The sequence below is a fragment of the Mustela nivalis genome (assembly GCF_964662115.1).
Source record: "Mustela nivalis genome assembly, chromosome: 10".
NCBI lineage: Eukaryota > Metazoa > Chordata > Mammalia > Carnivora > Mustelidae > Mustela > Mustela nivalis.
In genome coordinates this window covers 59103458-59391815 of record NC_139029.1, presented here as the reverse complement: position 1 = coordinate 59391815, position 288358 = coordinate 59103458, and the positions used below count along the sequence as shown (strand labels likewise).

The 288358-nt window shown below is 35.4% G+C and overlaps 2 long non-coding RNA genes across 4 annotated transcripts; both read right to left on the bottom strand.

The window, feature by feature from the left end:
- Positions 1-73614: 73614 nt before the first annotated feature.
- Positions 73615-236547, bottom strand: LOC309842438. 2 transcript variants are annotated; one of them, XR_014299645.1, is made up of 3 exons: positions 236153-236547; positions 227611-227811; positions 73615-73798 (listed from the first exon to the last, which is right to left on the bottom strand). It is a non-coding gene; the product is annotated as an uncharacterized lncRNA (long non-coding RNA). The 2 variants fall into 2 exon arrangements; XR_014299646.1 differs by lacking the exon at positions 73615-73798 and adding an exon at positions 207958-209027.
- Positions 236548-250452: 13905 nt separating this feature from the next.
- On the bottom strand, positions 250453-273616 carry LOC309842437. 2 transcript variants are annotated; one of them, XR_014299643.1, is made up of 4 exons: positions 273544-273616; positions 273297-273371; positions 252105-252185; positions 250453-250915 (listed from the first exon to the last, which is right to left on the bottom strand). It is a non-coding gene; the product is annotated as an uncharacterized lncRNA (long non-coding RNA). The 2 variants fall into 2 exon arrangements; XR_014299644.1 differs by lacking the exon at positions 273544-273616 and having other exon boundaries at positions 273297-273534.
- Positions 273617-288358: the final 14742 nt, after the last annotated feature.

The window sequence follows — 288358 nt, the reverse complement described above, 5'->3', positions numbered from 1 at the left end:
GGCTGGAGGAGGTTAAAGAGGGTGGTTGTCCTCCTTTTTTTCTTGGCTGCTTTAGGTTTATCACTCCTCTTTATTACTTCAGCCCTCCAACTTTCAAAATCTCATGTCATAAAACTGCGCCAAGTGAAACACTTTCTTGTAGATATATTCTAATCCTCTTCCTTGAAGACATTACTAGACCCATAGTTATTTTTTTTAATAACACCATTATCATAATTTTGAAGGGTATGATCATCATCCATGTAGATTATCCTTTCAGGTCTTTGGACTTTCATTTCTTTGAACTTTTCTTTTCTAATTATCATAATTTCCACTTACCTTAGCTACTCACTCCCACAGGGCAGAACCTAGACCTTGTCATAACATGACTGTAACTTCAGCATTTGCTTCTCTGTTCATTATCTCATCCTTTCCACCAATTGATTCTAGTACTCCAACTCTGGCAAAAATTTTATATTACAAAAATATACAATTCATTGGTTTTTATTATCTTCTCTCTGCCCCTTATCCCCTCATGTCTATCCTCTGTTTTGAGTTTAAATACCATGAACAATTATTATCGTCATTCTCTTGTATATACTCCAATCTATTGCCCCTTTGCTGCTTCATCATATTCACTTATCAAAATTTTAACCTTCCTTACTCGCAAATTACTATCCTATAACTGAATGTTGGTGGAGGGAAACACACAACCATGCAGAATTGTTTCACCTTAAAATCAGGATCATTAACCTAAAGCAAACTCTTAATGCTATCTAACAATTATAGTAGATTTTTCTAGTTTATTCACCCTTCAATTCTCTTGTATATTTGTATAATCTCTCCTCAAACCACTAACACACACTCTTATGTCCTTCATTTCACTTTAAGACATTGATTCCTATTTCACTGAGAAAATTTCATCAACCAGAAGAGAATTTCAACAAAGTTCTACCACCACATCTAACCATTCATTTACATCAACTTTCTACTACTTGGTTGAAGTGCCTGTTCTCTGAGGAAAGTCCAGATACTTGTTGGTATAATTAGGGATATTAATTATCAGTATTAATCAACAAGGAAAGTCTTATCCTTGTTGTTATAGTTAGGGATATTGTTCCAATATTTTTCCTCTCTTTTGAATATTAATATCCCTTCATTTTCTCTCAGCCCCAGCTTTACCAGATATTTCTTATATGCACAAATAATCTGTTACTTCTCCAAGCCTTCTCTTTTAGCCCATTTTAATTTCCAGCTACTTCTCCAGTTCTCTGTTTCCTTTTAGAGCAGAATCATTCATAAGAGTTGTATGTACTCACTCTCTACAATTACTTCCCAGCCATTATTTCTCGAATCCACTTCAGCAAGGCTTTTTCTTCTGTCCCTCCATTGAAACTACTCTTGTCAAGGTCACCAATGGCATCCACGTTTCTAAATACAGCAGTTAGTCCTTAACCAACTGAGTTCATTAGCAGTATTTGGCACAGCTGATCACTCCCTCTTCCACTAAATACTTTATTCACTTGGCTTCTAGGATCACTTAACTACTGGCTTTCCTTTTACCTCATTGGTTGTTTACTTCTTAGTCTTCTTTGCTGTCTGCTTTCATCTCTGTCCTCTTTACATTAGAAAGTCCCATCCTTTAATTTTTTGTTCTATCTGTACTCAGTCTTTCAGTGATATGATGGCTCCAGGTGTCAGTTATATGCTGATGATATGACTTATTGGCATGATAAGGCATTTTAATTATAAGACACTGTAAGTTCTTTTCCCAATTCATTATATTCAGAACCATAGAAGTCCTATTGAGCTGTAAAATTATATTATCTCTACTCAAAATGTTCCAGTTGGCTTTCCATCTCTTTTAGAGGAAATGTCCTCATAAAGGCCTTTGCACTCCTATTACTTACCTAATTTGCATCTCCTTCTCTACCCTTCTTTCATTCTTTGCATTTGCTATTCCTCTGCCTGGAAAGCTCTTTTAGCAGCTACTCACATGGTTCTCCATTTTTTACGAGCTTCAATTGTTTATTAAAATGTTACCTCTGTATTGTGGCAACCTCTTCAACACTTCTCATTCCACTTCCTATAATATTACCATTTCTATTACCTATTGTAATATTTTTCTTCCACGAGAACATAAGGATTAAGAAGCCAGCAGTAGTTTTTTTCACACATGTATTCCTAGCACCTCTATAAATGTTTGATGGAAAAAAATGCACAAATGAGCTTTATATAAACTAAAGATTATAGCTTAAATAAGATTACTCTTAAGGTTCTCATTGAGGTTTTATTCTTAACGGTTTTGATTCAAGTTAGACTGGAGAATTACTTATACCCCTTCTATATTGAGACACACTTGTTTTAGGTTTAGAGAGGAACTTATGATTCTTCAGGGTGATGGAAATTTTACAATCCCTAAGTAATTAACATTAATAAAAATTATTAGATGGATTAACTGAGGAGTTCAGAGTGGAGGGATTTGAAAAAAAATTGGAAGTTTCTATGGAAATCAAAAGGGAAAAAAATATTCAAAGACTCTAACTGAAAGTATGCATGGTTACAGAACATATTTGGGGGAAGTTCTTAGGTCTATTCTTGTCAAAACCTTCCCAAGACTGGCCTGAGAAACTTTGGCACATAATTTAATTTTGATTTGTATGTATGTGATCTATAGTTATAAAGCCTATGTAAAACTATAAAGTACATTTTTATCACAAAAATTAACATTTTAATGAAAACATAGTATAATTGTTTTAACTTTAATGTTTTATTCCACTGTATATGTACGTACATATGGGTGCAGAAAGGATGAAAGGTTAGGGGTCATTTTCTGTAAATGCATGTGTCTTAGAAGTAAGGGTGATAACTGAAAGCTAGTTTTCTAGTGATTTCTAGTAGCAAGTATTCTACCAGACTAGATCCAAATGACTAGTAAGAAAATAGATATGTTTCATAAAACAAGAAGTGAATTTCTCCAATATTATCCAAGCTACTATAAGCCTTGAATCAAGAATAAATGGCTAAAATAATAAAGGGATTGTGACTGATGGAATGAAGAGAGTCAAAGCACATTTAGATATGATAGCAAAGTTAATATATTCCAAACCACCCAAAGGTTTACCTAAATGATAAATGGGTTTATTGGAACCAAGGAGTTAAGGAGCAGATTAAATGTACAGCCTCTTAACAAGACAATGGGCACCATAAAAACTTCATGGTAATAAGCCCTATTTAGGATACTATGAATGTTTAAAGATTTTTTTGTAGCTGTTACCTTAGAGTATTGTTAGTAAATTTTCATTCTTTTTCATTATTATATTATAATAAAGAGCTACAACTTTCCCCTGACATTCTTTAAGGTGAGAGGAAATTTGGTGAGGATCAGGAGAAAGCACAGAGCTTTAAGTTTATGATTTTCAAAGAATTTTTGCTCTTGGTTCAGAAGGGAAGGCGAGGTCTGGCCTCTGTTCTTGAAGGGAGAGGGTATGCAAGGAAATCTGTAAATGCCTACACCTTAGTTTAAGAACTTATGAATAAAGAGGGATCCTTGGAAGACACTGGATTACACAAGTCCTTCTTTCTTTTATTTTCAACAATCCTCTTCTTTTAAATAATTTAACCAAATCCTCCCCATATTTCAGGCATCTATTTAGGTATCCTCTGTCACCTTCCTCTTCCTCTTTTCCCAGCGAGTTTTTCTCCTGTGTTCTCACAGAAACCTCTTTATTCCCCATCACTTTTCATGCTCCTTAATAGTATGTTTTCCTTTTTGTTTAACAGCAGACTATGAACTTGTTGAAGCACTGACTTGTTCACCTTTAGATTCCCAAAGAGAAGTATAGCACCTGGATCATTTGAAAACTTATCAGTGAAAATGTATCCTCTTCTTACTGTGTGTCTGGCACTGGGCCAAGTACTTCACATGCATTACTTCATTTGATTCTCACAATCAACTTGGAAAGAAATTTCAATTATGTCCATTTTAAAGATAAGACACACTTCAGGCTTCAAGAATTTGAGTGATTTGCCCTAAGTCATACGCATAGAGTGACAAAATAAGCAGTAGATTTAAAATCTTTCAGAGATGAATCTTGGAACACTGGGGGTGGGGGGGATACTTGGGTGTTCCCCCTGCCGATGCTTCTATTGTAGTTTGTATAGACTGCCATTAAAATAATTCTTGTAAAAAAAAAATAAAATTTTTCAGAGAGTCTTAGGAGATTCTCAACCACTTTGCTATATTCAAATGATTATTGAATGAATAATTCAACTCTGAGTGTCAGAAAGATCTGGGGCCCATGGACTATAGATCTTATTTCCATATATCATTATGTCTTAGATTACCACTTCCCTAGAGTGTATTAAATCTGTGCATTTAGTGGGGAATGCTGAGAAGATTCTTATAATGAAAGAGCCCGCTCTTGCTCTATGTCCTGAGGGCTGGAGTGGGGTAGAGAGGACTCCTAGTAGAGTTACCTGATCTGAAGTCTCAGAAGAAAGATCTCTTTTCAGGGCACTTGGAGTGTTCAGTCTGTTAAAGGTCCAACTCTTGATTTTGGCTCAGGTCATGATCTCAGGGTCGTGAGATGGAGTCCTGTGTTGGGCTGTGTGCTTAGTGTGGAGCCTGCTTAGGATTCTCTCTCTCCCTCTGCCCACTCCCCCACTACCTCCAATCATGCAAGCTCTCTCTGTCCAAAAAAAAAAAAAAAAAAAAAGAAAAATCTGTTTCCCTTTTGGATTGAAATTATTACTTCCAAAGCAATGAGGAACAAGAATATCTGTAAGAATTTAAACTTCAGCTTCCAAACTCTACTTTCTTGATGGATAAAAAAGAATGAAAGATAAAGCTATATATCATGTTTTCAAGTCCTGTGTTTAATAAACATCAAAATAAATTCTGCCAAATGGGTGAGTGGGAGTCAGATGTATAATTAAATCTCCTTCTGGAATGTATGCCACTCTGAGATCAAATGGCTAACATCAAATTGGTCTTTCCAAATGTGATCTATTGCCTCATGGAAAGCTGTCAATAGTTTTACACCATGGAAATTTAAAAGAATAGGTGTTTTTTTTTGTTTGTTTGTTTTTGTTTTTAGAGTAAATGTTCTAACTTATTTGAGAATCTAAATACAGATTTAGAGAAAGAAAAATGAATGGCAAATTGTAAAGTATGCTTAGTGGAAGTAGTGTCTCTGACTGTATGCAGATTGCATGTTGGATTGCTTTTAGACTTAATGTAACATATGAGCTATTTCCAAGGTTTTTCTTCTTAGGCCTCTCTCAATAATGATTTACAGTAAATGGATTTGTATACCCATGTGATGAGTGACATTTCATATGAAAACCCTGAATATTTGAGTTTGTCCTTTCATGACATCTAAGAAAAAAAGACGGGGGTGGCGGATATCAAGAGATATTCACAGACAGAATAGAGCAAATGAAAATCCAGAATTACCTTTAAATATCATTCCATATAGATGGTCCACTCTATTAGAAAGAGATAAATAACATTTCAATTATAAGAAAAAAAATCTTTGTACAAGCGCTCCCTTCTACTGCAGAGCCCAAAGCAGATGCTATTTTATAAGATTATATCTATAGTAATGATTACAATTCATTAGATATCATTAAATAGCTATTCTCAAAAATCAATGTACTAAAAATAAATACAGTATTTTAAATGCCGTGCTGGTTTGTGATATTTTGTATTAGGAATTTTTTTTTTAAAAGGAGAAACTTGCTTTAGCAAAATGAACAGCTATTTTTTCTATCAAGGTGACAGGTTGTAATTGATCTTTTCCAGTGTGGTTAATGAGCAAAAGCAGTTCCCATGGGTACCATGAGGAAGAAACCGTTCTATTGTTAGAAATCATATTTGGATGCTTGGAATATTCCGCTTTTCTTCATACTTAACAAAGCTCATAGACACAATTTTATTCTGAATCTGGTTACAGACCTTTATTGTTTGTTATTTTTCTAGATGAAATCTAACTGTAATCTTGTACCCTCGGTAAATATTGCCTGCCTCGATAGGTGGTACTTATCTAAGGAAATGGTAAATGGATGCTAGAGGAAACAACTCTTAATAAGTTTATTGTTTCTTAGGTGTGAGAATGAACCTGGTTTCTACATTTCTGGGAAAGTTTCTCTCTTCTTTTTCAGTAAGTGGTGCTACGCTATGCTAGTGCTCTCACTGTTCTAATGTAATAAGGACTTGTCCTCCTTTGGAGTTTTCAACTGGGAGTAGGGTTATTTCTCCTGCTGCATGACGAGTGCTGGGTTATTGCATGCTGACCACACTTGCTGTGGTTCTTCCTCTTGAGGTCAACGGTGGTTGAAGGATTCTTAGTTCAGGATTTAAAGCTCAGTTTGGGTATGGAAGTCTTTGGGAGCCTTTAGGTTGATGAGTTTTGTATAAGAGAAGAGTTGTTCTCTCTACTAAACATTAGTGGTATCATGGGGAAATTCGTGAGGCTCTGCTCCTGAATGTTGCCTCTGGATAGAGGAAAGTTACGGAGTGTAGCTAAATGGTTGGAATGTGGGGCTGGGAATTCATATACTTTATTTCTGTCATGACCATGCTTAGGTCATCTACTGAACTTTAATCATTCTTTAGATATTCATAATTTCTTATGAAAGCATGTCTTATTTAAAATATTTTTGTGTCATTATGCCTTTATAGTTCCAACCATTCTATTTTCTTCAGTAATGTTAATATTCATATGAGAGTAGTATAGGATAGAGTTTAAAAAGTTATTGTTGCAACACTGATTTTAAGTAAAGCCACAAGAATAATTTTGGAAGTGTGGATTATCTTTGTAGGCAGAGGGCATGTGTTTGGTTCACATTTAATAATAAAAACAACAATAGCAACAGGGATAATAAAGGCAATAGTAATGATTAGTTGGGAATTCAGTACAAATATTAACTACAAATGGACTGTCCTAACCAGTCAATTCTGAAAAACAGGATGTTGGCACAATGTTTGGAGTCATGACACAGTTGCAAAAAAGTTAATTCCTTTTGACTTCTGCCAGTTAGTATTAAACTTATGAAGCATGAAATCATCTAATTCTCGATAATAGGTTTTCTATAGAGTTCCCAGTAGAAAACATTTATGCTTGAAACATATGTGCCTAGATCTCACAAACCACAGAAACATTTATTTACAAAAATGCAAGCAGTCTTCTCCTTTGAGTGCTCAGAAACGAAATAATTTTTTAGAAAGATGGGGAAAAATGGGCCATAAATTTGCCCATATCTTTTGTGAAGGCTCAACAAATCAACTGAGTTAAAGCCTGGGATGTATTACATTTGCATATTTATATATCCAAACTTTTGGCAATTGCTACTTTTCCCTCATCTCCATTTTATCCCAGTTTTCTTCATTATTTTTTCTATTGGAGTGGTATGTTTTATTTTTGTCATCAAGTGCAGAGGTACAGGATGCCTGATAAGATCAAACTGAGATGAAAAATTATCCCATTTCATAGTATGAAAAGATCAATTTTAACATATCAAGTTTCATGAAAGGCAGAGGAGATAAATGCGTCTTGGACACTGAACTGTCACTAACTTATTCTCAATCTTATTTTCGCCAGATATTTCAGAGTATAGTCAGACCCTTATGACAAAGTTCTGGGTTGAAATCTTGAAATCATTTAGATTCAGAAGAAGGTATATCACTACATTTTAGCTCTCCTCATCATCTTTTACAACATGCTGACCACATATGGAAAATAGTTGGTTCTGTTTCTTCTTTTCCTTTAGGTTTCCAAACCACATCATTTTCACCTTCTTTCCAGGAGATTATTCTCTGTTTTCATGAATCCCTAATATGTTGCAGTTTCTACTCTGGGCACCTCTTTAGTCTGAATTTCTATTTACCAATATTTATTCATTGTCTCATATTTTAGAAGTAGTACGTTTCACTGTAGAAAATTTAGAAAATACAAAAAAAAAGAGTAAAATAAAGAGCATTTCCAATCTGAAAATCCAGAGATGAACGTGATGTTTGTGTCCTTCTCACTCCGTTTTTGTGCATACAGACATATCTACATTCTGTGCCATGTACACACTCACATACATAAAATTGGAACTATACTGTGAAGTCACATTAGGGATATTTATATTTTTTTAATTTCCCTTGCAAAGTGGAGAATGTTCACTATAAATCATTTGTGTACATTAGAATCACCTGAGGAGCTATAAAAAAGAGTAAAAAATGTCTGCATTTCAGGCTGAGACATTTTTATTTAATTGATCTGGTTTCATGCATAAGTATTTCTTGAAAACTCACCAGACATTTATTTCTATTTCTCTACAAAGTGAAGAATCAGTGCTATAGAAAATTATCATTTTCTTCTAAACTGTATACTTGGAAATGAGTCAGTAACAATATATTACAATAAACTCTTCTCAGGCCAGTTCTTTTCCTATTTAGTCTCTGACAATTGATCACATTCTTTAGTCATAGACTAGATTGGGTTAGATTATAGCTTTCAATTCTTTACTTGGTTCAGATTATAGATTTATAAATTCACAATGCTCTTTTCTAGATGATTTTGAAAAACCTCTATGACCAGAGTAGGTGGAGCATGTATCTCTGATTCTTTGATAATAGGTCTTGCTTTGGACAATAGAATGATAGTGGACATGATATAAGTAAGGACTTCAAAGATGCTTGGTTTCTCATGCATTTTCCATATGCTCTGAGAAAAACGTGCTCACTTAATGATAGTCTGATCAGCAAAATGGACCCATCTGGTCACATGGAGGGCCCATGAACTGAATGTGTAGCTGGAAACAAGAGAAAACATGAATCAGAACTGTTCGTGCTGACCACAGATCACTATGCAAAAAACACAGATGTTTTGTTATAAGCATTAATATTTGTAAGTTTTGTTATGCAGCATAAATGCAGACCAAAAAACTTAACTGGTTCACCCTTCTGGTTGCTTGTTTATTGTCTCTATGATAGTATATGCTGTTTCTCTTTATATTCCTGACAGTTCCTACTTAAAATTATTTTGGTGGCCTCTCCACTCATCTTTTAAATAAAAATGGTGCTCCAGAACTCCATTCTCAGCCCTTGACTATTTTTACTCAGTAAATTCTTCCTGGCCACCCTTTTTACTCCCATTTCATTTCAGCTATATTAATTGTGCCTTTATCAATAGCTCCAGAAGTTGAACAGCAAATTCTTAGATTTTATATATCAAGTCTTCAATTTGGTCATGCAGAAATTGAGCCCATTACTTTATTTCCCTAACCCGCTACTCCTTATTAATTACCCAAACTGGTTAAGGCTCCCATTTATACTGTCAGTTCAATAAGAAAGAAAGAGAGAAAGACTGAGAGAGAGAAAGAGTGAGAGAAGGAAGAGAGGAGAGAGAGAGAGAGGTAAGAGAGGAGAGAGAGAAGCAACATCATTCTACGCTTCTGTTTTCTTCAACTCCCATAACCAGCTCATCACCTGTCAAACTTCTGAAAAGCTCATGACCCACTTCATGAAGAGCTTCCTGGTCACTCCTAATCTCCAGAGAATTTGGTTATTCTGAATTCTGTGTTATCACTTTGCATTAAAACCTGCATTTGTAATTTTTTCTCACTTCTTTGTCTAAACTTGTTTATGCCAGAGCCTATATTTTCTTTGTTTGATTTGTGTGGTAACCAATACAGTGCTGACACAAGGTAGGCATCTAGTAAATACTTGTTGAGTGAATTGTGTTAGAAGGTATCAGAGGCTGCATTAATAATATGGCTGTTTTAAAAATTGGCAGTATGACCAAGGAGAAATTACTCTGTTTATTTTCAGTTTTCACGTCTATCAGTTGGGAATGTGCTGTATTATTTATCTTCAGCAAAGAGATGTGGAATGATTAACAAATAGAGTCATTTAAAACAAAAATGAAGTGCTGGAAAAATGATAATGAATTAGATTATGGAACTTGGCTCATTGTGTTATTAGTATTCTGTCTGCCTATTGAAATCACATTGCCAAATGATGACCTAATTATATCCCATTTGCCAGATGGTTAATTGTGGCAAGCAAAGAAGATTTGCAGTTATTGTAAATATTGTCTTTTGATAGTAAAACATTTTCCAGAATTACTAATTTATCTTTTAAATGATAATTTTCACCTTGCAACTTTAGAAACCTATTTCTGACTTTAATAAAATCATTATAAAAAGATGGAGAGATGATAATGATTCAAAAAAGTCCAGGCTCTAATAAACCAGTGCAATATAATTTTAAACAATTTGGTTTACTTTACAATGGTGGGCCAAATTTTGTTTCAAGGAGCAGGATGATTTAATATGACCCTTCAGACATCTTCCAAATTTGTGTCCTATTCTTTACTCCTAACAAAGCCTCTGGCTCTGAAACAAAGGCGGTAGGTGTCCAAACCCCAATAAACACTTCTATCAACCTTTGAAATTGGAAAATTGGAATTCGTGTTCATAATATGTAATCCAGGTACAATTTTGTCATTTTAATGTGTGGAGTTTTATCTTATTCTTCAGAGTTCAAGGCAGTTCTTTATTTTCACCAAAATGCAGACAGGGCCATCCTGAGACTTTTAGAGCACCAACTAGCTTATGTTACCTCCCAGTCCTCACTCAGGCTAGTGTAATTAAAAAATAAAAAAATAAATAAAAAATTTTCAAATAAGTTGAAGACAGTCCAACACAATATTTATTTCTTGTCCTAACTAGTTCTATGCCTTTTACAAAGTATAAAAATCTTTCCAAAAATAATTTTGGAACTCTGCTTTGCTCATTCGCTTAGATTTCTGGTCTGCCTTTTTAATAATCCACATACATTCCAAAGGTTCTATGGTCTAGTAAACCATAGACCATAAAATGGTTATAATATAGACCATAGACCATAATAGTTGCTTCTATGAAAATATGTCTTTTTCCACCCTGTTTAAAAATTTCTTTGTTTTTGCTTTTAGCTTGCAAGAAGTTTAGTCATTATTCATCTGCTTCATTCTTACATCTGCTAATGATTATCACTTTGTCACTCTTGAGGTAGATGTAAAATAATAGCAGAGCTTAAACTTTAAAATATTTGATAAAATTTATTTTAAAGGGATTATTTATAACACTATTGTTACAAGAAAAGTTAAGAATAAACAAAAAGAATTTATTTTTTTTTTCTTAAAGATTTTATTTTTTTGACAGAAAGAGAGATCACAAGTAGGCAGGGGCAGGCAGAGAGAGAGAGGGAAGCAGTCTCCCTGCTGAGCAGAGAGCCTGATTTGGGGCTCCATCCCAGGACCCTGAGATCATGACCTGAGCCAAAGGCAGAGGCTTAACCCATTGAGCCAGCCAGGAGCCCCAAAACAAAAAGAATTTAAAGTTCACTTATATTCACTGGATCATATGGTATATAATGTCCTGGACTTCATATAATTTCACTTTTTGAAAAGTTTTGCTATACCTCATGATGTTATCTTTTGGTCTCAGGCAGACGTGTTGACAATCAAGTCACAGCTTGCAAACACTAATGCTCCATGACAGTCATTTCTTATTACTATCACAATTCAATAAATTAAAACACACACACAAGTATTTAATCTGTTTTAAAGGGTCCAATATTGATTTCCTCTGTAGGTATCATAGCGCTCACCACCACTCATCTTAACAGTAAAATGAATTGCTTACTCACGTATCTAATGAGTAGAATTGGCCTTCATAGCCACTTTCCTATTGTTATCAATCAGCTATTTACATAGGCACAGGGGAAAACAGATCATCATTTATTTTGAGACAGAGTAACAAACATCAAATTTAATTGTCCTACTAGGCACTGGAGTCATAATCTTTACATGACACTTAATGTTTTCATTACTTATCAACTCACTTATAATTATGCTACACTCACAAAAGTTAAGCAGCTAGCAAACAGTAGATTGCTCACTACTGCTTATATGGAGATAAACAAATAGATACAAAACGTGTTTGAGTGAGTATATTAACTCCAATGATTATATAGAATGTCAGTTATTCCAGTTTAGCTTTACTGATATTGCTGAAACAGATTGTGTCAGACGTGCATAACCTTATGTGGGTAAAGATTTTATATACTTTTATCAAGTAATTTTTTAAAGGCTTTTCTTGAGACTTTTTCTAGTGTTGTCGCTGCTACCTGCTACCTTCTTTTTTCTAAAGAAGTTATTCTGAGACACATGAAATGACTACTGTATATGCTAGCATTCCTGCATTCATTTATTCATTCCTTACACTTTTTTTCTTTTTAAACTGTTTTAGTCTCTGGGGGTTGTAAAGATGATTAAGAGAACAAGTTATGCCATCCCAATGCCTCATGTCTTGCAGACATACAAGTAAACTCTGGAATAAAGTACATACAGCACTTCTGAAATATCTCTAATGAAAAGAGAATGGGGATCTGGGAACATAACCTTAATACTTTGACATTTATACTATTTTTTTCTAATTTTGAAAGATTTGTATTCTATTTTCTAATTTTGAAAAGTTTGTATTCTATTCCAGTAGCTTTCAGACCCCTTTATACAATAAGTCCCTTTAAAAAAAAATTAAATCCACAGACAATGAGTAAAACCTATAAGATGCATGAGAATATGTACCATTACTCCTCCCAGAGAAGTTCTCTGTCGCAGATGAAGGCTTCTTAGCATCGTCTAAAGAACTGATTCCACCCTACCTGTGTTATATCTAAAAAATGTCCCAAGTTACTTGGGTGATTGCTTAATTCTTTAAAAAAAAAAATCTGGGGCGCCTGGGTAGTTCAGTGGGTTAAAGCCGATGCCTTCGGCTTGGGTCGTGATCCCAGGGTCCTAGGATTGAGTGCTGCATCGGGCTCTCTGCTTGGCAGAGAGCCTGCTTCCTCCTCTCTCTCTGCCTGCCTCTCTGCCTACTTGTGATCTGTCTGTCAAATAAATAAATAAAATCTTAAAAAAAAAATCCAACTACCTAAATACTTCAGTCAGTTGGGCCACATTTATTTCTTAGCTTTGTTCACCTCTGGGCATAACTGAATACACCCACAGATGTGTCCCTTGATTGAGAAGCACTGTGGTTTCAGTGTAAGAGATATAATGTATTTAAGGACAGGATATTACTGACAGGCACAGAAGAGAAATATTGAAATCAGAGTAGAAAGAATTAAGGAAGAATGTATTGAGAAGTCTTCCCAGAAGAATTTCTGATAAATCAACATACTTATCAAACACTTTGAGTCCTATAATATAATAGTGACTGAAAGATTAGACATAGATCCTACTCTTATGAGGTTTATAATCTATTATGGGAAACAAGAATAACAGCTAAGAATTTTCTCAAATTGATGAAATACATGAAGTCATTAATCTAAGAAACCCTATGAACTCCAAGGAATAAAAACAAATTTTCACTTGGGTAAATCAGTTGAAAACAAAAACAAGGATAACATTTTAAAATAACCAGAAGAGAAAAGAAACATTTTCATAGAAGTAACAATGAGACTGAGAACTGAGTTAGCAATAGGAACAAAAGAAAGTAGAAAACAAAGGTCTATCAATTAAAAAGAAAGGATAATGGCTACTAACCAAAACTTCTAAAACAAATAAATATAGCTTCTCAGAACAAGGATGAGAAAAAGACATTTACAGAAAAACAAAGTCTGAGAAAATTAATTACAAACAAACTCACATTTAAAGAAGTAATAGATCATATGATAGTTGTCTTTCTCTGCTTGACTTATTTCGCTAAGCATGATACGCTCTAGTTCCATCCATGTTGTCGCAAATGGCAAGAATAAATTAAATTTAAAAAAAAAAAAAATAAAGCCCATTTTTTCTCTAAAAAAAAAAAAAAAAAAAAAAAAAAAAGAAGTAATAGAGAATAGGGATGCCTGGGTGGCTCAGTCAGTTTGGTGTCTGCCTTCAGGTCAGGTCATGATCCCAGGATCCTGGGATTGAGTCCCTTATTGGGCTCCTTGCTCAGCAAGGATCTTGCTTCTCCCTCTGCCTGCAGCTCCCCCTGCTTGTGTTCTCTCTCTCTCTCTCTCTTTCTCTGACATATAAATCTTTTAAAAAATCCGTTAAAAAATAAATAAATATTAAAAAATATGCTTCAGATAGGAAATCAGTCCAAATGTATTAGTCAGCTTGAACTGCCAATACGAAATACCTTAGGGTAACTTAACAGAAATTTCTCACAACTCTGTAGTCTTAAAAAGAATAAGGTCAAAGTGCTGGCCAATTCTGACAGCTTTTTTCCTGACTTGTATCTGTGCCTTCTCCTGTGTCCTCACATGGTCTTTCCTCAGTGGGTGTGTATGGAGAGAGGGAGAGCTCTCTGGTGTCTCATGGGACTAATCCCATGATGAAGACTCCACGCCCATGACCTCCTCTAACTTTAAGGACTTCCCAAAGGTCCCCAATCCAAATATCATCACCTTGGGGATTAGGACTTCAACATATGAATTCTGGAGGGACACAAACATTCAATCTATAATAAAATGGAAGGAAGAAATGTAAGGAAACATGAAGAATTATAAAAATTTTAAATATATAGGTATTGCCCTTATAGGTGAATAACAATGGGTGAGTGTTCTAAAACGTGTGGAATTAAAATACATGATATCAATGGCATAAAAATCCTGTGATAAATAGATAGAATTAAAGTGTTCAAAGATCTTTGTACTGTTTAGAGACAGGGCAAGAATGACAATATTAGGCTTTGATACAAAATTTACATTTTATTTCTCAGAATAATCATTAAGAGAATAGTAAATAAATATATAAACTTCCAAGAAATAGATGAAGGAAATGTGATAACTTTTAACATCAGTAATGTTAAATCAAGCAAAAACTCAGAAAGAGGAGACAAAATAATACAGAACACTTAAGTCAAATAGGAAACAGTAAGATGATGGATTTAAGCACAAATATATCAGTAATCAAATGTAAATTGTTTATTTTACATTGTAATAGTATTGTAAATTGTATAATTTGTATTTTTGTTTTTTTAAAGACTTTATTTATTTATTTGAGAGAGATAGCATATGAGTGGAGTGTGTGGGAGGAGGGAAAGAGGAGAGAGGGAGGAGCAGACTCTCCACAGAACAGGGAGCTCTGGGCAGGGACTGATCCCAGGTTCCTGAGATCATGACCTGAGCTGAAGGTAGACACTTAACCAACTCAACCACCCAGGTGCTCCACCCACAATTTGTAGTTGTAAATTAAATTGTAAATCACTTAAAACGCAAAGAATGACAGGCCAAAATTTTTTTAAATGCTGTTTTTAGGAGGTTCAGAAAAATAGAAGTAAAATATAGAAAAATTGTATCATTTAACACTCAAACATTACCTAAGTGAAAATTGGTGTAGCTGCATTAATATCAGACCACGTAGACTTTAAAGCAAACAAAATCCTTTACTAGAGTTAAAGAGGAAAACTTAATAATGATAGAGGTCCAATTCACCTAAAAATGTCCATATGCAGTTATACATTTATACCCTGTAATGTAGCATTAAAATATGTAACATTATTATTCATAGAAACATGAAAAAATTAGATAAATCCACAATTATGATATTTTAACATTCTCTGTTTGTAACTAAAAGAATAAATAATGTGGGTATAGAATATTTTCAAAACACAATTAATAAACTAGACCTAATGCATGAAACATAAAGTATTTGAGAACTGCAGAATACACACTTTTAAAATGTATAAGAAACCATGATAAAAATTAACAAGTATCAATAAGTTTCAAAGGATCAAGATTATTCTGAGTGTATACTATGTTCAAAATTCATTTAAGCCAGAAATAAATTAAAAAATTGAGACTAGAACTATCCCTACAATGAAGTAATAATAAAAATAAAATATCTTTAGCTGAATAAGAAAACATGGATTAAAACTTTGTAAATTAGACTGACACTTATCAAAATCAATGATCTATAATGTAAACATTTTAGAAAAAGAACAGAGAAAAAATATTGACAGAATATGGAAAAAAAGAAAATACTAAAGCAGAGCACAGAAATTAAAAACTTAGAAAATAAACATGTAATAGAGGGATCAACAAATCCCAGAGTTTTTTCTGAAGGACTAACAACATGACAAACTCTGGTGAGACTAATTAAAGGCAACACACACACACACACACACACACACACACACACACAATAATATAAGGATTTAAAAGTGGAACATTATTACAGATCCTAATGATATTAAAATGAAAAATAAGAAAGCATATGAGGCTTGTTTAAATTTTTAGATAAAATTGAAAACTTCCTACAAAAAAACAACTGACATGGTAAGAAACAGAAAATCTAAGAAGTTAAATTTATATTTAAAACATCAAAAATTTATCACAAAGAGAACTTTAGGACCAGATTTTTCTACTGATAGATAAAGCTAAATACTTTCAGAAAATGGAAATAGAAAGACTCCCAGTTATTTTATAAGGTCAGAATAACCACAGTACCATAATGATACAATAACAATTTAACAAAGAAAAATTATAGAACAATATTAATAGACATAGATTTTAAAGAATCCTAAATAGTGGCAAACCAAAGGTGGTGGTATACAAAAAGGATAGTACAGTCACTACCAAATGAAGGATGGGAATGCAAATTGACTTAACATTTGAATATAAAATATTGTAATACATGATATTAACAAAATAATGGATATGATTAATATAATAAGCTAAATAGTTAAAAAATAATAAAATGTAATATTTGACTGATTGAAATACTAGATACAGAAGGACACTTAATTAGATAAAAGGTATCACTAGAACCCTACAGTGACTGTTATATGTAATTTTGAATTCTCGAAAGCTTTTTCTTTGAGATCGAGTCCAAATATAGATGTCCATTTTTTTTTTATCTATACAATATTATATTGGATGTCCTAACTGTAGCAATAAGTCAGGAAAATAAAGATAGAGTTATTGAAAAAAATTAATTTGTCATTATTTACAGGCAACATTATTGTGTATGTAGAGAATCAAAACAATTCTAGAAAAAACTATTAAAACCAGTAACTGAATTTATGAAGGGTCCTAGATACAAGTAAATATCCCAAATTAGCTATAATTTTATACTTTAGCAAATTAATGGAAAAAGAAATATTAAAATAGATATAATTTATGATAGCATAAAATACTTACCTAGGAATAAGTCTAACAAAAAAAAATTCAAGTTTTCTATACTGAAAACTCTAAGACATTAGTAAAATAAATTAAAGAAGAGCTAGATAAATGGAAGAATATACCATATTCATTGATTGTAAAACTCAGTATTGTCAAGATGTAAATTCTCCCCAAATTGATCAATAGATTTAATGGCATTCCAATGAAGTGTTTTGTTGTTGTTGGAAACCAAAAATCTGATTCAAAATTTATACTGAAATGCAAGCAACCAGAAATTATAAAGGCAAATTTTAGTAAGAACAGGAAAGCTAAGACTTACGTTACTAGCCAAATAATAATTATCGTTACTAGACACAAATAATAATTATCGTATGATTCCATTTCTAGAATGCTCAAAAAACAGACAAATCTGTGTTAAACACAAATTTGTGTTTAAAGATGCATGTTTTGTTTTGTTTTGTTTTATTATTTTTATTTTTTAATTTTTTATTTTTTATAAACATATATTTTTATCCCCAGGGGTACAGGTCTGTGAATCGCCCGGTTTACACACTTCACAGCACTCACCAAAGCACATACCCTCCCCAATGTCCATAACCCCACACACCTTCTCCCAACCCCCCTCCCCCCAGCAACCCTCAGTTTGTTTTGTGAGATTAAGAGTCACTTATGGTTTGTCTCCCTCCCAATCCCATCTTGTTTCATTTATTCTTTTCTTAACCCCTTAAGCCCCCATTGTGCATCACCACTTCCTCATATCAGGGAGATCATATGATAGTTGTCTTTATCTGCTTGACTTATTTGGCTAAGCATGATACGCTCTAGTTCCATCCATGTTGTTGCAAATGGCAAGATTTCATTTCTTTTGATGGCTGCATAGTATTCCATTGTGTATATATACCACATCTTCTTGATCCATTCATCTGTTGATGGACATCTAGGTTCTTTTCATAGTTTGGCTATTGTGGACATTGCTGCTATAAACATTCAGGTGCATGTGCCCCTTCAGATCACTATGTTTGTGTCTTTAGGGTAAATACCCAGTAGTGCAATTTCTGGGTCATAGGGCAGTTCTATTTTCAACATTTTGAGGAACCTCCATGCGGTTTTCCAGAGAGGTTGCACCAGCTTGCATTCCCACCAACAGTGTAGGAGGGTTCCCCTTTCTCTGCATCCTCGCCAGCATCTGTCGTTTCTTAACTTGGTAATTTTAGCCATTCTGACTGGTGTGCAGTGATATCTCATTGTGGTTTTGATTTGTATTTCCCTGATGCCGAGTGATATGGAGCACTTTTTCATGTGTCTGTTGGCCATCTGGATGTCTTCTTTGCAGAAATGTCTGTTCATGTCCTCTGCCCATTTCTTGATTGGATTATTTGTTCTTTGGGTGTTGAGTTTGCTAAGTTCTTTATAGATTTTGGACACTAGTCCTTTATCTGATACGTCGATTGCAAATATCTTCTCCCATTCTATCAGTTGTCTTTTGGTTTTGTTAACTGATTCGTGCAAAAGCTTTTGATCTTGATAAAATCCCAATAGTTCATTTTTGCCCTTGCTTCCCTTGCCTTTTGCATTGTTCCTAGGAAGATGTTGCTGCGGTTGAGGTCGAAGAGGTTGCTGCCTGTGTTCTCCTCAAGGATTTTGATGGAGTCCTTTCTCACATTGAGGTCTTTCATCCATTTTGAGTCTATTTTCATGTGTGGTGTAAGGAAATAGTCCAATTTCATTTTTCTGCATGTGGCTGTCCAACTTTCCCAACACCATTTATTGAAGAGGCTGCCTTTTTTCCATTGGACATTCTTTCCTGCTTTGTCAAAGATTAGTTGACCATAGAGTTGAGGGTCTATTTCTGGGCTTTCTATTCTGTTCCATTGATTTATATGTCTGTTTTTGTGCCAGTACCATGCTGTTTTGATGATGACAGCTTTGTAATAGAGCTTGAAGTCCGGAATTGTGATGCCACCAACGTTGGCTATCTTTTTCAATATCCCTTTGGCTATTCGAGGTCTTTTCTGGTTCCATATAAATTTTAGAATTATTTGTTCCATTTCTTTGAAAAAGATGGATGATACTTTGATAGGAATTGCATTAAATGTGTAGATTACTTTATGTAGCAAAGACATTTTCACATTATTTATTCTTCCAATCCAGGAGCATGGAACATTTTTCCATTTCTTTGTGTCTTCCTCCATTTCTTTCATGAGTACTTTATAGTTTTCTGAGTATAGATTCTGTGCCTCTTTGGTTAGGTTTATTCCTAGGTATCTTATCGTTTTGGGTGCAATTGTAAATGGGATTGACTCCTTAATTTCTCTTTATTCTGTCTTGTTGTTGTTGTAGAGAAATGCAATGGATTTATGTGCATTGATTTTATATCCTGACACTTAACTGAATTCCTGTACAAGTTCTAGCAGTTTTGGAGTGGAGTCTTTTGGGTTTTCCACATATAGTATCATATCATCTGCAAAGAGTAATAGTTTGACTTCTTCTTTGCCCATTTGGATGCCTTTAATTTCCTTTTGTTGTCTGATTGCTGAGGCTAGGACCTCTAGTACTATGTTGAATAGCAGTGGTGATAATGGACATCCCTGCCGTGTTCCTGACCTTAGTGGAAAAGATTTCAGTTTTTCTCCATTGAGAATGATATTTGCGGTGGGTTTTTCATAAATGGCTTTGATAATATTGAGGTTTGTGCCCTCTATGCCTACACTTTGAAGAGTTTTGATCAGCAAGGGATGCTGTACTTTGTCAAATGCTTCTTCAGCATCTATTGAGAGTGTCCTATGGTTCTTGTTCTTTCTTTTATTGATGTGTTGTATCACATTGGTTGATTTGCAGATGTTGAACCAACCTTGCAGCCCTGGAATAAATCCCACTTGGTCGTGGTGAATAATCCTTTTATGTACTGTTGAATCCTATTGGCTAGTATATTGGTGAGAATTTTCACATCTGTGTTCATCAAGGATGTTGGTCTATAGCTCTCTCTTTTTTTTTAAGATTTTAATTATTTATTTGACAGAGAGAAATCACAAGTAGATGGAGAGGCAGGCAGAGAGAGAGAGAGGGAAGCAGGCTCCCTGCTGAGCAGAGATCCCGATGCGGGCCTCGATCCCAGGACCCTGAGATCATGAACTGAGCTGAAGGTAATGGCTTAACCCACTTAGCCACCCAGGCGCCCTATAGCTCTCTTTTTTGATGGGATCCTTGTCTGGTTTTGGGATTTAGGTGATGCTGGCCTCATAAAATGAGTTTGGAAGTTTTCCTTCCCTTTCTATTTTTTGGAACAGTTTCAGGAGAATAGGAATTAGTTCTTCTTTAAATGTTTGGTAGAATTCCCCGGGGAAGCCGTCAGGCCCTGGGCTTTTGTTTGTTTGGAGATTTTTGATGATTCTTTCAATCTCCTTACTGGTTATGGGTCTGTTCAGGCTTCCAATTTTTTCCTGGTTCAGTTGTGGTAGTTTATATGTTTCTAGCAATGCATCCGTTTCTTCCAGATTGTCAAATTTGTTGGCGTAGAGTTGCTCATAGTATATTCTTATAACTGTTTGTATTTCTTTGGTGTTAGTTGTGATCTCTCCTCTTTCATTCATGATTTTATTTATTTGGGTACTTTCTCTTTTCTTCTTGATAAGTCTGGCCAGGGGTTTATCAATTTTATTAATTCTTTCAAAGAATCAGCTCCTAGTTTTGTTGATTTGTTTTATTGTTTTTTTTTTTTTTTTTTTTTTTTGGTTTCTATTTCATTGATTTCTGCTCTGATCTTAATGATTTCTCTTCTCCTGCTGGGTTTAGGGTTTCTTTCTTGTTCTTTCTCCAGATTCTTTAGATGTAGGGTTAGGTTGTATACCTGAGACTTTCTTGTTTCTTGAGAAAGGCTTGTACCACTATATATTTTCCTCTCAGGACTGCCTTTGTTGTGTCCCACAGATTTTGAACCATGGTGTTTTCATTATCATTTGTTTCCATGATTTTTTTCAATTCTTCTTTAATTTCCTGGTTGACCCATTCATTCTTTAGAAGAATGCTATTTAGTATCCATGTATTTGGGTTCTTTCTAAACTTCCTTCTGTGATTGAGTTCTAGCTTCAGAGCATTGTGGTCTGAAAATATGCAGGGAATGATCCCAATCTTTTGATACTGGTTGAGTCCTGATTAGGACCGTGGATGTGATCTATTCTGGAGAATATTCCATGTGCACTAGAGAAGAATGTGTATTCTGTTGCTTTGGGATGAAATATTCTGAATATATCTGTGATGTCCATCTGGTCCAGTGTGTCATTTAAGGCCTTTATTTCCTTTTTGATCTTTTGCTTGGATGATCGGTCCATTTCAGTGAGGGGAGTGTTAAAGTCCCCTAGTATTATTGTATTACTGTTGATGTGTTTCTTTGATTTTGTTATTAATTGGCTTATATAGTTGGCTGCTCCCACGTTGGGGACATAGATATTTAAAATTGTTAGATCTTCTTGTTGGAAAGACCCTTTGAGTATGATATACTGTCCTTCCTCATCTCTTATCATAGTCTTTGGCTTAAAATCTAATTGATCTGATATAAGGATTGCCACTGCTGCTTTCCTCTGATGTCCATTAGCATGGTAAATTGTTTTCCACCCCCCCCCCCCACTTTAAATCTGGAGGTGTCTTTAGGCTTAAAATGTATTTCTTGTAGGCAACATATAGATGGGTTATGTTTTTTTTTTTTTAATCCATTCTGATACCCTGTGTCTTTTGACAGGGGCATTTATCCCATTAACATTCAGGGTAACTATTGAGAGATATGAATTTAGTGCCATTGTATTGCCTGTAAGGTTCCTGTTACTGTATATTGTCTCTGTTCCTTTCTGATCTACCACTTGTAGGCTCTGTCTTTGCTTAGTGGACCCCTTACAATATTTCCTGTAGAGCTGGTTTGGTGTTTGCAAATTCTTTCAGTTTTTGTTTGTCCTGGAAGCTTTTAATCTCTCCTTCTATTTTCAATGATAGCCTAGCTGGATATAATATTCTTGGCTGCATGTTTTTCTCATTTAGTGCTCTGAATATTTCATGCCAGCCTTTTCTGGCCTGCCAGGTCTTTGTGGATAAGTCTGCTGCCGATCTAATATTTTTACCATTGTATGTTACAGACTTCTTTTCCCGGGCTGCTTTAAGGATTTTCTCTTTGTCACTAAGGCTGTAAATTTTACTATTAGGTGACGGGTTGTGGGCCTATTATTGATTTTGAGTGCGTTCTCTGAACCTCCTGAATTTTGATGCTTGTTCCCTTTGCCATATTGGGGAAATTCTCCCCAATAATTCTCTCCAGTATACCTTCTGCTCCCCTCTCTCTTTCTTCTTCTTCTGGAATCCCAATTATTCTAATGTTGTTTTGTCTTATGGTGTCACTTATCTCTCGAATTCTCCCCTCGTGGTCCAGTAGCTGTTTATCCTTCTTTTGCTCAGCTTCTTTATTCTCTGTCATTTGTTCTTCTATATCACTAATTCTTTCTTCTGCCTCATTTATCCTAGCAGTGAGAGCCTCCATTTTTGATTGCACCTCATTAATAGCTTTTTTGATTTCAACTTGGTTAGATTTTAGTTCTTTTATTTCTCCAGAAAGGGCTTTTATATCTCCCGAGAGGGTTTCTCTAATATCTTCCATGCATTTTTCAAGCCCAGCTAGAACCTTGAGAATCGTCATTCTGAACTCTAGATCTGACATATTACCAATGTCTGTATTGATTAGGTCCCTAGCCTTCGGTACTGCCTCTTGTTCTTTTTTTTGTGGTGACGTTTTTTGCCTTGTCATTTTGTCCAGATAAGAGTATATGAAAGAGCAAGTAAAATACTAAAAGGGTGGCAACAACCCCAGGAAAATATGCTTAAACCAAATCAGAAGAGATCTAAATCGTGAGGGTGGAGAAAGGGGTAAAAAGAGGTTCAGAAAGAAAGAAAGAAGAAAAAGAAAAAAAAGGAAAGAAAGAAAAGAATTAACAAAAGAAAACAAATAAAGAAAAGTATAAAAAAGAAAATATATATATATTAGATAAACTAGTTAAAAATGTTAAAAAAGAAAAGGATAAAGGTTAAAATTTTTAGCAGAATAAGAGAAAATGAAAAAGAAAAACAATTAAATTAACTGCAAGACTAAAAAAAAATCACAGGGAGAGAGCCATGTGTTCCATGCTTTGCTTTCTCCTCCTCTGGAATTCTGCTGCTCTCCTTGGTATTGAAACCACTCTCCTGGTAGATGAACTTAGTCTTGGCTGGATTTCTTGTTGATCTTCTGGGGGAGGGTCCTGGTGTAGTGATTCTTCAAGTGTCTTTGCCCCAGGCAGAATTGCACGCCCTTACCAGGGGCCGGGCTGAGTAATCTGTTCGGGTTTGTTTTCAGGAGCTTTTGCTTCCTGAGTGCTTTCCTTAGAGTTCCAGAGGATGGGAATACAAATGGCGGCCTCCTGTTCTCTGGCCTGGAGGAGCCGAGAGCCCAGGGCCCCACTCCTCAGTGCACCCTCAGAGAACAACGCCCAGTAACTCCCGTCTGCCTGACCTCCGGCTGTGCTCCGAGCTCACCAAGCCTGCGACCGGTTCAAGGTAACCCCAAGCTGTGAGCTTACTGTCAGCTCTTCTCTGAGGCCGGCTTTCCCGTTCCAATACCCGCAAGCTCTGCAACACTCAGACACCCCCGATCCTTCTGTGACCCTGTGGGATCTGAGGCCATGTTGACCCCACATGGGCTTCACCCTGGTTTAGCCTCTGGAGCGATGTCCCTCAGCGGAACAGACTTTTAAAAGTCCTGATTTTGTGCTCCATTGCTCTGCCGCTTGCCAGGAGCCGGCCCCTCCCCCCAGGGTCTATCTTCCCGTCCCTTTGGATTTACTTCTCCGCCAGTCCTACCTTTCAAAAGTGGTTGTTTTTCTGTTTCTAGAATTGCTGTTCTTCTTCTCTTCGATCTGCCGATGGATTTGTAGGTGTTTGCTATCTTTAGATAAGCTATCTAGCTGATCTCCTGCTAGCTGAAGTAGTCTCAGCCTGCTACTTCTCTGCCATCTTGACTCCTCCCCCTAAAGATGCATGTTTAGATAGTGAAATTTTTCACAATATTTGTTATGTAAATCATATCAGAGTTATCCTTTGGAGGAGTGGTAGGAGTATACAGTAATTGGATAAGAGCATGAATTTCTCCCTACAAAATTTTACCTCTTGATTCATAGGGTGGGTGCATCAGTGATAAACTGTCCATTTCTGCTTTGTGTGCATTTTTGGTTTTGTTTTTTTTCAATATTTCATAAGGAAAACCTTTTTAAGAGATAGGCTAAAGCACATATACATATGAGATTGATGCTTTGGAGGAAAGCAATACTATACTATGACAGAATTTAACAACTTCAGCAAAGCTTGAAGTAAGCTTTGAAAGGAGTGTACAAAGTAAGTGACAGTGGAGATGTGGATAACTTTCTAGGCTGAAGAAGAGCGTGTATAAAGACCCAGTAGTAGGAGAGAGCATGGACGTTCAGAGAATTGAGTAAGTCCTAGTGTGCCTGCAGCATGAAGTTCAAGAGTTTTACAGATTGAGGTTTGCTTGACTGATGAGGCTATGGAGAGGTTTACAGGCCAGGTTAATCATAGGAGCTAAGTAGCTATCAAAGGTTTATAGGGGGTTTTGTTGGATGTGACACAATCAGATTGGCGTTTGGAAGAGTGAACTCCAGTTACAGTGTGAAGAATGGATCAAAATGCTATAGAGTATAGTCCATTGGCCCAGTTAGTAGTAGGCTCTTGAGAACGTCTAGGTGAGCATTGGAGATTGTAAGTGGGTAGTATGTGGGAGTTCTAAGTTTGGAGACAAGCTATTGAAGATTGGTTTCTTGGCAAAATAATGGCTGGTATAATACTAATTGCTAAATCCATTTTATTTCAGAGGATTACAAGCTTCAGTAAAGGAAACAGTAACAATCTAATAGCCAGTTGCATTTATTTCTAGAATTAAGAAAAAACAGTATTGTATGCCCATATTTCTTCCATCTGATTCAAATTAGAACATAGAGGCTCTACTTGTTAGGCTATACCAAGCAAACCAGTTTCTTTTTGTTTCTCTTTTCTTTTCTTTTCTTTTCTTTCCTTTTCCTTTCTTTTCTTCTTCTTCTTTTTAAGATTTGTTTATGAGAGAGAGAGAGAGAGAGATTATGCATGCTGGGGAGGGGCAGAGAGAGAGAGAGAATCTCGAGCAGACCCTGGGCTGAGCTGGTAATCCAGCTCTGGGTTTGATCTCAGGACCCTGAGATCATGACGTGAGTTGAAATCAAGAGTTGGATGCTTAACTGGCTGCAGGTGCCCCACCAAGCAAACCAGTTTCTTATCAGTTGCAGTGGTGTCCTTATTTCCCCAGCACTACTGTACACAAATAAACATTTTTTTTTTTTTTTTTTTTTGCTATCTGAACTTACAACAGTTAAAAACGCATGTAATCTTCTGTATTCTACTTGCCTGACTCGGACTCTTGCCTAAGTCACAAACATGTAGCTGCCCACTGCTCAGTACGGAAGGGTCTGCTCACTCAGTTCCTCTTTGTTTTGCACAGTGAATGATGCCGCCTCCTCCTTATTTAGTGAAATTTCATTTGAAAAAATTGTGACCTATGAGTCAAAGTTGGCTCAGCAGTTGTCTGGAAATTAAACTTTTCATTCCACTCTAACTGGAGCGATTCATTTCACTCCTCTTTGAGTTAGTTTTTACTCCTTTCATCTTTTACATGGTAGACTGACCAACATCTCCAAAATAATTTCTTTACAGTGAGATGCATAATCCTTAATTTCTATGAATCCCAAAGACCTGCGGCAGCCTGCCATTCCAGTGCAAGTGGAGAGGGCGATGCATAGCAATTTCAGTTGTTTCACCAGGCACATAAATGCTAGTCAGTAAAGGTTTCACCAGAATTTAACTCGTAATTGCAGACTTTTCATCACAGCTTTATCCTGCTCATTTGCATAAAAAGTTTTCTGTTTGTTGCCCTGTGGTAAAAGGAATCAGATTAAAGTGGTTAAAATGAAAGTAATCTACGACTGCAAGTATATGCCTCACGTGGGAACAAAATCCTGCTGGTATTAGACCCACATCTTACACCATTTTTTTAACTGAAGTTAGCTATTTGTTCGTAAGATGTATATTAACATGTGAAGGACCGAACAATTTACTGAACTTTAACTCTTCCTTTTAAGTTATTGCCTAATCATTATTCACTGTATGAACACATAAGGAAAAGGTTAAATAATTCATAAGTAATGCTTTGAGAAACGCATTGTTCAAAAAGAGCAGAACTACTTTTGTCATTTCATGTAAGCGATTTCTGAACTATATTCCTTAAAGAAAATAAAATATTAACAAGAAATATAGTGGGTTACTGAATACTTTTATTCTAAGTCCTCTGATATTTCTCTCCAGAACTATTTAAAGGTCACTTTTTCCACTTTGACACCTTTGTTCTTCTCGTTTTCTTAACCATTCTCTCTGAGCAGTAGTTTCTTTGGTCAAATTGAAAAATGTCCTCCCCCCACACCCCGTCTATTTCTCTAGCACTGCGAGTTCATATAGACTCTTGTTGTTGTTGTTGTTTTTCCCTTTCCTCTGTACTCAAGTTGTCATAAATGCATTGCGATAAATATTTTCCTGCCTTGGTTGACTGCATACAGTGTGCCTGATCAAGACAAAGAGTAATTTTCCAGTGAGAATCAAGGAGGTTAGCTCATTCTTTTCTTTCCAACACTGCATGCTATCACAGAAATTCATGTCAATAAATTGTCCATTAGTGGTTGTAGAGGACTATATGATCTGTTGTGATCTAGGTACTTCTTCTCACAGGATATTGTTAACCCCACAATACATTATGAAGATGATTTAAATCTCTATTTCAGTTCAAGACTTTTTACTATTTTTGTGGTAAATTTACTGATCTGTATTCCTTTAGTGAAAGCACTCTTCAAAGTTGAATATTCCATGTGCATTCATTTAAACTGTGTTTAGATTCCACTAGATCTACATATTTTAATACAGAGTATAACATCAAATTGTCAGTTTACTTATGATGCTATAATACTATAAAAAATTATCAACCTCCTTTACTTTGTAGTACTGCTTAGTTTGTAATTATAGAATGATGGTAGAGGGTGGTTCATGGGGAACCCATTTCTATCCTGGGAATTTGAAGTACCATTCACTTAAGATTTAAAATTCAGTCATTCATAAAAAAATTGAAATGTGGTTCTATCTTTTGTTTAAACTCTCTATTGGATATGAAAAGGGTTACATTGCTGTGTTTTCTTATTCTTCTCTTCTTTTGGCTGTACCTTACCTAATTTTTAAAATACACAAATTTATAATAAGTGTGAAACTTTCCTACTCTCATGTTTGTGCTTTTTGATTTGAAAGGCTGACTATTCAGTATTATAAATATAGCTGAAGATCACATAATTGTTAAACAACAATGCAGAGTGTGTTGGTTTGAATCAAATGAAATGCTGTAATGGAGCTATAGATTTTCCCAAAGGTTTTTCTCTTTAAAAATTCAGCCTTGAGTTTAGAGGAACTTGGAGCTATTAGGTTCACACTTTAGTTAAAAGGAACAAAGGTGATCAAAGATGAAGAGTCTTCATTACCATTGCAGCTATAATAACTGTGATTTAAACAGTTCACTTTCCAATAAGAGTAATATTGAATATTTTGAGTCTCAAAACTCAAATTCAAAAGTTAATCCTTTGACTTCTATTTCAATGGGACAAATACAATCCTCAATCAACATTTTGTTCATTTATTTAAACCTCTTTTCTTATTCAAGATTCACATGCAAACGCCAAGAACAGTGACTCTTCTTTTCCTGACTAGCCACAAAGATAAAAGAAATATGGGGCATAAAGAAGGAATGATTTGGGGCAGGCAGGTAACCACAAGACATGTGCTTCTTTCAATGATGAATTTCAGCCAGGAAGTTAGATTTGTGCTTATGTGCTCCAATTTCAGTCTTCTTATTGGAGTCAGTGACTGCCTCGTGCTCTCAGCAGTACTTCCATTTTTGCCTTCTTTAAATGGAAGGTTCATGAAAAAAGACAGTATATATGGATGATTTATTATGGCCTGGAAAAGGTCACTTTGGGAATAAATTACTAATTCTTTTTTTCTTTTTCTTTTTCTTTTTCTTTCTTTTTTTTTTTTTTTTTATTCCTGAGCATGCACAATTTAAGCAGCCTCAACTAACATTCAGATAACCACTTAAGAATCTGATTTTTGGCAACCTTTTAAGGAATACTTATTTCACAAGGAGCATGACTTACTTTCCACTTATTTGCATACGAAGTCTTGGTATTCAAGAATTCTGATCTTGTTTTTAGTTTTGAATTCTGTTTTTGTTCTTTCAGTTTGCCAACACTTTTTTTTTTTTTTTTTTTTTTTTTTTGTCCTAATTGGACATGAACGTTTTACAAGCAAGTTGCAAGTTGCAAGCCTCTGCCAGCAACTCTGGTTTTATTTCATATCTCCTCCCATTTTGTTCTGCCAGAGACTTCTGGATGCTGTCATGGTCATTCATAGGATTTCCTTGATAGGCTGGTTCCCATTCTCTTTGGGGAGGGGATACTAATTTAAGTAATGCTTTTGTTTACTGTTGTCCCCATTTGAGAGAGTCACTTGTATGAGTAACTTGCACAGAGGTACAGTTTCCTCCCTGTTCAGCTATTGTTTGCACAGCTGGTACAATTTTACTTTCTCCTTTAAACTGATTTGAATTACTTCCTTTTATTAACTATCCTTTGACCTTCCCATGGCAATAGTATAGTAACCCTCACACAAATTAAATTTCACATGAGAATCCTGTTTAAATATTATTTTGACTAAACATGCATCAATATAAATTATGCAAAGCATTAGCATAGACCTGTAAGGTAATTTTAAGGGAGATCGTGAATGGTAAATGGTATTTCCTTTGCCTTTGTGTTATAAAGTTTCCATATATGAAAGTATGTCAGAAGAGATTTGTGATCTTGAAAGAGCACCTTCCAGAGTGGAGATTATTTTTTAAGGGGGCAAGAAATTATACATTTTGGATGTTAAAAGTGCTTTTGAGCTCTGTGTATTGGGGAGTTATTCAAATGGCTTGCTTTGTTTCCTAAACCTAGACCTCATGAACCAGGGGTGGTAGAGGTCATCTCTCACTCATATCAGATTCATCCAGCTCTTACTTTTTAAAAATTTTTCATCGTAAATCATCATTTTTTCAGACTGTCTATTCTGTGCTTGCATAAATCTGACCTAACAAGAGAAAAGCCTTCCAAAGTGTCCCAGATAGTATGTCTTAAATTTGGTTTCAGGTGACTGGAGAAACATTGAACTCCTCTCTTCCACATCTCAAATAACAATTGGTGGCTACTAAGCTCTAGTGTGTTGTAGGAGAGAGCCCTGTATCCAGACCTAAACCACAGACATGATGGTATTGTGCCCCTGAAGTCAAGTAAAAGTGGAATTTCTGTCAACGTGAATCACACTCACTTCTTAGCAATCCAGCTAACGGTTTCTTCTCAGCTGTGTGGGGGCGCTCATGCAGAAAGAGCAAAATCCCACTTTCAGCCAGGGAGTTTGTGAACACATCCAAACTCTGTGTATTCATATGGATGAAATAAACCAGGAGACAGTGCTTGCTGTTGATGGCATTCTCATTTAGGGGTCCTGCTTTTCCTGTGCTAATAATTTTCGGAGAGCATAAAGCCAGGCATCCTTTGGAGGCAAATGATTTACGAAGGTTAATTCTTTGGAGGAGGGTTGATTCCACAGTGTGTTTTGTGTGAGGTCACCCACCATCCTTTGAATTCTATGTGTGTGTTAATTGCAGCAATTTGAATTATTTTATTTAAATTGCCACTGAAATTGTAGCAATTATAACAGCATGAACTGTTTCTGTTTGCTTTTTTCCTCTGCTGCATATGCCATTTTGGACTCTACCAGGTTAACTTTATTAGTGCTATAATTTACTCCTCAACTTTTACATCTTCAGGTTTTGCAGAGGATTGGTGTCAGCAACATGAGATTGACTTATTTTGCATATAACAAGATGGTGCTACATAAAGCCACAGCTATCTTCAAATGACATAGATCATTTTCAGTGATCATGTGTTAAAACTCCTATGTTTTATATTTTAAATGTTAATGTCTAGCATGAGACTTGAAGTGGTAAATCTGAAGACTCTAAGTGTGAGTCTTCATCATGGATAGCTACTCTTGTCCTAAGTGCTATGTGGAATGATACATAGAAAAGCTCTTTAGGAGCTTTCCGTTCTTGATGGAAAATCATCAGAGACAATTCTGACCTAAAGGGGTCTTCCTAATAGCAGACATTCACAAATAGAAATTGGATACAATGAAGGCACCTGAGTGGTACAGTGTGTTAAGTGTCTAACTCTTGGTTTTGGCTCAGGTCATGATCTCAGGGTCATGATCTCAGGGTCATGAGACAGCCCCCATCAGGCTTCTCACATAGTGCATAGTCAACTTGGGACTTTCTCTCCCTTTCCCTCTGCCCCTCTCCCCACCCTCTCTCTAGAGACAAATAAACAAATCTTTAAAAAACCCCAAAACTCTCTAAAACAAATAAACAAATCTTAAAAAAAAAAAAAAAAAAAAAAAAGCTGTGCACCTTTTGTAAATACATCCAAGCCCATTTCCTAACCACACACTGGAGAGTAATTGCTCTGGTCCAATAGCTGTGTGTATCTGCTTGAGAAACAAAAAGGTAGAAAGGACTTCTTTCAAGTGTTTTTCTCTGTACTACTTGAAGGACTCATTTCCTCCCCCTGAGATGGGAAAGTTTTCTTTCTAGCATGATGAACAAGAGCTGAAGGCTAAAAGAAGGCCAACATGAGTTCATTTTCAATAAATATTTCATTTTTCATACTAACAGAGTCAAATCTAAATATTCTTCTAATAAATTACAGAAAGACTATACATACTGTGTCAAACACACAAACCAGGAGCACTCTTAAGAGACGCAAAGGGATTTATAATGCCACTTGTCTTGGTTCACTGTGGCAATCTTTACTTCTTAGAAATTCTTTCTCACAATCTCCTTTTACCTGTAACACTTTTTGGCAAAGAGTATCTTTAGAAAATATGTTGCATTTTTAAGGTTAAGAACACTTTAAGAATTTTCAGAGCATTTGATATTTATACCTAATAGGTCAGTAACTATTTTTTAGAGTGTGATCTTTCAAATATTACCCTAAACTGCAAATGATATTAACTCACAAACATACAAATATAAATTCACAAACCTCTAGGTCCCATCTATATATAATCTATTATAATTTAATTATACAGGCTGTTGAGAAACAAACTATTCTAGATTGAAATTTTGGTCAAATTTTGTTTTATAAGGAGATACATATGTAATTTTTATGCCAGTTTTCCTAATGTCAAGATTATTATCACCAAGATCTCTACCAAACTTTCCATAGCAACAGGGTAGGCGCAGCTCTGAGGACCCAATCTGTAAAATGTGTCACTATCACCAATCACAGTCTGACACTCTAAAGATTAGTTTACTATGAAAATGAATCTCAGCCACTAGAGCAGACAGAGAATGATTCATGGTTGCAAAATGAAATGCCACATTGTTTCAGTGATTGTAATTAACTTTTTCATGGTGCCAACTAGATACAGCTTTTGAGGTCACATGGTATTTGTCTATATCCTTGAGCTCCTTGATTATAGTTAGACAAGCATAGTCATCCTACTTTCTCTCAGACCACACATGTGATTAATCTGGGGAATTCTGAGAACTTCTTGTGAACATGAAAGTCTGGAACTAGTTTTCTAAAAGAATAGTCATTCTGAATGCAAGGCTTTGGGCAATAAAATGACCACCTTTGGGGTCCCAGCACTTTGCTTCCTGCTTGGCAGGGAGTCTGCTTCTCCCTCTGCCTGCTGCTCCCTGGGCTTGTGCTCTTTCTCTCCCCGTCACCCCCAATTCTATCTCAAATAAATAAATAAAAATCTTTAAAAAAAAAAAAAAAGAAGTGACTACACTTGTTGTTAGTCCCTTGTTTACAGTTATGTTTGCTTGTTTTCTAAAGAAAACGTAATTGCAGGGTGCCTGGGTGGCTCAGTTGTTTAAGTGGCTGCCTTCTGCTCGGATCATGATCTCAGGGTCCTAGGATGGAGCCTGCTTCTCCCTCTCCTCCTCACTTGTGCTCTCTCTTTCATTCAAATAAATAAATAAAATCTAAAAAAAAAAAAAGAAAGAAAGAAAGGAAACCTGATTGCACACCTAATTGTGGTGTAGAAATAAAATGGACCCATGTGAGCTACTCTTGCTGCTGCAGATCTCCAAGTAATTAAAGAAGGTAATTAAGTATTCTGTGGCCATTTTTCACATGGTGCTCTTGCTAGAGTTGATCCAGTGCAAGCACAGGAGACCAACAGAGATACTGCTTTTTTTTTTCTTCTTTCTTAATTCTAATAAAGGAAACCGGTGGTTTCTGTACTTCAATTTATGACTTCTACTTATTTTAGCTGTGTCATCACAATGATATTCTCTCCCTATGAATTTTCTCCCTACTGAAAATCTTGTTTTTCTTAAAATAAGAAATTCTAGTATACCCTAGAAAAAAAATAAATTTACATAGTACATAGTACATAAGACTCCTGAATCTAAGAGATACTTCACTTCCTTACCTTTTACTGGAAAAGTTCATTTCTTAAACTCTCTTCTAAATTTCTAGAAGTTTTATAACTTGTACCACACATTTCATCCCTTGATTATATACTGCATGTTTCACGTGTTTATATAGTGATACTTGAAACAGGGAGTGGCCCAGAGGATGCTTTCCAAGGACCTACAGTATCCAGACTTTTTCCTGGGTCTTCATTGTGCACTTAGGTAATTAATACCTGATGATTTGCAATCTAATTCTCTTTATTATTTGTCTGGTTGAAACAAATATTTATCATTATTACTATTACTACTATTATTATTGGAATACTTAGATGTATAATTAAAAGAATGAAATGTGCATAGGAACATTTTTATTTTGTAAATTTATATACTAATACATATAAATACCTGATGACTATACATCAGTAGGTAAATTACATGACCTATTAAAAGAAGAAGGGAAAGAATGATGCCATTTTTCATCTGTAAGAGGCTTCTGATACCAGAGTTCTGGCTTCTGTCATGTAGAGGTACTATTTTCACTTGCAAAACCAGTCAACCAAAGGCAAATCCTTAAGTAATAGGTTTTAAAGTTAAGCAGAACAGGGTTTCGGTCCTTCTGCAGTTGCTTACTACATTTGTGACTTTGTAAAGTTGTTTATTTATTCTTTGGTTGAGTCTCATTCTCCTTTTGTGTGAAGAGAAAAAAAAAGTTCTTTCTTGGGTCACGACGCAAGTTCAGTGCATAAATACATGTGAAAATGTCTTGCACAGTACCTGGTGTCTGACAGGGGTTCAGTTAGCTTCCTTACTGACTAACGAAATCTCAGGGACATGAGAAGGAGGATATTGTCCAATATACTTCCTTGTTTTATACAATATGAGGAGATTTCACAATTTTGACATTTAATCCGATTTTTTACTTACACCATGATATTCTGTTTATTTCCTAATTTCTTCAACACATGTAGGTTGCAGAGCTGAGACTGTGTATGAAATTTTGCCTGAAAGAATTCCCTAAGACAACTTTTAACTAAGCAGATGACAGAAATTTTGAATAGTGTCCTTTTAGAAAAGAAGAAAAAAAAGTAACATTCCCTTATGCCATGTTTTAATTTTATACTTACTCATATGAATTAAATGTATTAAAATTTAAATATTTAATTGTTTTGAAAATTATATAAATTAGTGACATTTCAGTGAATAAATATTTTTAATACTTAGTCACAAGAGTTCACACTCCCTAATCTATTGAATTTCCTAACACATATCTCATAAAATAAATGAGAAAATTATTTCACACAAGAAGCACCTTAATCTCTTTTTGTCTCAATGTGTGTGGTTCTTTCTCTGCCGAGAGACTGTGGAGGGATGCCATAGCATGTCCATGGCCATGTTTTGTGGAGAGATGTGACAAACAAAAGATTAAACAACACTCATCTTCTATCCTTTCCTAGACTCAGAAAGTATAGAAAAAAACCATATAGTAGAGTTATGGCTTAGTTACATAATTCATTGCACTAAAAAGATCTTAAGTACTGTCCTATTCATTTTCCCCCCAAATTCTCAGGACTATCATCTCTGAAATGATCTAGTTTCCTGACAGACCCACAACTTCTGAACGTACATGTCTACATATTTTTCCCTAGTCTTGCATTTGAAAACATTTATTGACTACTAGACTAGAGATTAATATGGATTAATACATTTCTAATAAATATAGAAAACTTATTAATATATAATCCTTGGCTTTGAAGTGTTCACAAGTCAGAAGGAAAAAAAAGACATGAAAACAAGGATATTAAAGATGAATTTTTTATGTCAAATGACCACATAGGCTTAACAATCAAAGGAAATGATCTGGCTCATATAACTAATAGTCCAAGGTCCATTTTCAGGGAGGACAGATGCTTCGATTATGTGGTCAGAAATCTATCTTTCTCCAAATCTTGGCTTCAGCTGCCTCTGATCTGTCTTGCTTATCTGATTCAGACATATTCCAACTTTGTAGAGGCAAGATGGCCATGACTTCACAGGAAAAAGAGCTTCTGTCAACATAGCTCCATCCCAGAAAAGCCTTCACTGCCTTGGAGTATGAAATGCTATCAGCAGGAAGCCTTGGGAAATACACTGATGCCTAGAGCCTAAAGGATTAACACCCCAAAACATGTGGACAAAGAGAGCAGAAGAGGATATATTTATGTATCCAGATAGATATAGATAGATAGATAGATAGATAGATAGCTAAAACACATATAGTCTGTGCATAGTGTTGTGTCTTAGTGGCGATAAACAAAAGCCATTCATTTTTTCCTGCTATGCATCATGCTCTGACTCATACCCACTTGCCAAGCAAATGGATATTACAATTTCAAGCAGCCAAGCCCAGGGTTGTCCCGCTATCTGAAGACCAGCCAATGTCCCGCAGGCAATTCATAAAATGATCATAGCACATATGTGAATGGATATCTAGGGGTTATTAAGAGTCAAAGTCATAGCATTTCCCTTCCCATCAACCTGGCTAACTCATATTTACCTGTATAAAAGTGTCTCAAAGGGTATCTGCAACAAGATTCCGTTCCTGACCCTTCCTTATGCAGAAAGAATTCTTATGCAGAAAGAATTCTTATCCCTGGGAGTTTGTGTGGAAGGAGGGAAGACAGAAGCTTTGTGGTGATTTGCTCTTTTGTTCTAGAGCAGTTGAAAAGGAATTATGGAGGGGTGCCTGTGTGGCTCACTGGGTTAAGCCTCTGCCTTTAGCTCAGGTCATGATCTCAGGGTCTTGGGATTGAGCCCAGCATCAGGCTCTCTGCTCAGCAGGGTGCTGGCTACCCTCTCTCTCTCTGCCTGCTGCTCTACCTACTTGTGAGATAAATAAAAATATTTTAAAAAAGACAAATATTATTAAAAAAAGAAAGAAAAGGAATTACAGAGATGGTGGCACTTTATGGATGTAGAGCAGTGAAGGGGGAAGATACACACATAGTTATGGATGGCTTTTTAAAATATGTTATCATTTTACAGGAGTGTTATCATTTTCTATATGCCGGTTTAAAAATTTTTTTTTAAAGATTTGTTTATTTTAGAGAGAGACATATGCACATGAGTATAGGGAGGAGTAGAGGCAGAGAGAGAAAGAGAGAGGGAGAGAGTCTTAAGTAGACTCCCATATGAGTTGGGAGCTGGACATGGGACTCGGTCTCATGCCCCAGGAGATCATGACCTGAGCTGAAACCAAGAGTCGGACATTTTATGAACTGAGCCACCCAAGCACCCCAGTTTTTTTGTTTGTTTGTTTGTTTTAATTTTATACTGTTTTGCTATAAGGATTAATACTATAGGAGGGTTGTCACAAATATGTATTTAAGTAACATAAGATTATTGGATAGCTGATTGCAGAATTATTAGGGGTGGAGTCTCTCTGTAAACTAGATAAAATAAGCACTGAAAGAAGTAACAACAACAACTACAAAATCCCTGGCAATCAGGCATGTTATCAAGCACATCTTAATAAAGTCGGGTTCCCTCTTCCTGATATTAATGGTGGAATTGTTTTATTTTTAATCACATTAAGCATCATAGAGTTTATTTGACTTTTTTTTTAATGGGACATCTCTAAATCCATGTTATAATGCTTTCTACCTTCTTAAATGAATACACTAAACATTTATAAGACTTATCTTTTCTCCAGGATCATCTGTATCTTGCTGTGATTAAACAAAACCAATCAGGGTACAAATAACTCATTTGTCAGCCTTCTGGACTTTTTAATTCTTGTATCAGATGATTACAGCTTATTTCCTCCTTTCCTGTTAGGCTATAAGCTATCCCTTTGTCTTCTTGACCTCCTGTTTATGTAAAATCATGCTCCCTTTGAAGTATTCCTGTTAGTTATTGTAAGTACTATATTATAAGTACTTACAATAGTACTTACATAGTAAGTACTATGGAGAATCAAGTAGCTTCTTCTTTATTCCAATTTTCTACCTTTAAACCACTAAAGACTTAAGAATCAGATTAGCAAGTTTGTTATAATTGCTTGTAAATTAAAATTAATAGTCTCTGCATAATACCTACAGAGTGCTGAGTAAGGAATTCTCTGAGGAGTATGGTGCTTTGGTTTTTAAAATAGGTCACATTTGTGTGCTATGTGACACTTTACCAAGGACCTCTGTGTATGCCACGGTATTTTGATGCTCAGAATATCTCTGAATTAGTCAGGACAAGAACATTATCACCATTTTATAAAAGAGAAAACTGAAGCTTAGTTAAATAAATTGCCCAAAGTGAGTCAGATAAGTGGTCATTTTTCATTTTTCATTCCTAGCTGCTCTGGATGGTATTTAGGGATCTAAAGTACCACAGTGTTTGAATTCTAGCTAGATCAACTATTTTTTGTTCTAATATGGAAAGTTCAAATGTCAGTCAGCCTATCTGAGCCCAGTTTCAATTAATTTTTGCCTCTATTCCTATTCTGTTTCTCAAGACATTTCTGGAAATCTTTCTGAGGGTAAGGTGTGTTTGCTTTAGCTATTGACATCTTTTTGTCCAGTCTGTGAAAATGCAGTCACGGGAGAAACTAAGACAGTGGTCTCCCATAGAAAACGCTACTTAAAACTGAAAACAAGGCTTCAGTCTTCCCCTAGCTATGTGGAGTAATCTGGGTCTTGTTTCAACTCCTTCTTTCTCTTTGGTCTTGATATGTCTAAGACAAGACAAGCCTTAGCTTTGGAGAACAAGGAATGGAGAAGCAAGCTAATAATTATAAGGTTATACTTATTAGTCACTGTATTATAATTAATGTAATTATTACATATTTTTACATATGTAATTATTATATATTTTTTAATGTAGTGATCACTGGGCAAGGTTGGGATGGATACACCACCCAACATTTGGTTTGGGTGTTGAGACTGATGATAGCACACATTCAACAGGTTATTAAAAGGTTTACTACCCAAGTAATAAGGCTCTCTGGGGATAGCAGGAAAATTACCTATATATCTCCAAAAATAGCTTCAGAGAACAGGAAAGAACAAGAATCTTGGGGTTTTATGGGAACTAAGGAATGGACCTGGGATGAGGGTTCCCACACATGGGGTGAGGCTTGCATGGTTTCAATTTCCTACCAATACCCAAAGAAGGAATACCTGACTTCTTATCAGCTTTCTCAGATTCAGAGGACAGAAGGGAAAGAGAATTGTAGGCTTTGAAAGCTGTCAGTAATCAAGTATCAAAAATGGAGTCAGAGAACCGTACCCCTGGGTATAAAAATATGTGTTTATAAAAAATAAAAAATTAAAAAAAATTGGAGTCAGACCCTTTATTATACTTAATAAGTATTTTTTTAAAAAATTTTTGACATGCTAGGTTGGTTTTATTAACATTTAATGTGTTATTAGCCCCAGGGGTACAGGTCTGTGAATCGTCAGGCTTACACTCATCACAGCACTCAACATAGCACATACCCTCCCCATTGTCCATAAACCAACCACCTTCTCCCTACTCCCCTGCCCCTGGCAACCCTCAGTTTGGTTTCTTTCTTCTGAGAGTAAGAGTCTTTTATAGTTTGTCTCCCTACTGATCCCATCTTGTTTCATTTTTTCTTCCTGATGTCCCAAACCCCCAACTTTCCCTCTCAAATTCCTCATATCAGGGAGATCATATGATAATTGTCTTTCACTGATTGACTTATTGACTTATTTCACTCAGCATAATACCCTCTAGTTCCATCCATGTCATTGCAAATGGCAATATTTCATTTCTTTTCATGGATGCATAGTATCCATTCATCTGTTGATAGACACCTAGGTCCTTTCCATAGTTTGGCTATTGTGGACATTGTTGCTATAAACATTTGGGTGCATGTGCCCCTTTAGATCACTACATCTGTATCTTTAGGGTAAATACCCAGTAGTATGATTGCTGGGTCATAGGGTAGCTCTATTTTCAACTTTTTGAGGAACCTCCATGCTGTTTTCCAGAGTGACTACACCAGCTTGCATTCCCACCAACAGTGTAGGAGGGCTCCCCTTTCTCTGCATCCTCACCAGCAACTGTCATTCTCTGACTTATTAATTTTAGCCATTTAGACATTCTGGTATCTCACTGTGGTTTTGATTGTATTTCCCTGATGCCGAGTGATATGGAACACTTTTTCACATGTCTGTTGGCCATCTAGATGTTCTTTGCAGAAATGTCTGTTCATGCCATCTGCCCATTTCTTGATTGGATTATTTGTTCTTTGGGTGTTCAGTTGGATAAGTTCTTTATAGATTTTGGTACTAGCTCTTTATCTGATATGTCATTTGCAAATATCTTTTCCCATTCTGTCAGCTGTGTTTTGGTTTTGCTGACTGATGCCTATGCTGTGCAAAAGCTTTTGACCTTGATGAAGTCCCAATAGTTCATTTTTGCCCTCACTTCCCTTGCCTTTGGTGATGTTTCTAGGAAGAAGTTGCTACGGCTGAGGTTGAAGAGGTTGCTGCCTGTGTTCTCCTCTAGGATTTTGTTGGATTCATGTGTCACATTGAGGCCTTTCATCCATTTTGAGTCTATTTTTGTGTGTGGTATAAGGAAATGGTCTAGTTTCATTCTTCTACATGTGGTTGTCCAATTTTCCCAACACCATTTGTGAAGAGACTGTCTTTTTCCCATTAGACATTCTTTCCTGCTTTGTCGAAGATTAGTTGGCCATAGAGTTGAGGGTCTATTTCTGGGTTCTCTATTCTGTTTCATTGATCTATATGTCTGTTCTTGTGCCATGCTGTCTTGATGATGACAGATTTGTAATAGAGCTTGAAGTCTGGAATTGTGATGCCACCAACTTTTGCTTTCTTTTTCAACATTCCTCTGAGTAGTTGAGGTCTTTTCTGGTTCCATACAAATTTTAGGATTATTTGTTCCATTAAAAAAAAAATCGATGGTATTTTGATAAGGATTGCATTAAACGTGTAGATTGCCTTAGGTAGCATAAACATTTTTATAATCTTTGTTATTCCAATCCATGAGCATGGAACATTTTTCCATTTCTTTGTGTCTCCTCAATTTCTTTCATGAGTACTTTATAGTTTTCTGAGTATAGATTCTTTGCCTCTTTGGTTAGGTTTATTCCTAGGTATCTTAGGGTTTTGGATGCAATTATAAATGGGGTTGACTCCTTAATTTCTCTTTCTTCTGTCTTGTTGATGTATAGAAATGCAACTGATTTCTGTGCATTGATTTTATATCCTGACACTTTACTGAATTTCTGTACAAGTTCTAGTAGAATTGGAGTGTGGTCTTTGGGTTTTCCCCATAAAGTAACATATCATCTGCAATGAGTGATAGTTTGACTTCTTCTTTGCCGATTTGGATGCCTTTAATTTCTTTTTGTTGTCTGATTGCTGAGGTGAGGACTTCTAGTACTATGTGCAATAACAGTGATGACAATGGACATCCCTGAGGGCTTCCTGATCTTAGCGTAAAAGTTCTTAGGTTTTCTCCATTGAGAATGATATTTGTGGTGGATTTTTCATAGGTGGTTTTGATGATATTGAGGTATGTACCCTCTATCCCTATACTGTGAAGAGTTTTGATTAAGAAAAAAATGCTATACCGGGGCGCCTGGGTGGCTCAGTGGGTTAAGCCGTTGCCTTCGGCTCAGGTCATGATCCCAGAGTCCTGGGATTGAGCCCCACATCGGGCTCTCTGCTCAGAAGGGAGCCTGCTTCCTCCTCTCTCTCTGCCTGCCTCTCTGCCTGCTTGTCATCTCTCTCTGTCAAATAAAAAAAAAAAATCTTAAAAAAAAAATGCCATACCTTGTGCAATGATTTTTCAGCATCTATTTAGAACATCCTATGGTTCTTGTTCTTTCTTTTATTAATGTGTTATATCACATTGATTGATTTGTGGATGTTGAACCAACCTTGCAGCCCTGGAATAAATCCCACTTGGTTGTGGTGAATAATCCTTTTAATGTACTGTTGGATCCTATTGATTAGTGTTTTGGTGAGAATTTTTGCATCTGTGTTCATCAAGGATATTGGTCTGTAATTCTCTTTTTTGATGGAGTCTTTGGCTTTGGGATCAAGGTGATGCTGGCCTCATAAAATGAGTTTGGAAGTTTTACTTCCATTTCTATTTTTTGAAACAGTTTCAGGAGAATAGGAATTAATTCTTCTTTAAATGTTTGGTAGAATTCCCCTGGGAAGCCATCTGGTCCTGGGCTTTTGTTTGGAGATTTTTGATGACTGTTTCAATCTCCTTACTGGTTAGGGGGCCAGTTCAGGTTTTCTTTATCTTCCTGGTTCAGTTTTGGTAGTTTATATGTCTCCAGGAATGCATTCATTTCCTTTATATTGTCAAATTTGCTGGCATATAACTGCTCATAATATGTTCTTATAATTGTTTGTATTTCTTTGGTGTTGGTTTGTGATCTCTCCTCTTTCATTCATGATTTTATTTACTTGGGTCCTTTCTCTTTTCTTTTTGTTAAGTCTGGCCAGGGGTTTATCAATCTTATTAATTCTTTCAAAGAACCAGCTCTTAGTTTCATTTATCTGTTCTACTGGTTTTTGGTTTGTTTTGTTTTGTTTTGGTTTGGTTTCTTCATCGAATTCTGCTCTGATCTTTATTATTTCTCTTCTCCTGCTGGGTTTATGCTTTCTTTACTGTTCTTTCTTCAGTTCCTTTAGGTGTAGGGTTAGATTATGTATTTGAGATCTTTCTTGTTTCTTGAGAAAGATTTGTGTCTCTATATATTTTCCTCTCAGGCCTGCCTTTGCTGCATCCCACAGAGTTTGAACAGTTGTGTTTCATTATCATATGTTTTCATGATTTTCTTCAATTCTTGCTTAATTTCTCGGTTGACCCATTCATTCTTTTGAAGGATACTGTTTAGTCTCCATGTAATTGGGTTCTTTCCAAATTTCCTCTTGTGATTGAGTTCTAGCTTCAGAGCATTGTGGTCTGAAAATATGCAGGGAATGATCCCAATCTTTTGATACCGGTTGAGTCCTGATTTAGGACAGAGGATGTGATCTATTCTGGATAATGTTCCATGTGCACTAGAGAAGAATGTGTATTCTGTTGCTTTGGGATGTTCTGAATACATCTGTGATGTCCATCTGGTCCAGTGTGTCACTTAAGGCCTTTATTTCCTTGTTGATCGTTTGCTATGTTTCCTTGTTGATTGTTTCCTATGATCTGTCCATTTCAGTGAGGGGCGTGTTAAAAGTCCCCTACTATTATTGTATTATTGTTGATGTGTTTCTTTGATTTTGTTATTAATTGGTTTATATAGTTGGCTGCTCCCACGTTGGGGGCATAGATATTTAAAATTGTTAGATCTTCTTGTTGGACAGATCCTTTAAGTATGATATAGTGTCTTTCCTCATCTTTTATTATAGTCTTTGGCTGAAAATCCAATTTATCTGATATAAGGATTGCCACACCAACTTTCTTTTGATGTCTATTAGCATGGTAAATTGTTTTCCACCCACCTCACTTTAAATCTGGAGGGTCTAGAATGAGTTTCTTGTATACAGCATGTTGACAGGTTTTTGTTTTTTATCCATTATGATACCCTGTGTCTTTTAGTTAGAGGCATTTAGCCTATTTGCATTCAGGATAACTATAAAAAGATATGAATTTAGTGCCATTGTATTGCCTTAAGGTGATTGTTACTATATATTATTTCTGCTCCTTACTGATCTACTACTTTTAGGCTGTCTCTTTGATTAGAGGACCCTTTTCAATATTTCCTCTAGGACTGGTTTGGTTTTACAAATTCCTTTAGGTTTTGTTTGTCCTGGAAGCTTTTTATCTCTCCTTCTATTTTCAGTGATAGCCTAGCTGGATACAGTATTCTTGACTGCATGTTTTTCTCATTAATGCTCTGAATATATCATGCCAGTTCTTTCTGGCCTGCCAGGTCTCTGTGTATAATTCTGCTGCCAATCTAATATTTTTACCATTGTATGTTATAGACTTCTGTCCCGGGCTGCTTTCAGGATTTTCTGTTTGTCACTAAGACTCATCAGTTTTACTATTAGATGATGTTGTGTGGACCTAATTTTGTTGGTTTTGAGGGGGTTCTCTCTGTCTCTTGCATTTTTATGCTTATTTCCTTTGCCATGTTAGGGAATTTATCTATAATAATTTGCTCCAATATACCTTCTGTCCCCCTCTCTCTCTCTTCTTCTTCTGGAATCCCAGTTATTCTAATATTGTTTCATTTGTGGTATCACTTATCCCTTGAATTCTCCTCTTGTGGTCCATTAGTTGTTTGTCTCTCTTTTGCTCAGCTTCTTTATTCTCTGTCATTTGGTATTCTATATCACTAATTCTCTCTTCTACCTCATATATTGTACCAGTAAGAGCCTCCATTTTTTATTAATAGCTTTTTAAAATTTTAGTTTGGTTAGATTTTAGTTCTTTTATTTTTCCAGAAAGGGTTTCTATTTCTCCAGACAGGGTTTCTCTAAGATCTTCCATGCCTTTAACGAGCCTAGCTAGCACCTTGAGAATTGTCATTCTGAACTTTAGATCTGACATATTGCCAATGATTGTATTAATTAGGTCCCTAGCCTTCAGTACTGCCTCTTGTTCTTTTTTCTGTGGTGAGTTTTTCCACCTTGTCATTTTATCCAGATAAGAATATATGAATGAGAGAATAAAATACTAGAAGAATGAGCAAGACCCCAGAAATATGTATGCCAGCCAAATCTGAAGAGACCCAAGTTGGGGGAGAAGAAAGGGGGTAAAAAGAAGTTAAAAAAAAAAAAAAAAAATATATATATATATATATATATATATATATATATATATATATTATTCCACCTCTGGAATTCCTCTGTTCTTAGTCAGTGAGCTTGGTCTTGGCTGGATGTTCTTGCTGATATTCTGTGGGAGGGGCCTGTTTCTGTGATTCTCAAATCTCTTTGCCCAAGGTGGAATGCGCCGGCCTTGCCAGGGACCAGGCTAAATAATCTGCTCGGGTTTGCTCTTGGGAGTTTTTGTTCCCTGAATGCTTTCTGTAGTGCTCTGGAGGATGGGAATGAAAATGGCGGCTTTACAATCTCCAGCCCAGTGGAGCTGAGAACTTGGGACCCCACTGCTTAGTACATCCCCAGAGAAAAGCGCTCAATCACTCCTATCTCCCTGGCCTCCAGCTGTGCTCCAAGCTTACCCAGCCTGTGTCAGAGTGTTTCTGTCTCTGGCACAGAGCCCCATTTGGAGTCTCCAAACCCAGCAGATTCCTGTCACTCTGCTCTTCTTGCAGATGAAAGTGGGTATCCCCGGACCTCCACTTGTAGTGTCCCTGCTCAAAGAGCAGTGGTCTAACCGTATTGCTGATCACAGTTTAAAGTAACCCTGAGATGAGAGCTCGCTCCTTGGCTCCGTCTCTGTAGCCAGCTTATCCGTTGAGATACCTATGAGCTCTGCCACATGCAGACACCCCTGATCCTTCTTTGACCCTGTGGGACCTGAGACCACACAGTCTCCATGAGGGCTCCACTCCCACTTATCCTCTAGATTGATGTCCCTCATGGAGCAGACTTTTAAAAATTCAAATTTTGTGCTCCATGATTCCATTGCTTGCTGTGAGCCGGCCTCTCCTGCCACAGTCTATCTTCCAGTTGGTTTGAATTCAGTTCTCCATATGTCCTAACTTTCAGAAAGTGGTCAATTTTCTGTTTCTAGAATTGATGCTCTTCTCTTCAATATCCTGTTGGTTTGTAGGTATTTGGAATGTTTTGATAACTTTCTAGCTGAACTCTTGCAACCTGATGTCATCTCAATCTGCTATTCCTCTGCCATCTGGACTCCACTCAATCTAATATGCCTCATAAATATTTAAGCAGTTGATTGAAAGAAACCCTGGCTCTAGTCATCAAGATGTATTTGTAAATCAACTTCCTTAGTGATGAGTGATTCAGGCTTCTGGGGTGCTGGTAGTCCTCAATAGGAATAATTATTTTCCTTAAATTTTTTTATGAATAAAAAAAAAGCCAACAAACAAAACAAATTGTTAGGCAAATATACAAACACACCTCTTGGGTAGGGCTCCTCCATCTCTGACCTCTCCTGCATATTGGCTCTTCAGAAAGGCTTTGACTGCCTAGAGGGCCCCGTGCACTACTCTCTGTGTTGTCTGCTCTCTATGGAAATTAAACAATGGGGCTAAATTGATGATCTATGGGGAAGGCACAGAGCAGAGCAATCTGGCTGCTTCTGAGTGACCATCAACAAGATTTGCTTCCTTTCATCTCATTCAGTTGTATAACAGACTGCTTGAAGCGCCTGCAGGAAATTCCTTATTTGGCAGAAGGGGTTTGTGAGTCTTGATTTCAATGCCTTTTTATGCTACTTGCTGTCAAAGGAGATGCTGTGCAAAGAGTGAATCCGTAACATAAATGGCTGCTGTGAAACCCTTATAGAGCCAGTGTTAAAAATATTAGTGAACAATTTAGTAGGTCTTCAAGCACATGAATAGACAGGGCCTTTTGCCATGTACCATTTTCTAGGTGGAAAGATCCTACAGCAGGATTAGAAGATAGAGGTGGGACACAATAGCATACTCCCTGAATTCAGAGGGACCCTTTTATTTGCTCAAAATGCTGTTCATCCCCACATCTGACGATCATTTTTTTCCTGATCTAAGGCCTGCTAGGGACTCCACAGGGAGTATGAAGGGATTATTTACTTGGACCCTATTGTAGTGTTCACTGTAGGTTATACCAAAACATCCTCAATGAAATGTATCATCTCACATTTGATGTGTGATCTCATCCCATTTTAATTCTGAAAGCTTATTCTAATCCCCATTTTAACCATTAAGATTATCTGTTTATAATGAGAATTGGTCACAACTTTTACTATCCTAATGGGGTAATGGTAATAGCATAGTTTTGTTTTGTTTTGTTTTCTCAAGTTTTTAATTTAAATTATTTAAATTCCAGTCACTTAACATAGTGTAATGTTAGTTTCAGGTATAGAATTTAATGATTCATCATATATTCAACATCCACTTATCACAAGTACCTTCCTTAATACCTATCACCCACTTAACTCATCCTCCCACCCAACTCTCCTCCAGTAACCCTCAGTTTATGGTTTGCCTTCCTCCCTTTCTTTTTCTCCCCCTATGTTCATCAGTCTTGTTTCTTAAATTCCACCTATGAGTGAACTCTCATGGTATTTGTCTTTCTCTGACTTATTTTCCTTAGCATAATCCACTCTAGTTCCAACCACAGTGTTGCAAATGGCAAGATTTTATTCTTTTTGATGGCTAATATTCCATTGTATATATAAACCCCATCTTCTTTATCTATTCATTGGTTGATGTATATTTGGGCTCTTTCCATAACTTGGCTGTTGTTGATAATGCTGCTCTAAACATCAGGGTGCATGTATCCATTGAATCAGTATTTTTGCATCCTTTGTATAAACACCTAATAGTGCAATTGCTGGGTTACAAGGTATACATTGTGATCAGAAAAGCTATATTTTTAACTTTTTTGAGGAAACTCCATACTGCTTTTCAGAGTGGCTGCACCAGTTTGCATCCTCACCAACAGTGTAAGGGGGTTCCTTTTCTCTGTATCCTCACCAACATCTGCTGTTTCTTGTGTTGTTACTTTTAGCCATTCTGAGAGGTCTGAGGTGATATCTCATTGTAGTTTTAATTTGTCTTCCCTTGATGATAAGTGACTTTGAGCATCTCTTTTATTGGTTTATTAGTCATCTGTGTGTCTTCTTTGGAAAAATGTCTATTCATGTCTTCTATCATTTTTAAGCTGTTATTGTTTTTTGGGGTGTTTAGTTTGAAAAGATTTTTTATGTTTTTGGATATTACCACTTTATCAGATATGTTATTTGCAAATATCTTCTTCCATTCCATTGTCTGTTAATTTTGTTGATTGTTTCTTTCCCTGTGCAGAAGCTTTTTATCCTGATGAAGTCCCAATAGTTTGTTTTTGCTTTGTTTTCCTTGCCTTCAACAAAGGGTCTGTTAATAATTTGCTACGACTGAGGTCATAGAAGTTGCTGCCTATGTTCTCCTCTAAAGTTTTGATGGTTTCCCGTCTCATGTTTAGGTCTTTCATCCATTTTGAATTGATTTTTGTGTATGGTATAAGAAAGTGGTCCAGTTTCATTCTTTTGCATGACGCTGTCTTGTTTTCTCAAAAACCATTTATTGAAGAGACTGTCTTTTTCTTATTGGATATTCTTTCCTGCTTGGTTGAAGATTAGTTGGCCATGCTGTTGTGGGCTGATTTCTGGATTTTCTGTTCTGTTCCATTGATCTATATGTGTGTTTTTGTGTCACTACCATACTGTCTTGATCACTACAGCTTTGTAATATAACTTGAAGTCTGGAATTGTGACATCTCTGAGTTTGATTTTCTTTTTCAAGATTGTTGAGGCTATTTGGGGTCTTTTATGGTCCATACAAACTTTAGGGATGTTTGTTCTAGTTCTGTGAAAAATGCTGATAGGGATTGTATTAAATGTATATATAGATTGCTTTGGATAGTAGAGACATTTTAATAATATTTGTTCTTCCAATCCATGAACATGGAACATTTTCCCATTTCTTTTTTTTTTTTTTAAGATTTATTTATTTATTTGACAGAGAGAGACAAAGCAAGAGAGGGAACTCAAGCAGGGAGAGTGGGGGAGGGAGAAGCAGTCTTCCCACTGAGCAGAGAGCCTAATCCAGGCCTTGATCTCAGAACCCTGGGATCATAACCTGAGCTGAAGGCAGATGCTTAATGACTGAGCCACCCAGGCACCCCTGTTTTTCCATTTCTTTGTGTCATCTTCAAATTCTTTCATAAGTGTTCTATAGGTTCCAGAGTACAGATCTTTCACCTCTTAGGTTAGGTTTATTACTAGGTAGCTTATGATTTTTTTTTTTTTTTTTTAGATTTTTTTGGCTTTAACCCACTGAGCCACCCAGGCGCCCGAGCTTATGATTTTTGATACAGTTATGAATGAGATCAATTCCTTGATTTCTCTTTGTGCTGCTTCATTTTTGGTATATAAAAATGCAACAGACTTCTGTACACTGATTTTATATATTGCAAATTTACTGAATTCATATATCAGTCCCAGCAATTTTTTGTGGAGTCTTTTGAGTTCTACATAGGATATCATGTTGTCTGCAAAGAATGAACATTTGCTTTCTTCCTTGGCGATTTGAATGCGTTTTACTCCTTTTTGTTTTCTTATTGCTGTGGCTAGGACTTCCAGTACTATGTTAAATAATAGTGGTGAGAGTAGACATCCCTGTATTCTTCTTAATAATAGGGAAAAAGCTCCATTTTCTCCCCACAGATGATATTAGCTGTCGATTTTTCACATATGGCCTTTGTGATTTTTTTTATCATGATTGGATGTTATACTTTATTAAGTGTTTTTTGTTTTGTTTTGTTTTATATTTATTGAGAAGATCATATGGTTTTTATGCTTTCTTTTATTAATGTGGTGTATCACATTGATTCATTTGCAAATATTGAACCCACCTTGCAACACAGGAATAAATGTATGGTTGGATTTGATTTGCTAATATTTTGTTGAGAACTTTTACATCCATGTTCATGAGGGATATTGGCATATAGTTCTCTTTTTTAGTGGCGTTTTTGTCTGGTTTTGGAATCAGGGTAATGCTGGCTACATAGAATGAGTTTGGAAATTTTCCTTTCATTTCTATTTTTTAGAATAGTTTGAGAAGAGTAGGTATTGGTTTTTCTTTAAATGTTTGATAGAATTCCCATGGGAAGCTATCTGGTCCTGGACTTCTGTTTGTTGAGAGATTCTTGGTTACTGATTCAATTTCTTTGCTGGTTATGGGTATGTTCAAATTTTCTGTTTCTTCCTATGTCAGTTTTGGTAGTTTACATGTTTTTAGGAATGTATCCATTTCTTCCAGGTTGTCCAAGTTGTTGGCATACAATTTTACATGATATTTCCCTACAATTGTTTGTTTTCCTGTGGTGCTCGTGATTTCTCTTCTCTCATTTGTGATTTTATTTATTTGTCTCCTTTCTCTTACCTGTTTGATAAGTCTGGCTAGAGTTTTTTTCAATTTTATTAATTCTTTCACAGAACAAGCTCCTGGATTCATTGATCTGTTCTGCTGGGTTTTTCTTATCATTTATTTCTCCTCTAATCTTTATTATTTCCTTTCTTCTATTGACTTTAGGCTTCATTTATTGTTTTTTTCCCCTCCATCCTTTATTATGTTTGAGATTTTTTTTTTCTTCTTGAGGTATGCCTGTTATTGCTGTATACTTTCCTTTTATGACTGCTTTTGCCACATACCAAAGGTTTTGGACAATCATGTCCTCATATTCATTTGTCTCCATGTATTTTCAAAATTTCTTCTTTAATTTCCTGGTTGACCCATTCATTCCTTAGTAGGCTGTTCTTTAGCCTCCATGTATTTATGGTCTTTCCAATTTTTTCTTGTGTTTGATTTCAAGTTTCATAGCATTGTGATCAGAAGTTGTGAATGGTATGATCTCAGTCTTTTTGTACTTGTTGAGGCCTGATGTGTGACCTAGTATGTGAACTATTCTGGAGAATGTAACCATGTGCTCTTGAAAAGACTGTGTATTCTATTTCTTTATAATGAAATGTTCTGGGTGTATTTGGGAAGTCTGTCTAGTCCAATGTGTCATTCAAAACCTCCATGTTGTTTCTGCTTAGATGATCTGTCCATTGTTGTGAAGTGTTGAAGTCCTCTACCAATATTGTATTATTAACAATGTGTCTGTTATTTTTTTATATATTTGCTTGCTCCCAAGTTGGGGGCATAAATATTTATAATTGTTAGGTCTTTTTTTTTATGATAGACCCCTTTATTATGATATAGTGCCCTTCTTCATCACTTATTACAATCTTTGGTTTAAATTCTAGTTTGTCTGATGTAAGTATTGCTACTACAGTTTTCTTTTGAAGTCCATTTGCATGACAGATGGTTCTCCAGCACTTCTCTTTCAATCTGAAGGTGTCTTTAGGTCTAAAATGAGTCTCTTATAGGCAGCATATATATGGCTCTTGTTTTTTGTTTGTTTGTTTGTTTGTTTTGTTTTGTTTTGTTTCTTTTTTAAGTCCATTGTGATACCCTATGCCTTTTGATTAGAGCATTTAGTCCATTTCCAGTCAGAATGATTAGTGATAGATAAGAATCTGGTGCCATTTTATTACTTGTTTTGTTGTTGTTTCCAGAGATTTTCTCTGTTCCTTTCTAGTCTTTGTCACTTTTGGTCTTTCTTTCTCACTCAAAGATTTCCCTTTAAACTTCTTGCATGGATAGTTTAGTGGTCACAGACTCCTTTAGTTTTTGTTTTTCTGGGAAACTTTTTATATTTACTTCTATTCTGAATGATATCTTTGTTGGATAGAGTGTTCTTAGCTGCACATTTTTCTCATTCAGCATGTTGGATATATCATGTCTCCCTTTTCTTGTGGGCAAGTTTCTGTGGCGAGGTCTGCTGTAATCTTATTATAGGTCTTCCCTTGTATGTTAGGGATTTCTTTTGTATTGCTGCTTCTAGGATTTTTTTCTCCATCTCTGTATTTTGCAAATTTAGATATGATATGTATTGGTTTTGGCCTGCTTTTGTTGATTTTTATGGGAGTTCTCTGTGCCTCCTTGGTTTGGATATCTTTATCCTCCCCATATTAGGGAATTTTTAAGCTATAATATCCTCAAGTATACCTTCCATTCCCTTTTTCCCCCTCTTCTTCTGGGACTTCTATGATACAGTTGTTATTATGTTTGATGGAGTCACTGAGTTCTGTAAGTTTACTTCCATGATCCAAGACTTTCTCTCCCATCTTTTGTTCAGCTTCATTATTTTCCATAATTATATCTTCTTTATCACTTATTCTTTCTCTGATTCTCCCATTCTTGTAGTTATTACATTCAGTTGGTTTCAAATCTCGATGATTGCACTTTTCATTTTGATCTGGTTTATTTTTAGCTCTTTATCATAGAGACTCCCTGGTGTCTTCTATGCCTTTCTCAATCCCAGCTAGTATCCTTATGATTGTTGCTGCAAATTCTAGATCAAGCATATTACTTATATCTGTTTCAGTTAGATCCTTGGATATGACTTTCTCTTGTTTTTTCTTTTGGGGTGAATTTCTTCATATTGCCATTTTCACTATATCTCTGTCTTCTATATGTTAGGAAAGACCTGTTATGTTTCTTGTTCCTGAGACTAATGGTTTATGAAGAAGTCATATAATGTCCAAGTTCTGGTGCTTCGGGAATTGTCTCTGATATGTGCTGTGCTGGAATTATCTCTGTTGCTGTGTGTTGGCTATTCTGTTGCTCGGGTCAGTCTACAGAGTTTCTCCTTGTCTGCAATGGGGAGTGTTTGGACGTTGACCAGAGTTTGGGAAGTTTTAAATAGGTGTGCTCCGACCTGATTGCTAAAAGAGATGTGGTGTTATTTCTACTAGCATTGAAGCTTTTCAGAAATCTGTGGTCAGTAAATGTGGTGTATGTGGGGGGTTGTGCTGGTCATTAGGTATACTCGCCTGAGAAAAGCAGCACCAGCAGAGCAGAGCAAGGGGTAGGGTCTGATTTAAGCATGTTAGTCAGCTAGTGTTGGCTCTATGCTGTTTAGTGAAGTTGGTTCATGCTGAGGGGTAGGGGAGGGGTATGGTGCCATCCTGTTCCTTTGTCCCTGGAGAGGGGAATCTGTTCTTGCTGCTCTCAGGGAAGCACTTTCAGAGGAGTGAATAATTTCCCCCTGTGGATCACAGGCATTTTTCAGATTGCTGATTTCACACCATCTCTGGGACACTTGCTTGCCTGAAGCAGCACAGTGCACTTTGGGCTCCATTCCAGCCAGAATGCTGATTTTAAAAACTCCAGACTTCAGGGACTTGATGTGATGGAGAACTGCACTGGTCTTTTGGGAAAAGGTCTCCCCACTCTGGGACTTATGCAGGTTTGACCTGGAAGGAAAGTCATGCCAGTGTGCAGGGGTGTGGTATTTGGAGCAAGCTAGCTAAGCAATCAGTGTCTTGGTTATCCCCCTTCAGCAAGTGTCTCTGCACTGTGCTGACTGGTGGGGGAGGGAAATGACACCTGCCAACTCCTTTGTCCATGGAGAGGCAATGTCACCTCTCCCAGTTGTGTTCCAAAAAGCATGAACAGTCTCTCCTTGTGCCACTTAGGCAATCCTCAGATCATTCAGTCTGCCCTGAGATTTTTGACTGTCTCCCCTGGTGGACTAAGGCAATGTCCTTCAGTCTAACTTAGCCAATTCTGGGGATCTCTAAACTCCAATCTTTGAGGCCTGCTGGCTGCAAAAGCCCATGAAATTCAACCCCTCTTGTTTTCTGAGCCAATATTTTTTGGAAATTATTCTCCTTATGCATATTTCTGTGTGCTCCACTCTCTCTCACCTTTCCCTGCAACAAGGGCTCCTTCCCTTCTGCAGCACCTGATCCATTTCTTCCCTAAACCATGTTGCTGTACTTTCTGCATCAGATTGACCTTCTCTCTCCTTCTAGTTGTGCAGTATGCTGTATTAGTCCTCAGATCAATTTCCTGAATATTTAGAATGATTTGATAATTATGTAGTTGTGTCTCAGGGATGAGATGAACCTAGGGTCCTTCTACTATGCCACCATCTTAGCTACTCACCCCAAATGTTTTATATTATAAAAGTTCAATTCTATTTTCTAGATCCTTCCTTTCTTTCAGTTAGATCACTTTTTTTTTTGACAGAAAGCACATTTTTGTTTTTGCTTTGTAGCTCAGCTGTTTGCAAAAGCATGAGCATGAGTATGTTCATATTACCATTCTGCATGTTTTTGGTATGTGTGAGCACACTGTTTTGATTTCCCTTATTCAATGATTGCTATTACCTAACTCTTGGATGATGAAAGAATTAGATTTCTGGAAACATTACATCAAGTACCTGGTTAGACTATAAGTTCCAGGAGAACCAGAGCTTCTGTTTTGTTCATCAGGCCTCAGTGCTTAGGATACTACTAAGTTTAGCATAATGCTCTATAAATACTTAATGAATAGACAAATAAATGAATACTAAAGAGCTGTTCTTTCTTGTAATCATTTATCAGAATGGTCTCTGTTACCTGCTATTCTTTTGCTTTTTAATCTGTTTTTTTTTAACTTTATATATTTTTATTTAAAAATAGGCTTAATTTTTATACTTACAAATCATGGGTAATATAGATATGTTTGATTAAGCTATGATATGCCCTGATGTTTTTGCAGGTGTAACCTTATCTCTATTCCTGGTCTCTCGTATGCTATGCTTACTTCCAAGGCATTGATCAATAGTCACTTCTGGTTTGGTAAGTCATTAAGCAATGTCAACTTAGTGTCCCTCTCTCTTTTTTTTTTTTTTTCTGTCTATGCTTCATGATGCTTTCCCCCATCTTTCTTATTACATAATGTATCTCTTGGACTAATAGTTGCAGGTTGTATTACACAAGAAAGCTATACCTTTGCCTTTTAAGTGAGAAGTCCTACATTTAACTACACAATTATTTAGCTTATTCTTTATTTAGCTTCTATTGACTCCCAGCTTAAGAGATTCTGTATCAATTGATATCTAAGTTGTCTTAGACTCAGGGTACTGTTGACCTCAGTTTCATTACTCACTAAGATAGTTAGAAGTCACTCCCCAATTTACCACTATGATCAAGCTTTTTTGGCCACTGAAGACTATATTTGGGACTTCTTGAAGCACTGAAGATGAATACAAACAGGAATGTTTCCCCTTTATTCTTCTTGAAAAGAAATTAAAAAGAATGTAGAGCAGATGTTGAATGTTCAGATGCCTGTGGGGGAAGCATGTAATGTACATATGGGAATTATGTCAGTTGAAAGAAAACAGGGAGTGGTCAGTTCTATGGTAAAACAAAAACTGTATGCTCTGACTAAAGATTACCAAATTATATTTTTGTGAAATTTATTTAGACAACATGCATTGACTACCAGTTTTCATCCACTGATCTCAACACTCCTTGGCGGCTTATTTATCCCTTCCATAAATTCATTAAATTGTGTTTGACTTTGGCATAGAGAAAGATGGAGGGGATAGATGTTCTGGCTTCTTAGTCCTTTTACTTTAGGGTTAGAGGTTTGGTTGTCTGTTCTTTCCTGTGTTAATAGTAAATTTAGACTATTACTTCCATATACCTTTGAGGCCCATGACATTTGACCCTTCCACATTTTATCTGGCTGTGTCACTGTTGTATACTGACTACTGGTTTATTCTTTCTCATTCATGGAAGACTTTCAAACCTATTTCATGTTTGTTTACTCCCTGCTCCAAAATCCTTAGGAACTTTAGGTGACTTCAATAAATAGGCTAAGAAGCCAGTTTTTGAACACTCTGATCTCTGAGGCCCCTGACTTCCTCATCTTTAGGTATCATTACTTCTGTGTCTTTTTATCCACCCATTCACATGATCAAACTCTGAGCCTGCTTGTCACCTGGAAATACTATCATTTTAAAATTTTGAATTCAAACATCCCACCCTCTGACTAAATTTCTTAACCTTCAATCAGTCTAAATTAGTTACTGTTAATCTTCCTCCTCATTTATTACTTTTTGTCTCTCAGCCTCCTTACCTCACCTCTACATTTATTTTGCTTCTTATTCATATTGGATTTCAAGTTACTGTTAACTTCCAGACTCTTTTTATGGATATTTCCAACTCTGTTACTTGTAGTGCTGTTGAACTTGCACAGGAAAAACATCTTGATTAATCTAATAATTTTACCTTTATATCTAGGGTGCTTTGTACAGCTGAAGAATTCCCAGAATAGTGCAGTTTAACATAAATTCACGTCTTTAGCTTCCACTGTGCATTTAAAATTGTTTCTCAATCATTTTAGGTTTTTCTAACCATCTCTCTTTCTCCCATTTTATACCTCATAGAAGACCTGGCTTACTAATTTTTTTCCTCTCCCACATAGACTCACTCTGTTTCCCTGCTGACTCCTTTTCTTTTCTTCTTCTTTTTTTTTTAAACTTTTATTTATTTTTCTAAATTTCTTTTCAGCATAACAGAATTCATTGTTTTTGCACCACACCCAGTGCTCCATGCAATATGTGCCCTCCTTAATACCCACGACCTGGATCCCCCAACCTCCCACCCCCACCCCTTCAAAACCCTCAAATTATTTTTCAGAGTCCAGTCTCTCATGGTTCACCTCCCCCTCCAATTTCCCTCAACTCCCATCTCCTCTCCATTTCCCTATGTCTTCCATGTTATTTGCTATGCTCCACAAATAAGTGAAACCATATGATACTTGACTTTCTCTGCTTAACTTATTTCACTCAGCATAATCTCCTCCAGTCCTGTCCTTGTTGCTACAAAAGTTGGGTATTCATCCTTTCTGATGGAGGCATAATACTCCATAGTGTATATGGACCACATTTTCCTTATCTATTCATCTGTTGAAGGGCATCTTGGTTCTTTCCATAGTTTCGCAACCGTGGCCATTGCTGCTATAAACATTGGAGTTCAGATGGCCCTTCTTTTCACTACATCTGTATCTTTGGGGTAAATACCCAGTAGTGCAATTGCAGGGTCAGGGAAGCTCTATTTTTAATTTCTTGAGGAATCTCACTTCTCCAAAGTGGCTGCACCAACTTGCATTCCCACCTACAGTGTAAGAGGGTTTCCCTTTCTCCACATCCTCTCTCCAACACACGTTGTTTCCTGTCTTCTAATTTTGACCATTCTGACTGGTGTAAGGTGGTATCTCAACGTGGTTTTGATTGAATCTCCTTGACGGCTAGTGATGACCATTTTTTCATGTGTCTGATAGCCATTTGTATGTCTTCATTAGAGAAGTGTCTGTTCATATCTTCTGCCCATTTTTTGATACGATTATCTGTTTTTTTGTGAGTTTGAGAAGTTCTTTATAGATCCTGGATATCAACCTTTTGTCTGTACTGTCATTTGCAAATATCTTCTCCCATTCCATGGGTTGCCTCTCCTTTTCAAAAGTAGTTGAACATGTTTTGGTTGCTATACTAATAAATAAAGCACCCACACCAAAAACCAAACCAAAACAAAACACAGTGTCACCATACCATAGCTTTTCTAGGTTCTGTAGTTTCTTCTTTCATTCACAAAGTTCTTGATGTGGACAACAGTATTTTTTCTACTTGTCAGTCATTCTTTTTCCAGCACTTTTCTCTTGAAGCCATTGCCAAGGTTATCATTGTTGATAAATATCAAACTGTTCAACCTTTTAGCCACATTTGGCACCATTGACTTCCTTCTTCTTCTTCTTTTTTTTTTTTTGACCTCTTTGTTCTTGAAGAATATTTCTTCTGCTTTTCTGACACTGACCCTCTCACTATTACAGCTGTTTCTTCACAGTTTCATTCCTTTTTCTTTACCTAGCTCTTAAATTCTTGCTTTAGTGTTATACCCAATACTCTTTTCTTATTTATCTACACAATTACTTCCATGATTCATTTATCATTGATAGGATAAAAACTCCCAAATCTTTATTCAGTATATATCTTATGCATTCACTCTATATCTTATATACCACTGTGAGCTAGACATCTCCGTTTGGAGGTCCTTGAGACACTTAAATCTAAACATGTCCAGAACTGAACTAATTACCCTCTTTTCCTTAGTCCTTTTGTCTTCTCTTCTCTATGAGTGGCACCATTCTTCATCCAGTTGCCCAGTCTATGAACTTGAGTACCTTGTCTTCACTCTATTATTCTTTATGCAGAGTGAACTACTAAGCCTACCAGTTTTACTAGTAAACTTTAATCTATTAAAGTCATATGTAGTTGTAAAAAGTTCACAGAAGAGACAGTGTAACAAGTGTATTATAAGGAAGTCTAATTTACATTTTAGAGTTCAAAGAGAGAAATGACATTTAAGTTCCTAACTAAAGAATGGCTGGGTATTATAGGAAGTGAGAGTAGAATTGGGATAGTGAGCCCTCCAGGAAGAGGGAACAGCATTGAAAAAGAACTTGGAGTTGAAGCACAGTTACAGAACCCAGAAACAAGTATATATAAAGTATCTGGATAAAGGACAGAATGAGGGAAGATGAAGTTGTTACAGAAAATCAAGGTTAATATATGTGAAACTTTGTGTCTTCTATCAAAAATTTTAAATTTTAAGAATAAAGGAAAGCTATTGGTAAGTTCTAAGCAGGAGGGCTATGTGATTTGGTAAAATTTCATTTAACATCTATGCACTGGGGCATAGTTTTATTTCATGGTATGATTTTCATAAATACACATATATATGTGTGTGTGCTTGTGTGTATACACAACACAATAATTTAATAACTTGAATTTCCTTCTATGTCACTCTTCCAGTCTTCCTTTATGTTCTATTATGTCGCCCTAAATAGCTTGCTGCTTCACCAAAGAGCCAACCTTTGGTGAAGGAATGTTTCTAAAAGCCCAGTTGACTCTTGGAAAGAAAATTTTTATTTATGCTATAAAAACACATATTATTAAATTATTATCTACCTTTATATATTTCACATATATTTGGTACATTTCTTCCCATAGAACCAATTTTTTTAACTCACAATATGGGGTACAAGTGGCTATTTTAAGGTTTGTTCATCTCTAATTAAAAGGTTGTAAGAAAAAGTACTGAGTGGTTTGGAGATTTTATTCTGATTTGACAAATAATGAATAGTTTTCTTTGATAGCACTTTTTTAGATGAAGCTGGGTGAAAAATCAACCACAAAGGGAGCTCAATTTTATTTATCATTAATTTTGACATATTTCCACAGATGTTTTCTGGGAACCATTGTAACCTGCTTAATTTGTCTCTGTATAATGGGAAGCAGATAGCCTCAATTAACGTACTGATTAGTAAGTTCTTTAATGAGTTTCAGTAGTTTTGCTCATTATTGCTGACACAGTACACTGAATCCTGGAAACTGGGATTTTGAGCATTATTAGAACATAAAACCTGAGACATTGCAGAATTGCTTTTCTATGGTATATTTGTTGTTTACTGGTTACTTCTCTCTTGGGTGTATGTTTAAGCAGGGAAGACATTGAAACCACATGGAAACATATCCATAGACTTGTAGAATTTGCAAATTTGTGCAAGAGTCTGTGTAAGCCACATATAATGGGGAAGTGGCTGTGTTGACCCCTTGGTGACTATGTGTAGAATTGTAATTTATTCAAAAGACATGACAGATACCAAGAACTAAAGCAGACTGTAGCCTCACTTAATGGTTTTGATGAAAACATGAATATTTGTAACAGAGAGTTCATTGGGTGCTCCTTCCTATAAGCAAGAAATAAAATAATTTATCCTTAGGAACTGGGTTAATTCTTTCAGTTAATCCAGTTTAAGCATAGCAGTAAGGTTTATGGAAAGACATTAGAAAATCACTTTTGCCCTGAACAGGGGAGTGATAAATATCCACTCTTTATATATTACTAAGAAAATAGATGAACCCTCTTCTCTGGGGCTTAGTATCTTAGTCTTCTAAAGAAGAGGATTTAAGACCTGTGGGATCTTCTAAATAGCGTAGGTACTTGGGTAGTAATGGCTTTTTTTGTTGTTGTTGTTGTTGGAACAGGAATATAGAAACCATGGTCAAAGCATCAGGTTTTCTCCTTTGAAAGTTTACAGCCAATTTTTCTTCCGTTTCTATTAGGGGCATTTATTGTTATAGCTGCAATGTGCCAGATCAAGCAAAGACCATAGTATCCTACAAATGCCTGTTAGAGAACTTCTCTTCCACAGAAAGGTACTTCCTTGTTGCCACATTTTATGGTAACATAAAGTTTCATGACATTTATGGAAGTGTGTGTCATGAAGCAGATGGCTTGTTAGCCTGTTTTAGTAAGCTCATTCATATCCATACAATATTAAAACTTTTCCAAGTTCATGAATTATAAAAGAATGCTAGATGCTGTGTAGTCCAAAGAGTCCTTTAATTATTAAAATTAGATATGCCAAAGGATTTAAACCTGAGTGGAAATTAAAGATGGGCTTTGAATCAAGATAAGGATGCTGAATTTGATTCGTGCAAAATTACTTCTCTTCAGGAGGTACTGGATTTCTACTGGTATTACAAGTACTAATTCAGGTTTATCTCTTATTACTTCCTGACATAAAGACTTTATGAGAGTTAAACTGGTATTACAAGGACTGTTCACTTCCCCAGGAGCATGAAACATATTTTCTCAACTCAGTGCTTTAGCACATGCTGTCCTTATGTCTGTTAAAAAAAGAAAAAAAAAACACAAAAAACAAAACAAAACAGAACAAAAAACTTCCTTAGCTTAGCTTCCATGCATCCAACTTTGAAAAACCTACCCAAATATCAAGGCTCATCTCAAATAAAACTTTAAGAATGCTTCCATGATTCTTGCAATCTTATGTGATTGCTTCCTCCTCTGAGTCATGTTATAATCCACTACAGTGTATTACATCTTGTCTAAATTATGTTCATGTATGTGTTTTTCTATGTCATCCATTAATTAACCTCTTTAAAACTGGTAACTCTTTTTTCATAACTTTTGTATCATCCGACATTGCCTAAAAAAGTGTCTTTAAAGTAGTAGGTGCTTAATGGATATTTGTTAATTTTATTTTTTAAAGTTTCTTATAACAATATCCTAAAATATTATTTTATTAAATATCATTTCTCTCTTTATTTAGATATTGTGATCATATGGTCTACCAACCTTCAATTTTTATTTTGGCTTTCAGGAAGTTGTGAACCAGTTTCTGTTCATTTACAATACCTTCTCTTAGCCTTTGCTTCTGATATAATTTTTCTCTTCCCTCTCATTTAGCACCTGGCCCTATCTTTTTACTCTTATTTCTATGCCTATAGATTTTATTATAACTGCTAGCTACACCAGATTCTCACTCATTTACCTATGAGACATTTATTGTCTATAACATAGAAGACATTAAGTTAGACACTAAAGATGTAAAGATTAATAAGATACAGCTGATGCTTTCAAGAAACTCACAGCCTAATAAAAGTGTAGTTGAAGTACTTAAATAATTACAGCAAAATAAATATAAACAAATTCATAGCTTTCAGTTCTTTACTCCTTTCTAGAGGTGGTGACAGGAAATAACAAGCTAGTGCTTTTTCTTGTTTGATCTTCAGATTTCTTTGAAATACTAGAAGTCTCCTTTTTCCCTCCTTTCCTCAGTTATCTCTTTCTTGAAGAAAATGTTAAAAGTTACAGGTGAGAGGATGCCAAAAGAAAATTCCAGATCATTCAAAACCTATTAACCTTTTTGATGTTGTGAACATTTTACTTCTTTTCATAGAAATGGGTATTTCAATCTATTTCTATGGTAATCTTGAATTAGATTGCCAGAAAATGCTGCTTTTGAGTCTATCTCAAAAGACAGCCATTGCACTTAACAATGAACATACTAATTTTGGTATTTTCTTCTTTGAAGCTTATCTACTGTAGATCCACATGATGATGTTTATAGGTGAAGGACATGGGTTGGACAGGATATGAAAATGTTATTTTTAGGCACCTGGGTGACTCAGGTCATGATCCCAGAGTCCTGGGATCCAGTACCTATCAGTGTCCCAGCTCAGGGGTAAGTCTGTTTCTCGCTCTGACCCTCTCCCCTCTCACGCTCTCTCACACTCTCACTCTCCTTCAATAAGTAAATAAAATTAAATTAAAATTTAAAAAAAAGAAAATGCTATTTTCACCATATCTTACTACAGCATCTCATTTTTAAAATCAAGATAGGTTTAAGACATATTACTGAAATAATTAAGAAAGAGTTGTGTTTCCCTCACTAGTGTAGTGGAAAGAACATTCACTTAACAAATGGGGCACCTGAATTCAAATTCTAACTCAAAGTCCTCAGCTCCACCAAATTGCTGATGGCATTGAATCTCTCTCTAGCCTTGTTACCTTATCTACAAAATGAAAACATTGGACTAGTGTAGTTTCTAGGATCCTTTTCAGTTCTGAAATTTTATGTTGCAGTGGGTTTGATATAAGGGGTCCCACAAACAAAATGAATTGATTAATTAATTAAAATAAAGATGATTTTATTTATTCAGGTTCTTTTATGTTCTTTCTCTCATCCTAGTTAAAATGAGATCTTAACTTCATTAAGTTTGTTGCATTAAAAAAAATTCTGAGTATAAATGCTCCATTTCTACAAATCTTAGGACTGGAAAAAAGAGAAAGCTACATTTGATCTCTGCATCTTGGCAGTCAGTAATTGGACTGATCACTTTGAAAATTCACTGTTGGCCAATTAGCGAGAGCCAGTGCATTTAAAATATGCATTCTGGGTGACTAATTTTACATAAAATTATGTACAAAAATCACATAATTATAATCAGATTCCCATTTGTTTATAAAAGGATGATTTTTCTTCCAATTAAAAGCAAGAAATGTGAAGCATAAGTTTTTTCTTTTCACTTAAACCATTTCTAAAACCAGCATCTGATTATATATCAGCAGTGTAGGTAGCTTCAAAGCAAACAGACAACAAAAGCAGTGCTATGTGTGCTGTGTAGTGCTTAGGGTCTGTCATGGGTCTTCTCATTTCCACCATTGCCAAAGTCTCATCTCCACCTGTCAAAATTGTAGCCAATTCCTAGGTAATCTCTTGTAATTAGCAGTCATGAAGATTATCATGGCACATTTCTAAAATTAAAAAAAAAATGCCCTTCTGAAATATGACTGGGACAACTACATTGCTCTTTACTATAAAATCAAAGGTTTTGCTGTCCGCTTCACATCCTGACCTCTCTGGGTCAAACCAATTACCAGCCAATTTTCAATAATGAGCAATCAGATAATCATAAGAGTGGAAGAGATCTTCAACGGGCGTATGGTTCACCCTCCCATCCCAGTTTGGGCTGCACTGAAGTCATCAGTAAGAGTAATTCTCTTCTCTTTTCTTTGACATTTTTAAAGCAAAGACTTCAGTTTACAAGGTCCAGTTACCCACTATAGTAACTCACTTGATTGTGCACCCTTTTTTTTGGATATCTTCTCTTCCCTGTCTCGTTCTCCACTCTGCTATTTTTGTCCTAGCATCAGCTCCCAGGTAAACTACTCATACTCAAATCTTCATCTCAGGGTCCACTTAGAGGAAAAATTAAGACAAGCTGATTATAGCCCTTAATGAGGACTGAAGTCATCAATTATAGAAAACATCAGGTAGATTACATTAATGTTAACTCACACAGAATCACACAGAATCTCATGATTTGTACATTGTTACTAAAAACCAAGGCCAAAACATTCTTCACCTGAAATAGTCTTTTTGTATTACTTATTATACACTTTCCAAATCCTGATCTTATTTTTAAACTCCTGTATTGATGATAGAGGTATCCAAATCAATAATCACACATTTTAACTATCATATACAATGCAGGCATTCATCTAGGAATAGCTAGAACCCAATCCTCATAATATTTAAAAAGCTTTTAAGGGAAGATTTTAGTAGATATGTCAGGAGTCTTATCCTATTCATATTTTTCACAGATGTAGATAAATATGGGTTGGAAAAATCATCTCAGCTAAATCTGTTAGAGCTATATTTTAAGTAATGTGTACAGAGGTCTAAAAAGTCAGGATTTTAGCTTAGTTGATCAAAGTTAACATAGACTGAGTGTGGATGGTATCCCAAAATGTCACTTAGAAATAGAATAGGTTGAATATATAGCATAGTTGGGAGCCACACAAACTCTGTCTCCACCCACTCTCCACCCTGTATTCCAAGGGTTATATAGAAAAGGTTAAAAGCTAAATGGAAGCTATCCAGTAGATCACCATAAATAATATTCAGTCACAAACTTCCTGAGAACAGGAGAGTGAATCTTTGGGGCAAGCATATAAAAACAATAAAACTCTAAAATTTTATGAGAATAGTGAATAGGCAATAAAATTCAATTTTCTTTTTTATTTTATTTTCTTTTTTAATTTTAAAAACATTTTTAAATTTCTTTATTTTTGTTAAATATTTCTTTTTTTATTACTTTTTTCTTCTCTTTTAGTGGTAAGAATATATTTAGTGATACCACTGGCTTGAGAGGTAGCCTTTAGTTCTAACAGCCCAGTTTTGGTTGAGGTAAGAACAAAGAAAACCCTTGAGGGTTGCGTTCTCTAGTCCATTTCTAGGCAGGACATCAGGAGGCTTATAATCTCTAGGGAACTGGATCTGGCATTCCCCCTTCTTGTCCTTGTCTTAAACCTGTTGAATAAACCAGCCTTCCTTTCAAACCCTCACTAAGAATTGCAAGTCAACTGAACTTAGTTTTCTGAGTATGTTCTCCTCCTGTAGGGAGAAGGAAATCTACTATTTACTCTGCCTGACTTCGATAGACAGTTTATCCACCTCCTCCTCACCCGTGGTAAAGGGAGGGATTACCATCCCGAGATGATGGGGAAGGTCAAATACACAAGGCCCAATACTGGGAACATGAGATTGACAGAAGTTTATTAGTTACACATACTCAGAGCCTAGGGGAGGGCACTGAATGCAATGCAGGGCCGCACAGGTGTTTATGCAAGAGTAGAGTGAAAGAGAACAGGTTGTAGAAGATAGGCTTTGTAATAGCAGGAGGGTATGGTGATCCCTTGTTCCTGTAGGAAGATGATATCGGTTTGTTTGAATAATTTCATGGGCTGGGAGGGAAGGGAAGCCTGTTAGATCAAGTGCCAGGAGGAGTAGACATAGTCAGGCTAATAGGAGGACTAGCAGGTGAGAGTCTTTCTCACTCTGTGAGGGGCTTATCTGATGAAGATAGGATTAAGTCTCACAACTAGGTCTTTGGAGCCCTGTGAGGTTTAAATATGTCAAGGCAGCACAGGAAAATTGTGATCTTACATTATAGTAGGGTAGCTTTTTATCTGGTGATTGGGGGTCAGTTAGGTGTTATCCCTATTATCCTGGTCACTGTATGGGGTTCTGAATAGGATTATCCTTGTTTCTTGAAGAGTTTTCTATTTCAGGTCCACTCACATTGGACTAAATTTGGAATATTAACTTAGTCTATTATTATTATTATTATTATTATTATAGCAATTTGAACTAAACTTGAGTTCACCACATTTCTTATAACCTTGTGGATTTCATAATTCTTTTCCAAGCAGGTTGAGCCTCCAAATTAAATTTTCTCCAAACTTATCCCTGAATGTTCTTATCCTACTGAATCCTAACCATACATTATGACTGGTTTTGGAATCTCCTATGCCAGGTACATCAGTGCTCCTTAAGAATGATTTTAAAATCAGTCTTCATATCAACCCCACTTAAATTTCTAATAATAATAAAAATGATGTTGAAGATACTATAATTTATTCATTATTATGTACTAGTTGCTTTGCTAAGTTCTTTATATACATGTTTTCAATTAATTCTCACAATCCTGATTTCAGAAGAGAGGAAAATTAGACTCAGTAATCTTAGGCAACTTTTCCATGATCAAGCAGCTAATTAATGGCAAATTCAGAACTTAATACTTAGTCTCTTGACTCCAAGGATTTGCTTCACCTATTATAAAACTCATAAAAATTTAAGGGATGTGATTAAGCATTTCATAATTTCCACATGAAGACTATGAGTTCATGGAGATTTGGAAAACCTTGACACTTATTTAGAAACTCTGGGACTGACCAGGAAAAGTGCCCAGCACCCTGGTCCTGGATGTTCTGCCAGCATTAGGTCTGTGTTGCCAGCCATTATCTCACCAGATAACACCTATGGTGTAGGGCAAAGGGCAGGGATCCTTGAGGACACATATTTTAGTGAAAGGAAGGAGGTTTTTAATGAAAGAGTCATATCTTTGTATGAGCAGAGCAGCAAACCTTAAAATGGATCATTTAGATTTGAACATTATAGGGGAAAATGCCATGGGTTGGAGAATAGATGGGAGTGTGCTTATAGCGGCAATGAAATCTTCAAGTCCTTTGGGATGTTATACCAGTGATTTATAGGGTTCAATGATAGTATCTTCCTCTCTCCGTGCCTGCTTTTGTGGCAAGTGCAGTTAAATAAAGAGCAATTTGATACTATTAATAATCGTAATTTATATCTCACCTTCCTGCTATATGTCAGCATCATGGGGAAAAAAAGAAGACAGACTTATTTTCTGAAGGATTTATAGCTTTGTCGTCACCATCTGGGAGGGATTTGGTACCCCATAGGAACAGAGTAATGGAAATTTTCCATGCTCAGGGTTGATTTGCGTTTGCCTATCTGGTCAGTGCCAACTTATTCTGTGGGCAGCATGTGTGAATCCCAAGATATTTTAGTTTTGTTAATCTGATCAGTGCCAGTCCATTTCTGGCTTTCCTGTCCACCTGCTGACTCCCTGGTGTTGGCTTCCTGCTGCTCTGTCCATCTGTTAAGAATTTATTTACAAAATACACTAAAATGCAAACTGCACCAGAGTGGGACTTAGCATCCCCCTGCCCAGGAAATGGCATCATGCCAGAATACAATTTCCAATTGTTACTAAGCTTGAGTATAAGAAATTGGAAGATTCAAGGGACTCTTACTTCCACTTGAAAATTCCATAGACAGAATAGCAATGAAAATAATCTTTACTTCCATCCAGAGTAGGTAATGCTTACACCACCTAGAAATGTAGAGTCTAATTTCAGAATAATTGTAGAATGAGTGTTGGACTGGTAAACAGAAATCCATGATTATAATTCAGGATCTCTCATTATCTGTTCATGTGACTTTACTTCAGTCAGGGCTTTATTTTTGGAAAAGGGTGTACCAGTTAATGTCTGAAGTTCACTCTAGTACAAAATCAGGATTTTTCTTATTTTCATGTAGCTACACAAATGCATGCACATGGAACATGTAAATGTAATATGTATTGAAGTAGATATAAAACAACGAGGTTATTTTGGCTTGATTGATGTTACAGGTTTAGGGCAGGATGTTCTTGTGAACTACAGGTTTTCATGGAGGTGGGGGAGGGGCAAAGTCTTGATTGATAAAGCAAAATGTCCTGCAAGAGAACAAAAAGTAGAAGCAAAACAAGTCCAAATAATTAAAAACAAAACAAAACTACTAAAATATAGAGAAAAATATTCATGGAGGTGAAAAGAAAGTAACAGGAAGAACAAACTTGCAGGGTTTTATTTTTTCTTTGTCAAGGTTGTGTGTGTGAACGGGGGAGCTGGGCTTTATATTATTCATAACTGATCATAGAGCTGATGATTATATCAAGATGGTATGCAACAACGATTTAGAGGAAATTTCAATGATAGTTCTGCGGTCACTGAAAGAACCGTGTTAGAAGGCTTTCAGCAGAGCTCAGCAGAGAAGCTGGATTAAGAAGATTCCCCATATCTTTAGTCATCATAAGACGAAAAAAAAAATGGAGCTTAATAATTTATGAAATTTTCACCTTCCATATGCTATATACTGACTTAATAGTCATTACATATAATTTCCTGTTAAGTGTTTTTACTGATTACTTTGAGGCAAGACTTCGCAAGTAGCTTGGCAAGAGTATATCTGTGTGTTTGACATTCCCAAGAGGACTCAAAAGCAGTAAAGGGTGAGCATCCAAATGAAGGTAACATTTTATGGGCTTTTACTTGGGATTACCTGGAAAGAATAAATGATATTTATGTTACATTTTGGTCTTTTATTAATTTATTTGGCATATATTTATTTATCAACTATTGAACTATAATTCATATTTAGCTTATAGTCTAGAAGGGGAGAGACATTAAAGAATAAATTTTAAAATGTGTGTTTAATATAATTTTATTTTTTTAAAAATTTTATTCATTTACTTGAGAGACACACAGAAAGAGAGAGAGAGAATGAGTGGGAGGAAGGGCAGAGAGAGAAACAGATTGCCTATGGAGCAGGGAGCCTGGCGCAGGGCTGGATCCCAGGACACTGAGATCATAATCTGAGTCAAAGGCAGATACTTAACCAACTGAGCCACCCAGTCATCCCTGTTTAATTTAATTTTAAGTAGCTTTTTTTTTTTTTTAAAGGTTTTATTTATTTATTTGTCAGGTAGAGAGAGAGAGTGAGAGTGCACACACAGCAGGGGGAGTGGCAGGCAGAAGGAGAAGCAGGGTCCCCGCTAAGCAAGGAGCCTGATGTGAGACTTGATCCCAGGACCTTGGGTCATGACCTGAGCCAAAAGCAGGCATTTAATGGACTGAGCCACCCAGGCATCCCTTAAATAACTTTTAATTTTTAGAATAGTTTCAGATTTAAGAAAAAAATTTTGTAGAAAGTATATGGAGTTCTCATATGTCCCCTTTCTCCCTACCAAATTTTCCCCTAATATTAACACCTTGCATTAGTATGGTATATTTGTTACAATTAATGAGTCAATAGAGATACATTATTATTAATTAAAATCCATAGTTTAGAGTCCTCTTTGTGTTGTACAGGTCTATGGGTTTTGGCCAATGTAGGTCATATTTTCAACATTATAGTATTGCATGGAATAATTCAATAGTCCTAAACATACCCCGTGCTTCACTTGTTTATCACTCCCCACTCATCCCCAAACCCCTGGCAACCACTGACCTTTAATTTTCCCTACAGTTTTTTTCCTTTTTCAGAATGTCATGTAGCTGGAATCATATAGTATAACACGTTTTCAAACTAGCTTCTTTCACTTAGTAATATGGATTTAAAGTTCCTCCATGTCATCTTGTAGCTTGATATCTCATTTCTTTTCATCACTCAATAATGTTCCATTTCATGGATGTACTGCAGTTTGTTTATTCATTCACCTATTAAAGGACATCACAGTTGCTTCCAATTTTTGGAAATTATAACTAAAGTTAATATAACTATTCATGTGCAGGTTCTCATTTGGTCATATATTTTAATTTATTTGGCCATATACTTATGAGCATTATTGATAGATCATATGATAAGTTTATGTTTAGCTTTGTAAAAAACTTCCAAAATATCTTCCAAAATGGCTAAATCATTTTGCATTCCCACCATCAGTAAGTTAAAATTCCTGTTTCTCCATAGCCTTGTCAGTATTTGATACTGTCAGTGCTCTAGATTTTGGTCATTTTAACAAGTGTGTAGTGGTATCTCATTGTTTTATTTGCAATTTTCTGATGACATACAAGTTTGGGCATCTTTTTATATCCTTATTTATCATCATGTATCTCTTTGGTAAGATATATTCATATCTTTCATCCATTTTTATTGGGTTATTTTCTCATTATTGAGTTTTAAGAGTACTTTGTATCATTTGGATACAAGTCTTTTATCCAACATATGATTGCAAAGTGAGTTTTTTATAGAAAACATATGGTTGATATAGATGATTTAATATCTGTCTTATTTCTAACAATTTTTTTCTGTCTTCCATTCTTTTTCTGCCTTCTCTGGTTTTAATTGTGTATTTTTTATAATTCCCTTTTCTCTTTTCACTTAGTCTATTCATTACACTTCTTTAAAAAATATTTTAATGGTTCCCCTAAAGTTTGCCATATACATTAACAATGAATCATTAAAATAATAATGACTTTAAAATAACACTATACTTCTTCACGGGTCATTACAGGTACTTTATATTTAATGACATTGACAAATTGCAAGTTAAAAAACATTTTGTACTTGGGCTCTAATAATGATCATGGCCTAGAATCTCTCATACATTTTTACATTATGACAATCATACAGACTTAAACCTAGTAGGAATATTAGGCAGAGTGCACAATATTGAACTTATTGGTCCCAATTCTTTACTCTCCTTAATAGTATTATTACACTCATGACTTTGTGGTGGATGATTCTGAAAGATAATTCCCCATGGCTTTCTCATATCCCTTCATAGTCTGGGCCTTCTGATCTACTTGAATAGCAAGTAGACCTGGAAACTAGAGATAATATATCCTTCCAGAGATTTAGAAACATATCCCCCCGAAGATATCCCGGGGTAGTAAACACAAAGCCTAAATGCAGCAAGCAGAAATGATTTAGAATTAATACTTTTCACTACATAAGCATTTTAAGGGGTGTGTATTAAACCAAGTGAATCTCTACTTGGTGGAATTTTAGGCTGTATGAAAAGGAAATGTAAAACATTCAGGCAAAGCACGGTTCAAAGCCTCTGCTGTACGTAAAGCACATTTGGACACCTGAAACACCCATGTCTCAAGACATTTTACTTCTATCTGTTAGAAAATTGTTGTGATATATTTTTCTGGAACAAGACGTTGCTGTTAAATCTGTCAGTAAATTGTTGAAAATAAACAAATGGATGAGGTCTACCATATGAGTGATTGATTCCCTTTCAGATCTGATGTTGTCTGCAGGGCATAAACTGTGCAACCACATAGAGTAGCCCTTGAATGGAAGAAAATTTCTCAAATAACTCACCTTATAAAAAGGGATCCTAACTTGCAAGTCTGTACCAAGCTTCAGATTTTTTAGAGTTTTCCAGCTTTGTACAGACTGCTAAAACTTCAAATAAGTTTCATGGAAGGGTGATGAGGCAAGGAAAAGGAACTCAAATTTATTTAATACCTACCAACTTACTACCTACTAGGGATAACACTAGACCCACTATAATCTCTCATTTATTCCTCCCACAAAAATTCTGAGTTAGACTAAATTATGCATGTTACAAAGATCAGGAAATGAAGGCTTGAGAGTACAAGTGATGTTCCCAGTAGTAAATAGTAGATGCAGGATATAAACTCAAAGATGGCTATTCCAAAGCCAGAAACTTTAAATGATGAAATTCCATCATACTCAAATTCTTATCATGGTGTGGGTGCAAGACAGCTGAGGGAATAGTTCTACACAAGTATTACATGTTCATATTTTACCAAGAAAGAATAAATTGTTATCTTTTTAGTGATATCCAAATCTTCCATTGACTAATAGTCATGTCTTTTCTTGCCTTTGTTCATCACCACTACATTCTTACTTATCCCTTGGGGGAAAAGTGAATTTTAAGTATGATCTATAAAATGGTGGGGTTTGCAGAATATTCCATTTACATAGGCCAACAAATTGGGGAGCATAGGAAACTTGTCTTGAATTGTCAAAAAGACCCAAAACTGTAACTTCTTTTACTGTGTTGAATGTGTGTCCTTAAACATTATCTTTCCTATTTTCTTATTTGTTAATTGCTTTATTTTGAGAGTGCCTTCCAGAAGTTAGGTTACTTGATGTTAAATCATGGTTCTGCCATGGGATCTTTGGAAAAACATTCTGTCCATTGATTTTTCTCATGTATAAAATAAAGGTAATAAACATGGTGTGAATATATGACAATTAAGTGTGTATGTATGGTGGAAGTTGTTAAGAACTGTGTTTTTGTTGTTCTAAAGGCAGTGGGAGTAGAGCCTATATCTTTACAATGCTTTTATTAGGCTGAACTGATTCCCTAGAGTTTGTTTCTGAGTATCATATGATGACTTCAGTTGTCAATTAGTCCCTGCCTCCCTGCCATTTTCTTTTAATTATGAATGCCTTCTACCAGTACATTGAGATTCACTCAGTTTCTTACCAACATTGATCATAGTAAGCTACGTGAGCTCCTCAGCCCATGTGACATGGAACTTATTTTGCTGCCTGTGATCTGATTTTGTTCCAGGCACCTGTGGGCTTAGCAAATTATAGCCTGCCCTTTTTCTCTCTCTGCACCTGGGAAAAGTCCACTTTGCCAAAGTCATTTAACCTCACACCTGTTTGCTTATTGATCAATTTGCTTAATGAGCATTTTATTTTAAATTTAACCCACTTGCCAACTCTTTTGTTCTTTCCTCTCTCATGCCTCTTCTTCATCAAGGCATGATCATAGGGCTTCTAACTTGGTTCTGAAATTTGGTATTGAATTTTTCCACTGGTACTGAAGTCCCTTTCTTGCCCTCAGTTCACTTTCAAGGGTTAGACACTCTCCATAGCTTTTTCTAGCTGGACCCTACTGGGTATGATCCCTACAGATATTGGGTGCTATTTGCTCTGAATGGACTAAGAACTTAAAATCTGACCAGGGCTGCACATCTGTGTTAATACTATGCACTACTTGGACTTTCCCTGCCCTAGCTCACCTACTGCAGTGAATCTCCTGATAGACTTTTCTAAACTAAGGCAGCATTTACCACCACCTCTTTCATGACCACCCTCAATTCCTTAGCCTTCTGCTACCTGCCCTCCAGAAACAGACTTGTAGGCCTTCCATATACTATATGTCTTCTTCTTGAGATACTGAATATCTATTGTAACCCATGCTGGCAACCACATCCAGTGCTCATACTATGAGTTTAAATCCTGAAAACCCTGTTTTCCTGTGTTTGCTCAGACCTTATATCCTGCCCATCACTTTTTTTTTGGTCTCTCATAACAAAACAGGTTGTGTGGAAACTCTTTCAAACCAGATTTGAGTAGAAAACGAAGGGCCTATTACTTGTAGAGGTTATCTCCTTTCCTCTCCCAGCACTATAAAATAGTGCTAGGCAGCCATGCCTTTCTGCCAGAGTTCAACAAAACAATTTTTCAGAAATCCCTGTCAGTAAAGAGGTAAACAAGTGCACAAATAGAAATGGACTTATGCAAAGAGAAAATGGTAAATTTAACTATGGGCCTTTCCACTTTTCAATATGTGCAACTATATCTATGAACAAAAAAGCCTCTAAGCGTGTTCCACAGAAGTATTATTAAACTTTGTATTTGGAATCAGCTTTGCCTGAATCACACTTTAAGAGTTTGTCAGTGTGATCTGTGGCGACACATTATTAAAGTGCCCCGTTCCAGAATACAAAGTCAGATCCTCATTAACCGGGACAATGAATGTTAGTATCCAAGCTCAAGAATGGAAGGAAAATCCCTACCTCTGAGTGACAGAGGTGGGTGTTAGTAGCATTGTCGCATAACCCTGGGAATTCATTAAAAGTGTCAGGCTGTGTCACAGGGGCACTTTGCATTGACAGTCCTAGTGGTAAAAAACTGTGATAATTGCTTTCATTCCTTACTTACCTTTCACCTTAGCAAGGAAATACGATTGTAAATAAATAACCCTATGCTGACACATCACAAGCTTTGCACAGAAAACTGCTCTGTGAAATGTGCCTTTCAAGGACTGCAGGGCAGTTCTCATAAGAGAACTAATAGAATTTATTCTGCTGGTTTTACTTGTGTGAACTCTGAATTCACTTATTCTTTATTAAAACCAGGTGACTTAGAAACTGATGACTGCTTGAGACAAAAGATGGAATAACCAATGGTGACGAGAAAAAAACATAGTATAAATTAAGAAAGAAGAAATAAGAAAGAGAGCATGCACATGAGGAAAGAGAGAGAAGAGAGAGAAAAGGGGGAAAAAGGAGAAAAGAAGAATGAATGAATGAATAAATTAATGAATGATGTTTCAGAGGCAGGCCTGAATGGACTTAAAATCCCCTACCAATATTTTGACTAGTGGAAGGGAGTAAAGATACTATTTACTATTAAATGCTCTTATTGTTAGTGGGCAAAACAGAAATCCAGAACAAACACAATAGCCTTTCTTTGGTTTGGGGTGAAATTTCCTATTCATAAGGAGTCCTCAGGGAACTTGGGCTTCTAAATAGCTTTTCTACTTTATTCACTTTTGTTATCTCAGCTCTTCTGGAGCCCATCAGTCTCCAAGCTCCGTACCATCCTCGTTACCTGCAAAGCAGCTCAATGCCCTTAACCTCTTCTCATCGGTTTCTTTAATTCTTCTGCTCTGCCCTAGAGTGCTTTATTTCCCTCAACTTCTAACTCTAGGTCATTTCTGGCTACTTGCAGTCTATTTGGGCCCTACATATAGGATAAAATGAGCCTATTTAGAATGCTTTCAGTTTTGTGGCTAGCTCATTTGCAAGATTTGTTTTTACTTCTGCCAAGATGTATCCTCTTTCAGACTGTTGCCTTTGCACTATGATACTAAACAGTCTTTGGCTATTGCTCTGAAAGTGACTCAGTCTCTTCTTTTACCTTGAGTCTTAGCACCTGTTGCCTTCTTGCTAATTGTGGCTTTGTTATAAACAAGATCTTAGTAAGAGGGAATGTGTTTATATCAGGTTTTGAAAAGAGTGGGGACAGAAAAAAAAAATCCTTAATCCTTTCAATTTTATATAAAGTGATTCAATTCTTTTTTTTTTTTTAATGAAAATTGAGTAGAAAATGCTTTAAAAAGATTTGGAGTTTAGGGCATATTTAATAAAGAGTGACTATTAGTATTATGGACTAGACTGCCAGAAAGGATCTGATAATTGTCTGTGTACATTGGGCAAATAGACACTCCTTTGTCACTTTTTTCAAATGTGATACATGAAGAAGAAGATGATGTATTTATGATAGGATTACATGACAAGTGAGTGGCAGAACAAAGCAATACCTAATATAATCTCAGGGTTATGTTAACAGCATATAGAACTATATATTGACTTTGGCCTTCTGATCATAAATCATATGCAGTGAACTGGACACTAGGAGATCATTTCATTCAGGTTGTCACAGTAGGGATAATGTTCACTTATGAGGAACATTGCCTAAAAAAGAAGGGGACTGGCGTTAATGAAGGTAAATAAACAAAGGAAACTTGAGGAAAGGAGAAAGGTGTTACCTGAGTTATTAAAAAAGGACGGAGGTGTAGCTAGCTTCCTGGGACTATTTTAGGGAAGGGCAATCCTTTCAGTTAGCAGTTAGCTCGTTAGCTGATGAGACAGCTAGCATTTTCTAGAACACAACAGGTGTGCATATGGAAGGGTGGGAGAATTAATATTTCTGCTTTCTTGGAGTACTAGGCTCCCATAAAGTTCAATTTGTCAGTCTCCTCTGTTATTCAAGGCAAATATCATTTAATGCTGGTCAAGTCAAAGGTGATCAGAAACCTCTTGAGCAGGTCAAAATAGGGTCTAAAAATAGTGTCTGGAGGACTCTTGGAGTTGTTCCTATAAAACAAGTTGAAGCATTCTTTCACAGATGGTGACAAAGATCAGAGGTTTCAGAGCATTTGGGCATCCTAGAAGAGATATACCTAAAATGGAAAAAGAAATATAAACATTAAATATTATTTTAAAGAGCTGGTAATTGAAATGTGTGGATAACCAGTCCAGTGAATTCTGAGATGCTGGTTGGTAATGGAAAATCTTTTGGTTATGCAACATGGATTATTGAGTTTTTTGAAGCTCTCAAATTAGGATGATAATGGGATTGTTTTTTTGTTTGTTTGTTTGTTTTTGCAGTTATCCACAGTTATTGTTATTCCTTAAAAAAGGATGTGCATATCTGAGCATTTCAGCAAACTTTCTTACTGCTTCAGATAATGACTGGTCCAAGAAAACACCAGTCCCTATCAGGTCTGCTACAGTGGTGTGGCCTTCAACATCACTGGGCTTCCACTTGCAAACTTTCTTAATGTCCTGACAAAAAGGCCAGCTTAAAGACAACAGAGAATCCCAGTGGGATCTAGATAGTCAAGTTTTGGTTATCTGTGACAGCTAATTAAATAGGAGGGAGAAAAATAAGAAAAAAATAGTTTGGAGAGTTGTCACCAGATATGGAAGAAAATTGAAAGAATTGAAAGTTTAGTATATATAACAATTTGGAGGTACTTCCCCAACTGACTATTCCAAGGATGGAGTGGGATGAAGTCAGTGAATCTCTATCAGATAAGACAAGCCAATATAGTGAAACAGAAAATTTCTCAATTATCTTTCTTTAAAAAGAAAATTATATACCTCAAAATATCTAATTAATATCTTTGTATTTTTGGAAACTTTATTATTATTATTTATTAACATATAATGTATTATTTGCTTCAGGAGTACAGTTCTGTGAATCATCAGTCTTACACAGTTCACAGTACTCATCATAGCACATACCCTCCCCAATGTCCATAACCCAGCAACTTCATCCTTCCGCACATCCCCCAGCAACCCTCAGTTTGTTTCCTGAGATTAAGAGTCTCGTGGTTTGTCTCCCAACCTGGTCCCATATTGTTTCATTTTTTCCCTCCCTTACCCTCACAAAACCCTGACCTGCCTTTCAAATTCCTCATATCAGAGAGATCATATGATAATTGTCTTTCTCTGATTGACTTATTTCACTTAGTATAATATCCTCTAGTTCCATCCATGTCATTGCAAATGGCAATGTTTGGGGGGTTTTGGATGGCTGCATAGTATTCCATTGTATGTATGTGTATATATATATATATACACACACACACACACAGAGAGAGAGAGAGGATGTGAGGTATACATATAGGATATATATATATATATATCGCCAAACTATGGAAAGAACCTAGGTGTCCATCAACAGAGGAATGGATGAAGAGGATGTGGGGTATACATACAGGATAAAAAAATATATATATTTTTTATAGAACCTAGACACCTAGGTTCTTTCCATAGTTTGGCTATTGTGGGAATTGTTGCTATAAACATTTGGATGCACGTGCCTCTTTGGATCACTACATTTGTATCTTTAGGGTAAATACCCACTTGCTGGGTCATAGGGTAGCTCTATTTTCAACTTTTTGAGGAACCTTCCTACTGTTTTCCATAGTGGCTGTACCAGTTTGCATTCCCACCAACAGTGTAGGAGGGTTCCCCTTTCTCTGCATCCTTGCCAGAATCTGTTATTTTCTGACTTGTTAATTTTAGCTATTCTGACTGGTGTGAGGTGGTATCTCATTATGGTTTTGATTTGTATTTCCCTGATGCTGTGTGATGTGGAGCACTTTTTCACATGTCTGTTGGCCATCTCGATGTCTTCTTTGCAGAAATGTCTGTTCATGTCTTTTGCCCATTTCTTGATTGCATTATTTGTTCTTTGGGTGTTGAGTTTGATAATTTCCTTATAAATTTTGGATACTAGGAGGCACCTGGGTGGCTCAGTGGGTTAAAGCCTCTGCCTTCAGTTCAGGTCATGATCCCAAGGTCCTGGGATCGAGCCCCACATCTGGCTTTCTGCTCTGCTGAAAGCCTACTTCCTCCTTTCTCTCTGCCTGTCTCTCTGCCTACTTGTGATCTCTGTCTGTCAGGTAAATAAATAAAATCTTTAAAAAAATTTTTTTGGATACTAGCCCTTTTTCTGATATGTTATTTGCAAATATCTTTTCCCATTCTTTCAGTTGTCTTTTGGTTTTGTTGACTGTTTCCTTTGCTGGACAAATCTTTTGATCTTGATGAAGTCCCAGTAGTTCATTTTTCCCCTTGCTTCCCTTGCCTTTGGCAATGTGTCTAGAAATAAATTGCTGTGGCTAAGGTCGAAGAGGTTGCTTCCTGTGTTCTCTTCAAGGATTTTGATAGATTCCTGACTCACATTGAGGTCTTTCATCCATTTTTGAGTCTAGTTTTGTGTGTGGTATAAGGAAATGGTCCAGTTTCATTTTTCTGCATGTGGTTGTCCAGTTTTCCCAACATCATTTGTTGAATAGACTATCTTTTTCCCATTGGACATTCTTTCCTGCTTTGTCAAAGATGAGTTGACCATAGAGTTGAGGGTCCATTTCTGGGCTCTCTATTCTGTTCCATTTATCTATGGGTCTGTTTTTGTGCCAGAACCATACTGTCTTGTTGAGTGCAGCTTTGTAATAGAGTTTGAGGTCTAGAATTCTCCTCTTTGGTGGGGTCTTTGTCTGATTTTGGGATCAAGGTGAAGCTGACCTCATAAAATGAATTTGGAAGTTTTCCTTCCATTTCTATTTTTTGGAAAAGTTTCAGGAGAATAGGTATTAATTCTTCTTCAAATGTTTGGTAAAATTCCCCCAGACAGCTTCCTGGCACTGGAAGCTGTCTGGCCCTAGGCTCTTGTTTGTTGGGAGATTTTTGATGACTGTTTCAATCTCCTTACTGGTTATGGGTCTGTTCAGGTTTTGTGCTTCTTCCTGGTTCAGTTTTGTTAGTTTATATGTCTCTAGGAATGCATCCATTTCTTCCAGATTGTCAAATTTGCTGGCGTAGAGTTGCTCATAGTGTATTCTTATAATTCTTTGCATTTCTTTGGTGTTGGTTGTGATCTCTCCTCTTTCATTCATGATTTTATTTACTTGGGTCATTTCTCTTATCTTTCTGTTAAGTCTGGCCAGGGGTTTATCAATTTTATTAATTCTTTCAAAGAACCAGCTCTTAGTTCCATTGATCTATTCTACTGCTGGTTTCTATTTTATTGATTTCTGCTCTGATCTTTATGATTTCTCTTTTCCTGCTGGGTTTAGGCTTTCTTTGCTGTACTTTCTCCAGCTCCCTTAGGTGTAGGGTTAGGTTGTGTATTTGAGACCATTCTTATTTCTTGAGAAAGGCTTGTATGGCTATATATTTTCCTCTCAGGACTGCCTTTGCTGTATCCACAGATTTTGAACAGTAGTGTTTTCATTTTCATTTGTTTCCACAAATTTTTTCAATTCTTCCTTAATTTTCTGGTTGACCCATTCATTCTTTAGCAGGATGTTCTTTAGTCTCCATGTGTTTGAGTCTTTCCAACTTTTCTCTTGTGGTTGAGTTCTAACTTTAGAGAACTGTGGTCTGAAAGTATGCGGGGAATCATCCCAATCTTTTGGTACCCGTTGAGACCTGATTTGTTACCCAGGATGCGATCCATTCTGGAGAATATTCCATGTGCACTAGAGCGTATATGTGTTCTATTGCTTTGGGATGGAATGTCCTGAATATATCTGTGATGTCTATCTGGTCCAATGTGTCATTTAAAGCCTTTATTTCCTTGTTGATGTTTTGCTTGGATGACCTGTCCATTTCAGTGAAGAGGTTGTTAAAATCCCCTACTGCTATTGTATTATTATTGATGTGGGGTTTTTTTTTTATTATTTTGTTATTAATTGGCTTATATAATTGGTTGCTTCCGTGTTAGGACCATAGTATTTAAAATTGTTAGGTCTTCTTATTGGATAGGCCTATCTTATGTTTTCCTTCCTCATCTCTTATTATAGTCTTTGGTTTAAAATCTAACTTATCTGATATAAGGATTGCCACTCCAGCTTTCTTTTGATGTCCATTAGCATGGTAAATGGTTTTCTAACCCCTCACTTTAAATCTGGAGATGTCTTTGGGTCTAAAATGAGTCCCTTGGAAACAGCATATCAATGGTTCTTGTTCTTTCATCAAATCTGATTAAACTGTGCCTTTTGGTTGGGGCATTTAGCCCATTTGTATTCAGGGTAACTATTGAAAGTTTGCGTTTCATGCCATTATATTACCTGTAAGGTGACTGTTACTGTATATTGTCTCTGTTCCTTTCTGGTCTATGTTACTTTTAAATTTTTTCTTTGTTTAGAGGATCCTTTTCAATATTTCCTGTAGGACTGGTTTGGCGTTTGCAAATTATTTTAGTTTTGTTTGTCCTGGTACGTTTTTATCTCCCTTTCTATTTTCAAAGACAGCCTAGGTGGATATAATATTCTTGGTTGCATAATTTTCTTGTTTAATGCTCCGGATATATCATGCCAGTCCTTTCTGGCCTGTCAGGTCTCTGTGGTTAGGTCTTCTGCCAATCTAATATTTCTACCATTGTAGGTTACAGACATTTTGTCCAGAGCTATTTTCAGGATTTTCTCTGTTTCTGAGACTTGTAAGTTTTATTATTAGATGACAGGGAGTTAACCTATTTTTATTGATTTTGAGGGGGGATTCTCCACACCACCTGGATTTTTATGATTATTCCCTTCACCAAATTAGGGAAATTCTCTCCTAAAATTTGCTGCAATATACCTCTGCTCCTCTCTCTCTTTCTTCTTATTCTGGGATCCCAATTATTCTAATATTGTTTCACCTTATGGTATTACTTATCTCTCAGATGTTCCCCTCCCCAGTAGTTGTTTATCTCTCTTTTCCTCAGCTTCTTTATTCTCCATTATTTGGTCTTCTATATCACTAATTCTTTCTACTGCCTCATTTATCCTAGCAGTAAGCGCCTCCATTTTTTATTGCACCTCATTGATAGTTTTTTTTTTATTTCAACTTGATTACATTTTAGTTCTTTTAATTCTCCAAAAAGGGATTTTGTTATTCTATAAAGGGATTCTCTAGCATCTTCCAAGATTTTTTGAGCCCAACTAGAACCTTGATAATCTTTATTCTGAACTCCAGATCTAAGATCTTACTAATGTCCATATTGATTAGGTCCCTAGATGGTGGTACTACCTCTTTTTTTTTTTTTTTTTGAGATGAGTTTTTACACCTTGTCATTTCATCCAGATAAGAATAGATGAATGATAGAACAAAGTACTAGAAGGGTGGCAACAAACTCATAAAAATATATACTAACCAAATTGGAAGAGACCCAAAACTGGGGAGAGAAGAGAGAGAAAAAACCAAAACAAAATGAAACTATATATATATATATATATATATATATATATATATAGTTTATACATATATATATTTATACATAAATATATAAAATTTTTAAAACACACACACACACACACACACACACATACAAAGGTAGAAATATTAGATTAGCAGCAGACCTATCCACAGAGACCTGGCAGGCCAGAAAGGAGTGGCATGGTATATCCAGAGCACTAAACAAGAAATTATGCAGCCAAGAATACTATATCCAGCTAGGCTGTCAATAAAAATAGAAGGAGAAATAAAAAGCTTCCAGGACAAACAAAACTAAAATAAATAAATAAATAAATCTATATCTATATCTATATCTATATCTATCTATATATCTATATCTGATGAATAGAAGAGAGCCAGACACTTGATTTTGGTTGTATTTTGGTCTGTTAGAAGAAACTGCCTCCCAAAATCTTAAAGGAAGAAAAACATATATATACAAAAATAAGGGTAAACACAACAAAAGGTTGGTATATGAGTGTAAAGATGAAAATTAAAAAAAGATTCTAAAAAACAGAATTGATAAAATAAGAAATTAGTTGAAGAAAGAAAAAATAAGAAAGAATGTGATCAGGCTGGACACAATAACAAAGCTATGTGCTAGATTTAGTGTATATTTTGATCTGTTAGAAGAAACTGTATCCCCAAATTTAAAAAAACAAAAAGCAAAAAACAAAAAATAAGGTTAAATACAATGAAGGAATAGAATATGACAATGAAAATTCAAAAAAAATTTAAAAAGATAGTGATAAAAGAGTTAAAAAATGTTAAAAATAGCAAAGAGGAAAAAGTAACAAAATAGAATAAGAAAAAAATAAAATTAAATAAAATTTAACTTTGAAAGACTGAAGAATCATGGAAAAGAGCTCTGGAGTTCCACAGTTCTCATTGAATGGTGAACTTGGTCTTGGCTGGATGTTCTTACTAATCTTCTGGGGGAGGGGCCTGTTGCAGTGATTCTTAAATGTCTTTGCCCAAAGTGGAATTGTAGCCCCCTTGCCAGGGGCCAGGCTAAGTAATCTGCTCAGTTTTGCTCTTGGAAACTTTTGTTCCTTGACTGTTTTCCATACAGTTTTGGAGGATGAGAATGAAAATGCAGCCTCCAATCTCCAGCTCTATAGGAACTGACATGTCCAGGCCCCACTCCTCAGTGTGACTTCAGAGAAAAGCAATCAATCACCCCTGTCTCCTTGGTCTCTGGAAGCACTCTGTGCTTACCTGGCCTGTAACCAAGCATTTCTATCTTGGCACACAACCCTGTTTAATGTCTCCAAACCCAGCTGATTCCTGCAACACACTACTGTGCCATTTCTTCCAGAGGAGGAAGGAGGGGACCTCCCAAGATCTGTCACTTGTGGGGTCCCTGCTTAAAGAGCAGTGGCCTGAATATGCCTTGGATCATGGTTTAAGGTAACTCCAAGCTGAGAGCTATCTCCTCGGCTTCATCTCTGCAGCCAGCTTCCTCACTCTGATACCTGGGAGCTCTGCCACACTCAGACACCCCTGATCTTTCTTGTGACCCCACAGATCCTTTGACTCCACTGTTCCTGCAAGGGCTCTCCTCCCCCATCCCCCACCACTTAGACTCTGGAGCAACATTCCTCAGTGGAACAGACTCCTAAATGTTCTGATTTTGTGTTCCACTGCTCTTCCACTTGCTGGGAGCTAGTCCAACCCCCAAGGTCTATCTTCCCCTACATTGCCTCAGATTCACTACTCTGCATGTCCTAACTTCCAGAAAGGGGTCACTTTTCTTTTCCTAGAATTGCTTCTCTTCTTCTCTTTGATCTTCTGTTAAGTTTGTAGGTGTTCAGAATTGTCTGGTAACTATCCAGCTGAATTCCTGCAACCTGACAACATTTAGGTCCTCCTTCTCCTCTGACATCTTGCTCCTCCCAGAAAACTTTATTATTTTTATATAACATATATTGGATGAAAATGTAGCACAATGTTGTGTTATTTTATAATAGTAGTTGGATGAATGTATTAAATATTTAGGGGTTTCATAGATATCATAAGCCATACATTTACTTAATTGTCTCATCGGAGGTTACAGAAATGAAGTTTGTTTGTTTGTTTGTTTGTTTGTTTGTTTTAAAGATTTTATTTATTTATTTGACAGAGAGAAATCACAAGTAGATGGAGAGGCAGGCAGAGAGAGAGAGGGAAGCAGGCTCCCCGCTGACCAGAGAGCCCGATGCGGGACTCGATCCCAGCACCCTGAGATCATGACCTGAGCCAAAGGCAGCGGCTTAACCCACTGAGCCACCCAGGCGCCCCAGAAATGAAGTATTTAAGAGGAGAGAAAATAACATCATGTTGAATTTAATTTCAATTTGCCCTGTATACATATATATGTATTGATGTATATTAAGATATGGGTACATATGCATTTATATGATATAAATGGAATACATTTATATTATATAAATATATGGAATATAGAATATTGATTAATAGTAGTTTTCCTCTGGGCATTAGTATTATCACTGGTTTGTACTTTTTATCTTTGTATTGTCATATTTTATACAAAAAATGTATTATATGAAAATAAAGTTTACATCAGGAGAATAATTAAATACCCAGAGAAAAATCTCATTAATAATGACAATAAGCTAAACCTGAGGTATCACAAAATACCAAAACAACAAAGAAAAATAGATAAAATTAAAAAAACAAATAAGATACAGCTGTATGTAAAATACTTTGGACTATTATTTAGTTAATAATGGGTAGAAATTGAATTTAGTTGATTTTCAGAGTAAGAAACAGTTGTAGAGAATTTTCTACATTTCTTAAAATCTAAGTATTAGAGGATAAAGTATCATTTTCAATTCTTATATTAAAAATGGATACAAATTATGTTTCAGAGCTCACTTTTTATTTTTAAAATGATACATGTGTAATCAATTGGCAAATTGCCCCAGACTTTGATACTGGCTTCACATTTGCTAAAATTAGTCATTTTTTAACTCTTTGGGTTAGATTCAGGTTTTGATATTCTTTCAAGGGTAGACATGTGAGAATGAAACTATTTGAAATTGCCTTTAGTATATTAGCAAATTTTGTGTATGAATAAATAACACCAAATTTATCAGAGGAAAGTAAACTTTTTTTTTTTAATAAAGGGAGACTAATGGAAATTCTCTAGAATTGAAAATTAACCAGTCCCAGATAACAACATAATAACAGACTATATCTTTAATATTGAAGTGTCAGGGTAAAGCAAGAATGGATTATATCTAAAAAGAATTACCTTAAAAAATAATCAGAAACATCTAAAGGTACTGTCAGTATGTCATATGACAAAATATTTGGCTTAAAATGGAAAGTATATTCAAACAGTTATTTGGCATTAAAGAGGGTTTTTGAGTGAGGATTCCAACAATAAAGTTCTATCTTTGGAATAGGGTCCAGAAGGTAAATCCAACTCAGTATTTGGACTACTATGTTACCTTGAAATTACAATAGCATAAATGTAATATGATTCGGGGGTGAGAATGGTGGCAAGTGGAGTACCACTGAGTGGTCTCCTCCAAGGACCTAGGGGCTTTGTCTAACCCTGCCTTGCCTGTGGTTTTCAATTTTTCCCATTTTCAGTGTTCAGGGACCAGGGGGTGTTTTGGACAATTCTGGGAAGTATTTCCTTCGGGCTCAGTTCATCAGTTAGTACATAGTACATCTTGGGCACAGTCTGTCATTTCTCCTGGATTATTTGTAGACAACACCAGACAGACGTGGATGGTTGCACTCCCAGATAAGGGCAAGGCCTGCCCTTTCACTAAACACAGGAGTGGTATAAAAGCTTGAAATCAGTAAAATTTTTATGTGAAATTTAGTTTCATTCCCAATCTAATCTATTCTTTTGTTAGGACATGAACTCCATTCTTGACTTCACACTAGGCCATCCCTATTGGTTTCTCATAACCTCATTTGGGAAGCTGAAAACTAAAGGACTTTTTTTTTTTTTCATACCTTTTATAAAAATCTTAATCCTTCTCTAAGTAATGTGACTGGATTCCTGACTAGAAGAAGGGTCACAATAAGGGCAAAAATGTTAAAGATTTATGTTTTAAGAGGCTATTAAGATGTAAGAACTGACCCTACTATAGATTCTTAATAAGAATCTCTGGTCCTCAGAACATCATCTTCCCCAAACCACGGAAGATGGAATAATGATGCCCAAGCATGAAACCTTAAAATATAGCTTTTCTTTTGTTTTACCAATAGATACAATTTTACCTTTAACCCAGTTCCATGCTCTCAAATAATTTCTTCAGGTTATTAAACATTACCAACCCCCAATTTTACTCTTTTTCTTTTAGTGCAAGTCAACTTAACCAGAATCCTCTTAAAATATATATGGAAGGACAGATAAGGGATGTAGGGGAACAAATTTTGCCACCCCAAGATATGTCTGTTTGCAATATTAATAATTTTAAGTTGCTTAATTTTAAGAAACTACAAACAGGAGAAGCTCTGAAAATGGAGTAGATATAATAGGAGGTACTTAAAATAACTGTTGATTGACAAATTATAGATATTGTAATAGTTATTAAAATTATTTTTTTTTCATTTTTTGGCTAAAACCTTAAAGGTTGGAAAGAAACGTTGGTAGTGAGTGTTTTCTTTTTTTGTGTGTGAGGTACAAGACTATTTTTTCAGAACGTGCATCAGAGGATGGTTGAAACCTATAAGGTGCCACAGATTGCGTCTGAATGGAAGTAAGGTTAAAAATATGGCTTTTTAAAAATGTTTTTATTTAAATTAAATTTATTAACATGTAGTGTATTACTAGTTTCAGAGGTAGAATTTAGTGATTCAGCAGTTGCATACAACACCCACTGCTCATTCTATCAAGTGCCTTCCTTAATGCCCATCACCCAATTACCCCATTCCCCCACCCACCTCCCCTCCAACAACCTTCAGTTTCCTGTAGTAAAGAGTCTCTTATGGTTTGTCTCCCTAATTTTGTCTTATTTTATTTTTCCTTCTCTTCACCTTTCATCTGTTTTGTTTCTTAAATTCCAGAGATGAGTGAAATCACTTATTTGTCTTCCTCTGACAGACTTATTTTGCTTAGCATAACTATGCCTTTTCTGCTGACATCTTAGAAGTCTCCCTCAGTTGGCTTTGCAATTACAATATGAAATCTTTTTTTCCATTAGTTGCATGTTACTACTTTCATTTGACAGATTTGGAAACTAAGGGTTTAAAAGGTTAAATAACTTGCAAATTTCCAAAATAATAATTATAAGTATGATAGCCATAAGGTTCTTCTGTGCACATTACTATTCAAAGAAGACTTATGTCTTCTTTATAATCTTGTACTTTTTTCTTACAATGCATTTGTTAAAACAAGATAAATGCTTTTAATAATGTTTAGTAACTGAAAGATGCTACTGTAACCTGAGAGCTAAGGTTAAATGGATTATTTTGTGATATATCCACTAAACCTGAGCATAAGTGCCCTCAGACATTGATATAAAGAGGTTTATATTTCATATAATAGATAACATACATAGGACACATGTACTGCTTATAATGAATTTGTGGAATTTATCACAGGGACACCCAAGCCTGTTAAGACCTACTAAATATAACTTTAAAGTAATGTTAATTCAGAAGGGGGGGAGAGTATGCATCATCTGTCGACAATTTGATAGCCTGTGATATGTGTAACCAATTGTTCTTATTTACATTAATTTGCATTGTGAAAAGCAATTTTACAGTTTCAGTCAGACTTAATAGGCAATTTGCAGCTGAGTGCTAATGGCATAGTTACTTAAGCCTGCCCCAGGAGGGCTTTCTAGAACTGATATGAGACTAAACCTTTTAAATGTTCAATTGAACATCTTAAAAAGTCAAAAAGTCTTTAGCTATTAGACCCAGTTTGCATTTGCTTTGTCATATTCAGTGCTGCTGCCAAAGACTACCTTGTATTCAAAGAAGATTTCTCTCTGTAGGCAAGAGATTAGATTCTACAAAATATTGTAGCACACACCAGATGAGTTTTCTCCAAGACAATAATTAATACAGACACCAGGTAGGTCACAAATGTAGGAAACAGACCTTTGGTTCATAAGAATGAAAACCTTTTTTCCCCCTTGAATAAGGTATATGCTAATATGCTTAAAACTATATTTCCTCTCAAACTCAAGAAAATCAATGTTTTGCAGAAATAACTTTTTATATTTCCACATGTTGCTTTCAAAATGTCTTCAATACTCTATCTTGTTTAATAATTTTTATAAGTCTTCTTTTATGGTTTGTCTCCTTTTGTTCTTCTTGAGTGTACCAAATTTCCTATCACATAGTAGGCATTCAGCAAATATTTATTAGAGTTTTTAATTACAAAGAATTAAAACAGGTATTATGCCAAGGTAATGTTTGGAAGGATAGGTAATTCAGTTAAATATGGACTGTATTTACACTCTATGATAGTAAATTGACTTAATTGATGCTTTATACTCAATGGGAAGAGCATATTCACTGGAAGACAGTATATTGTCTGCTTTTTGCAGCTGTCAGGATATTGCAAATGACTGAGGCCAGTGGGTTCAAGTCTTTCTGTGATCAGCTCTTCTGTGGGGAGCAAAAGGAAGAGAACTTGATAGATAAAGCTAGCACCAGTTTTTAAAAATTATTTCACTAGAAATCTACATAATATTTCCAGAAAACTCTCATAAATGGACTAGGCAACATGTATTGATTTGGTCTACACAGGACTGTTAATACAGAACACTCATGGGAGAGAGGAGAGGGAATCAATCCCGGGTTTACGTAGGATTCACTGGCAAAAGTACTGAAATTTTCCAAAGAGTAGATGCTGTCTTATCTGAAAAGTATTCCTATATACTTCTTGAAAGATGGAGAGAATGTTAAGTGGCTGGAATTGTCTTTGGCTACACAGCTCCTAGTAAACTTCTAGGAGGACATGCTACTTGGGGTTCTCACTTTGGGGTACAGGTTTCAGTGTACCTCTAGAAGTAACAGTGAAAAAAGTTTTTTTCAAAAGTTGTCATCAATGCCGCAGTTCTCCCAACTCAAGGAATGGAGAGTATGAAATAGGTAGTATATAAGGTTTAAGAACAAAATTATGATTTAGAAGTTATAGGTAAGAGTTTGCATTTTGCCACTGTGGAGAAGTTGATCTTGACAAAGTCACTTTCCTTGATCAACCTGCAAATGAATGTATTAGCATCATTTCATGAGGACATATCTGGATTAAATGAGACATACCATAGCATTGGTGAACAATAAAAAGCAAGATACATTTCTTTTTCTAGCAGCTAGCACATTGCCTGGGGTAAAATCTGTGCTTGTTAACTGTTAAATAAATGAATAAAAGAAAAGACAGAAGAAAGGGAGTATTTCCTCCTTGTGCTTTACATAAATATAGACAGATCACTGTGGCCTGTTTGTGGAATGTCAGTTTACGGAGTAAGGATTGTGGAGATAGGCAGAGATGGAGAATTTGAGGAGCAGGCAGGAATTACTTCAGGAATAGTGCAGGAATAGTCCTGGAGTTATGGGTAAGATAGCAGTCCTACAGAAGCATTTTTATAAATAACCTGTTACATTCTTTCATAGTTGTTCCACATGTTTCACTCAAAGGAATTAAAGAATACTTACACATATATAGAATTTTAAATTGGGGTCTGTTAATTCATCAAGATAACTATGAAGAGTCTCATTTTTTCCCCTAAATAATGCTCATAGATGTAAGTTATTAGCACATAGAAGAAGTGGTTGTGTGGTCACTTAAAATGAGTCACAACATGACTAAATGTGTAGGTTCAGTAGAGACTTGGCCCTGAATCTGCTCCTGGAATCCCTTCCAGAATATCTTCTGGTCCTCCCCAGAGTCCAAATGTGCTCTGAGTGGTCCTGCATCTTTAATTAACGGCACGACTCCCAAGGAGGGCATTTGTTCTACATCCTAATTGTCCATAGACCACCAAAGCATTTTTCTTCCCATTGTTTTCCTCTAGATGTGTTTTTAAACTCTTTGTTTCTGAATAAGATGACTATTCTAGTTTTTCAGAACACAGTAATGACACAAGTAGAAATTTGGATAAAAGCAACTCTGTTAGGAATCCCTTGGTTCCTTTTTTTGGAGAAGGGGAAGGTGGAGATCTTAAGGGATATCACTGTTAGAAGACCTGGGTTTGAATCCAGCTTTGTCATTGTGACTGGTCTGATGACAGTTTCATAATTCATAGAATATGTTGGAATGTGTGTACATCATGTTCAATACACATCAATTTTATTCCTTGGGGGCAAAGGAGTTTTAGAGAGAAGGAGGAATAGTTTAAAATTAAGTTCAATTAAATATAATAGAAACACAATAAATGAAAAGGTGAATTTTAATAGTAGTAGTGGAAAAAGTTCTCTTATTTATGTAATAAGTCATCTTTAAATTAGATAAATTAGATAGTCTGATGAAGTCAAGGAACTTTTGTGATTCTCTCCTTAGCTCTTCAGAAGTACTTCCCAGATCAGTAACAGCAGAATCAGCCCAGAAGACTGTTAGAAATGCAGAATCTTGGATCCTGTCCCAGATCAGTTGAAATAGGAACTGCATCTTAATAAGATCCCTATAGGATTTATAGATAAAGTTTGCCAACTTCTACTGTAGATGAACCTCTTTTACTTTACAGGTAAGGAAATTGAGACCTAGAGAAGTTAAACCACATCCTGAAGGTCATGGCCAGTTAGTACCTGTAGACCCAGCCAGGATCCAGATGTTTCTTCTTTTACATCCATGAACATTCCAATGAGTGTGCCCTTTACCCCTCTTGTGTTTCATTGGCCTATATCAGAAGTCATTGAACAGGGTAGAGACTGGAAGACAATATAGAGATGACTTAATCCTTTGGAACATGAGAAAGGATTTTGCTGTTCCAATCAGCTAGGACTCATTGCTCCAGCGCAAACAGTAGGTGACAGAGAGGTTTAAGGCAAGCACGGATTGTAGCCAGGTAAAACCTCCATGGATGTGGAGTTCAATACAGAGCTCCCTTCATTGGATGAAGAAATAGCAAATCTCTCAAAGACATCTGCAGTGGCTGGCAATGCTTGGCCTGCCTGTATTTCAGTGAGAGAAATGAGAGATTTTTTTTTTTTTTTTACGATTTTATTTATTTATTTCACAGATGGAGATCACAAGTAGGCAGAGAGAGAAAGAGAAAGAGAAAGAAGCAGGCTCCCTGCCGAGCAGAGAGTCCAATGCGAGGCTTGATCCCAGGACCCTGGGATCATGACCTGAGCGGAAGGCAGAGGCTTTAACCCACTGAAAATATCCAGGTGCCCCAGAAATGAGGGGTTTTAGTATGAGTCTGCATAGCTCAACCTTCTTCTTCCTGAATGATTAGTGAGTAGTGTGGGACTGCCTGCTTTAAATGCCTTAATAGAATGAAATCAGGGATGTCATCCCTCTTTTTAAAATGCTGATATCCATAGAGAGATGTAAATCTAATATTTTGACATGTTGAAATTAACAGCTACAATGGTTATTCACTGGTTATTTGCATATGACTGTTTCATGTCCTGGGACCTTTTTAAAAGCTCAGAATATTTCCTGAGGAAAATTAGGAACCTGAGGAAATGGAATTTGGGAAACTGATGAGTTTACCTCTGTGCTTTAGTGCTTCTTACTGTAGAATGAGAGAATTGACATATAGAAAATGGTTTTGCCTTTACTTGTCTTTCATTCATTCAGTCATTCACTCCTTTATTTTTATTTGTTTTTATCCACAGGATTTTAGGCAATTTCCAAGGATAAATTCATAAGAAGATAATGAGAAAATTAAGGAATTAAGGTCATAAAGAAAAATGAGGATGGCAGAATAAAATAAAGCAGGGATGAGGCAATCCCCAAAATGTTAATTATAAAATATTGTATGCTTAATAAGATTGAGCTATCAATGTGTTTTCCAGCACCATGTAACCATGAAAAAAAAAAAAAAAGAGGATTTATGGCATCTGTAGCAAAGAAGATACTCTAACCTGAAAACAGCTTTTCTTGATCCTGTGGTTAAAATACTTTTTTTTTTTTTTTTTTTTTTTTCTATAAGAGAAGCACTTTGAGAACGGGTCTTATCCTTTGTCATACAACTCTCTGAATAAGCAGGTTTAAAGTAACTAAACCGGGGTGCCTGGGTGGCTCAGTGGGTTGGGCCTCTGCCTTCAGCTCAGGTCATGATCCCGGGTTCCTGGGATCCAGCCCCGCGTTGTGCTCTCTGCTCACCAGGGAGCCTGCTTCTCCCTCTCTCTCTCTCTCTGCCTGCCTCTCTGCCTACTTATGATCTCTCTCTCTGTCAAATAAATAAATAAAATTTAAAAAATTAACTAATCTTCATTTTAAAATTCACTATAAAATAAAATTAAGACATGAAAATCATGTACTGAGTGAATGTTATATCTAAGAAAATGATACAGCAGTTTTTGAAGTGCTAGGAATTTTAATTGGTGCAGGTGGACCTTTCATTACTAAACACAAAATAAGTTTAATTTATAAATTTGCTATAAGGAACAAGTGATACACAGTAAGTAGTTTATATAAGGGGAAAAGATATGCAGAATATCCACATGGTGATGACAGAAACAAGAAACAAGACCTAACTACCTAGGCAATGTGAACGTACATTCTTCAGTGCACTTAGGTGACATGCCACCATTAATTGGCTAGTTGGTTTTCACATGCTGTCAATTAATCTTTAAAACCATTAAGGCCTGGCATGGCACTGGAGGAAAGCAATCACAGTAATCTTTCAAACTGGGAAACAAAGATTATTCTACTAATTAGTATCTTTTCTTTGCTGAAAGCAATTGAAATCTATGTTGGCATAAGCATGCAACTTTCAACAATTCTCCAAGGGCTTCTTTTCAATTATTTTTAAAAATATTTCCCTTTCTCTTTTTTATTTTCCTGTTCACTGATCTTTTCTTAAATCTCAGTGTTTGCTTGTTTATTTCTAGTGCAAAACATGGGATTTTTTTTTTTTTTGTCATCTGAAAAGGAATTTAATGATCACCAGAGATACTTGTGGAAAAGATTTAGATACTATTTCACTCTGTGAACAGTTATTTCATGACTATTACAGGCAAAGTACAAAAGTAAATATAGACAGATGTGGCCACTACCCTCAGCTTAATTTCTAGCTAAAGATGTTAATATGAAACACATGATTATTTAACTACGGGGGATGATTTAAGCATAATTATAATGAAGGTGAGGGATGAGTGCTGTGGGAGCATGTAGCTGAGGGCAAGCAGGGAAATCTTTCCTTAGGAAGTGCCTTTTGGTGTGAGTTCTGATGAATGAGTTGGGGTTAACCATGGGAAGGGCTATGTGAGGGAATAGGGGGAGAGAAGAATTGGTGTGGGGGATGTTAGACTAGATGAAGCAGGATCTCTGACAGCTCTGAGAAGGAGCATTTCATGCCCAACGGTCTGAAGGAAGGCCGGTTAGGCTATAGGTACAGTGTCTGAGAAAAAGTAAAGAAAGAAGTCATCTCATGGAATCCAGTACTATTCATTGCAGACTTTTCTGTTCAAGAACATGAGATCTAATGGTATGTGCTCCCCTGGAATTCACACAGTTAGGCAACAATGCCTGATAAGGCCAGAGCCCAGGATTTTTCAGCTCCCAAAGTGGGTTACTCGCTGTATTTTGCACAATCTACCCAGAACTGCTGCTTATATTTCCCCACATCTCTTTCCTTCCCTCTCCTCTCTCTATGCATAGAACATCATTGGTTAGTGCCAAATTATAATTAGAGACAGAGTACCTGCCCCAAGGAATGTGAGGCACACCGGGATCCGTATGAAGTACATGAAGACAGAAGTGTGCTACTTACTGCAGCATGTCAAGTTCCTGTAAGTAAATACAGTAATTTTTTTTGGGGGGGGGGAGATAAAGGGACTGAGAGCAAAGGCTCTCTCCTGCTTTTTATAATGATGGCCAATATCATAGCTTGTAAAATCTCAATTAACAAGATGAGGCAGAGAGAAATGCTAATCAATTTTATCAAAGAGCCTGGTGGGACCTTGTTTTGTATCCAAGATTAGTAAGATTAGCTCTCCAATAGTAGAGAGCTGGGATCCTGTGTATTCAAGCCACTAAACCCCATTGCCCACTGGCACATAAAATCATCTGGAGCTGGTCCTGCTCTGGCAGGAGGTTCGTCCAGCTTTTTAATGCCTTTCATTTCAGAAACGGCAGCTCATAGTTGTATGCTCATAAATACAGTGTCTACAAACTATAAGGCCTCTGTAAAGTAGGATCCATTAAAAAAAAAAAAAAAATCCAGCTATTTAAGCCTGAAGCCACATTTCTGGAAGTGAAGATGGGAAAAGTTACCTTTTTTTTTTGTTTGTTTTTTCTAACAAAAGATAGCCTGATATTAAAATCACTGAATTGCTTAAAAACTGATTTGTTTTGTCTCTGCCTGTTGTTGTTATTGTTGTTAATGAAAGGGAGGCACATGGAACAGCTTTCTTTTCACCTCTGCTTTTATGGAAAGTGAGTAAGTCTGTCTTGCCCATTTAATTGTTGAGAGTTAGGTAATATTTAGTTGAAAGACCTTATCCCATGATCTGTTTTTCACACTGAAATATTGAAGTTACAGAACTTAGTGATAATGTTAGTGGTAACGTAAAAAAACAATATGAAAGTGAAATTAAGTCATATAATGGAGTATTATATAGCAGTCGAAAGGAATGAGTTCCAGTGAATGCAACTATTTGGCTGAATATTAGCAACATAATAGTAAATAAAAACATTCTGAAAGATTAAATACTGCATGATAAAGCTTAAAAATTTCAAAAATTGGGGCACGTGGCTGACTTAGTTGGTAGAATGTGTAACTCTTGATCTCTGGATTGTGAGTTCGAACCCCTCATTGGGTGGAGAGATTACTTAAAAATAAAATTTTTAAATATTAAAGCCTGTCAAAGTTAACTTTATATATACAATAAAAATACATACCAGAGAAAGATGAACATGGGATTCAGAATCATGGTTTCTTTGGGTTGGGGAGAAGTGCAGTAGGATGATTGGGAAATGATATTGTTAGACATAGATTGTTGGCCAAAGTACTGGTTGTTCTTTTGGGTGGATTTCCAGGTATTTATTTCATTTTTCAAAAAAATAGTCAAATACGTATCATAGATTGATTGTATAAGTGTCCTTATGCAAAGGACAAAAGATCCAGAAGATCCTGGCGAGATGACAGAGTGACACCCCTGGCCCTGACTGGTCATTTTAATTGTGCCTTTGCAGGGAGAAAAAAGAAACAAACATGGTCTGTCTATCCTATTGAACGGCAAGGACAACATGTATTTTGGAAGGAGCTTGTAGGGTCTCTGGCTACCTGTTAACTCCCAATTGAGAAAAGCCACTGTGGCAACAAAGAATGCATCTACATTCTAAATTATAAAGTTTTCTCAGATTATTTCCTTACCTTTGCAAGTTGTGTGGCACTTTAAAAAGTAGAATTTATTGAGTGAAACCGATGTATGGCTATGATAGAGGGAGTGAACCAGAATGGCACCGTGTTGGGAGAGGCCTTAACAACAGAACGATTTTAACTTATGCATATTTGATTCTATCCCAGTTGTTCAAACAGTTGATCCTGATACTCCAACTGATACTGAATCCCTTTTTTTTCACAGTATCAATTCAGGAGGTTTGTTGCGGGGGAAAAAGAAACGTATCTAACCATATGGAAAATCTGCCCAATTAGAATACAAGGCTGGGTAGTAGTTGCTTATTTGCCGTTTTGGAAAACTCTCTGCTTCCTGCATATTTCTTATTAGAGCTAACACAGTTCTTCTTCCACTGATCGGTCAATGCTTTTATCGTGAATACCTTCTTTCTTCAGTAGGGCTTATATAATTTTGAGGCATGGGGATTTCTGTTTAAAATATTATGCTTCCCAAGGATATGTACATTTTACTAAGAAACCTTGAACGATGACCCTATTCTAGATACCTTTCAATAATGAAAAAGTCAGATATTGCTGGTATGAGAGGAGATAGTTGGAATAGATTTGCCTACTCAGGGTCTTCTAATCATACTGAATGTGAATATATATATATATATATATTTTATATCTGGAGTCAGACTATAAAGTAGCTTGGAATACAAGGTTCCAGCTGGGGTGCTTAAAAGTCATATTGTTGCTATTTGTACTAAAATAGTATTAAGGGTGTTACTTCTAAAATGAAATGTGGGATTTTTATTTTATTATCCAAACCAGCCTCAGAGCTGCACTGTTCAATAGGAAGGCAGGGGATCAGCACATTGTTCTGGCAAGGATCCAGAGAGAAAGATAATAATTCATTCTGTTAGATCCCTAGTGCTGGTTCAACCAAACATGAAGTCAGTTCAATTATCTATGCTGTTGGAGGGGAAAAGTGACCTAACTGATCAAAAACTGGAGACTGGGGTGGGGGGAGGTGGGGAGGGAATACTCCGTGGATTGCTGTGAAAATACAATTTATTTTTTAAAAGAGAATTTTAAAATTACCTTGCTCAGTTCTTTCAGAGTTCAACTGGTTTCCACTTCCTTTATGATGGTTGGATGGGGAGTTAAATATTACTTTGTATAGGGGCGCCTCGGAGGCTCAGTGTGTTAAAGCCTCTACCTTCGGCTCAGGTCATGATTTCAGGGTCCTGGGATCGAGCCCCGCATCAGGGTCTCTGCTCAAGTGGGAAGCCTGTTTCCTCTCTCTCTCTCTGCCTACTTGTGATCTCTGTCTGTCAAATAAATAAATAAAAATCTTTTTAAAAAATTACTTTGTATAATGTAAAATAATAATATCGGTGGGGAAAACACTAATAATATTTAGCATCTATTAGATAGCTATATTGTGTCAGTTATATTGCTAGAAAGAAGATCTGATTATTCCTACTTAATTTCTTCAATATCTGTGTATGTGGATTTCTTACTAGAGTAAAAGCTAGCAAAATTGTCTATATTAAAAGGTTATGCACAAGTCAGTTCATTGGACAACTACATTTCCTGTAGTAAGTGAACATGCCATTTAGCACTGTTCTACATACACAGTATTTATTTTTATAAAAATCAAATAATATTAAAATATAATAATGGGTTATAAAAATAATGGTAAGAAAAAAAATCATAGTCATTTGTCTCCTTCCTTCCGCAAAGCTAGAGTCCTGTACCACAGATAACATGATTTTGTAATCTTTTAGGTATCTCTTCGGGTATTTATGCCAAGAAATTAAAAAACACACACACACAAAAAACCCCACGAAAAAGCAAAAAAACTTACACTGCTCTACTTGACTTTCTATTGTGGAAGACTAGGATTTGCAATTCCCTTTCATGTTAGTTACCTATTACTTGATAATAAACTACCCCCTGAATCTAATAGCTTAAAACTGTAATCATTTATTATCTCTCAGTTTCTGAGATTCAGGCATCTGGGAGCCACATAGCTGGGTGGTTTTGGCCCAGGGTATCCCATGAAGTTGCCCTTGATAAATTCATTAGGGCTGCATGGCCTGAAACTTTGACCGGAGCTGGACAGTCTGCTTCCAAAAGGCTCCCTCCTGGGGCTATTGGAAAGAAGCTTCACTTCTCCCCTGCATGGGCTATGCCACAGGATACTGAGTTCTTAACGGTTAGCAGCTGACTACCACACAGGGGCGCTGGTGTTTTGGGGTTATAAAAGGTAGTGTACATTTTTATAACCTAATCTTGGGCATGGCGCACTAACATTTCTGCCACATGCTATCTGTCAAACAGACAAACTTTAGTGTAACGCAGGAGGGAGTTACATAAGGGAATGAACAGCAGGAGGCTGGGCCATTGCAGCCCCTCTAAGAGGCTGACTATCACAGTTTGCAACACTCTTCTCTCTGCTCCTCCAGCCACTCACAATTTCTCTTTACCTCAGTCTGTCCAATATGGTTATATTACAGTTTTATTTAGAGCATTGCTCAATTTATATATATCATTATGGTTATGGGAAGTAAAATTCTGAGATTTCACATGTCTGAGAATATCTATCCTAACTCAATTTGTCTGGGCGTAGAATTCTAAGATGAAAATAATTTTTCTCACAGAATTTTAAAGACATGACTCAATTTTTGTTTATCTTTTGTGGTTGTTTTTGGAAAGTCAGATTTCTTTCCTATTTCCAATTCTTATCCATTTCATTCTGGAAGATTTTAAGGTCTTCTCTTTATTTTTTAATTTTTATTATTATTATTCTTTTTTTTTTTGGTGTGCTGAAATTTTTCAGTGGTATAGCTCATAAGGTTGCAAATATAAAGAATATCCAGTTAAATTTGAATTTCAGATAAATAAAAAATACTTTTTTTCATAGAAACTATCCTAAATATTGCATGTAAAATATTACATTAAAAGATTGTTTATTTGAAATTTAAATTTTAATAGGCACCCTACATTTTTAGTTGCTGAATCTGCCAAACCTAGTACCTCAGAATAATTCATCCTATTCCCTTCTTTCCTTTCTTTCCTTCCTCCCTCTCCCCACTCTGTCCCTCTTCAATCTCTCTCTCAACTTTGTAGAAAACCCTGTTATTCATTTTAGGGAGATTAAATAAAGATCATTTGTAAAATATCTTCTCCCCTCATTCTCTGTTCAGCACCTCACCCATATGCTTTCCTCTGGTGAGAGGTAAGGGTGTTCTTCTGGTTGCAAGTACTGAGGATGGGACCTGGTTTTACAAAGTCCCTTATTTAGATCTTCATTTTCAACCCCTGGTATGGCTTTAGTCCCATCCCAAGAATCATCTTTCCTGAGGCTTCATGGCTCTAATTAATGGGCCTTTCAATGGTTGTGTGATTTAAACTGGCTTGTATCTTTTCGTCATTCTTGTGCAGTCTTCTTAACTTTGCTAAGGGAGTTAAGACTGTATTATTTCCTTTTTCCTAAGTTTTCTGAACTTTCCTATTGCTTCTGTTAGTTTGAGGCTGAGTTGAAGCAGCAGACACTACATTGGCCTTAGATACATCAGAAGTCTATTGCTTCGGATAGGAAATGCCTGTGAGGAAAAATGGGGAAGAAGCCTGAGGAAGGTTGGGGAGACTAGAAGATCATTTTGCAGGTTGGATACTTTTGAAAGAGAGAGAAAGAAAATTTGAGTGGAAAAGGTTTTTGTTTGTTTGTTGTTCGTTTTTTTTTTTTAATTTATTTATGTGTGAGAGAGAGCATGCGTGGGAGCCCATGTGGAGGGGAGGGGCAGAGAGAGTCTTAAGCAGACTCCACCAAATGTGGAACCCCACTTGAGACCAGATCTCATGATATCCAGATCACGACCTGAGCAGGAACCAAGAGTCAGGTGCTTAACTGACTGTGCCACTGGGTGCATTACCCTGGCACCCGGAGTAGAAGAGTCTTAAACAGCAATGCTGTCCTTACACAGTTCAGTAAAGCTGATGGGATTGATCAAGCCAAAGTCACCCATCAGAGAAGTCCCACATCTCCCAGGACTTAAGCTGTATTATCATTTCTGCAAAGCTCACTCCTTGGCCAAGAGCAGTTTATGGGAAATGTGGCCCCAGGGTGAATGCAGGGATGCATTTTGGAGAGCAGCAGCTGAGCTGTTGGTCACTTATGCTTTGCACCACAGGAAATTTGAGAGATACATTTTCATTTCTACTATATTGCTACTTTCCCAATTACTCTACCCTTGTGTAAATACCCACACATACACATATGTATTAGGATAGGATAATACATATATTATCATGGGATGGTGTATATATATATATGTATATATGTATATATATGTACACATATATGCACAAGATATGTGTATATGTGTACATAGGCATATGTATGCTAATTCACATGAATATATACATAAATATTTGTTTTATATATACAAGCTTTCCCAGATTATGAGAAGTTTTTTCAGATTATTTGTTTTACTTCCAAAGCTGTGTGGCACTTTAAAAATTAGTATTTATCACATGGAAGTAATTTATGGCTGTGATAGAGGGAGTAACCGATTGTAATTACTGTAGTTATACTGTTATTGCCACTATGTTGATGAGGAAATGAAGTGCACAGAAATGAGAAAATTTCTCAAGGTCACAGCCAGTTAATGGTAAAGCTAGGATTTGAATCTAGATAGTCTGACCATATAGCCCATATATTTTCCATTGTACTATGTTATCCTATTCCCACAGTGCAGTTTTGTTATATAATAAGATTTTTCTGTCCAACTTAAAAGGTAGGTTTGGTTAATGTATCTAGAAGCATTTATGAGAAACATCTGAATACCTACCATTTCAATGATAAGATTTTAATAGTGGAAAATTATACTTAAAAAGAAACCTAGCTTTTCTTCTGTATAGAACAAATTACCCCCAAAACATAGTGGCTTAAAACAATAGTAATTATTTATTACCTCTTATGGTTTCAGTGAGCCAGAAATTCAGGGCGAGCTTCTCTATCATCTGTGATACTTAAGATTATCAACTGGAAGAATCAAAGACTGGGGGCTGGGATCATCTGAAGAGATGCAACTCTTACAAGTCTAATTGTTGATGTTGTCTGTTGACTGTTGTTCAGTACATCCCTGTGGGGCTTCTATATGAGGCCTGGGTTTCCTCACAAGAAGTAGGTGGTTAGCTTCCAGGACGAACATCCTGAAAGTGAGATGGAAGCCGTATTGCCATTTTTTACCTGCTTTCCAAAGTTGCGTAACATTATTTGACTCATTATAACTCATTGAGTTATAAAAATCCACCCCCGGGGCACCTGGGTGGCTCAGTGGGTTAACCCTCTGCCTTCTGCTCAGGTCATGATCCCAGAATCCTGGGATGGAGCCCCGTATCGGGCTCTCTGCTCAGCAGGGAGTCTGCTTCCCCCTCTCTCTCTGCCTGCCTCTCTGCCTACTTGTGATCTCTGTCAAAAAAATAAAATAAAATCTTTAAAAAAAAAATCCACCCCCATTTAAGTTTTAAGAGGAAGAAAATAGACATCATCTGTTAATGAAAATGTGTCAACATTCCGTGGTAGGAAGAGATGGGCATGTATCTGTCTATCACCTATCTGTCTGATGATCTACTACCTTTGCATGTCTGCCTTTGGAAAAATACATTCTGCCTCATATCCTCAAATGAAAAACAATTGGAAAGCTGGATAAGATTCATTTAGACTTTCTGGAGAGTACAATGTAAATTTCTTAATATATCCACCAATTTTAATAACACTTCATAAATACTCTAAAAGTGTTGCTGCCTTAAAATAGAGAAGACATCAAGGAAACAAAACTGTTGTTAAGATTTGTCCACTATAGGGCAGTTTCTCTTTATTTGAAGTAGCTATGTTTTGTCCTACAAAAAGAGCACAAGGCTTTTTGTTTAAAGAGCACAAGGCTTAGAGCCATACATCTTGAATTTTAAAGCTCAAATAATCACATTTACTAGCTTTTAACCTCAGGTAAGTTATTTCACTTCTCTAAGCCTCAATTTCCTCTTCTGTGAAAGGACATCACTGAGGGAGTTTGGTATAATGAAGTAATACATGGCACAGAATAAGTCATCTTTATGTTGTCTTCCATTTATAAACAGGCATTTGAAAGAACACTCCATTTTGGATCAGTCTATAAAGTAAGAAAATCTTTCAAACAGTAATTCTCTTGTCACATAAGTTATGCTAAAAAAATGTTCACTTGAAAGATGTACAAATGTGTTGGCTTTCATCATATTTATATAACCCAAGTTATAAACACTTGAAAACAGCCCAAAAATAATGCCCAGAATTCTGAATTGTGGAGCACTCACTAATTCATTAACAGCAACAAAAACTTCACTGAGTACCCAATATATGCCAGACATCAAATTAAAAACTGGGCATAAACACTGAACAAGGTGGACTTGCCCTAATAAACACACACATAACAAAACCACATGTTTATTCTATATTGTTATTGTATTAGATATTGCTTCTCCCGCTTTTATCCCCAACATCTTGAGGATATATTCTCTCTTCTCCGTACTTCGTCCTTTAAGAGCTTTATTGCTTCACATGTTCATTCCACATGATGACCACCGAGGCTGTCCTTTTTCATTAATATAGCTTAGAACTTGGGAAGGAATTAGAGCACAGTAGCTGTCTTACTGAGACGCACAGTCTGAGTCCTAGAATGAGTAATATATAACAGCTGTTTTGTTTAGCCTCTGGTGCACTGAAAACACATTGAGTTCTAAGGAATGTCTTGAGTAAACTTGAAGTTTGAAGAAAGAGAGACACCACATCCATCAAAACTTGAACACTTTCCTCTTCACGTTTTAGTTAGCATTCTGCTTTTTGGCATCAAGAAGTGTACAATAATCCCAGGTGAAAAACTCAGAAAATAATTTTATCCTCGGTGTGCCAGGTAGTGCTGATGGAGGCTTAGGACTATATTCCTGATTCCTGGTGCCTGGGGTACTGAGGAAGATGGCTGGTTTCAGAGATTTGTTTGAGCCTTAACTGCATTACTTGCTCTACCATAATGCATTTCCCCTGGGTGTTAACATTTAGCATGCCTTTTTCTCTCGATGTATTCTTAGCCATTCCTTCAACTCAAGGTTGTCTTTTATCAGTAGTCTGTAATCATCAAAGGAGCGTAAAATGCTCTTCTGTGCAGCAAATATTTCTGAAGGAACAACAGAGAGGAGTTGATAGAAACCACGCCACTGAAGGAAAGAAAGTAGACCAAGTGTTTTCCTTTTCCTGATGTTATTGACGTTCATGTACTGTACCAGTCAGGTGTTTTGTGAAACAGGATATATCTGCATTTTATATTTCAGAGTATGACACAGCTCTGGCTATACTTTCTACTATGCTGGCAAATTAGACTATGTTCAATGTTTTAGTACTTCCTCTTTGTTCTTTGGTAAAATTTATTTTGATTGGGATAACAAAAGAAGAGATACTCATGAGCCAATGTTAGATAAATCAACACTGACCCCAGCAAAAATATTTGCTTTGCACAGCCATATAGTTGCCATTTTTTAACATAGTGTGTCAAAAGCAGCAGACTTGAAAATGATGGCTCCACTTTAATTAAAATAAAACCTAGGTTGAAAGTGGAAAATCATCCATACTGTTTACTAATTTTTATTTTTTGGAATAATCCCTGAATGATCGGATACTTCTTTGATCTGATTGTTCTTTGTGTTATCAAAATAGCTACTACTTTTTAAGGACCTCTTATGTACTGACCACAATGCAAAGCACTTTACAGGTAGAACCCAATTGTATAAGAACTGTTACTTCTCAGACTTCTAATGCTCAAAATTTGGTGCATCAAAATGACTGAAACATATTAAAATGACTAAAGATTTCTGTTGTTATTGAGGTGGTTGTTTCTGCATGATGTTCATAGAAGAGAGTGAAGGAGTGGGGGAAGTCAAGTGTCTGTCATGTATATCATACAACTCTTACACCCTCCATGCCTTTAGTACCTATTGCCTACCAGACACTGTGCTGCTTGTAAACTGCCCAAAGCATGGTGGCCATGCTGGAAAGTAATATGTAAATACATACTTACAGCATATTATGGTAATTGCCTAGGGCTCATAGGTACTTTTTAAGGATTTATTAAATGAATGGATTAGTTTATAATGCTGTGGGGTAAAGAAGCAGGGAAAGCCCTCATCGTTATTCACGTGATTTTAATGCTGTAACTGTTAGACATAGAGAAGTACATGAGAGACATTCAGAATCGTAGTGTATGCCATTTATACATACATATAAATATCTACAAGGATTTGGGGCTTTTCCGGAAAAAAAAAGTTTATGAAAATAATTCAGACATGCATCCAGCAGGAACTAGATTAGTTGGATCCAATCTAAGAATACAGACAGTAGTCAAGAACATAATCATGTCTGAGAATTAGGTAATGTCTGTATTATGTTCCAGGAATGTGGATTGAGCTACTCCATTTAAACGACATAATGGTTCAGTGAGGCAAAAAGACCTACTTGTCTCCTTTTGAGGCAAGAAAAATAGCCCTTCATGTCCATATGATTACCTCAAATCCAGATATATGGTTGACATGCAACCTTGGCTAACAGAGAAACAAACTCTAAACTTTTTAGCTAAGGAAACCCCAAACTGCATTGCATGATAAACCTAGATTGCTTGAAAATATATAAATGTGTCTTCTGTGAGTGATCATATTTAATCTTGAGATAGCTTAACATTAAATTTTAAGAAGATGATGAAATAAATCCATAGTATTCATAGTTTTGTGTTATATTTGGAAATAATCTGTACATGTTTGGTATTTTGAGTACTTGTAACATTTAAAAGAATTTGGCATTTTGAGAGTAAAATTTGGCAATTTAAAGTTCCTAACAGATTAGACTTGTGATTTCAATTAAAAATTGGTTGCCTAGTAATTGTGAAATTTTTATAACAGGATAACAGGATTTTCCTAAATTTGTAAAAAAAGTATTGATATTTTAATGAGAAATTAAGATTGACTATTAGTTTAAATTTTTATATTTATAGGAACTATGTAAGTACTTGGGAAGGTTTGTTTATTAAACAACGAATGTACTTAAAGGTAAGAGACAACATGCTATGTTTATAAATTAAGGATTAAACAGTTAAGGACATTTAAATAAATAAAATCTGTCTTAAAAGTAATTGCTTAAATTTGCTAGATTTATACACAGAATAAGATTCACATATTTAAATTAAACTATAGGGAAGGATTAGGATTTTAAAATGTAGAACAAATATCATGGAGGACATGGGGAGTTGGAGAGGAGAAGGGAGTTGGGGGAAATTGGAAGGGGAAGTGAACCATGAGAGACTATGGACTCTGAAAAACAATCTGAGGGGAATGAAGTGGTGGGGGGATGGGAGGTTGGGGTACCAGGTGGTGGGTATTATAGAGGGCACAGATTGCATGGAGCACTGGGTGTGGTGCAAAAATAATGAATACTGTTATGCTGAAAATAAATAAATTTAATTTAAAAAAATGTAGAATTAAATATTAATTATATAAATACTGAATATTTTCTTTATATAAAAACTACACTCAAAGACACCAAAAAACTCTTTATTTTGATATGTTTTTCTTTAAAAGTCTGTTAAGTTATATAAGAAGGTATGAAGCAAAAGAACAGTTCTTTCCAATTGTTTTAGTTGTTTGAAAGGGATATTATTTAATCTGAATATTTGTTACATAATTAAAAGTAAACATATATCTTTTAATAAAGAGCTTTTTTTACATACCTTTAAAAGTAATCCCAATTTTCAGATAGGTTACTTTTTAAACTTTTTGAATTCTGAACATGTTTTTGTTATAGTCATAAAAAATAAACTTTTTCCAAACTTGAGTTTATACTCAGATAATATACTTCTAAGTAAACAATTTCTCAATAGTTTGTGAAATCTATTGAGGTTCTGTTTTTCTTTAAAATTTTTATGCCTCTCTTTTTCTCTCCAAGTACTCTTCAACTAATTTTATTGAGTAGATTTTCTGCTAGGACAATCCGTAAGTGAACAAATGTAATTCAGTAACTACCAGACATTGTATTATGTAAGGACATCTGTGGAAGCTCTTGGAGGTAATCTCCCAGGCTTACAGTTTTTAACTAGTAATGAAGATATGCTCAAAAGCAAAAGCACTCACTCCTTCAGGTGTTCTGTAATTCAAACACTGATTCTTAGATATTTCCAGTCAAATTTTTGTTGTAAATTTTGAACAGACCAGCTTGCTTGTTGGAAAAGTCTCCTGTGGTGATACTACTCTGCACACATAATAAACAATGTCACATCCCAGGTTGTAAGGCTCTTCCTCAGCAATCTGTTAGTTCTGTAGTTTAGATTGTTAAGGTGATGGAAGGTAATCTTAATATTGCATATATGTCCATGAAGAAATAACAGTAATTAAAAAAAAGCTTTATTGACATATAATTCACATAGCCCCAATGCACCCTTTTAATGTATACAATTTAGTGTTTGTTAGTAAGTACATGTTGTGTAACCATCACCACAATCTAATTTAGAATATTTTTTATCACCCTGCAAAAGAAACCCAGTATCCTTTACAGTTGCTCACCATTTCTCCAAATTCCCTGCTTCCATCCTAAGTAAATACTAATCGACTCTTTGTCTGGAATGATTTGCCTATTCTGGACAGTTCATATAAATGTAATTATATAATATCTTTGGTAGAGTAATTAGATGATATGACCACCAGTTGACCCATGAGCTGGACCCAGGCAATCAGGCTTCTCACCCCAACCCCTATCCTTGGAATGTATGCTTTGCATACCATTTCCACTGTGGGAGCTGTTCCAAGGACATAGCCTTGAGAGTAAAGTGTTGAGACCATTTGGATAGGAGGTGTGACTGAACCCAGTTAAGTCCTCCATATAAACTTTTAAGATTCTGGTGGGCAGGTGTGTATATCTACTCCTCTTGTAGCTGCCCAAGACTAGCCTTGTAAGTTCCTTGTTCATTAAACCTAAAATCTACCAATTTGGAGATTGGTTTGCTTCATTCTAGGGTTTCTCCTTTCACTCTTTGTATGGGGCCAATTTACAAACCAAAAATATGTGGACCTTTGTGACTCAGTTATTTTACTTTGCATGATGTTTTCAAGGATCATCAGTTTTGTAGTATGCATCAGTATGTCATACCTTTTTTATGCTGAGCATTTATTTCACCGTATGGATATAAAACATTTTATTTATCTGCTCATCAGTTGTTGAAAATTTGGATCATTTTTGCTTTTTGGATATTATGAATAATGCTGGTATGAGCATTAGTGTAACAGTTTTGGGTAAACAAAAGTTTCATTTCTCTTGGATAGACTTTGGAGTCGAGTTGGGTCACATATGAACTCTGTGTTTAAATCTTTCAGGAGTTGCCAGACTGTTTTCCAAAAAGTTGCATCATTTTACATTCTCACAGCAAAGAATAAGGGTTCTAATTTCTCCACATCCTCATTAACACTTGTTATTGTCGGTCTTTCTTTTTATTATTAGTGTATGTAAAGTGGCGTTTTATTGTGGTTTAATTTGCATTTCTCTGATTATGTTTTTGATCTGTTTAATTATGTTTATGCTTTTTGTGTATTTCTTGGACTTTTGTTTATCTTCTTTGGAGAAGTGGTTGTTCAGATTCAGATTTGTCAATTTTAATTTTTTTGTTATTGACTTATAAGTTCTTTATATATTACATATTTAGTTCCTTATCATATATATATCTTGCAGATATTTTCAGCATTATGTGGATTGTCTTTTAACCTTCAGGATAGGATCCTTCAATGCAAAAAAATTAATTTTGATGAAGTTCAATTTGCTGACTTGTTCTTTTGGTGTCATAACTAAGAATTGTGCCTAGTCCAAGGTCACCAAGTTACACACCTGTATTTTCTTCTTAGAGTTTTACAGTGTTAGCTCTTATATTTAGGCCTGATCTGAACTCTTCTTTCTATTACTTTGATATTTATATATAAATATATTTACATATTTATATTTTAGATATAATATATTATATATTTATATATAAATAAATTTATATTTATTCTTATTCCAGTTCCATACTGTCTCGATTGCTGTGCTTTGTAGTAAATTTTGAAATCAGAAAGTGTGAGTTGAGTAGAAGTGGTGGGAATGGATATTCTTGTCTTGTTCCTAATATTAGAGGAAATACATTCAGTCTTTTCTATTAAGCATGTTATTAGCTGTGGAATTTTTACAAATGCCTTTTTTCAGAATTAGGAAGGGTTTTTTTTTATTATTATTAGTTCGCTGAGTGTTTTTTTTTTTCATGATGGGATATTAGAATTTGTCAAAAGCAGTTTCTGTGACTACTGAGATTATATTTTTCCTTTTCATATTGATGTGCATATTATATTAATTGAATTTGGATGTTAAATTCTTGGGATAGATCATACTTTACAATGGTGTATAATCATTTTTATATATTAATGGATTCTACTTGCTTGTGTTTTATTGAGGACTTCTGTGCCTTTATTCATGATAGATATTGCTCTGTGGTTTTCATATTTTTGTGATGTTTGTGTCTGGTTTTGATATCAGGGTAATACTGGTCTTATGGAATGAGTTGGGAAGTTTGTCTGCCTCTTGCTTTTTGTAAGAGTTTCTGAAGAATTGCTATTAATTCTTCTTTAAATGTTTGGTAGAATTCACCAATGAAATTATCTGGGGCTGAGATTTTCTTTGAAGTTTTTAAAATCACTAATTCAATCCTTTTACTTGTTTTTTGTCTATTCAGATTTTCTTTTATTCTTGTTTTTGTACTTGATGTTTTTCTAGGAATTTATCTTTCATCTAAGTTACCAAACTTGTTGCTACACAGTTGTTATTGGTAGTATTCCACTTTCATTCCTGATTATAGCAATTTGCATACTTTCTCTCTCTCTCTCTCTCTCTCCCTTTTTTTATTTACCCTAACTGAATTTTTCAATGTTGTTGATTTTTTAAAGGCCTAACATTTGGATTTTCTTATTTCTATTTTAAAATAATTTCTTTTTCCTTTAATTTCTGCCATAATTTTACTATATCCTTCTGATTGCTATAAAGTTTATTATTTATTTGACAGACAGATCACAAGTAGGCAGAGAGACAGGCAGAGAGAGAGGAAGGGAAGCAGATTCCCTGCTGAGCAGACAGCCTGATGAGGGGCTCCATCCCAGCACCCTGGGATCATGACCTGAGCCAAAGGCAGAGGCTTTAACCCACTGAACCACCCAGGTGCCCCTGTTATGAAGTTCAAAATGTTCTTTTTTCTCTCTTACTGTTTTATGGTGGAAGTCTAGGTTATTGACTTGATATATTTTTTTCTTTTTAAAAAAAGTACTTATAGGTATTATTTTCCCTTCTATGGGAAGTTGCATCTCATAATTTTTGTTGCATCTCATAATTTTGCTGTTTTGTCTTCATTTTCATTCTTTCAAAGTATTTTATAATTTTTTTAATATAATTTTTTATTTTTTATAAACATATATTTTTATCCCCAGGGGTACAGGTCTGTGAATCACCAGGTTTACACACTTCACAGCACTCACCAAAACACATACCCTCCCCAATGTCCATAATACCACCCCCTTCTCCCAAACCCCCTCCCCCCAGCAACCCTCAGTTTGTTTTGTGAGATTAAGAGTCACTTATGGTTTGTCTCCCTCCCAATCCCATCTTGTTTCATTGATTCTCCTCCTACCCACTTAAGCCCCCATATTGCATCACCACTTCCTCATATCAGGGAGATCATATGATAGTTGTCTTTCTCCGCTTGACTTATTTCGCTAAGCATGATACGCTCTAGTTCCATCCATGTTGTCGCAAATGGCAAGATTTCATTTCTTTTGATGGCTGCATAGTATTCCATTGTGTATATATACCACATCTTCTTGATCCATTCATCGGTTGATGGACATCTAGGTTCTTTCCATAGTTTGGCTATTGTGGACATTGCTGCTATAAAGATTCGAGTACACGTGCCCCTTTGGATCACTATGTTTGTATCTTTAGGGTAAATACCCAATAGTGCAATTGCTGGGTCATAGGGCAGTTCTATTTTCAACATTTTGAGGAACCTCCATGCTGTTTTCCAGAGAGGTTGCACGAGCTTGCATTCCCACCAACAGTGTAGGAGGGTTCCCCTTTCTCCGCATCCTCCCCAGCATCTGTCATTTCCTGACTTGTTGATTTTAGCCATTCTGACTGGTGTGAGGTGATATATCATTATGGTTTTGATTTGTATTTCCCTGATGCCGAGTGATATGGAGCACTTTTTCATGTGTCTGTTGGCCATCTGGATGTCTTCTTTGCAGAAATGTCTGTTCATGTCCTCTGCCCATTTCTTGATTGGATTATTTGTTCTTTGGGTGTTGAGTTTGCTAAGTTCTTTATAGATTCTGGACACTAGTCCTTTATCTGATATGTCGTTTGCAAATCTCTTCTCCCATTCTGTCAGTTGTCTTTTGATTTTGTTAACTGTTTCCTTTACTGTGCAAAAGCTTTTGATCTTTATGAAATCCCAATAGTTCATTTTTGCCCTTGCTTCCCTTGCATTTTGCGTTGTTCCTAGGAAGATGTTGCTGCGGCTGAGGTCGAAGAGGTTGCTGCCTGTGTTCTCCTCAAGGATTTTGATGGATTCCTTTCGCACATTGAGGTCCTTCATCCATTTTGAGTCTATTTTCGTGTGTGGTGTAAGGAAATGGTCCAATTTCATTTTTCTGCATGTGGCTGTCCAATTTTCCCAGCACCATTTATTGAAGAGGCTGTCTTTTTTCCATTGGACATTCTTTCCTGCTTTGTTGAAGATTAGTTGACCATAGATTTGAGGGTCTATTTCTGGGATCTCTATTCTGTTCCATTTATCTATGTGTCTGTTTTTGTGCCAGTACCATGCTGTCTTGATGATGACAGCTTTGTAATAGAGCTTGAAGTCCGGAATTGTGATGCCACCAACGTTGGCTTTCTTTTTCAATATTCCTTTGGCTATTCGAGGTCTTTTCTGGTTCCATATAAATTTTAGCATTATTTGTTTCATTTCTTTGAAAAAGATGGATGGTACTTTGATAGGAATTGCATTAAATGTGTAGATTGCTTTAGGTACCATAGACATTTTCACAATATTTATTCTTCCAATCCAGGAGCATGGAACATTTTTCCATTTCCTTGTGTCTTCCTCAATTTCTTTCATGAGTACTTTATAGTTTTCTGAGTATAGATTCTGTGCCTCTTTGGTTAGGTTTATTCCTAGGTATCTTATGGTTTTGGTTGCAATTGTAAATGGGATTGACTCCTTAATATCTCTTTCTTCTGTCTTGCTGTTGGTGTAGAGAAATGCAACTGATTTCTGTGCATTGATTTTATATCCTGACACTTTACTGAATTCCTGTATAAGTTCTAGCAGTTTTGGAGTGGGGTCTTTTGGGTTTTCCACATATAGTATCATATCATCTGCGAAGAGTGATAATTTGACTTCTCCTTTGCTGATTTGGATGCCTTTAATTTCCTTTTGTTGTCTGATTGCTGAGGCTAGGACCTCTAGTACTATGTTGAATAGCAGTGGTGATAATGGACATCCCTGCCGTGTTCCTGACCTTAGCGGAAAAGCTTTCAGTTTTTCTCCATTGAGAATGATATTTGCGGTGGGTTTTTCATAGATGGCTTTGATGATATTGAGGTATGTGCCCTCTATCCCTACACTTTGAAGAGTTTTGATCAGGAAGGGATGCTGTACTTTGTCAAATGCTTTTTCAGCATCTATTGAGAGTATCATATGGTTCTTGTTCTTACTTTTATTGATGTGTTGTATCACATTGACTGATTTGCGGATGTTGAACCAACCTTGCAGCCCTGGAATAAATCCCACTTGGTCGTGGTGAATAATCTTTTTAATGTACTGTTGAATCCTATTGGCTAGTATTTTGTTGAGTATTTTCGCATCTGTGTTCATCAAGGATATCGGTCTATAGCTCTCTTTTTTGGTGGGATCCTTGCCTGGTTTTGGGATCAAGGTGATGCTGGCCTCATAAAATGAGTTTGGAAGTTTTCCTTCCATTTCGATTTACCAAACATTTAAAGAAGAACTAATTCCTATTCTCCTGAAACTGTTCCGAAGTATTTTATAATTAATCTTGTGATTTCTTCTCTGATCCATTAGTTATGTAAGAGGGTATTGCTTAATTTCCATTATTTGTGAATTTCCAAAATTTATTTCTGTTGCTTATTTTTAATATAATTCCATTATAGTCAAAGATTATATTTTATGTGATTTTAATCCTTTAAAATGTTTTGAGAAATCTTTCATGGCCCGCATAAAGTTTCTACTAGAGAATATTCTATGTGCACTTGAAAATAATTTGTATTCTTTTGTTTTTGATTGACATGTTGGTCAGATCTAGATGCTTTATAATGTTTGAGTCTTTTACTTCTTTGTCTTTTTTGAATTACGTAGTTATTTTCTCCTTTACTGAAATTTGCTATGGTAGTCTCCAATTATTACTATTATGAATTATCTCTTCTCTTTTCAATTCTGTCAGTTTTCATGTCTTTTGGGACTCTGTATATATATATATGTGTGTGTGTGTGTGTGTGTGTGTATGTTTATAATTATAATATCTTCCTACTTGATTGTCACTTTATCAACATAATGTTCCTCTTTATCTCTAGTGACCTTTTATTTATCTATATATTTCTTTATTTTTAGTATAAGAATGCTTATAGTTTAATGGTAGACCAGTTACATTATTGAATCACATTCTAAATTGATTTTGTCTTAGTATATTCACACAGGGTTCCCTATGGTTGCTGTGTGCATAATATGTCCTTTTCCATCTCCTTACTTTCATCCTATTTGTATCTTTGAATCTAAAGTTTATCTCCAGTGGAAGGCATATAGGTGGATCCTGTTTTTAATCCAATCTGACAGTCTCTGTCTTTTTTTTTCTTAATTTTTAATTTTTAATTTTTTATAAACATATAATATATTTTTATCCCCAGGGGTACAAGTCTGTGAATCACCAGGTTTTCATGCTTCACAGCACTCACCAAAGCACATACCCTCCCCAATGTCCATAATCCCACCCCCTTCTCCCAAACCCCCTCCCCCCAGCAACCCTCAGTTTGTTTTGTGAGATTAAGAATCACTTATGGTTTGTCTCCCTCCCGATCCCATCTTGTTTCATTGATTCTTCTTCTACCCCCTTAAGCCCCCATGTTGCATCACCACTTCCTCATATCAGGGAGATCATATGATAGTTATCTTTCTCTGCTTGACTTATTTCACTAAGCATGATACGCTCTAGTTCCATCCATGTTGTCGCAAATGGTAAGATTTCATTTCTTTGGATGGCTCCATAGTATTCCATTGTGTATATATACCACATCTTCTTTCTTCATTCATCTGTTGATGGACATCTAGGTTCTTTCCATAGTTTGGCTATTGTGGACATTGCTGCTATAAACATTCGGGTGCACGTGCCCTTTCGGATCACTACTTTTGTATCTTTAGTGTAAATATCGAGTAGTGCAATTGCTGGGTCATAGGGCAGTTCTATTTTCAACATTTTGAGGAACCTCCATGCTGTTTTCCAGAGTGGTTGCACGAGCTTGCATTCCCACCAACAATGTAGGAGGGCTTCCCTTTCTCTGCATCCACACCAGCATCTGTCATTTCCTGACTTGTTCATTTTAGTCATTCTGACTGGTGTGAGGTGATATCTCATTGTGGTTTTGATTTGTATTTCTCTAATGCCGAGTGATATGGAGTACTTTTTCATGTGTCTGTTGGCCATCTGGATGTCTTCTTTGCAGAAATGTCTGTTCATGTCCTCTGCCCATTTCTTGATTGGATTATTTGTTCTTTGGGTGTTGAGTTTGTTAAGTTTTTTATAGATTTTGGACACTTTATAGCCCTTTATCTGATATGTCATTGGCAAATATCTTCTCCCATTCTGTCAGTTGTCTTTTGGTTTTGTTAACTGTTTCCTTTTCTGTGCAAAAGCTTTTGATCTTGATAAAATCCCATAGTTCATTTTTGCTCTTGCTTCCCTTGCCTTTAGCTGTCATCATCAAGACAGCATGGTACTGGCACTAAAACAGACACATAGATCAATGGAACAGAATAGAAAGCCCAGAAATAGACCCTCAACTCTATCGTCAACTAATCTTTGACAAAGCAGGAAAGAATGTCCAATGGAAAAAAGACAGCCTCTTCAGTAAATGGTGTTGGGAAAATTGGACAGGCACATGCAGAAAAATGAAATTGGGGCACCTGGGTGGCTCAGTGGGTTAAGCTGCTGCCTTCGGCTGTCATGATCTCGGGGTCCTGGGATTGAGTCCTGCATCGGGCTCTCTGCTCAGCAAGGAGCCTGCTTCCTCCTCTCTCTCTCTCTGCGCCTGCCTCTCTGCCTACTTGTGATCTCTGTCTTTCAAATAAATAAATAAATAAATAAATCTTTAAAAAAAAAAAGAAAAATGAAATTGGACCATTTCCTTTCACCACACACAAAAATAGACTCAAAATTGATGAAGGACCTCAATGTGAGAAAGGAATCCATCAAAATCCTTAAGGAGAACACAGGCAGCAACCTCTTTGACCTCATCCACAGCAACATCTTCCTAGGAACAATCTCTGTCTTTTGATTGGAGTTTTAAACAACTCAAATTTTATTCTAATATTGATACAGTTGAATTTATGTCTGCCCTTTTATTTTTGTTTTTGATAAATCTCATGTCTATTTTATTCCTCCATTTTTTTATTCCTTTATACTTCCCTTGTATTAAGTGACTATTTTCTAGTGTATAGCATTTTAATTTCTTGGATGTGTTTTTGTCTATGCTTTTTTAGTTATTTTCTTAGTGATTGCTGTAGAACCTACCATATATAGTTTCCTTACCAGAGCATACTTTTGATTCATTCTAATTCTGGTGAGACAGAAATGACCTCTTTGTAGCTCTACTCCATCTTCCTCATTTTTGTGTTATTCTCATTGTACATTTCACATCTATACATGTGGCAAGCCAACGATCTATTATTAAAATAATTACTTTATACTTTTGGAAAACAAGCATATATTTATGTATTTATGCATTTGCTATTAATCTATTTACCATTTCTGGTTCTCTTTTGCTCTTTTGGATTCAGGTTATTATTTAGTTTCATGTTCATACTTCAGTACAATTGTTCTCTTTTCTACCTCCTTTGCATTATTACCACAGTATGTTTATATTCTGTAATCCTAACAATATAATTATATTCATATTGTTTTATAAAATTCCTTTCAAATTACTGAAGAAAAAACAGGTAAAGAGATATGTACTTATATTGTGTTTAGTAATTACATAATTATCTTTACCTATGTCTCTGTGTATGTATATTCTAATTACATAATTATCTTTACCTATGTCTCTGTGTACATATATTCTAATTACTATCTGGATCTCTTGTTTTCAGCCTTAAAAACTTCCTTTAGTAATTACTGTAAGACATATCTGCTAGAAGTGAATTCTCTCAGTTTTTGTTTATTTCAGAAGTATTGTATTTTTGCTGAATATGAGATTTTATTTTATTTTCCCCCCAGCACTTTGAATATGCCATCCCACTGCATTCTGGCCTCCATTATTTCTGATGAAAAATTAGGTAAAACCTAATTTTTTTCCTTACTGGAGTTCCCTCACAATGACAAGTCCTTAATCTCTTGCTGCTTAGAAGATTTTTCTCCTAAGTTTTTGTTTTCTATATTTTTAATATGATGTGTCTGATTGTGAATCACTTTGTATTTGTTCTCTTTGGGATTCATTTATCTTCTTAAATGTACAGATTGAAGATTTTCCTTGAAGCTTTCACTCATTATTTCTCTGAATATTTTCTGTTCTTTTCTTTCCTTCATGTACTCTCATTATGCATATGTTGGTACATTTAGCAGTGTCCCACATTTCTTTATGGGTTTGTTCACTTTTTTCATTTATTTTCTTTCTACTCTTCAGGTTGAAAAATCTCTCTTGATCTATGTTTAAATTTGTTCATTTTTTTTTTCTTCTGTCATCTTAAATTTGCTGTTGAAGCCCTCTAGTGAAATTTTTATTGCAGTTATTATACTTTTTAACTTGACATTTTCCATTGGGTTCTTTTTATAATTTTATACTCTAATTTTTATTAATTTTATAATATCTCTTTATTGATCATTCTCTTTTTTTAATGAGATATTATTGTGATGTTTTTGCTTCCTTTATTAAGCATGGCTTCCTTTAGTTCTTTGAATACATTTTTAATATCTGATTTGATGTCTTTATGTCCAAGATTTGGGCTTTTTCACAGGCAATTTCTGTTTATTCCCCCTTGGATATGGGTCACCTGTTCTTGCTTCTTTAAATGGTTCATAAATTTTAACTGAATACTGGATAATAGATTATATGAATTCTCTCCTCCATTCCAGAGCTTGTTGATGTTGTTTGCTTACTGGTTTTGAGACTTTGCTTGATGATTTGCGCAATGTCTGTTTTCCCACAGTAGTACGAAGCCACTACCGTTACTACTCAGTGGGGGAAATCTTGCCCATGCACAGTCACACTTGGATGATGGTTCTTTAGCAGGGTGCTCTTTGAATATTTCTTGCCCTGATCACTCTGTTAAGTCAGCTACCTCTCTTGGTATCATACTTGGCTATTAAGCTCTACTGATTTTTATCTGATTGAGTATTGTTTGAACAAAACCCTGAAGCATAAATTGCTCTACAGTCTGATCTCATTAAATTCAAACTCCTTTGCAGATATAATTTTAAGGCCAGTATTTTGAGATTGATTATGACTCCAAGAGGACTCTTCTTAGCTGTCCTTTTTTCTGTAAACTAGTTGGCCTATGATTTAACAAGAGCTATTAGCCTCTTCTTAATTGCTCACCACCAAAATCTTCATTGTTTTGAGAGTACTCTAGGGCTTTAACTGTCTCACACTCTGTTCATATGGCCCACCTCTCTCCCCCTGGCCATTCTCTGAGTCTCTATTCTATACCTGGGAGTGGGACTGTATCTGCCTTTTCCCAATGATCAGCACACTGGGAAGAGGTGGTAGCTTGCTGGCATTGAACCTCTAGGCTACTAGACAGTGATTGGGTCTTCTGTCTTTTTTGTTACACATGAAGTACAACCTCTGCCTGGTGATTAGTAACTGGCCGAAATTGGAGCCCCCAAACCCATGGCTATGCTTATTTGGAATTTAGGCTCAGTAACATGGAGCTTGGGATTATGAGAAATGTTAGTGAACTGCCCATCCACTGTGAGTTTGGTGGGGGCAGGGTGTGTATGTGGTGGGGTACATCTACTTGGTTAAACCTGCCAAGATTGAAGCTTTTGTCATGCTGACTGGTACAAGGGAAGAAGGTAGAAGGTAAAGGCTCAAGTGTAATATATTCTTACTGTTCTTACTCAGATGTTGTATATTTTTCTTGATTATAGGTTTCTTATTTTTCTCTGTGACCTTGGGATAACTTTTAGAGAACCTAACACTTATTACATACCATTTTCATCAATTATGACTCTTTCTCTAGAGAGCTGTCCATGGAAAACTTCATGCAACCAGTCTGGAAATGATCAACAACAATTATTTTAAATTCCCCCTAAAATTTACGCTCAACCAGACAGCAGTAGGAAAACAAAACAAAACAAAACATCAAAAAGTTTTGTTTATAATACATTTACTTTTGTAATTTTAGCATGTGCCAAATTGCATGTCTATTCTGGCTTTATCACTGACCATGCCAGGGCGGTTTGTCCTTAGTCAACACTGGTAACAACTGTACCATATTAATAAGAGATACAAGTAAAGATCATTTAATCAACTTAATTGTCAGACTATCTGAGAAGTTGAGGGTTTGGGGGGCGTGGGGGATTGGGTGAGCCTGGTGGTGGATATTAAGGAGGGCACGTATTGCATGAAGCTGTGGGTGTGGTGCATAAACAATGAATCTTGGAACACTAAAAAAATTAAATTAAATTAAAAAAAGACTGATGGATCTTGGAGCATATCCAAATTTTTCTTTTAAATAGGGGCATTTATCCATTTATTCATTCTATAACCTAAGTTGAATGTTGGTGGGTGAGTAAGAATTATTCAGAGAAAGCTTGGGGGGGTGGTGGATAGTGGAGAAGAACAAAAATCATGACTCTTCAGAGATAAAGCAGGGGAAATAACAGTGGATAAGAGACCATATGGATTTAAGGAATTGCAAGAAGCTTCCTATGGTTGGATCATAAGCTGAGGTGAAATATAACAAGATATTTGACTATAGATTTTAGAATGGATAGAGCAGGAGAGGAACTTTTGTCAGGCTCAGCAGTTTCAATTAGGCAGAAAAGTGGTAGAAGTCCATTTAAAAAAAAAGATTGAAGTCCATTTAAAAAAAAAAAATCTGCTTGGGTCACCCTTCCCTTTTATTTGAATTGAGCTTCTGCTCTTCCTCAAGAAACATTCTTGGTCAGGACTTGTATGAAGTGCAACATGGTATTTCTGAGAGTGTTAAAAAGTATCTGCAGCAGAGCTGGGGGGCATGAATGGATCCCAGTGTGTCCTTTATTCCCCTGGCATCATAAAAACTGGTGAATTATTACTAATGCAGGGAGAACCTGGCCTCTAAATTATAGATGAAACTGCATAATTGGAACCTATCAAAGAAATGACGTTGTCAAAACTGCTACAGCTCTATTACGCTGTCCACTCTAGCCAGGTCACACACACAATTGGATTAGTAACAGCTCTAAGCTAGCTGAGTTAAAACTGGATAGAACCAAAACAGATTCATAAGGCTTTGGGTCTTTTGAGTATGACAGAAAACCACCCTGGGGACAAGATGATATCCACAGTTTATATTCCACTGGGCTGTTATTGACAGACTAAAGGGGATTCAGAAAATTGTTTATTCATGTTTAATTTGGGGAATTGTTCCCTTGGCCCTTAACTCTCACAGTTGCATTTACATAATTACAATTACAACATAGTTATTTCTGATAATTTTAAGCAAGTGAAAAATGTTTTTCCTCAGTGCCCATGTCAAGCACATAATTGGGACTCAGTAGATATATCTTGACTTGTTTGGAACTGAAGGATGTGAGTGAATCACAGTCCTTCTCATGGTCCTTTTAAATAGAGCCTGTCACATGAAAAGACCCAGTAGTGATTATTTTTTAATCTTATTGAAGCCCTTTGACTTTTGGCTCCCATTCTATAGCTGACATGTTCTTCAAAAGAGTAAACTCCTAATACACAATTACCTAGTCATTTTTTCTTCCCCTCATCTTCTTAGAGTTGGTAATTCACCTCTAGAAACAAGGGTGATATCCTTAATCTCACACTGCCCAAGATAAATTTATGTTTCTTAATAAACAAGAAGGTGAAATGATTCTTTTAAAAACAATTGTGAAACATAGAAGATCTGAAATTCCCTTCTATAATATGAAATAGAATGCATATACCCAAATTTTAGAAGATTAGATAAAATGGTGCCTCTGTATAGGAAAATAAAAAGCAATTTCTATAGGAGTTCTTTAAGACTTCAAAAGATTTTAAAGCTTTTAAACTGTACTTTTGTTTTAAAAATAATTTTAGAGTGTTTAGAAAGTTAAATTAAGAACAAAATTAAATTTATATATAGTCTCATTTTTCAGTCTTCTTTAACTTGAGATACTTCTTAACAATCTATATTATTTTTAAGTGAGATTGTATCTTTTTTCAACATTATTTTTGCATTTCATATTATTAAATAATATTAAAATATTTTTTATAGTTTCAAGGTTTTATTTAAATTCCATTTAACATACAGTCTAATGTTAGTTTCAGGTGTAGAATTTAATGATTCATCACTTATGTAGGACACTCAGCACTCATCACAAGTGCACTCCTTAAATCCTATCACACATTTCATCCATTCTCCTGACCATCTCCCCTCCAGCATCCTTCAGTTTGTTCTCTATAGTTAAGTGTCTATTTTATGGTTTTACTGTGCTTTTTTTTTTCTCCTATGTTCATCTGTTTTATGTCTTAAGTTCCACAAATGAGTGAGATCATATAGTATTTGTTTTTCTCTGACTGACTTATTTCACTTAGCATAATACACTCTAGTTCCATCCATATCCTTATAACTGGCAAGATTTCATTCTTTTTAAGGCATATATATATATTTGTGTTTTTTATGAACATTAATTTAATTTAATTTAATTTTTAATTTTTTAAAGATTTATTTATAAACATATATTATTAATCCCAGGGGTACAGGTCTGTGAATTGCCAGGTTTACACACTTCACAGCACTCACCATAGCACATACCTTTCCCAATGTCCATAAACCCACCACACTCTCCCTACACCTCTACCCCACCTGCCCCGCTCAGTTTGTTTTGTGACATTAAGAGTCTTTTACGGTTTGTCTCCCTCCCAATCCCATATTGTTTCATTTATTCTTTTCCTACCCCTCAAACCCCACACATTGCATCACCACTTCCTCATATCAGGGAGATCATATGATAGTTGTCTTTCTCCGATTGACTTATTTTGCTCAGCATAATACCCTCTTGTTCCATTCACGTCATCGCAAATGGCAAGATTTCATTTCTTTTGATGTCCACATAGTATTCCATTGTGTATATATATTACTTCTTCCTTATCCATTCATCTGTTGATGGACATCTAGGTTCTTTCCATAGTTTGGCTATTGTAGACATTGCTGCTATAAACATTCAGGTGCACTTGCTCCTTCGGATCACTATGTTTGTATCTTTAGGGTAAACACCCAGTAATGCAATTGCTGGGTCACAGGGTAGCTCTATTTTCAACTTTTTGAGGAAACTTCATGCTGTTTTCCAGAGTGGTTGCACCAGCTTGCATTCCCACCAATGGGAGGAAGGGTTCCCCTTTCCCGGCATCCTCACCAGCATCTGTCATTTCCTGACTTATTAATTTTAGCCATTCTGACTGGTGTGAGGTGGTATCTCATTGTGGTTTTGATTTGTATTTCCCTGATGCCGAGTAATGGGGAGTACTTTTTCATGTGTCTGTTGGCTATCTGGATGTCTTCTTTGCAGAAATATCTGATCATGTCCTCTTCCCATTTCTTGATTGAATATTTGTTCTTCAGGTGTAGAGTTTGCTAAATTCTTTATAGATTTTGGATTCTAGCCCTTTATCTGATATGTCATTTGCAAATATCTTCTCCCATTCTGTCAGTTGTCTTTTGACTGTTTCCTTCGCTGTGCAAAAGCTTTTGATCTTGATGAAGTCCCAATAGCTCATTTTTGTCCTTGCTTCCCTTGCCTTTGGTGATATTCCTAAGAAGAATTTGCTGCGGATGAGGTTGAAGAGGGTACTGCCTGTGTTCTCCTCAAGGATTTTGATGGATTCCTTTCTCACATTGAAGTCCTTCATCCATTTTGAGTCTATTTTCGTGTGTGGCATAAGGAAATGGTCAAGTTTCTTTTTTCTGCATGTGGCCGTTGAATTTTCCCAGCAGCATTTATTGAAGAGGCTGTCTTTTCCATTGGGCATTCTTTCCTGCTTTGTCAAAGATTAGTTGACCATAGAGCTAAGGGTCTATTTCTGAGCTCTCTATTCTGTTCCATTGATCTATGTGTCTGCTTTTGTGCCAGTACCATGCTCTCTGGATGATGACACCTTTGTAATAGAGCTTGAGTCCAGAATTGTGATGCCACCAGCTTTGGCTTTCTTTTTCAATATTCCTTTTGCTCTTCGAGGTCTTTTCTGGTTCCATATAAATTTCAGGATTATTTGTTCCATTTCTTTGAAAAAATGGGTGGGATTTTGATAGGGACTGCATTAAATGTGTAGATTGCTTTAGATAGCATAGATATTTTCACAATATTTGTTCTTCTAATCCAGGAGCATGGAACATTTTTCCATTTCTTTGTGTCTTCCTCAATTTCTTTCATGAGTACTTTATAGTTTTCTGAATATAGATTCTTAGCCTCCTTGGTTAGGTTTATTATAGGTATCTTATCATTTTGGGTGCAATTGTAAATGGGATTAACTCCTTAATTTCTCTTTCTTCTGTCTTGTTGTTGGTGTACAGAAATGCAACTGATTTCTGTGCATTGATTTTATATCCAGATACTTTACTGAATTCCTGTACAAGTTTTAGCAGTTCTGGAGTGGAGTCTTTTGGGTTTTCCACATATAGTATCATATCATCTGCACAGAGTGATAGTTTGACTTCTTCTTTGCTGATTTGGATGCCTTTAATTTCTTTTTGTTGTCTGATTGCTGAGGCTAGGACTTCTAGTACTATGTTGAATAGCAGTGGTGATAATGGACATGCCTGCCGTGTTCCTGACCTTAGTGGAAAAGTTCTCAGTTTTTCTCCATTGAGAATGATATTTGTGGTGGGTTTTTCATAGATGGCTTTGATGATATTGAGGTATGTGCCCTCCATCCCTGCACTTTGAAGAATTTTGAGCAGAAAGGGATGCTGTGCTTTGTCAAATGCTTTTTTAACATCTATTGAGAGTATCATATGATTCTTGTTCTTTCTTTTATTAATGTGTTGTATCACATTGATTGATTTGTGGATGTTGAACCAACGTTGCAGCCCGGAAATATATTCCACTTGGTTGTGGTGAATAATCCTTTTAATGTACTGTTGTATCCTATTGTCTAGTATTTTGGTTAGAATATTTGCATCTTTGTTCTTCAAGGATATTGGTCTGTAATTCTCTTTTTTTGATGGGATCCTTGTCTGGTTTTGGGATCAAGGTGATGCTGGCCTCATCAAATGAGTTTGGAAGCTTTCCTTCCATTTCTATTTTTGGAACAGTTTCAGGAGAATATGAATTAATCCTTCTTTAAATGTTTGGTAGAATTCCCCTGGGAAGCCATCTAGCCCTGGGCTTTTGTTTGTTTGGACATTTTTGATGACTGTTTCAATCTCCTTACTGGTTATGGGTCTGTTCAGGATTTCTACTTCTTCCTCGTTCAGTTTTGGTGGTTTATACATCTCTAAGAATGCATCCATTTCTTCTAGATTGTCAAATTTGTTAGTGTAGAGTTACTCATAGTATGTTCTTATAATTGTTTGTATTTCTTTGGTGTTGGTTGTGTTCTCTCCTCTTTCATTCATGATTTTATTTATTTGGGTCCTTTATCTTTTCTTTTTGATTAGTCTGGCTAGGAGTTTATCAATCATATTAATTCTTTCAAAGAACAAGCTCCTAGTTTCATTGATTTGTTCTATTGTTATTTTGGTTTCTTTTTCATTGATTTCTGCTCTGATCTGTATCATTTCTTTTCTCCTGCTGGGTTTAGGCTTTCTTTGCTGTTCTTTCTCTAGCTCCTTAAGGTGTAGGGTTAGGTTGTGCATTTGAGACCTTTCTTGTTTCTTGTTTCATTATCATTTGTTTCCATGAATTTTTTCAATTCTTCTTTAATTTCCTGGTTGACCCACTCATTATTTAGAAGGATGCTGTTTAGTTTCCATGTATTATAGTTCTTTCCAAATTTCCTCTTGTGATTGAGTTCTAGCTTTAGAGCATTGTGGTCTGAAAATATGCAGGGAATGATCCCAGTTTTTTGATACCAGTTGAGACCTGATTTATGACCCGGGATGTAATCTGTTCTGGAGAATGTTTCATGTGCACTAGAGAAGAATGTGTATTCTGCTGCTTTGGGATGGAATGTTCTGAATATATCTGTAATGTCCATCTGGTCCAGTGTGTCATTTAAGGCCTTTATTTCCTTGTTGATCTTTTGCTTGGATAATCTGTCCATTTCAGTGAGGGGGGTGGTGTTAAAGTCCTCTACTATTATATTATTGTCAATGTGTTCCATTGATTTTGTTATTAATTGGTTTATATATTTGGCTGCTCCCATGTTAGGGGCATAGGTATTTAAAATTGTTAGATCTTCTTGATGAGCAGACCCTTTGAGTATGATACAATGTCCTTCTTCATCTCTTATTATAGTCTTTTGGCTTAAAATCTAGTTAATATGATATAAGGATTGCCAGCCCAGCTTTTTTCTGATGTCCCTTAGCATGGTAAATTGTTTTCCACCCCCTCACTTTAAATCTGGTGGTGTCTTCGGGTCTAAAATGAGTTCCTTGTAGACAGCATATTGATGGTTTGCTTTTTGTTGTTGTTGTTGTTGTTGTTTTTGTTTGTTTGTTTTGTTTTCTTTTTATCCATTCTGATACCCTGTGTCTTTTGATTGGTGCATTTGGCCCATTTACGTTCAGGGTAACTATTGAGAGATATGAATTTAGTGTCATTGTATTGCCTGTAAGGTGACTGTTACTGTATATTGTCTCTGTTCCTTTCTGATCTACTACTTTTAGGGTCTCTCTTTGCTTAGAGGACCCCTTTCAATATTTTCTGTAGAGCTGATTTGGTGTTTGCAAATTCTTTCAGTTTTTGTTTGTCCTGGAAGATTTTTATCTCTCCTTTTCTTTTCAATGATAGCCTAGCTGGATACAGTATTCTTGGCTGCATGTTTTTCTCATTAATGCTCTGAATATATCATGTTAGTTCTTTCTGGCCTGTCAGGTTTCTGTGGATAAGTCCACTGCCAATCTAATATTTTTACCATTTTATGTTACTGACTTCTTTTCCTGGGATGCTTTCAGGACTTTCTCTTTGTCACTAAGATTTGCAAATTTTACTATTAGATGACATGTGTGGACCTATTCTTATTGATTTTTGAGGGGTGTTCTCTGCACTTCCTGGAATTTGATGCTTGTTCCCTTTGCCGTATTAGGGAAATTCTCTACAATAATTCTCTCCAATATACCTTCTGCTCCCCTTTTTCTTCTTCTTTTGGAATCCCAATTATTCTACTGTTGTTTCGTCTTATGGTGTCACTTATCTCTCGAATTCTCCCCTCATGGTCCAGTAGTTGTTTGTCTCTCTTTTGCTCAGCTTCTTTTTTCTCTGTCATTTGGTATTCTATATCACTAATTCTTTCTCTACCTCATTTATCATAGCAGTAAAAGCTTCCATTTTTGATTGCACCTCATTAATACCTTTTTTGACTTCAACTTGGTTAGATTTTAGTTCTTTTATTTCTCCTGAAAGGGTTTTTATTTCTCCAGACAGAGTTTCTCTAATATCTTCCATACCTTTTTCAAGCCTGGCTTGAACCTTGAGAATCATCATTCTGAACTCTAGATCTGACATATTACCAATGTCCGTATTGATTAAATCCCTAACCTTTGGTACTGCCTCTTGTTATTTTTATTTTTTTTTTTTGTGGTGAGTTTTTCTGCTTTGTCATTTTGTCCAGATAAGAATATATGAAGGAACAAAGAAAATGCTAAAAGGGTGGCAAAGACCCCAGCAAAGTGTGCTTAATCAAATCAGAAGAGATCCCAAATCGTGGGGAGTGATAAAGAGGGTAAAAAGTAGTTCATAAAAAAAAATAAATAAATAAAATTTAAAAAAAAAAAGAAATAAAGAAAAAGTGTTAAAAAGAATATATATATATATATATATATATATGAGACTGGTGACTAGAACAAGGTCATCCACTTAATTTTTGTGTATTTTGGTCTCTTAGAAGAAACTATCTCCTAAAATTTTAAAGAATGGAAAACATATGTAAGGGTAAACACAATGAAGGGAGGGGATATGATTATAATAAAGTTAAAAAAAAGTACTTTTTTACATTTCTAAAAAATGAATTGATAAGGTAAGTTGGTTGGGAGAATAAAGAAAAAGAAAGTGGAGAGAATTTGCTCAGGCTGGATACTAGAACAAGCCCGGTGCTAGATTTAATTGTATTTTGATCTATTAGAAGTTGTACCCCAAAATTTATAGAAGAAAAAACCCTATGTGTATACAAAAAAATAAAGTTAGATACAATGAAGGATAAAATATGACTATAATAAAGGTTCAAAAAAAATTTTTAATGAAAGGCATTGTTAAGATAAACTAATTAAAAACGTTAAAAGAGGAAAGGGTAAAAATTTTTAAAAATTTAGCAGAAGAAAAAAATTAAATTAAAAAAATTAATTAACTTTGCAAGACTAAAGATTCATGGGGAGAAAGCCATGAATTCCATGCTTTGCTTTTTCCTCCTCTGGAATTCCGCTGTTCTTCTTGGTAAGTAAACTTGGTCTTGGCTGGGTTTCTTGTTGATTTTCTAGGGGAGGGGTCTGCTGTAGTGATTCCCAAGCATTTTTACCCCAGGTGGACTTGCACCGCTCTTACCAGGGGCCAGGCTAAGTAATCCGCTCGGGTTCACTTTTGGGAGCTTTTGTCATCTGAATGCTTCCTGTAGAGTTCCAGAGGACAGGGATGAAAATGGTGGCCTCCTAATCTCTGGCCCAGAGGAGCCAAGAGCTCAGGGCCCCACTCCTCAGTGCACCATCAGAGAAAAGCACTCAATCACTCCCATCTCGCTGGCCTCTGGGTGCACTCAGAGAAAAGCATTCAGTCACATCTGTCTCCCTGGCCTCCGGCTGCTCTCTGAGCTCACCCAGCCTTTGACCAAGCTTCTCTGTCTCTGGCACACAGCTCTGCCTGGAGTCTTTGAACCCCGCAAATCCCTGAACTCTTCCAGGGGGGGTCTCCCCAGATCTTGTGAGGACCCCACTCACAGAGCAGTGGTCTGTGTCACGTATTACAATTCAAAGTAACCCTGAGTTGAGAGCTCACTCCTCTGCTCTGTCTCTGTAGCCTGCTTCTCTACTCTAATACCTGTTAGCTCTGTGACACTCAGACACCCCCAATCCTTCTGTGACACCATGGGACGTGGGGCCATGTTTCCCCACGTGGGCTTCACCCCAGTTTAGCCTCTGGAGTGATGTCCCTCAGTGGATCAGACTTTTAAAAGTCCTGATTTTGTGCTCCATTGCTCCACTGCTTGCCAGGAGCCGGCCCCTCCCTCCACGGTCTATCTTCCTGTTGCTTTGGATTCACTTCTCTGCTGTTCCTACCTTTCAGAGAGTGGTCGGTTTTCTGTTTCTAGAACTGTTTCTCTTTTTCTCTTAATCTCCTGTTGGATTTGTAGGTGTTCAGAATGGTTTGATAAGCTATCTAGCTGATCCTCTGCTAACTGATGTTGTCTCAGTCTGCTACTTCTTCGCCATCTTGACTCCTCCCCTGTTTTTGTTTTTTGTTTTTGTTTTGTTTTGTTTTTTCACAAGCCACATCTTCTTTATCCATTCACTAGTCATTGGACCTTTGGGCTTTTTCCATAATTTGCTACTGTTGATAATGCTGCTATAAACATCAGGATGCATGTATCCATTTAAACCTGTATTTTTGTGTCCTTTGGGTAAATACCTAGTGGTGTAATTGCTGGGGTCATAGGCTAGTTCTATTTTTAACGTTTTGAGGAACCACCATACTGTTTCCCAGAGTGGCTGCACCAGTTTGTATTCTCACCCACATTTGTTGTTTCCTGTGTTGTTAATTTTAGTCATTCTGACCAGTATAGTTTTGATTTGTATTTCCCTGATGATGAGTGCTGTTGAACATCTATATTTTCATGTGCCTATTAGCCATCTGTCTATTCATGTCTTCTGCCCATTTCTTAACTGGATTATTTGTTTTTAGGGTATTGAGTTTTATAAGTTCTTTACAGATTTGATACTAACCCATTATCATATATGTCATTTGCAAATGTATTCTCCCATTATAAATGTAGCCTTTTAGTTTTATGGTTTCCTTTGTTGTTCATAAGTTTTTATTTTGATGAAGTCCCAATAATTTATTTTTACTTTTGTTTCCCTTGCCTCAGGAGATGTATCTAGTAAGAATTTGCTCTGGCCATGGTGAAAGAGGCTACTGCTTATTTTCTTCTCCAGGATTTTGATGGTTTCCTGTCTCGCATTTAGGTTTCCCATCCATTTTGAATTTAGTTTTTTATATGATGTAAGAAAGTGGGTCCAGTTTCATTCTCTTGGAATGTCCAGTTTTCCCGACACCATTTGTTGAAGAAATGGTCTTTTCTTCCATTGGGTATTCTTTCCTGCTTTGTCAAAGATTAGTTGACCATATAGTTGTGGGTCCATTTCTGGGTTTTGCAACTGTTTCATTGATCTACGTGTCTAGTTTTGTGCCAGTACCATACTGTCTTGATCACTACAGCTTTGTAATATAATCTTAAAGATATTTGATTTGTTCTCAGGTTTTTAGCCATTTAGATTTTTTCTGTTTATCTCTGCAATGAATATTAATGTAATAATCTTTATTTATCTATATTTTTTTGCCTTTTTATTATAACTTTCTATGACATTGTTAGAAACAGTTATGCAATCACAAGATCTGAAGTAAACCAAGAATATCAGGTACACGGGACCTATATTAAGTTATATTATGAATTTATCATGATCTCTTTTTTCCTACTGAGTCTGGTGAAGACCTAAAAATACTTCTTTTTTTCCCAATATATTTATATACTTGTGTTCAAAACAAGTCATACAGTTTGAAACATTTTTTGTCCCGTAACTCTGTTTTAGGCGATTCAATTTCACTTTTCAAATCCTTACCTAATGCAATTACTAGACAGTATAATTTATTAGTATGATTTTTTGTACTATGTTTTTATTCAATCTTACCTCTTCAAAAATCTTTCCATTCCATAGATACCTTGCTTTACTCCCAGACTAGCTTTCTTTTTCACATCAATCCTATGTTGTTCATGAACCTTCAATATACCTCTTTGCTAGTAGAATTAAATATCAGCTCTTAATTGGAATATTTGAGGCATTGGTAGAGAAAGTGATTTTTGTTTTTATTATTATTATAATGTTTTTGAGAAGTTAAACAGAGATAAGTACAGGTGAAGAATAGTGAAGTGTTTTTGGCATTTGAGGTTTTGCTTCCTTTCCATACCAAAGAATAAATAATACTTTCCACTAAGGAAAAAAAAATAAATGTTTTTGGCTAGCTAATGAAGTGGATAATCTAACAGCAAAAATACAATGAATGTCAGAGGTTTGGACTTTATAACATGCTAAAGACTCTGTGTTTATTCTCAATGGTCTGCATTCAAGTCAGTGCTGTGGTTTTGATGTTTAATTTCCTACACATATTGACTGGTGTCCCAACTTCATCAGTGTTGATATTTATTACTTTAATCTTCTATATTTAATAGCAACTTTTAAAGGAAATCCTTGGTCAGTTGACCTATTTTCTTTTGCTAACATTCACATATGATGGTATTAGACATATTTACTACCTTTATTTTTATGCAGAGAAGAACTATAACTAAAACCAGATTTTTCATGGTAGTGCTTCCAATATAAATTGGAAAATAGTAGTATAATTATGTTTAATAGAGCATCATAGGAGTAGAGACATCTTTGTAGTAATCAAAGGTGCAGTGTTGGGAAATAAAGCCAATCTGTGTTTCTATAGAAAAAATGGAAGAGGATCCCTTGAGTTTATTGTACATTATTATAAAAGTCTTGAAGGCAAAGTTACCTTATGTTAGACCTTTATCTGCATATCAAAATGTAGTTGTTGTCATTTGCAATTCTTTACAGCTTCAAACCATACTGCAAAGATCAGTACCTCCTTTTAATGTCATCATTATTAGTTCATAGTCTTGGATAATTCTGTGTAAAGTTCTCAGTAGTCTTAGCTGTTCTGTATCATTATCATAGTAACATAGTATCATAGTAACAATATATCATAACATAGTATCCTGCACACTTTATCGTGTGCAGGATAATTAAATAAGTTTTCTTAGGTTGTTTTTAGTCTTTTCAAAGGAGTTGAGAATGCAATAAATTTGTTCCATGCTATCATTTATGGGTAAAATAATTTTTGTTTGATGATAGTTTATTCTGATGGTATTTGGAGAAAATTGGCAAAGTTTTGACTTTTTTTTTTTTTTTATCAATGGGCTTCTGTTTCTGGCATTTTGCTTTTAAAAAGCACCATGCCTGCTGCTATAGATAATAAATTCATCACACCATGATCCAGAGCCAAGTCAACTTGGGAACAAAATAGCCTGGGCTCTGTGTCTGGGATGTGCATTCTGGAAATGATGGACTTCTGAATCTTAAACCTGAAGACTCATTATAGAATGGTAAGAGCCATATGGCCTAAAAAGCCTAAGAAAAATGGATCCTGAAATACATCTGGCTCTTTTGGCATCTACCATCATGTTCTGTTTCGAGTCACTCTGGAAATGTTAATAGATCTTCTGGAGTGAGGGAGTGATTTGGTGTTTCAAGCTAGGTTAATAGTCTGTCATTTTAGTTTTGGATGATGTTTTCTGTTTTGTTTTAATGATTTTTTTATTTATTTGAGAGAGAATGAGACAGTATGAGGTTGGGGGAGGGTCAGATGAAGAAGTAGACTTCCTGCTGAACAGGGAGCCCAGAGGTGAGACTTGATCCTGGGATTCCAGGATTACGACCTGAGCCAAAGGCAGTTGCTTAACCAACTGAGCCAGCCAGGCATCCCAGTTTTGGGTGATGTTTACTAGCACAAAGTGATATTGTTTCCATTAAATTCAACATAAAATAGTGGTTGCCAGGAACTGTATATAGGTGCTATGGAATGCAGTTGTTGCCCTGTAGAAGTTTGTAGTATAATGGGCAAAACAGTCATATAAATGAGTAAGTGCGATATCATGTGGTCAGTGCTATCTTATGAAATACAGCTGTGAACTGGATCTAACTGGATCTATCGTGTGTCTGAAAATCAGAGTAACACCGAGGTTAGACTGTGTGCTACTTCTGTACAGGGAATGTGGCCTGGGGATCTGGACTGCTAACCAGATCTTCAGCCTATCTCTTGGTTTGCAATGCTTCTCAAACTCATCATGGGCATCCAGCATCTCTTACAGGGGAAAGTTTATCAAAGGATAGGATAGTGCCTAATCCAGAGATTATCCTACCTCTCCCTGCTCACCCAAAATAAAATGTACTTTTTAAAGAATTTAAAGAATTAAGATCTACTATCTTGACATATATCACATTACATTCAGACTTTATATCTCATTAGCTGTGTGATTATGGACAAGTAATTTCATTTCCCTTACCTCAGTTTCCTTATTTGTAAAACAGATATAATGACCCCTCTGCTCTAAGAATTAATTAAACTTTGCATTTAGAGTCTCTGGCATAGTATCTGCACATGGTGATTTATGATTATTATTGTGTTTGGCTCTTCTACAAGGCTTTGCACTTCTTGATGGCAGGAATGGCACCTTGCATACAGTAGTATCTCTATAAATTTTGGCTTAATTATGTCACAGTTCTTATAGATCTCAGTATCTTTTAGGTAAAATGGTGGTACAATGTTTTATTGCTTAAACTAATCTATCAGAAAGAATCTCTCTTTTTTTTAAAAAAAGATTTTATTTATTTGTTAGAAAAAGAGGGAGAGAGAGAGAGAGAGTAAGTGAGCACAAGCAGGGGCAGTGGCAGAGGAAGAGGGAGAAGCAAGCTCCCAACTGTGCAAGGAGCCCAATATGGGGCTCCATCCCAGGACCCAGGGATCATGACCTGAGCCAAAGGCAGATTCTAACTGACTGATCCACCCAGGCATCCCTTGGATCTTTAAAGAGTGATATCAAAGTAGGAGGTCTAATAATCCAAGTTCAGGGCAACTGTGGTCTTAAAAACCCATATCATTGTCCTTAACTGCATATCCTATTATAATCATGAAGGAGGAAGTATAGCCAGAATAATAATTATCTTTCCAGAGAGAATATCCAAAAAAGTGTTTCATAAAGTATGCAGCCTATACAAGGATAGAAAGCACAGAAAACAATGTGTGTTAAAGGCTAAGTTAAATGAGAACAAAGTTCAGTTTTAAATAAAGAGTCCATTTGAATACCATCCCTACTGCCCAACTCATCTGCGCAAGTCACCTATTTTAAAGTTTAAGATTAACATCAGGAAAGTAAGGTCAGTTTTTCTAATCTTGGGATTAGCATGAAATCAAATATATCATATATGAAAATGCATCACACAATGCCTTCTTGAAGTTGAAAAATTTCATGTCTGTTAGTAAATTTTCTCAAAGGCAGTCGTTCTCAACTTTGGCTACATATTAGAATCTCCTTGGGAGATTTAAAAACCCAGTACTCTCCTATGGCTTTAACTGGTGTTTGGTGTTTAGATGCTTCCAAAATTCTGGTTGTAACATATATGCAGTGACAGACACTGTCTGCCATGACCTTTTCCTCTGCCACTGGAATGGTAACTACTTCTGTCAGCTCTCCAACTAGATAGTCTATAAATGATCATGCCTAATTTGGGGGCTGTGCATTCAAGTCAGTGTTCTGCTTATTCCACACAGGAGTCAAAACTGAGCTCATACCCTCAGTCTGCCTAACTATGATGTACTGCTCTGTTTAGTAAACACTTAGATATAGCCTTTTCCAGGCTTGGGTGGAGTATCTGTCCTCCTAGAGTTCCAATAGGAAACACAACCATAATCTCTGTCAGCAGTTCCTCCTGAAACCTCTCAAACACATAGGTTGGGGCAATAGCTTTATCATCAGCTTTCCTTTCTCTGCCTTTATCTCTAATCCTTTAATTCCATCTGGATAATGCAATTGCCCTTCTGTAAAATTCTACCATCAGTGTGGTGTTCATCTTGACAGACTAAGGGGGAGGTGGCAAAATACTATACACTGAATATGCCCCCCAAAATTCTTATGTTGAAACCTGTTCTCCTAATGTGGTGATATTTGGAGATGCAGCCTTTGGAAGGTAATTTGGTCATGGGGGCAAATCCCTTATAAAAGAGAGCCAAGAGAGCTCTTTTCCATTTTTCACCATGTGAAGACATAGTGAAAAAAAAAAAAAAGCCATTTATATACCAGGAAACAGGCTCTCATCAGACATGAAATTTGCTGGTAACTTGGTTTTGGACTTCCCAATCTCAAGAACTGTAAGAAATAAATTTCTATTGTTTATAAGCCACCTAGTCTATGGTATTTTGTTATTGTAGCCCAAACAGAGTTTAGCACAAAGTAATTTAGAAAACCCTTTCTTTATCAGCAGAGTCTGCTTTTGAAGCCTATTGCTAATTCTTGTTTTCTTGTCAGGGAAATATTCATCTCTTTCTTCCTTCTTGGCCAGCTGCTGTTCCATGTGTTTTAAAGTATTTTGTTGGGTTGGGTGATAGAGCTCCCACTTCCACACCATAGGTAAGAGAAGACACACTAATTCTCAGCTATTTTTTTTTTCTTTTGCCACAATGTTTGGGAAAAACAATATTTAAAAGCTTGTAGGAGAGAAATATCTATCTATCCTAGCCTCAATTAAGAATACCCCTTCCTATAATTATTGCTCTCTTTTTATTTTTATTTTACAACCTCATTGTAAGCCAAAATGGTTTTGATCAATATATTATATGGTAAATTCTAGAAGTTTTATTTCTAGTCCTTTATTACTAGTATAGCACCTGAATATTGTGCTAGCAATGGTATAACTGGTATAGTGTCTATGTCTATTCACTGTAAAAGACTTTTATAATGCTAGTACCTAAAAATGAGAATATCTAAGCTCTGTCATTCTTTGTAATGAGAATAATACTTTACAAATCACTATGTGCAAATAGTCTGTGAGCTATAGCATATTTGTCCTTTAAGAAAGTAGGTGGTTCAGTTTGTTGAGGGGTGACTCTTGATTTCGACTCAGGTCATGATCTCAGGGTCCTGGGATCCATGGAGCCAGCATCAGGCTCTTCACTCAGTGAGAAGTGGGCTTGAGATTCTCTCTCTCCCTTTCTCTCTACCCCTCTCCCATCCACTCTCTCTTTCAAATAAATACATGAATCTTAAAAAAAAACCTCTTTACTAAAAAGTCATATTATATTTTTATGTTGCTTATAGTTTATAAGTCCCAAACATTAAAAATAAAAACCCAACTTTAAGGCAGATGATTTTCTTGAAGGTAAAATGAGAAGGCATCATATATAATTTAATATTTTCTCTTATTTCCATCCTAGTCATTGCATAGGATTTAGAAACCTAAGAGGGGAAATTCTGGCTCTTGGCCCTATATCAGAACCTCTGGGTCATATTTTCCTGGCCATTGTGGTGGAGCCTCTCATTGCTCATTGGCAGCTTCTTAGACTTGTATCTGGACTGCATTTCCCCACCCTTTTATAGCAGGTGGGGCCATGTAACTGAGGCATGGTCATTTCCACACATGGTTCCTAGTGAATCTCTCCTACTTTTTTTTCCCCCCATCCTGACGGAATGGAGAGATTTCTAAGGACTCTGCAGATAAGTGGAAGGCAAGACCATAGAGTGGAAGAATACTATAGGAGATATATCCATTTGCTTCAATTTTCCTAGCCAGAAGAATTGAGGGAGGGTAAAATAACTGTGAAAGGATAGGGGGTTTAAAAACTTTTTGGCATATTGTCTCTACTGTTATACAATTCTATGAAGGCAGAGAGATATTACTGGTTTTTCTTTCTTTTTTCATCTATGTTCTTCCTCAAGTTTCTTCTGATGCATCTCTAGGTACTAATTATGTTTCCTTTTTAAAGTTTTTAAGTCACAAAAGAAGAAACATTTGATTTGGTAGAGGTCTTAAAAGTCTCGACATCATAATCATTTTAGTCATTATTTTATTTCCATTTTAAGGTTCTTAAGAATGTTTACATTTGCCATTTTCTCTGACCTCATCACGTGTTCCAAATGCCACTATGCTTTCTCCCTTCCATATATGAAGAGTAATTTTCTTCTATTGATTAAGCTCACGTAAAAATAATATATAAAATATTCTTACTGTACTATAAAAGTATATTTAAACAATAGATAACACACTCTATATTAAATGTGTAGTATAGTAAAAATTTTAAAAGTATATTTAAAATTTGAATCTAATGAATGCCAGTTGCTTTTCCCCACTCTTACTAGTTACTGTTAATAGTTGGGCATATATTCCTCCATTTTCTATTCATATACAGATAAGTGTTAAGTTTTAAAAGAAGAGGTTTAAATTCCCACCACACTAAATATAATTTTAAAAACCTTTAACTATAGTATTAGCTAAATGCTGTTTTACATGAGCCCTATTTTTTTCTTGATAGACCTTGAAATTAAAATATTAATTCAAAATTTGCAAAAAATTTAATTTTTTTTGGAGAGGTTATAAAAAATTTACATTCCTCCATGTGTAATTTAGCCCAAGGTGATACAGAGCAATCACCTGGATTAGGAACCTGGATTAGGGTCATAGGTTCATCTTTTTTTTTTTTAATAAACATATAATGTATTTTTATCCCCATGGTTACAGGTTTGTGAATCATCAGGTTTACACACTTCATAGCACTCACCATAGCACATACCCTTCCCAATGACTATAACCCCACCCCCCTCTCCCGACCCCCCTCTCCCCAGCAACCCTCATTCTGTTTTGTGAGATTAAGAGTCATTTATGGTTTGTCTCCCTCCCGATCCCATCTTGTTTCATTTATTCTTATCCTACCCCACTAACCCCTCATGTTGCATCTCCACTTTCTCATATCAGGGAGATCATATGATAGTTGTCTTTCTCTGATTGACTTGTTTCTCTAAGCACAATACCCTCTAGTTCCATGGCAAGATTTCCATTTCTTTTGGTGGCTGCATAGTATTCCATTGTGTATATATACCATATCTTCTTGATCCATTCATCTGTTGATGGACATCTAGGTTCTTTCCATAGTTTGGCTATTGTGGACATTGCTGCTATAAACATTCAGGTGTACATGCTCCTTCAGGTGACTACATTTGTATCTTTAGAGTAAATACCCAGGAGTGCAATTGCTGGGTCATAGGGTATTTCTCTTCAAATTTATTAGGAACCTCCATGCTGTTTTTCAGAGTGGTTGCACCAGCTTGCATTTCCAACAAGAGTGTAGGAGGGTTCCCCTTTATCTGCATCCTTGCCAGCATCTGTCATTTCCTGACTTGTTCATTTTAGCCATTCTGACTGGTGTGAGGTAATATCTCATTGTGGTTTTGATTTGTATTTCCCTGATGCCGAGTAATGGGGAGCACTTTTTCATGTGTCTGTTGGCCATCTGGATGTCTTCTTTGCAGAAATGTCTGTTCATGTCTTCTGCCCATTTCTTGATTGCATTATTTATTCTTGGGTGTTGAGTTTGCTAAGTTCTTTATAGATTAAGGACACTAGCTCTTTATCTGATATATCATTTGCAAATATCTTCTCCCATTCTGTCAGTTGTCTTTTGGTTTTGTTAATTGTTTCCTTTGCTGTGGAAAAGCTTTTGATCTTGATGAAATCCCAATAGTTCATTTTTGCCATTGCTTCTGTTGTGTTTGGTGAATTTTCTAGGAAGAATTTGCTGCTGCTGAGGTCGAAGAGGGTGCTGCCTGTGTCCTCCTCAAGGATTTTCATGGATTCCTTTCTCACATTGAGGTCCTTCATCCATTTTGAGTCTATTTTCGTGTGTGGCATAAGGAAATGGTCAAGTTTCTTTTTTCTGCATGTGGCTGTTGAATTTTCCCAACACTATTTATTGAAGAGGCTGTCTTTTTTCCATTGGACATTTTTCCTTCTTTGTCAAAGATTAGTTGACCATAGAGCTGAGGGTCTATTTCTGAGCTCTCTATTCTGTTCCATTGATCTATGTGTCTGCTTTTGTGCCAGTACCATGCCATATGTCTTGGGTCTATTTCTGAGCTCTCTATTCTGTTCCATTGATCTATGTGTCTGCTTTTGTGCCAGTACCATGCCACGTGTCTTGATGATGACAGCTTTGTAATAGAGCTTGAAGTCCGGAATTGTCATGCCACCAACTTTGGCTTTCTTTTTCAGTATTCCTTTTGCTCTTCGAGGTCTTTTCTGGTTCCATATAAATTTCAGGATTATTTGTTCCATTTCTTTGAAAAAATGGGTGGGATTTTGATAGGGACTGCATTAAATGTGTAGATTGCTTTAGATAGCATAGATATTTTCACAATATTTGTTCTTCTAATCCAGGAGCATGGAACATTTTTCCATTTCTTTGTGTCTTCCTCAATTTCTTTCATGAGTACTTTATAGTTTTCTGAATATAGATTCTTAGCCTCTTTGGTTAGGTTTATTATAGGTATCTTATCATTTTGGGTGCAATTGTAAATGGGATTGACTCCTTAATTTCTCTTTCTTCTGTCTTGTTGTTGGTGTAGAGAAATGCAACTGATTTCTGTGCATTGATTTTATATCCAGATACTTTACTGAATTCCTGTACAAGTTTTAGCAGTTCTGGAGTGGAGTCTTTTGGGTTTTCCACATATAGTATCATATCATCTGCACAGAGTGATAGTTTGACTTCTTCTTTGCCAATTTGGATGCCTTTAATTTCTTTTTGTTGTCTGATTGCTGAGGCTAGGACTTCTAGTACTATGTTGAATAGCAGTGGTGATAATGGACATGCCTGCCGTGTTCCTGACCTTAGTGGAAAAGTTCTCAGTTTTTCTCCATTGAGAATGATATTTGTGGTGGGTTTTTCATAGATGGCTTTGATGATATTGAGGTATGTGCCCTCCATCCCTGCACTTTGAAGAATTTTGAGCAGAAAGGGATGCTGTGCTTTGTCAAATGCTTTTTTAACATCTATTGAGAGTATCATATGATTCTTGTTCTTTCTTTTATTAATGTGTTGTATCACATTGATTGATTTGTGGATGTTGAACCAACCTTGCAGCCCAGGAATATATCCCACTAGGTTGTGGTGAATAATCCTTTTAATGTACTGTTGTATCCTATTGTCTAGTATTTTGGTTAGAATTTTTGCATCTGTGTTCTTCAAGGATATTGGTCTGTAATTCTCTTTTTTTGATGGGATCCTTATCTGGTTTTGGGATCAAGGTGATGCTGCCCTTCAAACAAGTTTGGAAGTTTTCCTTCCATTTCTATTTTTGGCCAGTTTCAGGAGTATAGAAATTACTCTTCTTTAAATGTTTGGTAGAATTCCCCTGGGAAGCCATCTGGCCCTGGGCTTTTGTTTGTTTGGAGATTTTTGATGACTGTTTCAATCTCCTTACTGGTTATGGGTCTGTTCAGGTTTTCTACTTCTTTCTTGTTCAGTTGTGGTAGTTTATATGTTTCTAGCAATGCATCCGTTTCTTCCAGATTGTCAAATTTGTTGGCGTAGAGTTGCTCATAGTATGTTCTTATAACTGTTTGTATTTCTTTGGTGTTAGTTGTGATCTCTCCTCTTTCATTCATGATTTTATTTATTTGGATCCTTTCTCTTTTCTTTTTGACAGTCTGTCCTGGGGATTATCAATCTTATTAATTCTTCAAAGAACCAGATCCTAGTTTCATTGATTTGTTCTATTGTTATTTTGGTTTCTATTTCATTAATTTCTGCTCTGATCTTTGTGATTTCTCTTCTGCTGGCTTTAGGCTTTCTTTGCTGTTCTTTCTCCAGCTCCTAAAGTATAGGGTTAGTTTGTGCATTTGAGACCTTTCTTGTTTCTTGAGAAAGGCTTGTATGGCTATATAATTTTCCTCTCAGGACTGCCATTGCTGTGTCCCACAGATTTTGAACCATTGTGTTTTCATTATCTTTGTTTCCATAAATTTTTTCAATTCTTCTTTAATTTCCTGGTTGACCCACTCATTATTTAGAAGGATGCTGTTTAGTTTCCATGTATTATAGTTCTTTCCAAATTTCCTCTTGTGTTTGAGTTCTAGCTTTAGAGCATTGTGGTCTGAAAATATGCAGGGAATGATCCCAGTCTTTTGATACCTTTTGAGACCTGATTTAGGACCCAGGATGTAATCTGTTCTGGAGAATGTTTCATGTGCACTAGAGAAGAATGTGTATTCTGCTGCTTTGGGATGGAATGTTCTGAATATATCTGTAATGTCCATCTGGTCCAGTGTGTCATTTAAGGCCTTTATTTCCTTGTTGATCTTTTGCTTGGATGATATGTCCATTTCAGTGAGGGGAGTGTTAAAGTCCCCTAGTATTACTCTATTATTGATGTGTTCCTTTGATTTTGTTATTAATTGGTTTATATAGTTGGCTCCTCACACATTAGGGGAATAAATATTTAAAATTGTTAGATCTTCTTGTTGGATAGACACTTTAAGTATGATATAGTGTCCTTCCTCCTCTCTTATTACAGTCTTTGGCTTAAAACCTAATTGATCTGATATAAGATTTGCCAGCCCAGCTTTCTTCTGATGTCCATTAGCATGGTAAATTGTTTTCCACCCCCTCACTTTAAATCTGGAGGTGTCTTCGGGTCTAAAATAAGTTCCTTGTAGGCAACATATTTATGGGTTTTGTTTTTTTATCCATTCTGATACCCTGTGTCTTTTTATTGGGGCATTTAGCCTATTAACATTCAGGGTGACTATCGAGAGATATGAAATTAGTGCCATTATATTGCCTGTAAGGTGACTGTTCTGTATATTGTTTCTGTTCCTTTCTGATCTACTGCTTTTAGGCTCTTTCTTTGCTTAGAGGACCCCTTTCAATATTTTCTGTTGAGCTGGTTTGGTGTTTGCAAATTCTTTATTTTTTTGTTTGTCCTGGAAGATTTTTATCTCTCCTCCTTTCAATGATAGCCTAGCTGGATATCGTATTCTTGGCTGTATATTTTTCTTGTTTAGTTCTCTGAATGTATCATGCCAGTTCTTTCTGTCCTGCCAAGTCTCTGTGGATGTCTGCTGCAATCTAATACTTTTACCATTTTATGTTACAGACTTCTTTTCTTGGAATGCTTTCAGGATTTTCTCTTGTCACTAAGACTCATCAGTTTCACCATTTAATGACATTGTATGGACCTATTCTTGTTGATTATGGGAGGAGTTCTCTGCACCTCCTGGATTTTGATGCTTGTTCCCTTTGCCATATTAGGGAAATTCTCTACAATAATTCTCTCCAATAAACCTTCTGCTCCCCTTTCTCTTTCTTCTTCTGGAATCCCAATTATTCTAATGTTGTTTCATCTTATGGTATCACTTATCTCTCAAATTCTCCCCTCATGGTCCAGTAGCTGTTTGTCCCTCTTTTGCTCAGCTTCTTTATTCTCTGTCTTTTGGTCTTCTATATCACTAATTCTTTCTTCTTCCTCATTTATCCTAGCAGTAAGATCCTCCATTTTTGATTGCACCTCATTAATAGCTTTTTTAATTTCAACTTGGTTAGATTTTAGTTCTTTTATTTCTCCAGAAAGGGCTTTTATCTCTCCAGAGAGGGTTTCTCTAATATCTTCCATGCCTTTTTCGAGCCCGGCTAGAACCTTGAGAATTTTCATTCTGAACTTTAGATCTGACATATTACCAATGTCTGTATTGATTAGGTCACTAGCTTTCAGTACGGCCTCTTGTTTTTTTTTTTTTTTTTTTTTTTTTTGGTGGTGAGTTTTTCTGCCTTGTCATTTCGTCCAGATAAGAGTATATGAAAGAGCATGTGAAATACAGAAAGGGTGGCAAAGACCCCAGGAAAATCACTTTAACCAAATCAGAAGAGACCCCAGATCGTGGGGTGGGGGGGGGAGAAAGGGGATAAAAAGAAGTTCAGAAGTAGAAAAAAAAAAAGGAAAAAAATTAGAAAAAGAAAACAAAGAAAAAATATAAAAAAGAAAAAAAATATATATATACTAGATAAACTAGTTAAAAATGTTAAAAAAGAAAAGGGTAAAAGTTAAAAAAATTTAGCAGAAGAAAAAAAAATTAAAAAAAAAATTAAATTAACTGCAAGACTAAAGAATCATGGGGAGAAAGCCATGAGTTCCATGCTTTCTCCTCCTCTGGAATTCTGCTGCTCTCCTTGGTAGGTGAACTTGGTTTGGCTGGATTTCTTGTTGATCTTCTGAGTGTCCTGTTGTAGTGATTCTCAAGTGTCTTTGCCCCAGGCATTATTACACAGCCCTTACCAGGGTCTGGGCTAAGTAATCTGCTCGGGTTCGCTTTCGGGAGCTTTGGTCCCCTGAATGCTTTCCGTAGAGTTCTGGAGGACAGGAATTAAAATGGCGACCTCCCAGTCTCTGGCCCAGAGGAGCCAAGAGTTTGGGGCCCCACTTCTCATTGTGCCCTCAGAGGAAAGAGCCCAATCACTCCCGTCTTCCTGGCCTCTGGCTGTACTCTGAGCTCACCCAGTCTGCGACCAGTTCAAGGTAACCCAAGCTGAGAGCTCACTCCTTGGCTCTGTCTCTGTAGCCAGCTTCCCCTAATACCTGCAAGATCTGTAACACTCAGACACCCCTGATCCTTCTGTGACCCTGCAGGACCTAGGTCATGCTGGCTCTGCATGGGCTTCACCCCAGTTTAGCCTTTGGAGCGATGTCCCTCAGTGGAGCAGACTTTTAAATGTCCTGATTTAGTGCTTCGTTGCTCCACCGCTTGCCGGGAGCCAGCCCCTCCTGCTGCGATCTATCTTCCTATCACTTTGGATTCACTTCTCTGTCGGTCATACCTTTCATAAAGTAGTCAATTTCCTGTTTCTAGAATTGCTATTCTTCTTCTCTTCGATCTCCCGTTGGATTTGTAGGTGTTTGCAATGGTTTAATAAGCTATCTAGCTGATCTCCTGCTACCTGATGTAGTCTCAGCCTGCTACTTCTCCGCCATCTTGACTCCTCCCCATAGGTTCATCTTTGTCATGATATTGAAAATGAGTACAATGCCTAATTGAATGGCTAAATTGATACTCCTTTTAATAGTAAAATATTTTTATACTTGTAATGTGATATTTTTCCCATTTTTTCTTTTTTCTCCCTCTTCTTCTCAATTATTATTAAATCAACAGTACTTAAACTTCTTTACTTGAAGAAATTCATAAATTATATCCACATAAATTTCAAAGCTACTTTTTATTGAATTACATTATTACAGAATATGTTATATTTTGTGCATTATCAATTTTGTGAAATTTTTAGAACTTAGAAACATATCACAGATCTCCTTTTATGTTCTATTTATCTTTCTTAACACATTTTATTAAGACTTATTCATTTATTTTGAAAGAGAGAGAGAGTACACATGTGGTGTGGGATGAGAGGGGAGAGGTGATCTCAGGATCCTGAAATCATGACTTGAGCAGAAATAAGAGTCAGACACTTAACCAACTGAGCCACCCAGATGCCCATCTTAACACATTTTTAATTGATATTTACTTTCCCTTCGCTTCCCTTCTCTCCTTCCTCCCTCTTCCTCTTCTTCATCTCTCTTCCCCCTCTTCCTCCTTTTTGTTATTACTAGTAATGTTTCTGGGAATTCTTAGAAATATATTTTTATGAATGTGTGTGTATACATCTGCTAGATATATTTTAAAGGTGAAATTGATAAATTAAATGTAGAATTGATAAAATTGACCTCCAAAACCATTGTGCAATCTTATACTCCACTGCCTTATATGATCTGATGACAACTCTGTAGGTATTTCTTGGGCTGTACATTGAACTCTATTTAGAAGGCAGATATAGATGTTAGTAACACTAAGATCTTGGGACTAATACAACCACTTAGCTCTGAACTGAATGTTTGTATCTTTCCAAATTCATAATTTTAAGCCCCAACCCTTCTAAGGTGAGGACCTTGGAAAATAATTAGGTTTGGAAGATATCAGGAGGGTGGAACTCCCATGATGGTATCAGTGCCCCTACAATAAGAGGAGGATACCAGAGACATATTTTGCTCTATGTGGTGAGCAAGAGGTGGCTAAGAAAGAGGGCTCTTGCCAGACATGGAACCTGACAACATCTTGATCTTAGACTTTCTAGCTTTGAGAACTATGAGACATCCATGTTTGTTGTTTAAGCCACACAGTCTATGGTGTTTTGTTATCATAGGCTGAACTGACTATGGCATATTCCACTGTCCTTTAGTTATTTTGTTTTTCAGTGAGCCAACTTCATCCCATTCTTTTTTTCAGTTCCATTTATCTGTGATTTGGGGTTATTTCAGTGTCCTCTAAGGGAACTCAATTTTTGGTGCAATGACACTTATACTAAGGGTTTGCTACTTTTGGGATTTCTCACTGCTCTATGTATGACAAACATCCCTAAAACTCAGTAGCTTAAAACAACCATTTATTATTTATTTCAAGATTAGAGTCAACAGGGTATAGCTCTCATGATCTATAGTAGACTTGGTTGATGTTGCCTGGGCTTATTCATGTGTCTGGGTCAGCTGCTTCAACAGTTAGGGGGTGGCTGCACTAATACAGCTCAGTTAAGACCATCTCCTATGTCCTCTTTCATTATTCCACAGGCTAGTCTGGAAGGAAGATTCCCAATAAGGGAAGTGCTTAAATCTGTTGAATCCTGGACCTCACACAACAGTGTTTCCACTACATTTGATTGATCAGAGCAAGTTGTAAGGCTAGCCCAGATTTAAGGAGTGGGGAATAGATGTCAACCAAGTCTTGATAAGATGAGCTTCAAAAAATGGAAACCAGTATGCAATATACTATATACTATAGAACCCATCTATCCTGCTTCTTGCCATTCTTTTTATGATTTTGAGCTGCATTGCTTCTTGTCAAAACCAATCTTTTTCACTCCATCTGCACTATCAACCCAGTTAACACAGGCTTGCTTGACTTTTCCTTGCTAGCTATTTAATGGTCCTCTTTTTTCCCATTTTTATATATAGTTTTCTTATTTATAATAGCGTCTTTGTTTCATTAAAATAGAGATTTTGCTTCTGCTTCTTTCCCTTAGGTTGAGAAAGCAAAGAGAATCATCTTTATTATCTTGAAATTGAAAGTTGGCAGCAAGTTCTCAATATGACTGGAAATAGTAAGTCTTTACTCCATCTTTTTACTACACCTATTTTCAAAATTGTCTGAGGTCAAATCAAGGCTTTTCTTGAGAGTTTAAATTTAAACTCCAATTCTTTTTCTCATATTGCCATCTTTGTATACAATGCTGAGAAACAGTATCCAAAATAAGCTGGCTGAAACAAATTATCTTACAATTCTATGTGATAGCTTGCGGTGCCTTTCAGTCTCTCTCTCTCTTTTTTTTTTTTTTTTAGAAAAGAAGATGACATATTGCATTATGTCACAGTGTAAGATTAGTCGGTCTAACAAATAATACATATTTATTTCATTCTTGTAATCATCCAAGTAGAGTGGCATTCAAAGTTGTAGTTTCTTACTGTCTTATTTCTTTGCCATCTTGAAGGGCATTGTTTTTATTTCATGGTTTAAGTTGAGTCACAGGACTGTCTATGAGTATATAGCAATTGACTGCAGGATGTTATGGGGCAGGTCTAGAAATTCACACATCATTTCTGTTCATATTTCATTGTCATATTTCATATTTCACTCACATTTGTTTTTTCACAAGGCTTTGATTACCACAGGACATAATCATGTGCCCCCATTAAGTTGCAGGGAAGGCTGTGATGTAGAGACTAGCAATGTCCTAGCAATACTTCCTTACTCAGGAAGGAAAAGTATTCCAGTTATTATGCCTTGTAATAAAGCGCTGTCAACTCTGTGGCACAAAACAGTATTTTATTATGCTCACAAATTCTGTCAATCATTAAAGCAGAAAAGATAAGTTAAAGGAAAAGCTACAAAGATAAGTTAAATGAAAAGCTACCCTATGGCACACAATGTCTGAGACTTCAGCAAGGTAAACTCAAATGTCTGTGGGTGACGTGAGAGGGAGGCTGAAGCAGCTGCGGGAGAAAATCTATTTCTAGCATAGCTTTTGGGTCCCGTGTCTGACACCTGAGCTAGGGGGACTCTGGCTAGGATCACGTGATACTGACCACTGGAATGCCTGCATGTGACCTGTCCATATCACTTGAGCCTCTCACAGCATATAAGCTAGGTTCCAGGAGGGAGTATTCTGAGAGTAATTGTTATAGGAGAACCAGGGAGAAGCTACACGGCCTTTTCTGACCTAGTGTTAGAAGTCATGTGGCATCACTTCCTCTACTCTTTTGGTTACAAGCAAGTCAGAAGGATAGCCCAGAGTCAGTGGGAGTGAAATAAGACTCCACCATTTGTTTCAGGTGTGGCAATATCACACTGTAGGAAAGAATGTGCAATGGAGCATATTGTGAATATCATTAGAAAAAAGAAATTGCACACAAAACACTAGATTTGTACAAATGACAAGTAAACTCAGCCATAATCTACGTTTAAACACAAGTAAGCAGAATATACAACAGAAAGCTGATTGAAGTGAACAGCAAACACATCAGAGAAGCTCAAAAAAGTTGAAGCATATTATTCTTCCTTTCCTTTTGAAAAACTCACTCCTTTTAGCTTTCCAAAAACAATATGCACTTTGCAAGGGTTTTTTTTTTTTTTTTCCTTTCTTTTTTTTTTTTTTTCCTTGCCTTTACTCATGCAGTCTCTCAATTTGAATTTATCTTCCCTACATTATTCATGGAAATCTTTCCAAAGAGACTTAAAGGGGGGACAAGATGACGGGGAAGTAGGAGGAGGCACCTTTTAAACCTGTACCCTAAAGTGAGCTGATTACCAACCAAAGAACTCAGATCACCCATGAAATCAGCCTGAGATAAGAATTATAAATGTCTGGATCTACAGGGGTAGAAGATGCCAGTGGGCAGGTAAAGCGGAGTGGGAATGGTGAACTGATTATCTGAAGATAAACAAAAGGGGGAGGGAGCCCCCAGAGGTGACCGGTTGGTAAGTGATACCCCTAATATGAGCGAGGGTGCCCTGTGTCTGGGGAACAGCATTAACTTGGAGACTGGTTGAAAGCACTTCAAAAGAGCAAAGAGACTTAAATACTATCTCCTCAGAAAAGCTGTCACTGACACTGATCTCTCCAACAGCAATTAGTTATTCCCTCTCTGATTGCCACAGGATAGTATTTCAACTTCTATTTACCACTTCCTCTATGCTACTTTTATTACATTTATATATTTGTAGACACAATTTCTCCATTAGTCTGTATGGTCCTCCAGAGACACATCTTCTCTGTGTTCACTTTTCTTCTCTCACAAGGCTTTGATTACCACAGATTGCAAATGGTTCTACGTTAAATAAACATATATTTTATATGTTAATCCATTAGTAAGCCTACCTCTAATTTATGTGTGATTTCTTATATGGTTGGAGAAAGTTAGAAGTGGACAGAGTGATGCAAACAGAGGAAGACTTTGGAAAATGGAGGGAATTCAGGTTTTGATATTTTAATTTATTCTAAGGAGAGGAAATGCATATTTTCCATCTGGTCCAATCAGTCCCAATATGAGTGAGAGCAATATTCTATAAAAGTTTTCTTATTAGGCCTATTCAATTCTGACTTCTTAGTGACTAGAAAATTAATAGCTTCTTAGACACATCTGGGAATTCAGAAGGAATTAAATCTTAAACCTCATTAGATTCTTATGCTCCCAGATGCTATGGTGTTTCCTTATAGTTTTGGTTCTGGCATTAGATACAGCAATCCACATCAAAGGCCAAGGCCTCTGTTAACATCCCTTCCCACTGGAACCTCACTGTGATTTTACTTTGTCTTGTGAATCATAACCCAAACATCATTCTTTGCTTCAGGTTGATTTAATAGATCGTCCTCCATTACTGTCTGTCAGACTGTGGCTACAGCTGGCTACAGTGGAGCTGTAACTACTTCTTGTTAATGTCACACTGGAGTCAGGATGAACAGAGATCAGATAGAAGCCACAACCTTCTTTGTTAATTTATCTCTACCACTCTGTGGTCTCCTGAAAATAGCTAATTACTGAAACTTTTCTTCCTTTGTGATCTAGAGATAAATGCATTGATTCATCTCTCAGGGGTGTTGAATGGCTTAACTAGGACTATAAAGGATATAAAAAATGTAATTCGATGCTATATTAGGTGCCGTTAGCAACATATTACTAATTTCATGAGTCATCACATTCTACCACACATCTTAGTTATACTTTGCTTTGATAATGATATTTTTTCATGCCCATGTTACCTTAAGTTTTGAAATCTGTATGTCTATTTGCTACTCTTGAGCAAAGAGTGATCATGTGTCATGTTTCCTTTTTTTTTTAGTTTATAATGACTTAGATGATTCTCCTAAAATAAAATATTTTAACTGGTATTCATCCCAGCTATGCTGTAAAATGCAGGTTTCCCTCCAAACTTTTGAAAAAAGTGTATTGCCAATTTTAGAAAAAAATCTATAAAACTCATGCTTATAAATTCTTTTAAAATAAAAAGATATTTCTCTGGTAATGTATAAATTATATGTCCAATCATTAGTTAAATGTTCAAAGTGTATTCTGGATTTTGATAAATCCTTAAGTAGGTACTATTATTTTCTGTGTATTAAAAGTTGACTTCTTTCATAGCAAAGTCTGTGCTTGACTCTCCTTTAATCTCTGTCCTTTTCAGTTCCTTTTGATTTGACTTGGGACCTGAGTAAATATAATAATGTTTTATAGATTCTGAGCATCACATCTGAGTTAGGATGAATCTTACAATCACTGTTATTTTATAGCTGTTGCTGATCAGATGACAGCTTGGCGTGGTGTGTTTATTATACCGCCCTCACAGCAGTAGACTTTGTGTATTTCTCACAATAACTTGTTTGGACTTTAGTTGACATTTCAAATAGCTTTAAGAAGTTTACTATGACTCAGTATTTTAAAAAAGGTTATGTTATATTGAAAAGTTATGTTATATATGGAAGGTTCCAGGAAGAATGTTATGTAACATTAATTTCATATGATTGAAAGAAATATTTGTCTTTAGAGAAATGACCACAAGTCTACATCTCCTTGCAAAGTGACACACAAATGCTTTAGGATACTCAAGGGGAAAAAGAAATTGTGTGTCCCAATGCACTTCCTTTTATTTTTAATTTATTTTTTTATTGAAATAAATAATGTATAAATTTCAGGTCTACAACATAATGGTTTAGTATGTGTTTATATTGCAATAAGATTACCACAACTTTAGTTAATATCCATTACTGTATTAGTTATAATTTACTTTTGCTTATGATGAAAACTTTTAAGATCTACTCCCTTAACCATTTTCAAATATGCAATACAGTACTGTTAACTATAGTCATCATGTTGTATATTACCTCCCCAAGACTTATAACTGGAAGCATATAACTTTTGAGTGCTTTCACTCATGTTGCCCACTCCCCAATTCATGATTCTGGCAACCACCAATCTCTTTTCTGTACCTATGCTTGTGTTTTTGTTGAACTTACATAAGTTTGTTGGACCACATGTAAGTGAGATCATACAGTATTTGTCTTTTGATGTCTGACTTATCTCACCTAGCATAATGTCCTTAAGTTCCATCTATGTTGTCAAAAATGATAGGATTTCCCCCCCCCCTTTTGTTTTTTTTTTTTTGGTAAACTAATGGCTGAATAATATTCCATTGTATATATACTACAGGTTTTTTTATCCAGTTTCCCATGAATGCAAACTTAGGTGTTTTCACATCTTCACTATTGTAAATAATGCTACAGTGAACATGAGGGTGTGGATATCTTTTTGAGAGTGATTTCATTTCCTTCAGATAAATACCCAGAAATGGAATGGTTGGTCATATAGGAGTTCTATCTTTAATTTTTGAGGAGTCTCCTTATTGTTTTCCATAGTAATCACAGCAGTTTACATTCCCACCAACACTGCCCAAAGTTCTCTTTTCTCTACATACTTGCCAACACTTGTTATTCCTTGTGGAATTTTTTTTTCTTTGTTTTGGTTCTTTGTTTTGTTTGTTTTTCAATAATAGGTATAAATAAGGTGATATCTCATCGTAGCTGTGATTTGCATTTCTCTGATGATTAATGGTATTGGATACCTTTTTATGTACCTTTTGGCCATATGTATGTCTTCTTGGAAAAATGTTTGTTCAAATCTTCTGCCCATTTTTAAATTGGATTTTTAAAATTGAGTTGTATGAGTTCTTTATATATCTTAGATATTAACCCTTTATGAAATATATGGTTTATAAATTTTTTTCCCATTCTGTAGGTTGCCTTCCATCAATAGTTTCCTATGCTGTGCAGAAGTTTTTAGTTAGCTTCTCAGCTTTACTTCATTTGTAAATAGATGAGCCTTTGTTACATTTTGTTAATGGGATCCATGCAAAAAGATCATCTACCATGTATTAAGCAAAATTTGAGGGCAGGAGAAATCAATAATTCCATGGAGCAGATGAAAAATTTCAAAGCAGCATGAAGCTGGTATGATCAATTCATACATTGTGCAGGGTTATGTTGATATGGGCCTCCTATTCCACTTTGCCAGGAACATCCTGCTGACTTTAAACAAAAACTGCTTTACTTCTAGTGGCATGCAAGTCAGTGAGAAAAATAATGAAATATTATGTCAGAGTTGAGTTTTTCTTTCTTAGAGGTACATAATATAATGATATCTTACAGTAGAGGGCATCTAGATTTAATGAACTAGAGTAATTATACTGATAAATAGAAAAAAAATTAAAACAAGATTTTTATAAAGCTATTTTTAAGATAACATTTTTATTTTTTTTCTAATTTCCAATAATATTATAATCCACCATTATTGTGTACTATCAGCTAAGCCATGTGTGAATCACTTTTACTCATTATTTCTTTAATTATTTGTTTCTGTTCAAAGGCTATCTATGTCAAAATCTATTACTATCCACATTTTATAGATTAAAAAACTATGTCTTGGAGAAGGCCTATAGCTTGAAAGTGGCAGAGCCAGAGTGGAGACCAAAACCTGTGCTTTTGTTATATTTCTCTCAATCAGTTCATTAATGGTGTTTTAAAAAGATTTTATTTATTAGAGAGAGGGAGAGATTATGAGCAGGGGGGTGGGGCAGAGGAAGAAGCAGACTCCCCGCTGAGCAGGGAGCCCCATGTGGGATTGGATACCAGGACCGGAGGATCATGACACTGAGCTGAAGGCAGACACTTAACTGACTAAGCCACCCAGGCACCTTTCATTAATGATTTTAAGGAAGTATTCCTTGTTCCCTGCTACCTGAAAGCCTACCTATAGTATGCTTACTCAGAGAAGCCTACTTTCTAGACTTTACTGTGCATGTTGCTTTAGGTTTTTAATCAAAGTGTAATTGGATTTCTGTGCTGGTCAACTCCCTGTTTGCTCTCTGATCCACGTTCTACACTTCTGCTGCTTTCTTGGAGATTATAAGAGTCAAAATTTACCATTCTAATTTCCCTTTGATTTCCAGGGAAGCTGTGGCAGAAGACTGGGAGGGCATGATGAGGGGAGAAACCAGATATTTCTCCCCTTCTCCCTCTCCTTTTTCAGGCAGCAGTTTGTTTCCTCCATACCTCTAGCATGGTTGGGCAGCCTGACTCTGGTCTCTAATAATATTAGCTCCTTCCTGTCCTTTCCACCCTAAAAGTAACTCTTGCCTGATATTGCTAATATTTGTGCTTGATTCATTTCTCAGCTTCTCTGTTTTCTATAATCTACTTTCTAGATTCTCTGTTTGAAAGGTCTATAGTTATTTCAATGAAACACACTTTAAGTTACTTAATATATTTACTAAGGACTTTCTTTAAAATACAGCAGCTCCTCTTATTACTGGATTTACTTAGTTATATATATATATACACACACACACACACATACATACTTGGGCATATATTTTAAAAAGGTGACAACTTTAGCTTAATATATTTATAACTTGTTTATTCACAGAGATCTTAGCACTTTACTTTCTTCCTTTTTCTTTCTCTCTTTCTCTTCAATTTATATACAGAAACATGCCTATCCATGTATCTGGATATATAATGAATAAATATATGATTATTCACATTTAAAATTTTTTTTTTAGTTTTGGTAAGTTGTAATTTTCAAGGAATGTATTTATTTTATTCATATTTTCAAGTTTTTAAAACTTATACATAGGGACACCTGGGTGGCTCAGTCATTTAAGTCTAACTCTTGATTTTGGCTGGGTTCATGAACTCAGGGTCCTGGAATCAAGCCCTGCATTTTTGAGCTCTGAGCTCAGTTGGGAATTTTCTTGAAAATTGTCTCCCTCTGTTCTTCCCACAATCTTTCTATCTTTCTAATAAATAAATCTTTAAAAAATTAAGCATAATATTCTATTAACTTTTAGTATCTCTAGGATCTATAGTGATAAACTTCTTAATTTTGAAATAGGTAAATTATTTCTTCTCCTTTTTCTCCTGATTGAACTTTTATCCTGCAGTCAACCAACTTTTGACTGATCTCTACTTTATAATATATTTTTATTTTATTTCTAATTTTTTAAATTTCCTGTATTCTATTTTATTTGGGTTTAATTTTGTTTGTTTGTTTGTTTGTTTGTTTGTTTTTTTAGGAAAGGAGAGAATTGGGGGAGAGGGGCAGAGAGAATCAAACAGGTTTCATGCCTGCAAAGCTCCATCTCAACATCTGAAGTTCATAACCTGAGCTGAAATCAAGAGTCAGATACTTAACCAACTGAGCCACTCAGGTGCCCCTTTTCTAATTTCTTAAAAAATTAGAGCTACTTATAAATGTTGAAAATAGAACTGCCCTATGACCCAGCAATTGCACTATTGGGTATTTACCCTAAAGATACAAATGTAGTGATCCAAAGGGACACATGCACCCGAATGTTTATAGCAGCAATGTCCACAATAGCCAAACTATGGAAAGAACCTAGATGTCCATCAACAGATGAATGGATCAAGAAGATGTGGTGTATATTCACAATGGAATACTATGCAGCCACCAAAAGAAATGAAATCTTGCCATTTGCGACAACATGGATGGAACCTAGAGCGTATCATGCTTAGCGAAATAAGTCAAGCAGAGAAAGACAACTATCATATGATCTCCCTGATATGAGGAAGTGGTGATGCAACATGGAGGCTTAAGTGGGTAGGAGAAGAATAAATGAAACAAGATGGGATTGGGAGGGAGACAACCATAAGTGACTCTTAATCTCACAAAACAAACTGAGGGTTGCTGGGAGGAGGGGGTTTGGGAGAAGGGGGTGGTATTATGGACATTGGGGAGGGTTTGTGCTTTGGTGAGTGCTATGAAGTGTGTAAACCTGGTGATTCACAGACCTGTACCCCTGGGGATAAAAATATATGTTTTTAAAAAATAAAAAAAATAAAAAAGAAATTAAGGCTACTTATAGAACTGATTTTAAGTCTTTATTCTTTCCAAATATATGTAGTTTAGGCTATAAATATTCTGATACCCAAAGCTTTTATCATATCTGTCAAATTTTTATATGTCATATTTTATTATTTCTTTTTTTTTTAATTTTTTATTTTTTATAAACATATATTTTTATCCCCAGGGGTACAGGTCTGTGAATCACCAGGTTTACACACTTCACAGCACTCATATTTTATTATTTCTTAATCAAAATATTGTTAAATTTCCTTATCACTTCTTTGAATCATGTTATTTGGCATTATATTATTAATTTGAAAATAGGGACTATCTAGCTTTTTGTTACAGATTTCTGCCTTATTACCACAGAATCAGAGAATCTTTTTGATTTTATTAAAGGTTTCTTAATTCCCCTGCATATGGCAAATTTTGTTAATTTTTTTTGTATATTTGAAATAATATATATATATTTTTCCTTTTCAGTGTATCTTTCTGTATGTATCAATTAGATCAAATTTGTTAGTTGCCCTTTTTCTCAGATCTTTTCTATGTTCCTAATTTTTTCAAGTGCTTGTGAAATAGGTACATTAGAGTCTTCCATTATATGTCTTCTTTCCATTCCAATAATTTAATTTGCTTTATAGGTATGGTTTTGGACGTATACTGATTTAGACTTATCTCTTTGTCTTTTATTTCTACACTCCACATCTATTTTCCATATTTAATTCATTGTAATTCTCATTTGATCAAGTTACCTCTTTCTGTATCTTCTTTTCATTAGTAAGACATTATTGCACACTACCTACAGGGCCTCAAGAGCTTGCATGCTTTTTCCTCTGCTGACTTCTACAGTTTCATGGTACGTCAACCTTCATTTTGCTTCTGCAGTTGGTTAAGGTGACTTTCCCTTTGTATTGCATAATCACCAGTTTCTACTGCTGCTCATAGCCCTGTATGTACTGCTTCCCTTACTTGCAGTACTCTTTGGATCCACCTGTCTTTTTCCTGTGGGCAACTCCTTCCTTATCTTTCTAAAATATCAGAACCTAAGAAAAGCCTCACTCCTGCCTCACACAGACCTCAGACTAAATTAGGTATCCCTTGTTTGAAATCTTACAGTTCTCTGTAACTTTCTGCTATAACACAACTAAAATTGTAACTTTATAAGTGCATTTGATTGTAGATCCAGGAAAATACATTTTTGTTTATCAGCATCTATCATAGTACTTGATACATAATAAAATAATAATAGTAACAATATTTTACTTCTCATGTATTTCAGAAAATATAATAAGTATTTTACATGTGTTTTAAGTTTTCTTCAAAATGATCTAATAAAGTAGGATATTATTAGCATCTTAACTTTATAAATGACAAAATTAAGGCGTAGAGAGATTAAATGATACTTCCAATACTGCAAAATGTAAAGTGGCAGAGCTAGGGTATGATATATGTATTTGACACCAGACTTTGAGCTTTTATTTATCACACAATTCCCCTACATAAGAGATCAGTAAGTAAATGAAGGTCTCAATACTTTTGTTGCCATGTATAACTTAGTATCTCCCCTATCAACGTATTCACTAATTTTAGCCTACTGTATGCTAGGAAGATAGTCAAGCAGAAATAGTATTTATATCATAATTTCTTAGCTACTTAGCCTTTGTATTATTTTTGCATCATTTGATTCTCAAAGTATACTCATATTAGGATGAGGAAGTTGAGGTTTATAGGGTCACAGTGACATCCCCATACAAAAAGTAGGTAGGGGTAGCAGAGTAAAGGCTCACTTCTCATGTCAAGTTATTTTAAGTTTCATCATTTTTAACTACCCTATGAGTTCTACATATAGGTCAGTAGATCTCTTATATCAAAGTATTTATATACCTAGGTATATAAATACTTTGATATTTATATAGTACCTAGAGTGCTCATTAAAATAGTTTCCAGATTCCACACCAGAGCTATTAAACCAATATTTCCTGAATGGAATACTAGAAACTGTATTTCTTCTAATAGTCCCCAAGTGAGTCTTCTCCAATTTGGTTATAACAGCTTAACCTATAGGCCTTAAGAGTAATAAAAGCATAATAGAATAGACAACAGATATTCTTAACATCTCAAAGCACTGTGTACCTTAGACTCGTATCCTATATGAATAATACTTTGTTTCTCATGTAAAAGAATAAATTGACAAAATAAAAATAACAAAAAATTTTAGAACATCTAGAAGCTTAGTTATTTTTTATCTCAATTTTCATACAATTTTATAAAGTCATATTTAGACAAAAAAATGGGACTACTTTTTTTTTTAAGATTTTATTTATTTGAGAGAGGGAAAGCAAGAGAGCAGGCACATGCAAGGGGAGGAGTAGAGAGAGAAACAGGCTCCACACTGAGTGGGGAGCCTGATGCAGGGCTCCATCCCAGGACCCTGAGATGGTAACCTGAGCTAAAGGCAGACACTTAGCCAACTAAGCCACCCAGGTACCCCAAACGACTTTCTTTAAACACATTCTTATCATGGTAATACTTTGCCTCTTACAAATTTCTGATAGTAATAGTTGAGAAGAAATTTCATATTTGCAGATGTAGAAGATACCTAAATCTTCCTTATTAAGATTTGAAGGTATCTGCCAGTTGACTCCTCCACCCCAAATCTATGTAGTTTTATTTTTACATTATCATAAAGAAGAACTGTTGTAATATAACACATTTAAAATGACATCAAGTGGTTCTCTTTGAATCAGTCTTTTTTGTTGTTGTTGCACATATTTTGTAACATGAAAATCTGCTCATAGTTTCAATTCTTCAAATGCGTGTATTGGTAGTATAATTCTAAGGCATTAAAAGACATAAGTAGGTCTATTTGTTTAAAAATAGAAGTGGGTCTATTCAGTGTTATTATTTGATGAGGAGAAATACATTTTTTCTATATTCTAAACAAAATAGTGAGTACATAAGTCTAAATAAATTTTGCTATCTTAACACAAAAGATTGATATATGTGAAGATACAACAAAAGACTAGGAAAAATATAATTTTCTATGTAAAAAGTTTACAATATAAATACAACAGAAATGTCTCTCCATGTATCACAGTAAAATTACATATAAATTAAAACAAAAATATTAATTGTCAGAAAGACACATTAAAGATGTAATACACAGTCTATGTGCTAGTATTAGCAATTGGGTATGGTATAAGATACACATTTATAGATTTAGAGGGGAAAAAAGTTAGAAACACCATAATGAATTCATTACTCTAGTCAATATTACATGTCCTGTAGCAGGAAAGAACATTTTAACCAAGACTTTTAAGATTTAAAATTGCATATAAATGATAATTATTTCCATTGTCATGCTAATCAAGACTAGATTAGCATGGTCATTAGAGTAAAATGTGGCCGGAAGAGAAAATTATTCTAAAAGTCATCATTTGAACCTAGGTATTTTTTTTCCTCTCCCTCTCTCTTGATTCTTGCCATCTCCCACGTGAAGGATGGTGCTAATTGTGTCCAGGAGGTCATTTATTCCCAAAGTCTGAGTGTTACTATTGGATTTTTTTTCCTTGACCCCAAGTACCTCATTTTTAGCAGGGCTCCAAGGATAATAGGAAGGCTTTCCCAAGGTTAGAATCAATAATAGATATAAAGAGAAAACTGATTTCTGGAGAGGGGCTACATCATGTCTGAGGGCCATTTTGTTCTTCTTGTGATAGTTCTATAGTCTTTAAAAGTAATTCTGTAAATAAAAAATATATATATAACATATTCACTAGAGATGAACAGCCTTTCCATGATCCATGACGTTGAGTAAAAGATGTATGGTTTTGAGGTTTCTTTCTGGCTCTGTAAAACTCTGATTCTATGGCTAATTCTCAAAGAGCACAAGTAAACCCCAAGGCATCTCTCAGAGGGAAATTCTGAGAGTAAGGGCTCTCCTGTAAAATCCTCCAAGAGTCTGGGATTTTAAAACCAGGGAAACAACTTCTTGGGCACATGATGACTTTTATGAAATAGAAAGCTCCCTCTGTAGTTGTGTATCTACTTCAAGGGACATGAAGCATATTCTATCAGCTAGAATAGTTGTAGAATAATCAATGATTCCTTTCCTTCTTTCTTTCTTGCTCTTCCCTCCTTCCCTCCATTCTTCCTTCTATCCCTTTTCTCTTTAATTCCAGTCAGCAGCTATAATTGTTTCTTTTTCTTTTTTTATTAATATGTTTAGAATATGCCTTGTGATTTCATGGTATACGTTCAAAGTTAATTCTTCACTTCACTTCACTTCACTCACTTCACATTAATTCTTTCTTAAGTGCAGATGTAATTTAAATCTTTCCTTCTTCAGATCCTTACTTAGGTCACTCTACCTATAACATGGTCAGTTCCCAATATAGAACTTTCAATTAAGAAGGCACAAAACACTTGTCAATAAGACAGAGAGTGATTTCTTGTGGGTTTGGGTATTGAAGTGAAGCTGCTGAATTTACCTAGATATACTTTTCTTTGTGCTTTGGCCATGGTTAGCTCTTCTTCATTCTAATGCCTCATTTCTAGCAAATGCTAGACCTACAGACTTGTATTTACTTGGCATTTGATCTATTTTATTTTCTTCAAAGGTATAGATTTTCCTATCATAGTAGGCCAGTGGAAGCTTTGAAAAACTTCATGGCAGTACTGCCTGTCCCATATTTTGACTTCTTTCATGTCACTAGGTGTTTTTGAGCCATGCTTGGCATTTATCAGTTTAATTAATCTGACCTCAACAGTAGCATCCATGCTAACTGAAATGATTTCTAACAATGTTTTGTTGATCCCTGTAACTGCTGAAGAATAAATGAAACAAGATGGGATTGGGAGGGAGACAAACCATAAGTGACTCTTAATCTCACAAAACAAACTGAGGGTTGCTGAGGGGAGGGGGTTTGGGAGAAGGGGGTGGGATTATGGACATTGGGGAGGGTATGTGCTTTGGTGAGTGCTGTGAAGTGTGTAAACCTGGTGATTCACAGACCTGTACCCCTGGGGATAAAAATATATGTTTATAAAAAATAAAAAATTAAAAAAAAAAAGATGCTGTTCCATAGGGTAGCATTTTTTATCTATATGGCTTACATTTTAAGTTTGAGATCATCTTCTAATATCCCCTCCCCAGTTCAATTTTAATTAGAGCTATACTTTGCCTCTCTGATAAGGTCAGTTTTGCACATTCATTCCTTGAAAAGACTATGTTTAAGAGATTAAAAATATCATGTTTTGTAATTATGGACTGCTACAGAATACAGCTTTACCTTTTAAAATATTTGATGAGGTTCATAATACTTGAAACTGAAGGAGTGTGGCTGAACTTGATCATAGGGAATTGCCCCTGGAAGTTTAGGTGACCTTGAAGTTAAGATAGAGAGGCTCACAGCCCAAAATGTCAATGATGACACATGCATTTTTTCTACATAATACTATGCTAATACGATGTGATATAGTACTGAAGCTCAAGAAACAAGCTTAATGGTACTCTTAAGAGCTTTATGCCTTTTGTTTTTTATACAAGGCTTTTCATTATCTAGACAAGAAAATGAATTTCTCTGTGGTGTTTTTTCCTCTTTTCAATAAAAAAGTGACCTTCATTTTGTGTGACCTACTTGATGTTACTGTAGTGCTTGAAAATACCACTACTTCTTTTCCAGAGAAAAGGTCAATTACTCACAACATCCTCCTTTCTTTAAAATGTCTTTCAGACTATGTTTATACAGCAAAAAGTCAAGTGGAGATTTAGTTTACCTGGTTTATTGGGTTGATATTCAGTTTGGCAAAAATGATAATTCATAGTCTAATTTTGCTTATTTTGATTAGCTTCACTTTATTTTAACTATCATATATTTATTTGCTTGTTTATTTCTTTGTGCATTCATTCCTTTACCGTTTACATGAAATTTGGGAATTCTAGTTACAAAACATCTTTCAGTCTTTCTTGTACTTTTCCACTACATTTATCAAGTTTCCATATGTGCATGGGTCTGTTTCTGAGTTAGCCCTTTCAATCTGCTAGTTGTTATCACTGTGCCTACACCACAATTTATAATAGTTTTATGATAAATCTTTGTATCTTACACATAAAAATCCTTGCACTGTCCTTCTTTAGCAGTGCTGTGGCTAATCTTGATCTTTTCTTATTTATATTCAATATAAATGTTGAAACTAATATACTTAGGAAAAAATATAACTAAGATGGTAAAAGATCTCTACTCTGAAAACTGTAAGAAATTGATGAAAGAAATTGAAGAAGACAGAAATAAATGAAAAAGTGTCCCGTGTTCATGGATTGGATGAAGTAATATTGTTGAAATGTCAATGCTACCAAAGCTATCTATATATTCAGTGTAATCTCTATCAAGATTTCGATGGCATTTTTATAAAAGTAGAAAAAGACACTGCTAAATTTATATGAAACCATAAAAGACACTAAGTAGACAAAAAAGTCCTATGAAAGCAGAACAAAGTAGGAGGACAGTTGGCATCGTATTTCCTGGTTTCAAGCTATCCTATAAAGCTATACTTATTAAAAGAGTATGGCATAAAAGCAGACAAATAGACTAATGGAACAGAATTAAGAGCCTAGAAATAAACACAAGCATATGTGGTTAACTAATATTTGACAAAGTGGCTGAGAATACTTGGTAGAGAAAAGAAAGAATTTTTTCATTAATGATACTGGAATAATTGGGTATTCACATATAATAGAATGAAACTAGACCCATATTTTACACTATTTACAAACATTAACTCAAAATGGATTAAAAGCTTAATTGTAATACCTTACTGCATGAAATTCCTAGAAGAAACATAGGAACAAAACTCACTGACTTTGGTCTTGGTAATAATTTTTTAGATACAATGCCTAAAGCAAATCAATAACAAAAATGAACAAGTATGATTATATCAAACTAAAGAAAAACTTCTGCATGGAAAAAGAAGCCATCAACAAAGTGAAAAGAAAACCTATGAAATGAGAAAAATATTTGCAAATAATATATCTGATAAGGCATTAATATCTGAAATATATAAAGAACTCATACAACTCAATATCAAAACTAATAAATTTTTTTTAAATGGGCAAAGGACCTGAATAGACATTTCACCAAAGAAAACATATGAAAGATCAATAGGTACATGAAAAGATCTTCAACATCACTAATCAATATGGAAATACAAAATAAAACCATAGTGAGTTATTACCTGATGCCTGTTAGGTCATCACTGAAAAAGCAAGAGATAACAAATGCTGATGTAGATGTAGATAAAAGGAAAACCCTTTGTACTGTTGGATTGTACATTAGCACAATTACTGTAGAAAACAGTATGAAGTTTCCTTAGAAATTAACAATAGAATTACCATATGATCCAGCAATTCATCTTCTAGGAATATGGCCAAAGACTGTGAAAACTCGAAAAAATGTATGTACCCCTATGTTCATAGTGGCATTATTTATAATATTTAAGACATGGAAACAGATTAAGTATACCTCATAGATGTATAGATTAAGAGGTTCTGGTTTGGATACCTATATATATATAGACATATCTATATATAAGCAAAACACAATAAAATAAGGGATATCTATATATATATATGTCTATATATATAAATATATATATATTTATGTCGATATATATATGAAATAAAATATTTTATTTTATAGAATAAAATAAAAAAGCAAAACACAATAAAATAAGGAATATATATATAAAAGTCTATATATATAGAATAAAATATTTATATTTTATTCTAAAATAAAATATTTTATTTTATAGTATAAAATAAAAAAGTAAAACACAATAAAATAAGGGATATCTATATATATATAGATATGTCTATATATCTATATCTATATCTATCTGTAGATAGATATAGATATCTATATATCCATCTATATATAGATATCTACAGATAGATATAGATATCTATATATAGATATCTACAGATAGATATAGATATCTATATATCCATCTATATATAGATACAGATAGATATAGATATCTATATATCCATCTATAGATAGATATCTATCTAGATATCTATATATCTATCTATATATCTATATCTATAGCTATATCTATCTATAGATAGATATCTATCTATATATCTATATATCTATCTATATATCTATATCTATCTATAGATTGGGTATTATTTATCTATAGATAGATATAGATATATAGATATCTAGACATATCTATATATAGATATATAGATATCCCTTATTTTATTGTGTTTTGATTTTTTATTTTATACTATAAAATAAAATATTTTATTTTAGAATAAAATATAAATATTTTATTCTATATATATATATATAGACATATCTATATATATATATCGATATCCCTTATTTTATTGTGTTTTGCTTTTTTATTTTATATATAATGCATTTAAAAATAAATACAAATTAAAGTTTTGTGACAATCCTGCACCAAATAATCCTATTGACACTATTTTTCCAATAGTATTTGCTCATTTCACTTCTCTGTGTCACATTCTGGTAATTCTTTCATATTTCATATTTCAAAATTTTCTCTGTTATTATTTGTAATGATTACCTGTGATCAGTGCTAAAAGCTCAGATTGTGGTTAGCATTTCTTTTTTTTTTTTCTGTATTCTTTTTTTTATAATTTTTTATTTTTTATAAACATATATTTTTATCCCCAGGGGTACAGGTCTGTGAATCACCAGGTTTACACACTTCACAGCACTCACCAAAGCACATACCCTCCCCAATGTCCATAATCCCACCCCCTTCTCCCAAACCCCCTCCCCTCAGCAACCCTCAGTTTGTTTTGTGAGATTAAGAGTCACTTATGGTTTGTCTCCCTCCCAATCCCATCTTGTTTCATTGATTCTTCTCCTACCCACTTAAGCCCCCATGTTGCATCACACTTTCTCATATCAGGGAGATCATACGATAGTTGTCTTTCTCTGCTTGACTTATTTCACTAAGCATGATACCCTCTAGTTCCATCCATGTTGTCGCAAATGGCAAGATTTCATTTCTTTTGATGGCTGCATAGTATTCCATTGTGTATATATACCACAAAAACCGACACATAGATCAATGGAACAGAATAGAGAGCCCAGAAATAGACCCTCAACTCTACAGTCAACTAATCTTCGACAAAGCAGGAAAGAATGTCCAATGGAAAAAAGACAGCCTCTTCAATAAATGGTGCTGGGAAAATTGGACAGCCACATGCAGAAAAATGAAATTGGACCATTTCCTTACACCACACACAAAAATAGACTCAAAATGGATGAAGGACCTCAATGTGAGAAAGGAATCCATCAAAATCCTTGAGGAGAACACAGGCAGCAACCTCTTCGACCTCAACCGCAGCAACATCTTCCTAGGAACAACGCAGAATGCAAGGGAAGCAAGGGAAAAAATAAACTATTGGGATTTCATCAAGATCAAAAGCTTTTGCACAGCAAAGGAAACAGTTAACAAAATCAAAAGACAACTGACAGAATGGGAGAAGATATTTGCAAACGACATATCAGATAAAGGACTAGTGTCCAGAATCTATAAAGAACTTAGCAAACGCAACACCCAAAGAACAAATAATCCAATCAAGAAATGGGCAGAGGACATGAACAGACATTTCTGCAAAGAAGACATCCAGATGGCCAACAGACACATGAAAAAGTGCTCCATATCACTCGGCATCCGGGAAATACAAATCAAAACCACAATGAGATATCACCTCACACCAGTCAGAATGGCTAAAATGAACAAGTCAGGAAATGACAGATGCTGGCGAGGATGCGGAGGAAGGGGAACCCTCCTACACTGTTGGTGGGAATGCAAGCTGGTGCAGCCACTCTGGAAAACAGCATGGAGGTTCCTCAAAATGTTGAAAATAGAACTGCCCTATGACCCAGCAATTGCACTATTGGGTATTTACCCTAAAGATACAAACATAGTGATCCAAAGGGGCACATGCACCCGAATGTTTATAGCAGCAATGTCCACAGTAGCTAAACTATGGAAAGAACCTAGATGTCCATCAACAGATGAATTAATCAAGAAGATGTGGTTAGCATTTCTTAACAAACGTTTTAAGTTAAGGTATGTACACTTTTTAGAGATAATGCTATTATACACTTAATAAACTAAACTATAGTGTAAACATATCCCCCCCCCCACTGGGAAACAAAAAACTTCATTTGATTCACATTACTGCAGTGATCTGGAGTTGAATTTGTGATATCGCCAAGTTACAACTGTATCGTGGAATATTATTCAACCACAAACAAAACAAAAGAAAGCAAACAAAAAACACTGAAACCCTACATTGCAACATGGATGGATCTTGAAGGCATTATGCTATGTGAAATAAATAAGACAAAGATACTGTATGATTTCACTTACATGTGGAATCTAAACTTTTTTTTAAAGAAATCTTATAGAAAAAAAGATCAGACTTGTGATTACCAGAAGTGGAGGAGGGAAAGGGAGATTTGAGGAAAGGGGTAAAAAAGTGCAAGCCTCCAGTTATAAAATAAATAAGTACTAGGAATGTAATGTACAGCATGATGACTATAGCTACCACTGCTATACCATATGTAGGAAAACTCTTAAGAAAGTAAATTCTGAGATTTTTTCCTCATTACAAGGAAACATTTGTTTATTTCTTTTTTCTTCTCTTTTTTGTTGTATCTATATGAGGATATGAATGTTAGCTAAACCAATTGTAGTAATCTTTTCACAGCATATGCAAATCAACCTAAAAGAAATAGAAAATTGTGAAAAGCATGCTGAAAATAATTTAAAAGGTAGATCTACTCTTCAGTTTGTATCTCTTCTTTTTTCCCCTTCTCATCTTCACAAATTAACTCACAGAATGCAGTTTTATAGATGAAACAAATGATTCTTTTGTTTTTCATGGAGTATTTTTCATGCAGTGGTTTACACAGGGTTCATCCATGTCAATGAAGCAAGTTGTGGATTGAAAGTAACAGAGACCCACCTTATACTTGAAATGGTGACATTGCCTCCATTTTCAGTTGTAGTAACAGCTCAATGTGTGTGGTTTTATTTTTAATTGATATTTTTTAAAAAGTTTATTTATTGGGGCACATGGGTGGCACAGTGGGTTAAAGCTTCTGCCTTCAGCTCAGGTCATGATCCCAGGGTCTTGGAATCCAGCCGTGCATGAGGCTGTCTGTTCAGCAGGGAGCCTGCTTCCTCTTCTCTCTCTGCCTGCTTCTCTGCGTACTTGTGATCTCTGTCTGTCAAATAAATAAATTGAATCTTAAAAAAAAAAAGTTTATTTATTTATTTGAGAGAGAGAGATGAGTCAGGTGAGGAAAAGAGGGAGAAAATCTCCAGGAGACTACCTGCTGGGCATGGAGCCTGGAGTAGGGCTCAAGCTCATGAACCTAAGATAATGACCTGAGCTGAAACCAAGAGTTGGAAGTTGGACACTCAACTGACTGTGCCATTCAGGTGGCCCAACAGCTCAATGTTAATTAAATAGCCTGGGCCTTTTCCCAGCAAGTTGTACCCTGACTCATTCCTAGTTATTCCACGTTTACAGCACTTTGGGCTTGCATCAGAGGCAATGTCTTGTAAGACTCCCAATAGAAGACAGACCAGAGAGAGAACTCCACTCATAAATTCTTAATAATGGATACTTAAGTCTGCAATGAATTCAGGGATAGAGTCAAATGAGTCTTGTTGAATAGTTACTGTCAGTTTGTATGTTACTTGTAATACATCAGGTAGTAAGTACATGTATTGTCATTTAATCTTTACAATATCCATGAGGTAGGTACTATTATCTTCTCCATTTACAGATGAGAAAACCAAGTCATAACAAAGAAAAGGGTTTTTCAAGGTCACTCAACTTATATGTAATAGAGCCAAGACTATGACCTGGACAATATAGCTTCACAGTCATCCTTGTCTTGGGTTATACAATAAGAACAATTTATAACATATCTGATAAAGATACATTTCTCTTCTGAAATTCACAGGTTATCCAGTTAAATTTAGCTTCTTAAAAAAAAAAAAGCCAACAAATTTTATTTGAGACTCCAGTTTTCTAAGTGATAACTATCAGTCACACTAGTCTTTGCTCACAATTTGGGAAAATAGTTAACTCTGATATAGGGGTGGAAAAAGTTTTCTTACCTCTTGTAGGATCCCTGGGTGAGTTTGCAAATTAAGCTGACAAAGACAGATTAGCAGAAAAAAAAGCATACACAGTTACTTAATATTAGTTTTACTTGACATGTGAGTTCAAAAGGAAAACCCAAAGAAATGGTGAAACTTGAGTGTCCTTATGCTATGTTTGATGAAGAGCCGACAATAGTGAAGAAATATTGTAAGTCAAGGAATATGAGGTAAGTGTTGTAAATTGGGGAAAACTTATGAAATCCTGTTTGGCTTCTTCTCCATATCCCTTTGTTTTCAGAGGTAAGAATGCTCCTTTCCTCCTCGTGTAGGGAGGAACACCTCTTACATGAGGTTTTTATAACCTGTTTCTGGGAGGAAGGTTTGGGGTGAATCATGCTGATTGACTCATTGCTTCTGCTGTTTTCTCAAATTCTTTCAGTCTAACATTTTCAATATACCAAGGGCTATCTTTTGAGATAGCACATCCTGAACCCCATCAGGAATATATAAGAAGATGAAAATAATAGTCTATTTTGACCTGAAAAGGTAGTAATTTACAAAGGGTAAAATAATATATATATAAATTTGATTTTAAAAGAGATAAATTTAATTTTTAGTATTTTCTTGAATGTATTTTTTTAAATGTTGTCTAAGTCCTCAGTCTTTTCTTTAAAGTTTTCTACAAGACCCATTCTGTGACAGCACTGACTGATCTGTTCTCTAAAATGTATCTTTTCTTAGCAAATTGGTGTTAAAAGCAACTAGTGAACAAGTTTTCAATAACTGCCCCTGGAAATCAAGACTGTTCAACCTAAAATAACTCCATCTGGAGAAAAGGGCCATAGCTAGAGTTCACAGATTAGAAATTGGCTGTCAGAACCATATCCTATATGTCCACACCGAAGCCCTGTAATGTTTGATAGAAAACCACAAGAAGAACTATCCACTCACTTGGTGTCAGATATAAAATACCTGCTATCTTAGGAAAAAGAAACAGCTTTATTTTCACTTACATGATGAATTGGTTAATTTGTTAACATAATATATATTTAAAGGCATTTTTAAAAAGAAAGAAATATGGATAAAACCTCTCAAAATGGGCTTTGTTCTTTTTAGTGGTTTCTAACTTCTCAGTACCCTCCTTCAAAACATACACAACTCTACCTGTCTGTCAGATATTTATTTTCCTAAACTTTGAAAAGTTAAAGAAATAAAGGCCAACTGCAGTTTAAGTACACATGGCATAGGCACTTGTAGAAATCTTGGTTGCTTGGCAACTGGAGGCTATTTGGAGAGTGCAGAGAAGTACACAATGTGACTTCAGGATGGATGAAGGGCAGCAGGAGGCATTGAGTTGACTGAAATGATTCAGAACATGGAAACATATTCAAATAACATACATCCCAGTAGGTGATTATTCCCAAATGATAATTATATTGCTGCTCTGCTCCCCTCTGTAGACATGATAAGAACCAGAGCACTGTAGATGCAGGAGAATCTTCATTTTTGGGTTTTACTTGTATGACTATGCCTCATACAGTCAGAGTTTTGTGGTAATAATACTGAAATAGCACATTAACAAGCAGAGTAGCTATCACTACTTCCTTGGTCAATTGACACGTCAGTTAAGGAGATTTGATTTTTGAAAAGTCTCACCATCCTTATTAAAGATCAGCAATCATTAGAATTAACCACATGCTGATTTAATCAACATATAGCTTTGTTAATTACTAGTTCTTTCTTCATGTCCATCTGTTTTTAAGATTTTAGTGAACCTGCACCAGATGTTCATGTAAATATAATAAGCTGCTTGCCATGTAAATATAACATTTTCAAGTGTGTTGTATAACAGCCTTTCAATTTATGCATACTGTTGTCTGTGTTTCGTCTTTAGTGGCTTAAATACAAAACTGATAACTTTGTTACCAGCCACATTAGGCGCAGTTTCTACTTGAAGCTGTGTGTGTGTGTGTGTGTGTGTGTGTGTGTGTGTGTGTGTGTGTTTGGTTGGTTGTTACTTAGTTATTGTATATAGTGTTAGGTGTTCAGATCCTTAAGACATAGCAAAGCATTTGTCAGAGTATACTGAGAATGGCAGTATAAAAGTGAGCAGGGACTATTTCATTTTCACTCAGTCTAATGGTGTAATAAACTAACTACCAAATTCACGGTAAATATGATCCATTCATCTGGCATGGTGAAATTGTAAAGTGATTCATGTATGTAGATGCTTCAAGTTTGTGACTCTTGAGATCATCCCAGCCTCCAGTCTATCTGGAAAAGTCACTTGATAAAGTGGAGGGTAGACACAAGACATTTTCACATTTCTACGTAAGAGATTACTGGAATTGATCAAACTGAAGAATGATGGAATTGGTTAGTAGAAAGATTGTAAGAATCAAATTAGGACATATTGGGGCTTTTTGAAGAAGATAGTGCATTTTAAAATGCTACCCTGTACAATAGGATGAAAAGACTGTTTCCGTATCTGTTTTATAACAACGAAAATGTTTGAGCCCAGGTGGTTATGGATATAGCAATCAAGAGGAATCTAAATTACAATGTAACATTGAAAAGGAAGCCAATTTAAAGAGGTTCAAATCAAAGGCAAATTATAAAATGAGCATTAATCTCTAAGACTATTCACATGTTACCTGAATTTAAGAGGTTGGTAAATTAGATCTACTAATGGAGTTTAGTGGAAGAATATTTGTGTGTGTGTGTGGGGGGTTGACCAAAGAAAACAGACCTGTGGAATTATCTAGAAAGAAAACCAGCTTGAATAAACTAAAAAAAGAAATTCAATTTCAAAGGAAAATAAGATGCACTGTGTAAAAAGAAGGGACTGTCCCTTTGTGACATTATAGGAAGGAGCAGAGCAGATCACACTGATGTTCTTGACAGTGTTTCTAAACCAAACTATGAATCAGACTGCTCAGCACTGTGGGCCTAGAATGAGAATTTAATTACACAGACAGGAAGAGTAGATGAAAACTCTTTAATAAATGTACGGTTACACAGTTTTCACCATTCTATTAGGCATCCATTTTCTTTTATTTAATTTTAAATGGCTAAATATAGTCACATGGTACTAAGCACATGAAAAGGTATGTGGTATAATTGACACATCATAATTCTCTTTTTATCCCATCTGCCCAGTTTCCAACTGCTCCTTCCACATTACCATTGTTCTTAGTTTCCTAAAACTAGTTTTGGTGTGTATGCAACAAAGAGATTTGAATGAATATTTCTTATGCTTATGCTTATGAGTATATTACCTTATATAGCTAGGCTAAGGAGACAGTGAAGATAGAATTAGGGCCACAAACTTTAAAATAGGAGGAGTATCCTGGATTATTCTGCTGAGCACAATGTAATCACATGGGCCCTCAGAAACAGAGGAGAAAGGCAGAAGAGCTATCAAAGAGATGCAACCAGGGAAGAAGAGGTGGCATAGATTCAAAGCATGACAGGAACTTGACCTGCCATAGCTGCTTGATTATGGAGAAAGTGGGCCATGAGCCTAGGAAGCCAACAGCTTCTAAGATCCGAGAATGGCCCTCAGATGACAGTCAGTGAAGAAATAGTCCTATAAATGTGAGCAATTGAATCCTATCAACAATCTGAATGAGCAAGAAAACAAACTCCTCTTGTGAGCCTCCACAGAGGAAAGAGCCCGTCAACCTTAATTTTATCCTAGTGAGACCCCTTCAGATTTGAGATGGACAAAGTAATAAATTTGCGTGGTGTTAACCTGCTAAATTTGTGTCAATATTTTGTAGTAAAAATAGAAAACTAATGCATCCCTGTTTCTTGCACAAATATAACATACTTTAGATATTGATCTGGACCTGGCTTTTTTCACTTAAAAATATATCTTGGGAGTCTTCCCGTGTCAGTGTACAGAAGCATCAACCTTCTATATTGTTTTCTTCTTATTTAACAGCCTTGTAGGATTTCATTTTCATTAAGTATCTTAATTTATTTAACTAGCCATGTATCAATGAATATTAATTTGCTTTCCAAACTTTTGCCTTACAGATAATCCTGCACTAAAGAACACAATATGTGTCTAAGGTATCTATGAAGTAAATTTCCAGTGGTGGAATTACTGAGTCAGAAAGTACATCTATTTGTAATTTTGATACATATTTTAATATTATACTCCATAGAGATTCTGCCAATTTGAACTTTTACCAGTTATGTATAAAAATGCTAGTTATCAAATTTAGATAATTTTGTCAATAAAAAAAATAAGTAGTAAACTCTCATATACCATATACTTCAAATATGAATTTCTCACAATGAATGAAATTACACCAGTTTTTTTTTTTTTTTTTTCTGGTTTGGGAGATAAATTATATACTCATCCCAACTGTTGCTACAACCTCTACATTCCCTACCATTTTCTTTACTTCTCCTCTTTTTTTCTTGTCGTTTTTAGATCATTCCTTTGGTAGTCCTTATGGTTACTTCATAGCATATGGATTAAAGGTCTTCCGGTTTCATGGAAAATATAATTTGCAATGTTTTGTTAGGTTCTATTTCCTTTTTAAAAAATAATTTTATTTATTTGACAGAGAGAGGGCACAAGCAAGGGCAGTGGCAGAGGGATGGGGAGAGGTAGGCTCCGCACTGAGCAGGGAGCAGGGAGCCTGGTGGCCTGAGGGGGTGATTCCAGGACCCCAGATGCATGCATGACCTGAGCCAGAAGCAGGTGTTTAACCGAATGAGCCACCAAAGTGTCCCTTGTTAGGTTCTATTTCATTTGTGATCTCCTTATTACTTTTATAACATTTTCAGAAGAAAGGGAAAGATGCAATTGTCGATTGTGATAGGCAACTTCTGAGATGGTCCCTAATCATCCCTGTCTCCTAATATTCATGTCCTGTAATGCCTTCCTCTTGAGTGTGAGCTAGACTTTCTTTCTTCTATAAAGAGAATACTGAAGAAGTGATGGGTTTCACTTCCAAGATTATGTCTCTGTCTCTGTCTCTCTTTTTCTTTCTCTCTTTCTCTGATCACTTGCTTTTGGGAAGCCAGCTCCCTTCTTGTGAAGTAGCACTATGAAGAGTCACATATGAGTAGGTGTGGAAGTGGATCTTCTGAGCCCTGCCAATAGCATAGTGAAGGAGCTTAGAAAGAGATCCTTCCCCAGTCAAGCCTTGACACAGAACACAGCCCTGGATGAGTATTTGATTACAGCTTCATGAGAGACTCTGAGTCAGAGCCATCCAGCTGCTCTGTAACTGAATTGCTGACCCACAACAACTGCATGATAATAAATGTTCTTTGATTTAAGATGCTAAATTTTAGGGCAATTTGTTATATAGCAATAGATGACATCAATCAATGCATTCTGTACAGCTAACACCCAATTTACCATTACAGAGACCAAGAATAAGTTCTAGTGTGGCTTTGAACTAAAAATGAATTAGGAAACATGCAAACTATTAAAGAGAAAAAAGCAACGGTAACATAAATTTAGAGACTAAAGTTGTAGCATAATTTATAAGTTACTCAAACTGCAGTAAAAACCTTTTTTAATTCTAGAAATCTCGTATTCTATTTATAAGAAACATCATGTCACTGCATTTGTTAATAATAAATCCAATTTAGGAAAATGAGTGGGAGAATGATAGGCTCCCAAATGCATTATTTTTCTCTTCTCATTTTGTACTTGAGGACTTTCTTTGTTTATAACAACTCAAGTGAGTGGATATAGATGAAGATTCATTTTTTTTCAGTATTTATGACCTGAAAAATCCCAAGAGCATATTTAAGATATGATGTAAACACCCAAAATTAATTATGGAATATGAAGTTTCTATTTTCTTAATTGAGATCATAGCTTAGAAGGAGGAAGCATTACAATTCAACTTCTAAACTTCAATTCCTCAGCAAATGACATAAGAACAATTCCAAATTTAAATCAATGTCTACCACTAGGAATAAGCATAGGCTCGATGGAAACCAAATGAGATGAACAGGTTTGTCAAGTTTTTAAATATCTTATTGGCTGCACTATAATATTATGTCCTCCATAATCATAACCAAGGTGGAACTAGTTTCTCTGGGCAACCCCAAAAAATTTCTTTCCAATGTCTCCATTCCTTACTCTTAGCTAGTTGAAAGCAAAGATCATGTTTTGTTTCTTTTTAAGATCATATATATTTTTAATATTTTTTTCACTTTGGAATAAATTTAGATTTACAGGAAAAGTATGAAGATAGCACAGAGTTTCCATATACCCCCAATAGTTTACTTATTATTAAAATCTAACATTAGTATGGTTCACTTGTAACAACTCAAGTACAAATCTTGGTAAAAGATTATTAACTAAAGCTGTCACAGATGTGACAGTTTTACTCATTTTTGATGGCTTTGACAGCCTTGAGAAGCATGTGTATGAATAAATGGAAGTGGATTATTTTCCAATTTACATTCTTAGACCACTGAGACCTAGACTATTGAGGGCCAGTGTGGAAGGAAAGCATCCTCAGAATTGGAATGAGCCAATTGTTACTCTTGAGAGACTTTAGAGATAAAGCAGAGAGGGCACCGTATAGAGTCTAGTGGAAGATTTGGAGTGGAGAGTGGGGAAAAGAGTTTAAAAAGATCATCTTCAGGTTTTCAGTGCCCAAACTGTATGTCTATATCTAGAATGTTGATGCCATTCTACCATGCATGTGAGGCACTTTATACCTATTCAGTTCAAATTTAAATGATTTTTTAAAAGATTTTATTCATTTATTTGAGAGAGAGAGAAAGCTCAAGCATGAGGAATGGCAGGTGGAGGGAGAAGCAGCCTCCCCACAGGGAGCCTGATGGAAATTTGATCTCAGGACCCTGGTATCATTACCTGAGCCAAAGGTAGACACTTAACAAACTGAGCCACCCAGGCATCCCATTCACTTCAACTTTAGAAAAACTTCAGATGGCTTTCCCTTTCAATTTGATTACTTTCTTTAAAAACCTTTTCAATGGGGCCCCTGGGTGACTCAGTGGGTTAAAGCCTCTGCCTTCGGTTCAGGTCACGATCCCAGGGTCCTGGGATCAAGCCCCGAATCAGGCTCTCTGCTCAGCAGGGAGCCTGCTTCCTCCTCTCTCTCTCTGCCTGCCTCTCTGCCTGCTTGTGATCTCTGTCTGCAAATAAATAAATAAAATCTTTAAAAAAAAAAAAAAAACCTTTTCATTTACTCCTGACAACCACTCTCTAAACAATTAGATATCTTATTAAAAATAATAAGAACATGAATAACAATAACAAGAAGAATAATAACAAAAGTAAAAATAACAAAGAAGTAGTCTCTTAAGAGATTAGGGTTAAGAAACAAGAAAGCCTTCAATACAATAGTATAAGGAAGGTCATTATGGTTTATTTTTCCCAAGTTTATTACAAAACTGCTAGAATATATATTACCACAAGTATGTTTTTACTGGAAAAGTAGCTTAATAAACCATGCCAACTATCTTGGTGGTAGAGCAACATGGCAGAAAGATCTGGGATGGTGGAGATGGGCTTTGCTTTCAGTGAAAAGAAAGAGGTTTATTGTATGAAGCAAGTCAAAGGGAAACAGTAAGGTCCCTGGAACTTGTAGTCTTCTTTTATCATCTTTGGTGAAAAGGGACAGAGCACTAAAAATTGAAACACTTCACTGACCTCCTCTGTTTTCACTCACACTGTTTCTGATGCCAGATGAGAGGTTTCCTTTTTCCTCTTGACATCAAATACATGTGTCTTTTCCAATACCACTTCGCCAACTCTCTGATACTAACTGGATGTCATATAATTCCATTCAATTCTGATAATATCTACCTGCAGCCAGCATTAGGTCCTAATTCTTAGAGAGCTCAGTGCTATAAGATTGCCCTACTTCAGGTGTCATTACAAGTCTTGGCCCTCACTGCTTCTAAATGATGGGTTAGAGACTGGGGGCTCCTACAGTGCCCACTCCAGTTCCATAATTCACCAGAGTGACTTAGAGAACTCAGAAAAACATGTTATTTACATTTTCTGGTTTATTTTAAAAGATAAAACTCAGGGAAAGCCAAATAAAAGAGATACCTACGCAGTGTGTGTGTGTGTGTGTGTGTGTGTGTGTGTGTGTGTGTGAACATACCAGTACACAGAGCTCTCATGCCCCTTATGGGAGAACCACCCTCTCAGCACCTTGATGGGTGCAATTTTTAGCCTATCCTTATGAAAGTGGAGGTTAAGGGACAGGAATGAAAGTTCCAAACTTCTAATCAAGGCTTGGTCATTTTGGTGACCAGGTTCCATCCTGAAGCTATCTAGGGGCCCTTCAAAGAGTCACCTCATCCAGACACAAAAGCGTGAAAGACACTCCTATGGTATTCCTCACTGTAAAATTCAAAGAACATTTAGAACTATGTGCCAGGAACCAAAGATAAAGACCAAATATCTTCTTATGATACACGAATGGCATTAGACACTTTAATTAAATCATATAAGATAATAGCAACAGTCTATCTCTCTGTGTTTTTATATTTAGAATCTTATGTTTTCTTAATGTTCTCCTTTTAGGAGAAGAAAGGTTTGCATCATTAATTCTTCTCTAAGCTCTTAGAGCATATACTTTTTCAACAAATTGATTCAATTCATCTTCATTGCTGTCGAGTTGAGCTGGCCAAAATGAAGAAATAATCCAGTAGATTCATGGGTGTTATTTCCTGATTATGTTCATAGTAAACGGAGATTTGTTTTTGTTTTTATTTACAAATTTTATGCTTTAAGAAAGGAGTGTCTTGGATGAGATTTGCCCTTCTATAGAGCTAGGAAGCAATCCTAAATTAGTAAAAACTCTTTATGTCTTGACTGAACATGATAAGCTCTCATGGGTCAAGTAGGCTCCTGTTTACATGCTGAGAAAACATGGAACGTTTAAATAAATCCTAAACAAGGATTATTCTTTTAGAATTCATTTTATCATAGTGGAGTCCTTGAGAAGAAATTACTTCTTTAACCTTATCTAACCAGTTATGAGGACATAATTCGATGTGCCAAGATCTACAACCTCTTCCCAGATGTTTGAAAATTTATGAACAGGCACAGTAAGGAAACTTGCACAAATCAAGTTAGACAGATTTCCACATCCTGGAAAAGCACTTGGAAGTACATGAGCTGACCTTATGCTGAGAGATCACTTTAAAATGATGAGAATCATGAATTTTACTTGGTGCTAGAAATGTTAAAGCAGGCCCATCTGAATTACTGTGTCTTGTGTAAGCAGGTTTCAATATCTGAATGCCCATGTGTGATGTACTGTGTTTATCCAACATGAGCTAGGTTATGATTTGTTGGGTAGTTCTGGACAACTTACAGGTTTTCCTCGAGCTGCTGTCTTAATGAGGCTATGAACTCCAGGAACTCCTGAGGCTATGAACTCCAGGAACTCAGTGACACACCTACTTCTCATGGGTGGAATGAGAATGCCATTATTTTATTCAAGTGTAGGGCTACCTTGGGTCCCTACCCATCTGTGTCTTCATTGCCATTTGGCAACTGTGCCTTTGTTTATGCATCTTCAGGCTTAATCAATCTTAAGAAATGACCAGTAGGAAACCCTGTAGCTATAGTTGACATTTATACTCTTTGCCAGTTATAATTGCTCCTTAATGTAATGATGTTCAGTTTTAAATTCATGGTAGAGAATAAAATTAGAATAACGGAGACCAAGAATAAAAAAAACCTGGTGATTAAAGATTTATCTCGTGGAGTGTTTAATATATTTTTTATTTTGAATACTTTTCAAAGGTTATGCTGTCTTCTATTCCTAACAGTGTCCACTGTTCTGAATCCCAAATTTACATTTTCTGTCTGGCATCTGAAGTTATTTGAGTTTGCTATTCCTTTGTTACACAAAGAGAAATCACAGCTTATATATGATGTTTATAATGATCATCAATTAGAACAATAAATCTGCAGCTTTTAGGGTCTTTTTACCCTGACAGAGCAGATTATTTTGGGGATATGTCTGCAGTTAGGAGTTATATAAAGATGTGTCCTTAGAAGGTCTGACAGATGCCAAAGGAAGTAAAATGTGGGTTCTCTGGCTTATGCTTTCCCTCCTTGGCTTCTTTGGCTTTGTTTTATCTTCATTTTTCAGTGGACATGAAGTTTATTTATTTGGGCTGGAGGAATATGTATGAAATCTGAATTCGAGTTAGCATTCCAATTTTTTTTTAATTTTTAGCCTTCACCTCCTCATTTACGAGTATGTACTAGAGTATAGACTAGATGTGCTAAATTAAAAAAAAAAAGATAGTTATTTAACCATTAATACTCAACTTATATCAATAGGATAATGAATAATTGGTATTTTTAATTGTATATTTATTTGTGCTCTTAGTGAAGTAAGAAGGACCGAGGTCAGCTTCAATCAGCCATTGGAGTAATGAAAAATTAGGGTTGCTGGGGGGAGGGGGTTTGGGAGAAGGGGGTGGTATTATGGACATTGGGGAGGGTATGTGTTTTGGTGAGTGCTGTGAAGTGTGTAAACCTGGTGATTCGCAGACCTGTACCCCTGGGGATAAAAATATATGTTTAGAAAAAATAAAAAATTATATTAAAAAAAAATTAAAAAAAATACTAATTGAAAAATTAAATACTAATTAAATACTAATTGAAAAATTAAATACTAATCATAGATAATATAAGATTTTATCTGCAGCAGCCTTCTTTGATTATCCATATATAGCTATATCTTAACATTATCTGGCAATCTGGGCTTGCATTTTATTAACATTTATTCTGAATAAATTTTTTCCTCAAATATGAATTTGTTGAGTACCAGCAAAGGTTCTATTTTTTGCTGTCACATTGAGATGAAACCTACTGTGATGAATTATTAGGACAATGAAAATTAAGCAAGAGTGAAGGCTGTAATTTGAGAAGGAAATAAATCTGCAACTTGCAGAAAGAATAGTAGCTTGGAAGATTTATTCTCTTTTGAAGTTGCCTGTCACAATATGGTAACACTAGGCATCAGAATTTGAAAGATAGTTTTAAAATCTCCTCATTGACAACATTTCTAAGTGGCCAACTTTTCAAGTGTCACTGTGGGGGGTATTTGTGTCTATCTTTTATCCTTGCCATGATTTGAAGGAGCCATTCGTAGTAATTACTAACTGGGAAGGTAGGAATAGCCTGCTTTGCAAACTATATGACTATGTAGTTAAGTAACAACAGTCAAATAAACACTAGGCTTATACACTATCATAAGCTGTTGCTGGCATTTGGAGCAATGAGAGACAATAATAGGAAGACATTCCAGGATTCCCACAATGGGGGACTTAGTGCACTATTTCTGACCCATCTTACCTTATAAAATTAACTGTTTTACAGTTTATGTTCATATTTCACATTGGGGTTATGGTAGTATTTCCCAATAAATTTCAAAACTCCAAAGTGCAATGAAACAAGACATTCATGTTTTAGTCAATGTTTTTATATTTTTGTGTTTCTGATGCACAGCATGTAGTTGAGGAATTTCTGCCATGTGTTTTACTTTGTGGGAAATATGAAGGAGTATGCAACTAAGATTCAGCCTCGATATAAATGGAAAAGGAAAGCACCAAAACTTCTGGTGTACCTATTAAATGTTTGATAATGTCCTAATAATTATTTGCAACCAGGTATTATTATCGCCATTTTACACCTGAGAAAATGTAGGCCTTGACAGCTTACATACTATGACAAAAGTCAGGCAACAGTAAATGGTATTTTCATAATTTGAACCCAAGCTTTGCTAACTAATTTTTATTATAATGCCGTGGATCATTCTGCCATCCAAGCAAATCAGTCTCTTTTGAGAATTTATGAGCATCAGAACGCCCAAGCCTAAATGCTTGCCTCTTCACATGGACAAGTTCCTAAGCCTTTCTGCATATCATTTTTCAGATATTATAGGCCATTGTTAGTACAGACAGTCCATCCAGTGTAACAGAGGGGCATGCAGAGAAGAAGATTCAAGATGAGGCTATATGCAGGGGTCACCTGGGTGGCTCACTGACGTCAGCTTAGGTCATGATCTCAGGGTCCTGGAATTGAGCCTTAAATTGGGTTCCTTGCTCAATGGTGAATCTTCTTGTCCCTCTACCCCTCCCCCCACTTATACTCTCTCTTTCTCTTAAATAAATAAATACAATCTTAAAAATAAAAAAGAAAAAGATGAGGCTATCTGGTAAATGTGGGGGAAACAGTTACAAAGTCACAGTGAAATATGAAACCAGCTGATTCATTGTGAATAATGCAGAAAGATGCCTCAGTGTGGTTGTATGGCTCCGCTAGTGTTTCATACAACTAATTTAAAATGAAGGAGTTCAACACAGAGGAGTGATTTTTCCGTGGCTACTTTCACATGCTTAGGTAGACTATGAAGAGAGTTGGATTTAATCACAACTGGGATTTAGCCTGGTTTGTAAGATGAAGTGAGTTGAGGATATATGGAAAAGACAAATATAATGATAAAACATAGATCTAAGCTGAGTGAGAAGTGTGTGAGACTGTAAAGATTGTGGAGGGCAAGGACAGTGAAAATATGTATCATCTAACTGAAGATCTCCCTGGGCTCTAAGAAATGTCAGAGTAGGGGACTAGCAGAAGTAAGCTAGAACACCAATGAGCTGGGCATTATTCTGAGGATATAGCAGCAGACAAAACAATGAAGTGGAGATTCTTGATAGCTTTGGTATTGAAGGAAAATCTGCGTTTGCCATAAAGCTTATAACCGCTGGTCTAAAAGTGGTTATAAGATCTTTAATTTACTTAACAATTTAATGGAGCAGTAATAAAGGAAATAACTTACTGTGACTTTATAGCTGGACTCCAGAAAAAAACAAAAACAAAAGAACAAACAACAACAACAAAAACCAGCAAGACAACAAATTTGTTTTAGAACTTCTGTGTCCCTTACAGGCAATCTCAAATTAAATGAAAGCACATCAGAAAATATTTATTAAGCACCCAATTTTATGAGCAGTACCGCAGGGTTCATTTACTGCTAGGAATAACTATGAAGTTGAGGAGGAATATATTTTAATAATAAGAGCCAACCAAGTATTTTAATTTTTTGTGTGCATTTCATGCAGAACATTAAGAATTAAATTAAATTCAGCCAATGTTTACAAAGGTGTTATCCCTAACCTAGATGATTTTACAATCTAGTGGGGAAGAAAAATGTGTTTGAAAATTACCATAACAAAATGCATGAAATGACAGGTGACAGAAGTTACATATAAACACAGTGCTAGGAAGCCCCAAGGAAGGTGTGATTAATTCCTGCTTATGGTGACTCAGAACTTCAGATGGGAAACACCATTTTGCTATGTTTTGAAGAAAGAGCAGCATTTATAAAGGCTAGATAGAAATGCAAGAAAAGAGGGTATTTGGAAATCATTCTAGGCTGAGGAAAGGCAGAGATGAAAGCCAGAGGCAAACAAGTATAGGTTACGTTCAGAGACTCGCAAATAGGATCCCGTGGTTGAATCATGGGTATCTTTGGAAAGAGAAGTGAGATTGTAAAGTAGTGCCCAGGACATAGATTATTGCTTAATATAAAAGTTGCTGGAAGAGGATAGATATGACTAGCATAAAAGATAAGCATTTTGCGCCATTGAAGTAATGTGATAATGTTCTTTTCTTAATGAACATGTACTGTGGGCATTTTGAGTCTCTGACATTAGAAATCCTTGTTTTGACATAAACATGGGTATAATTCAGTAGCAGAATGTATTTTTTTAGTTAAACTTCTCACTTTATGCTACTCTTGATTGATATTTTTAGAGAATCTTGTGAGACTTACATCTGAGAGAAATCCAAGATGCCTACTAAAAACACAGATAGCTTTAAGGAACCATTATCAATTGTTTTCCAAAATTCATTGAAGTACTTTTTTTTTTTTTTTGCTATGATTAAACAAATTAGGGTTTGATTTTGTTATAAATATGAAAAATATAAATTGATTATATTTTTCCATACATTAATTTCAGAAATGTTTAACACCTGTCAAAAGTAGCTAATATTTTAGTATCTTAATATTTTTCTAGGCTATGATAGCCGAAATTCTTGACTTTATTCTAAAGTTCTCCATGTGTGTTGCAATATTTAATGTGCTAATAAAATCCATAATTACATCTTTTTGTTTTTGAGGTTTTCCAGTTTTAATTATGAGATGCATTGAAATGTGTGGCTCTGTCACATAAATGATGACAGTACAGGTAGAAATGTAAACAAGTTTATCCAATAAAGTAAATACACTATTGATTCTATTGATACATGTTTGGAATTCCTCATACTAACTTCATTAACTTTCAGAATAGTTGCAAAATAACTGTTTTATTGATGATATACAAAACATTTGATCCTCAATAAAGCTCAACAAGAAGAGAGTATTTTCCTTATTCTCATAGTGGGACAGAGCCTTAAAGGTTTGGAATGCTGATATTTATATTGGTGTTTCATGAATAGTTCTTTGCAGTAATATTTTTGTTTTCTGATATAAAACTAAATATATGGGTATCAGTTCTTTCTGGTTATGCCAGCTGCTATGTAGCTTTCAGAGTTACCAAGAGTGCACACAGGGTATAAGGGAATAGTACATAGAGCTCCTAAGTTTTTTGTCCCCAGAGACTTTTTCCCTTGGTGAAAGCGTTTGGCGTGTATTTAGACCAGAAGAATAGTGAGATAAAAATATAAGATTCTGACCTCCAGTAATATGCTATGCTGTGTTTTATATGTGTGTATGTATGTACGTGTGCGTGTGTGTGTGTGTGTGTATATGGCTTAAATTATAGTATATTAAGCTCTTTCTTCTGATTTTTTATGCAGCTGTTACAAATTATTTTTCCTCCTGAATCAAAACTTTAATATTTATCCCACCCTGTCTTTTGTAACTGTACATTTCCAGCTGATAAAGAATTGTGGTTTTATCAGTTCCACATGGAGAAATTTTCTCCAGGGAATAGCCTATTCTTTATGACATTTATTATTCTAGAATAATCCTCTTTTGACCTCTACCAATAATGAGTGCCCACTGTAGTGGTTAAAACCCAGCTACTCTTGAACTAAACCAAATAGAAACAGATAAGAGGAATTGAAAAAAGATACAGACAGTAAAATCAAAGGACTTTTACAGTCTTAGTCTCCTTTGATTAAAATTTCCCAGAACATACTTATACAGAAGACACTAAGTTATAATTAGTACTGAAATATGCTAAGTGATTTTACCTAACTAAACTAAGAACTTTAAGTCTTTAAGTGATTATTTTTTCTTACATGTGGATAAAGATATTTACAGGCTACACAATTTTCTTTTTTTATACGTGACCAGTTATTTTGTGGGTTAGAGCAGGAAATGATTAAACTCAGATATGTTTGAATCTTTTTAGTCTACAAGGACTTGTTCTGTTTCTTTGCCCAAATCTTACATCTCACCCTAAGCTGAATCTTGCCCATAAAATTAGTAAAATCACTGACCTGAGTGAGAGAATGAAGATGGTGGATCTGTGTTCACCACCAGATCAAGAATGACAATGGTATCTTCTTTAAAGATTTTTTATTTATGTATTTGAGAGAGAGAGAGAGATCTCAAGCTGGCAGAGAGGCAGGCAGAGAGAGAGGGGAAGCAGGCTCCCTGCTGAGCAGAGAGCCCGACGCGGGGCTTGATCCCAGAACCCTAAGATCTTCACCTGAGCTGAAGGCAGAGACTTAATCCACTGAGCCACCCAGGCACCCCTGTATCCTCTTTAAAAGTAAATCTGTAGAATAAGATATGTTCTGGCTTTCATGGCTCAAAACAACAAGTCAGGTTTCCTCTATTTCTTGAACTACTATTCCTGGAATACCTATCATGCGGCATGCACTTTATCTTTCCTTTATTTTTTTTTAAATTTATACTATCATATAATGTTTTATTTGTATCAAGGGTACAGGTCTGTGATGCACCAGTCTTACACAATTTACAGTGTTCACCACAGCACATACCCTCTCCAATGTCGATCCCTCAGGCATGCTTTGCATCCCACCCCTCTCAACTCCAGCAACAGTTTGTTTCCTGAGATTGAGTCTCTTTATGGTTTATCTCCCTTTCTGGTTTCATCTTGTTTCATTTTTTTCCTCTCTTCCCCTATGATCCTCTGCCTATTTCTCAAACTCCACGTATGAGTGAGATCATATGATAATTTTCTTTCTTTGATTAACTTATATTGCTTAGCATGGTAATCTCTAGTTCCAGCCATGTGATTACAAAGGCAAGATTTTGGGTGTGGTTTTTAGATGACTGCATAATATTCCATCATGTATGTGTATATGTGTGTGTGTATGTTTTTATTCCACATTTTCTTTCTTTATTCTTCTGTCGATGGACATCTAGGCTCTTTCCATAGTTTGATTATTGTGGACATTGTTGCTATAAGCATTGGGATGCACGTGTTCCTTCGGGTCACTAAATTTGTATCTTTGAGGTAAATACCCAGTAGTACAGTTGCTGGGTTGTGCAGTAGTTCTATTTTCAACTTTTTGAGCAACCTCCATACTGTTTTCCAGAGTGGTTGCACCATTCCCTCCGCATCTTTGCCAACGTCTGTCATTTCCTGACTTGTTAATTTTAGCTATTCTGACTGGTGTGATGTGTATCTCATTGTGGTTTAGCCTTGTATTTCCCTGATGCTGAGTGATGTTGAGCACTTTTTCACTTGTTTTATTCATGTTTTCTTTGCCAAAATTTCTGTTAATATCTTCTACCCATTTCTTGATTGGATTATTTATTCTTTGGATGTTAATTCTGTCAGTCATCTTTTGGTTTTGTTGACTGTTTCCTTTGCTGTGCAAAAGCTTTTTTTCTTGATGAAGGCCCAATAGTTCATTTTTGCCCTTCCTTCCCTTGCTTTTGGCAGTGTTTCTAGGAAGAAGTTGCTATAGCTGAGGTCAAAGAGTTTGCTGCCTATGTTTTCTTCAAGTATTTTGATAGATTCCTGTCTCACATTGAGGTCTTTCATCTATTTTGAGTCTATTTTTGTGTGTGTTGTAAGGAAATGGTCCAGTTTCATTTTTCTGCATGTAGCTATCCAATTTTCACACTATTTGTGAAAAGATTGTCTTTTTTTCCATTGGACATTCTTTCCTGCACTGTCAAAGATTAGTTGACCATGGAATTGAGGGTCCATTTCTCAGCCCTCTATTCTGTTATTCTGAAATTGTCCGAAAAAAAAAAAAATAAAAGAAATGGAAGGAAACTTCCCAACTCATGTTATGAGGCCAAGATTACCTTGATCCTGAAACTAGACAAAGAGCCCATCAAAAAGGAGAGTTATAGACCAATATCCCTGATGAACATGGATGCAAAATTCTCACCAAAACACTAGCCAGTAGGATCCAACAGTGAATTAAAAGAATTATTCATCATGACCAAGTGGGATTTATTCCTGGGCTGCAAGGTTGGTTTACCATTGACAAATCAATGTGATACACTACATTAATAAAAGAAATAACAAGAACCATAAGATACTGTCAATAGATGCAGAAAAAAGCATTTGACAAAGTATAGCATCCTTTCTTGATTAAAACTCTTCATAGTGTAGGGATAGAGCACACATACCTCAATATAAAATCCATCTATGAAAAACCCACAGCAAATATCATTTAGGATGGGGAAAAACTGAGAGCTTTTCCCCTAAGGTTAGGAATATGGTAGGGATGTCCACTATCAACACTGATATTCAACATAGTACTAGAAGTCCTAGCCTCAGCAATCAGACAATTAAAATGGATAAAAGGCATCCAAATCAGCAAAGAAGAAGTCAAATTCTCACCCCTTGCAGATGATATGATACTTTATGTGGAAAACCCAAAAGCCTCCACCCCAAGACTGCTAGAACTCATATAGGAATTCAATAAGGTGCCAGGATATAAAACCAATGCACATTTGTATGCTTCATTGGAGAAGTCTCTGCTCATATCTTCTGCCCATTTTTTTATATGATTGCCTGTTTTGTTGGTGTTGAGTTTGAGAAGTTCATTATAGATCCTTGATATCAACCTTTTGTCTGTACTGTCATTTGCAAATATCTTCTCCCATTCCGTGGGTTGCCTCTTTGTTTTCTTGACTGTTTCCTTTGCTGTGCAGAAGCTTTTGATTTTGATGAAGTCCCAAAAGTTTATTTTCGCTTTTGCTTCCTTTGCCTTTGGAGACATATCTTGAAAGAAGTTACTGTGGCTGATATTGAAGAGATTACTGCCTATATTCTCCTCTAGGATTCTGATGGATTCCTGTCTCACATTGAGGTCTTTTATCCATTTTGAGTTTATCTTTGTGTACGGTGTAAGAGAATGGTCGAGTTTCATTCTTCTACATATAGCTGTCCAGTTTTCCCAGCACCATTTATTAAAGAGACTATCTTTTTTCCACTGTATATTTTTTCCTGTTTTGTCAAAGATTAATTGACCATAGAGTTGAGGGTCCATATCTGGGCTCTCTACTCTGTTCCACTGGTCTATGTGTCTGTTTTTATGCCAGTACCATGCTGTCTTGGTGACCACAGCTTTGTAATAAAGCTTGAAATCAGGTAATGTGATGCCCCCACAAAATAGGCAATCATATAAAAAAAAATGGGCAGAAGATATGAACATAGACTTCTCCAATGAAGACATACAAATGGCTATCAGACACATGAAAAAAATGTTCATCATCACTAGCCATCAGGGAGATTCAAATTAAAACCACATTGAGATATCACCTTACACCAGTGAGAATGGCCAAAAGTAACAATACAGGAAACAATATGTGTTGTAGGGGATGTGGAGAAAGGGGAACCCTCTTACACTGTGGTGGGAATGCAGGTTGGTGCAGCCTCTTTGGAAAACAGTGTGGAAATTCCTCAAGAAATTAAAAATAGAACTTCCCTATGACCCTGCAATTGAACTCCTGGTTATTTACCCCAAAGATACAGATGTAGTGAAAAGAAGGGCCATCTGTACCCCAATGTTTATAGCACCAATGGCCACGGTCGCCAAACTATGGAAAGAACTGAGATGCCCTTCAACGGATGAATGGATAGGGAAAATGTGGTCCATATACACTATCAAGTATTATGCCTCCATCAGAAAGGACGAATATCCAACTTTTGTATCAACATGGACGGGACTGGAAGAGATCATGCTGAGTGAAATAAGTCAAGCAGAGAGAGTCAATTATCATATGGTTTCACTTATTTGTGGAACATAACAAATAGCATGGAGGAATGGGGAGTTAGAGAGGAGAAGGGAGTTGGGGGAAATTGGAAGGGGAGGTGAATCATGAGAGACTATGGACTCTGAAAAACAATCTGAGGGGTTTGAAGTGGCAGGGGGGTGGGAGGTTGGGGTACCAGGTGGTGGGTATTATAGAGGGCACGGATTGCATGGAGCACTGGGTGTGGTGAAAAAATTAATGAATACTGTTATGTTGAAAATAAATAAATTTAATTAAAAAATTTTAAAAAAAAACAATGCACAGAAATCAGTTGTATTTCTATACACCAACAAATCAGAACAAAGAGAAATTAAGGAGTTGATCAAATTAACAATTGCACCCAAAACCCTAACATACCTAAGAATAAATCTAACTAAAGAGGCAAAGAATCTGTACTCAGGAAACTATAGAATACTCTTGGAATAAATTGAGGAAGACACAAAGAAATGGAAAAGCATTCTATGCTCATGGATTGGAGGAAAAGAAATTGTGAAAATATCTAGGCTCCCTAGAGCAATCTACACATAAAATGCAATCCCTATCAAAATCCCATCAACTTTTTCACAGAAATGGAACAAAAAATCCTAAAATTTGTATGGAGTCAAAAGAGACCCCGAATTGCCAGAACAATGTTGATCAAGAAAAGCAAAGCTAGTGGCACCACAATTCCAGACTTCAAGATCTATTACAAAGCTGTAATCATCAGGACAGTATGGTACAGGCTATATTTGCTATTTCTAATCTTCACACAAAACCTTCAAGATAGTTAATACCATTGCCATTTTTGTACATAAGAATACTGAACCTCAGAAAGGTTAAGTAACTTGCTTAAAACTGAATAGTTGATACTGATGGCTCTAGGCTTTTGTTTTGGAAGTATCTGGCTCTATCCTGTCATTCCAGGTAAAATTTATTGGAATTACTATGCTAAACCATAAAAGAGTAAAGCTGTATTAATTTTCTATTACTGTATAAAATGTTACCACAGAATAAGTAGCCTCAAATAAGATGATTTTTTTTTTACAATTTCTGTGGCACAACTAATAAATACTTATAATTTATTTATTAATTTTTACTTTTTAAAAAAGTTATTTGAAAGAGAATAGGAGAGAAAGAGAGAGAGCATAAGCAGGATAGATGGAGAGGGAGAAGCAGACTCCCCACTGAGCAGGGACCCTGGGATCATGACCTGAGCCAAAGGCAGATGCTCAACCAACTGAACCATCCATGTAAATACTTTTAATTTATAACATAATTTTTATATAATATATTTTATAATTATACTTTGTATTTACATGTTATAAATAAATGCATACTTAAATATATGTGTGTATGTCATACACATATACACAAATAGTATAATATTGGGAGTCACCTCTCATCACCTTTGCCATATTTTATTTTTTTTTATTTTATTTTTTATTTTTTTTGTCATATTTTATTGATTAGAAATGCATCAGAGTCCCATCTATACTTGCAGGGAGGTGATTATATGAAGACAGGGGATTTATGTATCACCCTAGGGCTGTCCAGTCTACTACATTGCCTGTAAGAGTAAACTATAGCTGTTAGGATACTTTCCCATAGTTTATCCTTTTCTCTTTTTCAGTTTTTTGTTTTGTTTGGTTTGGTTTGGTTTGGGTTGGGTTTTTTTAAGATTTTATTTATTTATTTTCAGAGAGAGACACATAGAGAGAGGGAGCTAAAGCAAAGGGAGTGGGAGAGGGAGAAGTAGGCTTCCTGCAGAGTAGGGAGCCCAATGTGAGCCTCAATCCCAGGACCCTGGGATCATGACCTGACACTTGAAGACCCAGGTGCCCTTTTTCAGGTTTTTTTTTTCCCCCAGTTTATTATTCCTATAAACCTGCTGCTTGTATAAGACATTTATGAAAAGTAAAGAGAAATATCAGTGTTCTTGCCTCTTTCTCAATTTTCAGAATAACTTACTTCCAAAAAATAGATATTCAAGTCCATTTGTATATGGTTGTTTGTGGAAAATATTGAAAAAGTAATGTATTCCAGCAAACAGTCATACAAGAGCATTAAAATAAAAGCAGAAGAGGGATCAAAGATTATGATTATGGTGACCTTGGAAATTTAAGCAGTTTACTCTTTATCTTTATAAGACATGGGAAAAAGTTTTATTGCAAATGTTTAAGCTCCTAATGTTTTTTTTCCTTTCTCTCCTGTCCTCTCCTACTCTCCCCTCTCCTCCTTTCTTTCTTTTTCTGCTATTTATATTATTATGTAACTGAAAAGAATGAGCATGAGAGACTTCTGCTTTATTACTTTTTTCCATTTTATTTTACTTCTTTTCAGTGTTCCAGCATTTATTGTTTGCATTTATGCACCACACCGAGTGCTCCACACAATATGTGCCCTCTGTAATATCCACACCAAGCTCATCCAACCCCCCACCCACTTCCCTCCAAAACTCTCAGTTTGTTTCTCAGAGTCCACAGTCTCTCATGGCTTGTCTCCCCCTCTAATTTCCCCCAACTCACTCTCTTTTCCATCTCCCAATGTTTTCTGTGTTATTCCTTATGCTCCACAAGTAAGTGAAACCATATGAAAATTGGATCTTTCTGCTTGACTTATTTCATTCAGCATAAATTCTTCCAGTCCTTTCCATATTGATACAAAAGTTAGGTATTCATCTTTCTGATGGAGGTATAATACTCCATTGTATATATGGACCATATCTTCTTTATCCATTCACCCATTGAAGGGCATCTTGGTTCTTTCCACAGTGGCGACTGTGGCAATTAATGCTATGAACACTGGGGTACAGATGACCCTTCTTTCCCCTATATCTGTATCTTTGGGGTAAATACCCAGTAGTGCAATTGCAGGGTCATGGGAAAGCCCTATTGTTAATTTCTTAAGGAATCTCCACACTGTTTTCCAAAGTGGCTGCACCAACTTTCATTCCCACCAACAGTGTAAGAGGGTTCCCCTTTCTCCACATCCTCTCCAACACTTGTTGGTTACTGTCCTTTTAATGTTGACCATTCCAACTGGTGTAAGGTGGTATCTCAATGTGGTTTTGATTTGAATCTTTCTGATGGCCAGTGATGATGGACATCATCCTGATGGCTATGTAATATTCCATTGCATATTTGGACCACATCTTCTTTATCCATTCATCTGATGAAGGGGATCTTGGCTCTTTCCATAGATTGGTGACTGTGTCCATTGCTGCTATGAATGTTAGAGTATAGATGGCCCTTCTTTTCACTACATCAATATCTTTGGGATGCAAGGGTGGTTCAACATTCACAAATCAATCAGTGTGATAAAAAAAATCCATAAGAGAAGAGAGAAGAACCACATGGTCCTCTCAATTGATGCAGGAAAACTATTTGACAAGATACAGCATTTGTTCCTGATTAAAACAATTCAAAATATAGGGATAGAGGGAACACTCCTCAACTTCATAAAATCTATCTATGAAAAACCCACAGTGACTATCATCCTCAATGGGGAAAAGTTGACAGCCTTCCCTTTGAGATCAGGAACATGACAAAGATGTCTACTTTCCACACTGTTGTTCAACGTAGTACTAGAAGTCCTAGCAACAACAATAAGACAACAAAATGAAATAAAAGGTATTCAAATTGGTAAAGAAGAAGCCAAACTCTCTCTCTTCAAGGATGACATGATACTTTATATGGAAAACCAAAAAGATTCCACCCCCAAGCTAGAACTCATACAGCAATTCAGTAATGTGGCAGAAAACAAAACCAATGTACAGAAATCAATTGCTTTCTTATACACTAACAATGAAAATATAGAAAGGGAAATGAGAGAATTGATTCCATTTACTATAGCACCAAGAACCGTAAGATACCCAGCAATAAACGTAACCAAAGAGGTAAAGGATCTGTACTCAAAGAGCTACAGAACACTCATGAAAGAAACTGAAGAAGATACAAAAAGATGGAAGACCATTCCATGCTCATGGATTGGAAAAATAAACATTGTTGAAATGTCTATACTGCCTAGAGCAAGCTATAATTTCAATGCCATCCCAATAAAAATTCCACTGGCATTTTTTAAAGAGATAGAACAAACAATCCTAAAATTTGTATGGAACCAGAAAAGACCCTGAATTGCTAAGGAACGGTTGAAAAAGAAAAACAAAGCTGGGGGCATAATGTTGCCTGATTTCAAGTTTTACTACAAAGCTGTGATCACCAAAGCAGTATGGTGTGGCACAAAAACAGACACATAGACCAGTGGGAACAGAGTAGAGAGCCCAGATATGGACCCTTAGCTCTATGGTCAAATAATCTTTGACAAGGCAGGAAACAATATACAGCGGAAAAAAAAGACAGTCTTTTCAATAAACGGTGCTGGGAAAATTGGACAACTATGTGTTGAAGAATGAAACTCAACCATTCTCTTACACCATACATAAAGATAAGCTTGAAATGAATAAAAGACCTCAACATGAGGCAGGAATCTATCAAAATCCTAGAGGAGATCATAGGCAGTAATTTCTTCAACATTGGCCACAGCAACTTTCAAGATATGCCTCCAAAGGCAAAGGAAATAAAAGCAAAAATAAACTTTTGGGAGACTTCTGCTTTATTTCTAACTCTAAACTACTAACTGTCTTAGATATGTTGGTTTTATTTTCTTCATCTATAAAATGAGGAGATTAGTAGAACCCAGACACTGTTTCTGGGAAGCACAGAGAGGCAAGCCAGCTGCCTCTGGTAGCATCTCATAGGTGGGCACATTTTGTCAGTCATAGTAAAATGTATTGGATGGAAGTTTTAGAGTTGATCTATCACTCACACACCGACTAAAGCTACTTACATATAGAAATGACATATGTAAATAAAAACACCAATGATTTACTTGCCACTGAGGCAATATTTGACAAATCAAAACTCTATCGGTCATTTGGGGTGGGTAAATGTATTCAGTTAGTTTGAAAGAGCCAGAGTTAAAGAAGAATGACATGATATGAAGGACTCTACCCATCAGCCTAGGGAAACTGGATACAGCAGCTACCCACAGACCAGGGACATAGTCACTATGCATTAGGGTTAGATTGACACCAAATGATCCTTCTCTTTTGGCATCTACTTTCTATCTTCTGTATAGATAGCAGCCATTCTGTTAGGATGCTATATTTATCGCATGTAACTTGTTATATCCTACAAACTTGTTTGGTTTGAGAAAAATCCCATTCTAACTTGGATTCAAAAGATGGGTAAGGGAGGTTAAGGAAGGTATTTTTGAGGAGCACAGGGTGTTGTATGTAAGTGATGAATCACTGAATTCTACTCCAGAAACCAATATTGCTCTGTATGTTAGCTATCTAGAAGTTAAATAATAAAAAAATTTAAGGCACTGTTTCCATCATTATGATATATTTCATTATAATGTGATATATATATATAGCACATATATGATCTTACAACCTTGGGCTTTTTAAAAAGAGGTCTCATTTGATTTTTGGTCATTTCAGTTGTTGTGGGGAAGGAGCTTTTTACCAGAATGTGCTCTCAAATTCTAAAAATAAACCTGTACTCCTTATATTTGTCCTTGGTTCCTCTTTTTGAAGGGGTATGATTCATTTTATGGATCACACTACTCTGACTGATGAGAATTAGGTTTGGCAGGCAACTAGTATAGTGAATCTTACTCTATACTTTTTTGATATGTATTTCTTCTTCTTTTTTTTTTTTTTTCCTGTTGCTCTAACATTTTCTGTCTCCATTATAGTGGAGGTAGTTTAGGTAGGATCAGGAGTCACTTTCTTTGTTTGCTTTTAAGACTTTACTATTACAATCACAAAACACTATCTTTTTTTTTTATTATGTTATTTTAGTCACCATACAGAATATCATTAGTTTTTGATGTAGTGTTCCATGATTCATTATTTGCATATAATACCCAGTGCTCCATCCAATACATGCCCCTTGATACCCATCCACCCCATCTTCTCCCCTCTAAAACCCTTGTTTTGTTTCTCAGCATCCTCAGTTTCTCATGGTTCATCTCCCCCTCCAATTTCCCTTCCTTCATTTTTCCCTTCCTTCTCCTAATGTCCTCCATGATATTCCTAATGTTCCCCAAATAAGTGAAACTATATGATAGTTTACTTTCTGCTTGATTTATTTCACTCAGCATAATCTCCTCCAGTCCCATCCATATTAATGCAGAAGCTGGGTATTCATCCTTTCTGATGGCTGAGTTATAGTCTCTTCAATATATGGACCATATCTTCATATTCATTTGTCTGTCGAGGGGCATCTTGGCTAATTCCACAGCTTGGCTATTGTGGACATTGCTGCTATGAACACTGGGGTGCATAGGGCCCTTTTCTTTACTACATCCATATCTTTGAGGTAAATACCTAATAGTACAATTGCTGAGTCCATATTGTTTTCCAAAGTGACTGTAATAACTTGCATTCCCACAAACAATGTAAGAGGGTTCTGCTTTCTCCACAGCCTCTCCAAAATTTGTTGTTTCTTGCCTTGTCAATCTTTGCCAGTCTAACTGGTGTAAGGTGGTACCTCAATGTGGTTTTGATTTGAATTTCCCTGGTGGCTAATGATGATGAACATTTTTTCATGTGTCTGTTAGCCATTTGTATGTCTTCTTTTGAGAGTGTTTGTTCATGTCTTCTGCCCATTTTTTTTATTAATTTTTTATTTTTTATAAACATATATTTTTATCCCCAGGGGTACAGGTCTGTGAATCACCAGGTTTACACACTTCACAGCACTCACCAAAGCACATACCCTCCCCAATGTCCATAATCCCACCCCCTTCTCCCAAACCCCCTCCCCCCAGCAGCCCTCAGTTTGTTTTGTGAGATTAAGAGTCATTTTTTGACTTGATTATTTGTTTTTACATGTTGAGTTTGTGTAGTTCTTTATAGATCTTGGGTATCTGCCCTTTGTCTGTAGTGTCATTTGTGAATATGTTCTTCCATTCCGTGGGCTGCCTCTTTGTTTTGTTAACTGTTTCCTTTGTTGTGCAGAAGCTTTTTATCTTGATGAAGTTCCAAAAGTTCATTTTTGCTTTTGTTTCCCTTGCCTTTGGTACCTGTCTTAAAGAAGTTGCTGTTGGGGCGCCTGGGTGGCTCAGTGGGTTAAAGCCTCTGCTTTCGGCTCAGGTCATGATCCCAGGGTCCTGGGATCGAGCCCCGCGTCGGGCTCTCTGCTCCATGGGGAGCCTGCTTCCTCCTCTCTCTCTGTCTGCCTACTTGTGATCTCTGTCTGTCAAATAAATAAATAAATCTTTAAAAAAAAAAAAAAAAGAAGTTGCTGTGACTGATGTTGAAGGGGTTGCTGCCTATGTTGTCCTCTAGGATTGTGATGGTTTCCTGTCTCAAATTGAGATCTCACCCATTTTGAGTTTATCTTTGTGTATGGTGTAAGAGAAAGGTCAAGTTTCATTCTTCTACATATAGCTATCCAATTTTCCCAGCGCCATTTATTGAAGAGACTGTCTTTTTTCCATCATATATTTTTCCTACTTTGTCAAAGACTATTTGATCATAGAGTTGAGGGTCCATATCTGGGCTTTCTATTCTGTTCCACTGATCTATGTGTTTTTATGCAGTATCGTGCTGTCTCAATGATCACAGCTTTGTAATATAGCTTGAAATCGGGAACCATAATGCCCCCAGCTTTGTTTTTCTTTTTCAACATTTCCTTAGCAATTTGGAGTCTTTTCTGGTTCCATACAAATTTAAGGATTATTTGTTCCAGCACTTTGAAAAATGCCAGTGGAATTTTGATTAGGATGGTGTTGAAAGTATAGATTGCTCTGGGCAGGATAGACATTTTAACAATGTTTATTCTTCCAATCCATGAGCCTGGAAAGTTTTTCCATCATTTTTTTTTTTAATATAATTTTTTATTTTTTATAAACATATATTTTTATCCCCAGGGGTACAGGTCTGTGAATCACCAGGTTTACACACTTCACAGCACTCACCAAAGCACATACCCTCCCCAATGTCCATAATCCCACCCCCTTCTCCCAAACCCCCTCCCCCCAACAACCCTCAGTTTGTTTTGTGAGATTAAGAGTCACTTATGGTTTGTCTCCCTCCCAATCCCATCTTGTTTGGCTCTTCTCTCTCCTCTTATTAATGTGTTATATCACATTGATTGATTTTCAAATGTTGAACCATAACTGTAACCCAGGGATAAATCCCACCTGGTCCTGGTAGATAATCCTTTTAATGTACTATTGGATCCTATTAGCTGAGATTTTGTTGAGAATCTTGGCATCCATATTCATCAAGGTTTTGGTCTGAAATTCTCCTTTTTTTTTTTTTTAAGATTTTATTTATCTATTAGACACACAGAGATCACAAGTAGGCAGAGAGGCAGGCAGAGAGAGAGGAGGAAGCAGGCTCCCCGCTGAGCAGAGAGCCTGATGTGGGACTCGATCCCAGGACCCTGAGATCATGACCTGAGCCGAAGGCAGTGGCTTAACCCACTGAGCCACCCAGGTGCCCCTGAAATTCTCCTTTTTGAAAGGGTCATTGCCTGGTTTTGGGATCAAGGTAATGGTGACCTCATAAAAAGAGTCTGGAAGTTTTCTTTCTTTTTCTATTTTTTGAAACAGCTTCAGGAGAGTAGGTATTATTTCTTCTCTGAATGTTTGGTAGAGTTCCCCAGGGAGTCTATCAGGTCCTGGACTCTTGTTTTTTGAGAGGTTTTTGATCACTGTTTTAATCTCATTACTGGTTATTGATCTATTCAAATTGTTAATTTCTTCCTTTTTCAGTCTTGAAAGTTTATAGGTTTCCAGGAATTCAACCACATTTTCTAGGTTGCTTAACTTATTGGCATATGATTTTGATAATAATTTCAGATTATTGTTTCTATTTCCTTGGTGTTGGGCTAGTCATGATCTCTCCCCTTTCGTTCATTATTTTATTAATTTAGGTCCTTTCTCTTCTTTTGGTTAAGTCTGGTTAGTGGTTTATCAAACTTATTAATTCTTTCAAGGACCCACTTATAGTTTCTTTGATGTGTTTTATTGTACTTCTGGTTTCTAATTTATTGATTTCTGCTCTAATCTTAATAATTTCCCTTCTTGTTCTTGGATTAGGCTTAATTTGTTATTGATTCTCCAGTTCTTTAAGGTATAAAGATAGTTTGTGAATTCAGAATTTTTCTATTTCTTTGAGTGGGGTTTGGATGGCTATGTATTTCCCCCTTAGGACCTCCTTTGTCATATTCCATAGATTTTGGACTGATGTGTTTTTCATTCTTATTGGTTTCCAAGAATTGTTTAAGTTCTTCTTTGATTTACCTTGACCTAAACATTCTTGAACAATGTGGTGTTTCACTTCATTCTTCCCAACTTCTTGTGAGTGAGTTCCAGTTTCAAAGCACTGTGGTCTGAGAATATGCAGGGAATAATCTCAATGTTTTGGTAACAGTTGAGAAATGATTTGTGACCCAGTATGGTGATCTATTCTGGAGAAAGTTCCATGTGTGCTTGAGAAGAATGAGTATTCTGTTGTTTTAGGGTCAAATATTCTGCATATAAACTATGAAGTCCATCTAGTTCATCATGTCATTCAAAGCTCTTGTTTCTTTGTTGATTTCCTGCTTAGATGATCTGTCTATTGCTAACAGTGGAGTATTAAGGTCTCCTACAAGTAATATATTATTATCAATATTTTTCTCTATTTTGGTTAATAGTTGGTTTATGTAGTTGGCTGTTCCCATGTTGGGGGCATAGATATTTACAATTGTTAGATATTCTTGTTGGATAGACACTTTGGGTATGATATAGTGTCCAGTGTCCTTCTATATCTCTGACCATGGTCTTTAGCTTAAAATCTAATTTGTCTGATATGAGAACTCTTACCCCAGGTTTCTTTTGCAGTACATTGGCATGAAAGATGGTTCTCCATCCCTTTGCTTTCAGTCTGAAAATATCTTTAGGTTCAAAATGAGTCTCTTGTACACAGCATAGGATGGATCCTGTCTTTTTATCCAATCTGCAACTCTGTGTCATTTTATGGGAGCATTTAGGCCATTCACATTGAAAGTGATTATTGCAAGCTATGGTTTTATTGTCATTGTGTTGCCTGTGAGGTCCTTTTTTTCTATACAATGGCTCTGTAAATTTCTGTTCTATATTACTTTTAGGGTCTTTCTCCTTTTGTAGAACCTCCTGTTAATATTTCTTAAAGGGCCAGCTTAGTGGTCACATATTCTATCGTTTTTTTCTGGTCTTTGAAGCTCTTTATCTCTTCATCCATTCTAAATGACCCCCTTGACAAATAAAGTATTCTTGGCTGCACATTTTCTCATTTATTACCATGAATATGACTTTCCAGCCCTTTCTGTCTTTCCAGGTCTCTGTGAACAGGTCTGATGTTATTATGATGTACCTCCCTCTGTACATAAGGAATCTCTTCCTCCTAACTGCCTTAAGATAGTTTCCTTGGTTTTAAGATTCGCGTGTTGTACTATTTCATGCCAGGTCATTGGTTTATTCTCCTTGATCTTGGGAGGGATCATCTCTGCCTCTAGGGCATGAATACTTATTTCTTTCCCCAAATTTGGGGAGTTCTCAGCTAGGATTTTTTCATATATATCTTCTAGTCCTTTCTTTCTCTCCCCTGCTTAAGGGATTCCAATAATTCTGACATTGGGACATTTCATGGCATCATTTATTTCTCTAATTCTGTTTTCAGGGATTCTGAGCTGTTTGTTCTTGGCCTCCTCCTGTTCCTTCTTTTCTATCAGTTTGTCTTCCAGATCAGTAATTTGTTCTTCTGCCTCATTTGCCTCAGGTGTTAGAGAATCTAGGTTAGATTGGATCTCATTGATAACACTTTTAAGTTCTGCCAGATCAGCTCTCATTTCTTCCCTAGAGAATCTGTGTTGCCATTAATGTTTTTCTCCATCCTAGTTATTGTCTATGTAAGTGTTACCCTGAAGTCTTTTTCCAAAATCTTGCTTACATCCAAATCAATTAGTTCTGTGGCAAAGTTTGCAGTCTTTGAGTTTTTCCTTTGTTGGGGGTTCCTCCTCTTAGTCATTCCATTGAAGAGGGAATATACAGAGTCCAAATTATTGACCATAACCCAAGCAAGATGCTTCTGTTTTATAGACACCTTAGAGTTGTTGGCTTTTTTTTTTTTTTTTCAGCCTGAGCCTGTCTTCTGGGGGAGGGGACTCCCATGCTGTAACTCAACCAATTTTAAGCAGAGTTGCTCTGCCCACTGCAGGGGACAGTGAGCTAGGTGATAACTGATTTGGGGGCCTTTTGTTCCCAGGCAGGTTTCCCTGGTGGCTTTCTGCATCTCTTCTGAGAGTCAGAGCAGAAGTGACTATATCCAGACCTCTATCTCATAACAGAGAGGTTACAGCCTGTTCTTTAGTATGGACTCCAGGCCACAATGTCTTTTTTTTGTCTGTGCTGCTAAAACCCGCATTGTCCTGGGTTGTGTGCTGCATAACAGCACTCCCAGCCCTTACTTCCAGATCCAGGCACATCTCTGCCCTTTGTGTTTCTAAAACTGCCAGCTGTACCCAGTTCACATGTGCAGCCCTGCAGCTTCAGGTTTCAGTCTGGGGGATTGCCCTAAAGTTTTTTCCCCAAGGCTATTGGTCTGTGAGTCTGTGCCCCATTCCCAGTGTGGGAGGCTTTTGTGCGCCCAGGGCACAGGATCCCAGAGGCTCCCTCCCCCTCTTGTTTATTTTCTGGTATCTGTCCACAGAATCATGGCTCACCGCTTCATACCTCAAAACCAAGCACTGGAAATATTCTGTTTGTAGAAATCTAGACATCTCTTCTTATATCTCAGGCTGATTTCATGGATGTTCAGAGTGGTCTGGTAGATATCCTGCTCAATTCATGGGACCAGTTGAAATAGAATCCCCTACTCCTCTACCACCTTGCATTTCTCTCTCACAAAATACTATCTTTTAATGCTATTTCATATTTTATAAGAGAGTCTACATGTGTTATTTTATTCAACTCCAATAATATTCTAGGAACAAAAACAAATTATTTGTGATTTATATATAAAACAATCACCCCAAGACAGGTTAAGCAATGTATAAAATAATAACTAATATTTTGTGAATGCTTAATATGTTTCAGACATGTGCTAAGCATTTTATAGACATAAAATATTTTATCATAGATATTTCTCCATATGTTCCCATTTTATAGATGAGGAAACCAAGACTTAGGAATATTAAGTGGCTTAGAGTCACAGTGATTATGAAAGGACAGAGCGAGGCTTCAGGCATCCTCATCAGCATTCAGAGACCAACCTCTCCTGAACACTGTGTTTCCTGATGATCAGTAACTTAGGCCCTTGTGACTCAAACCAATGCCTTTTGTGAATTGGTGCCCTATATTAAAGTATGGTTTTTATTTAAAAACAAATGAACAAACAAACAAAAACTTAACTAATCCTTTGGTGAACAGTAACTTAATATTTCTTTTAATAGTGATACAATTTTTTTTTGAGTTCTAACATTTAGAGCTATGTGTTCAATTGGGAACAATGTGTTATTTCCTTATATGGCCTTTGCTCGGTGCCAGTGTTCTTTTGTTAGTATGAAGATGGAAATATGATTCAGCAGTAAGTGTACTCTGCTAGGAGTCAATTGTTGATCTCTGGGAATAGTAATAACTATAGTGTTGTTTAGTGTATTAAAAAAGAATCTTAAAATTTTAAATACAAGTGAGGAAATGATGTGTTTTCTAGAAAACTAAAGCTAACCTTATACTTGAAAAGCAATTTAATGTGATCAATTTACCTTTGCAACAATACTCTCTAAGCTATAATGTGCTCCCCTGATGGTCTCACAAACTGTACATTTGACATTCAGTTAACAGACTGCTGTTGCTGGTATTCAAATAGCAGAAACCAGAGAGGCTGTACTGGGAATCTACTGTAAGTTTTCTATTCTGGTTGTCAAGCACGTCCTCTAATTGTTTATTCTTTTGACCACCAGAAATTGCCAGCAGAATTCCTTCATTAGTTTTATGCTGTGGCCATGCAACCTTCTTCTACCTGAGTAACAGAATAGGCTTTTTTCTTTCAGTGGAACAATTAGACTTAGAAACAGAAGACAGAAAGGTTCATGCCCTAGTTCTGCCTATAGTAGTTGAGTAATGGGAGAATGCATTAATCTTTCTTTAGGTCACAGTGCTTCTGTGATCACAGTTGAACAAACCATAGATAGACCAGACAGGCAGAAGAGAGTCCCAGGCATAGAAAGATGCTGTAAGGGAGTTTGTTTATCTGGTTTTCAGTGTTGGGTATCAGAATCGTTCTTGCAGTAATCAGTGACATATACCATGCCTAAAATATAAACATGCCCGGAGATGATCCTTTACCATCTGACTTTAGAATGCCAATAAGAATTGTTTGAAAGTGATTTTGTTCACTCTAAGGGATTAGTGAAATTATTTCTCCCACCTCCTCTCTCCCTCTCAACCAAGATAAATATTCTGTTCCAGTTCAGACAAGATTTCTGAAATTATCCAGGTGTGTTTTCTTATTTGTTTGTTTGTTTGTTTCATTTTATTTTGTATTCTGTTTCAATTCGTACAGAAGTATATTGTGGACATTTGCTGATTTGCATTTTCAACATCTATCCTTCTTCCAACTGATAAAAGACAGTGATTTTTCTTTGGAGGACTTATCCCATTAGATATGGGGCAATGGGACCATTAATCAAGAGACTTTCACTTCTTCAGCCAAAAGGCCCATGATCCAAGATGCTAGAGTCTCTCTCTTTAAAATTTGATTCTTTAATCTGAGAACCAAAAAGAATAAACATGGTCAGAGTTGACTGATCCTGTTGGTTGTGCCCTAAAGAGATTTTTTTTTTCATTAGTTCTCAATTTCAGATTCCTGTACTGCTTTTCCTGAACTATTTGAGCTGGTTTTTAAAAATCAGTTTCTTTAATTCTATGTTCTACCCCATATCCATCCTCTAATACCTTTAGCCAGCACTGGTTCTGTTGCCTTCCAAAGATTCTAACTATATAAAAATACTTGTTCATCCACATCTACCTACAATTATATATGCCACAAGGGTACCTAAGAGAGTTCTCTTTACATTTGTCTGTCTATCTCTCCCTGCTTCTGTGTTCTGGTTTTGTTCTGTCCCTGCTGCTATTTTTGGGAAGAAGACTATATCAAATTTTTAGGTCTGTACTGAACTAATTCTTAAACTGAAAAGAAAGCATAGCTATCATTACTTTTTGTGAATCATCTTGCCTTATACCTCATCCAGGCAGGTTGTCTATTTGTTTCTCTCCTGGAGCTGTGTAGGTTGCAAAGTGCTTGGCACAGTCTGGTTGAGCCATCTTAAATGTTTGGTAACTCTCAATCACTTTAAGGGTTGTGATAAATTGTTAAGGTATTTAAGCCAAGCCTGAAGATGATAAGAGAAGTTCTCTAAAGAGCTGGCAGAGTTGACTGTGCCACTTTAAACTGTTAGATGTTTTGAGCACCTTTGAGTGCATTTTATCCTTGTTGCTGCTGGACAAATAGTATTAGATGGGAAGATTGGCTTACAACTATAGCAGTGCTCTGCACAGACTGCCCAAACATGGGACACTGACATGAGGAGACTCTTAGAAAAAAAAAAGAGAGAGAGAGAGAGAGAGAGAGAGATTGATGCACTGAAGAGAAACTGAGTAATATGAAACTAACAGATCTTTAAAAAAAAATGCCATAGTGTATCTATATTGGAAATCAAAAGAGATTCTGAATGCAAACAGAATGATAGAACATAAGTGGAAAGTGGACTATTATTAAAACACTTTACTTTTAGCCATAGTTGCTCACCCACAAAGACTCAATAGTCTTAGACTCACACTTGAACACGAATAACATGGATTTATGCACCCATATGTGTGCAATAATTTTCACAGGTGTGCTGGAATAGTTATTGTTCAAACAGTCTAATGTTAATACTCGAAAACTCAGGAATTTCCATATCTTCTCTGGTAACTTCAAAATTTACCTTATCATTGATATATCAGGTAATAAAAAGGTACTTTTATTCATTCTTGGCTCTCATGATATATTTGGAGGTTTAGGGAAGAAAATCACGTTTTAGAAACACATTTCTTTAATACAGGACAGTTCTTTGTTCTAATTTTGTGTATGGGCTTTCTTTATGTTTTCTTATTTTAAATTATTACTGTATTGTCTGGAAAAGCAAAGAGTAGATAATCTATAATTGACTGAATTTTTCAATCCCTCTCGCATCTTGCAGAAATATCCTCTTGTGTTTAGCATTAAATGTAACAAGTTATTGGGGAACTAAAGTCAGGACTATAACACACACACACATTGTGTATATATATGAAACACACACACACACACACACACACACACTAACAAGCTAACAGCTTGTTAAAATAACAGACAAAAGTGAACTTCCTAAAATAAGGACAAAATTTCATAGGGATTCTGTGTTAGGATATGTTTGAGGCTTTATCTAGAAAAACAATACTGAAAATATAGATAATTTTTTTCTACATTTAGCAAAATCTGGGCTATAATTAACATTTATTAATTTGTAAATATAGACTTGCTTCAACAATATATATGTATATTTTTAAAAGATTTATTTATTTATTTTAAGAGTAAGAGAGAGCACATAGAGTAAGGGTAAGGGAAGTAGGAGAGGAAGAAGGAAAGAGAATCTCAAGCAGATTCCCCACTGAGTTGGGAGCCCAACTCAGGGCTCAATTTCATGTCCCTGAGATCATGACCTAAACCAAAACCAAGAATCAGATGCTTAACTGACTGAGCCACCTACGTGCCTATTAAGCAAGATATATTTTTTATCATTTAGACAAAATAGTATGATATCTTAAATTCAACTTTGACTTTTGCAGCAACATCATAAAAAGGATCAATTTTTCAAAACATATCAGAGTATCATCATTTTTTCCAAGAGCCACTTTTTATGCTTTAAGATTCAAAGCATTATCTCTTGAAGCACCTCCTTGATATTCTCTTCTTCAGTTGTCTTCAGTTGTTTACTGGCTTAAATCAGCCTGATGTTTCTGTCAGTGGCTCTGCCTGTGATTGCAGCAGTTGCTCCAAGATCATGTGCACTTTGTTACGTACATTTTTATTAAATTTTGTTCTTTTGCAGTTTTGAAATTTTGCATATATATGGGTATTGTATTTAGGTGTATTTAACTTTTTACAGTGGAATAAGAAATAATGTTAACCTCAAGCACAATATTTATGCTAATATTAAGAAGGATGGATGCTTGAATGCTTTTCCTTCCTTTGAGAACTAGAAATTATAGAGATTGAGGTAATAAATAGACAATACTCCATTTAAAAGATTGAAAAGTCACTCAAGACTTAATTTAGAATTACCCTGATTATTGAGTAATGCTTGAAATTAGCCAAAGGAATTAAGAGATCATGAACTGAATGAAATTTCCATCATTCTTTGCCATTGTTGATAAATCTCAGTATTAGTAAAATCACAAATATCTAAAGTAGACTTATCATACTAAAGAATTTAAAAATGAAATAGCCAAGTTTATCTGAATTTTTGTTTCTAGCCTTCAGTAGTATCTTAACTTTATGATTTTTCTTTGGGTGCCTTGGCTATTAGTGATTAACTTAAGCTATAGAACCACATAATCCACTTTTTTCCCTGTGGACTTTTATGGCATGGATTGATTTCTAACAACTATTTGGGTAGGATGAAAGAAGAAAATAAATGAACAATCCTTCAGAATCTGTGACACAGATCAGAAACAATAACTTTTCTTTATATTTATTGTTGGCGAATCTTACGTCTAGTAATCACAATTAAATAGTCCTCCTGACTGCAAGTGAAAGGAATGATTTATCTTATACTTGGAGTATTAGTTGTCAGTCACACAATTAATCATACTATGCATTTAGTTTAATAACTGTATTGAATTTAATGAGAGTTTTGTTTTTAAATTTCTAGATAGCCATGGTCTGCCTATATAATTTCTAATGGAATAGACTGGAGAATGGGATGAGTATCATATGTCACTGATGTCTTTCCTAGAAAGGACACTATCTCCTTTTTCTCTTTTCCTTATTCCACTCGCTTCAACATAAAGTCCACTTTCACATTCCTTTCTCTTTGCTGCATTTTCACTCTTTCCATCATTTGCTCTTTTTCTCTTTGTCTCTTTCATATTAGAATTTGTCTTCAGTTATTGTTATTATTTTAATGATTGTCAATATTCTCTTAGAGTGGGACCATGTATGAGTTGGTCAGATGTAGTCATGTCTAATACTGCCAGGCACTATGCTCAGTATATTTACATTTTCTCTTACAACACAGGACATGGGTATTAACCCCCATTTTATAGATGACAGGCAAACATGGAGAACTAGACCATAAAGCTAGTAGTAGGGGCACCAGAATTGAATCCAGGCAACCTAGCTGCAGTTATGATATTAACAACTATGCAATGGAGTTTTTCATAGAATAAAGAAAAAGGTTATTGTTAATTCCAAAGGTTTTGCAGTTTAAAAAATTATAATGATCAGTTATGAGCACAATCTTAGAAAATGTCACTTCCCATAGATTTTAGATGGTTAGAAAAGATGGTCAGTTGACCTTCTTGACTTCCTTTGCTCATTGAGAACAGCAGTAAAGGCTTTCATATTTTACTTACTTATTTAATATTAGGAGCCTATATAAACTCTTTATGGGAATTTTCAAACTAGTCATTTCATTTAGGCAGACAAAAGATGCAGCTGAGAAATCTAAATATGTATTTAAATGCAGTGAAATTATAATTTTTTCCCCTAAGTAAGACTTCTATTATTCTTCTGGAATTTCTCTTTTCCAAAGAATGGCCCTTTTGTTGGTGAAACTTTCCTGAGTTATTCATTGACAGCTGCAAAACTGCTTTGCCAAGTTAAAAATAAAATCTGTATTTTGAAAGATACTTATTTGTTAAACATGAGATGATTTATTTAGTGCCTGTTTATAACAGTTCTAGAAAGATGTAACTTTAGGAATATATTTTTATCTGAAATCACTATTAAGAGATCATTATGTTCTTTCATGTTTAGGATTTTATTCTCTTATTTTCTACTATCCTCTTCAATTAAGCACTGACAAAATGGTCTTACTTTTTTCTTTTTTGTTTCATTCTCCTCATATCCTTCTTTACCAACATCTTCTCTTAATTCTCTATTGTCATTTAGATGATGATCAAATGAAAATTATCTATTAGACACCAATTAAGATCTCAAAGTGATGGTTAAACCTTTCAACCTGCCATTTGCCAAGCTTTGCAGTGCTGACTTACACAATTTCATATTTCTTTTCAGAATAAGTCATCTTACTTTACTATACAATACTGTATACAGTATTGTATAGTAAAGTAAGATGATGGTAGTATTCACCATTAGTTTCTTAGAGCTTAAGATATCATGGGGAGAAAATCAGGAAATTTTTAAGTAGTTATTTAGTATAGAATGAAAAAAATCTATGAATGAAGAAATTAATGAATGAAGTGCTCAACCATTGACCTCACTACGTTCTGCAAAGGTATTTTTGTTTGTTTGAGCTGCTTCTAAGATTTCTTTCCTATTCTTTTTTACTCTCTCATCCTTCAGGCTGTAGCTTGAATGATCTTTACACAGCATAATATATGCAAATTGAACATATTTAAGAGTTGTCATTGAAATATAAGCAAATTTTGTTAATTTTCTATGTATTTTTAAAAATTCAGATATAACACTCACTGAATATAATGACATTCTTGACAGAGCACTATATATCTGAGATGGATAAAAACGGAATAGAGAATGTCTAAGATTTGGTCAAACATTTGTCCCTCTGGCAGACTAAGAGGTATATACAACCTTAAATCATGTATAGAACCTCAAAAATAGTTACAACTTTCTTACTACATGTTCTTGTCTAGATTTAGAATGGTTGTCACAAGATTAACTTGTTTTGTTTGGAGAATTTGGGTTTATTGAAAAATCACACTGAACTAAAATTTAGGGTAAGTTTGGTCCTGAAGTAGGTATAATTGATGAGTTATACCAGCCTTTTCTGGGTTCTGATTACCCACAAAGTAGCCAAGATAGCATGGACAGATGGTTTCCTGCGTGATAGGGGAAGGAGTGGGAAAGGGAATAAAGGTCAACAGGTCTGATATGGTGATTTCATCAAATAATCAGTCTGTTCTTGAGTCACTGATCTTAGATGGTCAGTATATCTGGGGTGATGAGTAACTCTAAACTGCCCTATGTGTGTGCATTCAGATTTATTGAGCCAGGTGGTATCCTGAAACATCCTGAGTATATAGACCATATAGACCATCATAACCAAAATGGTTGGTCTCTTGAGATTTAAGTAAATCAGATTGTTAGTGTGTTCTTGCCAAGCTAGAGCCAGAGTATGATTGGGTTTGCTGAGTTTATCAGTAAAGGTTGTTATCCTGGCCAGTTATTCTGAACTGATGAGAGTATTGGCCATACCAAAGTTTCTCTTACATTCTTCTTTACACCTAGCTGAAATTTTGCTCCTCTACTTAGAATGAAACATTAGGTTAGAGATAGAATTGTTTATATATGAACAGAGACCCAAAAGCGCTCCATATTTGGTCAAGATGACCCCCACTCATCTAACTCCACCACCTAAGATTGGGACAGAAATAGATGTAGCCTAAAATGAAATTGCAGCTATGTCTCAAGTTTTCTGTGTGGTAGGACCTCTTTTCACCCTTCTCATACCTCCTTCCCCCATCTCTGAGCCTATGGCAATGATGTCTACAGATGTGATACTCCTGCTTTTGTGATATGAACATCTAGCATCTTCTACTTCCTTTCCTTGACACTGAGGCTAATGTGATTCAACAGAACCTGTTAAACACAAGTTGCTTGGAATACGAAGCCCCTTAACCTTGGTTCTAATCCGTTCTCTGCATTTTACTGCCTGACTGACTTAGGGAAATAATATAAAATATCTTAAGCTGAGTTTTATCTTTTGTGAAGTGAGGGGTGCGATAGAAACTTTGGGTAAAGGTAGTTTAGATGACTCCTGGGTCTCCTGAGAACCTCCTAAGAAGGCATTCCTGAGAACCTTTATGCTGCTGAGCAGCTGGCTGCACATAATAGGGCAGGTAACTCAGGTGAGACCAGTCTCTGTCTCATTGCTGGTAGAAAGAGTAGGCATGGGAGAAGAGCCTGAGAGGATAGCATCCAAGACCCTCCGGATCAGTGTTGCAAGATTCAGCAGATAGCTTGGTCTAAAGAGATCTCGAATCTGGAGTGGTACTGAGGGGTTCACATTGATATATTTGTGTTCCTAATCCTTATGGTACATGAAGAATTAAGAAGAGGCTGAAATATGAAATGAGTTCATTTTTCCCTTGAGGCAGAAAGCCTAAGAGGAACTGGGAGTCTTCTGCTTGGTGACAACTGGGGACTGACACCTTAAGGCCTTATATCAGCCAGCTCACAAGAGTTGAGACATTTGCACTTTTATATTTCACTGGAGATCCCTTACTTAAGGTACCCTAAAAGGTGTACCTGAGATCCAATAAGCAGATAGGTGATAATAAGATATATTCTAACAGGGATCCAGTAGCTATTGAGAGGAAGAATAAACAGAATACCCCAAACAGGTTGTATCTAATGTATCTGAGCTACAATAGAAAAAACATAAAAATGCAAACCAAAACTTAAAAATTATAATTGTGAGGGCACATAGGGAGATTGAGGCAAAACTCATTAAATATTCCTATGCTATATATACTATATAATCAATTCTGGCCAATGAATTATAAACAGTCATTCCTAGACTAAGGCAATGAAGAGCTGATAAACTACTTTCATCTTGCTTATTTCTTGCTACAGTGACCTTGGGGACCCCTTATTCCACATGACAACCCTATAAAATAGAGGAAGACCATCAGACATTATTGATTGCAGCTTGTGGGAGAAAGAACAAAAATCCCAAACTGAAACTTCAATTATATTAAGCCATTGAGATTTCTGAGTTTGTCGATTATATGACAGAGCCTAGAGCTGCCCTGGCAAATGTTGACATTCCCTCTTTGCACTGAGTGGTGTTGCTATGTAGCTTATTCTCTTATTTAAGTCATTTGAGAACCAAACAATCAAATCCATAGATAACTGAAGGACATTAATATTTAGGATGGTATGAAGGTTCTCTGGACTCCGAAAGGCAGATTTTATCGAATTGCCTCTCAAACTTTAAAGTACATGTGAATTAACTAAGGATCTTGTTAGTTTTCACACTGTGATTCAGTACCTATGGAACACTCTTAGAGATTCTGAATTTCTAGCAATCTCCCAACAATGCTAATGTTGCTGACCGTTGGGTGACACTTTGAGCAGCAAAGTTTTAGGAGATATGTGGAAAGGTGGTCACACATGGTTTCTCAAAAGCCTGGCAGATAGATAAGACTTTGGACTATTATAAGACTTCAGGTGGCAAGACTTAGGCTGGTTTCAATGAAATTGATATGATTAGCCTCATTGTGATTGCTTCTTCCTCTTCTTCTCCCTCCTCTCACTTTTTTTTTTTTTAACAGTTTTAGCAGATGAGAGAAGTTGGGAGCAAGAAGTATAGTCTGAGTTAGAAGCAGAGCATCCTGTTGAACTTGCTCTGTTCCCATATTGGTCTTAGTGCACCAGGGGGACACATTTTCTGAGTCTGAAGTTCCTCAGGGCAATATCATGAATGAAATATTTAACTTGAAGTATAACTGAACTACCTCTTAGAAATTTTAGGAACCTATTTCAGTATACTCAGCAGTTCAACTAGAGTCAATGAAGTACTTACTGTTAGCTCTGTGAGTATGAATGACCACACAGTCTGGGAAGATTAGATTATTCCATCAGTTTTTACCATTTCCTAGTCACAGAGAGTCACCATTATTGCAGCAATACTACTGTATTAATATTTAGTATATTCTTCCACTGTGGCAGACATTTAATTACTAAAATGCATGCCCATTTTTTGGTAATTAGTAAATTACCAAAAATTAGCAAATTAGTAAATAGACAGAAAATTCTCCCTACCACTTATTTAAAACCTGGTGTTAAGTCCAGAATTAGGAAAATGGTAGTGATCTTTTTATTAGAATGAGTCAAGACTAGCCCCTCTAGTAAAGCCAGGAAAAGATGCAATATTTTTAAATCCATAGTCTGAAAAATGAAGGGAAATCATTTTTAAGTTCTTTGCTTTGTAAAGAAATACACAGAAATTAATATTGTCAAAAAAATCTAACAAGGAAGCATTTATGGCCTTTTCCTTTTTGAATTTTTTCTACCATTATTCTATGTCTTCTCGAGGATTTTAAAGCATTTTGACATATTTTTGCAAACTTGCTCTCATTACAGTCTACTTATATTCATCAAATCACCAGTGATTTTTGTGAGTTCAACTCACTTTTTACATAGCAGATATCTGTCAGGTCATGGATTTTGCTTTAAATCAGTTAGCTCTGATTCTTGGGTTTTTATTCTGTCTGAGATGTCATTATGTGGTATATGAAATTTTTTAAAAATTCTGGAAATTGTCCCATGGACCATGTATATATAAATTTTAAATCACTACACCTGAGTTCAACAAATGTCACATTGGTTTAAGTTTTTTTTTTTTTTTTTAAATTAAATTAAATCTGACTGTGAAAGTCTACCTGTGGGGGAGGTAAGAATGTCAAATTTGAATCTGGAGTAGTCCTTCCTTCTACTGAAGCTTGTGCAAGGCTCTAAAATATTTAGAAGATGACCAGAAAATGGGAGAAAAAACAGTTTCTGAGGAATTGTTCTCTTTCTTTTTTCTAAAACCATACAAGACATTTGAAAGAGAAAATTTCAAGATGTTCGCACTTCTCTTAGATACAGATATTCTTGAGTAATTAGAGCCTTGGTATTGCCACTATACAGAAATTTCTCTCTGAAGTTATGTGACACTTCAAAGTTCTCTGAGTAATAACTGTGGTGAGCATTATGAAGGAATTCTAAACCTCAAAAAACACATTTTCTTTTTAGTATTGGGAAATCTGTTCTTCCCTAAGGATAAGCAGCCTCTACCTCTGTCTTACTAAGTATTTCCCTCTCATTCAGGTAGGAGAGAAATTAAGAAAAGTGACACATAATAGGATATGGTACAAAAATGGAAGGATTATCATTTTTTTAAAAGATTTTATTTATTTATTTATTTGAGAGAGAGAGGTAGACAAAGCACTAGCAGGGGTTAGAAGCAGGCTTCCTGCTGAGCAGGGAGCCTGAGGCAGGGCTTCATTCCAGGATTCTGAGATAATGACCTGAAGAACTTCTTACTGCCTAAATTTTTTGGTGAAATTATAGGCAAGGTCCTTATCTGAGAGTGAAAATGGAAGAAAGCATATTAGAAAAGAAAAACGTTATAAATTACCATTTAAAAGAATGGTAGAGTAAATAGAGTAGCAATATGTAGAATGATTTCCTGGCAGCACTGTGGTTTCTTGTATCATGTATTCGAAGTGAAACTAGTCATTGTGGTAATACCTTTTTCCCTTATACATTTAATTTCAGAAAGGTGTATATGGTGCTCCTAGTATAATGGAGAGAGGACCAAAGGACTGAAGGGAGTAATTTTGATCACTCACTGACCTTAAAATGTAAGATAGATACGGTAAGAAATTGCTAGGATTAATAGATTAAAGGAGATAAAGGCTAGTTGGATTCATGGTACTAGAAGGAATGACCTGGGGAAAAAGAGATGATGGTCAGATTATGATGTATAACATTGATATATGGAGGACTATAGTATTAGTATGATAAGATTTGGAATAATAATCATTTCTAACTAAGGAAAACTGTTAGAAGAATGAATTATCTAGCACTACATTATCTAATGCAGTAGATACTCAGGACATGTGGTCATTTCAAATAAAAATTATGTTCATCAGAATTAGATACAATTGTTCATACTTGCCCCTAAGTACAATTCTCTACTAAAAGGAACAGGAGATCTTTAAGGAAAAAGCTGATTATAGATCCAGGGCAGGAAAAGCAAATGAAACAAGATGAGCCTAAGGCCTTAGTATCAGAAAAAATACTGTCCACCATGAATGACAGACACAGGTAGATGGAATAGATAGGAAAGATCTCACAACAAACCAGATCTAGTGTCACTCTGATTTCAGCTAAGAAAGGAAAAATGAAGAGGAAGCAATAATCAAAGGTATGAATGAGAAATTCCTAGAACTGATTATAGGATTAGGAAGCCCAAAAAATTCTTACCAGAGAAAGTACAATGAAATCCACATCCATCCATATGATAGTGAAAGTTCAGAGTATCCAAGGTCAGACTATCAAAAATATAAAATGCAGTTAGAAGAAGAAGAGCAGCAGACTCCTCAACATCAACATCACACTCAACATCAATGATGAAACCAGGAGCTAGTGGAAAATTATCCTTTATACATTGAACATAAATAAATATGAACTTAAAAGTTGTCAACCAACAGAGATGCCCACCAAGAATGAAGGTAAAATAAACCCAGTTTTAAAATAACAAAACTGAGAGTTATCACAGCAAACTCCCAATATTGAAAACTCTAAAAAGTGTTTTATCTCTCAGAATGAAATTGACCCCAGTGGGTAGTTTAAGAAACAAGAAAGGAAGAAAAAAAAGAAAACAGTAAAAGTGATAAATATTTGTGTTACACTGAATGAATATTGACTGTGCATAACAATAGCTACAGTGTCTTGAAGGGTTTAATGCCTGTAGGGAAATAAAAGGTATAACAATCAAAATACATAGATTGAAAAGGAAATAACTAGAGTTAAAGTGGTATATGTTCCTTGCATAGTCAGTGAGGAGGAGAAAAGTATTACCAATTGACCCTAAGTTTTTATAAGTAAAGATGCATGTTTTAATTTCCATAATAATCACAGAAAGATCTAGTAGAGGAAAAGAGAACAATTATAGAAACAATCTTTAATATATTTGGAAGTCAAGAAAGAAAAAGGAGCACAAACAGATGGGATAAAGAGTAAATACATGGCCAGATGTTTATTTAAAATCAAATAGACCATTGTTATATTTCATGTAGGCGGGCAAACTATTTCAGTTGAAATAAAGATTTTGAGATTTTAGGAAACACAAACAATTTTTTTTACAAGAGGCACATAAAAATATAAGAATTCTGTGATGTTGAAAGAAGAAAATCAAGAACTATACACCATGTAAAAACTAAAAGAAAGTTGGTTATTATATTAGATAAATCAGGCTTTAAAGCAAAAGGCATCATTTAATAGAAGTAAGATTAGATCATAATGATAATAGGTTCAATTCACCAAGAAGATATAATTACTCTAAATTTCCAAATACATAGACAAAAACTGACAAATTCAAATGGAGAAGTAGAAAAATCCACAGTCATAGTATGAGATTTTTCCCAAACATCTCTTTTAGAAGTTGGGTGAACAACAAAGTAAAAAACAAGGATATAGAAAATTTGAACAACGTAATTGCTACACTTGATCTAGTGAATATTTATAGAGCACCCACCCAACATCTGTGCAATGCATAATCTATTACAGCACACATGGAACAATTTTTTTAAGTGACCATATGAAAGGCCTTCAAGCAAATTTTAACACATTTCAAAAGATTAAATTCATACAGAATATGTTCTATGTCAGAAATCAATAAGAAAAAGAGAACTAGAAGATTCCTCTATAATTGAGTATTAAGTACTAAATTTTGTTTATTAAAAATATACTTTGACCTGGATAGTAGCTACTTTTACTTCTATTTTTTGAGTTGATGGCTGATGAAAAATGTTTCGAGTATTAAAAAAATACTCCAGTGAACATTGCACATTAGAATCTGGTTAAATTAACTGTATAATCATTCTCATTTCAGTGGTGGAGATACATTTTCAGGAGGATTTTGCTTAATAAGCAGAAATCCATTTTTAAAGATTTTATTTATTCATTTGACAGGGAGAGAGCGAGATCACAAGCAAGCAGAGAGACAGGCAGAAAGGGGTGCGGGGGGGAAGCAGTCTTGCTTCTAAGCAGAGAGGCTGATGCGGGGCTCGATCCCAGGACCCTGAGATCATGACCTGAGCCTAAGGCAGAGACTCAACCCACTGAGCCACCTACGCACCCCCGAAATCCATTTTTAAAAGCAAAAGATTTATGCAATCTGAAGAGAAACTAGAGTATCAAAATCCATTTTTAAAAAAATTATTAAATTTATATTTAATAGTCATTAGCAAGTTCTAGGGGTACTGGTTTATTACTATCTTTATTCTGCTTAGGCAACACTGAACTGGCATCTCTACATGGATATAGCACAGGGATTTAAAAGGAAAATAAAAGTTCAAATGAGTGCACACACACTTATTTATATGTTGTATGTATTGAAGGTAGACCCTAGAATTTCTAGATTAATCTTTTAAACTACCAGAATCTTATTATTTAAATATTCTAATAAACTTATAAAAGATATTTAAATTTCTATCCTTCCAAATTCTAAGATTCATAGTTTTATCTGTCATTCTATTACACTACATATTCACATCAGTTTGGGGGCCTACAATGGTTTAGTTTTATTTTACTTCTCCTTCTCTTATTCTGTGGTATTTTAATCATTCTTTTTGGTATAATCCTAGATTGAATCAGACAAATTTACAATATATGTAGGTAAAACTGTATATTGGAAATTTTATTTGACTTGCCATCAGTGACAGTGACTTGTAATTAATCCTGAGTCTCAGGTTCTTTTATTAGTCTGTAATCTTTTCAGGACATGTACCCTGATCCTCATGTTTGAAATCACAGCATCAAGTCCAGTAACTAATGAGAATCATCTCTAAGAAATTAAAAATTAAAATTCAATCATTGTATTTTTCCTTTGGGAGGGAAAAAGTCTGACTGTAAAATGAGGGAGAAAAAGGAGAGCAGAATGGACACTTTCTGAACTAAATCTCTTGGATCCTATGCTTAGTTTATGGGAGTCTCCTACTTCACAATGCTTGACAGTTACTGCCCCACATTTCTTATGCTTCTTGGGGGATTTCTTTTATATCTGATGTAACTTTCATTTGAAATACCAACATTTAAAGTGCATATATCTTTTAGCATGGAAAACATACATGAAGTAAAGCATGACAGAATCTGTTTCCTTTAAATAAAGAACTTTTTCTTTGGTTACTTCTCAGAAAGGCCTTTTCTAATGAGATAACATTAAAAGGCTTTCATAAATTTCACCAGGCCATTTTAAGAGGTTGCCACAAAAATCAAACTGAAAAACGTGCACACTCCTTCTAAAGTGTTCTTTGCTCAATCAATGAGAAATACCAACTTTTCCTTACCATAGCTCATTCAGGAAAATACCAGTTAATTTTTTTTCCTAAGAAAAAATAATATTCACATTATTTCTATAATTTTAGATCACACCTAAATGATTCATGCTATTTATGTCCTTGCCAAAATTATTTATTGATTTTGTTGATTTCTGGAAAATTAAAGCACATATGTTAATCACCTTAACTTTGTCTTGTCATTTCTTTTAATTTACTGACTTGCTTATAAGTTTTAAGCTGTATTTCACTGTAAATGATCAGATTGAATATTATTGAAGTAACCAAAACCTCTTTTAATTCCACATTTAATGATGACAGAATAAATGCTTTGAAGATGGGAACACCTGACCTAGAAATGAATGCAGAACATTCAAAGAGGCTGGAGATATAAGTGTATTAAAATGTCAGGAGAGGACATTCAATTTATAGGAAGACAAAAGGTGATTTTTAAAAAGGTGATTAAATCACATCCTGCTTAGAAAACTAATGTATATTTTATATTCTTGCACTAAATATATAGTTTCTCTCATCAAATTTCCTTTTTCTTATTTATACAACTTTAGTTTTAGAAAACATTATTAGAATATAAATACAACTTGCCAATAAGTATACTCATCTCAATCTCTTTAACAGATAATATAATTAAAATATCCTAGCATCCTAAGGTATATGTAATTTTGCTGTTACTTTAGAGCATATATTAGTTTTATGTAAAACAGCCAGCATGTTATTTGGTACATGGTTGCCAGTTTGCATTTATTATTTTCCTTATGGGTTCAATAGATCTGAGCTCCATTAACTTTACACAGAAAGTGCAATTGTACAGGCATAGGCATTACCTATAAAGACTTTCACATATGAACGATTCTGCCAGATTTTACAAGGCATGGAAATATCATTGATATGGTTAGTCATGCTAAATAAACTATAGCATATTTTATTTTCTATGTTAGGCTTTCTAGGCATTATGATTTTGTCATATTAGAAAAAGTCTGAAAAACAGAAACATGTTCTCCAATTTGGAGAACTCTAAGTTGCCATTGTCCCTCTGATAACCTGGTTTTGGTCAGTGCAATTAGGGATATTCTTAACACCCCATCTCTGCATTGCTAACTCTTCCAGAGGCAGTGATTCCTGCATGTGTGGTCACTCCCAGGGGTCAAAGGACTTAATATGTCTCAGAACCAGACTGGTTAGAGTTCAATGATTGACGATGGCCTTTCCATTTGAACCATCAGTTATGGAAGAAAAAGCGACATTTAATCCAGGTTGTACATACTTTGGGAAAAGTTTGGCTCATCCAGTGTGGGAAAAGAAGCAGAAAAAATGGAATCTGAACACTTAATTTCCCTTCATCTAGTAGACTGACTGATGTACACAGGCATGATTGTGTGGTCTACTCTAAACAGACTGAACATGTCTATATTTGCCCATCCTTGAGGTCTTATTTTAACTTTTTGGTATCAGCCACAATCTCTCAGTCCAAGACTCTATTTTCCTTGGTTCTCAGTACATAATTCCTATTGATCTTGTGTCTTCAGTAGAGGATTTCTCATTCTTCAATAGTCCTTCTCAATAATATATGTTTCCTGACATCCTGTAGATTTCTGGAACAGTCTCTGGGTGGCACCTTTAAATGGGCAGAGGGTATAGAGTAGTCTATGATTTGGAAGGGATGAGTATCTGATTCTGATATTTGTTTCACTTCATCCTCTCTAGACAAAGACTAAGTACTGTCCCATTAATCCTTTTTCTTCACAAATTTGGAGTTCTATCCTAAATATGCGTACAATATTATGCAGACTGTATGCTTTTCCACACAATGCCTGTCCTAATTTCCATATCCCCACACTGTTTTCCTGTGGGGAAATTTGTTACCTTCTGTCCTTTAGAACAACTACTTTCCCATGTTACTATCTGGTATATGTCAGTATTTACTTTTGATGAACTACTCTGCTTTCACCCTGAAATATCTCAGCTGCTAGCTTGCTCTATACCCCAGGGATCTGTCTCCTGGGGTGGGGGGAAGAGTTCTAATTCATATTACTCAGTGAGAAAGTTATTGGAACCTTCTCTAATTTTGTATTAAAATAAGACGCTGTTTCTAGAAGAATGCAGCATTTTGTAATTAGGCCCTTGACAAATTACTTTCTAAGATAAATCCTGTAAAACTGAATAAAATACAACAAATTCAAAATCTTTAATGTGCTCTGAAAAACACCACAACCTAACCTATGTTTAGTTTCCACTAATAAAAACTTCTTTTCTGTTCAATCTGAGGGGTTTGAAGTGGCGGGTGGGTGGAAGGTTGGGGTACCAGGTGGTGGGTATTATAGAGGGCATGGATTGCATGGAGCACTGGGTGTGGTGAAAAAATAATGAATACTGTTTTTCTGAAAATAAATAAATTGAAAAAATTAAAAAAAAAAAAAAACTTCTTTTCTGTTCAATCTTATAAATAAATAAATAAATAAATAAATAAGAGCAGTTTAATGTTCAACATGACTGAGGGGAAAGTACAGGGATTTCCTGTATGTCTTCTACCCACACATATGCATGGTCTCCCTATCATCAGCATTCAACACCAGAGTGGTTCATTTGTTAAAGCTGATGAACCTTCATAGATACATCATTATCACCCGAAGTTTGTAATTTACATTAGTTTCCACTCTTGGTGTTGTACAGTTTATGAATCTGTACAACTGCAAATGTAGCTGCAAATGTAAAATGACACACGTCCATCATTTATGGTATCCTACAGAGTATTTTCATAGGCCTAAAAATCCTCTCTGCTGGTATTCATGCCGCCTTCACCACCCTCTTTTCATCACGGATCTTCTTACTGTCTTCACAGATAAGCCTTTTCCGAATAACACCACACAGTTGGAATCATGCAGTATGTGGACTTTTTCACCTTCTTTCACTTAGTAGTATGCATTTACAGCTATTCAATATCTTTTCCTAGCTTGGTAGCTTGTTTATGATTAGGACTGAATCGTATTCCATTGTTTGGACATACTAGAGTTTATCCATTTGCCTACTGAAGGACATACTGGTTTCTTCTAAATATTGGCAATTATGAATAAAGCTGCTGTATATATCTGTGTGTGTTCTATAGTCCCATGATTAGGTCTCTGTATTTTAGTGAGGTATGCCTCTGGAGTGTGTACTTCACAAGAGTTTTTTCAGTCTTTTTTCCTCCACCCTTAGGCGGGACAGGATGGCTAGAGTGGGCTGGAGTTGGGTTTTTCCTTCTTCCTATGTGGATGGTTAGAGCTGGCTAGAATTCAGTTATTTCCCTGCCCCTAAGTTAGGCTCTGACATGCCCAACAGGTTAGGCTCTGGTTGACTCATTTCCCCTCAGCACAGTCTTTGTTAAGTAGAACTGAGGGCTCTCTAGTGCTTTTCAAAATGGCTCCTTTTCCCCTCCGTCTGCATATGGCAGGAGGGGATTTTTCTTTATATTTGCTGCAGGAAACTGGTTGTGCTCTTAGAGGTAAATCTTTCAAAATTGTGGGTCCTCTTTATGACTGGCTTTCTCTCTGGGTTTTTGTTTGTTTGTTGTTTGTTCATTTTGCTTTTTGTTTGTTTTCTTAACTCTCAGAGTTGTCTGCACTGAACCTTGGGTGATTTGTTAAATCAAGTTCAGGTTTTCCTTCCCAAGGCCATTTCTGCTTATGAATTTATGCTATGGTAAAATGTGATTCTTCAGTGTACCTGGGTGGCTCAGTTTGTCAATCAGCTGCCTTGGGCTCAGGTCATGATCTAGGGTCTCGGGATCAAGCCCCATGTTGGGCACCCTGCTCAGCAGAGAGTCTGTTTCTCCCTCTCCTTCTGCCTGATACTCTGCCTACTTGTACTCTCTGTCAAATAAATGGATAAAATCTTAAAAAAAAAAGTGTGATTCTTTTTCATTCAACTCTCAAATCTTTCTAATCTTGGGGTCAGCATTTCCCAATGCATCCTCCCTATCTTATGAATCCAAGAAGCATTGCTGGTCTTTCAGTCTGAATCTGTTGAGTTCTTCACTTGTTAGGACAGAGTAGCTATTTCCAAGCTCCTTATATGCAGAACTGGAAAAATAGCCAGTATTATATTTTTATGGCCCCTAAACTCCATATACCATAGTGACTTTATAAAGTATATTCTTTCTTTACCTCCTTTCTCTAATCAGTACACGTCTAAAAACAAGTGATCACTTAAGGTCCAACTCAAATGATACTTCATTCTTAAAACTTCCGTTGATCCTATACTGAAGAAGATAATTTCTCACCAATAAATTCTAGTAAGAATGGCAAACATAACTCTGAATCATTATTTATGTACATATTTGTAGCTTCTGCTAGTAAATGATCTATGTCTATTCATTAATATATCCTGTACAGAGTATATTCAATAGATATGTGCTGACTGTATAGACAGAGAGTACAATTTTCTCAATTAATTTCAGACTGAGTTTAAAAAGAGGAATGAGAAAATTAGAATGCTTTCAACAGTAAGTAGCCTGACAGAATCTATGTCAGGCTTTACTTTGTATCTTGTCCTTAAAAGAGGTGTTGGCATTAAATAATTTTTATTAAAAAAATAAACTTGAAATTTTACAGAATTTTTAATCCACAGAAACATCACAAGATTATAAAGAGGTTTTCTGTATACCTGAACCCAATTTCAGTTCACATTACTGGGGTTTATTAGTCAAAATTCAGTATCCAACTTTGGTATATTACTAAGAACAAAGCTTCAGCCTTTATCTGGATTTTTACCAATTCTTCCATTAATATCCTTGTTCTGTCCCAGAGTTAGATCCAGAAAAATTTGGAATTTTAAATCTCCACTTAAACAGGAGCAACATGGCAAGTGCATCAGGAATATTATGGCTTCAAGGCTGGGAAGTATGTAGCTGTGTATGTTGGGTTGGGACTCTATTATAATTAGTCTTCTTGGTTTCTCTAGATAGCTTCCCTATAGAACAGTAAAGCAATTTTCATTTACATTTGGGGTGTGATTCTTCCATATTCTCCTGTATATGAAACTTGAGAACTTTGGGTTTTCCTGTTTGAGTACCATAACTCCTTTTATTTTAATTTTTTAAATTTTCATCAATAATAATAATAACTAACATTTATTATGCACTGTCTATAGTATCAAGTATGCAATAAATATGATATATCTCCTGTTCCTACAAATCAATGGTATGTTGCTTCTAAGTCTGCATTCAGTTGAATTGGCATGGACTTCTAAAACTCTCATTCAGGGGCATCTGGGTGGCTCAGCCAATGAAGCCTCTGCCTCCCACTCAGGTCATGATCCTGGGTCCTGGGATCCAGCCCTGCCAGCAGGAACCCTGCATCTCCCTCTCCATTTGCCCCTCCCACCGCTCATGCTTTCACTCATGAGCTCTCTTTCTCAAATGAATAAATAAAAAATCTTAAAAAAAAAAACCCCAAAATCCTGTCATTCATATACTTCCTCCTTCTCCTAGAATTATGTCAAAGTTCTGGGAGCTTACAGACTGTCAGGCTTTTTGGTTGTCAGTTGTCTGTCTCACAAGTTAGTGCTGAGGCATCTGTTCTCTCTAATCACATGGCCCTTTCAGAACTAGGGTCTCTCTACTGCTGTTATAGGCCAGAAAAAAATCCATTGTAATGCTGGACACCCACGAGGTGTAGAGATTTCCTCAGGATATTGCAGCCCCTTGAAGTTCATCCAGGACTCACAGGTCTCTCTCTCTCTCCAAATGCAGCTCCGGGAAATAGTTTTACTGTTTATTTCGGAGAAAATTTTCCTCTTGCATATAGCATTTTTAAAAATTTTATTTTATCTTTTTCAGTATTCCAAGATTCATTGTTTATGCACCACACCCAGTGCTCCTCATACAATACATGCTCTCCTCAATATCTACCACCAGCTCACCCATCCCCCCACCCCACTAAATGCATATAGCATTTTTTAGGTCTCTCTTTTTCATCCTGTTTTCCAAGTCCCGTTTCTTAAAAATCCTAATGAACTATTTGCTACTGCTTCCCCCATCCTCTATAGAACATACCTCCCTGAGATAATGAAGGAACAATCCTGTTGCCCACTTGAACAGGAAGCAGTCGACACTTAGACACAAAACAGTACAATGAGGTAGGTCATTTCTCTCATTTTACAAATGATAAAACTGATGTAAAACCTAATATACTTACCCATTAAATACATGACAGTGAAGGTGAGTAATCCCAGAACACTGAGCTGCAGAAGGCCAACATAAAAAGTCATTAGATAAGTATTCTGAATTAGACTCTATTTAAAATAATGTATGGAGGTGCCTGGGTGGTTCAGTGGGTTAAAGCCTCTGCCTTTGGCTCAGTCATGATCCCAGGGTCCTAGAATTGAGCCCCACATTGGGCTCTCTGCTCAGCAGGGAGCCTGCTTCCTCCTCTCTCTGCCTGCTTCTCTGCCTACTTGTGATCTCTGTCTGTCAAATGAATAAGTAAAATCTTTAAAAAAAGTAAAATAAAATAATGGATGATATCACATGTAACATACATACTTTAACACTTAAATTTTAGAGAAAAATTAGTTTCCAAAGCACGAGGTTACACACTATACTTGATGTTGGAATTCTGTGCAGAACACATGTCTTCACTTGAACAGAATGTGGTAACAGATGCCTTTACTTACTTCTAGTGGGAATTGAGAACTTTGATTCATAAATACAAGGCTACTTGCCAGTATACTTAATGAGATTTTATATTCTCCCATTCTTACACTTCTGGTGATCAGACTGTATTACCTTGTTTTATTACCTTGCACACCATGAACTACACTGTCTGCTAAGCTGGAAATGAGGTTATAACTGAGTGGGTCAGTGGTCATTCCCTTCATAAAACATAAGAGGAGAAACATAAAGCAAAAGATATATATATATATATATATATATATATATATATATATATATATATAGTTTCATTGATAAATGGGACACATCAATATGGGTACAATTAAGGACTGAAACTAGACTTATGACACAGGTAAATCAATTTGTAAGTTCACTTAATGATATCTGTAAATGCCGTAATTGTTTCCTTTGATGATATTTTTAGATCCAAAGCTCTCTGCCTATATTTCAATTATATTTATGAAGGAATTGGGATTAGTTTGGCTTTCTCAAAAGAACTAATCTGTATTCATTAAATGTGTTTATTTTACAATTTTTGCATATTTATTCAGATTTGAGGCATTTACCTTTGTAAAAGCATTGTGTTACAAAAAAGATGATGGTAGGAGAAATATCTTGCTATGGAACATAATATGATCTTTTTAAGCTTAGAAATGTTTGTAATTTTTGACCTTATAATTACAAGGTAAGCATTCAAGTTCCATTTATACAAAGTGAAAATTATTTTTACCTAATTTTTTTAAATCTATTTTTTTCAAAGATGATTATTTTTTTAAAGATTTTACTTATTTATTTGATGGAGAGAGAGACAGCAAGAGAGTGAACACAGCAGAGCGAGTGGGAGAGGGAGAAGCAGGCTTCCTGCCAATCAGGGAACCTGATGTGGGACTCAGTCCCAGAACGCCAGGATCATGACCAGAGCCAAAGGCAGATGCTTAACGACTGAACCACCCAGGCGCCCTCAAAGATGATTTTTTAAGAACAGTTTTAGTCTCACAGCAAGATTAAGAGGAAGGTACAAACATGGTTTATTTCGGTTCCTACAAATCAGCTATTTACTGTTTCTTAGCCTCCATTCAGCTCAACTGGCATGAAATTCTAAAACAGTCATTTATGTACTCCCTTCTCCTCTTTCTAGAATTATGCCAAAGTTCTTGGGGTTTACATGTCTCCTGTTTTCTTGTCCCCACATGTATGCACAAGTATTTTTCTTAATTATCAGCACCTTCCATCAGAGTGGAACATATGTTACAATTGATGAACCTACCTACATTGACAGATCATTATGATCCACAGCCCATAGTCTACATTAAGTCTCTTATACATTCCATGGGTTTAGATAAATGTATATAATGACGGGTATCTACCATTGTAGTATCATACAGAGTATTTTATATTTCTTTAAAAAAATTTTCTATTGGTCTAATTTCAGCATTTCTATGTATCTGAAAATCACAATATTGAATTCTTTATAAATCAAATCACAACATAGTGATCCATATGCTGTTTCAAAAACAATTTTATTTTTGGTGATACTTAATTTCAATGTATAGATTTACTCTAAATTATGCTATAGTAAATTCTCTATATTTATTTTTATTATTATTTTTAAGGGTTCTATTTGTTTATTTGACAAAGAGAGAGACAATGAGAGAGGGAAACCAGCCGGGGGAGAAGGAGAGAGAGAATCAGGCTTCCCGCTGGGCAGGGAGCCTGGTAATGGACTCCATCCCAGGACTCTGGGATCATGACCTGAGCTGAAGGCAGATGCTTAACAACTGAACCACCCAAGGTGCTCCTTGTATATTTATTTTTGTTTGTTATTTATTTTAATTGAGTCCTTAAGAAAGGTTTGAAGTTATGAAAATAATATGTCATAGTAAGAATGTCTGTGTAGAAGTCTCAATTTTAAGTCTAGTTGCAGAATGTACATAAATTTAGCAATTTATTTGTGGAAGAAAACTAATTATCTCTGTTATATTTGGAGAATGAGTCAGAGATGAGGTTGAGAATGAGAGATTTTTACTTTTCATCTTACATATTTTAATGTTTAATTTTTTTTAACCCTGTACAGTTTACTTTTGAAGTGAAATATTAAAGTTTTAGAAAATGCAATAACGTGTTATATTTAAAAATACAAACACATTCACACAAAACATAAAACGGGCAACCTATATACATATACTAGAGAATGAAACTGGATTATATGTCCATATTATGAAACATTACTTTGAATATTTGTGCAGTAACAGCAATATCACTTCTTAGAATCTTTGTATCTCACATAATAGGTATTAATTCTAAATGTGGTATGAATATTAGGAGACAGCAATCTTGGTTGGGTAGCCATGCCCCATGGAAACAAAATAATAGTAATGGAGCTGGGACTTCAGAAACTAGAAGAAAGGTTAGCTGAGGATATATTGATGCAGATTCAAAGCAGCTCTAGCAGTTGGGTGATCTCAGTTGTTTGGTCAGTAGCTGCAACATAATAATTTCTATCAGTCATTATCGAGATTTATCTACTACATTAAAGAGAAGATAAGATTGATTTGTGTAATTCTGCTATTAGTGACCACCTCATAGGTCTCTGTATAAAATATAATTTGAGGGGCGCCTGGGTGGTTCAGAGGGTTAAGCCCATGCCTTAGGCTCAGGTCATGATCTCAGGGTCCTGGGATCCAGACCCACATAAGGCTCTCTGCTCAATAGGGAACCTGCTTCCCTCCCTCTCTCTGCCTGCTGCTCTGCCTACTTGTGATCTCTCTCTCTCTGTTAAATAAATAAATAAAATCTTAAAAAATTATAATTTTACTTCTCTCTGCCCCCCACCCCCTTCCATGGTCCAGAATTATGCCAGGATTATCCAATCACCTGATATCAGAACAGCCTGGAGGGACGTTACTAAGGGAACTTCATAGAAGGGATTTGTGGGTTTAGCAAGTCTGTGACTTGGTTGACCATGGAGTATAATGAGGAAAACAATAAAATTTTTTCAATCTTCAATGACCTTCAATGAGTGCAAACCTATCTGTTCTTAATATCTCATATGCTGATTATTTGTTCTGTGAATTTTAAATGCTGTGTTGATTTTCTTTCCATGTTTAGAGCATACATAAAGATATGTTTGCTAAAGCAAGCTACCATACTCTTTTTTTAAAAACAATAAAAGGTGATTGTGTAATACTTGATATCTATATACTTTATAAGAAGTATATCAAATGAATGATTATATGATAATTTATGTATATGTGAACTTTATATACAAGTTATGTATCATAATAATGAAGACAAACCAACATGGTTCCAACTTTCTACTTAAGGAATATATCAGTATTGTTTTAACTCACTATACATAACTCCTTCAATAAATTTTGCTCCTTCAAAGAGATAACTTTATTCTGAAGTTTTAGCTTATCACACGTTTGCTTATAGATTTTAATCTTTTATGTTGGATATCACTAAACAATGTATTTTTCAGTATTAGCAGTTTTGAACTTTGTCAAAACTGTACCACAGTAAGTGTAGCCTTTTGTGACTTATTTTTTGTGAACTCAACTTATCACTTTCCAAAATTCATCCACGCTGATGTTCACAACTATAGTTCATTAATTTTTCATATGCATGGAGTATTTTATTGTATGAAACTATCCTAACATGTTCATTCAATATCCTTTTGATAGATATTTAGATTGATTCTAGGATTTTGTTATCTTGAATTATAGTATTAAAAACATTTCAGTGATTGCCTGCTAATTCAAAATTCAAAAATTTCTTAGAGTACATGTATAGAAGAGGAATCACTGCTTATAGCATATGTTGTAGTAACAAATTATGCCAAATGTTTTCAAAAGTTGTTTAAACAAATTACACTCTTATCAGCAGTATTCTCCTTCTTCCAGTCTTACAGACACTTGAATTTGTCAAAATAGTTTACCAATCTACTGGGCATGAAAGGTATCTTACTGTAATCTTAACTATCATTTTTGTGTTTCTTATAAGATTGAATCCTTTTTAGGATTTTTCTTGTCTCTTAACATTTCCTTTTACATTAAATACCGATTTAGGTGTTTTCTCCGCTTAATTCTGTTATTTATGAATTCTTATATATCCTATATGTACAAGAGATACTGATAATGTATCAAGTTTTATACATTGCAACTCTCTTTTTAATCTTGGCATTATATTTTTATAAACAAACAGTAATAGAATACTGTTAAAAAATAAAGCTCTTCTGCTGAGTGAAATAAGTCAAGCAGAGAGAGTCAATTATCATATGGTTTCACTTATTTGTGGAGCATAACAAATAGCATGGAGGACATGGGGAGTTAGAGAGGAGAAGGGAGTTGGGGTAAATTGGAAGGGGAGGTGAACCATGGGAGACTATGGACTCTGAAAAACAATCTGAGGGTTTTGAAGGGGCGGGGGGTGGGAGGTCGGGGTACCAGGTGGTGGATATTATAGAGGGCACGGATTACATGGAGCACTGGGTGTGGTGAAAAAATAATGAATACTGTTTTTCTGAAAATAAATAAATTAATTTAATAAAAAAAATAAAGCTCTTCCAATGAACCATACCAACCTCTCTAAAGTTACATTAGACCTCTCCATTTGATTTGTGCTATTATATTTTGCCTTTTTAATTCTACTTATTGTGCTATCTATATTTGGAGTCATATGTTTAATAAAAAGTTAGATTTTTAAGGTGAGTAGCAAAGATAAAAGATACTCACCAAAGTGGATATTCTAGTTTCAGTTTGTTTGTCTTTACTTTAGGGGTCATAGATAAATATTTGGGGGCATGGTTGTTGAGAAGAAATATCTTTTTAATTATGGATTCCTTAATGTAGCATTAGAAAATATTCATCATTATCTTGTTTATATGTGCCTTAATCACATCCATCAGACCATTTCCACATATTATTTAAAAAGCTAAAAAAGGTATTTGTTATTTGTGGGAATCAACAAATTTGCCATTGCTGCTTAGTGAACAAAAAGTGACAGCAATAATATATCAGTTCATCATCATGTGATTAAAATAAAAATAGTCACCCTAAAAGTATTCTGACCAAATAAACAACCAAAATATATGTTTACAAAAAGTGTAAAAGGCGATTTCTCATTGCATAAAATATGGCAACAAACATGCTTTTTAGAGACTATTTTAAAAGATGATATCAAGAGTAAATATGTATCTCTCAATGGAAAAAACAATGGGGAAACAAGTGTAGTGGGAAAGAATAGAGAAGTGCTTTAAAAATCAATTTGTGATATTTCCACTGAATCGGCTGCTTGAGAACCAGCAAGAATAGGATAGTTGAAAGATGGAAGATACAGTCTTTGAGACTATGTTCATTCCCTCTACTGCTGAAAAATAACACTCCCAAGGCTAGCACTGGAAGAGATGCCCAGAAATGCCATTGTTTTAAAAAACCTGGAGAAAAGTGGTAGAGGCAGGAATAATCTCCTCTGAGCAATATGTTGGCCAAAAATGAGTGGCAAGCAAAGGCAACTAGATAGGAAAAAAAAAAAAAATGCTAGACCTCAGCATAACAATAAAACCCAAGAACTGTGAGAACATGTCACTAAAATTATAAGCTTGCTTCCAAATAAACACAATAAAGCAGCACTGAAGGACTGTGCTTTTGCACATAAAAATACTCCCCTGCTTCCATAACTCAGCAGATCTGGATGCTGAGCAAGCTTTTCAACAAATGTATATAGAAAGGCAACAGAAACTTAACCCTTCTTTGCTATCCTCATGTGGTTGATGGACAGGGATCGTCTCATCAGGATGGATCAAAGTAGGAAGCTACAAAAGTGGTGAGCAGGAGGGTAGTCTGGGTGGTGCCCTACAGACCTGTGTTTTAATGCTTTCTCTGTGGATTTTGCAGGAAAGCCAATTATAATTCTACGTCCTCTAAGGATATTTCCTTGCCTTGTGAGGATTGTTCTTGACGAACTCGATCTATTCTGTGTGTTCCTAGCCTATTGAAATTGGATGTATCACTTACAGTCATAGACACCAATTCTTAAGCTGAGATTTGTGAGAAATCTGCCTTCTTATCATGCATGAAGTTTCTGGTGGATTCTTACCAGGACACCAATGCCTTCTAAAATCCATATGAGTTTTCCAGTCCTCTTTAGAAAATGCTTATTTTCTAAGCTGTACTCAAAAACTCTAAGAACCAGGTTGTCAGCCCTAACTTCTACCTTCTTTTTGAATAAGCAATAATTATAGCTAACACTCGGAGCACTTACTAATTTTTAGATACTAATTTCTAGATACATTCCTTAACACGTCCCTAAAGACTGATTTCTAGATACGTTCCTAATATATATTAACTCATTTAATCTTACAAAAGAGGACCTATTGACATGGTCCTCACTGATAGTTATTTTGAAGTAATCCATATTCATTCCTTTGTTTATTTATTATATCCTCCCTTCATTCACTTGTTTAATAAGAATTTACTGAAATTTCTTTATATGCCAACTAGCATGTGATACTAACATATATCAGTGACTGAAAAGGACCTGATTACTTCCTTTGGGCAGTTTTTATCTAACTGAAATCCCAGAATGTCTCACCTGGGTGTGTGTATACTTCATCTAGTCTTTATGATGGATACCTGCTTACCTCTTTGAGTCACAGGGAGCAAAGGATTCCATGTATTTAAATTTGAGAAAAACCTGAGCCAAACAGAACACAAACAATTTCCAAAGTAGATGACTTTCTGAAGCTTTCAATGTTCTCCAGTATATTGACTATACTTGGACTATCTTGAGTACTACCTTTGCATTAATGACAACCTAAATATATCAACACATCCTTGGCTAAACCCAAATTAAACAAAATGTGACTCACTTAACATTTACTAGAGAGGATTATGCTAACTGAAATGTGTCAGAGAAAGACAAATACCCCATTTGATTCCACTCATATATGAAATTTAAGAAATAAAACAAATGAATGTAGAGGGGGAAAAGAGAGAGAAAACAATAAAACCGATTCTGAGCTATAGAGAACAAACTGATGGTTACCAGAGGAGGTATGGGTGGGAGGGATGGGGGATATAGGTGATGGGATTAAGGAGGGCACTTGGGGCGAGCACTCCGTGTTTATGGAAGTGTTGAATCAGTAAATTCTACACCTGAAACTAATATTACATTGCATGTTAACTAACTGGAATTTAAATAAAAACTTGGAAGGAAAAATAAACACAAAAATGTCTTACTCTCTGTCCTCTCTCTATATTTTTCAATCAAAATACAACATTTTTCTGCTCTCATTCTATTTGTTGTTAATTTCATTGCATCTGGGTTTTGTTCATTTTTATCCTGCCATTTTTTTCTTCTATAGGGATTTTCCTCCTAGTGCAGAATCATTGAGTTTCTTTCTTGATATTTCCATTACACACTATCTTAGGGTTTTCTTCAAATCTCCATTCATTTGTTTAACCATAGGTCTTACGTGGCTTTATCAGCATTTTGGTTAATGCCCCTTCCTTTTGGAGAAACCATTTGACCTAATGGCTTTGCCCTTTACTACTTACTTCCGTTTATAAGCTCATTTTAAATGTGTTAGCAATTTTACTTGAGCCCAAATTTTAAATTCTAAATTCAGTGACATTAGGCAATGTAAAATGGTTCCTCCTTCTCAGAAGTTTATAACTGCCTGAAAATTTGCCATGTAACCTGTATACATGTAAATATAAGTTAAAATATTTAAAGAAAGTTTAGAGTACATGCCTAGACATCAATCAAATGGAGATAAACTGGGAAGCCTACAAAGATTTGGAGTTTTCTTGTATATAAAAAGAATAAATATACTTCTCTCAAGTAAGAGCTAATAAAAAGTAAATGCACACATTATTTTATAAAAAGTGATTTTGTCTCTGCTTTTATCTTTAGGTACATTGTTACCATGTGGGGTTTTCACAAAGTTTAGGAGAGTGCCAAACATTATATATTAAATTGCAACATAGTAAATCACAATTGTTTCACATGGATTCCTAGCTCCTTAGCTTTGTATGCTTGAGAAGTATGCCCCTTGCCAAAATGCGAAGAGTCTAGAATTTAAGCTGTGCCACTCTGCATTGAACTGCCCTGTCTGCTGTAGGTGAGTCCTTTTTGCAGCATGGTTAATGTTTCACCACATTCAATGATGATCTCATGCTAATTTAAATGTAGGTGAACTGGTAATGCAAACATTATATTTCTCTTTAAAAACTGAACAAATTTAAAAATAGGAGTATGAACAAAATAGAAGTATGGAAGGTTACATTTGAATAGTAAAGCCAAACTATGTAACAAAATGAGACATGGACTTTTGCACCAATTCATAATAATTACAACATCTTAAACTCATAGAATGCTTTTATCTGGTGAACTCAGAGTGCCCTACATCTATTCATTCACTTCTGTACAAACAGTTCTGTTTCATTTATTTGGTAATATTATTCTAGCAAGAGCGAAGGGAAGTAACGGAGTAAGTTGAGAGTAATTGCTTACAAAGTGAGATTACAAAATAAAGAGACTTTGACTTATTTTTCTCTTCACAACACCTAGTTAAGTTTCTAGCATAATAAGTGCTCCCAAATGGGTCTACTAGAATATGCATTTTGATGCCGTAAAAAACTGGGTTTTAACTTTAATCTGACTGCTTATTGTGAGTAGGTCATTTTATATAAATTCTCTGAGTTCCAGTTTACTTATTTGCAAAGAAAGGGAGTACTCTCTTAGTATGTTTGCAAGATTATTAAATAATACATAGAAAGGTCCTAGCTCATTTCCTAGAATTAAAAAGTAATTCTTATTAATTATTGTAAAAAATATGTCATTGATTTAAAGATAATAGATTCTTTGCCCAATTCTACATCAATGTCACATCTTAAGATTGTTTTATTTCTTTCTCAATAACATTCAGCTGCTATTTGAATGGCACCATAGCCTTAACTTTCTGGTCCAGAGTATTAGACCAACTGAGAATCTGAACAAAGCATGAGACTGATACAGGACAAATTATCACTCTTTGAGGGGATATAGAGTAAATTTGGAACATAGGCTACTGTGAGAATTAGAAAACTGCACCAGTCACAGCCTTTGAGGGGTGTGTGTGTGTGCACCTGTGTCTGTGTGTGAAGGGAGTGGTGTGAAAGACTGTGAAGGGAGTAGCTCTCAGAAATTTAAAGGGAAATGCTGGGCTGGGCATTTTTACTGCATTCTTACTCAGCAGTTAAGCTACTCTGGAGTTTATTTGTATTATTGTGTGTATTTTGATGTATTGTCCTCCTTTGTACCCATCTTCCTTTTGAGTTCCTTGAGGTCAGGGTCTCCTTTTTACATTTCATATTTCTAGGACTTACCAAAGCCGATAAAAATTGGAAACTCAGCATTTTTCAGTGAAAACAATAAGTACAGGTTGAGGGTTCTAACTGAAAATTAACAGCCGTCATCTCTCCTGTGAAATCAGGTAGCATATATTATTTATATTTCTTGTCTTGTTATTAACAATGCTTTACATTGATTTAGTAGTTTTAAATACTTTTATTCTTCTCTTTAACTAGAGCAGTAGACATAAAACCTCTTGAACTTTGCTTACCCTCACACCCACCATTTGGCACAATGCTCAGTGTAGAATGCAACTCGGCATACCCAATATTTTGAATGATAATACACATTCATATTCATTTAATTTAATTATCTGGTTTCATAAAAGTAGCTTCCCCAGCTAGAGATAACTGTCCTCCTTTCTTCTAGCCTTTTACTCTGTGCACACACACACATGCACATGCATACGCATACATTTGTGTGAGTGCACATATACATGGATATTGCTAACTACAGAATAATGCAATACATGGCCTGTTGAAACCCATGTTTTCTACTAATAATGTGTTACTAACATCTTTCCATGCCAATAAACCTGGTTAAGCAATGGCTGCACAGTATTACTGTAAGGGCCTATTCAGCCAGAGCGGCCCTACCCCGGTTAGACAGCCATTTCGTTGTTTATGAAGTAGAACTTAAATTGACCCTGCCCCCGCCAGGGGAACTTACTTAAAACAAGTCCAGGAAACCAGTCCCAGGTAAGGGCCCAAATACAAGGGTGGATCAGGTCAGATGGAGATAACAGCCAGAATGCAAGGATGAGTCAGGGCAGGTGGAGACACCCAATCAGTAGAGCGCACATACTGTCTCCCTAGCTACCAAGGAGTGTGGGCCCTGCCTTTTGGGCGCCTTTTGGGCACCAATTCTGACTAAAGTGATAGGCTAGGCTAGTTCTAATAGCTACTATGGGGTGAGTTGTAATTCAATTGGCCACCCGGGTGGAACCTAGCATGACTGTGAAACCCAGTCATTTCTCTGGGTGTTACAATCTCATTGGCCACCTGTGTGTGGTCAGAACCAATCACATGGCCTTTGCTCTATAAAAGTTAGTCTGTAAGGCAGGGAGGAGTCACCCTTTCTGTAGGAGGCATGGCCCCAGCCAGTCAGTTTGATTCTTGATGCTTGGCGCAAAATAAAGCTTTGCTTGACCTTCGCTTTGTATCAGTCCTGCTCCTTTGACCATGGACCTATTATTAGGGGACCAACATTATAAGGCCATAAACAATTTTTAAATATGAACTCTTACAAACAAAACATAATGTTTCATTGATCTTCAAAATTTCATTTTCATATTTACTGGACAGTTGTAATTATTTTTTGTGAATTGGTTATTTATATCTTCTGCTTAGTTCACAATTGGTTATTTTCAATTTTTTAATGAATTTGTAAGAACTTTTTATATACTGGGTTTATTAAGTCTGTGTCCTTTTTTTTTTTTTTTTTTTTTTTTCCCCCTGAGAGAGAGAGAGTTTGGGGGAATGGAAATGGAGAGGAAGAGAGAGAATTTTAGGCAAGCTTCATCCATGCCCAGGATGGAGCCTGATGTGGGGATGGATCTCACAGCTAGATCTCATAGCTGGATCTCACAGCTCATCTCACATGAGATCATAACCTGAGTTGAAATCAAGAGTTGGATGCTTAACTGACTGAGCTACCCAGGTACCTCTTTATACCTTGTCTTTAACATATATTACAAATATTTCCCTGGTTCTTATTTATCTCTACAAAATATAGATCTGATTATGTCATTCCATCCAACATGAAATTTTCAATAGTTTCCTATTGCTCTAGGCGTATAAACTCATACTCTTAAACCATGACCATCTCCTTGACCCAAGTTGCCTCTACAACAGTTTCAGGCTTCAGGATTCCCAGCTATAGCTTCTTTGGCAGCCTAAGTAGTCCCTACTCTTCCGTTGGATTTCTGTCCACTGTTGCCTTCTTTGCCATTTTCTTTGTTGCTGTGGATTTACATTTTTTATTATCTCTTTATTATCATTTGAAAAACTTTCATGAACCAGAGAGGGGATTATTCTGTTTGGTAGAGTCAGAAGCCCCTAATATATTTTAAGGTGTAATATATATTAGAGATGTGATAAAGGATCTGTAACTCAAGACTATGTGAGAGCTTATATCTCTCCGTTTTTTTTTTTTTTTTTAGGGTAAGATAGGGATAAATCATTTTTCATATAGATAGTCTTTAAGCATCTTCTGTGTGATAAGGGAATGAAAGGTAAGTCATGATCCTTGTTCTCAAAAGTTCAGTGTCAAGAGAAGAAGGAAGTTACCTTCATTCAGGTAAAAGAGGGAAAGGTTTATCGGTTTATCTTTAAATATGGATAAGTTATCAGTGATAGAAATAGGAGAGAAGGGCATTCTGAGCTGAAGCATGTCATCAACATGCTAGGCAGCAACAGGCTGCTTGGGGAAGACTTTCCTTTTGCTGTTGGTGCCTTGTGATTGCTAGTATAATATTTCAAATATATACCATATTGCTTGATACAAATCCATCACTGCTACTTAAAGAAAGAAAACAATAATAGATAGATGATAGATAAAGAGATAACTATGTCTTCTTTCTTTATACTAGCAATCACAATCTATATGGCTTCAAGTGCTTATAGTTAGAAGTATATGCACATTCCAAGGTCCACCACATAGTCTACTGGGTTAGATGTGGTCAATACTTAGCACCATGCCAGTGACTTGGGTCTCATTAACACCATCAAGGCACCAAATAAACCAGCCACAATAAAAAGGTCCATTACCTACAAAATTGTTAAAGTGAACATATTTTGTAATTGCTCTTTGTTATTTATTATATACATGAAAGAAATTAAAAAACAACATCTGCTACTTAAAAACAAAAACCTTTGACTATATCAAAATAATTTTCTCTGGGGTATTGTTTGAAAAAAGAGAACTGAATAACATGATCCCCTATAGACTCAATCCCAGTGTTGCAAGAAAGATATGTTTAAACTACCATTTCTGCCCACCTGTGAATTTCCTGATCAGTTATTTCATTTCTCTAATATAATTGCATGACAGAACAAACACAAATTAATGCTACTGCTCCCCCAGTGGAATTCATTTTGAAGTGTTTATAAGCACTACTGAACTAAAAAAAAAAAAAAAAAAAAAAAGTAGCAGATGCCTCTATCAAAGTAGTAGTGATGTATTGTTCTATTTCTGTGAGCACACACACAGTGAAAGTGCTTGTCAGTCATGAAAAGGCTTGGACTTCAATGAGATGCATATAAGCCATGTCTGAAACTACAGATCCAAATAGTACAGCTGGAGAACAAGTGTTTGACGCTTAAAAATATTGTGCCTCTAGGACTAATTACGCTTTTGCAAACTTAGTAAAACATTGCTGTTTATTTAAACTTCGGCTGTACAAGATCTCCCTCAAATGAATGGTAGCTATTCTGAAGCCTGCACATAAACATCTATTTTGTGGAGAAACTGGCAATTAAGGATTTGTAATGAATTCTAGTCTTTTTTAATCTCTTTAAAAGAACACTATCGAATCAAAGAAAACAGGATATGAAGGATTCTTTAAAATTCTGCCTTGTCTTTTTCTGATAACTTAAGATACCAAGAGCATAACTTGTTTTTCTATGTGTTGTACATCTATATATTCATTTCTTGTTACAAATACAAAATAAGTTATAATTCATGATTTTCCAAAAAACTCCACATACAATTAAAAAAAAATTTAAATCTTGTGAGGACTATTCTGGGTAAGTGCAACTATAGATATTTGTTTTGACACCCCAGTGACATGATAAAAATTTGTTTTGTAAGTTCATTGGTTTTAAGATTAATTTAAACTCTTTAAAATATTCAGGGAATAATATAAGAGCATATGAAGATATTCCATAAACAGTGGCTTTGTATTTTATATAGAAATACATATTCATGAGTGTAAAGTCCTATATATCTAGGGCTTTTAAGAGCACAGCAGATGATAAAGCTTTGTTGAAATTATGGGTATACCAGTCTTTTGTGATAAACTGGACCAACGTCAAAGAACACAATTATTTGGATTTTAAGGCTCGTATCTTATATAATAACAAATATTAGCCAAATACAAAGTAATAACAAATATTTTAGATAGATGGATTACTGATAATTACATCAAAGGTTTTACCTTGAGAGGGCCAGATATTTCAAGATGAGGAGTTTTGTGTTGATACTGAAACTACTCCTATGAAATCCTTCCTTCCTACACAGAGTGAAAGTGCTGGGAAAGGTCAGGCTGCTCCCTCGGTCTCCAATGGTGTTCTCCCCGTGGATTGCACATGGTGGAAGATCTTTTATTTACTGCAACTGTTGGTGCATTTTTGATATCCTGAGTCATAAAGAATTCATAGAGCAAAGAAAAGCAAACAATTACACAACTAGAAAGGGCTAAAGCCCAAGTGTTGCCTCACACTAGATCCTCCTGCTCTGAATTTCATGAGCATTTAAAGTTAAATTGGAATGCTATGCAAGTTTCAAAGCAATTACTTGGACTCACCTGCATCAACCCATGCCCACAGTGCTTCTATTTCTATAAAAACAAAACAAACAAATGAACAACAACAACAAAAAAAATAGAAGTAAAACATTTATAATCACTTTTAGAAAGCAATACTAACAACACTACCACCAACAAGCACATACTATCCGTAAGAAGCAACAATGGAATCATTCCCTGAGGACAGTCTTATTAGTGAATATTATGACTTTCTTTATCTGGCCAAGACAGTAATGCCTTAGTGATATTATATTCTGTCCTTTTTTAACTAAATAGGGCACCAATATTTGTGGTTGTGTGGTTGTGGTTGTGTGTGTGTGTGCGTGTGTGTGTGTGTGTGTTTTCCCTAGTTGTCATGGTCAAGCTTTTAGGAGCTAAAGGATTAACTTATAAGATAATTTTGTTCTTTCACCTTCCAAAAAGGTGTAGGTGGTTGTAGGAGGTTTAAATGTCATTTTGAAAATAGCTGTCTTAATACCTATCATATAGTAACTGTTCCATACATGTTTGCTAAATCTGAAATGTGATTCCCCTTCAGCATATTTCAATCCAGATAAGGTATCTTATCCTATTTCTTCTTGTAGCACTCAGAAGTAATACCACTGACACATTAATGAGAGAAATATAATGACTAAAGTATCACTTTAAAAAAAATGGGGGTGCCTGGTTGATCTCAAGACTGTGAGTTCAAGCCCTGCATTGAGCTCTATGCTGGGTGTGGAGCCTACTTAAAGAAAAAGGGCAGGGGGGGGTGGTAGAAGCAAGGTTCTGTTGTCTTTTAGTGGATGCTAAGACTGTTCATAAGTAAAATCAGATTTGGTGGGGCCATATGCTATGAGATTTGAGGAAGGATCAGAACAAACCAAATTTAATCCTCCTTTTAGAACAATTTCCTCTACCACAGCATTTACACTACCGCAATTACATCCCGTCTTTATATTTCCAAAAAGAATCCTCAGGTAAAGAAGCACTCTCTAGTTATGTTTATCCCTAGCACATATTTTAGTGTCAAGCACATGAAAGTGATGGCATAAACTTCATGTGAGAGGGATTATTATTGATTATAATGCAGGGGTAAGCATTATTCTGTGGAGGGCAAATAAATAATCAATCAATACTAATTGATATGGTAGACAGAGGAGAAGTTTTCATGGAATGTGTTTATGTGAGCTGAGGACCTGGTCACAGGGAAGGGTAGTTCACGCTGAGGACATTAAATGAGAAGGGAGAGCCAGCTCAACTGGGAATATACAGAAGAGAGTCATGAAAAGGGAATAAAGAAATGTCAAAAATAGTTTACTTCTTATGTACTATGCCAGGAGAGAGCCCTGACTGGGGAAGCTTTTCCTCAGTGGGCTGCCAGCCTATCGGTTTGAGGAGTTCCATGTTCTAACTTCCTTTTGCCAGTGATCTTTCAAAGGACACCCATTCTCTGCTATGGCACCTGCGAAATGCTGGCAATGGAGGTAAGGAACTGTGGTTAAAACAGCACAGACAAAGCCAGGGAGCACGTCAAACTGAGAAGAGGTCTAGTCCACAGGGAGATGGTTGACAGGGTCACAGCTGAAGGAGCAAACTTTCAGGCCACTGTGGGAATGGGTCATAGATAATGAATTGAAATCAAACTCATTAAAGATATATTTATGTCAATAAAGAAATGAGTGCTGGGTTCTGAGCAGTAAATTACCAGGGAAATAAAAAGCAAAGAGAAATATGCCAAAGATGTCTGAGTTAAACTTGAGAGGGCAGGGCTTTTTTCTTTTTTCTTTCTTTTTTTTTTTTTTTTTTTAAGTATGAAACTTTTTTAATTTTAAATTCAATTAGCCAAGATATAGTACATCATTAGTTTTTGATATAATGCTCAATAATTCATTAGTTGAATATAACACTCAATGCTCATCACATCATGCACCCTCTTTAATTCTCATCACCCAGTTACCCCAGCCCCACCCACTGCCCTTTCCACAGCCCTTGGTTTGTTTCCCCGGAGTCAAGAGTCTTATCTGGTTGGTCTTGAGAACACAGTGCCTTCTAACAGGAATTCTTTCTTTGAACTTTTGAGGCAGCCCTGTACCCATATTTCTTTGAATCTCTTCCTTAAAAAATGCTATTGCATCTAATTAGTACAGTCCTTAGTAGCAGTCTGACCTTGACCATGTAACTAACCTAGGGATAAACTGAAGACTAGTAGTAGTAGATTGCAAGAGCTCAGTGTTTAATTTTCAGAAATTTTACAAGTCAATTAAACACAACCATTATTAAAAATTAAATGACATGAACGTAAATATATTATAGTAAAATAAAAGTATTATTTCTTGAATTATGTGCTCACATACTTTAATTTAGTAATATTTGTAATGAAATTATGTGTGTGTGTGTGTGTATAGTGTGAGTATGTTTGTGTGTGTATTCTTTTTTTTTTCCCCCCAGAGAGCTGGACTTTGATTGTGAAATGTTTACCACCATGCTACTGAACTAGCCCCTGTGAGCTTTAGTCTGTCATCTGATAAACTTAGATAGTATTGTATCATACCTCTTAGGTAATTGAAAAAACAAAACAGTGGAATAATACAATACTTAGTAAATGGTAGATTTTATCATAATCAATTATTATTTTGTGAAACAGTATCTTAGTTTTTCCATAAATTTATATAATTAACTCTTGAATGTGTGGTAAAACATTTTAAATATTTAAGCTACATGGTTAGCTTTCTAATCAGAAATAATGTTTTTACATATTTATTAGGAAGAGTTATTGGTTCTATGAGGAAGCCTGTCAGAAGACTCTCTCCAGAAAAGATAGGTTTTGAGAGTTGCAACTTATTAAATAGTTGCTAAGGCAACCATTGCTTGCTAATAATGTAGTGATAGAAAAGAAAAGGTAATTTGAGGAACAATGCTTCTGAAAATTCAGAGGAGAAATATAGGTGAACAAACCCTCAGTTAGAAATGAAATGACTAGCCATGGGCAGTTTCTTTCTTGAATTAGATAGCAGAGGGAGAGATTAGATGGTATTTAGCAAGGTGGAGAGACAAATAGCATGTTTTGACCCTCTTTTCAATGTTATTGCATTATTTCTCATTGCTAGTTTTTCATGATTTTAAAAATGATGGAATTAGAGACCCATCATACTAATCTTAAAGCTAGATTCTAGCATTTTGGTAAACAATATTAAAGTAGCCATTGTCATATGTTTGCAGTGGTAAGTATATTTTAAGTCAAAATGTATCTTAGGGATTTGATTTGAAAATCTAAATTGGTACCCTGTCAATAGCAAATGTCACATGTTCACAAGATATGGTACCCTCAAAGGGTTTATTCAGTTAACTGCTTTTTCCATTCTATCAGTATAACAAGATGATTAATTAGTTTGGATGCTCAAGGAAGCCTTTAGTGTGAGAAAAGTATTAAATACACTAACCCTTACTTTTCACATATAATTACTTTGCTCCTTTATTAATATGGCAAGTTAGGTAATATTCCCATCTTTCTAATGATATGACCAAGGAGTCTAAAGATTAAATCCTACATATTGGTAAATGCTAAAACTTAGATTTTATTCTAAGCCAATTATAATCTTAAACTCAGATTTTTTTTTCTTATTGTCAACAATACTAATTGTTATTCATAGACTTATATTTAGAAGAATTTGGTTTTACCCTTTTTGGACCAGTTTTATGTTATTTTGCTATGCTAGATTCTTTAGTTTAGTAGATCTCGCTTTCAAATAGAGAGATTGCTATTTATAGTGTTTTCCTGATAGAAAAAAAAAATCTCATTATCTGAGTTGGATCTAATTAAAAGAGCTCCTGTTTTTCCTAAAACACCATTATTTTAATTTTGGCTCTTGACCTGTTACAAATCACCTTGCAAACAACTAAGAAACACAAAATCATAGGCAGATACTAAGATTTAGATCAAACAGATACGATCCATGTGAATCCTTAATTGGCAGTTTTGCATCTGGATATCCTGGACACAGAAATGAGCAAGTGAAAAGGCTTCTATTTATGAATTTGACAGTATCACATTATGATTGGACATGGATACAGATTGAGGTTGCAAACAGCATTGAAGCAACAGTTGCAAACAATGCTTAAAACACCTTTAATACTAATCAAGAAAATAATCCCAGGGGGAGAAAGAAAAAAAAACAACTTTAAATATTTAAGTAACAGATTGTCAGTTTAAGACTTCACTTTATCTAGCCCCTTTGTTTTCTATCTCGTTGGCTGTTTATTCTACACTGAATCCTCTCAGAGTCATAATCTTCACATATTTTATTTGCAAGTTTACAATTGCCAAGCTATGCATCTTTTTGCAAAAATAAATATGCTTAAAAATCTACACACACACATAAGAGGTCAATGTGAAGAATCCATGCTTCATTGCCATTTCATCAAAAACAAATACAATTGATGGATACAATGATATCAGTGTTCGTTGAGACTGTTTAAATTAGAAAGATGCTTAAAGGGCAAAGGAAAAAAATGATGAAAAAAATCCTATCTCCCTGAGACTTCACTGAATAATGAGGTCTAACTAGGCATGGAAATTTGCTCATATATTATGCAGCTAATTTAGGAGAGAATGAAGAATGGACTGTTGTAAAAGCTACACATTATTTCCTCTGGAAAAGCTTTAAACAGTTTGCAAAGTCAAATTTTAAATGTTTTTAATTGCAGTCCTTTATTGTTGCCATGTAAGAATGTGGTTGAAGTCTGTTGAGCAGATTGGATCTTAGAGGAGATGAATGCCAGTTAATATAAAAAGGGATCTTTGAACTTACATTTTTAATGCATACATTTCCTCAGTAAATTCTTTGTCTATGGTTGTAAAGCAACCTCTTGTAAATGAGTTTGTACTCTGTTCCTATCTTATTACATATCAAATAGACATAGACAAATCATCCTGATGAGAAGTCACCCTCAGAGCATTTCTACCTATTATTTAAATTTCTGAATATTTATTACTATCTCAAAATTACCATCCTGGGTACCCATGTAAAACATTAATAGTCACATTTTCACTTTATGTTTTACATAATAATTAAATTTCATGTTCTTTCAGGAAACATGCTTTTCAACATTTTTACTAAGTCAGCATTTTATTTGTATTCAATTTATTCGAAAAAAGGAAGGAGGATGGATCTGTTATTTAACCAGCCTCTTCTGTTTACATAGTGCAATTTAAAAGCTCTGAACTCTTTCATTTGTAGTGTTCAGGGCCGTCCATCTATGTCAAATCTCTGCAAACTGTCTCTACATTTCTTAGGAATAATTTCCTTTTGAGAAGTAAAACATACAAACCTAATCCATATCACTCAAAAATACCTGTACACCACACCATAAGTTAGAATGTTGCATTATGTCATCTACATTTGCTAAATTTGAGGGCTGCAATTTAAAAGTACTTTGGGATTTTATTAGTTTCTTCAGTGTACATCTGGAAATTTTAACAATTTTGGCAAAGTCATGACATCAAACTTGACACAATTTGTTTTCCCTGCCCATAGAAATTTGCCAAAGCATTACTTTATATATATATATATTTTTTTTTATAATTTTTTATTTTTTATAAACATATATTTTTATCCCCAGGGGTAAAGGTCTGTGAATCACCAGATCCACACACTTCACAGCACTCACCAAAGCACATACCCTCCCCAATGTCCATAATCCCACCCCCTTCTCCCAAACCCCCTCCCCCCAGCAACCCTCAGTTTGTTTTGTGAGATTAAGAGTCACTTATGGTTTGTCTCCCTCCCAATCCCATCTTGTTTCATTTATTCTTCTCCTACCCACTTAAGCCCCCATGTTGCATCACCACTTCCTCATATCAGGGAGATCATAGTTGTCTTTCTCTGCTTGACTTATTTCGCTAAGCATGATATGCTCTAGTTCCATCCATATTGTCGCAAATGGCAAGATTTCATTTCTTTTGATGGCTGCATAGTATTCCATTGTGTATATATACCACATCTTCTTGATCCATTCATCTGTTGATGGACATCTAGGTTCTTTCCATAGTTTGGCTATTGTGGACATTGCTGCTATAAACATTCGGGTGCACGTGCCCCTTTGGATCACTACATTTGTATCTTTAGGGTAAATACCCAATAGTGCAATTGCTGGGTCATAGGGCAGTTCTATTTTCAGCATTTTGAGGAACCTCCATGCTGTTTTCCAGAGTGGCTGCACCAGCTTGCATTACCACCAACAGTGTAGGAGGGTTCCCCTTTCTCCGCATCCTCGCCAGCATCTGTCATTTCCTGACTCGTTGATTTTAGCCATTCTGACTGGTGTGAGGTGATATCTCATTGTGGTTTTGATTTGTATTTCCCTGATGCCGAGTGATATGGAGCACTTTTTCATGTGTCTGTTGGCCATCTGGATGTCTTCTTTGCAGAAATGTCTGTTCATGTCCTCTGCCCATTTCTTGATTGGATTATTTGTTCTTTGGGTGTTGAGTTTGCTAAGTTCTTTATAGATTCTGGACACTAGTCCTTTATCTGATATGTCGTTTGCAAATATCTTCTCCCATCCTGTCAGTTGTCTTTTGATTTTGTTAACTGTTTCCTTTGCTGTGCAAAAGCTTTTGATCTTGATGAAATCCCAATAGTTTATTTTTTCCCTTGCTTCCCTTGCCTTTTGCGTTGTTCCTAGGAAGATGTTGCTGCGGCAGAGGTCGAATATATATTTGTTTCTTTATGTAATCATATGACTTATTTTACCAAAATGTGACACAGACACAGTTGTGTATATTCCCTCGGAAAACTTGCTTGCATTGGCTTTTATTATCAAAAAGTTTAGCATTTTTCTTTTGCAGTCCTCTCGACCCTCGTTATAGTTTGTTGATGACAGTCTAGATTCAAATCCAGACCTTTTACTTCAGGTCTTGTTTTCTGTCTATCACATGAGTTTTAATTTTTTGGGAACCAGAATGAAGATCTTTGATCCAAGGTACATCCCCGTGGGGAAATAGGCATTTGCTTACTCATACATCCCTAGGACTTTAAAAATCTCTTCTTTCTGGAGCTCCTATCTATTTTCTGAGCTCCAGTTGCCCCAACTCCTTCATTGTCTAATGGACATATTTATCAGAGTATGCCAGAGGAACTTCCAACTCACTAAATGCATCTCAAACAGTACTTAATGCCTTCACTCCTAAGCAGTCTTTTCTCTCAAACTCCCTACTTAGTTAAATGTTTTCACCATTTAGACAGTCATATAATACATCTTTACTAATCCTTGAGATTAGTAAATCCATGGGAGTACCCCATGTCCCTGAGTTCACACATCTAATGACTTTAAAAGTCTGTAGATATTAACCAAAGGGGATGCCACCAATATCCATCCATCCCAAATCTTTAGCATAGAATTCATTAAATTGTATTAGGTATTGTTGGTCCTTTGCCATATCCATCACACCTTAACTCTTTCAAGGTACTCTGCCTGCTAATACTGGCTTCTGTGTGTGTGAGAATTTCTTACCCTAATATAACAAAAGGCAACTTTGCTGGTGCAGCAGCAGGTTGATACAGGTGGAGAATTAACTCTCTCTGGGAACAGTACTCAGATAATGCCACTTGGGAGCTGGTGAATGAACACAGTCCTAAAAATCTTACCCACATTTTGGTTGGGGTAATTCTGAGCTGTTTTATGACATTTTCCACAGTATCCTGTGAGATTAAGCTCAGTACCCAGTTACTCTGTAAGGTAGCTAATTTTATAATGCAAATACATTGACTGTATTCCCTTCTCTGAATCACTTCCCCACTCCATCCCCATAAATGCCCCTTCCAAGTAAACTACTTGCATTAAAATCCTTGTCCCTGGATCTGCTTCTGGAGAACACACACTAAGAAAAAGGCCCTTCACAGTGAGTATTACAACTTCATTCTTGGCCACTTTCATCTATATACCCATACACTAGTTCAATTTACTATACATCTTTTCCCAAAGTGAGTCTTATCCTGTCAATATATACACATTTATTTTTATATTCCCTCCTTTCTCCAAAGTCTTATTTCTCACCTTTTTAAAAATACATTAATCTTTTCAATCCTATTCATAATGTATACATTCTTTGAAGTATTTTTTAAATCCTCATTCAAAATCATATTTCTTTTCTGCTTCTGTAGTAGATTATTAGAAGTTCATTATTCATTACCTTATATCACAGTTAATTTTTGTCTTCGTGTTGCTCCTCCTGGACTCTTTATGAGCTCTTTGATGGAAGTGTTAAAATTCTGAAGTATTTTTCCACAATGCATTATGACTAATGTTAAGTATATCTTAAAGCAGGAATTGGAAAGAAAATGTGGTGTGTTCATTTCCACCTTCAACCTTCTCTAGTCTATGTGCATCAGTGTTCTTAAGCTACCATAACAAAAATACCATAGAATACCATAGACTAGAATTATTTTTTTTCTCACAGTTTCAAAGGTTGGAAATCTGGGACCAGGATATCAGCTTGGTTGGGTTTTGTTGAGAGCTCTCTTCCTGGCTTGCAGATGGTCTGCTCTGCTATGTCCTCTCGTGGTGAAGAAAGAATGATCAAGTTCTTTGATGTCTCTCCTTATAAGGGCACTAATCCCGTCCGGAGAACCTCACCATTATTACCTCATTTAATCATAATTACCTTCAAAAGTCCCCATCTCCAAATACTATTGTAGGTAATGGTTTCACCATATGAATTTGGGAGTTAGGGGGAACACAAACATGTAGTCCATACACTAGGGCAGGCTGTTGGAAAACTTAGGCAACTTTGCTTATCAAATGCATGTATATACAAGGTTCATTAATTTTTCTCTACACAGAACTTCTGTCAGTGGGTATCAGAGCTTTCATATACAACTGTACAACTGCCACATACAATTCCAGGAGTGCTATTTACATTAACTTGGGATAGGCATGAAGGGTTCTGGAGTTGAATGGATGCTGGGCTTTTCCTCATCCCTTCTCCTACCCTTTTGTCTTTTTCATAGGCACTCAGTACATTCCTTAATGCAAACTGTTCAGAATTGTATAATGGTATACAAGCCTATATGTTCAAATAGATAAATATGGGTTTTGAAATTAGGTTTTACTTACCCGTTATAATCATATTATTTACTCCTTCCAAAATTTGTTCTTTTTCTCTTCCAAACTTCCTAACAGAAATATGTCTTAATTGTCTTGTATAGCTCTAATCCATTCTTTTTAAATGGCTCTGTAATAGATCATGATGTTACTGTGCCATATTTTATTCAGCAATTGATGAATATCTATTTGGTTTCTAGTTTTTGCCCTCACATTCAAAGTCTCAATAAACATATTTCTATCCATATCCTTACATGGTTTTTATTCCTTTAGGATATACTGCTAGAAGTGAAATTGCTAGAGTGAATGGTATATCTAGTTTTAACTTTATGGAAGTTGAAATACTGATTCCTCAAAAGGCTAAACAATTTATTTTTCTACCCTCAATATAAAAGACAATCCCTTTCCCTATATTCCTACCAGCAATAAATTTTAAAGCTCTTTTCAAATTCTATGCCAGCCTAATGAGAGTAAAATCATTTCTCATTGTTAATTTAATTTTCATTTCCATGACTACTAGTGAATTTGAACATCTTGTCTTATTTCTGTTAACCATTTGGACTTAGATATGAAATATCTATTTGCAGTTTTGCCCATTTTTTTTCTTTTGGACTATTTTTCTTTATTTCTGATCATTTAGTGTCATAAAGATATTAACTCCTTTATTTATGATTTGAATTAAATATTCTTCTAGACCCATTTTATTTCTATTAAAGTTTTTATATATTTCATTATATAAAGTTTTAAAATCTTTGTATCATCCTATTTCCACGTTTTACAGATTTTATATATTCAGTCTTAACTAAGAAGCATACCATACGTTTGTATATATAGCTTTCTAAGATTTTTTTTTTGTCTTTAATTCCAGTGGAATTGTTTCTATATTGGATAAGAGAATGATCTATATATTTTTTTCTTCCAGATGGAAAGTCTGTGTGACAACAGCATTTACTAATGGTGTCATTCTTTCTGTAGTGTATTGAATTAATTTGTCAATATTAAGTTTTCATATGCAGATATTTTAATTTGTTTTTTATTCATTAATTTGAACATTTATTAATTCATTCTTTCTGATTTCCTTTGATTTATTTAGTTTTTTCCCCTAATCCTTAACAAGAAGGATACTGATTTCATGAACTTTTGTTCTTCTGTAATAATTGTGGCAATTAAGACTATCTTTCTTATCCTTTTATCTTCTAAATACTGCTTTTGCTTAGTGCTTAGATTTGTTGCAAAGTATTATCCTTTTTTCTTTCTTTTTTTTTTTAAGATTTTTATTTATTTATTTATTGGACAGAGGAGATCACAAGGAGGCAGAGGCAGGCAGAGAGGAGGAAGCAGGCTCCCCGCTGAGCAGAGAGCCAGATGCGGGACTCCATCCCAGCACCCTGGGTTCATGACCTGAGCTGAAGGCAGAGGCTTAACCCACTGAACCACCCAGGTGCCCCCCTTTTTTATTTCTTAATAGATGGTTTAGGATTTTTATTTTTATTTGCTCTGTGACCTAAACATTACTCAGGAGTTGTTTATTAATTTTTATCAAGTTGGTAAGTTTTTTGGCAATTAAAACATACTTCTAGTTTTATTAGCTTAATATTAGAGAAAGTGGTCTTTGAAATTTCTGCATTTTTACTTACAATATCTTCTTAATTATGCCTTTGATCATCAAATTACTCTTTATCCTATGTACTATTTTCAAATTTAATTTTCATCTGTTCAGTATTAATATTACCAATCCTGTTTCTTTTATATAATATTTGTGCATTATCTCCTTTATTTATCAGTATGTAATGATTAGCTATTGATACAAACCATCCAGAAACAGTGGCAAAACACTCCAAAATTTATTAGCTTAAGATCATAATCTACATATTCTTTTTAATGAGACAACTGGGTGGTTCCTCCGTATTGACTGAGTTGCTGTTAGCTGAGGCAGAATAGATGGTTCATATCTTTTGCACACTGTTTTCTCTACTCAAAACTGTTCATCTATTATGGGTTTTGTCAAATGTTTGGGAGTTAGCTGGCTATAGTTTCATCTAGAATGGCCTCAGATGGGACAACTGGGCTTCCTTCCTTGTGGTCTATCACCCTCCAGCACATTAGTCTGAATTTTTTCAGGATGGTGGCAGGCTTCCAAGAGATATTCAAAAATATGCAAGATTGGCACACTGTCACTTCTTTCCATTTCAATCAACCAAAGCAAGTCCCAAGAATAGTTCAGATTCAAGGACTGAGATAAGAGACTCTACTTCTTGGTGGGAGGAGATGCAAAGTTATACAACAAAAAGTACAGAGATAGCATGCTTAGATAAGTGGGACTATTTTTATAGTAATCTGTCATTAAATCTTGATTTATCACTTTGTTTTTTAAGTGTCTACTATAAAACCATATTTATCTTAGTTTTTAATCCAACTTGATAACCTCTGTATTTTGAAACTAATTTTACATTGTTGATTCCTGCTTTTGCAATTCCCCATTTTTTGTGGTTTAGTCAAATTGCCATTAGTTTCATTTCTTCCCTTGTTTATTTGAGAAGTGTTCATACAATTGTTCCTTTTATTAGTAATTGCTTTTGCTTTCCTTACTGTTTTAATTGCAAACATAATATTCTACTATAAATTGTAAATGTGCTGTCAATTATAATTGCATAGTTTTCCCACCAACTCATATAATTCTTCACTCTGCCCTTAATCAAGAGAAAATCTTTAGAATAATTTTACTTCTTCCTTTCTTCCCTTTCTTTCCTCCCCTGTCCAATGAGACAAATATTTGAATTGTTTTTCTCCTTCAATGGTTTAGAATTTATAAATTTTTTTTTTCTAACAGCTATACTTCTATTTTATTTTACATCTTGACTTACATAAAAAAAAGATCATATCCTATTAATGTAGCTTAAGCTGTTACTGTCGTTATGAAAATTATGCATTACACAACTCTGAAACGTACATTAAGCTCACATTCATCCTAGATATGCATAGCTAGTTCAACAATATTCCGACATATGCTAGTAAAATGTCTTGAAAAAGGAACGTCAGTTTTCCATATGGATTTGGGTCAGTGTTGGGCACAATGGGGGTCAAGTATTAAATCAACCAGCCCTAGGTAGGATGTTTACCTTATGACTCTTGGCCACTGTTTTAATTGCAAAAATAAGACTGAGATATACTGGAGGTCTGCGGCAAAGGATGTGAAATTATTCTCTAGGATAATGGAAGAATGACTGGAGGCTTGCAGGAGTAGTCCAATTGAAATTAGGAATTACAAATTTAAAATGAGATCAGTCAGCATGGTCATGAGTTTGTCTTCCTTCCTCCTTTCCTCCCTCCCTTTCTTCCTTTTCTTTCCTTGCCTGTCCTTCCTTCCTTCCTTCCTTCCTTCCTTCCTTCCTTCCTTCCTTCCTTCCTTCCTTCCTTCCTTCCTTCCTTCTCCAGCCTTTTACAGATGCAGGCCAGGAGTAAAACAAAAGTTGGATTTAATGAACTGGGATTCCACAGCATAGAACAAAGAATAAAAGAGAGGCAAGGGACTTGAAGTTATATATAAGCAAGTGGTTATAGTGAAGGGGTAACACAAAATTCATATTAAAATAGACAAGCATATGATTGATAGTAAAATGCAAATGTTGTATAAATGTTTAAATAAAATACAAAGTTTGGTGAGACACTTGTTAGAGTTGGTTAGCTTATGTTGTCAAACCAATAAAAATATATTTACTTTAATTGGATGAAAGGTACTTATGGAAAAGTTTGAGAAATTTTGCGAAAGGAAGCATTTTTCAAGCTATAGCTATAGATGGAAATTTAAAATATTCTTTATCACTATATGTGACCTTAATAATAATTCAGATAATATGATTTCATTTCTGATCAATTTCAGTGGATATGTCTGAATATATATATATATATTTTTTAATTTTTTATTTTTTATAAACATATATTTTTATCCCCAGGGGTACAGGTCTGTGAATCACCAGGTTTACACACTTCACAGCACTCACCAAAGCACATACCCTCCCCAATGTCCATAATCCCACCCCCTTCTCCCAAACCCCCTCCCCCCAGTTTGTTTTGTGAGATTAAGAGTCACTTATGGTTTGTCTCCCTCCCAATCCCATCTTGAATATATTTTGAACTAATAAAATTTGTGGAATATTTTTATAACTATGAACTTTTATTGAGGAACATATATTAGTCAAGGGTTTAGTTGTTACTAATAAAAAATATATGCTAATAAAAATGACAACTGAGATAGGTCTACATTTTAAAATACTGATTATACATACAAGAAAAAAGTAAATGTAGCTATCACCTTTTTTAGCCCATATATTGAAAACATATTACATTTTTCTCTTTGAAAATTCTATAGATTTTTACATAGATTTATTGCTAAATTTGGAAATGGCTGTATAAAACAAAATTTAAAATATGACATGCATAATTCTTATATAGTAAATAGATATAGTTTTAACATATTCTGAATTTGTTTTTATTAAGTGGAGTTTTATAGTATAGACCTGCTCTATGATTATCTGTCTTGGGGTAATGTTCTTTCTTATCATCTGACAGAAGGAAAGGTGTTGCCTAAAAAATAATCTGGTCTTCATGCACTAAGAAGATAATTTTTTTAGTTTTCTCAAACACAGTGTGTTTACCAGAGCTGATTACTACAAATGGTTTATCAACTTAAAATCTGACAAATTTAGAAAAATAATTATGAATCTTAGAGAAATGTTTAGGAAACACTATCATTTTATGGTCATCAATCAATTTTTTGTAATTAATCCATCACTAATATTTAAATAGGGCCATGTAAATAATTTGATCCTGGATCACACTACTGACTTAATAAATTACACATTGATACTTGATATGGGACCATAATTTATTCCTATAAAAAGTATTGAAAATGAGATTAGTAGATAAATGATGTAATAGATCTTTCTTTATGTTGAAAAGTTGTCTTTTTGTCATTTAGGGACTTCATACAATAGCCAGATTTTTTTTTCTTTTTTCTATACAAATTTTTATATTTTTAAATTTTAAAGAAGATAATAGTAATTAAGTAGTGTTTCAGTATTTAATAAATGTTCTATGAAACATATCCACAAAACAGATGTACTCACTATATTCTATAAAAATATCATATTCTTAAGATAAGATTCTTCCCACATGCTAAAGTTCCAAGTTATCTTTCTTAATAACTTTGGAAAAGAAAAATAGCTTATATATAATTTTGGCAAACTTTAATTTTTAAGCTATATGTTATTGTGCCATTTAACCAGAAAAAAAAAAAGTTAAAATGGGGAAGAAGCACAGTTGAAGCTTAATATACATACATACACACATACATATATGTATACCTTTTGTAGTGGTACAATTGTCAACATAGCTAGAACGATTAATTAGTAATATGCTTGTAGAAGATAATAAAACAGATTTTCTCACTATGCTGTTTATTATAAACTCTATAAGCTTACTAAATATAGAGCCGGAGAAGACCATAGCCTCATTTGATAGTCATTGCTCATTCCACATGCCAACTCTTAGACAAACCCAGGAGGTCACGACTCTCAGCCTAACTCTGGACACTCTTACTATATTTGGGTTGTGCACCTGCCTCAACTTAGCTATTCTATTATAACAACAACAATAGCAACAGCAATAACAACAGCAATAACTATAGTCAACAAACATGATATATGTCCAGAATCACATCTGATCCTTACAACATTCTTATGACAAAATGCCCAATGTTACACCCATTTTACAGATAAAGAAATTTGGATTAGATAGTTCCAATAATCTATCCAAGGTGCTCAGTAATTAACAGAGTAGAGTGAAGTTTGTACTTCAATCCGTTTAACCAGAACAGATGTTCACGTTTTGACACAGTTCTTCTCCCCAGGTTAGCCAGTGGCATGTAGGATGAACTGTTACAATCAGAGAGGGCTAGAGAACATACTAAAGATTTTTATTTCAAAGCAAACAAAAAGGTTGCTGTTGTTTCCGATGAACCTGCAGGATGATACTTTTGAAAAATGCAAACCTCTGGCAAATATTGACAATTCCCCTTCTGTAAACAGATGGGTGAGGCCATACCTAGTGCAATGTCAAAAAGGATTTCTTGGGGAAGTAAAGTGAGCCAGTTCTGGCATCTTTCAAACTTCAGTGACGAGAACTGTGCTCCTACTGAAAAGGGAGATGAGATTCTGGTCAGGAATAAACAGTAGATGTGTACTCTGATGAGTTACTAGTAACTAAAATACTTTAGGAGTATATGCTATTGTATTGAATTAAGCTGGCATGAAAGAATATGTGCTAGATTATATATTGTAATAGCTTGAAATAATCCAAAGGATTGAGTTCTCAAATCTGATTCACAAAACTCAGAGATTTTGCTGAGCATCAAACTCTAATAATAATTTCAGGGATATGGGCAAGTAAGAAGTTAGGATAACATAGAGTTATCCTAGAAATTGAGGGCTTTTCCTTCCTATATCAGTGCATGCTCTATGGTTTAGAATTTGTAAGTTCTCCAGGGGAGGTACTCCTATTATTACCTCATGCAGCAGAAGGTGTTTTGTCTTTTAATAACACAAACTAGATGACATTTTCCAGGGTGCTACACCTTATGAATACATAAATTCTAGGTTTATTTACTATAAGCAGTGGACGGCCATACATTTTTTGATTAAGAACATGACTTAATAAGTACTCTCCTTTTAGTAAATGTAATTTAGTCTATTTACCCAGAGGTTCAGTTATCATTTTAAAAAGAAGATAAATCAGATCACCTGCTATTATGGACAGGATGGTTGTGACCCCCCCCTCCACACACACACCCATTTTACATATTGAAGCTCTAATCCTCAATGTGGTCACATTTAAAGATGATAACTTTCAGAGTTGAATAGGCTTAGATGAAGTCATGAGGTTGAGGCTCCTATCATGGGATTGGTGTCATTCCAAGGAAAGGAAGTGGATTCAGAGGGTATTTTGTTTGTTTGTTTGTTTGTTTGTTTGTTTTGTTTTTTCCTTCCCACAGTTTTTCAAACAGTTTATTAGACTGAACTCTTAATTACCGGGATGGAAGGAAATCTCTATAAAAACATGGTGTATGCTGGGTGCCTGGGTGGCTCAGTGGGTTAAGCTGCTGCCTTCGGCTCAGGTCATGATCTCAGGGTCCTGGGATCGAGTACCGAGTTGGGCTTTCTGCTCAGCAGGAAGCCTGCTTCCCTTCCTCTCTCTCTGCCTGCCTCTCTGCCTCCTTGTGATCTCTCTCTGTCAAAAATAAATAAAATCTTTTAAAAAAATGGTATATGGCAAAATAGAATAGGATAGAATCGTAAATACTGTACATTTTAAGAATGACCAAAGTTAAAAAAAAATAAAAATGGAATGACCAAAGTTTTGTGAAATGTTTGCTTCAGATGTATGTGTATGTATATGCATATGTACATATGTGGTGTGTACACAAGGTTGCCATATAAAATGCATTCAGTTCTAAAGGTTGCAATTTAAAAAATTTAAAGAACACTAGTTTTCTATTGCTTAATCAACACATAAACTACATTTAAATCTTTCGGCTCTGCATGTGTTTACCATTATTGGACACTACCCCTTGGAATTTTTACTGATCAGCCCCCAGGTGTATTCGAGGCCCGAATAAGATTCCAAACAGCCTTTTCTCGGTTGGTGCAGACCACAGCAACACAGCCTGCATTCTTTGCCATTATATACTTTCCATGACTTAGGTCCTACGTTGTTCTTGATACATGAAATCACAAAACTGCCCTTCCCTTCTTTCCTTTAAACCAATCATAAGTTCCAGTAGTGCTAATTATGAATAATTTAAATTATCAAACTAATTCAAGGTAAAATATGTATAATACTTTCAACACCACAATCCCTGTGTTCAGCTTCCTTTGTAACAGTAGAGCAGCAATTTGGAATCTGCCTTGAGACTCAATATTACCTATCCTTCCCCACAACTGAAGATTTAGTGATGGGAACAAAATAGAACACATAGACATGATTCTGTCTCAAGAAGACAGTTAGGGTTTCCAAGAATACTCAGTATAAATGATAATGAATTTTGTGAATTTTCAGCTACCATTGGGCATTTCCTCATATTGAGGTTTATACCTGACACAAACTAGGCCCTTGATGTTACACTCTTAGTAGTTCATTATAAAATAAATACACTTGCGCAAGAATTAAAAAAAAAAAAAACTCTTCTAATTTTGTAAGGTCAGATATGGGAAAAATATGGTGTACATGTTCTCTTGGAAGACCAAGAGACTGCAGTGAAAAATCTAAGTAAATATTTGATTTTTGATCTCAACCTCATCCTTTGTAAATCAATCTGATACCTGTGGTTTAGATTCGATAGTTTAGAAACTACCTGGGGAACAGACTTATTGATATATTTAGGTAAGTGGAAAAACATGATTATTCTCATGTTCTGAATGTTCTGTGACTGAGATTAATGTTGGAAACTAAGTCTTTGACTTTTATTTTTAATCAATTTTGTAAAAGTTTATTTTACTTGTAATGAAATGTTTTATTTTAAGAGTACTCTTGATGAATGTAATCAAGTGCACACACCCTTAAAAGCCCTACCACAATCAAGATATATTTTCATCACCCTTAAAGTTCTCTCATGTCTTTTATAATTAATTGCCCTCACCTCTGGCTCAAGGTCAACACTGATTTGCTTTCTAAGAGTATAGATTAGTATAGCTGTTCTATATTTTCCAACCATTGGAATCATACAGTAGGACTCTTTTGTGTTGATTTATTTCATTCAGTATGTTTTTGAGATTCATCTTCTATTGTTGAAGGTAGTCAGCAGCTTCTTGCTCCTTTTGACTGCTGTCTGCATTCAGTTGTATGTACTAAGTATGATTAGTTTACTGCATCTACTTATTTGTTGAGGTTTCATTGTTTCTAATTTGGGGTTTTATATTTACTTAGATATTTTTGTGGTGCACATATTTTTATTTCTTTCAGGTAAGTACTTAATGGTTGTTAAGTTTATAAGAAATTGCCAAAATATCTTCCAAAGTGCTTGTTCTATTTTACATTTTTTACCAACAAATATTAAGCACTCTGGGTGTTCCATATACTCACCAATACTTTATGTTGCTAGTTGTTTAATTTTTGTCACTCTAGTTGGTGTGCATTGCTATCTCATTAGGGATTTAATTTGCATTTCATTGAATACTAGTGATGTTAAGCACTATTCATGTCTCATTGGTCATTTCTGTATCTTAAGTGCTTATTTACATTACTATGCTCACTCTCTCTTTTTTTAAGATTTTATTTATTTATTTGACAGATCACAAGTAGGCAGAAAGGCAGGCTGCGGAGGGGAGGGGAAGCAGGCTCCTTGCTGAGCAGAGAGCCCCATGTGGGACTTGACTCCAGGACCCTCAGATCATGACCTGAGCAGTGGCCTAACCCATTGAACCACACAGGCACCTCCTATGCTGCTATCTTTAAACTGAATTACTTATCTTATTATTGAAAGTTCTTTATCTGTTACATACAAATTCTTCATTATATTGCAAATATTTTCTCTCAACCATTTGACTTTATTTTTATTTTTTAATTATTTTTGGAAGATTAGAAGTTTTTAATTTTGATGAGGCCCAGTTTATCATTTTTTCTTTCATGATTGGTGATTTTGGTGACTCACCAGAAAGCTTTTCACCTAGCCAAAAGATGCAAAGATTTCCTCCTATGTTGCCCTCTGGGAGTTTTATACTCTGCATTGAGCAAGTGTATTGTTGCCATTTTTCCAACATTTGCTGACTTTGTGTCTCTGTGTCACATCTTGGTAATTATTGCAATATTCAAAATTTTCATTATTATTACATTTGTTATAGTGATTTGTGGTCAGTGATTACAACTTGCTGAAAGCTCAGGTCATGGTTAAGATTTTTTAGCATTAAAGTGTTTTTAATTAAGGTATGTACACTTTTTTATAGACATAATGCTATTGCACACTTAATAGAGTATAATGTAATCATAATTTTTATATGCACAGGAAACCAGAAGGTTTATTTGACTCACTTTATTGCAGTATTTATTTTACTGCAGTGGTCTGGAACCAAACCTACAATATCTCTGGGGTATGCCTGTATATGCTTTTAATTTCTTTTTTTTTTTTTAAACTTTATTATACTGGGTAGAGATTCTAGTAAAATATTGAATATATAGAAATGGCGAGAGTAAAAGTCCTTGACTTGTGCTGATCTTAGATTTGAACATTACCTATTTGAGATAATTGATATTAATAGAATACTACATCCAATAACTGAAGCATTTGTATTATTTTTAATTACACTTGAAAATATCTAGGCCAAAACACCAATCTCAATATATTTCAAAATATTGTAATAACACAGAATATATTTTCTTATCATAATGCAATCAAACAAGAAATAATTTTTTAAAAAACTAGGAAATCAACAAATATTTGATTTTTTTTTTTAATTTATTTGACAGACAGAGATCACAAGCAGGCAGAGAGGCAGGCAGAGGCAGGCAGAGAGAGAGGAAGGAAAGCAGGCTCCTTGCTGAGCAGAGAGCCCGATGCGGGGCTCGATCCCGGGACCCTGAGATCATGACCTGAGCCGAAGGCAGAGGGTTAACCCACCCAGGCGCCCCATATTTGATTATTTTAATAGGTAAGAAAAAAATAACTTGACCAAATTCCTACTCACTCATAATAAAAATTTCAGCAAAGTAAAAACAAACCTAAAAAGTCTATTAAGAAATTGAAAACACAGCCTCAGGTTGGAAGAAAATATTTGCAATACATGTATCTGAAAAGAGGCTGATCTCAGAATATAGAGTCCTACCAATCAATAATTAAACCCAAACATCCAATTAAAATAGGAGGGAAAATATCACCAATAAAACCAGACTTTATAAAGATTTCTGAATGCTAAGTCTATGACAAGAGTTTGGCATTGCTAGTCATCAGATAAATGGCTAAAATTGAGGAGGATGACCATATTAAATACTGATGAGGATGTGGAACAACTGGAACTTTCACACATTGTGGGAGTCTAAACTGATGCAATCTTTTGAATAATTTCTAATATATTTAAATACTCATCTACCCTATAACCCAGTCACTCCACTTTTAAGTGTTTGCTCAAGAGAAAGGCATGCATTAAAGATTTGTGAACTAGAATGTTGGTAACTCCAGGATAGAAACAACCCCAAAATTTAAAAAGGAATAAACCATACTGTATCTCTATAATGGAATACTACTCAACAATAATAGGATATAGGTATGACATAATATGATATGATAGTATGATATAGTCATACTATCACTATCACTTTATATTGAGATAAAGAACCGGACTACAGAAAACACACGCTTGAGGATTACATACATCTATATAATGTTGAAGGGCATAGAATACTAATGTATAATGATAGAAATATGAATATTTGTTGCTTGGTTTGCGAAATTGAGTAGAAAGAGGCACAGGAGATTCTGTGGAGTCAGAGGCAAGTTTTTTATCTTGAGCTGATTGATGTTGACACAGGACATTTATTTGTAAATAGTCACTGATACGATCCTTAAGTTTTGTGCACTTTATTGTATGTAATAAAGCCAGTCTTTTTGACGACTTGTATGATCTTAAACAATCTAGCTTCATTTTATCCTTGTATGGTTCATCTCCTAATACTTACCTGCACATTTATTACATCTCCTATATACCATCATGTTTTCCTTTCAATGATTTAAGTGTGTTCCAACCTCAGTGTTTTCCTTTATTATTTACTTACACTTTTCTTTTTCTTTTTTAAGATTATCCACTTCGATGACTCTCATGTGTCCTCTAGGTCTTTGCATAAATTCCGACTTCTCAGTGCGGACCCCCATGACAATGACTTTGAAAACAGCAATCTCTCCTTTCCTTTATTTTCCTTTTCTGTTTTATTTTCCTCCAAAGCACTTATCAAATTCTGACCTTTCATAATTTTTCTATATTTGTTTATGAGGCTTCATGAGACCAAGGGAATTTTTGTTTTTCTGTTTATCACTGTTTCTTCAGAGCCTAGAGTAGTGCCTGCCATATTTTAGGATTTGATTATTATTGCTTCTGAACGAAATTAATCAGTGTTTCTTCAAATGCCTGGGTAAACATCCATACCTTAAAATGAAGCAATGAAACACCACTACTGTTCCTCGTGGCTGTAAACACAGTTGTGGACACAGGACTTTGTCTTGTTGATGGGCAGTACTCTGCAGCCCTGAGGAGTCAGCCAACCTCTGCTGGGTTAATGCTATCTTCTCAGAGAGTTTTCTATGTGTTCTATCTCTGGAAAATAAAACTGTTTCTTTTCCTGGAGGATACAAGACTTAGGGTGTAATCAGAAGTTGACAAGGATTGAAGAACCTGAGTGGCTCAGTCGGTTAAGAGTCTGAGTCTTGATTTCAACTAAGGTCATGATCCCAGGGTTGTGAGATCCGGTCCCAGTTGGGCTAAGCTGACAAGGATTGTAGGAGATAACTTTTCCATCTCCTTCCTTCAAGCTTACCATCCTTTTTTCCGCTTTCCCTGAAGTACTTGAAGTGTTTGGTTTCTGTGCCTCTTTAGGGTGCTGCTGGAGGATACATAAATCAGATCCTAGACAAAACTATCTTCTTATATATTCTTAGATAGAGTGTTTTCCCCAACTTTCTTAATTTAGAAATTTTTCTCTGTGATCTATTTTCTAAAAATTGTTTGCAGCAATACCATCTTCCTCTTATTTGTTGTTGTTAATTATTTTTTCCCTTTGTCATGATTTCACTGGAATCTAAAATGGAACATAAGATAACCAGGTGTGCTCAATCCATCATCTTAGGTGAAAAGCCATTGTTATATTTTTAATCAGTCAGAAACCAGTCCCAGGCTAATCCTTCACATCTAGGCAGTCTAGCCAATACCTGACATTACTTCCCTTTCCTCTCCAATTATCAGAAGAATGATTTTGTCATATGCTCAAACTAAAGAGTGTATGAGGAAAGTTATTTTGAGTGACTGATCATTGTTTTCCAAAAAATAGACATATTTATTTTAGAACAGTTGAGTCAGAGTACTAAATTCCTCATGTTCTCAGACCAATAGAGTTTGAGTATCATCTCAGTTTGTTTGATAGCAGAGTATCAACCTCTGGTTTCTTACCTGGCCACACTGCAGAGAATCAGCTATTTAGACTTTGGATAAATGTGTAGCTATGGATGACAAGGAGGTATCAGATATATCAAGAATCTGATAAATGTTTTCTAAAATTGTAATTGAATATCCTTATTATTTTTAAAATTGAGAGTTCAGAAACAAATCCATATGTTTGTGATCAAATGATTTTTTTTTTTAAGATTTTATTTGACAGATCACAAGTAGGCAGAGAGACAGGCAGAGAGAGAGAGGGAAGCAGGCTCCCAAGGAGCAGAGAGCCCAATGTGGGGCTCAATCCCAGGATCCTGAGATCATGACCTGAGCCGAAGACAGAGGTTTAACCCACTGAGCCACCCAGGAGCCCCGAAACCCTCATTTTGACCATATCCTGTTTTTTTTTTTTTTTAATAAACATGTATATTATTTTAACATACATACTTACACATTAAAAGTTCAGGCTCAAGTGTAACTAGATTTTTGTTTTTTTAACAGAGGGGATGATTTTTATTTACTAGTATGACCACATTGTGTCTTTACAATGCCTCAAAAAATAGAAATACTCATGATGATTTTCTATTTGATAGAATTAGTAACACATTGTTCCTCTTTGTATTTTTCTATCTTCTTTTATTACTAGTTGTATTATTCTTATAATCCTAAAAAAATAAAAATAAAAGTAAAGACCATATCCTATTTTGATAAACCAAATGAAATCTTGTTTTCTTTAGTGGTAAGAACTGAATTATTTTCATTTTGAGCAAATACACAAAAGAAGTGTAAATCAACCCATGAAATATGAGTAGGGAGACTATTTCTCATAATAGAATTTTTTCAAGTGGGCCATGGACTTGGATAGAAGTTGTTGGGCAAAGGATCAGACTATTCTGTCAGGAAATTCATAGCAATAAAGAGACCTCTAACCTTCTCAAATGTTAGCACCTGAGGTATCCCTGTAAGTACAGAGGGGCCATTAAAACTATTTCTTTATAGTAAGTCATATGGGTTGTTCATATATCTGTTGTAGCTAATGTGCTATCTTTGTATAGCACATTATCTCTGTATAGCACATTTATCTTATATTGCTATCCTTGATCTCAAAAGAAGTCAACTTGATTTCAAATCCTGACTCCATTCCTTATTAGCCTATGACCACAGACAGCTTCCATAAACATGTGAATCTTTGGCTATCTGATATGTAAGATCATGGGATATTATATAAAGGGTAGGTGATAAGATTTTAAGTGACATAAGTCATGTAGAACATTTATTTGTCACAAAATATATGTCTTAGAAATTCTAATGATAATATCATCATTATAACTTCAATAGTTCTTCTTATTGTATGTATATAATCATACTCCTATCGTGTTAGGTATCTTGCTTTCAAGGAAAGAGAAATTACTTATCTATCCCCCAATTTTTCTTCCAGGTCAGTAGCTAAAGAAAATTCATATTTTGTCTCTTCAAAGGAACACACCATTTTCAAGTACCTTATGACTCTGGGAATGTATCTATTTTTTCTATACATAGTGATTTATTTTCTTTTATTTTTCAACAATCATTAGGAAGCAAAAAATCATATTCATATTTCTAATATGAGTGAATCGATGGGAACAAAGCATTTAGCAAAATAACATAAAAGGCAACTTAGCAACAGCTCAGCAGGAGAAAGAGATCAATGCCCCAAACCATCCTGTAATATTTTCTGAACGATTGACAAAATATTTCGTTTTAGCCTGCCCTGAGAAATCTTGGCAGTGTGTAAAAATCAGCTATAATATGGCAAATGAGGAAGGAATTGCCAATTGTGTTTGTACTGTGGGCTATTTCCATTCATATACCTACAGTAGCCATCCCGTGAGGCAATCTTCAGAGCATCTGAGAACAAACATGGACGGACCAACCATCTCCAGGCCATATACCAAACTGTGGAAGTAAAATATTCTTCTTTTTTGTAGAATAAAGAAGTGGATTTATTAGGAGAAAGTCACAGTATTCGCCAATACGGGATCCCTTTTACAAAAAAGAATCCTCTGAAGGCCCAGTCCCCCATTACTGAATTAAACATGGGACCATTCAGAACTAAAACAAAAAACAAGAAACAAAAAACACAATTTGCAACATGTATAAAACAGTGCTAACAGTGTTTTCAGTTTTTCTAAGGGAGACCAGCATTTTATAACTTTAAAAAGTCATTACAGAAGCACAAAAAGTCTAAAATACCTAAAAAATGAGAAATTCTATTTTTTAATTTATAGGCTTTATTTTTTAGCAGTCTTATGTCTACAGAATTGAGGGGAAATTACTGAGTTTCCAAAGAGTTCCTCACTTCTTCCTACTCCCAGTTTTCCCCCCTTCTTAACATCTTGCATTAGTGTAGTATATTTGTTACTATTACTGAGGCAATATTGATATGTTATTATTAACAAAAGTCGGTAGTTTACACAAGGGTTTGCCATTTGTGTTATACATTTCATGTACATTCTATACATTTTTGAAAAATGCATAATCATGTGTCTTGATTCACTCATGCTGCTCTACACAGGTTGGCTTACATTCAATGGAAACTTATTTCCCACAGTTTAGTTCTAGAGGCTGAGAAGTCCAAAATCAAGGGGCTAGTACATTTGTGTCTGGTCAAGACCCTCTTCCTGATCCATAGGTGGATGCCTTCTTGCTGTAATCTCACATAGCAGAAGGGGTAAGGAAGCTCTCTGGGACTTTTTATTTATAAGGCACTAATCCCATTCATGACCCTCAGGCCCTAATCATCTCTGAAAGGCCCACCTCCAAATACTATCACATTAGATTAAATTTCAATATGTCAATTTTTGGAGAACACAAACCTTCAGTATAAACCAACACGTATTCACCATTACAGTATCCTATGAAATAGTTTCTCTGCCCTAAAAATCTCCTGTGTTTCACCTGTTTTTCCTCCCCATTGATCTGAACCCCTGGTCTTTTTTACTATACTCCTTCAATACTGTTAGTTATTCTGCATCTTTTATACAGATCAAGTTGTGAGGTACTGACATCTTAGAAATGAGTCGTCCTATCCATGTACATGGAAATCTCTACACTTATTTAGTTCTTTGATTTCTTTCATCAGAGTTTCATCGTTTTCCTCATCTAGGTCTTGTACATATTTTGTTAGGTTTATACTTCAATATTTAATTTTGGGGTGTTAATGTAAATGGTATTGTGCTTTAAATTTATAATTCTGATTACTCCTTGTATATAAGAAAACAGGTGATTTTTTACATATTATTCTTATATCTTGCAACTTTGTTTATCAGCAATTGACTTATTGTTGACTATGATTTCCTATATAGAAATCTCTCCCTACCTTCCCTGTTTACCTATTATTTACATTTCTATTTTATTACATTAATTAAGACTTTCAGTACAATTTTGAATAAGAGCAGTGAGAGAGGACAATTTTGCTTCGTTTTTCATCTTAGTGAGAAAGCATCTAATTTCTCACTAGTAAGTATGATGTTAGCAGTAGGGTTTTGGGTTTTTTTTTTTAATGTGTGAATTTTGGTAGATGGTGTCTTTCAAGGAATTGGTCCATTAATCTAGGTTACCAAATCTGTGGACATGGAGTTATTTATAATATTGCTTTATTATATTTTAAATACTCATTTACTATCCTACTCATGTCTTTTTAATAAAAATAATACCAGTCTTGGTTAAAATAGGATTTCTAGCCTCTTCTTTCTCTGAATATATGAAGAACTTGGCTTTTTAAAAAATTCATGTGTTGTGAGATGCAGAGTCTAGGTCACTGTTGTCATAGGAAGAATGAGTTGGAACAGGCAGTCTTTGATATTTGAAGCATACCAGTATTTTATATATTCAAAAATAAAATAAAATAAAGAATATCATAGAAGTAAACTTTAAAAAATTATGTACAAGCAAAACATTATAATATAACTGCACATGAAATTAAGAAATTTCATGATTGAAATGAAACAAAACTTTTTCAAGAAAATGTTGAACACATTTTTGATTGCACACACTATTGATATACAATCTAAAATCAAATTGAACTTCAAAGTCATCTTGAACTTTGCTCAGTAAGTTTTCTTCTGAGATAGTCAGCTTTTTGGATATTTATTTGCTATTTTTTTTTATCAATTTGGGAGTTTTCAGTCATGAGCATTTCAAATATTTCCCCCAGAACTTAATGATCTTATAACTGAAATTTTGTACTCTTGGACCATCAGCTTCTTATTTCCCCTTCCGCTAGCTCTTGGCAATCACCATTCTACTCTCTGGCTCTGAGTTTAACATTTTTAGATTTCACATATAAGTGAGATCATACAGTATTTGTCTTTCTGTGTCTGGCTTATTTCTTTAGCATAACATCCTCCAGGTTCATCCATGTTTTTCCAAGTGTCAGAATTTCTTTCTTACTCGTGGTTGAATAATATTCCATTTCATAAATAACATATTTTCTTTATCTGTCACTAGACACATCATTTTCATGCCTTAGCAATTGTGAATAGTACTGCAGTGATCATATGAATGCAGATATCTGTTGAAAATATTTTAAAATTTTTAGTTCTATTTTTTGAAGAACCTCCATAGTATTTTCATAATGGTTGTACCAATCTACATACCTGCCAACAGTGTTTAAAAGCTTCCTTTTCTCCAAGTCCTTGCCAACACATATCTATTGTCTTTTTGTTAATAACTATTTGAGCAGGTGTGAGACAAATATCTCATTCTAATTTTGATTTGCATTTTGCTGATGACATCTTTCCTTGATTTCAGATTACATTTTGTCATTTCTTTTATGACTATGAATGAGATCAGATCTGAGCATCATAAAGATAAATTGCAGAGTTTCTGGATTGTGTTAAAATCTGCTGGGGCACCTGGGTGGCTCAGTGGGTTAAAGCCTCTGCCTTCAGCTCAGGCCCCACATCAGGCTCTCTGCTCAGCAGGGAGCCTGCTTCCCTCTCTGCCTGCCTCTCTGCCTATCTCTGTCTGTGAAATAAATAAAATCTTAAAAAAAAAAAAAAAAGATCTGCTAAAGAGTGATTTTTCTTTAATCCAACTTGCCCATACTCAAATTCCAAACTCTGACTCCCATTCAGTTATCAGCAGGTAAATCATCTTTGTACTTCTTTGATATTCCAACTCCTGCTTGTTACCATGCTCCCCAAGGTCTCTGCCAAAGAATAGTTGAGGTTCTAGTTAATGAATTTGAAGTACTAATTAATTAAGACACTGGTTAATCTATCATGACTGGTTAATCTATCATGACTAAAAATCTCAGAGATTAATTTTTATCAAACCCGTCTCCTTGTATTTTTGCCACAAATCTAGCATGCTTTCCTCAGCTTCATTTGCATTTTGGTATGGGTATCTGATGATAGTTAACGATGTATGAATAGGAATGATATGTGCTATTTCCTTCTTACCCTATAATAACCTCCCTTTTCTAATCTTCCCATTATTTTCTCAGTTTATAGCTGAGTGCATAGAACAGAGAGCCTAGAGCTGAATATAGCCAGAGGGGTGGAAGTATCCTGAGGAGAGTCCAAGTAGAATGCATTCATCAACCAGGAATACCCACATTGGATTATTATGTGAATAAATATTAAAATCTTACTGAGTTAAACTTTAGAATTATGGGATTAATTTCTTTCAGTCCCTGGCATTACTTTGAAACTAGAATTAATACTCATGTTAATTGAATCTAGAATTAATACAGATATTAATTCTGGATAAAATATATCAAAGTAAGTGAGAAAGTCAACAAAGAGGAAAAATGGAGACGAATAGAGGTTCTTTTAAGGCAGATAAAAAAGACAACAAAGTAGTAGAATAAGGGTTTAATGTATACCTGCTTCTTGTTTTCTTCAAAATATTAGTAACAGTTAGAAATTATTTTAAACATTTTTCTCTATCCAACCTTGTAGTAATCTCCAGGGATTCATAAAGTTATTGTTATGGCATACTAGAAAATACTCTGCAAAGTAAACCAATAAATGGTGAGTTTTACTAAATTCATATTTATTTTATCTCTAATATTTCTTAAACTTAAGCCCTTCTCTTTATATGCACTATCATATTTTTTCCCCTTTTAAATCCCTCAGTACTTCTAACCTCGGATTCTGAATAGAATTTCCACCTGCAGGTTTTTCTCTTCTTCTCTACCATCCACCTGCTTCTAGAGGGTTAGTCCTAAAACTCAACATTCATATAACTACTCTCCTATTTCAACTTCACTGGGCCATCATTGTCTACAACTTCAAGTCCAAGTTTCATGTCTGGGCATGTAAAGGTTCTATTTCTTTCCTATTCCTTCTTACCTCTCTCTGGAAGTTCATGTCTGACATTGTTTGGTCTGGGCATAGGATGCTATTTTCAGATAGTATCTGAACATTTTTACCACTGAATGCATTTCCTTTGTTTCTTTACTTTGCCTTTAAAGTTTCTCTTCATACCTCACTTGTAGTAAAAGGCACACCTGATAAACATGGCCCATAAAGCCTGGAAATGCAAGTTATACTTATAAATAAGGAATCAGAATAAAAATGTCAAGTGTGCCAAAATCGTAAAGCTTGCAAGGGGAAGGGCCCATCATTAATCTAGGTCTTTTGATCATAAGTCTTGTTGTCATTCAAGCATAGAAAAAAACAAGCCATCATATAAAATCTTTGGTTCTTTATAATTGATTTGTGCAACCATTTTTTTACAAATATTTTGTACAAATACTTTTTGTAAATATTTCTAAATTAATCTTAGCCTCAGAGTCCTATAAAATGGAATCACAGGATACCTACATTACAGTTGTTTCAAAGATTAGGTGAAAAAATTATTAATCAAAGTTTTTGTTCTGACTCCAAGAGGCTAGAAGTATAAAATAGCAGAAATCCCTTCCACAAATCTTTATATGTATCAAAAGATTTCAAAACTACTGCTTGAGTTTTGAAGAAAGAAGAATTTAAATATTATTTACTGAGCCCATGCCCTATGCCCTGAAGTCAGTTGGTTAAATTTAATTATCACAACAACACTTTGAGAAAACTATCATCATTCCCACTGTTGCCTAAGATGTGATGCAGTGCCCGGGATTTCGCCATCTGCTTGAAGTGCTGTCCAGAACTAAACCCCACAGCTGCCAGACTCCTTAGGGCACTGCCTCAGATGAAGAGAGTTGCCTCATCCAAGGTTGCAAGGCCTTCACTGCTCACATCAAATGACATCAGTTTGGGATTATCAACAGCCATCTCTCTCTCTCTCCAGCTCCATAAACTACCAAGCATCACACTATGTTCACAACATACTATAGTGTCAGCTGAGATGTCTGTGGATATTATATCACAGCCGAATTTCTCTTTCTGCCCGCTGCTGCTTCCTTTCCTTCTCTTTCACACATACTGGGGCCAAGAACACTCCCTAATGAACCACCTTCACGCTTATAGCTGTTTTGGAGTCCGCTTTGTCACAGCATGACTCAGAGGAGAGAGGAGAAAACATCCTGGTAGCTACAGAAATTTTCACACAGTGTCAAAAACCAAATGTCCTAGTGGTGTGCCTTTCTTGTGCTCTTTGCAGTGCTTTGTGGAAATTCTTGGTCACTATCAAACAGTAACTAACAAATTCTGAGTTGATCATGTGATTCACCAGTCAGAGAATTTTAGCCTGTGTGTATGCTCTGTAATTTTTGGCACATGATCACTTGTGGGCATCATTATTCACTGGTTTAAGATTGGATGCTGTCTTGTACCCAAATTTAGGTCCCATCCATCACTGAGCAATATATTTTTCCTCTACTCTCTTGGGACTAGGCCAGAGTTCAAAGAGACAGGACTGGAGGACTATCAGCTGTATTTTAAGATATCTTCATACAATACCCATTTTGTTTGTAAAGTTTCTCTCTCTCTCTCTCTCTCTCTCTCTCGTGTTTTTTGTTTGTTTGTTTGTTTTTGGGGGGTGGGAGTCACTTTTTCTCTGTCTTTGGCTTTCTCTGTTTCCACCCCTATGACCACCGGGACAGAGAACTTTAATTGACATTTTTAATGGATCTATATCTCCATTTGTTACAAAATCCCTTTGGTCATTTGCTGCACATTCCCATCCCCATTGTCTAATAGCTACCAATAGATCATCAATGCAATAAATATAATTGGATGTGTTTATGAACAGTTTCTGTGTTAACAGAACATTATGCCAAAAAGATATTCACAGGATCAGACTAAGTTAAATGCAGATAAGAGTGTTCATTTGGGGCACAAAGCCATTTTGTCCTTCTAGTATAATGTAATAAACGATAGAAAAAAATTTCCAACCAGAAGTCTTCTTTATTCCCCATAAAAACATTCCTAAATTGTCCTTCAACCAGAACTAATATATATAATAAAAAATTCAGTGGCAATGAAGTTGGCAACTGTGTCTTAATGAATATGTGCTGGGGAAAAAATATGCTTAATTGACAGCCCTGGAAACACAAGCACCATTGCTCCAGGAACAGATACAGCGTAAAATGTTCCTTCTCATATTGCGTCCCTCTGGACAGGCGGTTTTTGACATAGGAAAAGGCAATTAAATATGTTTAGCTTGTGCATGGCTGAGAACAAGGCATGGGCTGAGTTCCCATAAAGAGAGGTATTAGGTTTGTTTTATTTTTAAAAGTTTTTTTTTTTTCCCCCTTTCTTTCTTTCTTGGCAATGGAATCTCTGAACTGAGAGATTGGTTTTCCTAAAGGTGTCACTCAACCAGAGAGTGTTTCTCAGCCTGCAAAAATTCGAAGTACTCTTATTGATGGAATAAGTAAGAATACAGGGCAAATGGTCTCACCCATTTAAATTGGCATAATAATCTTAGCTTCAAAAATCACAACCACTCCATTCCTCCCCAAAGATTCTTGTGACAAGTCATCTGGTTTATAATCCAGACAGGCAGAGGAGGGCTAGAGTTCAAGATAAATTTTCATTTCTCTAGAAGATGGAAATAAAGCCAAGAGTAGGTGCTAAATGGAAGAATTATTCAGCACACTGACCAGGAAGAGGGATTGGAAAGTTATCATGAAAGAATCATTGAAACTATCAGTGCGCAGCAGTAGAAAAGGAAAGTAAACAAGACAATAAGTGATGTTGGTAACAAGAGAGAAAAAAAATGATCAGGTATCATTCCCTTATACTGCAGCTTTCATCCTTTCCATAGTAATCTAATAGACCTGTTGTTTCTGTGTTCAGACAAAAATTGCCGTGGGGCAGACAGGTAATACGATGTCCACCACTAGAATAATTATACCTTATATAGTTTTGAGAGGAAAGGGGTAGGTTTGCCTTACAGATGGAGATCAATTAGAAAAAGAGAATAATGCTAGGTAAGATTATTTATTGTGTCCATGCGCTAGAAAATAAACTGATACATAGAATGATAAAATATACTGAACAGGTTAAACAACATTATATGGTAAAGAGTTCAACATAATATTCTCATTTTGGAGACAAAAAAAGAGCTCAAAGAGATTAGTGGCAGGTTTACAGAACTAGTAATTTTCATCAGGATATTTTGAAATTTTTTAAAGTAAATAATGACGTGTAAATGTTATACACCATATGCATTTCATGGATGAGAAAAATTGAATTGGTACCAAACCATTATTTTAGTTGAAATAAGAGTTTATGCTCTTTTATCCTTGGAAACGTGGCTGAGACATTAGAAACAGACAAGACAAAACCATACAATCTCACTTATATGTGCAATCTAAAAAAACTAAAGAGGTTTTCAAAGGCTCTTGGATCAGGTCAAAAGTATTCAGGAATCAGTTGAAAGAGAATCTACTAGAGATAATAAGGAAAATCTTAAGTATTAAAAAACAGTAATAAGTACAATATATTAGAGTGCATCAAGGATGTTTAAATCTATGCTTGCATAATATAAAAACATTAAAAACCTAATCTGTCACTACTGGAATATTTTACTGAGTTTAGCTATTATTGTGAAAACTAGTCAATAAATTAGAAAATTTGTTTATTTATCCTGCCTTTTCTATACATTCTCCACTCCTGAGCAGTTCAATAGCAGATGAGGGAAGTCTCTGTTTATAGAAGTTTTCCAGCTAATAGGTTGATGGAGGAATATTAAAAAGAATACATCGGGGCACCTGGGTGGCTCAGTGGGTTAAGCCACTGCCTTCGGCTCAGGTCATGATCTCAGGGTCCTGGGATCGAGTCCCACATCGGGCTCTCTGCTCAGTGGGGAGCCTGCTTCCCCCTCTCTCTGCCTGCCTCTCTGCCTACTTGTGATCTCTGTCTGTCAAATAAATAAATAAATAATCTTTAAATAATAATAATAATAATAATAAAAAGAATACATCATTTTGTCCTCTTCATAGAACCAAAGTATCTGGGTATTAAACATCAGTAACTCCTAACATACCATAAAGAGAAACATTCAAGAATCCTGTACCTTGTATTAGAGGGACACAAACTCTGAAAAATCATCTTATCATAAAATTCTGAACTTGAGGGGTACCTGTGTGGCTCAGTTGGTTACGTGACTGCCTATGGTCTGGTCATGATCCCAGGGTCCCAGTATGGAGCCGCGTGTTGGGTTCCCTGTCAGGGGGAAGTCTGCATCTTCCTCTCCCTTTCTCCCTCCTCATGCTCTCTCTCTCAAATAAATAAATAAAATCTTAAAAAAAACTTTTTGAACTTGATTCTGATCATAGCATATATTCAACTGCCAGGAAATACCAAAGGTAATAGAATTAGAGATACAATTAGCAAATCCAGTCTTTAGGAAATTCTACAGGAAAAATAAAAATGAGCAATTTCCTCAATTTATAATTTATCAGGAAAACCAAGAGAATGATGCATATTAAAACCAAAAAATTAAAACCTTAAAATTATAATTCACTGCAAAGGAAATATCGTAAATAATATGATAATGTATGATGACAGATGATAAATAGAACCTATTGTGGGGATTATTTTGTAATGTATAAAAATATTGAATCATTATGATATATGCCTGAAACTAAGAGCATATTGTGTATCAATTATACTTTAATAAGAAGTCTTGAAATTAATTGTGTTTATCTTATTTGTACTATAATTTAAACGAACTATATCCACCCACCCATACTTACACTTACACACATGTATTATATACATGTATGTATTCTGTGTGTGGCATGTGTGTGTAGTGTAGACATATATCTTCTATCTATATCTCTATCATCATCTATTATATCTCTGTATGGAGCGTGAGAAAGAGAATAAAGAGACAAAGAATATGAAGAATACACAAAGAGAAATATGACATTTATGACATAATTGGATTTGAAAAAGGGGCTGGCTGTATAATGATAAAGGAGGAATTACTGTTCCAGGTTTTTAGGTGTGGCAATGGTGTTTTTTACTTTAAAAAGTCATTATCAGATGGATAGATGATAGATAAAAAGACAGACAGAATATATGGATCAAATAATATGGTATGTGGGAGGTAGGGGGAGTGAATGGGCTTTGTAGCAGTTTTTATCTGGTGTTGGTTTTGTCTCCGAGGGGACATATGGCAAGGTCTGGAGATATTTTTAATTGTCATGACTGGGAAGCAAGTACTACTGCCATCAAATGTAGAGAACAAGGATCCTATTAAACATGCTAAAACACACAGGATAGTCTTTTCCCCTCTCATCCACACATAAAGAATTACTAAGTTTAAAATGTCAATACCACTAATGTTAAGAAACCACAGGTTATAGATGAAAACTTTAGTTTACTTTTGCATATGCTTAAACATTACCATAATAAAACATAAAAGTAAAATTAAAAGTACATGAGTTTTTTGGGAGGGTTTCATTTGGTCAGATAATGATGATTGAGAAGATGTTCAAATGTTACCAAAGAAATACTCCTCAGGAGAATTCAGTCACAGAAATATGCCAGTCATGGAGTCAATTTAAGATGATATACTTATCAAGCTGTAAAAAATGTCTTTATTTCTTAGAGAAGATTCAAGCCAAAAACTTATATATATATATATATGTATATACATATATATATATATATATATAACTTATATATTAAAGAAACTTAGCTAAAATAAGAGAAGCAGGAGAACCTATAAGTAAACCTAATAAATGAAAATCTGAAGTTTAAAATAAGATGTTTGAGGGAGTAATGATTCATTTAATAAAATATGTTTTTAAAAGGGATTCACTGTACCATTTCTCTAAATAAAGCTCTCTACTGCATTGATTTGAATTGATTTACACATATTTGACTAAAATGAGGATTTTCTGGAACTTCCATGGGGTGTTAATAAAGTGTGACAAAAACACTAGGTTTAAAATGTGCTCAGTTATGTGCTTAAAATGTTCAGTAAGAAAACACTTTGGACACCTATGAGAAAATCCTCTAGTTAGAAGCTGATTTATGGTTGATCCTATAGTCATGTATTACGTTTAAAATGCAAAATGTAGTCAATTAAATTTCTTCCATATCAGTTAAAGACCCTGGAAGAGAGGCATAGTCTAGAAAATTTAGTGAGACAAGAGCAGTAAGAAAAAACTCAACTTTTACTTATTTGCCAATGTCTTAGAAAAGAAGTAGGTGGCATAAGTCATGTTTCTGTATTCTGTTCTGATAAAGGATGATATGGATGAGTAAAAGGGGAGTTCCTACCTTTTTCCTAAAAGGAAATTTGGCATACTATTGTTTTTTTAAGAGATTTAATGGAAGGTCACCATGATAGCAATGACTAATAGGATTTCTTCGGTGACACTTTGCTCTGATAAGACATAATTCAATCAAAAACAAGTTCTTTGAACAGTATCTTAGGGTACCATGCTATCAGTGAACTCAGCAAATGAAAGTTATTTATCCATCTAACAAATGTTTACCAAGCACTTCTATGTGTCAGGAACAGTTGATCTTTTCAGAACTCACAGTGAGAGAGAGAAAATAAACCATTAAAAATACTAAATGTGAGGTAATCATAAATTTTCTTAAGCATATTAACCTATTAGGACAAATAAGTAGTAAAAGGAATGAGAAAGCCACTGAGCATAATGATGTTAAGGGAATGGCTATCTGAGAAACTGATATTTTAGTTAGGAGAGGAAAAGGCCATAAAAGAGAAAAACTTTCAGGTGGATGGCAAGAGTGAAGCCGTGTAGGAGGAATTACTCTGTCATGCACTAACTACAAGGGTAAATAGGCCCATGTGTCCTGAGTATTGTGAGGGATGTGGAAAGCAATGGGTTGAGGAGTAGCTAGGGGCTTTGGAATTGTTCTAAGTATTATGGGAACTATTGAAGTATTGAGAGCAGGAGGGCAACATAATCTGATTTGGGTTTAAAAGGATCACTGGACTGCTGTGTAGAGGATGTACTTTATTGAGGCGAGATTATAAGCTCAATGGAGTAGTCCAAGGAAGATGGGATGGTTCCCTGGATCAGTACAGTGGCAATAGTAGCATCAAAAAATGGTTACTCAGGTTATTGTTTGATGGTTAATACGGAAATATTTGCCTATAAATTGAATACTATGTTTAGAAGGAAAAGAAGAATTAAAGGGGATTATTATTTTTTTAGTCAATCCACCTGAAGGAACAATAAAATTTATTGAGGAAACTGTGGAAGGAAAGCTTTAGATGGAGAGAAAAAAAAATTTTTGGGGGGTGGGGGGAGATAAAGTGTGAAATGCCTTTTAGATATGAAGTGGAAATGTGGGAAGTCAATTGGATATAATGGGTATGTAGTTCAGGATAAAGGTCTAGACTAGGGATATAATTTTGGAGTCACCAGACTATCAATAGTACTTTTTCTTTTAAAATGGGATTGAATGAGTTAACATGGGCATATGAGTGAAGAGAAAAGAGAAGAGCTGACAAAAATGAAACACTCTAATAGAAGGTTGTCAGGGGAGCAGGAACTATCAATGATACTGAACATAAGCTCTTTCGAAGTAAATATAAAGCCAGGAATGTGTTGTGTTCTATAAGTCAAGTGAAGAAAATATTTTAAAAAGGAAGAAACAATCAGTTCCATTACCTGCATCTGATATTTCCAGGTAAAATGAGGTAAGACCATCAGTGAAGACACAGGTCAACATTGCAATAGCAGTTTTAATGGAGTTTTATAATTACCTCCATTTGGATTGAATTGAAGTGGTTTCAAGACAGAGTACAGTAAAAGGGTAGAGAAAGAAAGGAATACTTGTTTATTTCAGAAAAATTTTTATGGTACACCACATATGCTGAAAAAGTAGAACAACCCATGACCAGGCCCGGTGATGGATATTAAGGAGGGCACAGATTCCATGGCACCTTGGGTGTTATATGTAAACAATGAATCATGGAACACTACATCAAAAACTAATGATGTACTGTATGGTGACGAACATAACACAATAAAAAAAAATAAGTAAAACTAAACCAATACATAAAATTTTAAAAAGGAATAAAACATTTTGATGAGCTTATAGAAAAGGAATTTAAAAAAAAATTAAGTCAGTAATTTTAGGAATGAGGTGAATCTCAGAATTGCTTTTTATTTCCTTGATGATGTTATCATTCAGGAAGCTAAATGTTTCACGAACACAGCTGTTAGTATAATTGTTACCAGGTTTGGTGTTGAGTTTTTCTGTAAGTTAGGAAGAATTCTGTAGGGAAACGAACAAAGATAACTTTAGTAGTACCGTTCCGTTTAGAGCATTTGTCATTGGAGCACCAATGACAGAGATGTACTATTATTTGTTATTTTTCTCTTGCAAGAATAAGATAAATTAAAATATATCTCATCTTTAGAACTTATTCAGAAAATAGTACTAATTTTGTTGATTAATCCTTATTCTAGCTCAAAATAGTTCAAATTTACACATAGATATTAGAATGAATGGATCTAGAATGAATAGCATGAATGAATCTGGGTGGCGGGACGGCAGGGAGGGGAAAGTAGCCTATCTTGGAAAAGATAATTTCAAGGAAAGAGCTGTAAGGTTGTTATTACAAATGGCTTTAAAATTTGGTAACTTCCTCTATTACGTATAGGATTAGACTTGTTCCTCTCTGTTCAGGAAGAAGTAAAGAATTTAACTATTCCTTTCATTTTACTATAGAGCCAGATACCATGGAGTATGTGTGGAGATCTGAGTGGCCCAATGTATGATGTTCCTCAGATTTTGTTCTACAGTTAATTGATAAAGAACTCATCTCTGGGCCACGAGCCACTTGCTCAACAGAAAACCATGTTACCCCATCTACCAACACTGCCATCTTTGTGGCAAAGTGGCCCCCAAGACGAAGGTCAGTTTCTACTGTGGCCTCCCTTGGCTCCTACACAATGAGACCTTCAGCAGTGAAAGAACTGAGGCCAAACATAAATAGCTCTAAAGAGTCTATGGCTTCCACACCACTCTGGACTTAGATAAAGGATCATATTGTAGGACATGAGACCTGACTTCCCTAGCAGCTTTCTAAAGTGTCTAGTTGACACAACTGGGAAATTTGTGGAAGAGTTAATATGCCTGTGATTAATTGTGGGCCTCTAAGAAAAAAAGGGGACAAAATCAAGAAGCCTGAAGATAAATTCTTCTCCTTTCTTTTCCTAGGCAACTATTATAAGGCCCCAAGGCTCTGAACAACCTTGGCTACACTTTCTAAATGGCTGTATCATGGCTATGCTTTCTAGCATAACTTTGGATAATTTGGAAATACATATCCGTTATTTGATTTATCTTCTTCCCTTCATCACCCTTGTTGTCCTGGGATTGTATCTCACAATAGGTTCTCAGCATGTAATATTTTCTCTAATTCTATTTTTTTAGAAATATTTGTTACTATAGAGACCTTGATGTGAGGTGAAAAAGAGTTTTGGCTACACTTGAACAAATGCACGTATGTTTTATTAGGGTGAATTCTTCTCATTGTTAAAGATGAAGAAAATGGAGTGTGAGAATTTCATATTCATTGTTATTTTTTAAATATTTATTGACTCCTTATTTCTTATTGTCTGAGAGAAGAGGTTAAACGTGAAAAATATATCTAATATTAATCCTTCCCTCATGCGACTTTCAGTCTAGTGACCAGATGTTAAAGTTAGGGTCTAATAAAAACAATAATCCACCCCTTGGGGAAATCACATATTGATGGGACCAGAAGGAGTTATGGCTACAATCCCATAAAAATTCTAGATGATGGTAAGAGCCAGTAAAACCACACATCTTCTTCAACTCTAAAGAGCTGTTTAGTAAGTAGAAGGTAGTAGCAGAGTGGCAGTAGGGGACATTTGAAAATAAACAGGTGAGAGATATCAACCTTAGAAGATATACAGTGACTACCATTATCTCTAACAGTAGCAGTACCATTACCTCTAACAGTAGCAGAGCCATTGAATTCAGTAAAAGGTCCTGGAGCTGTGTACATGGCAGGTTACCTGAGCTCACTATGCTCTTTTCCTATGAATTTAAAGGTTGCTTAGCAGTAGTAGGTTGGGTACTCAACTGGAAACTAGACTGTGTTGGTGAACTTCTGTTTGGCCTTTCAGATCTACTCTCTTGCCCTCTCTGACCTCCTCCCTATCAAGGAGGTAGATCTATCAGAACTAGCTCAATGACTTTCCTTCTTTTCTCTCTTGGATACTAGCCATATGTGGCCAAGCAGGAACACTGGCTGGAGAGGAGAGGAAGGGAGAGAAATGAGTAGACCCACTCTCTGCAGATATTCTAGAGTAGGTTGAAACCCTTGGTGGTCATGTGGATCTCTCCTCACAACTCTCTTTCTGCAGGTTCTAGTACACTTTCCCTCTTGGTGTCCCACTGTTATATCGTCAGAGTACTGCACTAGCCCTACTTTGTGATTATAAACACACTTTTTTAAACAGTACCTCTATTAAGTTCTTTTAAAATTACTCAGTTTGACTGTGCCATCTATCTCCTTCTGTGATTCTAACACCCAGAATCATAAAAGAAAACATTCTGAACACTTCTTTATAATCTCAATTGTCATCGCAGTTCCTAGAGGAGTTCCCATAACAAAACTTTGCACAGAAATAGTAATGGGCATTTTTATGAAGAATGCCATGTTATATTTTCTTGGAAACATGAGTGTGTCATAGTGTTAAAAGAAGCCAAAGAATCCCAGTGCAAACTACTAGTTCTCTATGAGGAAACAGTGTTCCCAGGGGGCTGCTGGTGGCCTTCTATTTACATCCCTCAGCTCCCTTATTAGAGAATCTGAGATTTCTAAGGACCTGGGACCTTTTCCTGAACCATCTAGCATTTGCTTTAGGAAAGGGCAAGTTCTCTCAGCATGCCACCTTCAGAATACCAACATGCACAGCAATAGAGAGAAAAGCTTGTTATTTTATCTTCTGGGCAGAGAGCTTCACTTTGAGTTCTCCCACCTGAAGGAGAAAATGCCAATAAATTTACACCATCATTAAAATAGCATATGATTATTGTGATGATACTGTTGTTCAGTGTAGATGGGGAAAAAAAAGAAAGAAAGAAAACCAATAATCTTGAGAACAGTAATATCTTTAGTTCTGCTGAAAGGTGAGCTGTGTGTCATTGAATATCAATAGATATAGCTGAGAAGATAAAAATAGATTTACCTTTACATTAGCAGAACAGAAAGTAAAAACACTAATGAAAAAGAGCTTCCTGTTCCAACCAGCCCCACACAGCACGGTGCCATGCAAGGGGCAGGGCCAGACAAGCTCTCTCTGCAAAATCATTGACACTGTTAGATTTGCCAGTCAGGTATTTCTTTACACCCAACTTTTAACAGTATGAAAGCATTTATATTCCATCCTCACTAAGTCACCATCTCCACAGTCAATGTGAGCCCTCTTTTCTAGTTTTTTTTTTTTTTTTTTCATTCAAGTTATGCTATGTGAATATTGCCAAAGGAGATACATTCCAGTATGTAAAATTCCTGACCAAAGAGGAATTCCCTGGGTGAAGGAAAGCAGTTTCCTATAGTCTACCAGTTAGCTGTCATGCCTCAGTTTCCTCAGATGTCAGTTTTCTAGGCACTTTTCATTCTCAGCCAGGCTCCCTTCCTCAGACCTTTCATTCCCTTCTTCATTTCTCTCTCTCTTACTTCCTCTGCTTCTCTTATTTTCTCTTCTTCTCTCTTTTTGGCCCCTCCGCAAAAAGAGAGGCCTGGACCTGATATTTTCTGTGACCCTCTAAGTAGTCTGAGGCACATGTTGTGTATCACATACATGTGAACAAATGGGCAGGTGGACAGAGCATATTGATCCATTCTTTACTAGGAGAAAATTAAAGATAAAATAATGGGGTTGAGGGACACCTGGTTGGGTCAGTCAGTTAAGGGACTGACTCATGATTTCAGCTGAGGTCATGGATCTCAGGGTCTTGAGATCAAGCTCCTATTCAGGCTCCATGCTCAGTGGGAAGTCTGCTTGAGATTCTCTCTCTCACTTTCCCCACTAAAATAAATAAATAAATCCTGAAAAGAAATCATGAGGTTAAAGCATAGGATATTGGCTTTGTCTACTAAAATATTATTAAAACAGCTCATTAAATTTTTAAACACCAGAGTTTTAAAATATTTTTTCAAAGTTTTAAAATGTTACAAAAGCTTCCTTACCTCTTTTGAGTAGCATTTTTGCTATAATTTATATAGTATATATGTCTGTACACTCAACTAAGAGTAGCTGCCTACCTTAGAAAAAAGAAAAATGCATAGAATTTTAGTAGGGTAGTAGACGGTGAGAAAAAATGATGACTCAGTACCCCATATATATATATATATATATATATATATATATATGAAAACCTGAGAAGGATATACAGAGTAGAAACCCTTCCCCATTCTACCCCAAAACTACAAAGGTTGGGTAATTTAAGGATTATAGACAAATTCACTTAGAGAGATGTTTTGGGGAGTCAAGGTATCTCCATCCGTGGCTATTATCTTAGATTCAGCTACTTAGAATTAGGGTTTGTGGCAGAAATCTCTTTGAAAGTGATTCACAAGAAGGAGGGCTCTAAAGGGAAACCTGAGTGATATGGTAGGGGAAGAAACTATGCAAAGATGTGGTTTTGGGAGGAATATATGGAGATCTGATCCCGATGGGAGCTCTGGCACATGAATTCCACCACTTGTAATTTATGGGGGCCATCATCCAATCACTGGCTACTGGCAACCCTTGGGAGGGAGTGGGGCATAGTCTCCTGGCATCTCCCTAAAAGGTCCTTTAGCCAAGGACAATCTTCCAAAGAAGAGTGCAGATGTGAACAATTATCAGCCAACACTGCAAAAACTGAGGCATGGATGAACCATGCCTCAGTGTGCACCAGCTGAATTTCCTATAGGAACATTTTCCAACTCAGTTTAACTCAACAATTATGGGGCATCTAATATTTTCAAGAAATAGGAATAGCAATATGGGCAGTAATAAATAAATGTATGCTTTCTACCCTCAAGGAGGGGTGTCATATATGTGTCATATATGTGTCATATTTGTGTCATATATGACACAAATATGTACTCAAATACTGAACTGTGATCTGATTTTCAGATGATGATCATAATCTGACCTAGAATTGTTCTGAGAGATGTCAGGGGCTGAATTATAAAGAATTCAGATCTGCTTTTCTTGTCTACCACCACTTGAAAGGGTAGTTCATCGAATCTCATGGCTTTTAAACCCCCCTGGTTACTCCCAAATCTGTATCTCCACTTTGAACATCTCCCTTCAACTCTAGAGTCATATGTCCAACTGTCTATGATACACCTCTTTCTTTACTATCTAACATGCATGTAAAACTTAAGGAGTCCAAAGTGGAACACCATTTTTGTCCCTGCCAGCTACTTTTTCTAGATTTCTCATCTCAGTAAATGTCAGCTCCAAATTTCTAGATAAATAGACCAAGAATTTTAGATTCATTCTTAAAAACTCTCCTTTTGGGGCACCTGGGTGGCTCAGTGGGTTAAAGCCTCTGCCTTCAGCTCACGTCATGATCCCAGGGTCCTGGGATCAGCCCCAAATTGGCTTTCTGCTCAGCAGAGAGCCTGTTTCCTCCTCTCTTTCTGCCTTCTTTTCTGCCTACTTGTGATTTCTGTCTGTCAAATAAATAAATAAATAAAACCTTTAAAAAACAAAACAAAACAACAACAACAACAAAAGCTCTCCTTTTGTAAAGCCCCCATCAGTAAGCCGTGTCTATTCAACCTATGATATTTCACTTCTTTCACCTCTACTACTACGACCCTGGTCATCATCAACTATCAGCTCTTGCCTGGATAATGGCTAGAGTACAGAATGGTCTCTATTCACTTTCTTGAATCCACCCCTCTCTATACTTCCATCCTTGGTCACATATGTAGTCTCTTCTCACCAAAGGAGCCAAAATGACTGATTCAAAACACAAGCCATATCGTATCATTCCTCTGCTTTCATTATTTTACTTGAAGAAAAAAATACAAAGTCTTTTAATTTCCTAAATGGCATTCTATGACTTAATGTGTCCATCCTACCTATCAAAATGGGCCATAGCTCAGAAAATGAGCCAATGCTAGAATTTGTAGCTGGCAAGTATGGACATATCATCTTTTATTTACAGTTATGGGAGTGACCATAGTTACTTTTGTAGAAAAATAAGTCAGAAGATAAAACGCTTGGCACAGAACTTTGAGGAACTTCAACTTTTGTAGTCGTGTGAAGGTTGGAAGGATTGGGTCAGGAGATAAAGAAGCAAACTGTAGTCTTTGAGAAAAGTATCAAGATAGTGTAGGTCTTAAGAGCTAGGGGTTGAAGACTGAGACTTATTCTCTAACTCAAGAAGCTATAGTAGATTCCCGGTACCTGTAAACTAACTCAATGACTGAATTTTATATTTTTGCAGTGGATGTATTCTTCAATCACTGAATGATTTTAAATATAATCATTGACTATTACTACTCTTTATAAATGATTGACTATTATTTATAAATGATTGACTATTACTACTCTTTATTTTCTGTAATTACAAAGTCAAATAGTTGTATCTGAGTGCCTTATCATGCTAGACATCTATCTCCACAGTTCCTATTTCCAATGACCATCTTTGTGATAAATACTTTGAACATGCCTCGTTATTTAGTATTGATACTCTTTCCAAACAATTTTGATTAGCTTAGGCTTCTTACATTTTCTATTTAGAAAGAAAAGATGATCATGATATTTGGCTTATACTACTTCTGATTTCTGCACTATTGAATTTTAGAGTTTTATAGTTTTCACTATGTAAAAATCTTAGGAAATCTTCCTAATACTTTGAGGTATAAATGAATGAACACTAGAATTTGAATAAGATCATTAAAATAAAGTATATTACATTACATTATATTATATATACCTAATATAACCATAATAAGGCTGAAAGAGATAATATATTCCAATGTATTTGGTAAAAGATAAAAAATTATGTAAGTGTAAATTATCTATTTACAGTCAGATATTGCAATGCATATTATGTAGAGTAATATGATGAGTAAAGAAGTATCCAAGAATAAATATCATCAAGTATCTTCCTCAAAAAAGACACTTTCATTCTAGTATTGGAAGACCAGAGTAATTTTAACATAAATTGGAATACACTAAGATGTAAAACTTAAAAAGAGAGGCACCTTCATGTTCACTGTGATTTTATTTCTTCAATACTCAAAAATGTCATAGAGAATGCCCTCGATTAATGCTTATTGAATAGATCAAATGATAAAGGAATTCAAAGAAATAAATAGATGAAAACAATTTGCAAAATATAAAATCATATTCAAGTATAAACACAAGGCAGTATTATGAATTTTCAAAGCACAGAAAACATACTTCTGAGTAAAGAGCAATGATGAAGTTCCATGAGAAGGGGCATTTGACTGGACTTTACAGACTGGGTAGGTTTTAACAAGTAGAGATTCGGATTATTTGTAGAATGGAGGAGTGAGGAAAGCAAAGGTTAAAAAGGGTTGGCAAGCACAAATGTGCTCAGTTCTGCTGGTACTAAGAATATATAATTGGATAGCTTTAGAAGATAAGGTTGTTTTAATATAGGTTTTGCCCCAAACATGGTAATCAATACTGTAGGCTAAATTCTACACAATCTAAGGAAAAACTGTTTTTGAACAGTTGAGTATATTGAGAAATAGGAAACTACCTTTGAAAAAAATAGTCATGCTGTGGTGAAAAGATAACTTAATTAAAAGCTAAGACATTTTATATTAGTCATATAGGATAATTAGAAAAATAGCATTGACTAAGTGTTGACTAAATAGGAGCTCTCACTCCCACTGAAAAACCTATTAAGAAAAAGGCTATAAACTATGGAGAAATGTTTGCTGTTTGTCACTGTTTAAATAACTACTGCATTGACTGAAATGTTTAAAGAACTAAATATTTTTCCACAGTTGCAGCCACCTGGTGAGCTGCTAACAGTTAGACAAAGGCAACCTTAAGGAAACATATTTATCATGACACCCCATGCAGTTACAGCCATAGAGAGTTCAACTCCAAAATGGATATTTCCCTTGGGCTGTAAAATTTTGTTTTAGAAAAAACTCCTTAGGGGAATTAAACCTCCCTTTGCTTTTTAATTGATTTGAGTTTTATAGTTATTCAATTATTCTGATGTTCAATAAACTTTTATTAAACCTATGTGTGCCTAACACAATCCCAGGCACTGAGGGAATAAACAAGATGGGTTTTCACACTATTAGAATTGATACCTAAAATAGAAACATTACATCCACTTTGATGGCAGATGAACTCAAGAGAGATGCTTTCTAATTATTTATACAGAAGATATAAAATTGTTCTTCATTATGTCCATTTTGATTCCAGTGCCAAGAACATGCATAAGTGGCAATTAAATGCAAAATTATGACCTACATCACAATCCATTTACTTTAAAGATGAACAGGGTGGAAGATATACCATATAATCTTCATTACTTTCCTAGGTTTTGCCAAGAAAACTTCTTAGATAATATTTATTTAATGTATAAGCTTAGTGTAAGGTAAGTTTAAAAAAATGTAGATGAATATAACACTTACTTTCCATGATATAAAGAAGTGCAGGCCTTCCCCAGAAACTCCAGTTCATTCTGTCCACGGAGAAAAGACGCAGAACTAAAGTTTAAAAAAAAAAAAAAAAAAAAAAAAAAAAAAGCATTTATTTGGGGTCTTAGAATTGCAATTTAGGAAACACAGATTTATGTGGCAGCCCACTTGGGAACAAAATTGTGTCCACTAAGGAATAAAAATCAGAGGTTTCTAAAGACAAAGGGAGCTGCTTTTATACCTTGTTTGCAAAGAATTTTAATCGGTATTGGTGGCAGAAAAGGAATTTCAGCTCCATTTAATTGTTTGCTAAGCCTCTCTGTAAGCATAAGTCCTGTACTGTAGGAAGTTTCAGGTGCTTGTGTAGAGTCCTTGGAATATTTGTGGTTGGCCCACTTCAAGAGTTAAGGTTTTACCCACTGAGTGCATGCATAGGGCCCGTTGCCTTGCTGGCTTCTCAGCTCTATTTTAAAAGCCCTTGATGTAAGTGACCCCATTTTATTTCACCTTTCACAATCCTCAGAAATTATCCCTCTTTAGAAATGGTTATAGCAATCCCTGCTTTTTCCCTAGATTTACCCATCTCTCTCTATTTTGCTCTTGCTTTCATTCTGCCTTCATCTCTTTACCTATCTGGAAGTGTGCATTTTGTTTTTTATTAATGGTGGGATCAGGGATGCCTGGAGGGCTCAATCAGTTAAGTGTCTGCCTTCTGCTCAGGTCAGAATCTCAGGGTCCTGGAGCTGAGTTTAGCCTTGGGCTCCCTGCTCAGGCAAGAGTTGCTTCTCCCCCTCCCTCCATCCCTGCCCCTCCCTTCACCCTTTCTCCTGCTCTCTTTCTTTTTCTCTCTCTCAAATAAATAAATAAAATCTTAAAAAAAAATAATAGTGGGATCACGCTGTACATAATAATCTGTAACTATTTTTTTCTTGGTGATACATTATTTCAATATATAGAGATACAACTTATTCTTTGCAGTAGCTACATGATGTTCTATGACATAGATGCCTCACAATTAATTCAACAATTCTCCCATTGTCAAATATCTAATTACTAAGGCCTGTGATACAAACAATGGAGTAATAAATATACAAATACATATACAACTTTATGGAGACTTCCAGAATGAGATTGCTAAAATACAGCTGCTCCTCTTTGAAAATTTTCATTAAAATTTTGAAATTATCTTACAAACATTTTATTTTTTCTATTATTTATTCTATTCATTTATTTTATACTTATTTATTGAGATTTATTTATGTGCCAGGTCCTAATGTTGCAGATACGCTGCTGAATAAGATACAGTGTAAACCAATAAATACTGGAGGGCAAAACTTTGAGATCTATGTAGCAATTTTATACATTGTGGCAAACACTTCATGGAAGGAAAAGAAAACCACCTAAACTGGTCCAGAGGAATAAAAGAATCCAGGTAGAGATAAAATTTGAAGCAAATTTAGCCAAATGAGGTTGGGTCAGTAAAAAGCATGTATTAAGGTGGTGAACATTCAGGATTTCACTCTGATTATATCTGAGCAAATTTTCCTTTTTTTTTTTTAAACCTGACTAGAAACCCTACTTTCTAAGTGGCAGGTTGTTAAAGCAGGAACAGAGGATTCAAATTTAATTTGGGTTGAATTTTCTAACAATGCCTTTGCTTCTCTGGCACCTGATTCTTCTGGATAAAAGTTCTTGATGTCAATAGGGAACTATTGGAAAAATGATGAAGTTATAACTCCTGAAAAGGAGCACACTGATTTTGTGATATGAGAGTAACCTCAGGATCTGAGGATAGAATATCTTAGACCCTGGGAAGCATGACAGAGAGAGGAAAATTAATGTTTGTTTGACTTTCAAAAGTGTCTTCACCCTCAAGCTTTGTAATGAAGTAAAGTGCCCTATTAGCTCTTTCAAACTATTGTAAGCACTTTACCAACCTCTGGGATGACAACCCTCCACCAGATGATTCCAACTTAACCATTGATTGATTCTCACTCCCTTTAATTTACTGGGAAATATATCCTTGATTACTATGGGAGCTTTCTAGAGGTATAAATTATTTATGTTTTATAATTATTACAATTATTTATCCATATAATGTGGATCCTGTAATTAGAAAAAATATGCTGAAATTTGTCCTTGAGTTTAGCTGACACAACCATTTTACATCACTTCAGCTGATAGGATATTCAAGTCAGCATCAAATCACTGGCTAGGGTTATTATGGTTGATAGACATGGTTTAGAGGTCTTTCTTGCTGGTCAGTGTAAAGTCTGCAGCTGCTAACACGTTATGCTGTACCTGACTGGACACTTTGGGTCAAGTGAAGAGGTTAATATATGAATCCTATAAAGGTTAATGCACTAACTACTAGATGGGAACACCACTTCTTTTCCTAAACTAGACTCTGAGGGTTTATGGGATTGGTTAAGCTGGTGGAGTCTGGGAAGTTGGGAGGCACATTTGAGTTTAGTAGGACACATTGGCCTCACCCTGATGCTTGGAGCATGGTTGTTTTTTAGTATTCATTAAATGGTCTATGAGACAAACTGAACAGGTTTGATTCTGGTCTCTGTTGGTCAGATTACTCCAAGTGGCTGCTGGATTATAGCACTCACAGAAGATTGACTAGACATTAAGCAGTGGGCATTCCCCACCTGAAATCACATTTTGAACCATCTGGCATGATCCAAAGCTTCCAGGCATATGAACACAGTCCTATCAGACATGACGCTCCAAAGGCTTAGAGACTGCCAAATTTAAATTCTTTACAGTATTTGTCCTCATCCTGTCTTTGATTCTTCTCTCTCATATATTATGACTCAGAAAAATTAGTCATCTATGATTGTGAATGAGTCATCCAGCCAATGCGTGACACTTCTGGTGATAGGAAACTAATTACTTGTAAGATAGATCCATTTCATTTTTGGAAAATATATTATTACTTATGCTGAGGCTTCATATAACATATGATACTCATCTTTTTGTATCTATCATAGAGCTTTGCATGTAATGATAGCTAAGTAAGATTATGCTAAATGAATGAGAATGCACATTGTGGTTTTTGCTGTACTATGAACCAGAGCCAAATTTCACATGTGACAACAACTAAACAGGTACAATAGGAACGTGAGTTAAAAAGGGAGGTCCTCTGAAATAAGCAAATGAGGAATGGAAGAGCTTCTCTTATTAAGAAGGAGAAATCCTAATGGAGGTAGCAACTTCTTTGGCAGATGGATATCATGGCTGTTGTGAGTAACATGCTATGAGTTGTGTCCCATTGATAGCAGAGAGGTGATAAATCAGCAGCAAGTCAAATAAAATAAAATTGTGTGATCTCATGTTGCCTTTAAGGCAGAGAAGGATGTATGATGGGTGGTTGACCTTTCAGATATAAGGTAAAGATAATGTATTCCTTCTTACTGGTACCTTGTTTTATGAGTAAAGTTAGCTGAAAAAAAATACTCTGTGAACCCAATTCAAATAAAATAAAATTAAATGAGATTATAGAAAATCTTTACCTTAACTAATCATTCACCTCTATCCACAGGCCGGCTGAAAAACTCCAAGGCACTTTGAGCATTGAGGTGATGAATTTGTAATTGGGCTGCTACTAACTTGCTCACTGAACTTCATTTTCCCACTTCAGTTCACATAGTTAAAGACTCAGTTTTGAAGCGAAGCAGTACATTTGCAGAATACTTGCAGGAAGATTCTGACATTACACTGATTATTTGTTTTTAGGTTTTCCTCATTTTCATTACCTTTCAGAAGCTAAATTTGTTCCAGATTTTTAATGTTCTAGAATCCTAGTCTTCTTGGAATTGTCATATTTTACTTCTTTGTCTTTTGAGTAACTGGGTGAAATTTGGAGCTCATTCTAAATCAATCTAAATTATCTTATCTGTAAGGATTTTACATTTGAATCATCTCCTTATGCAGCTAAAGAATTATAAACCCACTTGTCCCATGTAAGGGACATATGAATTAGATGGATAAAAACCAAGGCAAGTTTCATGTAACTTAGACACATATGATTATATTTCTATGTTCTAGTAAACTATAATTTAAATCATTAATCAAATGAATAAACTGATTTTACTTTACCCTTTTGTGTCTCTAAAGCTATATATATAGCTTTAGAGGTTAGGTATGATTAAATAATTGGATTGGATTTTATACTGCACAATGACTATACTACTTTGTCAGTGTTTTGGATCACAAAATGAAGAAGACATTTAAAATAACTCTGTGATTTTGATCCACATGTGTTGGTTATACAGTTTATGGTGATGGCTGGGAAAAACAGCAAAATGATGAATTACATTTAAAAATATTCATTTATTTTTAAAAATCAAAGATATTTATATATATAGTTTTTCCCCCTCAAATTTCTATTGTGGTAAAATATACATAACAAAATTTACCAACTTTAAAATTTACCATTTTAAGTGTATAGTACAGTGATATGAAATGCATTTATTGTTACACAACAATCACCACCATCCATCTCCAAAACCTTTTCCATTCCTTGCAAAATTGAAACTCTGTCCTCATTAAATATGAACTCCTTTCTCTCCTCACTTGAGCCCCTGACAACCACCATTCTGCTTTCTGTCTCTATGATTTTGACTATTCTAGGTACTTCCTATGAGTGGAATCATATAGTATTTACCTTTTTATGACTGGTTTATTTCACATAATATAATATCCCTCGAGGTTCATCTATGTTGTAGCATTTGTCAGAAAATTCTTCAATTTTAAGGCTGAATAATATTCCATTGCATGCATATAGCACGCTTTTCCATTCTTCTGTGGGTGGATCTTTGTATTGCTTTCATTTTTATGTATCATGAATAATGCTGCCATGAACATGGTTGTACAAATCTCTCTTTAAGACTCTATTTTCAGTTCTTTTAGACACACACACACACACACACACACACACATATGAATTCCTAGATTGCATGATAAATCTTTATTAAATTTTTTGAGAAACCACCATACTGTTTTTCACAGTGGCTATACATTCCTACAAACATTGCAGAGATGTTCAAATTTCTCCACACTGTCACTGACATTTGTTATATTTAGTTTTCTTCATTATAGCCATCCTAATGGGTATGAGGGAATTCACACACACAGTTTAAGAAGAATTATCTGTAAGTGTCATTATAAGAAAACAATGATTTCCTGCTTCAGCATCCCTAGTTTTCACTCCCCAGAATAAATCTCTGACAATTTTTATCAAAACAATTTTATAGAATGTTTGAAATAGTCATTTTTTAGTCAGGTATTTATTATCTTTTACATCCTACAATGAAATAGGAAGGTTTAGGTTTTTATACTTATTACAGACACACACACACTGATAAAATTATACCCACACTATACCTTCCCCTTTTTTCCTATTAAATTTATATTACCAATTTTGTTCCTAGCCATATGCAAAGTTTACATCACTAAGACTATATAAATATTTTCACAGCTGAGTCAGGTATAGATTAAGGTTTTATTTTAGGGGCACTTGGGTGGCTCAATGGGTTAAGCCTCTGTTTTCAGCTCAGGTCATGATCTTAGGTCATGATCTCAGGGTCCTAGATCAAGCCCCATGTCTGGCTCTCTGCTCAGCAGGGAGCCTGCTTCCCCTCTCTCTCTGCCTACTTGTGATCTCTGTCAAATAAAATCTTTTAAAAGAGATTTTATTTTATTTTATTTTATTTTATTTTATTTATTTTATTTTATTATTGGGGAATGAATACCTGAGACTTTTTTCATTTGTCTAATTTCATAAGAATTTTTGTTAAATCATTCTCAGACTCTCTAGAAACAGAAATCTCTAAGAAATATTCTCTGCCTACCTGTTGGTTGCTAGAAACTGCTCTGAGAATCAGGATTTGACAGTGTCCCATAAAAAACTCCCTGACGAACTGGAATGCACATTTCTGATTCTGAGATAGATAATAAACAATATTATAATGTATAAATTTGCAATTTATAATATTAGAAGGGCTAGAAGCTATGAAAAGAAAAGATAAGGTAGAATATGATGGGTATAATGCAGATTTCCTTGTTAAATGGGGGCAGACCTCCTTGGAAAGGTAATATTTGAGAAGACATTAAAAGAGGTAAAGGTTTAGAAGTAGTCTGTGAAGAGTACCAATATGGAAACATGCTTGGCAGGTTAGAGAAACATGGCAAAAACTGAGCAAATTGGTAGGTAAGTGGTAGGAGATAAATTGAGATGGGGAAATGCTTAGGAGTGCCTTTTATTCTGAGGGGGGTGGGAAAGTTTTTAGAGCTTGAACAGAGAAATCATAAAATCTGACCTCTATTTTAAAAGGATCCCCTCGGTATTGTATTGAGAATAGTGGGGACCAATTTTCTTTTTTCTTTTTCTTTCTTTTTTTTTTTTTTTTTTTTTTTCATGCCAGGGCAGAGGAGGGCAGAGTAGAACAGAAAGAAGAGTTAAGAGACAATTCAGGGAGTCAGGTGAGTTATTTGGTGTTATTTTCCTGTTGAAACCCTATTGTTCACACACAGCAGGAATTCTAGAGGTTTTGTGTTTTTCTTTAATCTTTATTGCTAGGGCTCCCTGCCTTTATCCAACAGTCTGAATTGCTTAATGTATGCATTCATACTGGAATGTCTCTTCATGATTATCTGCAAGAATGCCCTTTGCCTGCAATGGGTGTCTTGTTAACTAAAGTCTTTTTCTTTATTGATAACTCCTTCATTTTGGTTAAGCAACTATTTTAGTAGATTCTTGAGAAAGGGGGCATAGAAAGTATTTTTTTTTTTCAGTACTTGTAAGTCTGAAAATGTTTTTATTGCTGCCTCACATTTGATAGATACCTTGACTGAGTAAATAATTCTAAATTGAGAATTAACTCCCTTTAGAATTTTGAAGAAATTGTTCCTTGCTCTTTGGCTTTCAGTGTTCAAGTTTGGTATCATAGCAATAGAACCTTGGTAGGGCTCTTTTTTTTTCTTTCTTCTTCTTCCTTATTATACTTTTCAAGTCTGGAAACAATTTTTATCATCTCTGGAAAATGGTCTTGTATTATTTATTCTTTGGTAATTTCCTTCTCTATGTTTTCTTACTTCTTTCTGTGTGGTACTTCTATTATTTAGATATTAATAATTAATTTCCTCCTTTTGATATATTTTTATTCCATTTTACAACTAATTATTTCAAATTTTGGAAAATAGCCTCAGTTTTTTCCAGCCCTTGAATTGAATATTTCCTTTTATTATTTATCATGTTAATTTCTTAGAATTTCCTTTTATTTTCTGAATATTCCTATGCATCCTATTTATACCAGGTACTTAATGCTGCCCTGCAAATACTTTAGATATATATCTTAAACAATTTACCTTTTCTCTTAGATGATGAATTCATCTATGAATTCCATGTCTCTTTCCCATTCTTACGGTCAGCTGGAGACATTTGATAGAAGCATGGGTGATTCATCTACAGGAACAGGTAGGAGGCAGAGTACTCCAGACTGTAGTATCTAAGTAAATGGGACACTAATTAAGAACCTGTAAAAATCCTTTTCTTTTTTCTTTCTTTCTTTTTTTTTCTTTTTAATTTTCCTCGGTGAAATGGGAAACAAAGACTCCAGGTCCTCTCATACACTTAAAGACATCACTTCAGCAATCCTCAAATTTTTTTGCCTTTGTCACTTTTTCCCTTCTCTATGGCATCATTCTTATCAGATGATAGTGTTTCTTGTCTTAAATCTCCTCCTTTCTCCTCCAGGTGACTATTTACTTTCACTGCCTTGACAGGAAAACATCTTAGAAAATTTGTCTATATTCATTGCTCCATTTTCTTTTAAACTCATGCAGATCAGGCCTTTCTTGCTAATAGGCCATTTTGTGCTCTTGTTACGACTATCTTTGTCAAGCTGTCAGTGGCCTAGTTTTTGTTGATCCCAATGGTCAGTTCTTAGCCTTCATCTTAACTGACCTGTCATTGGTATTTGACAGAGTGTTTATTCCCTCCTCCTTGATTAATGTGCATTAGCTGGTTTCTAGAATCTCACATTCTCTAGTGTATCCTCCAAGTCCTTGGCAGATTCTTCTCAGTCTCCTTTAATGGGTTTTCCTCGTCTCCCAAAGTATCTTAATGTGGTGTCTAAAGGCTCAATCCTGTGTTCTCTTTTCTATTTGTACTCATTTCATGGGTGATCTCATTCATTTTTGTGGCTTTATATATCCTCCATACTTAACTGTTTTCTGGCCATATATCCTAACCTGGATCTGTCATTTGAACATCAAATATTTTACACCTGGCTGCCTTCTTTACATTTCTATTACAATGCATGCCAGACATCTCAAACTGTATGAGACCAATATTTAAATTCCTGCTCTTTCTCCAACCTCTAAACATGTTCTATGTTCTACTCATAGTCTTTTTCATTCTAGTTAGTGGCAACTCTATTCTTTCTGATGATTAGACCAAAAAACCTTGAAGTCAGTTTTTACTCTTTCTCTTACAATTCACAAAATGACAAAGTATATTTCTGTTTATCTTCAAAGCATAAAGAGCTAACTTCTTACAAATCAAATGCTATCACTGTGGGTCCAGCCATTATCTTTTTTTCTGCTAGATTATTGCAATAGTTTCCTTGCTTCCAACCAATTCTTATATAGTCTATTTTTAATATATCATTGAAAATAATCCTTTGAAAATTTAATCATTTCTTGTCACTTCTCTACTAACAGTCCTGCAATGACTCCTCACCTTCTTTAGAATAAAATGCCAAGTCTTTACAACAGCTTACAACACCATATATTTGACTTCCCATTACTTATCTGTCCTCCGTTCCTACTGCATTTCCTTTTTGCTCATTTCACTCTGTGTAAACAAGCCTCCTTGATCTTATAAGCTTTTATCTAATGGTGTTTGCAGTTTTTATTCATTCTGCCTAGAGCTCTCAACCCGAATGCCTCCATGACTTGTTCTTTCATATCCTCCAAGTCTTTGCTCAAATATCACTTTCAGTAAAGTCTTCTCTAATTACCCTATTTAAAATTTCAAGATTGTCTCAACTTCTTGTTTTATATACACCATAGTAATTAGATATTTTAATATGCACTATAATGTATTAATTATCTTGTGCTTAGTTGCCTTCTCTACTAGCATGTAAGCCCAATGAGGAGAGACTATTGGTCTATTTTGTTTACTTAGAACAGTTCTTCTCATTATCTTTCAGCTAACATTTATTAAAATAATTGAATACAGAACCTGCTCATATCTCTGTATGTATTAATTATAAGTTTTGTAAAATTTCTTCTTACCCCCCTCTGTTTCAGTGTTTTCCTGAGGTTTTTACCTCTTGTTTTACTGTTTATTTATTCGTTCATTCATTCATTCATTCATTCATTCATTTTTTTTATTTGTCTATTTGTTTCATACCTTTCATATGAAATGCTTTCTTTAAAAATTTCATGATACATGGCCTGCAATTTCATATAATTAAGATGCAAATTACTGAAATCTTATTGACCCAGACATGACCCAAATGCTCTATTTAGACCAGTCCTCCCCCAACAAAATCGAAGAGAAATTGGAGTGATGTTCACATTTTCAGGACAGAAAAGACTTTGGGTGGAACAGTTCTCATATGTTGTTTTTATTCTGGCTGAACTCTGATCAATGCACGCATAAGAAAGACTCTAAAGTAGCCCAAAGGTTAAAATAACTAAACAGAGACTCTAAATGAAGTTTTAATATCAGTCTTTCGAAGTTAATTGCCTGTTAAACACAACAAACCAAATCAGCATTATATAGAAAAAAGGGGGAAAAAAAATCCAGAGCTTCTTCAACACAACATTCCCTATGTCCAGGATATAATCACAGATTACTGGATTTATTAAGAAGTAAGGAAATCACAACCCATCCTTCAAACAAAAGGTAATCAATAACAACCAATCCCTACATGGCAAATTTAAGAGAAAGGTATTTTAAAGCAGCTCTTATTACTATATTCAATGATATAAAGCAAGCCATTCTTGAAAAAATGAACATAGATGAAATCTCAGCAGAGGAATAGAAACTGTAAAGATGGATCAATTTAAAATTCTATACCTGGAAGGTAAATGAAATAAAATACCTGCATAAGCTTCACAGAAATAATGTAGATGATATTATCTAATCAGAACATAGGAAAAAAAATACTGACTCCGTGCATGAATACAGCATAAATCATCTGTACAGTTAAATTTTTAATTCACAAGCAATTGCAGTGTCAGAATTGGAGGAGGCAAAAAGGAATAGAACAAGGTTTTTGAAAAAATAATTGCCCTAAATTCCCAAATTTTGTAAATTCATAAATTTATAGATTCAAAAGTTATTGAATAAACAGCAGAATAAATACAAAGCAAATGACATACTAGTCAAACTGAGGAAAACAAAGATAAAAAAAAAATCTTGAGGTGCCTGGTGGCTCAGTGGACTAAAGCCTCTGCCTTCAGCTCAGGTCATAGTCCCAGGTCCTGGGATTGAGCCTCACATCAGGCTCTCTGCTCTGCGGGGGGCCTGCTTCCTCCTCTCTCTGCCTGCCTCTCTGCCTACTTGTGATCTCTGTCTGTCAAATAAATAAATAAAATATTTTTTAAAAATCTTATAAGCAGTTAGAGAAAAACTATGCATTAAAAAGGGGACAGTGGGGCACCTGGGTGGCTCAGTGGGTTAAGCATTTGGCTTTGGCTCAGGTCATGATCTCAGGGTCCTGGGATTGAACCCCACATCTGTTTATCCTTCTGTACCTCCCCACTCTCATACTCTCTCTCTCTCTCTCTTCTGTCTCAAATACATCAATAAAATCTTGAAAAAAAAAAGAAACAAAAACACAGAGTTTAAAAAAATAAAATAAAAAGAGGACAATGATTTCAGATAACATGTATTTCTCATCAGCTACAACAGAGGTCAGAAGATAGAAGAATTAATCTTGAGAGTGGAGCATCTTTTTTTTTTTTTTTTTTGACACTTATTCATTTATTCTTTTGAGAGAGAGAACACAAGCAAGAGAGGCAGAGGTGAAAGGAAAGGGAATCCCAAGCAGACTCCATGCTGAGTGTGGAGCCCAACTTGGGGCTCCATCTCATAACTGTGAGATCACTATCAGAGCCCAAACCAAGAGTTGGACCCTTAACCAACTGTACCACCCAGGTGTCCCTTGACAGTGGAGCAACTTGTATTAAAAGAAAAAAATATGTTTATATTTGGAGATAATATTCTTCAACTATAAAAGTGTAGCGAGGCATATTTAAATAAACAAAAATTAATAAAATTAATTTCCAACAAACATGCATTAAAAGGGAACTGCTCTACCTAAAAAGATATGATTCCAGATGGAAACACAAACCTTAGAAAGGATTGTAGACAATTTTGGATAAATAGAAAATAATTTTTCTTCTTACTTTTTTAAACATACATATAACTGTTTAAATAAAATATATTACCTACACTGTGTCGTTTAAAGCATATACAGATGTGATATACATTAAAAACTATAGCATGAATGATATGGGGAATTGATAAATGGACCTGTATGTGAAATTCTTACAATTTACATAAAGCAGTACAGTATCAACTCTAAGTAGACTGTGAAAAGTTTTATGTTGTAATTCTAGAACAACACTAAAGAAAAAATAATGCCAAATGTTGAGGCAAAAAAAAAAAAAAATATGGATTAATTATAATGGAATTCTAAAAAAAAAAAAAAAAAAGTTATTTAACTCAAAAGAAGGTAGAAAAAAGGGGAAAAAAAAAAAACCAGAAGGGACAAATGGGAAAAAAAATAATAAACCTAAATCCAGTGACATCACTAATTACAGCAAATGTAAATAGAGTCAGTGACAGATGTTGTCAGAATGATTAAAGATCTAATGGATAGCTCACTTCACATGTGTTAGACTCAGAGGGAAATAGCTATAGACCTTTACTCTTGAGTCTGTATTTTTTTTAAAAAAAATGTATTTATTTATTTTAGGGAAAGAGAGAGAGCAAGAGAGGCTAACATGAGGGGGAAGTGGTAGGGGCAGAGGGAGAGATTCTCAAGCAGCCTCTCTGCTGAGGATGCCAAGCCTGCTGGACTTCACAACCCCGAGATCACCAGATCATGACCTGATTGGAAAACAGAGTCAGAAGTGGACCAATAGCACCATTCAGGTGGCCCTACGTGCTTTTAGGGTAGGCAACATTCTTCTCCTATGTTACTTTGTGGTAGAAATCTAGCTTACTGTATATTGAATGAGGTTAAAAATGCTAGAGGTCTCATCATTAAGTAGATAGTCTTTTACTTACTCCTGCCTTTTTCAGTGTTTCATCTCCATGACAGTAGGGTCTGGGGCGCTTAGTACCATATTCCTCTCTGAGTGATCTCCTCAAATAATAAAGCTCTGATCTTCTGCAAGAACAGGAGTGGGTAGAATGTTCAGTCTGCCAATCTAAAAAAAAAGGAGACTTTATCTTGAAAAGCCTCATCTTTAAGAGGGTTTCACATGGGACATATTTGGGGAATGCAAATAGTACTCTGATTGTAATGCTATGAAACAAAGAAGCCCCCTTTTTAGGAAATGTCCAGTGGGAAAAAAAAATTCTCTGGTTGTATATAGCCACATGGTAAGACTTTATTATACTAATACTCTTAGTACCTGTAGATACTTCCTGCCCATTCCTCCCTCCACTTCTCAGGAATGATATAATTATTAATTTTAAGAAAAGGAAAGAACATGATCACTTTATTCTTTGTGAGTTTTTGTTTTTGTTTTTTGTTTTCCAAAGCCAGGTGACTCTGCAGTGGAGGTGTATTTGATCTTTCAAGCAGGCAAAAACAAGATAGTTTCTATGCCATAGGGTGATCGAGCTTGTCTATGCCAGGGGCTGCATAGTGGTCATTAAAGAGGGGCAGTGGTTAGAAATATAGAGCCATAGTCTCCAGACAGCATTAGAAATATGAAAGATGGTCATTTCTTCTCCATCTCTCTTTACATGTTTCTTATTACACAAGCCATTTTGATTAAGAAGGGAAAGGCAGGACTATGTATTGTCCTCTTAAAATCTCAATAGTAAATACTTTGGTTTTGCATCTGAAATGTAAATTATATGCATAGTTTGTCAGTTTGTTTCTTCTCATTGAGCTATTTTTGAAATAGTCATGGCATTGTCAAAACATGGGTTGTCATTTTTTTTTTTTAAGGTTTATCTCTTTCGCTTATTTGGTATAAAAAACCTGTCAATGAGGTATTGCTACACACTTAGCAGAATGATGAAAATTAAAAAGACTGAGGATATCAAGAAATGACAAGAGGATGGTATGAACAGAACTTTTATATATTGGTGGTGGGAGTGTAAATTGGCAAAACTACTTCAGAAAATTGCTTTACAAAACCAGAAACAATTATATGTTTAGCCTATGACCCAGAAATTACACTGCCAGATGTATTTCCAAGATAAATAACGGCATATTTCCACAAAAAAATGTACAAGAATATTCATGACTACTTTTGCATAATAGCTGGAAACAACTTGCAAATAACAAATGTCCAATGCCAGCAAAATTGACAAATTGCAGTATATTAATAAAAGGAAACACTACAGAGCAATGAAATAAATAAATCACCACAATATACAACAACAAGGTGAATTTCATAGACATTATATTGAGCAGAAGAGGCCAGATATAAAAGTGTGTATACCATATAATTCCATTTGTAGGAGGTTTAAGAATAAGCAAAACTAATCTATTTAATCAGAATCTTTGTCTCAAATTTTTATATAAAACTTGTAGCCATGTATTATAAATTCATAATATGGAAATTGGGTACTACCTTTTTATTTATTTTGTGTTTGTTTTTCTTTGAGAGGCCGGACAATAAAACCAAGGGAACTGTGACTGAATGAGCAAGATTGTCAACTTTGAAAAGACATGGTAGATTAGTATTTAATTCTATTAATTGGTTATTAAGCTTTTGAATTTAAGGTCTTATACAATATAAGAAAATGTGGTCTCTATAATGTTAGTTGATGGTAAACATTCCAGGTCTTTTTTTTTTTTAAATATACTAAAATAACATAAAGAGATATACGTCCTCAGCATTGTTCTAATATCTGGAAAAAATGAATTCATCATTTCTAGTGTTAAAAAATTGGTAAATTGAATTATCTGGTTAGCTTATCATATTCCTATACTTCAGAAAGAATGCAGCAGGTGTTCTATTTCATGGCAATTATTTCATAAACATGGCTAAATTTTCATTCACTGTGAAGAAAGTGACAACAGTACATTTATAAATGGATGAACAAGATGTTGTTAAAAGAAACTATAGCAAATCCTTCTACGTTTCAGTAGGATTTATCAAAATATTTCTATTTTTTCATCATATAGTAACAGGATAACTTGAAACAAATGTAAATGAATTTTTCCCCTCATAACTTTTGTTAAAACCAATTATTCTAAAACAGCAACTTTCATAACTTATCAGATAGGTAGACAACAGTGAGCAAGTGCATTTGCCTTCAAGGGGCTTCCAATCTAATATTAAAAGGAAAGTGGTTATAGTGCCATGTAATCATTTGTAAGCAAACCACAGGACTAACGTGAAACATTTATCTTCCACAATCACAGAAAACAAAACCCATAATAGAGGATCAGGGACCCAATTAATCTTTAGTTAAATTCTCAACAATATTACATTGATGAAGGGGGACAGTTGACTTAATATGCTACATAGTTGGTTTTAAAATGATAGATTCTTTAAAAAAAAATGTTGCTAGAATAGACTCATTGCTATTGATCAAACATTACCCTATACTATCCTTTAGCTTCTAACATTTCCCACTCTACCTCCTGAAATTTTTGTCTCCTCATTTCTTTTCTATTTCACTCTTTTTCTAGAATATCTCATCTAATCTGTGATGTTAAACAAATCCGTATGACCCTTCTTAATTTGTAACTGCCTCAAATAGCTGACCATGTTCTACTTCCTTTCAGTCTGCACACTTCCAAAAAAATATTTCCTGGTCCAACCAACCAGTCAGT